Source organism: Leopardus geoffroyi, chromosome C2 (genome assembly GCF_018350155.1).
Source record: "Leopardus geoffroyi isolate Oge1 chromosome C2, O.geoffroyi_Oge1_pat1.0, whole genome shotgun sequence".
In the NCBI taxonomy this organism is placed as follows: Eukaryota; Metazoa; Chordata; class Mammalia; order Carnivora; family Felidae; genus Leopardus; species Leopardus geoffroyi.
Genome location: NC_059333.1, coordinates 65,072,172 through 65,360,529, shown reverse-complemented (window position 1 = coordinate 65,360,529; position 288,358 = coordinate 65,072,172). Strand labels below are relative to the sequence as shown.

At 38.9% G+C, this 288,358-nt stretch overlaps 2 protein-coding genes and 1 long non-coding RNA gene across 10 annotated transcripts; 1 reads left to right on the top strand and 2 right to left on the bottom strand.

Annotated features, from left to right (window-relative positions):
* Positions 1-764: 764 nt before the first annotated feature.
* Positions 765-18,695, bottom strand: TEX55 (testis expressed 55). 7 transcript variants are annotated; one of them, XM_045502115.1, is made up of 6 exons: positions 18,225-18,695; positions 17,414-18,035; positions 16,444-16,608; positions 14,548-14,610; positions 8,778-8,876; positions 765-1,673 (listed from the first exon to the last, which is right to left on the bottom strand). In XM_045502115.1, the coding sequence occupies exons 1-6, from the start codon at positions 18,611-18,613 to the stop codon at positions 1,623-1,625; spliced, it is 1,389 nt and encodes a 462-aa protein (XP_045358071.1). In that variant the 5' UTR covers positions 18,614-18,695; the 3' UTR covers positions 765-1,622. The 7 variants fall into 7 exon arrangements, with proteins under 7 accessions (XP_045358071.1, XP_045358065.1, XP_045358066.1 ...); XM_045502109.1 differs by having other exon boundaries at positions 17,414-18,695; XM_045502110.1 differs by having other exon boundaries at positions 14,548-14,607; positions 17,414-18,695.
* Positions 18,696-85,239: 66,544 nt separating this feature from the next.
* On the top strand, positions 85,240-215,208 carry IGSF11 (immunoglobulin superfamily member 11). 2 transcript variants are annotated; one of them, XM_045502117.1, is made up of 7 exons: positions 85,240-85,577; positions 188,761-188,924; positions 190,329-190,536; positions 193,230-193,385; positions 208,944-209,066; positions 209,897-210,047; positions 211,899-215,208. In XM_045502117.1, the coding sequence occupies exons 1-7, from the start codon at positions 85,526-85,528 to the stop codon at positions 212,326-212,328; spliced, it is 1,284 nt and encodes a 427-aa protein (XP_045358073.1). In that variant the 5' UTR covers positions 85,240-85,525; the 3' UTR covers positions 212,329-215,208. The 2 variants fall into 2 exon arrangements, with proteins under 2 accessions (XP_045358073.1, XP_045358072.1); XM_045502116.1 differs by lacking the exon at positions 85,240-85,577 and having other exon boundaries at positions 209,981-210,047.
* Positions 215,209-246,273: 31,065 nt separating this feature from the next.
* Positions 246,274-254,928, bottom strand: LOC123610906. The gene is made up of 2 exons (XR_006718335.1): positions 254,892-254,928; positions 246,274-246,406 (listed from the first exon to the last, which is right to left on the bottom strand). It is a non-coding gene; the product is annotated as an uncharacterized LOC123610906 (long non-coding RNA).
* Positions 254,929-288,358: the final 33,430 nt, after the last annotated feature.

The window sequence follows — 288,358 nt, the reverse complement described above, 5'->3', positions numbered from 1 at the left end:
TAGTACTTAGGGACTAAGAACTGAATATACTTTCAGTTAATTTGTTTCCTACACTAGACAGCTCTTTTAGTAGAGAGCCTGAGTCACTGAAAGTGAGGCTTAATCTCCCTTTTTCTTCTTTCTCTTTTCTGTCAAATGTGTTCAGACAGGACCATGGGACCATACATACCAAGCTCATCCCCTCTGGTCCACTCCCTCACTGCAAAAGGTCAAAATGACACTTGTGAAACATATCACAGAGAAAGCTAACGCAAAGTGCTGGATGGCTGGGATGGTCTGGTCTGAAGTGTTCCACTTTGAGAAATACATCAAAGCTGTCTGGTATTCAGGCTGAAAACCAGTGAACTAAATTTAATACTTAATTTCAGAAGTTAATGAAAACATCCAACTTTTCGATCACTAATGATATTGTTGGCCCTTCCATCTCTGGGTTATTTTGTTCAACCAACTGATTAATTATAGTCTTAGTCACATCACTCAAACTTTCCCCACAGGTTATCCAGCTTTCACCTGGTTTTGCTAGCCCACAATCAACAGACAGATTCCTTATCTGAGTGGAGAACATTTATGGAGTCTGAGCACATGCATGTTTTATGGACAACTAAAGGAGCTAAATAAAACTCTGAAGTTATTAGAGTTTTTAAAAACTATAATTATTAGAAATGACATTCAGGTATTAAAAAAAAAGTAGGATTTGTGCTTGATTGTTCAAACAGAAACTTAATTCATTGTAATGCAACCACATAATTACACCGAGTCAGCAGTTAAACAGTATAAAGAATCAATTCTTTAATGTTGAAATAGAAATTAAACAACAAGTTCAGCTTACAAAAATAGTAGTAGATCATCATCTCAGTTATGAATGCTGGGCAGGTCCTCTCATACCAGACTATATTAAGGCCTTTTGCATTTAAATACCAGTTCTACTGGTTACACATTCCATGCAATGTGGATACTCTTCAGGGGATAAAGGTAATGAGGAAGTGTGATTCTGCCTCTCCCATAGGTATGCACATAGTAGTATAACATGTTTGAATTTTGCTGTAGGTTAAAAATCAGAAGAGAGGTATCCCTAGGATTAGATTAAATCACATCCACTAATGGCAGAAAGTAACAGGCGGGGTCAAATAGGAAAATAGTAAAAATCTGTTGGAGGTATTAAGAAACAAGAAAAAAGAGATTACAACAATCACTTTCCATGAAGAGAGAAAAAAAGTGCTGCTAAAAATTATTTTCCACACATTTTCTGATTGAAAATTTTACACACAGTTTAGAGACATGATAGATTTGTATGCTTTATGAGAACTACATATAAATTGCTAATATTCTTTTTTTGATCTTCTTTGGGATTTGTGAACTTGTTATTATGCAATGCTTTAGAGGAATGAGTATTGAAATATCAATGCATGGATAAATATTACATGTATATATTTTGCATGATTAGCCTGAGGTATCTGTAACTTATGTGAATTTTTGAAGTGGATAGCTTATAGATTTTACTTAAAAATTAAGAACATATTTAGGCAGAATCACTACCAATGACCATTCAAAAATCATTTTTCAGAGTGAGAAGCAGAACATAGTGTTGATACTGAGGGTTGTAAACAATGTTGAGGAGAAATTCATTCTTTGTAGGTTTCACATTTGTCTCTGTTTTCTATCATTTCCTGTACCTGAGGAGAATGAAAAAGAATTTTTTTCTACTTGCAATTTTGGACAACTTGGAATTACTGTTATCTTGTGATGTTAAAATACATAGAAATTTAAACTACAAAAGTCCTTCTACTGACCAAGACAAATAATTTAGACTTTGATAAATCAAGAATACCTGTTGCAATTTCTAGGGGAACTAATAAAATATTAAAAAGAATTATTATGACAGTGACTCTATTCTGTTTGATACTGTAATTATAGGTACATATCATATACATTTGCCAAAACCTATAGAATTCACAACACAAAGAGAGAATCCTAACATACACCACGGACGTCAGTTAATAATAATGTATCAGTATTGGCTCATCACTATAAGAAGTGTAGCACACTAATTCAAGGTATCAATAATAGGGGAAATTAGAGGTAGAAAATTGGGAAAGGAGAAGGGAGTAAATGAGAACTCACTGTACTTTCTTAATTTTTTTTCTAATGTTTATCTATTATTGAGAGACAGAGAGAGACAGTGCATGAGCAGGGGAGAGGCAGAGAGAGGAGGAGACACAGAATCCGAAGCAGACTCCAGGCTCTGAGCCATCAGCACAGAGCCCAGAGCGGGGCTCAAACTCACAAACTGCAAGATCATGACCTGAGCCGAAGTCAGATGCTCAACCGACAGAGCCACCCAGGCGCCCCAAGAACTCACTGTACTTTCTGATCATTTTTTCTGCAAACCTAAAAACTGCTCTAAAAATATAGTCTATTAATTTTTTGAAATCATCCTAATGGGAAACAAAAAAAATTAAGAGTGTATAACTTCTAAACTAATAGAAAAAATAGAGTGATAAAAGAAGGCAAAAGTAGAGGAAAAGAAATAGAACAGGTAGAACTAATAGACAGCATATGGTTGGACAATAGATGTAAATCCACATGTATTTTTAATAACATCAAATATATGTGAGCTAAATTAAAAGCTTGTCAGATTTAAATAATGATAAAAATTTAAAAAGCATCTACAACTTAAGGACAGTCAGTTAAAAGTAATAAGGATGGAAAAATCCATGTCATTTAAACATTGACTCTGAGCCAAGAAGTCAAAGTTCATTATATCTCTTAATGAAAGGTAGTTCAATTTACTGGAAAGATATAAGAATTCTAATTCATATGTATCTCATAACATAATCTTAAGTACATACAAACAGCATAAATTAACAGAACTATAGGAGACAGGCAAATCGACAGTCATATTGGAAGACATGAACAACATATTTAGCAAACTTGGTCAAATAGATATATTTAAAACACTTCCTAATAATTTCAGAATAAGTTTTTTCAATTCTAAGTAATTCATTAATAGTTAAACATATGTTGCATCATAAAGCCAATCAATACATTTCAAATATTTGAAATCTTGTTTTATGAGTGAAGTGCAATTGGCTTAGAAGTCATTAATCAAAGGGAAATTAGAAAATCCAATATTTAATAATTTATATAAATAATGTCTCTAACCCCATGAGTTGAAGAAGAAACATAATGAAAATTAGAAACTATTTTGAAGTAAATAAGTGAAAATACCACGTAGTTAAACTTATGTGATAAAACCTTAAATGCATATGTTTTATACAAAAAAGTAAGATCTGCTTCCTATATGCAAGAGTAAGCACTCAAAAATGAATCCTGCAGGGGCAACTAGTGGCTCAGTCAGTTAAGCACCCGACTCTTGATTTCAGCTCAGTTCACGGTCTCACACTTCATGAGATCAAGCCCTGTGTCGGGCTCTGAGCTCACAGCACGGAGCCTGCTTGTGATTCTCTCTCTTCTAGTCTCTGCTCCTCCCCCACTCATAATCTCTGTCTCTGTTTCAAAATAAATAAACTTAAAAAAGTGAATCCTGCAAATAACAGCTATGTACTATGAATTAAAATCAATTAATGTGATATACCACATTCACAACATAAAGGATAAAAATCACATGATTGTGTTAATAGATCCAGAAAAGGCATTTGACAAAATTTAGCACCCTCTCATGACAAAAACTTTAAGAAAGCAGGAATAGAAGGAAGTTACCTCAACATAATAAAGGCCACCTATGAAAAGCCCATAGCCAACATCATACTTAGTGGTGATAAAATCTTTTCCTCTAAGATCAGGAGCAAGGCAAAAATACCCACTCTTACCACTTGAACATAGTACTGGAAGTCATAGTCTGAGCAATTAGGCAAGACAAAGAAATAAAAGGCAATCAAATCAAAAAGGAAGAAATCATCTTTTCCACTTAAAATGGGTTGTATATTCTAGGTTTTCTGTAAGTAGAATTATTTTATTTTATTTCTAAGTGTTTATTTTGAGAGAGCACATATGAGTGAGTTGGGGGGGGGTGTGTGCAGGAGAGAGAGTGGGAGAGAGAGAGAGAATCCCAAGCAGGCTCAGCACTGTCAGTGCAGAACCCAACATGAGGTTGGTTCTCACAAACCATATGATCATGACCTGAGCTAATATCAAGAGTTGGACACTTAACCAACTGAGCCACCCAAGCATCCAAGTAAGTAGAATAATTTTAGGTTGTAGTCTATTATGAATACTATGTTGTGTAGACTGAGTTCCACCATATTCTTCTGATAAATATTGAAGTAGAAAAAAAGAATTCTAAAATTCTTATAGAACCACAAAAGACCTTGAATAGCCAAATTAAGCTGGAGAAAAAAGAACAAAGATGGAGGCATCACACTTCTTTATTCCAAAATATATTACAAAGCTATAGTAATCAAAACAATATGGTACAGTATAAACACAGATATATAGGTCAGTAGAAAACAGAATAGAGATCCCAGAAATAAATCCATACATATACAGTCAACTGATCTTCAACAGGGTGCCAAAGATACACAAGAGGGAAAGGAAACTTTTTGCAACAAATGGTGCTGGGAAAACAGGAAAGAATGAAATTGGATCCTTAATAAAAATCATCAAAATGGGTTAAAGACTTACACATAAGATCTGAAACTGTAAGATTCCTAGAAAATAACATAGACGGAAAACTTCATGACATTGGTCTTGGCAATTATTTCATGGATATGACACCCAAAGCACATGCAACAAAATTAAATAGGTGGGACTACACCAAATTAAAATTCTTCCACATAGTAAAAGAAACAATCAATCTCCCACCTACAGAATGGGAGAAAATATTTGCAAACCATATAGGAAGTTTATTTCCCAAATATATATTGTAATTCCTACCATTCAATAGTAAAACAAAAAACAAAAAAACAAAAAACAAAAACCCTAATAACCTACTTTAAAAATGGACCCCGGACTTCAGTGGACATCTCTGCAAAGAAGACATACAAATGACCAACAGGTATATGAAAAAATGCTCAATGTCACTAATCATCAGGGAAATGCAAATCAACAACCACCATGAGACATTATTGCACACTAGTTGGGATAACTATTACCAAAACAACAAAGACAATAGATGTGGAGAAATTGGAGCCTTTCCTGCTATTGGTGGAATGCAAAAATTGTGTAGCCACTATGGAAAACAGTATGGAGATTCCTCAAAAAATTAAAAATAGAACTACCACTTCTGGGATTGCTCTATTTATCCAACAGAATTGAAATCAAGATCTTGAAGAGATAGATCATTGGAGCACTGTTTTCATAATAGCCAAGATGTGTAAATAATATAAATGTCAATCAACAGATAAATGGATAAAGACAATGTGGTACATACACGTAATAAAATTCTAGTCAGTCTCAAAAAAGAAGAAAATTCTGCAATATGTGACAACATGGATGAATGAGGACATTATGCTAATTAAAATAACCCACTCACAGAAAGACAAATACTGCATCATTCCACTACATGAGGTATCTAAAGTGCAAAGTCATAGAATCAAAGAGTGGAATGATGGTTGTCAGGAGCTTGGGGCAGGGGAAAATGGGGAGTTACTAATTAATGGGCATACAGTTTCAGTTAAGCAAGAGGAATAAACTGTAGAGATTTCCTATACAAAATTATACCTATGGTCAACAATGTGTGGTACACTTAATAATTTGTTAAGAGGGTAGATCTCATGTTAAAAGTCATTACCACAATAAAATTTTATTTTTTTTGGAAAACAAATGGAAAAGAAAATCAACAGATGCCAACTCCAAGATGATCCAATGTTGAGGTTATCAGATAAGTGTTTTTAAAGCACCTATTATAACTGTGTTCAGTTAAGTAAAGTCAAACATATTGGAAATCAAAGAAAATATAAAATATCACAGAAAATAAATACAAAATAAAGAAAACTGAAAAGATATTTTAGAACTGAAAAATAAAAAACTCACTGGATGGGCTTAAGAGCAGAATATAGATGACAGAAGAGCCAGTGAACTTGAAAATGGAGCCAAGGAGTTATTTGATCTGGAGAGCAAGAAAAGTTAAAAGAAATGAGCAGAATTTAGGGATCTGTGGGATAATATTAAAAGGTCTAGGGGCGCCTGGGTGGCGCAGTCGGTTAAGCGTCCGACTTCAGCCAGGTCACGATCTCGCGGCCGTGAGTTCGAGCCCCGCGTCAGGCTCTGGGCTGATGGCTCAGAGCCTGGAGCCTGTTTCCGATTCTGTGTCTCCCTCTCTCTCTGCCCCTCCCCCGTTCATGCTCTGTCTCTCTCTGTCCCAAAAATAAATAAACGTTGAAAAAAAAATTAAAAAAAAAAAAATAAAAGGTCTAATATAAGGTTAATTTGAGTATCAAAAAGAGAAGAGGAAAAGAGACAGAGTATGGAGCAGGAAAATACCTGCCCGAGCCAACTTCCAAAACTTGGTGAAAGGTGTAAATTTATAAGATTTAAGCAGCTGAGGGGTGCCTGGGTGGCTCCGTCAGTTAAGCATCCAACTCTTCGTTTCAGCTCAGGTCATAGTCTTGTGATTCATGAATTCGAGCCCCACATCGGGCTCTGCACTGGTAATGTGGAGCCTGCTTGGGATTCTCTGTCTCCTTCTCTCCCTGTCTCTCCCTGGCTTGTGCTGTCTGTCTCTCACTTTCTCTCTCTCTCTCTCTCTCTCAATAAATAAATTTAAAAACACCTTAAAAAAAAGATTCAAGCAGCTCAGCTAACTCCCAGAATTATGAATTCCAATGAACATCATGATAAAACCTCTGGAAACTAAAGAAAATGACAAGATTGTGAAGGCAGCCAGAGAAAAATGGGACACTATATACAGGGGAACAACAATTTGGACGACTGTGGATTTCTCCTCTGAAACTATGAAGGCCAGAAAGTGATGAAACTACATTTTTAAGAGCTGGACAAGTCAATTCAGAATTCTATATCCAGCAAAAATGTTCTACAAGAATGTGTGATAGATTTTCAGATAAAGGAAAACCAAGAGTGTTCTCTGCCAGCAGCAAGCAAAAGAGGCTGAAAGAAGTTTTTCAGGTTGAAATGAAATAATTTCAGAGAGAAACATGGAAATTCACAAATGAATGAAAAACATTAGAAATAGCAATTATCTGGATAAATGTAAAAGATTACTTTTTTTCTCCCTCTCTCTATGTGTATACATATATACACACATATATATGTATGTGTGTGTGTGTGTGTGTGTGTGTGTGTGTGTGTATATATATATATATATATATATATACACACACTGTGAAAGGTTAGGGATATATATTGTAATTCCTAGAGCGATCACTAAAAAATAATAGGAGGTATAGCTAAAGCCAATACATAAATTAAAGTAGAATACTAAATTTATTCAAATAATCCAAGAGAAGGCAACAAAAGAGGAACAGAAGAATAAGGCATAAAAAGAAAACAAATAAAATGAGAGCTCTGAATTCAACCATATTGATAATTAGGTTAAACACTGATGGTTTAAACCAGGAGGTGGCAAACTTTTTCTGAAAAGAGCTGAATAATACACATTTTAGCATTGCAGTACACAAAATATCTGTTGCTGCTGCTGAATTCACCTCCTCCTTCCCCTTCTTTCATTTACTTCTCTTCTCTTTTTCTTCTCCCCCTCTTCTCCTCCTTCTTCAACTACTTTATTTAAAAAAAATTAAAAAAAATTTTTTTGAATGTTTATTTTTGAGAGAGAGAGAGAGAGAGAGAATGAATATGAGTGGGGGAGGGGCAGAGAGAGAGGGAGACACAGAATCTGAAGCAGGCTCCAGGCTCTGAGCTGTCAGCACAGAGCCCGACACGGGGTTTGAACTCACAAACCGTGAGATCATGACCAGAGCCAAAGTCGGACGCTCAACCGACTGAGCCACCCAGGCGCCCCATTTAAAAATATTTTTTTAACATGTATTCATTAAAAAAAATTTTTTTTTCAACGTTTATTTATTTTTGGGACAGAGAGAGACAGAGCATGAACGGGGGAGGGGCAGAGAGAGAGGGAGACACAGAATCGGAAACAGGCTCCAGGCTCTGAGCCATCAGCCCAGAGCCCGACGCGGGGCTTGAACTCACGGACCGCGAGATCGTGACCTGGCTGAAGTCGGACGCTTAACCGACTGTGCCACCCAGGAGCCCCAACATTTATTCATTTTTGAGAGACAGAGAGAGACAGACTGTGCGCAGGGGAGGAGCAGACAGAGAGAGGGAGACACAGAATCCAAAGCAGGCTCTAGGCTCTGAGCTGTCAGCACAGAGCCCAACGTGGGACTCAAACTCACGAATGGAGAGACCATGACCTGAGGTGAAGTCGGACGCTTAACCAACTGAGCTACCCAGATGCCCCAATTTAACCACTTTAAAAGGGCAAATTCTTTCGTAGCTTTTGGGCCATTTAAAAACAGGTAGCCCACAGTTTGCCTACCCTTGTTCTAAATGGTTCAGTTAAAAAGTAGAGATTATCATAAAAGATAAGAAAGACCCAACTATGTGGTACTTACAAGAGACACAATTTAAATATAAAGCATTGTTAGGTTGCAAGTAAATGGATGAAAAAATATATACCAAGTAAACTGTAAGGCTGGGCTGGCTATATTAATATGAGGGGAAATAAACTTCAATAAATAAACTTTAAGGCAAAGAATATAACCAGGAGAAAGATAGACATTTCATAACGATAAAAGAGTCAGTTAATCAGAAAGACATAATAATCATAAATGTGCATGTACCTTACAGTTTTCAGAAAATTTCCTGGCCTTAGTGTGTAGGAAAAGAGAACCCAACAGGAACCCTGCAGACCCTTGAGTTGAGATGATGGAGCTGAAATCCTAGGGGAATCAAGACAGTTATGGTCACAGGGCAGAGTGCCAGAGAGGAGAGAATGGTACAGAAAGAACTCTGGAAATCTGCAGAAGGTCCCCTTCCAGTAATCCCTTGCATATAGATCAGTGCATGTATGTGAGAAAACTACCAGAAGCCATGGAAAGAACCAAGCCAGGAATAGTGCCTATTACCACCAGTCAAACTAGAAAACCTCATGATTCATGGGGCATTGGGTGAAATACTCAAAAGGGTCTTGTCTCAGTAGTGGGGACTAATTAGCCTTAGACTGAAAACTGATCTGCTCCACTCTAAAAAAAAATCTTAAAAGCAAAATATGAAAAGACCAAGCTTTTTCCAAGTTAATTAGCTAGGCCCCAAAATAAAGTCCAAGAACATTTACAGGAAAACAACTACAAAAATCCAGCACCCAGAAAGGCAAAATTCATAATTATCTTACACCAATCAAAAATTACCAGGCATATACCTACAACTAATACAATATCATGTGTCAATTATATCTCAATAAAAAAATTGCTAGGCATATAAAGAAGCAGGAAAATAAAAACAGTGATCATAACTGCATTCTCTGTTTAAAAAGTAAAGTAGAGGGGCGCCTAGGTGGCTCAGTCAGTTGAGTGTCCAAATTTGGCTCAGGTCATGATCTCACGGCTTGTGAGTTTGAGCCCTGCGTCAGGCTCTGTGTTGACGGTTTAGAGCATGGAGCCTGCTTCAGATTCTGTGTCTATCTCTCTGCCCTTCCCCCTTGTGCTCTTTCTCTGTCTTTCTCTCTCAAAATAAATAAACATTAAAAAAAAAAAAAGTAAAGTAGAGATATCAACACTCTAGAAAAGACCAACTAAACTCCTAGGGATGAAACTACAACATTTATAATGTATGTAGTGAAAAATACACTGGCATTTTATTATTAATGGTACTTTAGACACTGCAGAAGATTAGTAAACCTGAAGACACAGTGATAGAAAGTATCTAAAATGATACAAAGGGAAAAAAATTTTAATAAACAGAGAATGAACTTCAAGTGACCCATTATATGTATAATTGGAGTTCCTAGAGGAGGAGGCAGGGACAGAAAAATGTTTGAAGAAATAGTGGCTGAAAATTTTCCAGATAGAATGAAAACCATGACTCCACAATTCCTAAAAGTTCAAAGGACCACAGCACAAGATACATGAAGAAAACTGCAACAATGTCACTTTAAATGAGAGTATAAACTGATCAGAGTACTTTGGTGAACCTTTTGGCAGCCATCTTTTTTTTTTTTTTTTTCATTTTTATTGCTCTGAGGAGAGCTTTTATTTTTTTTTAATTTATTTATTTTTTCAATATATGAAATTTATTGTCAAATTGGTTTCCATACAACACCCAGTGCTCATCGCAAAAGATGCCCTCCTCAATACCCATCACCCACCCTCCCCTCCCTCCCACCCCCCATCAACCCTCAGTTTGTTCTCAGTTTTTAAGAGTCTCTTATGCTTTGGCTCTCTCCCACTCTACCCTCTTTTTTTTTTTTTCCTTCCCCTCCCCGATGGGTTTCTGTTAAGTTTCTCAGGATCCACATAAGAGTGAAACCATATGGTATCTGTCTTTCTCTGTATGGCTTATTTCACTTAGCATAACACTCTCCAGTTCCATCCATGTTGCTACAAAGGGCCATATTTCGTTCTTTCTCATTGCCATGTAGTACTCCATTGTGTATATAAACCACAATTTCTTTATCCATTCATCACTTGATGGACATTTAGGCTCTTTCCACAATTTGGCTATTGTTGAGAGTGTTGCTATACACATTGGGGTACAAGTGCCCCTATGCATCAGTACTCCTGTATCCCTTGGGTAAATTCCTAGCAGTGCTATTGCTGGGTCATAGGGTAGGTCTATTTTTAATTTTCTGAGGAACCTCCACACTGTTTTCCAGAGTGGCTGCACCAGTTTGCATTCCCACCAACAGTGCAAGAGGGTTCCCGTTTCTCCACATCCTCTCCAGCATCTATAGTCTCCTGATTTGTTCATTTTGGCCACTCTGACTGGGCAGCCATCTTTTAAAGCTGAACTTATGTCAATATCCTAGGACTTAGTAGTCTCATTTCTAGGTATGAACCCAGTAGAAATGAATGTACATGTGCACCAAGAAATAAGTACACAAATGTTCACTGCAGCAATGTTCATCACAACCAAAACTCTAACTCAGAATAGAAACTACAGAAATGAGGGGCGCCTGGGTGGCTCAGTCGGTTAAGTGGCTGACTTCGGCTCAGGTTATGATCTCGCAGTCCGTGAGTTTGATCCCCACGTCGGGCTCTGTGCTGATAGCTCAGATCCTGGAGCCTGCTTCTGTTTCTGTGTCTCCCTCTGTCTCTGCTCCTCCCCCATTTGCGCTCTGTCTCTCTCTGCCTTTCAAAACTGAATAAATGTTAAAAAAACATTAAAAAAAAAAGAAACTACAGAAATGAAAAGGAATGAATATGCATAAGATGAATGAATCTCATAAACATACTGTTGATCAAAAGAAGCCAGCCACCAAATAGTACATAATATTTAATTTCATTTACACAAAAATCTAAAAAAGCCAAACTAATCTAGAAGTCAAAATAGTGGTTATTTTATAGAAGAGAAAGGGTAGTGATTAGACTCAGGTGCCACGTGGGATTCTGAGGAGCTGGTAACGTTCTATCTCTCGACTTGACTGGTGGTTTCATGGGTTTAGCCAATTAGTGATAACTAGTCAAGATGTACAGTTTTGATCTGTGTAATTTTCTGCACGTATGCTTGAAAAGTTTAAAAAAAAATTTTTTTAACGTTTATTTATTTTTGAGACAGAGAGAGACATAGCATGAACGGGGGAGGGGCAGAGAGAGAGGGAGACACAGAATCGGAAGCAGGCTCCAGGCTCTGAGCTATCAGCCCAGAGCCCGACGTGGGGCTCGAACTCATGGACCGCGAGATCGTGACCTGAGCTGAAGTCGGACGCTTAACCGACTGAGTCACCCAGGCGCCCCTTGAAAAGTTTTTTTAAATGAAAATAGATATAGTTTACTACATTACCAAAGTAAGGGAGAAAAATCACGCAGTCATCACAATAGATATAGAAAAATAATTTGATAAAACTTAATGATTCATGATGAAAAACTCTCAGAAAACAGACTAGATGAGAACTTCCTTAATATGATTAATAGTATCTATAAAACGGAGCAAACATCATACTTAATAGTTAAAAAGGGAAAACTTTTTTAAAACAAGATCAAGAGCAAGCAAGGTGAACAACTGTACCTGCTTCAATTCAATACTGATTCTACTGGAGATCCCTAACTAGTGTACTATAATCAGTCAGTGTCCTGACAGGAAATAGATGGCACATTCAAAATAGAAGAATTAGGGGCGCCTGGGTGCCTCAGTCAGTTGAGCATTTGACTTCAGCCCAGGTCTTGATCTCATGGCTTGTGAGTTTGAGCCCTGCGTCGGGCTCTGTGCTGACAGCTCAGCCTGGAGCCTGCTTCAGATTCTGTGTCTCCCTCCCTCTCTGCTCCTCCCCTGCTCATGCTCTGTCTCGCTCTCTCTCTCTCAAAAAGGTAAATAAACATTGAAAAAAAAAAGAAGAAGAATTCAATGAAGATTCATCCAGAAAGGGTTTATTTAAAAGAATTAGGCATAGGGGAGTCACAGGAGATAACACAATAACCCAAAACCAGTAAAAGTGGAGCTAACCTCTTAACCTCGAAGGTCAGAAGAGAGGACATTACTGGAATTCAGAAACAAAGAATCATGTAAAAAGATGCCTTGAGAGGAGCAGTGACCTCCAGACAACTCAAGACAAAATCATAAGGGAAAAGGCCAGGGAAATAAACCTGATTTCACCTTCTTTCCTGCTTCCAATCTTCCTCTAGGTTTCCCATTGGGTTAACCCAGCCGGAAGTCAGAAGGAATGAGAGCCTGTTGATCTAGTCCATATGGATTAGCTGCTTTGTACAACAGAAAAGAGAAAAATGTAGATCTGAAGGGACAAAGAGAAGATACATAATACATGCAGTAAGGCAAGGAGGAAAAAAGGATAGAGATTGGAAAGATCAAATAAAACTGTCACTATTTGTAAATGATATGACTATATATGGAAACACCCAAAGTATCTACAAATACATGTTTAGAATTAATAAGTTGAGTTTAGAAAGGTTGCTGGATATAAGATCAACCAAAAAATTGGCTGTATATCTATATGCCAGGAATTAGAACATGAAATTTTTAAAAAATTCTATTTCCAATAACATCAAAATTATAAGATACCTACAAATAAGTCTATCAAAAATATATAAAACCTTTGTGCAAAGAATAAATATACTGAGACAAATTAAAGACATAAATAAATGGAGAGGATAAAGGACTGGAAACACTCATCATGTCAAGCTATTCCTTCTTCCCCAATTGATCTACAGATTCAATGAAACCCTAGTAAAAATCCCCCCAGTGTGTGCTTCTGATTGTGTGTGTGTGTATGACTTGACAAATAATTGTAAATATTGATATGGGAATGGACAGGCCTAAAAATATCCAAGATATTTTTAAAGAAAAATAAGATATGAGGACTTGTTCTGACAGACATTATGACTTATTTTAAGGCATATGAATTAAGACAATCTTGTATGGAGCAAGGATAGACAAATATACCATCAGAATCAAATAAAAAGCAGTATGGGACATATGGTCTTTTACATAAAAGGTGCTGGGTCAACTGGATGTCTGCTTAGAACAGAAAATGAAACTTGACCCCTCCTCACAGCCTACACAAAATCAATCCCAAATTGACTGGAGATCAATGTCAAAGACAAAATAAACAAAATTTAACTCCTCCACCCTGCCAAAGAAATTCCACAAACTTCTGAGATAATATAAGGGGCTACGGTCAGGAGTTTGGACTAAGGAGACACTTCTAAAACAGGACAGCAGAAGTGATAATCATAAATTTAAAAGGTTGTTAAGGTTGACTATATCAAAATTAAGAATTTCTGTTTATCAAAGGATACCTTTAGGAGATAAAAAGGGAAGGCATAAAAGTGGGAGAAGAAACATGCAACAAACACAACAAAGGGTGTATGATTTTCTAGAATACATATAAAACTGTTTTAAATGAGTAAGAAAAAGACAAAAAATGCCATAGAAAAAGAAGTTATTTCCAAATGGCCAATAGACAAATGACAAGGTATGCAACCGCCTTAGTAATCAGGAAAAAGCAGATCAAAGTTGCAGGATTACTATTTACCCATCAAAACAGCTAACGCTAAAAAGACATTAGCATTCAACGCTTTGAAAGTGCTCCCTTCATGGGGTACCTGGGTGGCTCAGTCGGTTGAGCGTCTGACTTCAGCTCAGGTCATGATCTCACAGTTTGTGGGTTCAAGCCCTGCATCAGGCTCTGTGCTGACTGCTTGCTCACAGCTTGGAGCCTGCTTCAGATTCTGTGTCTCCTTGTCTCTCTGCCCCTCCCCCATTCATGCTTTGTCTCACTCTGTTTCTCAAAAATAAATAAATGTAAAAAAAATTTTTTTAAGTGCTCCCTTCATGATAATCTAGTGAGTTGTACATGTCTTGTTTTGTACATGTGTATGTGTGCTATCTTTATTGTAATAAATAGAATTAAAACATTGTTCTTTTTCTCCTGTTCCATACCTGGTACAGCATAAAACTCAGGGGGTCCTCTGGCTTTTCATAGACTAAGTTTTCAGTGATCTGCTGAGAAAGAGCATGAGGCATGGCATTATGGTTCTGAACTAAAGTAATGTGGTTAGGTTATATGTGAAGAAATCTCATGCACTGACCTAGTGTGCACCATAGCCTTTTAAAGAAATTCATGTATTTCTACAAAGTGACAAATTACTTTCTTACTACTCATAAAATCTCTACAAAGTGACAAATTACTTTCTTACTACTCATAAAATCAGGCAAATTATGGTAAAATTTAGAGGAATAAAAATTTAGCAATAATAGCAATGGATACTTTTCTAGTTCCAAGATAAAACAGGTACTGAGACAGTTTTGGACAAAGTTTTGTTTTGAGAATTCTGATTTTGCTAGACTGAGAAATTAGTGAATTAATCCCTTTATTTAAAAGAAAAGCCTTTTGAATAAATTAAAAACACTATATATCTTTACATAGAAACTTCCCTGTGAGCCATCTGATTCTAAAAGGTGAAAAAGATATTTAGTGTTTGTAATGATAAATGAGAAAACATATACAAAACTTCAGAAATTCACTTCCATACTTTGTTGTTGTTTAATAACCCAAAACATCAGAATAAAGTATAAGCAGAATTCTCATTTGCAGGGAACAACAGTGGGGCAAGTTCCAGGTATAAAATAGTTAACATCCGTTAAATGCACCATGCCAATTATGTATTTCATATATGTTTCTATTGAGCACATATTTGATAACTAATTTTTCTTACAATAACGTTGCATTCGCAAGTATTATTTTTCCTTGGCAGATGAAGAAAATTATAGAATAATTTGAATCGTACTTTCTTCAACAGCTTTCCTCCTTCAGTTTAATAATTAGTAGTTCTTTGATTAAAGCCAGAAAACCCAGCCATTAGCACTCTCCCACAAAAGGACATTTTAAGAAAGAAAAGGCATAGAGCAGGGTTAATGAAGTAAAATCACTCATCTCTGTTTTATATGGGGAAATTGAGATTCACTGTTTATTAATTTTCTCCAAATCACAAAGATGGGAAGTGGCAAAGTTAGGTTGAAGCTTCGGGCTAACAGATTGCATAATTTGTGCCCTTGCTTCCATACCCTACTTCTTTAAACTTAAGTTTCTCCAGTAAAGTGGATTTTTTTTTTCTAGTTTAAATGTTTTCATTTGAGATGGGCCAGTCTTACTTTCCACCTTTCTAACCACAAAGTTACTACACGTGCACATTTTAATATACACACATGTGCCTCGTTGGTTAATAATATTAACATAAAAATAAATATGTCAGGCAAACAAAAACAAAAACCCACCAAAACCCAAACATGTTATAAATGTGATAATCTCTTATAATTCTATATTGGCCATGGAAATGTCATAGTTTAAAAGAGGCTCCAGCCCCATCTCTGGAGGTCAATAAGACTTGTAATTTCAAGAATTAAAAGCAACTTTTCACTACTTCTTTTCCCCCCTAAAGAATGCAGGTTTTTAGATGGTCACAGGTTGGCATCTTTTGAAAGTATTACATACCTGGCTGAAAAAGCTTTTTTTCTCTCAATTGCTAATATTTTGTCCTTCCTTCCCAGTCTGACTCAAACTTTAACCCTTGGCCATGTTTTTCCATATCAACTAACCTGCCTGATCTCTAATCCCTCTAAAGGGCTTTACATCATGGTAAGTAGCATTCTTTGGTGTTTATCATTTACTACTTTTGGTTGAATACATCTTAGTGCATTTACTGACTTCTCAATGAGATTATATCCCTTTTATAAACAAAGGCCATTCTTGTACCTCTAAAATCCAGGTCCAGGTTTGTTTTTTACATGGTAATTACTATAAAACTCGCTCTTAAAGAAAGGGATTGAGAGATTTACCTGGAATATTTGCAGAATGTGGTGTCTCTCCATGTATCGTAGTGCAACTTGATAAGGATCTTCGTATACGATAGGAGGGAATTGTCTCCTAGAAGTCTGACTGTATCCAAGAGGCCTCTTTCCTTCTTGGTATTCTGGAATATCATCCTGCAATAGAAATATACCCTCCACCCCCACCCCCAGAGAGTCTTTAATAAATGGAAAAGCCCCAGGAAGCTTTGTTGTTATTGTTGCTGTTTATCTTTGGAATCTGGTGTTGATGGAACCTGGACACCAGGAATTGGAGATAAGATACATTATGATGACAAACCTGGCTGATCCTCCTGACAATATAATGCACCTCAAGTCCTGGGAACTACCTAAGGTATCTCCAACGTACTTCAAATACTTTTCCCTTCACAAGGACCTCCAATTGACTCCAAATTCCTTTTCTTTGGTAGAAGCCCAGAGAAGGGAAATGACTTAGCGCCCCACAGCAAGCAGTAGAACCAAGACTCATGAATCCTGGTTCACTGATCCTTCCTGAATGGCCTTCCAGTAGCAGAAGACGCAACCCATCTATTTCCCACCCTTCTCCTGCCCTTCCTGAATAAACCATGATGTGTAGGTTTATTCCTCATCTTTTTTTTTTTTTTTTAATTTTTTTTTCAACGTTTATTCATTTTTGGGACAGAGAGAGACATAGCATGAACAGGGGAGGGGCAGAGAGAGAGGGAGACACAGAATCGGAAACAGGCTCCAGGCTCTGAGCCATCAGCCCAGAGCCCGACGTGGGGCTCGAACTCACGGACCGCGAGATCGTGACCTGGCTGAAGTCGGACGCTTAACCGACTGCGCCACCCAGGCACCCCTTATTCCTCATCTTTGATCCAACATGCACCCTCTTCCTGTCCTGCCCCCATACCACCACACTAGGCCCCTGGCTTGGCCTCCAATTTCCCAGGTGGTATCAAATGCCCCTTTAACCTACAGGCTTGGTTTCTGTGGCTTTAGTTTTTTCTTGACTGATGGTATGGTCCAGCTTGGATGAGATACAGGGAAATCTCTGGGAATAGGCTTGGTCTTTTGCTTGGAAGTTACTGGTGAATCTGGTATTAAATGAGTCAAATGCTTGCAGATCAGTTACACTTTCTGTGTCAGTTTCAGTTGAAACTGGGGAACTGTCCTGGTCTATTCCTCTGGCCTCAAATTTGCAGGGTTCTACTCTGAATTCAGCTTCTTTGGACTCCTTATTGCCACCAGATTGGGTAAATATTCCATCATCATACTGGCCAGGTGCTCCATAGTCAGCCAGATAGTCTTCTCTGGGGTAATTCTCTTCATCCATTAAGTGGTCAACCTTGTAATAGTCACTGGAGTCAGTCTTGTCCACTGTAAGGTGATTGGTGTTACTTTCAGCCTGGTCAGCAGTTTGCTGTTCAGCTAGTTCAATAGCTTCCTCGCATACTTCGTGGTGAGTCTTTATAGATGTTCTGGAGTCAACCTGGTTAGGCGGTATATAGCCAATCTGTTCGGAAGTTCTTCGTTTAACCAGGCCACACAATCTGCTGTCAATCTGTTCAGAAGTTCTTTGTTCAGCTTGGCTGGACATTCTGGGGTCAATCTGTCCAGAGGCTCTTGGTTCAGATGAGACAGACAATCTATGGTTAATCTGTTCAGAAGTTCTTTGGTCAGACTGGTTAGACACCCTACTGTCAATCTGCTCAGAAGAACTTCCTTCAGTCTGGTTGGACATTCTGTGGTCAATCTGTCCATCAGCTCTTCCTTCAGCCTGGCTGGACCTGCGTTCAATCTGTAGGGAAGTTCTTTGTTCACGCAGAAGAGACATCTGGCTGTCATGATGGGCTTGGCCAGATGTCTTCTCATACATTCTTTGGTCATCCTGATCAAATGCACCACCCTGAGCAACATCAGCACGGTTGTATGTTCTGAGATCAGCCTGGTCAGATGTTTGGCCACCAGTGGGTTCATATACTTTGTGGTCAGTCTGTCCAGACACTCTTTGGGCAGCCTGCTCAGCCCTTCTGTGATCATTCTGGTCATCTACCTCTTCTTCATGCTGGTTCTGCCAGTTGTCTTCCTGGTTGTCTGTCCTGCTGTCATCTGGGGACTTGGCTGTGCTTTCAGGTCCCAAGGACTCCGGAGGAGCCTCTTTGAGAGGTTCTTCCATCTTCTGCCCTGCTGGGCTAGGTTGCCAGACGCTGTGGGTCTGGCCGAGCTGGTCGCCTAGGTGACCTTCAGGGGCGCGCACGTCGCTGCTGGAGGGCTTTGTTTGGCCTCGGCGCGCAGACTCTTCCGGGTGCGCGGCGCCGCCCCTGCCCCGGTCTGGGCTGCCTCGGGCTGCCGGAGTCCGTTGACTCGCCGTGTGGACACGAGCGCCGGGCGGACGCCTTCTCCTGAGAAGAGGTGATAACCACACGCGGCAGTCGCCACCGCCCAGCCGCTAAGCTCGGGGTTCTGAATCGGTGCCCCAGAGCGGTACCCGCAGCGTTCGAGTGGAGGTTCCCGGCGGCTGCGTGAAACCCGATCGCCCAGGTACCGCTCCTCTAGTCGCCGGCGACGTGTTAGCGGAGGAAGCGGCGGCCGATCGCGTGGGGGCAGCATACTCCCGGTTGGTCTGACGCCCAATCAGATCCACGCTTGGTCTGACGACCCTGGTCTATTCGCAGGTGCTCCTGTAGGGTGTTAGTGCTGGGCACTGTGCTAGCGAATGGTTCCGCTGAGTGCTCTTCGGCTTTAGGCTCTCGTCGGCGTTGTAGTGACGAGGCCAAACGTTGTGTTTTTTCCTATTAAATTCTTAAAACCATTTTTTAATCCTGCCTGTACCAACAGTGCCCGTACCGTTTTCAGTGTACCAGGAAAGAGTTTTGTCCTTCTACCACCCGTGTTGGCAAAGTCAGATGGGTCTTTCCTCACAATACGCGTGTAGAGAGGAGAGGTTTGCTCTCTTCCCCACCTTCACCACCACGCACCTCTGGGCGTTCATTGCTGCAGGATCATCCTCTTCTTTGTCTCCAGGGACAGATGAGCAGCTGTTTTCCTCCCCTTTGGGAAGAGCTGTCTTGGCCGTGGAAACTTGGGGCTGTGAAAGCCCCAAGGTATGGTTTTTAGTTTATTTGTTTTGCGGAATTAGACACACATGGCTGGAGGTCTAAAGGGAAGAGAGGAGATCCAGTGAGAAATGGGTTCTAAAATCACCCCCATTTAACTGACTTATAGCAGAAGGGATTAGGGCCCAGAGTTCCAGAAAGAAAGGGAGTAAGAAAGGGGACAGGGGATAGGAGGAGCAATACTTAACAAGTGGGGAATTTGCACCTGGTGGTGCTGGCCAGTGGGGTCTGGGTTTTGAGATCTGGCCCGTCCTTTTTTTTTTTTTTTTTTTTTTTTTTAACATTTATTTATTTTTGAGACAGAGAGAGACAGAGCATGAACAGGGGAGGGGCAGAGAGAGAGGGAGACACAGAATCGGAAGCAGGCTCCAGGCTCTGAGCCATCAGCCCAGAGCCCAACGCGGGGCTCGAACGCACGGACTGCGAGATCGTGACCTGAGTTGAAGACGAACGCTTAACTGACTGAGCCACCCAGGCGCCCCTGGCCCGTCCTTTTGGAAATAAGCGTTAAGAATCCACTCCAGGCCAGCATGCCCTCTACTTTCAGGAGTAGGACAGTACAGAGGTGGTAGGTGATGAGACATTTGTCTGACTCTTCAAAGCCTGAAATCACTGAGGCAGACCAACCATTGGTAGTATAATACCAGATATGCCGTTAGTATGAGTTTAATTGCATTCAGTAATTAGAGATATGCTTAAAATCTAAATGCAGATAATTGTGATCAAGATATGAAAGGGAGAGTGGGTACCATTGATGCCACGCTTAGGAGTAAAAAGAAGAATCTAGGTATACTGAAGTAATATCATTTATGTAACAGTATCTAGAACATAGTAGGTGCTCGAGATGTGTTTGTTGAGTGTAAATATATGAAGGATCTACCTCATTTATTTATTTAAAAGTGTGTGGAGTGGGGCACCTGGGTGGCCCAGTGGGCTAAGCCTTGGACTTCTGCTCAGGTCGTGATCTCACAGCTCATGAGTTTGAGCCTGGCATTGTTCCTTCCCTTCCTGTTCCTGTCTCCTCTCTGTCTGCCCCTCCCCAGCTTGTGCTTTCTCTCTGTCTCAAAAATAAATAAAAACATTTAAAAAAATGTGTGGAGCAAGTAGACTTTGCATTTGTAGTAAAATAGGTGATAGGCTATGGTTTACAATTTCAAAGGGGTATTGGTTTTGTAGATGTGTTTTTCTATTTATAACTTAAATTTAATCACCGTAGAAAAGTAAGAAAAACAAGCATAAAGAAAAAAATTGAATTCCTCAAACACCCAAAGGATAACCTTTAACATTTTAATGTATATCTTTGTAGAATTTCCCCATGCAAATCTATATATCTAATAGCTGTAGTTATGTGTATATTTTACAAAATGGAATCAAACTGTGCAACTGTTATATAAAGTGCATTTTCATTTAATACTGTGGTATAAATGTTCTTCCTTGTCAATAAATGTAATCTAAATTAAAGAACACTGGCTTTTGGAGTCAGACCAAGTTTGTTCTAATTCTGTATCTGTCATTCACTAGATTGTTGAGCTTGGGCAAATCTCATTATTTCTCTGAACCTCAATTTTCTCATCTTCAGATGAAAATGGGAATAGTGTAATAGCTCTCAGAGTTCTTGTGACAACTAAATGAGATAATATATGTAATTAGTTCATATGTGCCTCATAAAGAGTAGCTATTTTAAAATTTATATGTCATTTATTCTATGAATTTATTTTGTTGCTTTTAACAGTGCTGCCTTGACCATCATTATACAGACATTTTACAAGCTTGTCATGTTTTTTTCCTTAAGATGGATTTTTAGTTGTGGAATTGCTTGGCTAAGGAAATGTGCTCATTCTGGTCTTTGGAAAGTACTATATCTTAAAATGTCCTTCAGAAAAATTGAGCCATTCTATGACTCCACCAGTAATATATGGGAGTGCTATTTCTCTATACCAATGCCAATTCTGTATATATTTTTATTTTTGCCCATCTGATAAGTGAAAAATGGTATCTTGTTTAATCTGTATTCTTTTCATATGTTTAATGGCTATTTGTTTTTGTTTTTGGTAAATGTCCTAGTCATGCCCTTGTCTTTTCCTTATTGATTTGTGAGAACTTCCTGTATATTGAAATTTTAATTCTTTATTATATAAATTGCAAATGAAGTTTCCTGTTTTGTTTGCCATCTAGAAGTTTGATATTTTTTTTTTATTTTTATGGAGTAAAATTCATTTTTCTCTTTGTAGTTTTTACCTTTGGGTCATGCTTACAAAGACCTTCCCTGTCTCTCAAGATAACATAAATGTTCCCCACCTGTATTTTATTTTAGTACTTTTCAGTGTGTGTGTATTCTTTTTTACTTCCATAGAGTTAAGTGTACAAAACTTAAGTGTGAAGCTTGATGAATTTTTTTTTAATGTTTATTTTTGAGAGACAGAGACAGAGTACAAGCAGGGGAGTGACAGAAAGAGAGGGAGACACAGAATCTGAAGCAGGCTCCAGGCTCTGAGCTATCAGCACAGAGCTGGATGTGGGGCTCAAACTCATGATCCGGGAGATCGTGACTTGAGCTGAGGTCAGACACTCAACTGGCTGAGCCACCTAGGTGCCCCAAAGTTTGATGAATTTTTATGTATGTATGCATCCATGCATACACCATCCAGATCAAGAGATAGACTGTTTCTAGCATTCTAGCAGTTAACTACTGTTCTAATCTGTGTTTCCATAGCTTAGTTTCTCTGATTTTTGAACATCATACAATATGACTCGTTAGATATTATTTATGATTCCTGAGCAGTATTCTATTGTATGATTATACTACAAACTTCTGATGTTGATTGACATTGGATTGTTTACAGCTTGGAACTATTAAGAACTTTTTTGGTATGTGTCTTTTGCTGGACATAAGTGCTTATTTCTCTGGAATATACCACTGTACAGGATTCCTGGGTCATAGAACAGACTCATATTTGACCTTAATAGATACTGCCAGACAGTTTCCCAAAATGGTAGTACCAGTATACACTCTCACCAGCAATGCATAAGAGTTCAAGTTGCTTTGCATATTTGCCTTTTACTGTTGGCTGTTCTGGTTTGTTGGTACTCAGTGGAGTTTTCATTTGTATTTCTCTTATGACTAATGATGTTGAGCACTTTTACAGACAGTTATTGGCCATTTGGATATCCTTTTTTACAAAGTGCCTGTTCACTTCTTTTGCCCATTTTTATATTGGATTGTTTGTCTCATTCTTATTGATTTGTAGGACTTATTACGTAGCATGCTTGTATGTATGTGTTTGTATTTTTTTAAACCCTTAAAGCTTGAAGTATTCTGTATTTTATTTTGGTAGATGGTTTGTGATAGAAATCTCACCTAATCTTATTTTTAAAAGGTTATTTAGATGTTACAATGACATTTTTTTTGAAAAAAAAATTTCTCCATTGATTTAAAATACTAGCTTTTCCATATAGCACTCTCTAGTACATACTTGAGTCTATTTCTGTACACTTCACTCCTGTTTTGTCAAGAAAACATGATCTGTTCTGGTGTTCCTCTCAGACTGTTTTTTGGTTGTAGGTTTATAACATACGATAATATCTCATAGAACAAATTCCCTTTCATTTTTTTCTTTAAAAATAATTTGTGAGTACTTCATCTATTCTTCCAAGTAACTGTAGGATATTTTTGTTCAGTTCCAACAATGACATCAAAAAGTTTGTTGGGATTGTTTAAAAATTCAAGAAAAGTCTTCTAGGTCAAGGATATCTGAGTCTGGCTTGCTGATGTTGTTTCATTGATCTCTGTTATGGGCTGAATTGTGTTCCCCCCAAAACTCATATGTTGAAGCCCTAAAGCCTGTAAAGGACCCTGGAGATAGGGGCATTAAAGAGGTCATTAACCTTAATCATTGGGGTGGGACTCTAATCCAATCTGACTGTTGACCTTGTAAGAAGAGGAAAAGATAGGGGGAGTTGCTCACACAGAGAAAAGGCCATGTGAGGTTTATCTTTCTTTTCCAATTTGGATGCCTTTTATTTATTTTATTATTTTCTTGCCTAATTACTCTTGCTAGAACTTCCAAGAAAATGGTGAATAGAAATGGTGAAAGTGGGCGTTCTGATCTTGTTTCTGATCATAAGGGGAAGGCTTTCACTATTGAGTATGATATAGATTTTTCATCAAAGCCCTTTATCAGATTGAAGAAGTGCTCTCTGTTCCTTGTTTTCTGAGTATTTTTTCTTTTAATCAGGGAAAGGTGTTGAAATTTAAAAAATATGCATTAATTGAGATGATTCTATGTTTTTTCTCCTTCATTTTATTAATGTGATAAATTACATTGATTTATTTTTGTACGGTGAACCATCTTTGCATTCCTAGAGTAAATCCTACTTTGTCACAGAATGTGATGGTCTTAATATGTTTCTGGATTCAGTTAGCTAGTATTTTGTTGAGGATTTTTGCATCTATATTAATAAGAGATATTAGTTTGTAGTTTTCTTGTGATTGTCTGGCTCTGATATTATGGTTATGCTGGCTCATAGAATGAGTTTAAAAATGTTCCCTCCTCTTTTATTCTTTGGAAGAGTTTGAGAAGGCTTAGTGTTAATTTTTCTGTAAGTGGTTGGTAGAATTTATCAGTGAAGTCGTCTGTTTCTAGATTTTTTCTTCTTCTAATTTTTGGGAGGTTTTTTGATTCAACCTGTTTATGTGTTATAGATCTGTTCAGTTTTTTTTTTTTTTTTTTTTTCTATTTCTTCTTGAGTCTGCTTTGGTAGTATATTTCTAGGAATTTTTCCTTTTTATCTAGGTTGTCTTTTTTTTTTTTTTTTTTTGACTGTATAGTTGCTCATAGAATTCTCTTTATAATCCTTTTTACTTCTGTAAGATTGATAGTAATGTCCCCACTGTCATTTCTTTAGTTATTTACTACTTGTCTCTCTCTTTCTCTTTGTCAGTCTAGCTAAAGGTTTATCAGTTTTGTTGATCTTTATTTTAAAGGACCCACTTTTGTTGACCCTCTCTATTATTTTCATATACTCTATTTAGTTTATCTCTGCTCTATTTTTTAGAATAGAACTTTCTTTCATCTTTTAGATTAGGGTTTAGTTTGCTCTTCTCCTTAAAGATCTTTAAGGTATAAAGTTAGTTTACAGATTTGAGATCTTCTTTTTTTTTTTATTTTTTTAATGTTTTTATTTATTTTTAAAGGAGAGAGAGACAGAGCATGAGCAGGGGAGGAGCAGAGAAAGAGGGAGACATAGAATTTGAAGCAGGCTCCAGGCTCTAAGCTGTCAGCACAGAGCCCGATGTGGGGCTCGAAATCACGAACTGTGAGATCATGACCTGAGCCGAAGTTGGACACTTAACCGACTGAGCCACCCAGGTGCCCCTGAGATCTTCTTTTTTTAATGTAGGCATTTATAGCTGTAAATTTCTTTCTCAGTAGTTTATTTCCAGCATCCCATATCTTGGTATGTTGCGTTTTAGGTTTCATCTGTCTCAAGGTATTTTCATCCATCTCAAAGCATTACATTACTCTTGTAATTTCTTTGTTGACTCATTGGTTTTTTAAAAGTGTGCTGTTTAATTTCCAAATATTTGTGAAATTTTCAGTTTTCCTTCTGTTATTGATTTATAGCTTCATTCCACTGTGTTCAGAAGAGATGCTTTATATGATTTAAAGCTTTTAAAATTTATTAAGACTTGATTTGGGACTTAATATATAGTCTATCTTGGGGAATGTTCCATGAGAAGAATGTATATCTGCTATGGTTTGGTGGAATGTTCTTTATATGTCTGTTAGGTCTAGTTGGTTTATAGTGCTGTTCAAGTCTTGTATTTTCTTTTAAAAAAATTTTTTTTAAGTTTATTTATTTATTTTGAGAGAGAGAGAGAGACAGAGAGAGAGAGAAAGTATATGCATGAGCACAAGTGCAGGAAGGGACAGAGAGAGAGGAGAGAGAGAATTCCAAGCAGGCTCTGTGTGCTGTCAGTGCAAAGCCTGATGTCGGGATCGAATTCACAAATTTGAGATCATGACCTGAACTGAAATCAAGAGTCGGATGCTTAACTGACAGCCACCTAGGCGCCCCAGGTCTTGTATTTTCTTATTGATCTTCTGTCTAGATATTTTATCCATTGGACACTTTGTGTCAGTTCTTCAGGTAGCCCTCAGACAAGTCAAAACACAAGCAGAATTCTTTGATAACAGGTGTGCTCTGCTCTCTCTGGAATGAGGGACTATGATCTCATACTTGAACATGGGCTTCTGTCTTCAAAACTGATGCTGAGTTGAGGAGCAGAGCAAGGACAAGTAAAAATGCTGCAGTGGTCTCCTGCTGTTTGTAAGTTGCCCCCTTGATTCAGCATTCACTTGATTGCTGTTATCTTTGTCTGTTTTCCAGAGTTCTGAAAAAGTTGACTGAGATTTTTCGCTCATTTTTTTAATTGTTTTTTGTGGAAGGATGAGCCCCTGGAGCTACCAACTCTATCACTTTTACTGACATCACTCCCTACCTGCCCCCACCCCCTTAAAGTTTTGAAAATGGCAACTTGTATATCCACATCAGATGCTTGGTTTCTTTTGAAGAATTGAAAGTATGTTACTACTGAGCCCATAGTTCCACAGATCAACAATTGCCTGGTGAGTAGCAGTTGCCCAGTTCAGGTAGGAAACTTTCCCTCCTGCCCCTTAATCATTTAAGTTACCTGATTGGTTTCTCCACCCATTTTAATTTTCAATCTCTTTAGTATTACATATGACTACAAGCCTAGGCCTTGAGCCAGATAAAACTGGATTTGAATGTTGTCCTGACCATTTAAAGACTGTATGTCCTTAGAAAAGTGATCTGTTCTCTGTGATCTTTAGTGTCTTCATTTGTAAAATGAAGAGAAACATAATTACTCAATTTAGTTATTGAGATAAGTAAATAATATAATATTTATGAAGAATTTAGCCCAGTGCCTAACATGCAGTAAGTAAATAATAGTTGTTATGAATTTTAATGTAAATTTATTAAAGTCATTTTTTTTGTTCCTTGGTAATGTTTGGAATTTTTTTCTTATATGTTGAGTATATTTGTTTAAAAATGTTATTGTTATATAATTTGTGAATTTTATTGTTGTTGTGAATTGGCTCTTTTTTTCCTACTATATTTTCTAAATGGCTAATGCTAGTATGTAGGAAAGATAATTTTGGTTTCTCTTTTCTCCTGCCATTTTTTAAATTTCCTTATTAGATTAAATAGATTTTCTGATTAGCTTCATTTTTCTTTTTGTGTTTTTAGTTTCATTTTTCTTGATACACATTGTAATGATAATTTCCCCCACCTTTATAATATTTATACTCTAATTCTTTTTTTTTCTGATATTGACTAGGACTACAAAACAATGTTAAATAATAATGAGGATTACAGATGTCATTTTATTCCTGAATATAATGGGAATGTCCCAGCAAGTGCAATGCTTAATTTTGGTTTCAGATATATACATATATATACATACATATGCATATACATGTATATATATATATATATATGTACATGTATAAATATATATGAATATATATAGAACAATTTCTATGATGAAGTTTCTTTCTATTTCTATTTTACAAAAAATTTTAACTGGCTTTTGAATTTTATCAAATAATTAATAGAATCTATTGAAATAGTCATATGATTATCTCCATTAACTTATTCATGTAGTTGCATCCATAGATTTTTTTTTTTTTTTTAACGTTTATGTATTTATTTTGAGAGAGAAAGAGCATGAGCAGGGGAAGGGGGTGGAGGGGGGGGTGGCGGGGAGAGAGAATCCTAAGCAGCTCCACACTGAGTGTGGAGCCTGATCCCATGACTGTGAGATGACATGAACCAAAATCAAGAGTGGATGCCTAACCAACTGAGCCACCCAGGTTCCCCACATCCATGGATTTTTAAATGTTAAATCAGTTATCCATTCCTAGAATAAACCTTACTTGGTCATCCTATATTTGTCTTTTAATACAATTCTGAGATCAGTTGCTAATATTTTATTCAGGATGTTTGTATTTTAGTAGTTGATCTGTTGTTACCCTTTCTTGTTTTGTATTTGTAGACTTTGGGCATTAGTATTATGCTAGCTTTATAAAATGATTTTAGAAACTTGCTGTCTTCTTCTGTGTCCTGGGAGAGTTTATATATGAACTATCTGTTCCTCAAGATTTTCCAAAACTCACCTATAAAATCACATGGTCTTTGGGGCGCCTGGCTGGCTCAGTCGGTTAAGCGTCCGACTTCAGCTCAGGTCACGATCTCGCGTCCATGAGTTCGAGCCCCGCATCGGGCTATGGGCTGATGGCTCAGAGCCTGGAGCCTGCTTCCGATTCTGTGTCTCCCTCTCTCTCTGTCCCTCCCCTGTTCATGCTCTGTCTCTCTCTGTCTCAAAAATAAATAAACGTTAAAAAAAAATTTAAAAAAATAATAAAATAAAATCACATGGTCTGGTTTCTCGGGGTGTGGGGGTTATGGTTGTGGTGTATACAGATCTCTTATAGGTTTTCCAGTTACTGTAGGTTTTCCAGTATTGTATGATTATTGGTCTACTTAAAGTTTTTACTTATACTTTAAAATTTTTTGATGATTCAACTTAGAAAAATATTGCATTTCCTTTCAAATTTATGATTTATTGAGACTAAGTATTTTCTTAGACTGTTACTTCAATCCCCACATGTTTTTAATTTCCAATATTGAGTCCTCTCTCTTTCTTGATTATATTCAGTTATACTTTATTTCTAGTATGTTTTAATGTTTGTTTAAACAGTCTTTTTAAAGAAGTTTAAGTTTATTGTGAGTTGTTTTGGGGTGTTGAGGCTGTAATGTAACAGACAGTGAGTTTATAGTTTTGTGATCCTCTGACCTGTAATATCTAACTCTGTGGGGTACCAGGATCACTAATTTGGAGTGTACATCCATGATATACAAAAGGATTAGTGGGGAGCCTTCTGCAACTTTTCTTATTTTTATGCTGCTTATTTATTGATTTGTGAGCAAACCAAAGTGAAAGTAACTTTGAACTGAGTTCAGGGTATCATATTTGCCTGTCCTTAAACCCAGTTGAGAATCTGTGGTTTGCACTAGAGAAGATAGTTTTTTCTTGTTTTTGCTTTGTTTTGTTCCTTTTGGTTGGTGTCTTGGAATTTCTTGCTCTTTAAGCATGAAGCTAAGTGTTTTAAACACACTTAATTATGTATTTTTTAAAAATAGTTTTATTAACATATAAAAAAATACCATACCACAAAGTTAACTCACTTAATGTGTATTCAGTGGTTCTTTAGGATATTCATAGAGTTTTGCAACCACACCACAATCTAATTTTAGAGAATTTTTAACACTTGAATAGAAATCCTGCACACATTAGCAGTCATTTCACATTTCTCCCCTACTTCACCCCAAACCTGGATAATCACCATCCTATTTTCTGTATTTTGCCTATTTGGAACATTTCACAAAGATAGAATCATACAATATAATGTATGTCTTTCACTTAGCATAATGTTTTCAAAGTTTATCAATGTTGTGGCATGTATCAATATTTTATTTTCTTCTTAGTGCCAAATGATTTTTATTATTTGGATATACCACATGTTGTTTATCCATTCTTCAGTTGATGGACATTCACATTGTTTCTACTTTTTGGCTGTTATGAATGATGCAGCTATGGACATTCATGTACAAGTTTTTGTGTGTATATATATTTTAATTTCTATTTGCTATATACCTGGGGTGGAATTGCTGGTCAAATGATAACTCTCTGTGTAATCTTTTGAGGAACCACCAAAACTGTTTTCCAAAGTTGCTGCACAATTTTACATTCCTACCAGCAGCATATGAAGGTTCCAATTTCTTCACAACCTCATCGACACTTATTATTATGTGTTTATTATGTTAGCTTTATTAGTGGGTATGAGTGGTATATCTTTGTGGATTTGATTTTCATTTCCCTGATGGCTAATGATGTTGAACATTTTTTATGTGTTTATTGGTCATTTGTGTATCTTCTTTGGAGAAATTTCTATTCAAATTCTTTGCTCATTAAAAAATATTCTTTAATAAAGTTTTAAATTTATTTTTGAGAGACAGGGACAAAATGTGAGTAGGGGAGGGGCAGAGAGAGAGGGAGACACAGAATCGGAAGCAGGCTCCGGGCTCTGAGCTGTCAGCACAGAGCCCAACATGGGGCTTGAACCCACAAACCATGAGATCATGACCTGAGCCAAAGTCAGATGCTTAACTACCTGAGCCACCCAGGTGCCCCTGCCCATTTTAAATTGGGTTGCTTGTCTATTTATTATTGAATTGTAAGAATTCTTTATATATTCTAGATATAAATCCCGTGTGAAGTATATGATTTGCAAATATTTTCTCCCATGCTGTGTGTTGTCTCTTTACTTCCTTGATGGTATCCTTTGACAGAGAGAAGTTTTAAATTTTAATGATCTTCCACGACCTATGCTTTTGGTGTCATATTTAAGAGACCATTGTCTAATCCTAGATCTCAAAGATTTAGACCCATTTATGAAAACCAGTAAATGCCATCTTCTTAGTGAAGATACTCAATGTATGTATGGTTTCCTAATCTGCAAAGAACTTGTAACATTTAACTCCTTACTGATTATGGCAGAGGAGCCACAATTTACTAAGAAAGATCAGATGAGTGTGTGACTATTCTGATAACTTGTCAAAATTGATGTAGGTGACTTACTCTGAGGAGTAAAACAGGAGAGAAGCAGGTCAGAGTTCCTGCATGGTGATTCCATCCCAAATCTAGGTGACCTCATACAAATCAAAATTGGGTTAGCTTCAGATAGTCCTTTTCTTCTTTTAATGTTTCCATGTGACTAAGTAGTCTAATAAAATGGTTCCCATCCTAATATTTTGTACTCAAATCATGTATCCAAAGATGTCTTATTAAAAGCAACTATTTTTTTTACTCTTAAAACTTGGAATTTATCTATTATAATGTTATCACAGCACAGAATCTTTTTTTCTTCTTTTCTTCACCCCTCTCACGTAAGAAGAGGAGATGTCTCCGGTGGGACTTTTGCTCTCGTGGGACTACTTTTCTAGTAGTGGTGAGTTACTTAATACTAGATTTTAAAACTATCAGTGGTTATTATTTCTGATGACCTGAGGGAAGGGCTTTCTAGGATATTGATCTCTTCTCACACTTTCCTACCTTTTTTAAAATGCTTATTTATTTTTGAGAGAGAGAGAGAGAGAGGGAGAGAGCGAATGCAAGCGGGGGAGAGGCAGAGAGAGAGGGAAACGCAGAATCCCAGAATCCGAAGCAGACTTCAGGCTCTGAGCTGTCAGCACCAGAGCCCAACACGGGGCTCAAACTCACGAACTGTAAGATCATGACCTGAGCCGAAGTCAGATGCTTAACCAACTGAGTCACCCAGGTGCCCCTCGCACTCTCCTACTTTTTATGATACTAACCTATTCTTACACTCTCCCATTTCTCAATCCTGGGAAAAAATATTTTATTTTCTTTAAAAAAAAAAAAAGAAAGAAATTATTGAGCCCTTGCTATCTATATGTAAGGCAAGATGGCTACAAAAGGAAACAAGGCAGATATGGTTTTTAACCTCAGGAATCTTATATTCTAGAAGGGACCTCTAGAAAACAAGCAACTATAATGCAAGGTGGTAAGAGCTATGCCAGGGGAAGTACAAACAGGTATTTGTGCAAGTAAATGCGACACTTGAATCAAAGTTGGAGTGCTAGGGTCTAACTGCAAGCACAACATCTACTAGCTCGGTTACCTTGGACAAGTTTCTTCATCTTTACTACCTTCAGTTTTCTCATATTTAAAATAGAGGCAATAAGAGTACTCATCTAATTGGTTTTCTATGAAAATAAATGAGTTGATACATATAAATTGCTTAGCATAGTGCCTGAATATACAATAAAAAGGTAACTCATTATTATTATTATTATTATTATGAGAGGGATATTATTCTGAAGGGTTATTTAAGAGCTAAGAAGTAAATGGAGTGGTCAATGTCAGAAGAATATTCCAGGCAGAGAGAAGAGCATGTTGCATGCCTGGAGGCAGAACAGATCATGGAGAGTATGAATAACTAAATGAAATTTATTATGCTGAGTAGGAGAGAGCTGGAGAAAAAGATATGATACAGGAGAAATAGGGACCGGATCAGAGAGATGTTTGGCCTTTACGCCAAGAGTATGCAGATTTGAGAGGGGGATCAAGATACTCCAGTAAGAGGACCCGAAACTCACCTCTTCCCACAGAAGGAACTAGATAACTCGTATTAGCATAAATAACCCAGGAAAAGACCCAAAGACTGGCAGAACAAACTCCATAACTAAAGTAGAGAAGAGACCACAATGAAGATGGTAGGAAGGGCAGAGATGTGGCAATCTGCAGCAGGGAAGGAGCCCTGGGTGCAGAGAAGGGTGAGAGATAGACTATCACACTGGATATCCTGCACCGGGAAGATGAAACTCCATAGCCTTTGACTTTTAAAACTAGAGGGACTGAATTTCATGAGTTCTTACAACCAGTGGGACTTAAAGCTTGGAATCTTAAAAATCAGCAGACTCAGTTCTACATCTTGGAAATAATAGCTAGAAGTAGCAGTTTGAAAAATGCCTGGGGCACATGGGAGGAACAGTTATTTATACATCTCAGAGCATGTCCTGAAGGAAATTCTCCACAAACAAAGGAGCTGGCAGGTGCCATATCCTTGCCCTGCCCCCACAGCATAACCAGCAGGGGCACTGACATTCACTAACTTGCTTACACCAAGCCCCACCTCCCACACTTCAGCAGATCCACCCTTTCAGGTCCTGTTTACCTTAGTCTGGGCACTGCAGGTCCCCTCCGCCAGAAGACCAATGCAAACCTTGCCAACACTGCATCTCCTGACCCATGCATTTTACAAGGCCCTGGTCTCAGTGGTAGTGGGGGTGGCAGGTATCATTTTGCAAGCATACCAGAGCCACCTTGTTAAAACTACACATAATATACTGCCCACAACAGGCAAAGAGAACCTCTGCAGATGACTGGACTGAAGGAAAAAGTGGCCAAGACATAAGAGCTGGGCACACACCACACACATAGGAGACACCCCTGAACCACCAGGTTCTGGTGAATAGGGGATACTGCAGGATATCTTCTTCATAAGGCCATTATTCTCAAGAGCAGGAGACATAGCTGACATCCCTAACACACAGAAACAGACACAGAGAGACGAAATGAGACAGAGAAATATGTCCCAAATGAAAGAATAGGATAAAACCACAGCAAGAGACCTAAGTGAAATGTATATAAGGAAGATGTCTGATAGAAAATTTAAAGTAATGATCATAAAGATACTCACTGGACTTGAGAAAAAAGTGGAGGACATCATTGGGACCCTTAATAAAGACATATGAAACATAAAAAAGAACCAATGAGATGAAGAGTACAACACATGAAATAAAAAATACACTAGATGGAATAAATAGCAGGCTGGAGGAAGCAGAAGGATGATTTAGAAACTTGGAAGACAAGAGTAATGGAGAGTAATCAAGCTGAGCAGGTGAGAGAAAAAATTATGCAAAATGAGAATAGAGTTAGGGAACTCAGTGACCCCCTTCAAGCATAATAACATTTGCATTATAGGGATCCCAGAAGAAGAAGAGAGAGAAAACGTGGCAGAAAATTTATTTGAAGAAATAATAGCTGAAAATTTCCTAATATGGGGAAGGAAACAGATATCCAAATACAACAGGCACAGAGAGCCCCCAACAAAATCAACCCAAGGAGGTCCATACCAAGATATGTGGTAATTAAAATGGCAAAAAGTAGTGATAAAGAGGGAATTTTAAAAACAGCAAGAGAAAAGAAGACAATTATATTCAAGAGAAATCCCATAAGGTTATCAGTGGATTTCTCACCAGAACTTTTGCAGGCTAGAAGGGAGTGGAATGATATATTTAAAGTGCCAAAAGGAAAAAGTCTACAGCCAAGAATACTCTATCCAGCAAGATTATCATTCAGAATAAAAGGAGAAATAGTTTCCTAGGCAAACAAAAGCTAAAGGAGTTCATGACTAAATCAGCCCTATAAGAAATGTTAAAGAGGATTCTTTGAGTAGAAAGGAAAGACCATAAGTAAGAGTAAGAAAAGTAGGACACACAAAAGCAGTAAAAATTAGTATATCTGTAAAAATCAGTCAAGGGACTCACAAAATAAAAAGATATAAAGTATGATACTATATACCAAAAACATGGGGGGTGAAGAGTAAAGAATGTGTTCAAATTTAAGTGACCATCAAGTTAATGTAGACTGCTATATGCAGAAGATATTATATTCAAACCTAACGGTAACCATAAATCAAAAACCAGTAATAGAGATGCAAAAAATAAAGAGAAAGGAATCAAAATGTATTATTAATGAAAGCTAGCAAATTGAAAGGAGAGTAAAAGGAGAAACAATCAGGGAAGAACTACAAAAACAACCACAAAACAAGTAACAAAATGGCAATAATTGTAAATAATTACTTTGAATGTAAATGGACTAAATGTTCCAATCAAAGATGTAGGGTGATGGAATGGATAATAAAAAATAAGATTCATCTATATGCTGCCTACAAGAGACTAATTTCAGACCTAAAGTCACCTGCAAATTAAAGTGAAGGGATGGAGAAACATTTATCATGCAAATGGATGTCAAAAGAAAGCTGGCAATACTTACATGAGACAAAATAGACTCGAAAACAAAGACTGTAACGAGAGACAAAGAAAGAACATATATAATAATAAAGAGGACAGGGGCGCCTGGGTGGCTCAGTCGGTTAAGCGGCTGACTTCGGCTCAGGTCATGATCTCACGGTTCATGAGTTCAAGCCCCTCATCAGGCTCTGTGCTGACAGCTCAGAGACTGGAGCCTGCTTCGGACTCTGTGTCTCCTTCTCTCTCTGCCCCTCCCCTGCTCGTACTCTCAGTCTGTCTCTCAAAAAAATGAATAAACATCACAAAAAATTAAAAAAAAATAATAAAGAGGACAATCCAATAAGAAGATATAACAATTATAAATGTTAATGCACCCAACATGATAGCACCCAAATACATAAAACAAGTAATAACAAACATAAAGGAACTAATTGGTAGTAATATAATAATAGCAGGGGACTTTAACACTCCCCTATGTCAATGGACAGATGATCCACACAGAGAACCTGCAAGGAAATGTGACTTTGAATGACACACTAGACCAGGTGGTTTTAACAGATATATTCAGAACCTTACCTCCTAAAGCAGCAGAATATACATTCTTTTTGAGTGCACATGAAACATTCTCCATAATAGATCATGTGTTACACCATAAAACAAGTCTTAACAAATTAAAAAAGATAAAAGTCATACCATGCATCTTTTCTGACACAATGCTATGAAACTAGAAATCAAACACAAGAAAAAATCTGGAAAGAGCACAAATATATGGAGCTTAAATAACATTCTACTAAACAATGAATGGATCATCTAAGAATTCAAAGAAGAAATAAAAAATTACATGGAGAAAAATGAAAACAAAAACACAATGGCCCCAAATCTTTGGGATGCAGAAAGTGGTTCTCAGAGAGAAGTTTATAGCAATACAAACATACCTCAAGAAGCAAGAAAATTTTCAAATAAGCAACCTAACCTTATACCTAAAGTAGCTAGAAAAAGAACCAACAAAACCCACAATCAGCAGAAGGAAGGAAATAATAAATATTGGAACAGAAATAAATGATATAGAAACTAAAAAACAAAATAAAACAAAAAACAATAGAACAGATGAATGAAACCAAGAGTTTGTTATGTAAAAAGATCATCAAATTTGACAAATCTCTAGCCAGCCTCATTAGAAAAAGAGAAAAAGGCCTCAAAAAGACAAAATCACAAATGAAAGAGAAGAAATAACAATTGACTCTACAGAAAAAAAATTGTAAGAGAATATTATGAAAAATTCTATGCCAACAAATTGGACAAGCCAGAAGAAATGGATGAATTCCTAGAAACATATAACCTACCAAAGCTAAAGCGGGAAGAAACAGAATTTGAACAGACCTACTACCAGCAATGAAATTGAATCAGTAATCAAAAAACTCCCAACAAACAAAAGTCAAGGACCAGATGGCTTCACGGGAGAATTCTACTAGACATTTAAGGAAAAATTAATACTGATTCTTCACAAACTTTTCCAAAAAATAGAAGAGGAAGGAAAACTTCCAAATTCATTCCATGATAACAAACCAAATAAAGATACCACAAAAAAAAGAGAACCAATATCTATGATGAACATGGATGAAAAAATCCTCAACAAAATATTGGCCCACAGAATCCAACAATACATTAAAAAAAGCATTCACCATGATCAAGTGGGATTTATTCCTGGGATGCAAGGCTAGTTCAATACTCACAAATTAATCAACATTATACATCACATCAATAAGAAAAGATAAAAAACATATATATGGTCATTTCAATAGATGCAGAAGAAGCATCTGACAAAGTACAACATTCACTCATAGCAACAACATCCTAAAGGGCATATATGAAAAACCCACAGCAAACATCATACTCGTTGGGGAAAAACTGAGAGATTTCCCCCTGAGGTAAGGAAGAAGACAAAGATGTCTACTGTCACAACTTTTATTCAATATACTACTGGATGTCCCAGCCACAGCAGTCAGACAACAAAAAGAAATAAAAGGCATCCAAATTGGTAAGGAAGAAGTACAACTTTCACTCTTTGCACAGGACATGTTACTATATGTAGAAAACTCTAAAGACTCCATAAAAAAACTACCAGAACTAATAAAGGAATTCAGTAAAATCTCAGGATACAAAATCAATGTGCAGAAATCTGTTGCTTTTCTATCCTCTAATAATGAAGCAGAAAAAGAGAAATTAATAAAGCAATTTCACTTACAACTGCACTAAAAATAATAAGATATCTAGGAATAAACTTAACCAGAGAGGTGAAAGACCTGTACTCTGAAAACTACAAAACATTGATGAAAGAAATTGAAGACGCCACAAAGAAATGGAAAGATATTCCATGCTCAAGGATTGGAAGAACAAATAGTGTTAAAATATCTATACTACCCAAAGCAATCTACAGATTTAATTCAATCCCCATCAAAATACCAATAGCATTTTTTCACAGAACTAGAACAAACAATCTCTGAATAGCCAAAGCAACCTTAAAAAAGAAAAACAAAACTGGATGTATCACAATTCCAGATTTCAAGTTATGTTAGAAAGCTGTAGTAATCAAAACAGTATAATACTGGTACAAAAATAGACACATTGATCAATGGAACAGAATAAAAAGCCCAGAAATAAACCCAAAATTATATGGTCAATCTTTGATAAAAGAGGCAAGAATATACAATATGAAAAAGTCTCTTCAGCAAATGGTTTTGGGAAAATTGGACAGCTGCATGCAAAATAATGAAACTGGACCATTTTTTACACCATACACAAAAATAAACTAAAAATGGATTAAGGACCTAAATGTGAGACATGAAACCATAAAAAGCCTGGAGGAGAGGACAGGCAGTTATTTCTCTGACATTGGCCATAGCAACATCTTTCTAGATTATGTCTCCTGAGGCAAGTGAAACAAAAGAAAAAATAAACTATTGGGACTACGTCAAAATAAAAAGCCTCTGCCCAGCAAAGGAAACAACCAACAAACTAAAATACAACCTATGGAATGGGAGAAGATATTTGCAAATGACATATCCAATACAGGGTTAGTATCCTAAATTATAAAGAACTTATACAAGTCAACACCAGAAACCCAAATAATCCAATTTAAATTGGACAGAAGACACAAACAGTCATTTCTCCAAAGAAGACATATGTATGGTCAACAGACACATGAAAAGATTCTCAACATAACTAATCATCAGGGAAATGCAAATCAAAATCACAATGAGGTATCACCTCACACCCGTCAGAACGGCTAAAATCAACAACACAAGGAACAACAAGTGTTGACAAGCATGTAGAGGAAAAGGAATGCAAACTAGTACAGCCACTGTGAAAGATAGTTTGGAGGTTCCTCAAGAAATTAAAAGTAGGGTTACCCTATTATCCAGGAATCACACTACTGGATATTTACCCAAAGAATATGAAAACACTGATTTGAAAAGATATATGCACCCTTATGTTTATCACAGCATTGTTTACAACAGCCAAACTATGGAAGCAGCCCATGTCCATCAATAGATGAGTGGATAAAGAAGCTGTGGTATATATGTACAGTGGAATATTATTTAGCCATAAAAAGAATGAAATCTTGCCATTTACATCTAGAGAATATAATGCTAAGTGAAATAATCCACTCAGGGAAAGACTAATACCCTATGATTTCCCTCATCTGTGGAATTTTTTTTTAATTTTTTTTTTAACGTTTATTTATTTTTGAGACAGAGAGAGACAGAGCATGAACAGGGGAGGGGCAGAGACAGAGGGAGACACAGAATCTGAAACAGGCTCCAGGCTCTGAGCTGTCAGCACAGAGCCCGACGCGGGGCTCTAACCCACGGACCGTGAGATCATGACCTGAGCCGAAGTCGGACGCTTAACCGACCAAGCCACCCAGGCACCCCATCATCTGTGGAATTTAAGAAACAAAACAGCAAAGGGAAAAAAGAGGGGCAAACCAAAAAACAGACTTTTAACTATAGAGAACAGAGAGATAGCAGAGGGGAGGGAGGGAATAGGTGAATTAGGTAAAGGGGATTAAAAGTATACTTATCTTGATGAGCACTGAGTAATATACAGAATAGTTGAATCACTATACTGAAACTAATATAACACAGTATGTTAACTACACCAGAATTTAAATGATAAAATAGTATGCAGAGTCATGAAAGGGTTTCGTGCAAGGCACTGACATGATCAGATTTGCATTTTAGATCATTCTTGTTGTAACTAAAAAACCGGATCGAAGTAGTAGACCAGAGGTAGGGAGACTAATAAAACCCTATTACAGAGAGTTCCATTTATAAAATGGCCAAGTAAAGATGGCGTTATACTCGTCTTCTCTCAGAAATCAATGCAAGATAAGAAGAGCAAGAAAGAGAAATGCAAATTCAGTCTTTGAAAAAAGATTAGATGAAATCTATAACCTGAACCACAATATGTGAGGAAGGATTACTAAGAGGAGTTGTGGTCAAAAAAGAGTAGGAGCAGGTACGGAAAGATGCTGTTTTACCTCTTGGCACATTTTAGCCAAAACTGGCAGGGAAAGTTCTCTAGAGGAGATGCTGTACCTTCAGGGGGGAAAAAAATCCTCAAACATTTCCTTATTTGGAATAACGGGAATGTGCCAAAGGTATTGGAGCGAGAAGGAGCGGAAAGGAACTAGCAATAAAGTAATACACACATTGAATCATTTAATCCAAAGAAATAGAGGATTAAATATACTATAAAATTTATAGTAAACCCACAGATACAATTGTAACTGTGAGAAATAAAGCGAGTGAAAAGATATTCATTGCAACATCAATTGTGTAGGCAAAAGATTGGGAATAGCATATATAGTATATCAATAACAAAGGTATGTATATAACACAGGTTATATGCATACAGTGCAGCTATTATAAAGAGTGAACTCTTATGCATATTTATATGGAATAATCTCCAAAATGTATCATTAGGTGGCAAAGCAAGGTACAAAGGGAAAAGAATGGGGAATGAGAACCAATATATATGTGCTTGCATATGTTTAAAATATATCTCTTTTTTAGTGTTTTATTTATTTTGGGGAGAGAGAGAGAGCGCAGGTGGGGAAGGGGCAGAGAGAGAGGGACAAAGGATCTGAGGCAAGCTCCATGCTGACAGCAGCAAGCTCGATGCAGGGCTTGAATTTACAAACCGAACCGTGAGATCATGACCTGAGCCAAAGTTGGACGCTCAACCAACTGAGCCACCCAGGTGCCCCTAAAATATATCTTGAAGGACACACAGAACTTTGGTTAGCTTGGTTTCCTCTTATTAAGGGAACTGTGTCACTGGTGGTCAGGGATGAAAGGAAAATGTTTACTGTATACTTCACAGTAATCGTAAATTTTTGTGTCATGTATTTTTTGTACCATAAATTTTGTATCATTACTTTAGAAAAAGTAAGACTTTTTTTTTTTAAAGAGGCTATTTATTTGTGTAAGAGAGAATGGTGATCTGAGTTAGAGCAATGGCAGTGGGGATGGAGAGAAGTAGATGGATTAGAAGTATTATCAGTGGGGATGATGGGTAGTGAGTGAGGAAGAAGGGGTCAAAGATGACAGGTAGCTTTCTTCTGGCTTGGGTGACTGGGTGGGTGGTTGTGCTGTCCCATAAGGTGGGGCACTCAGGCTTCATCCCTCAACTTTCTTTGTAGAATTCTGTTATTTCATGCCTTTCTACCTTTCCTGCTATTTTAACCTCTTTGTGGATAGTTTCCCTGTCTTTTATAAGCTCAGGATTATCTGGAATATCAGATGTATACTGGATGTCAGCTCAAACACATATTCTTACCTAATTACAGGATTAAAGAATCATAAAAGTTAAATCTTAAAATGGATCTTAGAAATTTACCATGGTTTCATTGTTTTATTTTAACAATGAAAACCTTAACGACAGAGGCATTATGTGACATAGATTCCTGTTAAAAATTTAAATAAGTTGTATAATGAACTTACATTTTTTAAAAAATATTTTAATGTTTTATTTATTTTTCAGACAGAGAGAGACAGATCATGAACGGGGGAGGGTCAGAGAGAGAGGGAGACACAGAATCTGAAGCAGGCTCCAGGCTCTGAGCTGTCAGCACAGAGCCCGACGCGGGGCTCGAACTCACAGACCGTGAGATCGTGACCTGAGCCAAAGTTGGACACTTAACCGACTGAGCCACCCAGGCGCCCCTGAACTTACGTATTTTTGATCCCTCTTTTCTTCCCTTAGTTTTTTTAAAAATTAATTTTATTTATTTTGAGAGAGAGAGAGAGGGAGGGAGGGGGTGTTAGCAGGGGAGGGACAGAAAGAGAGGGAGAGAGAGAATTCCAAGCAGGCACCACAGTCAGTGCAGGGGCCGATGTGGGGCTTGAACTCATGAACCATGAGATCATGACCTGAGCCAAAATCAAGAGTCAGATGCTTAACTGACTGAGCCACCCAGGTACCCCTCTTCCCTTATTTAAATGATAATAAATCATAACACGCCTAAGTAGTGGATTCTAGAACAACATTGTCTTAAAAACATTTTTTTTTTTCAACGTTTATTTTATTTTTTTTGGGACAGAGAGAGACAGAGCATGAACGGGGGAGGGTCAGAGAGAGAGGGAGACACAGAATCGGAAACAGGCTCCAGGCTCTGAGCTGTCAGCCCAGAGCCCGACGCAGGGCTCGAACCCACGGACCGCAAGATCGTGACCTGGCTGAAGTCGGACGCTTAACCGACTGCGCCACCCAGGTGCCCCAAAAAACATTTTTTTAATGTTTATTTATTTTTGAGAGAGACAGAGCACAAGTGGGGAAGGGCAGAGAGAGAGAGGGAGACGCAGAATCTGAAGCAGGCTCTGGGCTCCAAGCTGTCAGCACAGAACCTGATGTGGGGCTTGAACTCACAAACTGTGAGATCATGACCTGAGCCGAAGTCGGACACCCAACTGACTGAGCCCCCCAGGTGCCCCCAAAACAACATTGTCTTTTAACCACATGTGGCAAATAGACAATGTATAAGAATGTCAAACTGTCTCCTCTGTGATCTCTGTCTCATTGGCTTCAACATCTCTCAATCTGCCTAGACTCAAGAGGTCAAAATTTTCTTTATTCTCTCTTATTTTAATTATACTCTCCTATCCCACACCCTGCATCAACCCACTGTTGAATGACTGATTTTGGTTTTCCTTCTGAAACACATCGATGTTTTTTTCTCCACTGCCATTAATACAGATGGAGTTCAGATTTTTTTGCCTGGATCATAGCAGCGGCCTCCAAACTGATCTCCTTGACTTCAGCCTTTCTCTGTTTCAATTTATCTTCTGAATTACAGCAAGTTTTACTTTCTAGAGGTGTGGATCTTATTGGACCTCTCATAAAATTTTCAATAACTGTTCAAATAACTTATTTTCGGGGCGCCTGGGTGGCTCAGTCGGTTAAGCGGCCGACTTCGGCTCAGGTCACAATCTCATGGTCCGTGAGTTCGAGCCCCGCGTTGGGCTCTGTGCTGACAGCTCAGAGCCTGGAGCCTGTTTCAGATTCTGTGTCTCCCTCTCTCTCTGCCCCTCCCCTGTTCATGCTCTGTCTGTCTCTGTCTCAAAAATAAATAAACGTTAAAAAAAAAATTAAAAAAAAAACTTATTTTCAATAACTAGATCAAATGTCCAGATTTCCTGGGTGGCATTCAATGCCTCCATGATTTGTAACTAGCCTTTGTTTCTGATTTTATTTCTGAATACACCTTCCACTGCAGCTATACCTGACTAGTCATCTTTTCCAAAATTCAATCTGTACTTCTTCACTCTGAAGTAACTTTTCCTTTGTTTATTTTTGTTGAAGATTTATCCATCTTCAAGAGCCTGTTCATATACCACCTGGCTTTCGTAGAGCAAACCTTCCGCTTACTCACGTGTCTTTGAGTTTGTGCCATCAATAGAGTGTTCTCATGGTTTGCTCCGCAAGACGAGCAAACATTTCGAATGAATTTTAACTTGATAAATGAGTTATGTCTTGCAATAGGAATAGTACATGCCGCCCAACATTACATGATCACAACTGAGCCAATGGTTCTTCTCTCTGTCTCTCTGTGTCTCTCTCTCTTTCTCTCTCTTGCTGCAGGATTGTGGGTGATCGTCTTGCATGCTCAGATGCTCGGTTTCAGGCCGAGGTGTTTAGTAGAAATCAGTGACTTTTCAGAGCATTGGAAGGTACCCACAACTGGCACTAGTGTATTTTTTGTCACTTCAAAGCACCTATGGACAGTTTTTTGCTTTTCCATACAAGAGTAAGCTAATGAATACTTTGCTTCATTCTGGGTCAGGCTGCCTACAGATATAGATCCCTTTCCTCTGCTGCCTTATTGCCAGTCACATTAAATACAGCAGATGACAAGAGTTTATTAATACTGTACTGTAGTCAGCATCCTTGCAAGGTATACAATGGCCCCCATGGAGAAAGATTCCATTGAGCCAAGAGACAGCAGTGATTCCATTAGTGATAGTGAAAGTCGTCCTACACAATAACCCTCCTCTCTGTCTCCCTCACACCCGCCATGAAGGTTTTCAAAGGTAAGTGCAGGTGAATTTGTTCATTTTTCTTTATATTTTGTATTTTCTTTACTATTTTGTGTTATATTACAATATTGTAATTATTTTAATATGAATATTTTTGGTTGTGGAACAAATCATCTGAGTTTCCATTATTTCTTATGGGGAAATTAGCTTTGATATACAAGTGCTTTGGATTACAAGCGTGTTTCCAGAATGAATTATGCTCGCAAATCAAGGTTTTACTGTACTTCTAAATGGCATTCTCTACCTGTGACCATTTTTTAGTTGTAATTTTCACGTGTCTATTTATTTTACAATTTATTACAATTGGTACAGAAAGTGAAACATTGTATTTGATATGACTGATTTCCCAAAGGGACTAGATGATAAATGCAAAAAAATTTGTTACCTGAGATATTAATTCAAATTTTGAAACAGTTTTTGAAAATTTATATAAGTATTTGAAACATATATTTGAGTAGAAAAGTTTTTTAAGAAGTCGCTCAGCTAGGGACATCACTTTTATGTGCACTACATAATTTCTTCCACTAGAGGGCAGCAATGACTCATGACAGCATTAGGCAATAGTAAAAATGTTTTGGAATTATCCTTGGAATAGTTTGCAATGCAAAATTGGACAAAATTCACTTGTCACTAATTTAAGAAGCGTCTACTTTGTTGACTTTCTGTCCAAGTAGAAATTAATCCCTAGTACTAGCCGTTAAGTTTAATAAAGCAGATTGTGTTATGTGGCAGAACAATTCTTTTACCTTAGTTTTCAACTTATTTTCTCATTTTATTTGTTCGCAGAGCAAACATGAATTAAGCTCAGTTCTGTGATAGGCTCTGTGTTTTTCCTGGGAATACAAAGCTGAATAAGACATAGTCCTTGCTGTGGGGAACCCTGTTTTATTAAAAATTTTTTATTTTGGAGTATTCCTATGCTAAATAAAACGGGATACAAATGTGTACAAGACATAATTATAAATAGCATGCATTGGACGCATACGGTGTGCTAGGCACTGTTCTAAGTTGCTTTACTTCTGTCATCTCACTTACCACTCAGAAAAACTTTGAGAAGTAGGAATCAGTATTGATTGCTGTTTCGCAGGGAGGTGGAGGCACAGGAGATTAAGTCCCTTGCCAAGCATCACACAACATTTAAGTGATGGAGCCAGCATCTGAACCGAGGCCATTTTAATACAACACACACTCCCATCACTCTGCTGCTCTGCTGTTACCCATGTGAGCTCTGTCCTCAAAAAACAATTACTTCTGGGAAAATGAGGCATCCTGGGGAAATAAACAGCATCATCAGGTGCTTCATCTTGAAGTCTATGACAAAGTGTCAATAAAAATACTCCTCTTTCTTGGCTAGATTCTGACCAGTTTAAGGAGTAAACAAAAGACTTGGGAGATGAGGCCAACATATCACCTTTATTACTGATGGAAGCCAAATTGGGGGATTTGGTTTTAGGTCTGTTAGGTAAACAGGCTTACAGATATTGAACCACAGAATTAGACTTCCCCACCCCCACCCCACCTCATAAAGGGAAGCCTCAGGCCTAGGGTATGCCTCACTCCCCCCCACCCTTCATCCAGCACTTGCCCCCAGCAGGGGCACAGTCCCTAGAGGAGCAGTGAAACGAGTGCTTTCTAGAAGCACCTCACTCCCAAAAGGAAGAAGGGAGGCTCTGAGCCAAGCAAGAACAGTTTATTCTTCTCACATTTACTTCTCAGATAAATCACACCATGTCTTCTGAGCAAAGAGAAGCCAGGAGAAAGTCACTGGGGTAGACAGAATAATGGTCCCCCAAACATGTCTACATTCCAATCCCTGGAACCTGTGAGTGTCAGATTCCACGTCAAAAGGGAATTAAGGTTGCAGATGGAATTAAGTTTGCAGCTGACTTTAAAATGGGAGATTTTTAAATGGCAGAAAAGTTTGTTTGTGGTTTTTGCTTTAATTTCACAAACCTCCTTATTTAAAAAAATTTTTAATAACATTTTATTTAACCCAATATACCCAAAATATTTTAGCTTCCGCATGTAATCAATATTTAAAAACTAGCAATGAAATATTTTTCTTCCTTTTCATACTGTCTTTGAAGTCCAGTGTGTATTTTATACTTATAGCACATCTCAGTTCAGAAGCTATATTTTTTTAGTTGGCTTTTATTTTTGAAATGTTTATTTATTTTGAGAGAGAAAGAAAAAAAGCGCAAGTCAGGGAGGGGCAGAGAGAGAGGGAGAGAGAAAATCTCAAGCAGGCTCCATGCTGTCAGTGCAGAGCCCAACATGGGGCTCTGTCCCACAAACTGTGAGATTATGACTTGAGCCAAAATCAAGAGCTGGATGCTTAGTCGACTGAGCCACCCAGGCCCCCCTACTTGGCTTTTTTTTAATTGAAGTATAGTTGATACACAATGTTGCATTCGTTTCAGGAGTACAACATGATTCCCAAGTTTACACATTGTGTATGTTCACCCCAAGTGTAGCTACCATCTGTCACCATATAACAAACACTAGTACAATATCATTGATTATATTTCCTTTGCTGTACCTCTCATCCCCATGACCTATTAATTCCAAAACTGGAAGGCTGTCTTTCCCACTCCTTTTCCCACACTTGTCCCATTCCTCCACCCCACTCTCTGTCAACCACCAGCTTGTCCTCTGTACTTATGGGTCTCCTTCTGCTTTTGTTTGTTTATTCGTTTGTTTTTTAGATCCAAATATAAGTGAAATAATATGGTATTTGTCTTTCTCTGACACATTTCACTTAGCATAATACCTTCTAGTTCCCTCCATGTTGTTGCAAATGACAAGACCTTGTCCATTTTGAAGGCAGAGTAATATTTCATTGTGTATGTGTATGTGTATATGTGTGTGTATATATATTCCATCGATAAGCGTCTTCTTTATCCATTCATCTATTGATAGACACTTGGATTGTTTCCATATCTTGACTATGGTAAATAATACTACAATAAACATAGGGTGCATATATCTTTTCAAATTGGTATTTTCATTTTCTTTGGGTAAATACCCAAAAGTGTATTGCATTACCACCAACAGCACAAGAGGGTTCCTCTTTCTCTACATCCTTGCCAACATCTGTTGTTTCCCAAGTTGTTAATTTTAGCCATTCTGACAGGTGTGGTATCTCATTGTGGTTTTGATTTGTATTTCCCTGATAATGAGTGATGTTGAGCATCTTTTCATGTGTCTGTTAGCCATCTGGATGTCTTCTTTGGAAAAGTGTCTATGTCTTCTGCCCATTTCTTAACAGGGTTGTTTGCTTTTTGGGTGTTAAGTTTGTTCAGTTCTTTATAGATTTTGGATACTAACCCTTTATCAGATATATCATTCCCAATACCACTTATTAAAGAGACTGTCTTTTCCCCATTTTATATTCTTGCTTATTTTTTTGTAGATTCATTGACCATGTAAGTGTTGGTCTATTTCTGGGCTACCTCTTCTGTTCCACTGATCTATGTGTATATTGTTCCTTGTTTTATGTGGATATTGTGGATATTGTTTAAAAATATGGCGGCTTGCTTTCTGGGGCCTTCTGGCTTTGTTTACATACACTAGTGTGTCTAGACATTCTTGTTCCTTTTTCCCTGTTCTGCTGCATTTTGACATCCAGAACTTTCTCCTTCTTGTTCTGCCCTTCCCCAGCACTCCCAACTCTACATCAGTGTCTCCTTCCATGAGGACCTGAACTGATAAAGGAGTTCTGTTGTCAAGTCCTGCGGGAGCTGCCTAATTGCTGCTTTATATTTCCTACGGAACAGACATCAATTCCATACTAGTTTTGTGGCTGTTAGTGGTTCACCTGCATTGATTTGTACTTTGTGGTTTGTAAGCATACCTTGTTGTCCCAATTTTTAAATAAATGTTGTTCATGGGTTCTTGGCTTTGTTGTCTGGTTGCTCTTCCTGTTTTTATGTAAGGATTTGGGAAATTGGAAAAATTATGCTGCCACTGCTGCCATCTTCCTGGATCCGTAGCAAAACTCTTGTCAACTCTAACTATTGATATCATTGTCATGGCCAGTATATTCCTGCCTCCTGCTGTATCTGATGAGGTGATTTATAAGAATACTTGAGATTTACAAAAGTACCTCTAAAATGTCTGAAGATCATTTCCCTTATTGTATCTAGGCTATCATCTGATCTTAATGTGATTTCTCTCTCAGAAGCAATCATGTTGATTAGCTGAGATAAATAAATACCCTTGGTTGTTCTATTTCCCACAATGAATTATTTACGTATTCAATTCAGGCTAACCTTTATTTGGGGCTCCTCTACGTGTCAGTCAGGGTGGGTTGGGTACAAGAGAGACAGAGGTGAGTAAGCTGTAGACCCAACACTGCAGGATTTCTCAGTCAGCTAAATTTGTTTGCTGATATTAAGGATCTACCCTTACCTCAGATGATATCAGACCTTAAGCAAGCTCTGATGAAGAGAAGGAATTTGAACTTTCTATCAAAATCTTATGAAAAAAAAGTAAAATTTCTAGGAGATAGAGAAAACAGAAACTGTTACTGAGCCCTAAATTAATTCGAAGGAAAGACTTTGTTTTGAGTATTGATATTGGAAGTTCCTGGTGGTTGTTAATGGTTTATCATCTCAAAATGTGGATGGGTAGAGTCATTTGATGATTCAAGTTTTTTTTCTACAGGTAGGGTCAACCAGGGTAATTTTAATAGTCTGGTGAAAAAAGGCCTCAGAAACTAAAAATATATGAATAGCCAATAGCTTCTGCAGGGAGCACTCCACAGTACCAGGTTTGGGTCTGTCTGAGCCCACTCCATTGACTTGGAGCTGGTAAAGTGGAATCCCTGGGAAGTGTATACAAAAAAATCCAGTGCTAATGATTAAAGGTGAAATAACTGAGCTTTGCAGTAGAGGTAGCTTAGCAATCTTGTTTTTTTGTGTAACATTAAGACGTTTAGTGTGTGAATTGTATGATAGAGCATTTCTTGTTATTTACACTTTTAATACATCTTTGTGATATTCTCTATGTGCGTGTATATGTGTATATATGTATATCTATATAGAATGGGTATATAGCTATGCAATTGATTGAATGTTTATGTCCCCCCAAAATTCATATGTTAAAATCCTAACCCCCAAGGTCATCACCTTGGATGGTGATGGATATTAGGAGGAGGAGCCCCTGGGAGGTGATAAGGTCATGAAGAAATTAGTGCCCATAAAAGAGAGGTCCCAGAGAGATCCTTTGCCCCATCCACCATGTGAGTACACAGTGAGAAGATGGCAGCCTGTGAGGAAGTGGGCCCTCACCAGACATTGCTGACACTTTGATCTTGGACCTCCCAGCCTCCAGAACTGTGAGAAATAAATTATTGTTGCTTATAAGGCACCCAGTCTACGGTATTTTGTTTTAGCAGCCTGAACAGACTAAGGAATTGGGAATAAACTAAATAGAAATAGTTTATGAAGCTAACTGGGGGCACTCAATGAAAGAATACGTAGCTTGTAGTGCTGCATTTGAATTTAAGTTGTCAACTTAGGCTGCTTGATTATACCTTTGTCTTAAAAACATAACTCTGACAATTGATTTTGAAGCTGTATAACCCTTAGCTGGGACTATTCTTTTTATAACCCCTGAAGACAGTTTTTTTGTTTATTTTATTTCTGAAAACCCTGCTTTTCTGGGTAGTTTTGGTCACAGAAGTCTGCTAAGCTGATGTTTTCAAAGAAAGCTTATTATGGCTCCCAGGACCTTCTCTTAGGATTTAAGTAAAATTTAGTTTTTTTATTAGTATAAATATTTAAACATACAAACTCTGAAGACTAAACATAGATGAATAGAATGTCATGTTTTAATGAAACTTATAGTGACATCAATTAATCTGAAATATTTAATGATGAGATGATTACTATTATACTTCATGAAATTTAAGGACAAATGGTGAGCATTGAACTTTGGCATTAAGGTATTTACATCTGTTTAAGGGTAGAATAGGCATAACCCCATAAAATATCTTATTGAATTAACTGTAAGGACTCTTTTGAAGGTATGATTTAATACATTATATATTATTTCCTGGATGAGTACTTATGGAAGCAATCTCTCTCTGTTCTTGGTACCTGGAATAGTTAGGCTGCTCCTAAACTACTGTTTTGCTTACCTTTTAAGGACCCTGTATTATATAACTGATTATGTTCTTTTTTGCATCCCCTGCCAGGAAGCTCACAGCCAAATTTATGGCTGACTTATAGTAAATTTGGAGGACATAATGACATACATTATCTGCTGTAATCTCACACTTCATGTAACTTTTACTTTACCATTCTTTCCTATTAGTTTTTATTTATAACTTATTATATTGTTGATGTATTTTTTAGAAGCCACTAAATTTAATTGAGGGTTGAATAGATAACATGAGTAGCTCATATAAACAGTTACAAGCGGGAGGCATTGTTGTACTCCAGGTCTGCTACTCCAGGGGTGGTGCTCAATCTGGGCACACTGGATGAAGCAGGAAGTTGCTCTGATCTCTACATGGCAGTCCCACAACCCATCATGTAGGAGGAAACAAGAGGTCAGGCTTTACGGCTTCTCTTGTTGGAGTCTCCTGCTCTTAACTTGCACTGTGACCTCAGATTTGAGGCCTGTGACCCTCAAACTCTCTCCTTTTTCTTCCCTGTCTTCCATTTTCAGTGTTTGCCTTAGCAGCACAGACCAAAAGTGTATTGTAAGGGGAGGTCTTTGTCCACCCTCAAATATCATCCCTAGCTGCCTAAAATTCCACCAGATACAGATTTATTTGACCCACTAAGCAAATGCCTATGGAAAGACTAAGAATTGGATCTTCCTACTTCCTTCCCCGAGTAGGTGTGGGTATGCAGCAGCATCATAAAGCCAAAAGGGACATTAGAGAGCCTAAGAACTCTCACTTTGCTTTTCGTTTTTTTGTTTGTGTTTAAAGTTTCTTTTTATTTATTTATTCTGAGAGAGGCAGAGTGTGACTAGGGGAGGGACAGAGAGAGAGGGAGAAAGCGAGAATCCCCAGCAGGCTCCACGGTGGCAGCTCAGAGCCTGATGTGGGACTCACGAACCCTGAGATTGTGGCCTGTGCCCAAACCAAGAGTCAGACGTTTAACCAACTGAGCCACACAGGCCCCCCTCCCCGAACTCTCACTTTGTAAAAGAGGACATTGAAGCTCCCTGAAACTAAAGTATTTTGCTCAAGAGCATACAGTTTAAAAATATTAAAAAATAGGACTAGAACTCTTGACTCCCAACCCAGCGTATGATAGAAAATAGATTTTTAAAAGAACTGTATGGCATGGTACAGTTATTTATATACATTTAGTGTATACTTAATATTTATAAAATGCTCTACCAAGGGAGTGTCACTTTGGAGCTGGCACGGAACCAGCCAGCTCTTGTGGAATCAGTGTTCCTCTGGGTGTCGCAGTCATGATAGTAAGAATAGAGATCGATCATGATAATGAGAATAGAGGTTGAGTAGAGCATGAGGAAATAGACTGGGGAAAAGATACATGAGAACAGGTAGCCATAAAAAGGGGAGGGGAAGGAAGTAAAGGAGAAGATTATGAGGAGAAACAGAAGCATATGGGAAAGACAGAGGCAAAAATAGAAGTGAAGGAGGCAGAAAAAGGAGAATAAAAATGAGCAAAATAAAAACACGAGAAAAGGGGACTAAGGCTGAAAAGTGAGTCCATAGTAAAGACTAAGACAAAGGATGAGGAGTACCCCACGGGCAGTCAGATGCTCCGTCAGACGTTGAAAATAGCAGGTGGATCAACACATTAAGTGATTGATATTCAAACAAATTGGATTTCATCTTACTTTCCAAGTTATTGAGAGGCATCAATATATTGCCCTAAAATGAAAATGAATGCAACATCTAAAAAAGCAAAACCAAAAAATAGAACGGATAACTCCCTAGGTAAAAATTTAGTAGGAACAAAATTCATTAATATATGAATAGATTTTTGGTGTGCAGGGAAGTAGTTAAACTGAAATAAAAAAATAAAACAACTGTCACCCTAGGTATGGTCTTCCTTTAAAGATGCAAATTAAGCATGGACTCTCAAATGTTACTTAGGGTAGGAAAGTTACAATTAGCTGCTATAATAATATGCTCTTTGGTTCTTGCTTTGTTTCACAGTGGCTTTAATTAAAGGCCTAGTGATGTCGGAAAGTCACATTAATTATTCATCTGCAAACATTTACATAGACTTCCCTGTTCCCCTTCAATAAATTATCAACTTCACATCTCCATAATTTAATCAAATGACTAAAAATACACCATCTCCAGCTTCTGCCCCTCCTCTCTGGGCTTTGTCTCTTCCATGTTATTTGTTACTGGAGAAGACTTCCCACTGTTATTAAGAAAGGAGAGAAGAAAATCTGTCTGCTGAAACTGTGTAGATTGTGTTTCCTTTTTTTCACACTGTCATATTGATTGGTATAAAGCTGTGGTTTGCAAATGTCCATAATTTTTTGGAGCAAGATGAAAGGTACCATAGAATTGTGCTATTATTAAAAGCTAACATGATGTTGGGATATATTAATAGAAGCGTAATATTCGAGAATAAAGCAACTTTTCCCATAATCCTCAGAGTGTGAAGAATCAAAGCTTCAACCACTAAGCACAGAAAAATCATAAAAAGGGAAACTTCTAGAGGTTACAGCTGAAAGAATAAGCATACTTAGCCAAAAGTAAAGTTAGAAGTGCCATTTAAGAAAAATTACTCAAGAAAGCAGATGTGCAATTCGATACATAGTTACTTAGTAGGTCTGCAACTTGGCCTAACCCTTAAAGGAACATTGGGGAACAACTAAATCCAAGGATTCAAAACATGGTAAAGGGAAAAACATGGACTTTGCAGTCAGCTGGAGCTGAATTCAAATCACAGCTGTGCCAAAAATCAGTGCTCTGATTTTTAGATACTTTCTGAACTTTCCGAAGTCTTCCTGATCTTGATAGGTAATGTCTTAGCCCAGGGTCATTTGATTACAGGGAGTAAAAACCCATTCAAGCCAGATTAAGCATAGCAGATTTACTATGAGGAAACAAAGGAATCTCATGGAACTTTCCAATTTCCATGAGGCGTGGCTACCGTTAGTGTATATGTGTTCCATGAGATTCCTTTGTTTCCCCATAGGCAGCTTTTCCTCTTCCCTAAGTGTTCTCCTAGAGTCTCTTATTTGTGATTCTTGTGCAAGATTTGTATTTCCTAAAGAAATTAAAGAGGACCTAAATATATGGACAGACATCCCATTATTGCACATCCAAAAAACTTAATATTGTTAATATGGCAATGCTCCCTAAATTGATCTAGAAATTCAACACAAGTCCCTATCATCATTCCAGCTGTGTGTGGGTTGTGGGTTTTTTTTTTTTTTTTCAGAAACTGACAAGCTGATCCTAAAATTCATATAGAAATCCCAGAGACACAGGATAGCTAAAACAATTTTGCAAAACAAAGTTGGAAGACTCACACTTCCTGATTTCAAAATTTACTACAAAGCTACAAAAGTCAAGACCGTGTGGTTCTGGGGTGAGACCAGACCCATATATTCAATGGAACGTAATCGTGAGTCCAGAAATAAATCCATACATTTGTGGTCAAATTATTTTTTACAAAGATGCCAGAACATCCTATGTGAAAAGAATAATCTTTTCAATAATGATGCCAGGACACTGGCTATCCATATGTAAAAGAATGAAGTCGAAGCTTTGTCTCACACTACATACAAAGATTAACTCCAAATGGGTGAAAGGCATAAACATAAAAGTTAAAACTTCCAGAAAGAAAAATAGGTCTAAATCTTTATGGCTTTGGGTTAGGAAATGATTTCTTAAATATGACACCAAAAAGCACAGACAACGATAGAAAAAGCAAACAAATTGGACTATATCACCACTAAAAATATTTGTCACAGGACACTATCAAAAGAGAGAAGAGAAAGCAGAATGAGAGAAAATATTCATAAATAATCTATCTATAAGAGTCTAATATCCAGAAGATATAGAGGACTCCTATAACTCAGTAAGACAGAAAGTCTCAAATAAACAGCCCCATTTAAAAATGGGCAAAGGACTAGAATAGACATTTCTCCAGAGAACATACACAAATAGCCAATAAGCACATGAAAAGATGCTCAATATTATTAGGAATCAGGGAAACGAAAGTTAAAACTGCAATGAAATACCACTTCATAAATACCAGAATTAGCTATAATGAAAGAGAGGTAGTAAGTGTTGGTTAGAAACTGGAACCTTCAGACACTGCTACGGGGAGTGTAAAATGAGACAGCCACTTTAGAAATAGTCTGTTCCTCCAAAGGTTAAATAAATATAGACCCAGCTATATGACCCAGAAATTCTACTACCAGATATATATCAAAAAAAAAATGAAAATATATGTTCACACAAAAACTTGTATATGAATATTCAATAGCAGCATTATTCATAATAGTTGAAGGTGGAAACTGACCACATTCCATCAACTGATGAACGGATAAAGAAAATAGGGTCCATCCATACTATGGAATACTACTAGCCATAAAAGAAATGAAGTTCTGATGCATATTACAACATGGACGAACCTTGAAAAAATTATACTAAGCGAAAGAAAGCAGCCACAAAAGATTGTATGATTCCATGTATACGAAATGTCCAGAATAGGAAAATACTGAGAGACAGAAGGTAGATTAGTGGTTGGTTGCCTTGAGATGGGGAGGGATTGGGGGTGGGAGATGGAAGTGACTGTTAATAAGCATGGTTTTTGGGGGGGGGTTTTTGGAGTGATGAAAATACACTAAAATTTTTTGTGCTGACAGTTATATGACTGTGACTTTCTAAAAACCATTGAATTATTCACTTCAAATGGACAAATTGTATGACAGGTGAATTATGTCTCAATAAAGCTGTTTTTTAAAATGATTCATATTTTCTGACTTATGGTGACTCTTACTTATTGGGGGAGGGAAGAAGGATGTAACACTCAAGTCTCTCAAGTCTCCAAACTGGGCCATAGCTTCTCAAAAATGGGAACGTGAGAGGAAATGATGCTTATCTCTAATACGTGTATATGCACACACATGCACACGCACACACACACACACACACACACACCCCTCAAAAGTGTGAGGATTCAATGAGATAATATGTAAAGCACCAAGAAAGGTATCTAACTAGGTTCCCCTTTATCGTTTTGCCATTTTGTTTTAGCTTTTACTTCTTGTCAGATTGAAATGATCATTATTAGATATTTCACCTGTTGCAATTCTTTATGTCATGATTGCCCAGAAAGGCCAGGGATGTGGAGTACTTTGTGCAGTCTGGCAGCAGTCTATGTTACTAGGGTCTTGGATCCATCCTGATAAACCTATGTTCTAAGCTCTTAAAAATCCTCCTGACACTTTGGGCTTGGCGAGGTATTAGGGTCATCCTTTCCCACATCTAACGGGCCTGGAACAGTTTTCTCTCCAGATGACTCTAAAAGAACATGGTGATGAACTCAAATCCCTAAGTGACTCTCAATGGTTGTGAACCCCTCAAGTGTCCCTCAAACCCTGGTGCAGCTGAGGCCTGTACTGTTGTGGGCTTTCCTGTGAACCAGAGCAAGTCCCTCCAGCTGCATCAGTTCAAATTCATGCTAAAAGGTTTTCTCGGTGGGCACCAAGTGCCTCTCTAAAACATGGGACTGGCTACACCTGTCTTTCCTCTTTGATGCAGGTAAGTCAAATCTATGGCAAGGAACAAATCGTCCCATGACAACTTGTTTATAAATTCTGTATTCTTCGTTTTTAATTTTTTTTTTAATTTTTTTTAATGTTTATTTTTTTTTTAATTTTTCTTTTTCAATGTTTATTTATTTTTGGGACAGAGAGAGACAGAGCATGAACGGGGGAGGGGCAGAGAGAGAAGGAGACACAGAATCGGAAACAGGCTCCAGGCTCTGAGCCATCAGCCCAGAGCCTGACGCGGGGCTCGAACTCACGGACCGCGAGATCGTGACCTGGCTGAAGTCGGACGCTTAACCGACTGCGCCACCCAGGCGCCCCAAATGTTTATTTATTTTTGAGACAGAGAGAGACAGAGCATGAAGGGGGGAGGGGCAGAGAGAGAAGGAGACACAGAATTGGAAGCAGGCTTCAGGCTCTGAGCCATCAGCCCAGAGCCTGACGCGGGGCTCGAACTCACGGACCGCAAGATCGTGACCTGGCTGAAGTTGGACGCTTAACCGACTGCGCCACCCAGGCGCCCCCTTCGTTTTGAATTTTTGATAGGGGGTGAGCTATTCACTTTATATAGTTGAATTTGGTATTCTGGATTTCTAATAAAACTTTTTTTTTAATGCTTATTTATTTTGAGAGAGAGAGAGAGAGCACGTGTGCACATGTGCAAGTGAGGTAGGGGCAGAGAGAGAGAGAGAGACAGAGAATCCCAAGCAGACTCTGCGCTATGAAGTGCAGAGCCTGATGTGGGGCTTGAACCGTAAGATCATGACCTGAGCTGAAATCAAGAGTCAGATGCTTAACCGACTGAGTCACCCAGGTACCCCCAGGATTTCTAATAAAACTTTTGCCATGTGAGTGTGATTTTTCAGATATGGATTGATTTATGGCCTCAGTCTTAACCAGATTTCTCAGTGTGGCATTGTGCTGACCATAAGTGTCACTCAGCATTCATGTTTTTTTTTCCTTTGAGAGGGTGGCCATCAGTAGGTAGTAGCCTCCCGATGGAGGTACCACCTCAAGGAGGTAGGTCACCTCAAGGACTTCTGATTATACAAAATAAGTCTTTCTCAGAAGTGTGGAAATTTTTGATACCGGTTTTCTCGTATCCTTGGATCGTGTAAACTAGATTGGCTCCATCGGTGATAGGGAACAGCACACATGGGCACCAATCGCCTTGGCAGGCCGGATACAGATGTATCTCTGAATCCTGCATAATTTCTCAGAGTATACAAAGTTGCTTAGTAGCTTCCGGAGTCAGTACCAGATGATATTAAGCACTTGTACGGTAGAAAAATATAGGCAGTATTAGTGCTTCTGCATCTGTTATATACATAGTTTATTTCTAATAGACTGCTTTCAGACTGCATGTTATAACCACTTCATGTTACAATAGGCAGTATGGGAGAATGGAAAGAGCACTGCATTTTTAGTCAGATGGAACTTGTATCAATCCCTCACTATTTCTACAAGTGTAAATGGTGTCCCTTGTGTATGTCACTTAACCTTTGTGCAATGAACATAATTCTTCCTGGTAGGTTGTGGAAATCTACTTCTTAGTAGATTGTATGTACAAAACCATACAGTGCCTAGCACAAAGAAGGAATACTCTCACTGAATGGTAATTTGAATCTAAACTCACCTGTCTGGGGAACTTATTCCTTAAGGCCCAGCTCACATTGTTACCTCCTCTCTGTAGCTTTCAGACTCTCTCCATGTTCTTGACAATGTAATTGTAGTTTGCCCTCTGTGCTTCCTTAGTGTCTGAGGCTCTGTGGTAGCACTGTTCTCATGGTTTAAATGCATTACCAGAAGAGTATTAGCATTGGCCATTTTCCTTGTGACTTAGGCCTAACCTCCTTCATATGGTGCTAGGATTTGCAGAGATCAGAAACTAAAGGCCATATCCTTTTCTCCCACAGAGATTGTGAATTGTTGGCATTTCCTCTATGCACAGGGCTGAGCTTTGCTATGATTAAAGCACTGAGGGAAAGCAAAGCATTTTCATCCTGATTTGGGCCTTCGTACTGTTGGTTTGTTCCGCTTCTATTATATCTTTAACAACTGTTGGAAGCTTTTACTTCTTTTCTCAAACCATACCTAGCATCTCATCTCCCACTCCAAGAATTTAACCTTGTCTTTTTTTTTTTTAACTGAGAAAATCAACATCAGGTTGGAGCTTCCTCAGCTTCCTCCTCAATTTCCTCTTCCAACACCTGCAAATTATATACTTGTTTTGCTTCTGGCTTCCTGTCTCCATAGGAAGGGTGTTCCTCCTTTACTTTCCTTCATAGTCAAAAAATGTGAAAGAAGAGCTTATGTTTCTTTTTTTTTTTTTCATTTCCCATATTCTCCAATCTGGCTCGTCTCTACTATATTGGAATTTCTTGCTAACGTGACTAGGATTCAATGGGACTTTTTTTTCTTCTGATCTTTCATAACCCCTTAATTCATTTAATCTTTTGACAATTTACTCCTTCAGATGTAGCTTCCGGGCCATTTTTCTCTCCTGGTTTTCTACTTCTCTGATCTTTGTATCATAGCCTCCTTTAAAGGCTCTTTTCTCTCTTAGCTGCTCATTCTTTCATTTGTTGATTGATTCATTCTACACAGTTTTTTGAGTGCCTGCGGTGCACTAGGCCCTGTACTAAAAATTGAGGTAACTACAATGGAATATAGCATTGACAAGGCCTTTGCCTTCCTGGAGCTTATTCTAATTGGGGAAATCTTTGGTAAACAAATAAATAAACAGTTACAAATTATGATGAGTCCCATAAAGGAATATCGAGTGAATGATGGGGGACCTACTATAGATAGTGTGAGCAGGGAAAGCATCTTGAAGGAGAAACCAATAGTGTGAAGAGCAGAAGAACATTCTAGCAGAAGAAATGCATTTAAATGGCATTTAAAGCTATGAGAATAAACAAAAATCACTTAGAGATGGAAAAGAGAATATTTAACATTTAAAGGTGAGTGGAGGAGGAGACAGCAAAGGAAATAGAAATGGCTAAGAAGGTAGGAGGCACATGAGATAAGTGAGCTGGGAAGATGTGATAGGCAGAATAATGGCCCTCCCAGCACATCTGAGTCCTAATCTTCAGAACCTGTGACTATGTTGGGTAACATGGCCAAGGGGAATTAAGGTTGCCCATGGAATCATAGTTGCTAAGCCACTGACCTTAAAATAGGAAGATCATCCTGGATTATGTAGATAGGCCCAATGTAATCACAAGAGTCCTCATAAAAGTGGAAGAGGGAGGCAGAAGAGGGATGCCGACATAAGAATGACTCAACCTGCTGTCGAAGGCAGAGGAAGAGGGCCACAAACCAAGGAGTGCAGACAGCCTCTAGCCTCTAGGACCTGGAGAAGCCCCCTGCCACCACCTGGATTCTAGCTCAGGAAGACCTATTTTGGGCTTCTGGCCTCTAGAACTGTAGGATAATAGATTTGTATTGGTTAAGTCACCAAAAGTGTGGTAGTTTTTGTGCAGCATCAGTAGAAAACTGGGCTGTGACCTCAGCCACAACAGGGTTGTGACTCAAGCCCTGTCCTCAGCTTCTCATTCACTATACTTGCTCTGGACAATCTTATTCTCACCATGACGTCCATCCAAACATATTCCTGCCTCCCTCTCTATAGCTGTCACATCTCTGAGCTACAGATTTGTACACAAATCTTTATTTCACTTGAGTATCTCATAGACACGTTAAACAGGAATAAAGCCAAATGTATTTATATTTTCCCCACATCTGATTTTTATTCTCTGCTATCTCTGTGATTGGTATCAACATTCACCCGGTTGCCAGGTAAATCCTCTATCACTTCTCACAATGAATCTTTAATTTCTCTAGAGTCTCTCTGCTGACTCCATCACCATCTCTCCTTTCCATCGTCACTGCCTTGGTTTGGGCCTTTATCAGTTCTAGCCTGGATTACTATCATACCTAACTAAAATTCCTGCCTTCCTGCCCAACTGCAAATAAATTTTCTATGCTGCTGCTGGAGTATTCTTTTAAAGAATAACCAAATGTGTTCCTCCCCTGCTTAAATTCCTCCAGTAGCTTCCTGTGGTAGCTTTTGACATCTCAACTTAGCTAGGCTGAGCTAAAGTCCCTGTAATTTCATTTCTAGTATGTCACTGGTTAGGATGTGAGAGTTGGAGGATGATAGCAACATACACCTCCAAATTCAAACAGACGCTAATGTAGGTACTGCTGAGAAGAGACCTGGCAGATATGATTAAAGTCTCCTAATAAGTTGATGTTAAATTAATCAGGGAGATTATGCTGGGTAGGTCTGACTTAATCATTGGAAGGCTTTTAAAAGAGGGTTAGGCCTTCTCTGAGTACAGAAGTGACTAACCATGAATGACAAACTTTACCTTGTGCCCATGGAGCTCCAACCTGCTTATGACCTTCCCTTCCATTGTGTTTGCCTTGTGGACTTCAGAATTGCTTAGCCAGTCTCCACTATTGGGTAAGTCAGTTCCATGTAATAAATCCTTCTATGTATGTATCTATATCTGTATCTACATATAGACCCATATCTAGACCTAGATATATGTGTGTGTGTGTGTGTGTGTGTGTGTGTGTGTGTGTGTAGAGCCTACTGGTTCTGCTCCAGTTGAACAGTGACCAATACAGAAGTTGGTACCAGAAGTTGTGGTTCTGGAGAAACAGAATCTTCGGGGTGAGTTCTCTGAATTGAGTTTGTGTTTTATGGAATTGGTTCTCTGATGAAATTTAAAGGTACTAATGGCTGACTATTTCCAGAGGCATGAAGTGGCAAAAATGTTAATAAAATGATCACATTTGGATACCTGTAATCAGCTATAGAAGGCAAAGCTCTGGGTCACCAAGTATTAGCAACCTCAGTACATTTTAGTCAAAATAAGGAATTTAGTGGGATTGATTGGTTATTTTCAACTGCACCGGGAAAAGCAGAGGAAGAAAATGATGAGCTCAGGGCTTCAAATTCCCATCTCGAGTTACACATTATGACCTGAAAGGTTCTATAGCTTTCCTGAAAGAAACTCTTATTTCCTTTAGCTGCAAGACCAAAATTTCTTAAAACTAAACTCAGAGTTTCATTTTGCAAGTGGCTGAATTATAACAAAAATTGAATTCCCAACCCTGCAGTATCTATTCTGTTAAAATTGGATCTTTACTGGGATGGAATGGGATCAAGAACATGTGGGTAAATTCCGGTGAAGATAGGGAACTTGTACCGCTAAATTCAATAGAGGCTCTTTTTTTTTGGCCAGTAGAAGCAAACTTTCCACTCCTGCCTGAGAAGGTTAGTGGTATGTGTGAGATTGGGCTTGAGCCCGGTAAGTATGAAATAGGCCTTGAAGGCACAAGTACATTGCATGAGGAAGTGGTTCAAATGCCCACAGTCCCTTGTCTTCCTTTATTACCTTCTCTTTCTCATGTTTTTACAGCCTCATGAGGAGTTCTTTATGACAGTTGACTGAGTAAGAAAAAACTCAAGCCTGGCTTTACAGATGTTTTTGTGTGATGTGCAGGCAACAAACCCAAGAGGACAACTGCCACACTGTATACATAGCCCCTCTCTGTGACATCCACTGAAAGAAAGAGGTGAAGGGAAATCCTCCAAGTGAGTTAAACTCCAAGCAGTGCATCTGGTTGTTTATTTTGCTTGGAAGGAGAAATGGCCAGGTGTGTGATTATACACTGACTCATGGGCTGTGGCCAGTGGTTTGGCTGGATGGTCAGGGACTTAAGAGGAAAATGGTTAGAAAATTGGAACAAGGAAGTCTGGGAAAGAGGAGTGAGAATGGGCAGAAAGTGTGAAGAGATTTGTGTCCCATGTAAATTATCACCAAAGGGTGATCTTGGCAGAAGAGTCTTTAAATAATCAAGTAGATACAATGACATATTCTGTGGATACCAGTCAGCCTCTTTTCCCAGCCATTCCTGTCATTGCCCAATGGACTCATGAAAAAAGTGGCCATGGTGGCACCTGTGTGACTCAGTCGGTTAAGCATCCAACTTTGGCTCAGGTCATGATCTCACAGTTTGTGGGTTTGAGCCCCACATCAGGCTCTGTGCTGGCAGCTCAGAGCCGGGAGCCTGCTTCGGATTCTGTGTCTCCCTCTCTCTCTGCCCCTCCCCCACTCCTGCTCTGTCTCTCTCTCTCTCAAAGATAAATAAACATTTGGGGCGCCTGGGTGGCGCAGTCGGTTAAGCGTCCGACTTCAGCCAGGTCACGATCTCGCGGTCCGTGAGTTCGAGCCCCGCGTCGGCCTCTGGGCTGATGGCTCAGAGCCTGGAGCCTGTTTCCGATTCTGTGTCTCCCTCTCTCTCTGCCCCTCCCCCGTTCATGCTCTGTCTCTCTCTGTCCCAAAAATAAAAAAAAAATAATAAATGGAAAAAAAAAAATTAAAAAAAAAAAAAAAAGATAAATAAACATTTAAAAAAATTTAAAAAACAAGAAATAAAACTCAAATGCCTCAACTTCAACAGTAAATGAAATAAATCAGTGTCACTACCTGTACATTGATAGTTGTGTCAAATAATTGGGTTTAGATTTCCAGACATAAAAATCCCATTGGTAAGATACATAGTGTATATACCATACTCCCTCAGTCAAATGAGGATCCTCATTTATGAGCCTCTTTTTCTTTTAACCATTGAAGGATCACATTTTGTCAAAAGCAGTTATCACAAATAATGTGAAGATTGCAACTGCTATGATACATGATATGTCACTATTTCCTTGAAGGAGTTTTTTCCTTATTGTAAATATTTATTTTTTTGTGATTTTATTTTTAAGCAATCTCTGCACCCAATGTGGGGCTTGAACTCACAATCCCAGGATCAAGATCAAATGCTCCCAAAAAACAAGAGTCCAGGGCCATATGGCTTTCCAGGGGAATTCTACCAAACATTTAAGGAAGAGTTAACACCTATTCTCTTTTTTTTTTTTTTTTTTTAAATCAGCTTTTTTTTTTTTTTTTTTTTCAACGTTTATTTATTTCTGGGACAGAGAGAGACAGAGCATGAACGGGGGAGGGGCAGAGAGAGAGGGAGACACAGAATCGGAAACAGGCTCCAGGCTCTGAGCCATCAGCCCAGAGCCCGACGCCGGGCTCGAACTCACGGACCGCGAGATCGTGACCTGGCTGAAGTCGGACGCTTAACCGACTGCGCCACCCAGGCGCCCCAACACCTATTCTCTTGAAGATGTTTCAAAAAATAGAAATGGAAGGAAAACTTCCAAACTCTTTCTATGAAGCCAGCATTACCTTGATTCCAAAATCAGACAGGACCCCACTAAAAGGGAGAACTATAGACCAATTTCCTTGATGAACATGGATGCAAAAATCCTCAACAAGATATTAGCCAACCGGATCCAACAATACATTAAAAAAATTATTCACCACGACCAAGTGGAATTTATACCTGGGATGCAGGACTGGTTCAATATCTGCAAAACAATCAGTGTGATTCATCACATCAATAAAAGAAAGGACAAGAACCACATGATCCTCTCAACAGATGCAGAGTGAACATTTGACAAAATACAGCATTCTTTCTTGATAAAAACCCTCAAGAAGGGGATAGAAGGATCATACTTTGAGATCATAAAAGCCATATATGAAAGACCCAAAGCTAATATCATCCTCAATGGAGAAAAACCGAGGGCTTTCCCCCTAAGGTCAGGAACAATACAGGGATGTCCACTCTCACCACTGTTATTCAACATAGTATTGGAAGTCTTAGCTTTGGCAATCAGACAACACAAAGAAATAAAAGGCATCCAGATTGGCCAGGAGGAGGTCAAACTTTCACTCTTCGCAGATGATATGATACTCTATGGAAAACCCAAAAGATTCCACCAAAAACCTGCTAGAACTGATCCATGAATTCAGCAAAGTTGCAGGATACAAAATCAATGCACAGAAATCAGTTGCATTCCTATACACCAACAATAAAGTGACAGAAAGAGAAATCAAGGAATCGATCCCATTTACAATTGCACCAAAACACATAAAATGCCCAGGAATAAATCTAATCAAAGAGGTGAAACATGTATACACTGAAAAGTATAGAGAGCTTATGAAAAAAATTGAAGAATACACACAAAAATGGAAAAAGGTTCTATGCTCCTGGATAGGAAGAACAAATATTGTTAAAATGTCGATACTACTCAAAGTAATCTACATATTCAATGCAATCCCTATCAAAATAGCACTAGCATTCTTCACAGAGCTAGAAGAAACAATCCTAAAATTTGTACGGAACCAGAAAAGACCCTAAATAGCCAAAGCAATATTGAAAACCAAAGCAGGAGGCATTACAATCCCAGACTTCAAGCTCTACTACAAAGCTGTAATCATCAAGACAGTATGGTACTGGCACAAGAACAGACACTCAGATCAATGGAACAGAATAGAGAACCCAGAAATGGACCTACAAACGTATAGCCAACTAATCTTTGACAAAGCAGGAAAGAATATCCAATGGAATAAAGACAGTGTCTTCAGCAAGTGGTGCTGGGAAAACTAGACAGCAACATGCAAAAGAATGAACCTGGACCACTTTCTTACACCATACACAAAAATAAACTCAAAATGGATGAAAGACCTCAATGTAAGACAGGAAGCCATCAGAATTCTCAAGGAGAAAGCAGCCAAATACCTCTTTGATCTCGGCTGCAGCAAATTCTTACTTAACACGTCTCAAGAGGCAAGGGAAACAAAAGCAAAAATGAACTGCTGGGACCTCATAAAAAAACTCCTGCACAGTGAAGGAAACAGTCAGCAAAACTAAATGGCAACTGATGGAATAGGGAAAGAAATTTGCAAATGACATATCACATAAAAGGTTAGTATTCAAAATCTATAAAGAACTTATCAAACTCAACACCCAAAAAACGAATAATCCAGTGAAAAAATGGGCAAAAGACATGAATAGACACTTCTCCAAAGAAGACATCCAGATGGCCAACCAACACATGACAAAAATGCTCAACATCACTCATCATCAGGGAAATACAAATCAAAACCACAATGAGATACCACCTCACACCTGTCAGAATGGCTAACATTAACAACTCAGACAACAACAGATATTGGTGAGGATGCTGAGAAAGAGGATCTCTTTTGCGCTCCTGGTGGGAATGCAAACTGGTGCAGCCACTCTGCAAAGCAGTATGGAGGTTCTTCAAAAAATTAAAAATAGAACTACCCTATGACCCAACAATTGCACTACTAGGTATTTATCCAAGGGATACAGGTGTGCTGCTTTGAAGGGGCACGAGCACCCCAATGCTTATAGCAGCACTATCAACAATAGCCAAAGTATGGAAAGAACCCAAATGTCCATTGATGGATGAATGGATAAAGAAGTTGTGGTATATATATATATATATATATATATATATATATATATATACACACACACACACACACACACACACACACACACACAATGGAGTATTACTCGGCAATCAAAAATAATGAAATCTTGCCATTTGCAACTACGTGTATGGAACTAGAGGGTATTATGCTAAGCGAAATTAGCCAGTCAGAGAAAGACAAATATCATATGACTTCACTCATAGGAGGACTTTAAGACACAGAACAGATGAACACAGGGAAGGGAAGCAAAAAGAGTATAAAAAAAGGGAGGGGGACAAAACATAAGAGACTCTTAAATATGGAGAACAAACAGAGGGTTACTGGAGGGGTTGTGGGAGGGGGGATGCGCTAAATGGGTAAGGGGCATTAAGGAATCTACCCTTGAAACCATTGTTGCACTGTATGCTAACTAACTTGGATGTAAATTTTTAAAATTAAATTAAATTAGAAAAAAAAAGATCAAATGTTCCACTGTCTGAGCCAGCCAGGTGCCCCTCCTTAGTGTAAATATTTTTCTGTCTGGAAAACATGTAATAACCCAGACATCCAAGGCTTCGCCAAAATGTATGACTGTGACCCTGTGACATTTATGCCCAGCCTGTTTCTTAGGTCTTCTTGTTCTCGTAGGACCTCATCTCCCTCTCAAAAATTCTCCCCATTTGTTTCAAGGAACCTCCACAATGGTTATATTTCACATATGCTCATAAATAATTATGTCTGTGCCCTTCCACTCTTGTGTAAGCCCATGACTACAAACCACAAGAGAGGTACCTTCCCCTGTCAAAGAGCTTTTTTTGAGGATGCTTCTCTGCTGGGCACTGCTGCCCTCGACCTGCTATATGCCAAGGCTGTGTTTCCTGGTGGGGGTTGGGGAAAGGGAGCATAGTCTCTCTGATTCTGTATGCATTTGGTCACCTAGACAAAAGGTGGCTCTGTGGAGTTCAAGAGCCTCCTGCAGTCTTTCATAAACATACTTCCTTTGGCCTTTTGCCCTACTACTGCTCTCAGAGGAACTTGAACTCATCCATCAGTACAGACACGTACTGATGAGAAATGGGAAACAAGAAAAATGGCATAGCATTCCCATCACTTTCCCCGATTTTCTCTTGTCTTTATTCCACAGCTGCATCTATGCCTTTCTATCTCCTCTCAACAGCAATTAAAACAAACAAACAAAAAAAAAAACCCAAGCCAAAACAAACAAAAAGGAAACAAAGGCAGAAAAAACCCCAAGCCCTGCCCCGCAAAAGGCACATACACTCTGAAGATAGATACTTGGATGCTTACTTATACTTAAGGCAATCCAGTTCTTAGCTGTCCAGAAAGGTACCCTGGTACAATTTTTAAAAACACTTTTAATTATTAGATCCTATTAAAGTCTGCACAAAATGTCCATCAGGTTGTTATTTGGGTATGCTAAGTGTTCCAAATGTGTACTAGTTTTATATCTAGGACAATATCGCAACACATTATTTCTGCAATCCTATAGGCTGAGTCCCAGGAAAAGAGGTAAGCTCTTTCTGTTGGAGACCAGTTTATTTTTGCTTTCAATTTTCAAACGAATAAGAAAAATACATTTGAAATTCATGCCGAGGGCCTAGGGTTAAAAGATATAGTCTGCCTTTTTTGGTCTGGAAGAACGATGAGACAGCATGAACTCTGAAGTCTGAAATGCCTGAATTCCAACCTCACTTACATATTCTTGGTCATGATGCTTTATGGATTTCAGTTTACCCCTTTGAAAATTGGAGATACTTCCCAGTATCCATGTCAGGGTTAAATGAAATAATGTAAAGTGCCTGGTACCTAGAGGTTCAACAGTTGTTACTTCCTCCTACACAGTGCCTTCTCTTCCAGAGTTGTCTCAGACTTCAGTGAATCATAGCTATATGGAATTTCAGAGCTGGGAAGAAATAGATCTCAATTTTCATTGCCATGACGACAGAATCAGAGCAGTGAAAAATTTCCTCCCTAAACAGGAGCAACTGTTAACAAAGTAGCACCTTTTCAATTGGTGGCAAATACGTGATTTTGTTCCTTCTCTTTCCCCCTCCGCTTCAACTAGTTCGCCTAATCCTATTTGTTTACTCTGAGTGGACCAAAAGGAGAAGTTAGCGATTGATATTCTACTTACTGTGAAAATATTAACAATGATATCTAGTGCTTTCATATCACCTGCCTTCTAATTGCTGCCTGCAGAATATCATGGAAGGTACCTGGGATTTTATTATAATCTAAAATTAGATCTTTTTGTAATCAACAGCTGTATTTGTCAGATGCCTGTAAGCTATACTTATGTATTATTCATAAAATCTCAAAAAGTTACAGTGGCCATTCAGTCTTTCTTTCACTCTCCGAATAGAATCATTTCCAAAAGGAATTTTTCCCCTTTTTGTTTTGACATGCCTAAAGTTGACTCAATTAATTCCCATGGTAATATATTTCACTCCTTCATAGTTTTTGTGGTCTTAATAACCAACCCTACCTAGTAAAACTTAAACCTCTCCTCTTACCAAAGATATGGAAAATAGATAGTCATTGTTAATATAGTTTTGTTTGCCCAAGTTATGATCCTTTCTTTATGACAGTTAACTTTTTGTCACGTGATAGAGTACAAAGCTATTTTAAAACAATGTGTTCCATTAAAACATACTTTTAGGGGCACCTGGGTGGCTCTGTTGGTTAAGCATCTGACCTCGGCTCAGGTCATGATCTCACAGTTCGTGAGTTCGAGCCCCACGTCTGGCTCTGTGCTGACAGCTAAGAGCCTGGAGCCTGCTTTGGATTCTGTGTTTCCCTCGCTCTCTGCCCCTACCCTGTTCACGCTCTGTCTCTCTGTGTCTCTCAAAAATGAATAAACATTAAAAATAAATAAATAAATAAATAACATACTTAAAAAGTTGTTTTGAAAAGCTGATTCCTTAAAAGCAGTGTGGCAGGGGCACCTGGGTGGATCAGTCAGTTAAACATTGACTATAGATTTCAGTTTAGGTCATGATCCCAGGGTCGTGAGATGGGGCCCCATGTCAGACTCTGCCCCGAGCATGGAAACTCCTTGGGATTCTCTCTCTCTCCCTCTGCCTCTCTCCTCACTCACGCTCTCTCTCTCTCTCTCAAGAAAAAAAAAAAAAAAAAAAAAGGCAGTGTGTCAGAGATCTGTAACAAAGGTCAGGCTTCAAAGACCAGTAAAGAAGTCCTTTAATGAAAAATGTTTTTTATTGAGTTATAATTGATATATAATATATTAGTTTCAGGGGTATAACATAGTGACTTGACATTTCTATATATTGCAAAATGATTACCACAACAAGGTTAAATATTGTCTGTCACCATACAATGTTAATACAATATTATTGACTATATCCCCCATGCTGTACATTATATTCCCATGACATATTTATTTTATAACTGGACATTTGTTTTTCTTGATCCCTTTCACCCTTTCCCACCTGCTGCCCCCTAAGTCTTTCTCTCTGTCAACCACCAATCTATTCTCTGTATGAGTCTGGGGGTTTTTTGTTGTTGTTTTACTTGTTTTGTTTTTAAAATTCCACATATAAGTAAAATCATAAAATATTTGTCTTTCTCTACCTGACTTATTTCACTTAGAATAATACCCTCAAGGTCGTATCCATATTGTTGCAAGTGGCAAGATTTCATTCCTTTTAATGGCTGAATAGTATTCCATTATATATAAATTATATATTATCCATACACATACATACACACCCACACACACCCCACACGCATCTTCCTTACCTATTCATCCATTGATGAACACAGGTTGTTTCCATATCTTGGATATTGTAAATAATGCTGCTATGAAGATCTTTTCAGGATAGAGTTTTTGTTTTCTTTGGATAAATAACCAGTAGTGGAATTCTGGGATCATATGGTAGTTCTATTTTTAATTTTGTTGAAGAACTTCCATACTATTTTCTATAGTAGCTGCACCAATTTACATTCCCATCAACAATACACAAGGTTCACTTTTTTCCATGTCCTCACTAACATTTGTTATTTCTTGTCTTTTTGATAAATAATAGCCACTTTAACAGCTAAAGATGTTATTTCATTGTGGTTTTTGTTTGCTTTTCCCTGAAGATGAGTGATGTTGAGCATCATTTTATATGCCTGTTGGCCATCTATATGTCTTCTTTGGAAAAATGTCTGTTAAGATCTTCTGCCCATTTTTTAATTGAATTGTTTATTTTTTGTCATTGAGTTGTATAAGTTCTTTATGTACTTTGGATATTAAGCTTTCATCAGATATATAATTTGTAAATATCTTCTCTCATTCAGTACATTGACTTTTTGCTTTGTTTATGGTTTCTTTCACTTTTCAGAGCTTTTTAGTTTGGTATATTTGTTTGTTTATTTTTACTTTTGTTTTCCTTCCCTTTGGAGTCAGATCCAAAGGAATATCGCTAAGACTGATGTCAAGGAGCTTACTGCTTATGTTTTCTTCTAAGAGTTTTATGGCTTCAAGCCTTACATTTAAGGCTTTAATCCATTTTTTTAAATATTTATTTATTTTTTGGAGAGCACAAGAAGGGAAGAGGCGGAGAGAGAGGGACAGAGGATCTGAAGTGGTCTCTGCACGGACAGGCTGACAGCAGCGAGCCTGATGTGGGGCTTGAACTCATGAACCATGAGATCATGACCTGAGCCAAAGTTGGACACTCAACTGACTGAGCCACCCAGCCTTTGAGTTAATTTTTGTATATGGTATGAGATAGTGTCCAATTTTATTCTTTTACATGTAGCTGTCCAGTTTTCCTAGCACCATTTATCGAAGAGACTGTTCTTTCCCCATTGTGTGTTCTTGCCTCTTTTGTCAAAAATTAATTGACCACATGTGGGTTTATTTCTCTCCATTCAGTTCCATTAATCTATGTGTCTGTTTTTGTTCCAATACCATACTGTTTTGATTACTAATGTTTTGTGGTACAGTTTGAAATGAAGGAGTGTGGTACTTCTGGCTTTGTTCTTTCTCAAGACTGTCTTGGCTATTCTGTATTTTTTGTGGTTCCATATACATTTTAAAATTATTTGTCCTAGTTCTTTGAAAATGCCACTGGAATTTTGATACGGATTGCACTGGATCTTTAGATTTATTTGGGATAGTATGGATATTTTAAAAATAATAATTCTTCCAATACATGAGCATGGAATATCTTTCCATTTATGTGTGTCACCTTCTATTTCTTTCATTAATTTCTTATAGTTTTCCGAGTACAGGTCTTTCACCTCCCTGGTTAAATTTATTTCTAGATATTTTATTCTTTTTGATGCAATTGTGAGTGGGATTGTTTTTATTTGAAAATTAATTTCTTAATTTGAAATTTTCTTATTTGAGAAAAGAGCTAAATGACATAGAAACATGTTGTCAGTAAAATTATTTCTGTCTCATTGATAAAGGATTAGCACACATATGGAAGTCATACTTCTTGCATGCAGATATGAAATGGAAGAATTCTCTGAGCTTTTGATAAGGCTTTTGGGACAGAAAATAATTTTTCTCACGTGCAATTATAGAGAGGAATGAATTAGATAAGAAAGAAGCTAAAAGTGCTAAGAATGGAACTTTAAGCAGAGATTGTTAGCTGCTCACCCAATATCCATTCTCTCATTTTTCTTTAGTAAGGGAAGCCCCGTTTTCTTGGGGGCAATATTGTATTCAGGTTAACAAACATTACATTTCCATGCCTCCCTTATAAGTAGAAGTGGACAAGTAATACAGTTCAGTTCAATGATGTACAAAGGTAGTTTAAGGTTAGAACTTCTGGGAATATTTCTTAAATGTGAGTAACCCATGGTTAGTATGCCTTTGCTGCTCTACGGACTGTTTCCTTTTTTTCCCCCCACTGAAACATGAAATGCATAATGGATGTGGGTCTATTTATAGATACCTCAACTCAGACCTCATTCTTATAATAGTTCCTTTGATGAAGTCATTGTTGCTTTAGATTGGCTGCTTGTTAGAATTGCCTGAGGATATTCTATAAACTAAGTGTTGGCGCTTCTACTCATAGGTATGATGTAGTAGATAGTGGCAGGCCAGGGTTTCTGTTGCAAGAGTCTATTGCAAAAGTCATATAAATTATAAATATATTTCTAAAGGTATCAGAGAGCTGTAAAAGCAAGTTTATGATACTAAATTTCCAGAGAGGGAAGAACTATTCTCCTTGTAGGTGGATGATCAATAGCCACTTCTCTTCCTGGGGTCATTTGCCAGCTCTGGTGTGGCCTAGGCAGAAGACTCTGCTAATAGAAAGAGAAATGTATAAAGCTTTTAGTGGTCAGGCAGGGCAGGAGTGAAAAAAGGGAAACCTGAAGCACATTAAATGCACATCTGGTTTTTCTCACAGGACATTAGTCAAATTTTGGTTCTGCACAGGTAGCTGAGGAGCTAAGCTGAAAGCTTCTGAAAGGCAGAGTGAAATCTTCTGTAGTCTCATGAAACTTAGGCAACAAAGACTTGCCGAAGGTGGGGATATGCCTCAAACGCACAGCTGGTTTCCCTTCAAGACATTTGCTAGATTTTACAATGTAGGGTCAGGAGACTGAAGAGCTGGGCTGAGAACTTTGGAAAAGTAGAGCTGGATCTTCCACAGTTTGTCTGAAGAGTTGGAAACTCATCAGGTACTCAATAAACAGTTCAGGAAAGGCTGAGGAAAAGAGGAGAACCAGAGACAGACCTGAGTTTTATTAAAACTGGAACTAGTCCCAACCCAGTCAGTACTTGGTTGGATTGAGGTAATCACTCTTTCCTCCTATATACTAGTAAAGGACAGAAAAACCCTTTTTGGTGAAGAATAACATTATTTGGAGCATTTGTGTTTCTTTAAATACACAGAATTTGGCATACCATAAAAAAACTGCTAGGCATATAATGAGGCAAGACAAATAGGGCCTATAATTAAGAGAAAAAGAAGACAGTTGAGTAGGGCCACATTGAAGTTTGCAGACAAAGAGTTGTAATAACTGTGATTAATATGTTTAAGAAAATAAAGGAAAACATGGCCAAAGTGATGAAATGATGGAAAATCTCACTAGATATTTGTTATATATAAAAATTAAAATGGACATATATAAGTAAAAAAATACAGTATCTGAAATTAATAACTCAATAAATAGATTTTGTGATATTAGACACAGCTGAACACAGGCTTAGTAAACTGGAAGATAATTCAAGAGAAAATATCCAAGTTGAAGCACAGAGAGACACAAGAATGGAGAGAACAAAACAGTGTAAAAAATGTGTATTGTAATTTAGCTCTCTGAAAACAGAAAGTCTTGATTTGTAATGGTATAACTTACTACCATGATATAAATGCTGTCACCACGGCTGATTTCAAGCAACTATTATCACAATAGCCATATCACAAAATACCTGAATATTTAAAAATTGACTTTGCAAGCTGGTAAAAGCTAGTTGTACTGCACTCTTCATATGAATCACACTCGGAAGCTCTAAAATATGTTAGGAACACAGAAAAAGAATAGAATGGGATAGAAGCAACCTTTGAAGAGATTATAGCTGAGAATATCCAAAGCTTTTAAGGTAAATCAAGCCGTGGATTAAAGAACTCAGCCCACTACAAGCATGATAAATACAAAGAATACTACATAAAGAATACTGCACCTCACTGTAAGACTGTTGCAAACGAAGGTGTAATAGGCTGGATAGTGATGCCCAAAGTGATCTATCCATGTCATAATTCTCAAAACCTCTGAGTGTTGTCTTGTTTGGAAAAAGGGTTTTCACAGATGTAATTAAATTAGGATTTTGAAATGAGCGCATCATCCTGGATTATTTAATTCTGGTGGACCCTAACTATTATCTTGTTATTTTTTCACCATTGTAACAAAAAGGTAAATACCAATTACTTGCATCAGTCATTAAAAAGATGGTATTACTATGCTGGTGCCTGGGTGGCTCAGATGGTTAAGTGTCCAACTTCGGCTCAGGTCGTGATCTCATGGTTCTTGAGTTCAAGCCCCACATTGGGCTCTCTGCTGTCAGCTCAGAGCCTGCTTCAGATCCTCTGTCCTCCTCTCTCTCTCCCCCTCCCCTTCTTGGGCATGTGTGCTCTTTTGTCTCTCAAAAATAAATAAACATTAAAAAAATTTTTAAAGATGATATTACTATGGATTTTATAGACATCAAATATACATTAAGAGACTATTATGAATTTGGAGCCAATAAATTTGGATAAAATGGATAGATTTTTGAAAAATAACAACTAACCAAAGCTGCCAGAGAATAAATAGAAAACCTGAATAGTGTGACATTAATTAAAAAGATTGCCCATGAAGAAACAACTTTACATAGTGAAAACCCAGGTTTGATGGATACACAAGTAAATTCTCACAAACATTTATGTAAGAAACAAAACAAGTATTTCACAAATTCTGTTTTAAAATAGAGACAGAGGAGTACCTTCCTACTTTATATGAGGCCAGTATAAACTTTATTCTAAAACTAAAAGGATACTGCAAGAAAATTATCAGTCTTTCTCATGAATGTAGATGCAAAAATTCTTAAAAAGCACTTTAAAAAATCCAGCTGTATGTAAAAAGGATAAAAGCAAATGCCAGTGGAATTTATTTCACAGATGCAATTAACTGTCGCTTAGTAACCACAACTCAGTTAAGGTAACTCACACATTATTAAGAAAAAAAAAAGAAAGGTCATGCTCATTGCAACAAATATAAAGAAAGCATTTCAGAAATTTTAAGAGATTAATGATTTTTTTAAAAATTTTTTAACATTTATTTGTTTTTGAGACAGAGAGAGACAGAGCATGAACGGGGGAGGGTCAAAGAGAGAGGGAGACACAGAATCCGAAACAGGCTTCAGGCTCTGAGCTGTCAGCACAGAGCCCGATGCGGGGCTTGAACTCTCGGACCACGAGATCATGACCTGAGCTGAAGTCGGACGCTTAACCCACTGAGCCACCCAGGCCCCCCGAGATTAATGATTTTTAAAAATCTTGGCAAACATGGAATAAAATAGAATTTCTTAACTTGATAAATATATTTATTAAAAAACCTATATGAGGCATCATATTAAATGATGAAATATTCACAACTTTTCCTCTGATACTGGATGTGAGACAAGGAGGCCTACTACCAACACTTCCATTCAACATTTTCTGGAGGTCTTAGGCAGTGCAATAGGGTAAGAAAAAAGAAGCAAATAAGGATTAAAAAGGAAGAAATAAACTTATTATTTTTAGATGATGTAATTAGGTATATAGACCATTCAAAAAAATTTAGAATCAATAAGTGAATTTTGTAAGATTGTTGGAAATAAGATACACAACAGTTAAATTTTTTTCTATGTGCCAGGAAGAGACAAATAGAAAATGAAATTTGAAAAATGATACCATTTACAAAAGCATCAAAGGATTGAAGTCAACCAAATTTAGGAATAAATTTAAGTGGGAATAAATTTAACCAAAAATGTGCATACTAAATATGATCGTGAGAAATGAAAGAACCCTAACTGAATTGCTTGATCTGGCATATTCTTGGATTTGAAGAATGAATATTATGTAAAGATACCAATTTTCCTAAATTAATCTATAGTTTCAACATAATCCCAATCAAAATCCCAGGAGATTTTATTGGGGAAATTTAGGTCCTGGTTCTAAAATTCACTTGGAAGTGCAAAGGACCAAAAATAGCCAAGGCAGTCTTAAGAAACACAAAGCTGAAGGATTTATACTACCAGATATCAAGACTACTATATATCTACAGTAATTAAGGTAGTGTAGTATTGGATACATTTCTGCATTTTCCACTAAACTGGAGGTTTCATAAGAGCAAAGACCTCTACTTAATGTATCACCAGTGTCTTAACAGGACCTGGGATATGTAAATACAGTAAAACCACATTATACTACCCCTCAAAAGTAATTAGAATTAACATATAATAAAACTGGCAATTAATTCTTGTCCTATGTTTAGTTCTTTTGCATATTGGGAGTGTGGGGATGGGGTGGAGGCTAAAGGGCTTACTGTCTAAGGGAGGATATGGTGGGGTGATGTTAGAAGGTTAAATGGCAGGCAGATATGTCCCAGGAAGCATAGGGAATGTATATTATGTATATTGTGGTTGAGTATTCTTATATCAAGCTAATGAAACAAGTGCCAACTCACTATTACTGGGATCACTGATGCTGCTGTGAAGTACCGGTAACACAGGACTCAACTCAGAAACAGTTCCATCAAAAGCCAAGCTGTAGTATGAAGTGCCACCAGGTGGCGCTAAACCACAGCTAAGACAGGAATAGATCTGGATCCAGCGATAGGACCTCTGGAATTCCTGACCAGCTAGCCAATTTATTAGCCCAGTCATTTTATTAACCTTATAATAATTCAAGCATGCATTTTACATGATCTAATTGCTTCATTGCCACTTAACACATCATATGGTCATTTTTCTGTACTTGTTGAGTTGATGAAGGACTGCATGAGACCTCATTAAAGGTGGAAGGACAGGGTAGGTAGGGTTGGCTGTGAGGCAAAGGTGTCTGTTAAAGTAGCAAAGCAGTGAAGTCTCTCATTTCAAAGATCTATTCAGAGGGCTTTTCAGTTTGTTCTGAGAATTAAATGAATTCAAATATTTGCTTATGACTGCAAAATACAATGCAATGAAAAGTTTTTGGTGGTATATCAAGTCCACAAAATGGATATTTTATTACCATGAAGGTAGGCTTTCAAATATAAAACCAATATTATAATAATAATGGTAATAATAACAGCAGCTAACATTACTGGCCTGGCCGATTATCTGTGAAAGGTTGTAATGGGCATTTTCATTTATGCAGTAAAACCTTGAATTGTGAGTAACTTGTTCTGTGAGTGTTCTGCAAGATGAGCAAACATTTCTAACAGATTCCAACTTGATAAATGAGTGATGTATTACAATATGAGTAGTATGTGATGCCGAATGTCACATGACCACAACTGAGCCAATGGTTCTTGAAACTTGCTTTGATATATGAGTACTTTGGATTACAAGCATGTTTCTGGAATGAATTATGCTCGCAAACCAAGGTTTTACTGTATTACCTCATTGAATTCTTATAACAACTTGTGAGGTAAGAATTATATCCCATTTTTATAAAGTTTATAGTTGAGGTCTAAACAGGTTAAGTGACTTTACAAAAGCCATTTAAAAATATATATGGCATTGAGCAAATCTTTTATCATTTAGAACTTCAAATACAAAAGCTGTGTTTTGTATTTGCCTTATTTGTTACTAGATTTCATGAAAAATACATTGTAGAGACCTTCCAAAATCTCTAGGACAAGAAGAAATGTACTATTCCATAGTTTTGATGTGTAATTTGGAAAGAGCAGGCTATTAAAAAGCTATAATAGAATCTTGGTAAGAACCATATAGACAGGCATATAAAACCCATGTAAGGGTAGGTCTCTTAGCCTAGGTTTCCCTGCAAGTTTATCCTGAGACAAAAGTTTATGTAGAGTTAGTTTATTTAGGAAGTAATTTCAGGGAGCAGGGTTAATTGGTGAAGGATTGAAAAAGAGAGGGAGGAAAAGCTGATCAAGGATGTATTCATTTGTTGGTTACTGTTGGTTACTATTGGTCATGCCAGGGCTTTCTAAGGAGCTTGAGGAACTAAGAACTGCCCCTCCTCCACTCCCCTGGAGAATGCAAGGCAGTAGGTTGATCCATTGGCTCCCATCCCACACTGGTCAAGACTGGCCCCATCAGTGTTGACATCCCTGAGCTTCTAGGTTACACATGTTGGTCCCACCAGATTCCTGCCCGTGTCCCAGGCAGCATTGTCCTGAGCAGGGAGAGATACTTGCTGTAGGCCACAATGAAGCAAGTTGCTGTCAGGTTATACCTGTGAGAAGTTGATCTGAACCTGCAGCAGAAGCCGGAACAAGAGGTGGGGCTGAGAAGATCTCAAATACACAAGAAGGGTCTCATACTCTTCCTTTAGGAATATAGGGTATTAGTGTGTGGATTTTGGTAATAATGATTAGATATATATGGATTTTCTGAAATAATTTTAAAGCTGTGAACTGACTTATTGGAATTAAATATCTTTTAGGCCATCTAATATTTTCTTCATTGTGTTACCATAGAAACACAGCATGGCTCACTGTTTTTAATTTGAGTTCCAATTTTTATGAGTTATTACTGATTTTATCATTAATAGCACATAAAATCAAGGTATTATTTAATCTTTTAAGCTCACTAACTATAAAATTTTATATTAATTTTTAAGGGGTGGTGGTATGCATTGAATTGTATAAGTGTCTTTTAAGGAAGAGTGTTCATTAACAACAGATTCAGAAGGCAGGCTAAAATCTGAACAAACAATTCTTTAGTATTAAAAAGTAGCAGAAATAGTACCAATTCCAAATTGCCGGTCAGGTTGCTATTCAAATAGAGGTATTAGGGTATAGTGGAAAGAATACTGCCCTTACAGTTAGAAAGGTTGGGTTTTACTCTTTGGGTTTTATTACTTAAGAATTCTATGTTTTTGATGAAGCAGTTTAAAGTTTCTCTAAATCTTGGTTTTATTCATCTGGAAAAATGAGTGGAAAACCACTATCTCACAGAGTTGTTGTCAGGATTTAAATGAGACTATGTTTGTTAAAGCATATAGCATGGTGCCTGGCACATAGCAAGTATGCAGAAATATGGACTGAATTTAAACCAGAAATGTACACGCAACACTGACTCTGATCCACATGCTAATCATATGTGTTACCAGACTGGAGGCCATCTTTTGACCATTTCTAGTTCTCTTCATGGCTTGTTTCTTCCTATTTCTTGACCACTAGCTGAGATGTTCCTTCTTTAGGAAGATAATTTCTGGCTCTAATCAAGTAGGACCTTTCTCACCTCTTTTGTTTTTTTTTTTTTTGTTTTGTTTTTTTTTCAATATATGAAATTTATTGTCAAATTGGTTTCCATACGACACCCAGTGCTTATCCCAAAAGGTGCCCTTCTCAATACCCATCACCCACCCTCCCCTCCCTCCCACCCCCATCAACCCTCAGTTTGTTCTCAGTTTTTAAGAGTCTCTTATGCTTTGGCTCTCTCCCACTCTAACCTCTTTTTTTTTTTCCTTCCCCTCCCCCATGGGTTTCTGTTAAGTTTCTCAGGATCCACATAAGATTCTCACCTCTTTGGAACTATAAGTTCATGAATAGCTCTAACCTCCCTCTAGAGAGACAAGACCTTCAGAACACTTTAACTCTAAAGACAGTGTTCTTGATGGCAGGCAACAGAAATTGATGATGGTTAATTAAAGCAGGAAAGGTCCAGGAGCAGGAAAGCTCCTAGAAAAAACGGGAAGTCTAAAGGGTCAGAAAACAAGCAGAAACCAAAGAAGGCTAGGTTGCTGAAATGACACTATAGGAATAGTCCAGTGGCAACCATTGATGATGGCACAGGTACTGGATGCCACACCTGGCATCATTGCCACAAATGTCTTTGTTCAGTGGACAGTGGTGTGAGTTCTTTATCCCTTCCTTATTCGTATCCCTTATCCCTTTCTTATCCCCGAATTTTTGTGACACCTGCTCACGATTTATAGTCCAGAGATGAACTTCTGTTGGCTCAACCTTATATTATGTGAGCACAGTATAGATGCTAGGAAGTCATTTTTGGAGTCTGCATTGGAAGGTAGACTTTGGTTCCCACTGAGAACAAAACTGGAGAATTCTCTGAACATTGGAAGAGAGTCTTGATGCTTAGCAGTCAAAAAATACTTAGCAATCAGAACAATTCCCCACAGTCTACTCCTTTGAATGCCCAACATCTACCAACACTTTCCTCCCTTATATTTATATTAAAAAATACATAATGCATGTACCTTCTCACAACTGTTAAATCACTCAATTCCACACTAGGAGACAATTGCAAACTCTTGTTATTATTTATGGTTCCATACTTAAGTCCAGTGGTGATATCCATTCTTCTTTTTGGGTTGTTCTTCTGTCTTGATATTCCTCTGTCTGTGGACTGACTATAAAATTATCTGCTGCTATCACACCCTAAATAAAACAAGAAGAGGAAAGAAACAGAAAGTTAGTTAATAGTGTAAATATGTAAATGACAGAGCAAGGAACAAGATAGAGACAGAGGCTACAGACATTATTTCTGAAACAAATTATTAGGCCATACCTATTTCAACTCTGCATCTTTAAGAGATAGCATTCTTTTAGCACATTCTTAGAAAGTACTTGAGTTTCAGTCCAGAACTTGAGTCCAGAATTTGGAGATTGAAGTATGTTATTTTCTTTATTTAAGCAATGTGGTAACATTACAAGTATTCAGCTATCCCACAGTTCATCACACTGCTTTTACTGTTCTCTGAGAGTGGCACCCAGGTTTCTCAAAGCTTTGCCTCCAGTGTGCACTTAATGAAATGATCGTATTATTTTTTTTCTTAATCTTTTAACATAGCAAATAACATTAATTTTCACATGTTAAACCAATCTTACATTCCCAAAATAAATTCAATTGGTGTGATGAATTACTCTTTTTATATATCACTGAACTTGATTTGCTAATATTCATTTGCATGATATAAATCTCTACATAATGAAAATTAACCTATCTTCCTTTCTTGCATTATCTTTGTCCATATTTGGTAATCAATATAATGCTAGCACCACAAAATGAGTTAAAGAGGATTTCCTTTTCTTTCTGTATTGTTGAATAGTTTGTAAAAGATTGGAGTTTTTTGTTCCCTGAACATTTGGTGAAACTTGCTGATAAAATTGTCTGGATCTATAGTTTTATTTATAGGAAGATTTTACACTATTGCTTTAATTACCTTAATTATATGGGATTACTCATATTTTCTGTTTATTTTTGAGCAAGTATTGGTAAGTCATATTTCTCTAGGAATTTGTCTCTTTCTTGTAAGTTTTCAAATTTATTAGCATAAAATTGTTCATTATTCTCCCAATCTTTTTAATCTCCATAGCATCTTTGGTGATGTCTCCTTCTTAAATTACGCTATTATTTGATAATTAAAATATGATATTATTTCTCTCTCGTTTTAAATTTTGTTTAGCCTCACCAGTTTTGTTAATTTATTAAACTTTTCAAGGTACCAACTCTTGGCTGTGTTGATCTCCATATTATATGTTTTGTTTAATATTTCATTAATTTTGTCTCTTTATTAGCTTCTTCCTTCTACTCTCCTTGGACCTATTTTATTTTCTTTGTCAGACTTCATAAACTTTATCATAATTCATTTGTGTTTAAGCTTTCATCTTTTCTAACATACACATTTGAAGCCTTAAAGTTTTCCTCCAAGTATGCTAGTTGCTTTGCACAGGTTGTATTTTCATTACTGTTTTCTTCTAAATACTTTTTTAGTTTTTTTATGATATCCTCTTTGATTTTGAATTATTTAAAAGTGACTTTCTTAATATTTAAGTGTATGAGTATATATGTATTCATACTGTTATTGATATTTAGCTTAGTAACATTATGGTCAGAGAATGTGTTCTGATTGATTCCAGTCCTGTGAAGTTTCCTGAGACTTGTTTCATTCACTGATTCATTTTTTTTAAATGTTTATTCAGTGTCTACTATGTGCCAAGCAATGTTGAAGACACTGAGAATTCAACAATGAATAAAACAGATCAAAATCCCTATTCTTGTTGGTCTTATTGGGTGTGTCTGAAAATAAATGATTATTATATAAATTATAGAGTATGTTAGTGATGTAATGCTAAGAAAAAAATACAATAGGGAGAGGGATTTTAAAATATCTTTTCAAGTTTTATATTTTAGATAAGATGGTCATCAAAGGCCTCACTTCAGGTGACATGTGAGGAAGACCCACAGGAAGTGAAAGGATAACTATGCAAGATCTAGGGAAAGAACAATTTTGTAGGTCCCGAGGCAAATGAGGCAAATGTGTTTCTATTTGTTCAAGGAAAATTGAGGAGGTCATTGTAGTGAGAGCTGAGTGAATGAGAAGAAACTAGAAGAAGCAAATAGAGAGATAAGGAGGGACTAGATTAAGTTGGGACTTCTTAAGCAGAATAGTGCCCTCTCCACTCCCCATCTCAAGATATCCACTTAATCCCTGGAACCTAAGAATATGTTCCCTCACTTGGAAAAAGGGAATTAAGATTGTAAATGCAATTAAGGCTGCCCTTCAACTGATTTGGAGATTAGGAGGTTATCTTGGATTAACAAGCGGGCCCACTGTTATCACAAGGATCCTTAAATGTGGAAGCAGGAGACAGAGTCAGGGAGACAGCAATGTGGAAAGGACTTGGCCTGATGTTGCTGGCTTTGAAAATGGAGGAAGGGGGCCATAAGCCAAGGAAAGTAGGTGAACTCTAGAAGCTGTAGAAGGAAAGGAAAAGGATTCTCCAGAAAGGAGCACAGCCCTGCAGCCATCTTGATTTTAGCCCAATGAGACCCATTTTGGACTTCTGACCTCAGAACTATAATAAATTTGTGTTGTTTTACACTACTAAGTTTGCAGTAATCTGTTACAGCAGCAATAGAAATCTGATACAAACCTTATAATTTATAATAAAGACTTCTACTTTCAGTGTGAGTCAGAAAGTCACTGGGCAGAGCAGTAATCTGATCTGATTTAATAGGAACACTCTGGATGCTGTGTTGAGAATAGACTGTTGAGGAATTCCTTCCTTCATCTAGCTTTCAGCCTGACTCCCATATTTTACTGAGATCTCATCAATTCATTTAAGATTAAAAAAAATAATTTCTCATTTCTTGTCTAAGTCAAGGTCTCTAGTCTGTTTTGTTGCCAGAAATAGAAGTCTGAACTGCACTTTACATTAAACTTCTATGGAAAACTCAGAATTTGAACCAACTGAAATAAGTGATTGTCAATACTACAATATATAAATCAAGTGAGAGGTTGAAGGAGATTAGTTTAGATTACTGAATACTGGTAAAGAGACTTTGAAGAATATTTGAAAATTATTTTCCTTACATTATCAGAAAGAGAATACAAAAAAATGTGAGGTGACATAAAATGTTTCTTACACTATTGCCCTTTTCAAATCCTAAAAAATGTATTGGCGCCATTTTCAATTTGCTGTTAGAATGAATTCAGTAGCATTTTGTCACAATGGGCCCCGCTTCAGAGAGTAACTTTGCCTGAAAATAAATGTGTTCATAACAGAAGGATTTCAAGGAAAAGAGCCAACTTTTCCCCAAATGGATGAAGATGCAAAACTTTGCTTCAGCAATATTCACAGTGGTGATAGGGATTAGGCGATGGTGAGGGGGATGGAAATGCTGTTTACCTTTGTGTGACTCCTATCTAGCACAGCTATCCTAGAGAAGTGGGCAGAAACTAATATAAGAAACGTATCAGAAAGACTAAGCTGTCAATATATCTAGGTTGTAAATTGATCCAAAATTTGTGATGGAGATTTTGAAATAATAAATCTTTCAAATATTAAATGGTTTATTTGTATTTAACATAGAATAAACACTTATTGGCTTGTTAATTATTCTAACAATTCCATTATTATCTTTTCCACTCTTTATTATTATCTCAGAGCCTTAATCGTCTTTTCACAAAAGGGGAAGGGGGAAGAATTCCTTTCAAATTTTACTTCTAAAAGGACCAAGCTCTAGATTATACATGGTCCTAGGCAACCTCGTTTAAACAGTTACAGGATGAATTACTGGCTCAAACAAGGATCAAAAGGTATTTTCAAGCCTTAAGAATGATATTCTTGGGATGCCCAAGTGGCTCAGTCAGTTAAGCATCAACTCTTGATTTCAGCTCAGGTCATGATCTCCTGGTTCATGGGATTGAGCCCTAAGTCGGGGTCCAGGCTGACAGCACGGGAGCCAGTTTGGGATTGTCTCTCCCCTCTCTCTCTTCCCACCTCCCCCAATAAAGAAATAAACTTTACTTAAAAAAATGAATGACATTCTTATAAAACATTCCATAGACATTCTCAAAAACTTAAATGCAATTAATCTTTAATTATATACATAAATGGAGAGGGATAGGTGCTATTAATAATTTAAAAGTAGCTAATTAAAAATAGTTTATACTTGGCTTTGGAAAGCCTTATCATTCCCTCCATCGTTTTTCTTTCTTAATTGTTTTTCTCTTAAGCTAATATTAAAACTAATTTTCCATTCTTGAATGCAGAGTAACATTGTAGAAAGATCATCCAGCATTTTCATGGGTGGAGGATAGAAGCTGGTCTAGGATTACAATTTGAATTGGGATAATTCATATTTAGATATTTAGACGTTGACTATATTCTCATGTCATCAATGTTTTGAGCCCAAGATTATTGTTACATTATGTAGTGGAAATTTTATGGGTTATTCCTATGGGAGTGGGTGGAAGTGGTGGGGGTGGGGTCTGATGTATGTTGGGGCAGCAACTGCAGTGTTCCCACAGACAGCTTTAAGACACTAACCTATGGTTTATATGAAATTCTTCCGATGTTGGTCTATAAAGAGCTAAAAGAAAAACACTGGTGTGGTAGGAAACAACCATAGGATGAATGTCAAAAGACCTTGGTTGCAGTTCTGCCTTGGTATTTGCAATCCCCAAAGCGTCCCTTGATCTTTTTGAGACTCAGTGTCTTACGATGTGGAGAGGGGGCAATAATACCTGCCTTACATACCCCTGGGGTTGCTGTGAAGATCCAAGCAGATAACATATGCGAAAGCATTTTGAAGTTTATAAAGTATTATACAGATGTAAGATGTTGTCTGTTGCTTTAGCACTCAGAATACTTAAGAGATTTAAAGAAATCCTACTGTGGTCATAAAGCAGATTAGGATGAAAGTGTTGGTGAAACTCATCACTACTAGTAACAAATTTACTCAAAATACATGCCAGTGGTATTAACTCTGTGAATTGAAAAGCACTTTTTTTTCCCCCTGTTTCCTGTGAGAGTGTCCTTTTTGAAGCCTCTGTGAACAGCCCTTAGAGTTTCTAGTACTGCCGATCTGCTTCCTTTGAGTCCACCATCTACCATCTGCGCCCGAGCTTCTGGGCAGACAGAGTGCTGTCTGAAATCGGATCATTCCCACTCCCCCTTCAGAAGCCACACTTCTTTTTCTATTAAAAGGGCTGCTCCACCTAACTGTAAGCACTCTGTTCTCTTAATAACTCACCAGCTCCTGTTGGGTGAGGTAGAAGTACACTATGGTGACATAGAGGCGGGAGAGCGAGCTCTCTTTCTCTGATTCATAACCTTGTGGATATATCCCACGTATAATTGTTAAGTTTTTTAAAGGGTGGGGGTCATATCTTATACTTTATATTTGACCTTTAACCCAGTGTCTTACACAAGGTAGGTATTTTGTAAATGCTTGCTGAATTGATGTGCTAAGAAATGTATCAGGTAACTTGCTTTATCAGGGCTTTTCATCTAGATTATTAGGTTATTTATTTAATTAAAAAACGAATATTCTATCTCTATATTTAAATCTGGGATTATAGTAAAGTGAAGACCTGTTCTGAGTAGCACCTGACATTTGACAGCTTCCTTGTTTTTCTCTTTATATTACTCTTATACCCTGTTTGGCATGGGGTTTGAATGTGGAAATGTGTGCAGGACAAGATAAGGAATTGGATTGAATGTAGAAAAAAAATCTAGCTCTTGCTGTGGAGTTTAAAAGAATGAGAATGATCCCAGTGATGAAATCATAGTTGAAATCTAAAGTTTCTGTTGTTAGTATTAAATAATCTCTACTGTCATATTATCATTTTCTTGCCATTAGAGATCTGGTAAGGGATTCTAACAAATTGGAGGTAGTGAGCAAAGTTTAAGCATCTTCAATTCATAATCAGAGTATATCTTTTCAGGGTATTGGTATTAAAGGTGATTGGCATTTCTTACTTTCCTTACTTAAAAACTATAGCATCAAAATTTTCAAAGAAGAAAAAAGTGCATCCATAATTCCACCATCTTGATACTGTTATTTTTACATGTATCTTCCAATCTTTGTCCAAATGTATAGATGTTTTACATATTTGCCTTTCTCCTGTGCATACTATTTTCATTCTGAGTTGCCATGTGAGGATTATATCTGCCAGATGGGGGCTCAAAATTTCCTAATGGCCCCAAGAATCCTAATCTATGTTGCTGTAGAAATTGACGGAATAGTCTGACATTCCCCAGGCAGGTATGTCCAAAGAATTTAGAAGTTTCCCATTAAGAGGCTGAAGCAGAAAGTGACTATGGAGCTGTTAAGACACCAGTGATACAATGGATAAGAAATTAAGATTAGTTTTTATAAGGAGAGAGGTAGGTAGATATTTAAGTAAAATAATTTCAGATGCCAAGAATGTCTCTCTTCCCACCCAACCAAAACAAACAGGAAACAAAAAATAACCCAAAGTAACAACCACTATAATACAATCACCCTCTCACTAGTGAACAAATAGTTAAAGAAAACATTTAAAACTACAACTTAAAATTTATTTATTTATTTGTTTATTTGAGAGAGTGCGTGCGCAAGTGGGGGAGGGGCAGAGAGATTGGGAGACACAGAATCCCAAGCAGGCTCCAGGCTCTGAAATGTCAGCACAGAGCCCTGTTCCGGGCTCCAAATCACAAACCGCCAGACGGTGACCTGAGCCAAAGTCAGACACTTAACCGACTCAGCCAGCCAGGGGCCCCTAAAACGGCAAATTTTAAATATTAGAAGTTGAGATAAGTTTTGCTGAAAGGGCAAGAGAAGATAGAATCGGGGAGCGAGGAGCATGAAGCCCTTATGCTCTTTTAAGGAAAAAAGGGTACTCAGGAAAAAAGAAAAAAAAAAAAAAAGCTATGGAATAGAATTAACCTCATCAATTCTTAATTTTGCTGGAATTAGGTAGGTTCTTTCAGATTATGTAAGTTACAGAAGAGAGGAATGGACAGAAATCATCTGAAAAGTACAACAGAAAAGAATCTAGCTGGATGAAGGTTGTGGAAAGTCCTTCCTAGAGGACTCTGGGGATCAAGACTGACACCCACTGTTTGGAGAGTGATTCAGGGCCGGGGTGGGCCTTGACAGAAGGCCAGGAGGGCGTTCTCCGGTGGGTCCCCAGCGGCGCTCGCCCCGGCGTGCGGGGGAGGGGGTGGCACCGCGCACAGGTGGCCCAGGCAGCGCCAGCTGCGCGCCGCGCTCGCTCCGCGGGTGGGCCGCCAGGCGTCGCGCTGGAGCCGCGGTTGCCTGGGAGACCGAGCGGGGCGAGTGGGCGGCGCGGAGCGGAGCCGGAGCCGGGCTGCTGCCCTACTAGCCCGGCGAGAGTTGGGGGGGAGTGGCTCCCCCGGCGGCGCGGCAGTGCCGGCGGGTCCTGGGGCAGCGCGAGATATCCGCGGCGCTGCGGGGCTAGGCCGGCGAGCCCGGGACGCGCCTGGTCGCAGCTCAGCGTCCGCGGAGCGGAAGGGCAGAGCTGCACTTGCCTGGTCTGAGCGTCTCACGGTCCCGGCCCCGCCGGGCGGACCCGGCTGCCCCAAGAGCGCGACGAGGAGTCGGGCGGGCGGCGGGCGCGCTCCCCGCGGCCCCGGGATGACTTCTCCGGGCTCCCCTCTGGCGCCTCTCCTGCTTCTTTCTCTGCACGGTGAGTAGCCCAAGCCCTCCGCTCCCGGCGGGGCCAGCCTGGGCCGGCGGGCCCGGGGGGACCTGTGCCAGGTCCTGGGAGCCCAACTTTCCCAGGGGCCGTATTCGTTGCTATCGGCCGGGGCTCACGCGCCCACTCTCACGGCTGCTATCCCGCGGGTGCCCCCAGTCCTCACCGCGCGCGCGGCTCAGGTGTCCCAGATCCAAGAGGTGACTGCACCCGCTGCTCGTTTCCCTCTGCTCGCGGACTTGCCTCTGACCCCGCCGTGCTCTTTTTAGGTAATCACTCCCTCACTTACTGGGTCCAGTGAGAAACAGTATTTCCGTTACCCGGCGGCTCCAGGAAAAATAGAGATGCCTTTAAAGTAATTGAGAAAACTTTAAACTGCAGCTTTACCATAACCTTTAACAAGCATACGCAGGTTTGGCTGAAAATGTGATCTTTGCTTTAAAAATAACTCTACAGCGTGCTACACTGTGTTCGAAAACAATAATTTTTTTGTACTCCAGCTTCTCCCCCAAAGCATTTAAATTGGCTTACTGAAATACATAAAAGGTAACAATATTAGAACAGAAAGACTAAACGTGTATTTAATTTTCTTAATGTTTCTTTAAAGCTATTTACATTTAAATTTTCTACTCTAAGCTTTCTTAACATTTTATTTTCAATGAATAGCCATCATATTTAAACTCTGATTTTCATCTTTGCCCTTTTCTTTTGTGAGTGCACTGCCTTGGAAGCGTTTTCTGTCCCATTTAATTAAAGAGATGTATTGAGATTTATTCTAAAGGGTTTCATTTAAAGAGCAGGTTCAGTGATTTATGGAATATTGTGGTTAACCTTGTTTGTTTTTGGAGATATCAGTATGTTTCCCATAGTTTTGTGGCCTTATTTGAACTGATAATGTATGCATGGATCTTGAAGGGATTTCGTTTTAGTCGACTTAAATTGTTCAAATTTATTTAGTAGGGGAGAAAGGAATACAAAATTTTGAATACTTTTTTCATAGATGCCAGTGAAAGAAATCGTCACAATTACAGATAACTTTCCTGGAGTTCAGTATATACATTTTTGGTGATGATGTGTAGACAATAATTAAGTGATGTGAGTATGTGCTTCCAAATTAATTTTGTCTGGTTACCAGTTTGAAGGGGCCAACATTTTTCTGTCCTGCTTTTCAAGTGTGTAATAATTAGCGTAAATGAGCTTTTTATACAGTGTCTTGGACGTAACTGAAAATATTATAAATATTACTATAAGAGCAGATGAAATTTTGGTAAAAATAATCTGTTCTTAACCTTCATCTCCTACAATAAATTATGCTCCCTTTTTGTAAATCGTATTTGTGTGTAGTTTGTTTTTGAGTTATTAGGCAGTACTTTTAAAGAGTTGATGTAATTTGCAGAAGTAGCCTTACAAGGTCATCTGATTGGTTTCCTTTCCTTCAGAACTATTCCCAAGCTATCCTAGAATGTTTAAAGACTTCCAAGGACAGTTCAGCCTTCATGACAATCTATTATGTACAGACACTTTTCACCCTCAGAAATGAACAGTTGTGTTCATTTGTTCAACAAATATTTGCGGAGCTACAACTCTGAATTTGGGTGTCTGATGGGGAGAGATGGTGGAAGACAGAGTACAAGAGTTTGTCTGCAGCCCTTAAGGAGTTTGCAGTTTTGCAACAGGCTGTAAGCATGCACAAATGGTTAATGATACAAGGAAAATATGAGTGCCATTTATCAGTGGCGCTATCAAGGAAGACTTCATAGAAAAGTTTACTTTTGATCTGGACTTTGAGGAGGATTTGAATTGGCTGAGATGAGAGCAGTCGGGTCTCCTTTCCTAGGGCAAAGGAACAGCCTGGATCAAAGGATATGAAATGGAAAGTTCAGGAGCATATTCTTGAAAGGCCAAGTGTCTAGCTGCTAGAGCAAGAGATGTGTGTAAAAGGAGAAAGGGCTAAAAAGATAGTAAAAGGATAGTAGAGAGCCTTGAATGCTGAATTTGGTTTTATTCAGTAGGCCATGGAAAGGCCACTGTCATTCAGTTTCTTGAAGATGGGGAGGGGAAGAGGGTGAACAGCTATTGTGTGCTTACTTGCGCCTAGCATAACAGTCTCTAGGAGAATACCATATCCTGACCTGACTGCCATTAAGTTCTTGAAGTCAAAGGCAGAGTTGTTTTGAATGAATTAGGGCCCATCCTTGGGACTTAGAATGAACAAAGTTGCTTCTGGATGCTAAATAGATAACCATTTGAGCATTGGCTACTACAAAGACATGATGCACTAAAGGTAGAAATACAGAGTCTCGGGGCGCCTGGGTGGCGCAGTCGGTTAAGCGTCCGACTTCAGCCAGGTCACGATCTCACGGTCCGTGAGTTCGAGCCCCACGTCAGGCTCTGGGCTGATGGCTCGGAGCCTGGAGCCTGTTTCTGATTCTGTGTCTCCCTCTCTCTCTGCCCCTCCCCCGTTCATGCTCTGTCTCTCTCTGTCCCAAAAAAATAAATAAACGTTGAAAAAAAAAAATACAGAGTCTCTTAAATTTTTGAAAGAAATGTCAAGAAATTTCTGTTTTTATTTCTGTTTGAATTTCTAAGCATGTGTGCACGCACATGTGTGTGCACACACACACACACCCTTCTCTTTAGGGCTGAGAACTGAATCACCTCGCTGTCTTTTCCCAGCAGTGTTATGATCTGGGCTCAGTCCCCACTTGTGTTTTTTTCCCTTTTGTAAATTGTGGTAAAAAATATATAACAAAAAAATGTATTATTTCAACCAGTTTTAAGTGTACAGTCCTGTGACATTAAATACATTCACAGTGTTCAAAAAAAAAAAAAAAGAATTTCTGTGGAGTATTCAGAGGCAATCTGAATAGAAAAGTTGACTTCTGTATAGTTCTACCAATAGGTTAGATTTGTCTGAAGTTTTTTTTTTTTTTTTTTAATATTTGGGATTACTTGCAATAGCAGATAACTTTCCAGAATCTGAGAAAATCTATAAAAAGAAAGGATCATGTAAAATGAAATGAAAATGAAAAGAATTATTATGCTAAATGTTAGCATTCTGAAAATTTTATTGTGAACTTCGATTTGTTAGCTGTAACTTTAACTGGGTAGCTGCTTTGGAAGGATTCACTTACAATTTTTTTTTAACGTTTATTTTTGAGAGAGAGACTGAGTGCAAGCGGAGGAGGGACAGAGAGAAAGGGAGACAAAGAATCCAAAGCAGGCTCCACGCTCTGAGCTGTCAGCACAGAGCCCGATGTGGGGCTCGAGCTCATGAACCACAAGATCATGACCTGAGGTGAAGTTGGATGCTTAACTGACTGAGCCATCCAGGCACACCAGAAGGATTCACTTTTTTTGTAAAAAATCTGTAGTTTGGCCTACATGAAAGGTGACAGCCACTGGATGAAAATTTTAGAGAAATTAAGCTTAATACACTGTATATTCCATATGGACTACTCAGGAAGCAATTTAAACATAGAATCACGAAGTGCTTCTAAAATGTTCTGCTTAGAACTGTTGTCAGACTCAAGGTAATGATGCAGCGGGGGGAAAGACTTTTCCCCCCAGTAACAGTATGTGACACATTTTCAAATGTGTTTTCACACTTTGATGGTGGAAGCATTTATAATGAAAAGTCTCGTTTGGATCTTCATAGTTAAGCCATGTGATTTAGTGCCAAACAAGGTGATGTGCCGGCACACAAGATTCTTCATTTGCAGTGGGTTATACAGAACAAGGGACTGGAAATGCTAGCCGAGGTGGGGAAATTGTGGCACTCCCCCTGAAATTCTCATCTGTGTTAGTTTGTTTAGAATAGGGATCCTAAATTTATAGTTATCCACACTAAAGATGTTTTAGGCAATTGGAGGTAGGATTGCTGGGTTTCTGGAGTTGAGTCACTGCAAGTCCCCCCTCCTTTGTTTGATAAGGGCTGTCTGGCACTCATATATCTCACCCTTGGATTTTGAGGGCAGCTCTCATACCATCTGGAGGCTCTGAAATCCCCCTTTGATCATAATTGAGAATAACTGGTTTCAGAGGGGGTGTCAGTTCTTGGGTGGTATTCAAAACGCCATATGATTTGAGCTGAATTTGGTCTTAAAAGTGGAAAGTTAATTAGTTACTCATTAGTTAAGCTGATCTTACTAAAGTGTGAAAGGATTTTTTTCCTTTCTATTAAAGTTTGAGTAGTTGATTTCCTCTGTACCTGGTGTCCTACCACATAAGAAAGAATAGTTTACATTTGTGATGATTAAAAAAAACATGAAGTCATGGGGCGCCTGGCTGGCTCAGTCAGTTCAGTGCCTGACTCTTGATATCAGCTCAGGTCATGATCTCATGGTTTGTGAGTTTAAGCCCATGTCGGGCTCTGTGCTGAGAGTGTGGAGCCAGCTTGGGATTCTCTCTTTCTGGCTCTCTCTGCCCCTCCCCTACTTGTGTACGTTCATGCGCGCTCTCTCAAAATAAATAAACGTAAAAAAACCCCATGAAATCAGTCAAAGAAATAAAATCTGTTTACTAATTTCACAAGTGATAGACTCAGCCTTGATCTGCTACCATTATTGGATACTCCATAGTTCCTATATTGTGTGCCTCTGCCTCACCTATGTATGCTTGGAAGATCATATTTTTTTTTAATTTTTTTTTTCAACGTTTATTTATTTTTGGGACAGAGAGAGACAGAGCATGAACGGGGGAGGGGCAGAGAGAGAGGGAGACACAGAATCGGAAACAGGCTCCAGGCTCCGAGCCATCAGCCCAGAGCCTGACGCGGGGCTCAAACTCACGGACCGTGAGATCGTGACCTGGCTGAAGTCGGACGCTTAACCGACTGCGCCACCCAGGCGCTCCGGAAGATCATATTTTAACGTGTCACTAAAATTATTATGTTTGTAGAATAGGATTAAATAAATACAAGTTTCCAATGTGAAAAAAAGTGTTCAATAAAAAATATTCATAGAAGAAGTCTATTTACTGGTTTTTCTTCATTTAGCATTTTGATCTTGAGAGAGGTAACAAACTGGCAGTATTAGACATACAATTTATTTTAGAAAAGCCTTTCCAGTAAAGAAGCTGAGATGCTAGAAGCACAGAGTTCAGGAAATCCTTGTACCACGTAGAGTTCTTTGGAGAAATCGTCAGAGAATTAGGTTAATATCAGCAGTATGAATGATGGTGGATTGGAATTTAAGGTTGGAATAGATGGTTAAAGTAGAATAGGTTTGGAAATTCAGTGCTGGTTTTTTACCAAGGGTCATAACTATGTAATAACACAATGTGACATTGTGAATGTAACTCTAGTGTCATGGGGCCACTTGTAGGCCAGTCTTAAAAGACTAATCCAGTAGTTTTAAAAATTGGAAAGAGGTTTAAATTTTTTCTGAAGTCTGTTGAAGATCATGTCCTAATTTAGAGAGCCCCTTTACCCTCCTTTGTCCAGAGTCTGTCCCTGTTGACAGCAGTTGCTCATGTAAAAATATGTTTTCTCTCACTCCCACATTCTCATTAATGTTGGTTCTTTTCTGTCCTCTTTCCTCCTCATGGTCTCCTAACATTTTGGAGGATGTTGTATTGTTCTGTTACCATCAGGTTGTTTTATTGTTCTTTTAGCATCTAGCCATTTATGGTTCCTTCCAATGATTTAGCTCTACCTTTTTCGAGGATATGTCAACCCTGGAGCCAAGCAGCCTGACCCAGTAATCACTTTAGAAGTTGGGCAGTGGTGAGTGAGAAGGTGGACATTATTCCATGCTAGTATTTTCCCCTTGTTCATGAAGTTAATTTCATGATATAATTCAGTGTGTATTTATATTTATATTTATATTTTCCCTAAAAGATAGTACCATACCTGGCATATAGTAAGTGCTCAGTAGATACTTGAGAATGACTGAGTGGTTGTTCATATAATTGGTAATTCTGTGTGCTTGGAGTACCTGAAAAGAATGTTCTCGCTCTCTCTTTTAATGAAAAATAATTTTTGTTAAACATTTTTTAGGGATTTGGTGTGACTGTGTCAGCTTTAGTTCATCTTTAAACCTTAGTATGTATTTTGTGGAACAGAGGTGATACAGATCTATTTTCATAGACTTTCCAGATTCTATGAGTTGGAAGTTAATTTAAAAAGGTAATGCACCCCATAAGAGACCCTTAAAAACTGAGAATAAACTGAGGGTTGATGGGGGGTGGGAGGGAGGGAGGGGAAAGTGGGTGATGGGCATAGAGGAGGGCACCTGTTGGGATGAGCACTGGGTGTTGTATGGAAAACAATTTGACAATAAATTTCATATTAAAAAAATAAAAAGGTAATAAAGTCCAAGAATGACCTTGGACTTTTGGGCATTTATTTAGAACTGTCAAGTTTCCCATTTCCATGCCTGGTATTCTTTGTCCTTAGGGCCTGTATGTTAAAACTAGTCTCCCAAGAACAGAGGTAATTAAAAACAATAACACCTGTGTAGTCTAAGCTCAATCTCCCCCTCCCCACGCCATGTGTACAAAGTACTGGAGAAGTTCTTTTAGAAATAAGAGCATTAACTAGATGAGCCCCATGTGGAGGCATCATAACCTGCGCCTAAGGGAGACTGCCCAGTGTCCTCCCTTCCATTCCTTTCCCTTTTTCTTTTCCACACATAGTTTCTCCCAGCTGGGGCTCATTCTGTGTGGACTATCCAATCAGTCTGCTGATGTTTATCTCGTAAGTCTTCTACTCATAGGGACATCCTTGATCATGTACTCAAAGATGCCTTAAGTAACATCCATATCTGTTATAACACTTCATCTTTGTTTCCTTGGACCAGGTCTATCATTACCTGTTATGCAACTTCTGTCAGCCCCATCTGTCAGGATTGTTTGCCAGAACACAAAATACATGGCAAAAAGAGAGGCCCAAGTGTCGGAAATGTCACTTGTTGCAGAACACATTCCAATCAGGCTAGCATCTTAGTTTTTCATTGGTTAAGAAAGCTTGTAGTACATTTCACTTATGCATATTACTCATGTGTAAATACAGACTGCCATGCTAGCATTTGTTAGCCAGGACTTAAAACAATATGCAGGACATGTGAAAAATATGTTAATGCTGTACTACAAAGACTTTCAACCTTTTGGCCTTGAAGATTATTGGGGCCTTAAAGATTCTTGAGGACCACAAAGAGCTTTTGTTTATGTGGATTATATCTGTTGATATTTACCATATTAGAAATTAAAAGTAAGGACATTTAAGAATATTTATTAATCAATTTAAAAACAATAATAAATCCATTGTATATTGACATAAAATATTTTTGTGACAAGTAAGAATTTTTGCCCAAACCAAAAAATATTAGCAAGAATAGTGGTATTGTTCCACATTTTTGGAAATATCTTCAATATCTGACTCATTAGAAGACAGCTGGATTCCCCAATCTCCTTCTGCATTCAATTATTATGATATGTTGGTTTGGTTAAAATATATGAAGAATATCTGCCTTACACAGACATGTAGTTGGAAAAAGAAGGGATATTTTGACAGCATTTTCAAATAATTTTGGATATTCTTTGGTATTTACCAGAATTCAATAAGAACTAGTTTTTTAGAAGTTGGTTACTATGCAGAATTGAAACCATATCAATAAACATTTCTTTCTCTGTTTTCTGAAATCCATTGGTTTATCTTGCACTTTGAATGGATCTTTTATTCTTGCATGACTTTTTGGTACATTATACATTGATAATTTGGGAAATATTGCTTCTTTGATAAAGATTTTATAAATATTGACAGACATTAAATTACCTAACAGATCACATTTGTTAATATCACCATTGATCTCATCAAAACAGTTTCTAAGTATTGGGAAGCTGTTAAGCTACAATGGCAGATACAAGTTTTCAAAATTGTAATATTTCCCCAAATTTTATTATTGGAAAAGAACACCTGCCAGTTATTTCCCTTGAAGTGAGAGTCCTATTTTCTTCAGTTTTGCAAAAATGTGTGCCTCATACCTAAGTCTGAATAATTGCATTTTGTGAATTGTTCTTTTGAATAAAAATGCTGATCCATGAAAACAGCGACTAGCTCATTCAGCTTTGCTCTCAAGGAGTTGCACCAGTGTTTTTCCTTGGGACAGCCATTTTGCTTTGGTCTGCTGCAAAAATGATGTATGTTTCGTACTGCCCATTTTGTCATACAGGAAATTATAAAAAGGTCAAGATTTAATAAAATTACTGTTATTGTTTCTCCGAAGACATTCTTCAGTGAAACTGGATTTTCTTTGTTCACTGTGAGCACATGATGGTGAAGACCCACTACAATGACTGAGTATGGTTTAGTGCCAGTACCTTGAGTGTGGTAAGGCACCAGTGTTTCACCCACTACTTTGTCTGCGCTGTCAGTGCAAATGTCAACACAGGCAAAAGGCAAATAACAGTTTACCATTATTAAGAAAATAAGTTTTACCTCACAGATTTTCTGGAAGGATCTTGGAGAACCCATTGAGTCCATACTGACTGTACTTGAAACTCTGGTGTACTGTAATGGAATGTTAGATTATTTTTATTTTTATTTTTTGAACATTGTTTTTGAGACAAATAGCCAACAATTATTGCATATTCTGTAGGATGGCATTAAATAGAGTATGCATATATTATTTAAAAATAATAAACTTATTTAAAATTCTTTATTTTTGTATTTTACATACGTTTTTAATCACAGAAGTAACATATCCTAGGCATAAAAATTCAAACAATGCAGAAGTGTTTAAGAATTGACTCATACCCTACCTCCACCCACCGAATTCTCTGGTTTTCTTGTGCATTGTTCCAGACATTTTTCTAATGACAAACAAAATCTGCATGTCCATGTACTTTTTTTTTTTTTTTTGTCTGTTTTGAGGATCTTTGTAGATCGTATAGAGGACCAGTCATTTACATTTTTTGGAGATCTTGTTTACCCTCTACCTGAAATCTAGGTTCAAAGTTAATTGTTCAGAAATCACTGTTTGATTGCATTTGGTAGGAAACTAATCATAGCCCCTAGGTAGGTGTGTGTGTGTGTGTGTGTGTGTGTGTGTGTGTGTGTGTGTGTGTGTGTGTTTTGTATGTGACTGACAACCACTTTGCCACCAGATAATTTTTCGTGAGTTACTCATATTGCCTTTTAAATCAGTTTTATTGAAGTATAATTTAATTACAGTAACATGCTCCTGTTTTCAGTATAATATTATGTAGTTTTGATAAATTTATGCACCTGTGTGAGAGTCAAATGTAGAACTTTCCATCACTGAAAAGTTCCCCCATGGGCCTTTGCAGTTAACTCTCCCACTCTCAGATCCAGTCAAATGTCGATTTGTTTCTGTAAGTATATATCAATTCTGACTGTTTTAATTTACTTAAATGGAATACTATTTGTGCTTGAAAAGTACAGACCTCAGGTTTTTTATTAAAAGGATCCACGTTCATTTAAGTTAGTTCAAACAGTATAAAGCAAGAGAAAACAATATTTCTACATACCATTCTAAACCAGACCACCCAGATATGTCCATTTTAACATTGATAATTACGATTTATTTCTTGATAAACCTAGATAGATTTCTATCATTTAGAATTGTTTCAGTGCTTACTTTGTTCTCTGAGTTAGTTTATGTTTTCAATGTCTGCCTGTTTCTGTCCAAATTGAAAGAGAATTTGTATACATATGTTATTGAGTCAAAACGTCTTTCCTACAATTTGTTAGAAATTATTCCATATCTTCTGGCATTGACTGTTGCTGTGAAGTCTGAGATCAGTCTAGATTTAATTTTTCTCTCTTGAGAGTGATTTACTTTTTGTACCTGGATGTCAAAAAGCTTTTCTATATTTTTATAGTTCAATAGGTTAACCATAATTTATCTTGATGTGCTTGTTTTTATCAGTTTTTTCTGAGATATTATATCTATCTATATATAAAGATATATATTACATCTTTTCAGTCTGCCTACTCACATCTTCCTGCATTTCAGATCTGTTTTCCTATATTGTATTTCTGGATATTTCTTTTTTTTAAATTATTTGTTTTAATGTTTATTTATTTTTGAAAGACAGAAAGAGAGCACAAGCAGGGCCAGGGGAGGGGCAGAGAGAGGGGGAGACCCAGAATCTGAAGCAGCCTCCAGGCTTTGAGCTGTCAGCATAGAGCCCGACGCGGGGCTTGAACTCAGAAACCGTGAGATTATGACCTGAGCCGAAGTCAGAGCTTAACCAACGGAGCCACCCAGGCGCCCCTATTTCTGGATATTTCTATGTTTCATATCTTCTATTTAGTATCTCAGATACTATCTGTATATTAAATTATTTTTTTCTACATAATTTTTAAAATTTGAAATTCAACTTATTTAAACTAAACCCAATTTACTCATTTCTCATATTTTTAAAAAAACAAATAATGTCATAAATATTGTTTTACAACTTACTTATAAAATATAACAATTTAATATGGGTCTTCTTCCACATCTGTTACATGGATCTACCTCATTCTTTTTAGTGACTGTTTAGTATATCATAGCATATATATGCCATAGTTTATTTAACTATTTCCCCATTGTTGGACATTTATGTTGTTTCTGATTTTTTGATATTAATGATGTTGTAGTGAACATCTTTGTATGTCTAACCTGTAAGTTTGTGTAGGTATTTCTTCAGTCTGTCTTGCCCAAAGTAGAATTGTTTGGATATAATTATTTAGCATTTGGGGGGAGATAATAGTATTGTGTGGGCTTTAGTTTAGTCAGACATACTGGGTTTAAATTCCTGAGTTATCATTTATTTGCGCTATGACTTTGGGAATGTTTTAATGTTTTGAGCTTGAGTTTGATTACCTTGTACAGTGGAGATGGCCTTCATTACTAAGTACTAAGTTAAATAAAATGACACATCTCTAAAGGGTCTAGCATAGAGCTTGGCATTAAGAAATGCTTGGGGGCGCCTGGGTGGCTCAGTTGGTTAACTGTACAACCCTAGATTTCAGCTCAGGTCATGGGATTCTCTCTTCTCCTTGTCTCTCTGCCCCTCACTCACTTGTGCACTCTCTCTCCCTCAAGATAAATAAATAAACTTTTTTTTTTTTTAAAAGAAAACTGCTTGGTTAGTGACAATTATTGTTGTAAGGATTGTGGATTCATGAGCTCTAACTTGAGTCAGAGATGAGTCTATCCAGGGAGTACCAGTGGGAGGTGTGACTTGGGAGCATCCTACAATTCAATTTCCCCGAGGCTTGCCTTCATTTACAAAATAAAGGAGTTGGGTGAGGTAATATCTTGTTCTTTTCTGGCTCTGTAATCTCACAACTATTAAGAATATTGGCAATAAAATAAATTGGAGAGAATATATGGCTAGTTTTAACATATTTACAAGCCTTGCCCTAAAATAGCTAATTGACTTTCTACTCCTTCTCCCCCATAAATGTAACGAGACTTTTCTTTAATTAAAACCATTCTCATCTGGGGGCACCTGGGTGGCTCAGTTGGTTAGGTGTCTGACTTCGACTCTCAGGTCATGATCTCGTGGCTCATGAGTTCGAGCCCCACGTCGGGCTCTGTGCTGACAGCTCAGAGCCTGGAGTCTGCTTCGGATTCTGTGTCTCTCTCACCTTCTCTCTCTCTGCCCCTCCCCTCCTAGCACTCTGTCTCTCTCTCAAAAATAAATAAACTTTAAAAAAAATCTTAAAAAAAAACCCATCCTCATCTGTTGTGGAAAGATTATAAAAAGTGGTTTCAAATATAAAGAATCTTATTTTTAAATTTTATTTTAAAATTGATTTTTTTTTTTCACTTTGGTTCAAACTCTACATAACTATTCTCCTAAATCCTTTCTATCATAGGCAGATCTTGTGTGTGTCAAGAGACGGTCAGTGGTAAGCAGACTATATATATGACAGAAATCTTTTTACCACAGTCATTGTATTCTGGCCCTTTGGCTTGATTTCTGTGACTTTTCTCTGCTTTTCTCTTTTCTTTGTGTAAGCCAGACATAGGTGTCTAAATTTTATCTGTGTGGGGTTATATGACAAATACAGATGTTTTCTAATGCTGTTGTTGATGAAAAGTGAAAAGCCTGTGAGCTTTTAAAAAATAACAACCAGGGAGTTTTAGTCAGGGAGGGTAGTGATACTTAAATGGAAAGCTTCGGAGGGGTGTGGTTAACCAGGGCACCTCTGGATTGTGACTCTAGGTTATATGTGATTGATGGTGTTTCCCACCTGTTCTCTTTGCATTTTATGAAAGGACATTTTTATACAAAGCCAGGTGGTCTCCAAAGTGGATGATAGAGTTAGTCACTTTGGCAGAAATTTCAAAATAATCCTGAGATTCATAAACTCACTGCCTACTAAGTTATCTTAAAAAAGTTTTTTTTAACATTTATTTATTTTTGAGAGAGGGAGAGCGAACACGAGCAGGGGAGGAACAGAGAGAGGGAGACTGAGGATCCAAAACCCAATGCGGGTCTCAAACTCATGAACTGTGAGATTATGACCTGAGCCAGAATCAAGAGTTGGTCACTTAACTGACTAAGCCATCCAGGCAACCTGCTGCCTACTAAATTATCTTGGTAAGTATAGTTTGTTTACAGGTCATTAAATTTTTCCTGAAACCAAAGTATGTGAGTAGAGAAGGTTCTTGAGTTTTGCATACCAGCCACTTCAGTTTTAGAAACTTAAACGTGGCTCATTTTCATGAATATATTTTCTGAAATTGTAACTTTTAATTCTAACTAGTTTGTGATTTCAGTGTCCTCAGAGCATGACATGTTTTAGTTGCCCTTTGATCAATCTATATTCCTGGTTTTTGTCTTAAGATCTGTACTTCTTTGGACAAATTAATTGTTGCCTGCCCACCCCCCCCCCCCCCCCCCCGGCTGTTATTTGGAGTTCAAGGGGTTGAGTTGTCTTTCTCATTAATAAGAACATGTAAGGTTGTGAGTCACGTGGACCTGGCCCAGCAAGGTCTCTTAGGGCCTTTAATTCCATAATGTCCTTGATCTGAGGAAGCCGCTCAGTAATCTCTTCACAATTTCTACAACCAAGCCATCTGCCTGCATTAAAATAAATCAAATCTGCTTACTCCTTCAGTGTCTAACAAATATTCTATAAACTGATGATGATGAAGACCACAAACACAAAAATAATTTGCAGTCTCGAGCACTTCCTCTGAATTCGCAACTTGGATTGTCTTGACATAGTGGAAGTTGGCATGCCAGCTTTCCCTTTGACTGGAGTAGCGGATAGCGGAACCCTTTCCCCCCTACTCCTTTGCAGTAATCCCAAGTGTGACAGGGGAACGGATTCAGCTTTTCCACATCTAGATTAGTCTTCACAAAACCTTTCCTTGCCCTTCTGCTTCATATATACTAGCTAATTAGGTAAATGCACATATGTGTTTATAAATAGAATCATCCATATTCATTCTGCACTCTTTTGTTTCTGGCTCTTAAAATTCAACATTATTTATGCACTTTATCCACATTAGGTATAGCTGTAGTTTCTTCACCTTCATTACAGTAGAGCACTTCATTGTATGAATATACCATGATATTGACATCCGTCCTACTGCTGATAGACATTGGGTTCTTTCCATTTTGGGTCTACAATGAATAATGCTGCCGTGAACATTCTTATACATGTGTTTTGATGCGAATCAGAGTGCATTTCTGTTAAGTATACACCTAAGAAACAAATTGAGCATATTCAGCGTTAGTAGGTACTGCCATTTTCGTGAAGTGGTTGTGTTGATGTTTACACCTGCTAGCAGTGTTTGGAAGTTTTGTTTCCTCTACATGCTTATGAACACTAACTATTATCTATTTACCTTTAACCATTATGATGGAGGAATAATGGTATCGCATTGTGTGTGTGTGTTTGTAAGGTTCTGCACTTCCCTGATTACTAATGAGGTTGCTCACCATTTCCCCTTTTACTGACCATTTAAGTATCTTCCTATGTAAATTGTCTGCTCAGGTCTTCCCAGTTTTTTTTTTTTTAATTTTTTTTTAACGTTTATTTATTTTGGGGGCAGAGAGAGACAGAGCATGAACGGGGGAGGGGCAGAGAGAGAGGGAGACACAGAATCAGAAGCAGGCTCCAGGCTCTGAGCCATCAGCCCAGAGCCCGACGTGGGGCTCGAACCCTGCGAGATCATGACCTGAGCTGAAGTCGGACAGTCAACCGACTGAGCCACCCAGGTGCCCCAGGTCTTCCCAGTTTTTAAAAATGTTTATATATTTATTTTGAGAAAGAGTGTGTGTGAGTACAAGTAGGAGAGAGGCAGAGAGAGAGGGAGAGAGTTCCAAGTAGGCTCCATGCTCAGCAAAGAGCCCAGTGTGGGGCTTGATCCCACAAACCATGAACCAAAATCAAGAGTTGGCTGCTTAACTGACTGAGCCACCCGGGTGCCCCTTGCCAGTTTTCTTTTTCTTTTTTTTTTAATAACAGCTTTATTCAGATGTAAGTCACCTACTATATAATTTAACCCATTTAAAGTGTACAATCCAGTGGTTTTTGGTATATTACATTATTAATTTTACAACTCAGTGGTTTTGGTATAATGTATCATTAATTTTTAAGAATTGTGAAACACAACATAAAAGTTGTTATTTTAACTGTTTTTAAGTGTACAAATCAGTGGCATTAAGCACGTTCACAATTTTGTGCAACTATTACCACTATTTACAAAACTTTTTCATCATTTCAAACAGAAACTGTATAAACAGTGAATAACAGTTACTCCCTGTTTTCCAGTTCCCCTAGCCACTGGAAATATCAAATCTATTTATATTTCTGTGAATTTGCCTATTCTATCTACTTCATGTAGGTGGAATCATACAGTATTTGTCTTTTTGTGACGGGCTTATTTCATTTAGCATAACATTTTCAAGGTTCATCTATGTGATAGCATGTATGATAACACTTCATTCCTTTTCATGGCTGAATAATATTTCAGTGTTTATATATGCTACATTTTGTTTATCCATTTATCTGTTGATGAACCCTTGGGTTTTTGTGAGTTTTTAAAATTAGAGAGTCCATGTGTCTTTTTTCTCCCTGATTTGTATGGGTTTTAAAATGTTTCTTGGAATTTTATTGGTTACATGTGTTGCAAAATCTTCTTTTACTCTGTGACTTGCCTTTTCACTTATTTTGATATCTTTGAAAGAACAGTTCTTAATTTTAATTAGTAGTGTTAACAGTTTTTCCTTTTTGACTACTACTTTCTGGGTCTTGGCTGAGAATTTGTTACCTATCCCAGTGTCATAAAGATATTCCCTGTTTTCTTCTATAAGCCATACTGTTTACCTTTTATATTTTGACTGATAGCCCTCCTGGAATTGATGTTTTGGGTGTGTGATGAGAGTTGGGAGTTAGGGACTGAAACTTAATTTTTGGTGGTGATTTACCCAGACTGATTTACTCAGATTGATTGATCCAGTCTTTTGGGTTAGGTAAGTTCTTTGATATGGTCTTATGTTTCATCTTACCTTCAGGGTCTAGTACAATGCCTTGTACATAGTAAGTGATCAGTAAATTCTTGCTCACAATGGTTGAGCCATAAACACTCATTTCCCAAAAGGCACAAGGGACCCAAACAGAATGCTGTGAAATTTGTTTTTATTTGTAAATGGTATCTGTAAATAATACTCATTTTTTTGTACATAGGATTCATTTCCTCTTTACAGAATCAATTTCTTCTCTCCTTTTGTTTTGGTTTTGGTCTGCTATCTCTCTCTTCTTCTGTTTTCTCTGCCATCTTTATCATCATCATCTCCTGCTTCATTAATGTCATCTTCATCATCCAGAGCTGAGGTTATGTTCTAAATCTCATGATCTTCATTTTACCACTGTATCATAATTTCCTTTAAAAATAATAATTTTAATTGTATAATATTCTTTCCTATTATTGAGTATCTTACATCATAATAGCATCACCTTACATTTGGTTTGTACAAGGAATTTGAACTTATGGTCCAAAAATGGTTTCCAGAGAAGGCATAGAAATTTTATGCAAAATTTAGTGTTGTATGCATTTGGTCTTTTTTTTTTCTGGGGGGAGAATATTTCAACTTATTTATTTTCTATTTGTTTTTGAGAGAAAGAGATTGAGAGAAAGATTGTCAGTGGCGGGAGGGGCAGAGAGAGAGGGAGAGGGGAATCTTAAGCAGGCTCCATGCTCAGTGCAGAGCCTGATATGGGGCTCGATCCCATGACCATGAGATCATGACCTGAGCTGAAATCAAAGGTCAGATGCTTAATTGACTGAGCCACCCATCACCCCAATATGGTACCTGGTCTTGAGGAGCTTAATACATGTGTAATTAGAGTTGTAAGCACACTTATAATTTGGAGATTTATATGAATCAGAAAAGGAATAATAGTGGAACCCTTGTCAGAATTGTGTGAGGAAATAGAAGTGCAGCTATGTGACAGTTAAATGTCAGGAGGAAGAAGATATGTTATTCAGATAGTTAATGGCTTTGTGCACTGCCTGTCTGGTCTTTATCCCAGCTGATGAGGCAAATCACCTCTGTTTCTTCTATATTAAACAGTTTTAAAGGAAAAGCAAAATAAAATGACAAAAAAATGAAGGGTCTATTATGCTCCAGGAATCTTGGGTAGAAAGATGAAAAAGTGTAGTAGGGTCCAGTCCTCAAGACTCCATGGTTTAGTCTAAAAGACAAACGTGATTCAGCTCATTATGATATAATGTGTTTCTTTAGTGGTATGAATGAAGTATAGCCTCCCGTTCAATTGTCATTGTTATTTTGACCGATCTGTGCCATTTTCCTGGGTGGTTTGGTTCTCGGGGTCTGCAGGTTCTATAGCTGGCCACTTTGAACATGTGCTAGAGTGATGGCACGGAGGCAGTGGCAGAAGCAGGTGGAGTCTGTGGCAATGCGCCTGGGTCCTCAGGGCCTTCATGAAGTGTGTAAGAGACCTAGCAGTGTATGTGTATCCTGGTAAGGGGACCTATAGAGGTCTGAGGAAGTCTATGAGTACAGGAATTTCAAGATGAGAGGACTATTGTATAAAGATGGGAGCTGGCACATACCCACCACTGTTCCATTCAGCACCACTGCTACAACTACCACCAGAAAGAACACTCCCGCCCAGGACTGGTTGTAACTTACTGGTTACCACTCTGGGAGTCCTCAGTCCCCCTAGATCTGAATCCAGGGAAGACCCCGGCAACTTTGTGTAGATATGAGGGCCACCTCTCTCCTTCTCTGCTTGGGATAGTTGGAGGATTCTATCCTTCAGGCAGTCAGATACCATCTGGAAGAAAATCAGGATGGGGGAAAGAAACCTAAAAGACTGAGCATTTATCTGAGCCATCCAAAAGAGACATCTCTATAATATTGCTTAAAAAGGCTGTTTAGGGGCACCTGGGTGGCATCCAACTCTTAATTTTGGCTCAGGTCATAATATCGTGGTTCATGAGATCGAGCCCTGTGTGGGGCTCTGCGCTGACAGCATGGAAGTCTGCTTGGGATTCGCTGTCTCCTTCTCTGTCTGCCTCTCCCCCACTTGTGTTGTTTCTCTGTCAAAATAAATAAATAAACATTAAAAAAATATTATTTATTATTGTTCCCCAACCCCTGCCACCCATCTAGTTTTGGGGTGGGTTGGTGGGGTAGTAAGTAGTAAGAAGAGCGTATCAGCTTGAAAGAAAATAGACTTTGCTTTTATGCACATGCTTCTTTGTTCACAAAGGAATGTAAATTTACTTATTGCTATCCTCTTGCTAACATTTGGTTTAGATACATGGCCAGTCCTGCAGAATCTAGGGTCCTCATCTGGCCAGATGTGCCAGTCTTGAGCTCTGTCCTAGTTTTTAACTTAAGCTCATGTACCAACATGGCAGCAAATGTGTAAGCAATTGCAAGAACCGTACTACTGTGGTTTATTGAATCTCGATAAATGATCTTTTCTCTTAAGAAAAGCCTCTTTATTCACTTGATCACTTAGAGTGCTTTTTTTAAATACTTGGATTTTGGCAGGCATTTCGGTATTGAGGTGCCCGCAGTGAACTGAATGTGGTTAAACAGCTTGGAACATGGGGGTTGAACAGGCTCTGGGCACACGTGCCACAGTGTGGTAAGCCAACATCAGCTCTGATGAGCTTCAGTTCTGCTGTCGCTGCCACTTCTGGATCCCTCTTTCAGGCACACACATTTCTTCTGATTTGAAGCTGTCACAAGTTTCCAGTCTGGATGTCAAATTTCTATTAAGATTGTATCTGCCATTGTTGGGTACCCACCCGTGTGCCATTCATTACCTGAGTGCTTTATTATATTTACTCATCAATTCTAAGACAAGCCTGTGAGATCGATGAGTATTCTCCCTATTTCCAAGTGAGGAAATTGTGCAGTTGTAGAATAGAATGAATTTCAGTACCTTGAGTTAAGTGCCTGGAAGATTAAGGCAATATGTAAAGTGCCTACTACTGTGCCAGGCTCAGACAATCAGTAAGTGGATTACAGTTTTTCCTTTAAGCTCCGTTTGACTTTGTGATGATTTTTGTCTCCATTCTAGCACCTGATTGGAGAAGACTTTGGGAAGCATGTATATGATCTGTGAGCAGGGCTTGAAAAGATCTTTGGAACCCTAAGCATGAAAAGATCATGGTGCCCCCTCCTGTGAAACTCAGAATGGGACACTAAACTATAAAGTAAGAGTAAGCGAGTCCAGCACAGCTGTTTTTTCCTTTAAGAGGACCACTTTAGTCTTTGTTCTGAAATATCAAATATCAGTCTTTTTTTTTTTTTAATTTTAAAATGTTTATTTACTTACAGAGAGAGACAGAGCACAAGCAGGGGAGGGGCAGAGAGAGAGGGAGACACAGAATCTGAAGCAGACTCCAGGCTCTGAGCTGTCAGCACAGAGTGCAGTGTGGGACTCAAACCCGTGAACTGTGAGAACATGACCTGAACTGAAGTCAGATGCCCAACTGACTGAGCCATCCAAAATATCAGCCAGTCTTAAAAATGTTTACCCCTTCTCTCTCTTCCTCCGCCACCTTCTTCTTGTCTAGTACTAGTCCTTCAACATACATTATATAATTAATATTTACCACAGCGGTCCATTGTTTCCATTTTATAAACAAGGAAACTGGCGTTCAGAAACGTGAAATAAGGTTACAGCTCATGTCCTTTCGTTTCTAAAATCGACATTCTCCCTGCTTCAGGAAAAGGAGAACAAGAAAATACTGTTGTTTCACCTTGAAATCCTCCTTCCTCCTCTTTTTTCTGAGCCTGGGAAATAATGCTTATGCTTTTGGATGCAGGTTGGATGTCACCTCCCACACGGTCTCCCCAAGTTGGCTTCTTCCTCTCCTGTTTCCATAGAACATTGTTCAGACTTGAGCCCACACCTGTTTACTGTGACCTATACACTCACCTCTTGCTTAATCCTGCTCTTCCTTCCTTATCCCTTGCACTATGCCTGGGACACAGCCAGTGCCTAATATGTGTTTGTTTCATAAATAGTAGGTGACAATTTTACAGTTCAGGCTACAAGGACACCTGGAGTTCAGAGAGACTTTATGGAACAGGTAGGAAGTCACAGAGTCTCCCAGCATCTGGATAGGACTTAGACTGGCACAGCAGAGGCCTGGCTTGCTGGGCTGTGGGGGAAGGGGTGGGGTGCGGAACCACAGCAGAAGTGGCCGTTTGGAAAGGAGCGTTGCTAGCTGCTGCTGGGAAGTAATGTGAGTTAAATTTGGATGCCATGTTTATTATTTCAGCTCTTTGAAAACTGCCCCTAATGATATCTCTTTTCTTTTGTTTTTTCAAAATTAATTATCTTTTTGTAGCTATGGTAACTCATTTGAAGCTCTATTATGCATGTAATCTGTACACATTGAACTATGTGCTTCAGCGTTCTAAACATTTTCCTGCATAGTCAATAATTCTATATTTGTAATGTTCTCTTCCTTCTGGTGAAAATTGGCTATTCCCTTTAGATTTCTGAAGATGATTTTAAAAAGAATTAGGAATGACAGCTTTACTAATAAATTACCATAAATGGCCATCAATCTTTGTTCCTAACGTTCATGCCATTATTTGCTTATACTAACATATTTCTAAGCAGCTTTTACTTTGAGAAGCTTTGAACCCATGACACATAGCACCCTGGTTTCCCTGATCTCTCTGGCCTGAGGGCCCCTATCCATCACTGCTATGAGGTCCTGACCCTCCCGCCTCTTTCTCGGACTTCTGCAGTCCCGTGGGACACTCTGTGCCTCCTGCCTGACTCTGGTCCAGCCACCTACACCTCTGTGTTTATGTCTGCTCTTCCCCCTGCTTCTGCTCATCCTGTTGCGAACCTTCCTGGCCTGACCTTTCTGCCTGGTCTCAGATAGCTATCTTTTATGTCCTCCTGTCTCTCTCAGAGAAGTTGAGCACCTGTACCCCAGCTCACTTAGGTAGACTAGGTTCCGTGTTTTCTTCTCTTTGGTCAGTGTGTTGTTTAACCTTGGAATCTTTTTCTTCATCTGGAAAGAGAGGCCTACATCCCTCCGCAACGAGTGGCTGGACTGGATGAAGAGATGTCCTGAACGCCTGGTACGTATGCGGCAAGAGTCTGTCTCCCCTCAGCCCTTGATATGATCAAACTACTTTCAAAAACACTTGTTATTTATTCACTCAGTATTCATCGAGGGCCTGCTTTGCGGTAGGCACTGTTGTAAGTTTGGTGGGGGGGGCGATAGCAGAGGCAAGAATAACGACATCTAGGGCAGAAAAGATGATCTAGCACTAAAGTTTCTTCTTCAGGTCCCTACTTCGTCTTGAAGGGAAGTGTTTGTTCACCTATAAAATACTGGTAGGTTGAGAATAATGTAACTGACACCAAAAACTTATATTAAGATCCTAAATCTCCTGAAGTCAGGTAAACAAGCTTTTTAAAGCTTTTACAGCCTTATGATTGTTGTTGTGTTTTCCAGGTATATAGCAGTTTCCTAAGTGAAGTCACAGGTTGTGTTGGCTGCAGCCTGAACTGGGTCTCTGTCTCGAAAAGGCTTGCAGTTTGTTCGTTGCTTTGGGTGAGGTAGATCTTCTGTAAGAAATCGGAACTGACTCCCGTCACCAGGACGGGTTTATTTCCTGTTGATCCCGTGTTGTTTATACCCCAGTACCTTACACGGTGAATGTATTCAGGAAAGAAAGGTTTATGGATACAGGAAATGTTTATTTCTCTAGATCGGCTTTTACACTTCTCTTTTTGAGGCTTTATTAACAATTACATTTAATGTTTATCACCAGTAATAAACATCACCCTAGATAATGTTTGCTTCTCTTTTTCTTACATTTCTCTACTTTAAAAATGCAAAATTGTTTGAATTGTATTTATTTTAAAAATACTTCCAAGTTGCTTTAGTATTTACTAAATATTTATTTAGCTTCTTTTTTTTTTTATTTATTTTTTTAATTTTTTAATTTTTTTTCAATGTTTATTTATTTTTGGGACAGAGAGAGACAGAGCGTGAACGGGGGAGGGGCAGAGAGAGAGGGAGACACAGAATCGGAAACAGGCTCCAGGCTCTGAGCCATCAGCCCAGAGCCTGACGCGGGGCTCGAACTCACAGACCGCGAGATCGTGACCTGGCTGAAGTCGGACGCTTAACCGACTGCGCCACCCAGGCGCCCCTATTTAGCTTCTAATACAGTTGACTCATACACTTTATTGATACATAAAAAGGTGTATAAATTACTATTTATTGATTTGCTTCTGGGTTTAATGTTGATAATTTCAAACCAGAAGGGGAAACTTTTTTACACTTAATAGAGGCTTTCCTGTGAAAATTCATGCAGCTGTCATACAGACCTTCAGTCTCCTGGTTTCTCTTCTCTGCTCAGCTCTTTCTTCCTTCGCCTCCTGCCTCTCTTCTTGCATGTTATATAATAAGAAACCCAGAGAGGTAAAGTAATCTTTTTGAAACTACACAGCTTTTAAGTGGCAAAGTTTGGATCAGAATCAAAGTTAAAGCTCTTCGTAAGTAATATAGCCAAGCAATACTTGAGTTACTTTTTCTGTCTTGTGCAAATTAATTTTAACTGCATTAGGGTCTCTTCCTACTGTCTTTCAGTCCCTGTCACCTCACCAGCCCAACAAAATGTTACACTAGAAAATGTAAATATACTATGAGCATACACAGATGTGTGTAAATAGTGGGTGTGCTTTGTGATTGTGGTAAGGTTAGTTAAGCACAATGGAGGTGTGTGTGTACCAAAACAACAGCAACAACAACAACAACAGCAACAGCAACAACAAAAATACCACGAAAACATATTGGATACCCTGCCCTTAGCGACTTTTATGCTTCTGGAATGTCCTCAGATTCCAGACTGGGTAAGATGAAACAGACAAGAAAATACTCAAATTTCATTTCAGAATCTGCAGCAGCTGGAGTGAACGTCAAACAGATGGGCTTTTCCACCCTGATTATCCTAACTTCCTAAATTTAGAAATACATGCTTTAAAAAAATGTAAATTACCCGAGGGGGTGGTGTAGCACATGCCAGGCAGTGCTAACGAGTGCAAATAGATGTCATCTGCTGACTTAGATGAATCTCAGCTCCCACTTCTGGGTCTCTGTTATTTCATTCCCTTTAGATTTGTTTTATGTCACCGCTTTCAAGCCTCTTTTCACATATAGATTAATATTATTTTAAAATATTGAGATTTATATAATATCTTAAACCAAAATAGTGTTTAATCTGTCTTATTACTCAAAATTCCTTCAAACTGGTAGAAAAAAAATAAGAAAGAGATATTAGCTGCGAAGTCTCTTGTATCTTGCCTTTGCAACTAACTAGCTGGATGAATTTGGGTAAGACACTTCCTCTACCATAAAATGGGTAGACTAGACTCAATGGTCTCTATGTACCTTTGAGTTTTAAAGTTCTTTGTTTCTGTAAATTATCTAGAATTTATTTTGTGTAATGTTGTGTCCCTAGAACCTAGCACAGTGCTTGGCATATAAGTAGATGTTTAATAAACATTGACAAAAGAATCATATGATCTTATGCTTTCAATTTACATGATTGATTAGGCAAATTGTTTAGGAACTAAGTCTTTTATGGCCACCCTGCCCCTATTAGAATATACTATTTCTCTCTGGTATCTTATAGTTAAGTTGAGATCAACAATGATCCAAGGACATAAAAAAGCAAAATCCAGACAAGTGAGGAAGTTTGTATATACATATCACCTCTCATTGGAGTATGAGTTGTATGGAGAATCACATTTTATATAACTGAATATGTTGGTAGAACCACCTTTATTCCAAAGTCACAGGAGGGAAAGCAGAAAATGATCTGTAAGTCCACACCAAAGGAAGTAGAATGATCAAGTTTGTAGAAGAAGCGAATCCACAAGCTTCATCTTTGGGGATAAGTAAGAGTTCAAGAAGTAAGGGGTTAATGTGACAGAGAGAGGGTTTGTGAGAGCCAGCTTTTGTGGGCAGAAAGAGTACACTAGCAGAGTTACAGGGGCACAAAATAGTCTGGGAGCTGTGTAGAGTTCTGCATGACTGGAGGGTAGAGTTCAAGGGGAGAAGAGGCTAGCCTCTTGCTGGAAGGATAGGCAAGCACCAGAGATCTGGACTTTATCTTGTGAGCAGTGGGAAGCTGCCTAAGGGTTTTAAAGAGAAATAACTTGCTCACTGGCTCTTTTAAGCAATTTGGCTCTTTTAAGCAATTTGACTTTAGTAGCAGGAGGAGGATGGATTGGAAGTGGACCAGGAGGTGGGGGACAGGGAGATCACTTAAGAGGCTGTTGTGCTAGTTCAAGATCATGTGAGAATCATCATAAATGTTGATAAATTAGGTCCAAGGAGAGAGACATATTCTCAATGAATCTTTTATTTGCTTTATCGAAAACCCCCACCCCAAAAGGTAAAGACTTGTAAAGAGGGTATTTTCTTCTCAGAATGAGGGAAATATAAAAAGGAAAAATAAACATTAAATTTGTGGTTGTTTTATTAATATATGGATAAATGTGAATAATTGAAAGGTGAATAGTGTTGTATTGAGATTGAAATCTAGCCATTTGTGTCTGTTTGCTAGTTCTGGTGTTGATTATCTTGGAAATCTAGCTAACATGGTAAAAGAAGAAATTTCCATTTCACTTAAATGGTACTCATCTGAGCACAGACTAAACCAAGCTGCCTCTGGGGGAGGATATAAATTATGAATACATTTAATAAAGCATGTAAAATCATGGTGTAGCACTTATTTGGGAATTTCATAAAGGTTTGAGAAATGTCGTAATTAATAATTCTAAGCATGGCAGATCTTTGCCGTTTCCCTTTTGGTGAATTTTCCTTGAGAGACTAACCCCTGATAGTTTGCCAGTTTCTCCATATTTCTCAGAGGTCTCCAGGAATCTCTGACAATCTCTTGGCCTCAAGGTTCTTTTCAGAGATTCTACTTATGTTGTGTCTTTAACTTCCTGGAAATGGATCCTCTCCCACCCTCCTGGAGTGGAGGGCCATACCACTGTCCTCTCTTCATTCCACCTGCTACCCTAGGGTCCCTCCGCAGCAGAAGCACATATAGTTAAGCAGAATGTGCTTAACTATAGCTTCCCACTCAGAAGATTTATAGTTTGAGCTTTTACATTTAGGTCTGCAGTACATTTTGAATTAATTTTTTTCTGTACATTTTAAATTACATTTTAAATTAATTTTGAATTAACTTATGTTGTGAGGTAAGGTAGATGTTTGTTTTTTCAAAATGCAAATATCTAGTTGTTCCAATACTTTTTGTTTAAAAGATGTTCTTTTCCCCATTGAATTGCCTTTTATCTTTATTTCTTTCCCTCTATTTGTCTTTGATCTTCTTTTTCTAGCTTCTTTTGGTAGAAACTTAAGTCACTGATTTTAGACCTTTTTACACCCAACATAAGCAGGTACTGCTATACCTTTCCCTGTAAACACTGTTTTTCTTGCATCCTACATATTTTTATATGTTGTAGTTTTCATTAAATTTAGTTCAAAATGTTTTCTAATTTCCATTGCGATTTCTTCTTTGACCCAATAGATTTCTTAAAGGTGTCTTATTTAATTTCCAATCACTTGAGAGTTTTCCTAGATATATTTTTGTCATTGATTTCCAATTTAATTCCTTTTTGATCAGAGAACATTCTTCATATGCTGTCATTCTTTTTTTTTAAATGTTTATTTATTTTGAGGGAGAGAGAGAGAGAGTGAGCAGGGAAGGGGCAGAGAGAGAGGGAGAGAAAGAATCCGAAGCAGGCTCCACACTGCCAGTGCAGAGACCCAGGGAAGGGCTCGAACCCACTAACCGTGAGATTGTGACCTGAGCTGAAATCAAGGGTGGGATGCTTAACCAACTGAGTCACCCAGGTGCCCCTCTTGTCATTCTTTTAAAATTGATTGGAACTCATTTTAATGGAAAGCACATGCTGTCTCTGGATGAATGTACCATGTGCACTTAAAAATAATGTGTATTCTTCAGATATTGGAGGTCAAAGTGGTTGACAGTGTTATTCTGACTCTCTTTATTTCATTATTAATTTTTTTCCAGGGTTCCTATCAGTTGGTCAGAGTGGGTATTGAAATGTTCTGTGATTGTGGAGTTAGTTGTTTCCCTTTGGTTTTGCCAATTTTTGGTTCATGTGCTTTGAAGGTCTATTATTAGGCTCATACACATTTATGATTATTATGACTTTTTGGTGAATTAACTCTTTCATCATTATGAATTGTCCCTCTTTATCTTTGGGTGTACTCTTTGTCTTTAAGTTTGTTTATATGATATTAATATAACTCATACTTCTTATACTTATCATTTGTATGATATATCTTTTCCCATTCATTTTTTTCAATCTGTGTCTTTATATTTAACATACATATTTTATAGGTAGCATATATTCACCTCTTGGTTTTTAATATAGTCTGTTAATTATCTGTTGACTTGTAAGCTATTCCTCTTTACATTATTATTTTTTGGTTATTGCTCTAGAGATTATAATGTACATCCTTAACTTGTCATGGTATATACCAATGCAAACTTTGCAAACATAGAAGTACATTTATTGTAACTTCCACTGTCCTTTATGTGATTATTGTCATATGTCTTATATCTGCATGTATTATAAACCCAAAAGGCAGTTTATGTGTTAAATGGTTAATTTTAAATTAAGAGAGAAATATTTTATATTTACCTAGATAATAACTATTTATGATGCCGTTCATTCATTCATGAAAATGTATGTTGTCCTCTGGCATCATTTGCCTTCAGCCTAAAGAACTTTCTTTAGCAATTTTTACTGTGCAGGTCTGCTCATGACAAATTTTCTTACATTCCTTTACCTGAAAATATCTTTGTTTCTCTTTCACGCTACAAGAGTATTTTTGCTGAATATAGGATTTCTAGGCTGGCAGTTTTTTTTTTTTTTTCTTTTGTTACTTTCAAGATACTGTTCAACTGGCTTCGGCTTCTGTGGCTTTGGATAAGAAGTTTGGGGTTATTGGAATCATTTTTCCTGTCTATGTAATGTTTATTTTTTCTCGGTCTGCTCTTAAGATTTTCTCTAGGTTTAAAAAACATTTGGCTGTGACTTTTCCTAGGTTACTTTTCTTTGAAGTTACCCTGTTTGGGTGTCGCTGAGTTTCTTAAATCTGTAAATTTATGTCGTTCACCAGATTTGGGGGTTTGTGGATATTTATTGTCAGTTTTCATTGCTCCATTTGTTTTTTCTTTCTTGAAGTACATTCGCAGTATGCTAACACTTTGAAATTGGCACACATATTCCTTAGAATCTGTTCATATTTAAATCTTTTATTTCTCTCTTCAGTTTGGCTGATTTATTTTATTCTTGCCTCAGGTTCACTGATTTTTCCCCTCTTCTTCACCCCCCCCCCCCCACTTTCCTGCCTTTAAGTTTACCTCATGAATTAAAAAAAAGATTTTTTTTTAACTTTTATTTATTTTTGAGACAGAGAGAGACAGAGCATGAATGGGGGAGGGTCAGAGAGAGGGAGACACAGAATCTGAAACAGGCTCCAGGCTCTGAGCTGTCAGCACAGAGCCTGACGCGGGACTTGAACTCATGGACCGCGAGATCATGACCTGAGCCGAAGTCGGCCGCTTAACTGACTGGGCCACCCAGGCGCCCCCTAATGAATATTTAAATTTCAGATTTTTTTTTACAATACTAAATTTTTTCTTTTGTTTTTTCTATTTTTTTAAACTGAGACTTCCTGTATTTTCATTTATTACAAGTGTATGTTCTTTTTTTGTTATTGATGAGCATAGGTATTATAGCTAGCTTAAAATTTTTGCCTGATAATTCCAGGATCTGCTTTGTATTGAGGTTAATATCTGTTGATTGTCTTTTCCTTTGAGAATGGACCACATTTTCTTAGCCTTTTTTACGTGGAGAAATTTTAGGTTATATTTCTGGAATGTTATGTCGTGGCGATTCTGTTTCTGTTATCTTGCTCTGAAGTACGTAAGCAGGTATTTACACTGGATAGACTCAAAGAGGAAGCTCTGTCATGCCTGTGGTGGTGGTGGCTCAGATCTTACTTCAGGCTGTCTCAGGCCTGCCCTGCACATGTGTGGTTTGGGTGTCAGGCAGAGAGTTGGACAGTATTTATGCAAAATTTAGGGGTCTTTGCTTCTCATTTTTTGCAGGGTTTCTCCCTAATTCCCTGGTAGCCTTTGTTGCTTTGGGCTCTGATTTCTTCTGCCAAAAAGCTGGTGAATTTTCTATTGGAGTTTTAGTTTCCAGGTGCTGTGGCCACAGTGAGCGTGGCTCATATCACAGTTTAGATTAATTTTGGTCTGTCCCATGCATCTAGATGCTTTAAATGTCTGCCGGAGGTTTGGGCAGAATTTCTACACAGAATTTGATGTTCACCTTCTCTGGCTCTCTTCTTTCCAGGCTTTTCCCTCACCGTCTGGTGGCTCTGGTTTCCCTGAGCTACTTTCCCAGGTTCTTCTGATCATTAAGAGGTTGGGTTGTTTTAAAATGGGAGTTTAGCTGTTTAGCACCATGACTGTGGCTGTTCTTAGGGCAAAGCTGCAGACTTGCACCCCGTCCCATGCTGGTCACTTCTTCCAAGTTTAGACTTCCCTTCCAAGCATGTTGGCTTCTCTTCACTTACCAGAGCCATTAGGTGGTGGTTTTTTATATTGTCCAGAGTGTTAGTTGTTATTTGTGGGAATTTTAGTTCATTAGAAGCTTACTCTTCCATGACAGGGGTAGATCTTGCAATGATTTTTCCCCAAGTATCTTTATCTCAGTAACTTCTAAGAAGGGAGGTTAGGTTGAGTGACCTTTTAGCTCACTTTTAACCAGTACGATCCCTTGAGTTTAAAATTATTTTTAAGGTAACTAGATGGCCTGTTTTTGGATTCTGTGCTTGAGTATTGAGTTATTAACAAAAGTGACTTGGTGTTTGCTAACCTAGGTATGGTTCCCATCCTTCTGCCAAAAAGCTGGTGAGTTTTTCTATTGGAGTTTTAGTTTCCAGGTCCTATGGCCACAGTGAGTGTGTTTCCTGTTGTATTATCTTATTTATTCCCTGTAAACAAGGCTGCTGGGGAATCCCAGTTGAATCTCTGTGACCTCATGCCAGAAGAAGCCCTCCCTATTCTTGGGTACACTTTATGCACTGTGCAGGGATGGCCCCTGGCTCTGAGTCTAGCTGGTTCTGAAATAGGAGTCTGAAGGAAGGGAGAACAAGCAGATGCCACACAGAACCTCAGAGGGTGGCCTGTAGGATGACTCTTCTTCTCAAAGCTTTTTCTGTTTCCCCTTCATCTCTCATCCCTCCATCATACCCTTCCCCTGCTTTGCTCATCACTCTTCTCCCTCCTCTCCCCATTCTGCTTATTAATTATTAAATTAACATCCCAAATCATGACGAAATAGTGTCTTCATGTTTCCTTACCAGTAATATATTATTTTACTGTTTAAATTGTTTAATTTGAAATCTAGGTATTGTATATTTCTAGGCAGATGTCTCTTGTAGTACCTTGCCTTCATAAGTTTGTGGGGTAGCTGACAGTAGTGTGATAGAACAGTAAAGAGTGAAGCAAGTAAGTCTATGAAGTGTCCCAATTATTTGGGAATGGAAATACCTGGAGAAGCTAGGAGTATAGGCAAGATAATTTTTTTATCTATTAATTTCTGTTGGTTCTTTGTTTAAAGTCCTCATTTATTATATATTTTTGGTAGTTATATGGATGCTTCAAGGAGTGTTATGGAAGAAGTGTTGGGTGGGGAAAAAGCTTGGGTAGTAGAATCTCAAATATTTTACTCCAAGACTGTAGGTTGGCCTCTAAAATGTACAGTCAGGGAGACTGAACACAAGTAGATTGAGGAATCTATACTCTTCATGCTCAGCTGGGCATGTTTATTTGTAAAAGACGTTAAGCCCTAATTCAGGAAAACTTCAGAGACTTATTTAGAATGGCTAAGAGTGTACAAAAAGTGGTCTGTCAGGGAAAGAATGTGCACTATTAGCATTTGGCTCTGTTGACCACTTCCACTTTCTGGAAACTTCTTTTTATTTCTCTGTTTCTTTCTCCTTCTCTGATGGCTTTTTCAGTTTCTATGCAGGGTCTTTCGACACCTAGATTTAGATTGTGTCCTGTAGTCATGTTCATGGCAAAGGGAGGAGTAAAGGAAGAGGAATAGACTCCTTCCTGAAAAGATTCCACAGTGGAACTTTATTATTTGGTTTAGATGCTTAGGAATTCATGAAGTGCAATTCATGACATTCTAAAGTCAATTGAAATGGACTTTGAATTATCTGTTGCTATATTTGTATTGACTTTCATTTCAGATTACAGTTGTGACTCCTCTTTTTTCTTTTGTGGAGAAACCTGAAATGATCTTTTTTAAAAAATTTATTTAATTTGAAGTTAGTTAACATATAGTATAGTATTGCTTTCAGGAGTAGAACCCAGTGATTCATCACTTATATACAACACCTAGTGCTCATCCCAGCAAGTTCCCTCCTTAATGCCCATCACCCATTTAACCCATCACACCACCCTCCAGCAACCCTCAGTTTGTTCTCTGTATTTAAGGGTCTCTTATGGTTTGCCTCCTTTTCTGTTTTTATCATATTTTTTCCTTCCCTTCCCGTTTTGTGTCTTAAATTCCACATGAGTGAAGTCATATGATGTCTTTCTCTGATTATTTCGCTTAGCATAATACACTGTACTTCTACCCATGTTGCAAATGGCAAGATTTCATTCTTTTTGATGGTTGAGTAATATTCCATTGTATATAGTGTGTGTGTGTGTGTGCACGCACGGTGTATATATTTATCTAGTCTTCAGCCAAAGGACATTTGGGCTCTTTTCATAATTTGGTTATTATTGATAGCACTACTGTAAACATTGGGGTGCATGCACCCCTTCAAATCAGCATTTTTGTAACCTTTGGATAAATACCTAGTAGTGCAATTGCTGGGTCATAGGGTAGTTCTACTTTTAATTTTTTGAGGAAACTTGAGACACAGCATGGAGAGGTTCTACTCCAGAGGAAGGGCGTGGGTCCATGTGATGCTGGTCCGAAATCATCTTGAGTAGGTTTCATCCTGCCTTTTTTAGTTAGTGATTTTGTTTTGTTTTCTTTCTTTTTTTTAAACCAAGGAATGTATATTCTTCTGGATGGAAGGTTGTCAAGATGTCAGCCCACATCGATGCACGTATAATGTTGGTCAACTTAACCTCTCATGATTCTTGGCTTCCTTACCCATATAATAAGTTAAATAGAGTAGATAAGCTTGAAGGTCACTTTCACTTTTGATTCAGTGATTATGCAGACATTAGGGAACTTTGATAAGGCTATTTTAGTAGAGGATTGGAAAGTTAAGCATATCTTTTCTGAGGGAAGTAGGAGGCAGTAATGGATGTGGAGTCCATATTTGGGCAGTTTGACCAGAAAAAGGACAGAAATAGGACAATAGTTAGAGGACAGAGTAGGATCAAGAGAAAAATTTCAAAATAACGAAAGGTCTTTGCTGTTTTGAAAGCATAAGAGAAGGAGCCAAAGAAAAGGGAGCAGTTGAAATATGAAGTGGTGGGATGATTGCTCAGATGAGGTCCTGATGGAGGTCGAAGATGCTCTAAGGCAGGGAAGGAGTTATCCTGCCTCCTGTGGATGGAAGAGGAAGGTGAAAGGGCAGGTAAAAGTACAGACGCTCTGGTTGACAGCGAGAGAATTCCTTCACTTTCTTCTAGGTGCAGGTGAAAAGTGAGGTGTTTGTCAAGAGTTAGAAGGTTAGGATAGGAGAAGGAGCTCAAGAAAGGTGAACCTTTAGAAGACTGGCTGTGAACTCAGTGAGAGATGAAGAATGGGAATACCAGTTTGAGGTTGGATGGTGAATACAACAGCCAACCTTATTTGTTAGTTTTGTTTTATATTTTTAGACTTATGATTTTTGCTCCCTGGTAACTCTGGCTGTCAGTTGGTCATTGGTACTATAGACATATACAGTACTGTAGATTGCTTTGTTCTCACCTTTTTTTGAACCTGAGACCCTATTTCTCAAGAAGCTCCTATTGAATTAAGTTTTAAAAGGCATTTTGTCATTTGGGGGCAATAAAAGATGATGTGATTAAGATAAAATTAGTCTTAAATGGATATTCTATTATTAAGTATTATGTTATAAATTTTATATTTAATATATGATTTAATGCAGCATTATGAATGAGAGACATTTGACTTTTCCATTTAACAAGTGGTGTACAGTGTGATTAGAAAAATGGAATATTTTCAAAAATTTTTTTCTCAGTCATTTCTTATGGGGATTTGTCAAGAAGCTCATATTTTGTACTGCTTTTTCCTTGTAGCCCTGAGAAAATGAAGGAACCCATTGTAGCTGCTATTTCAACCATAGATGGCACATGAAGAGAGTTGGAGATGGAATTAACTCTAAGATTACTGTGTTCCATGTGATTCAAGAGGGCATGTATTGGGCAGTTTTAAGATTACAGATTGCGATTGTTCTTCTACAAAATATTTTTATCTATGTGATTATATATAAACTAGTTGTTGAGTATTACATTTTTGAAAGTATTCATTTCTTTTAAAATACTCTTATATGTGGCTTACTTTTAAAAATACTTATTTTAAACATTACTGTCTTGGAATAGATTATATATTCTCATGGATCAAATTTCAAAAAAGTATAAAATAATACTCCTTGAAAAGTTTCTCTTGTCTCTAGTCCTCCAAGTTTCCCCTCCACAGGTAACCAGTGTTGTTAGTTTTTTAAAAAAGTATCATTCTGGAGTTATTTTAAGCATGGACAATCAAATACATTTATAACCCACCCCCATTTTCCTACACAAGCAGTAGCACACTTTACTGTATGCTTTCTTATTCTTTTATGTCTGTGTGACATCTCATTGTATTGACGTGCCATAACTTGTTCCCCCACTGGTGGATACTTAGGTGGTTTCCAGTATTTTATACTATTTTAAACAATGCTAAAATGAGTAAATTTATGCATATATCATTTGCATGTATAACAAGGTTGCTTAATTTAGTTTAAATTAGTCACATAAAATAAAACCCCACCGTCAGATTTTAAGATGACGTCCTTTTGGGAATGAATATAGATTAAAGTGCATATTGAAATTTAAGGTTGTGTCAAGACATCAAAAATAAATAATAAGCTAGTTTATCACTCAGTGGTTGAAAGTCTGGTATTCTGTCTTATTTTTAAAAAATGTATTTGGAGGTTTTCTTCTAAAATACACTAATAGATAAAAATTTTCAAATTGCTATTCATAAGTAGTTTTCTGGCAAATAACACATAATGGAGGCAATCTTATTCCCTGTAAAATAAAAGCCAGTTGTGATGTTATATTTTCCATATTTTCCCCTTTTTTTCCCCATTGGATTTTAAAGTATTGGAGACTTTTTTTTTTGTAAGATGTAAGAAATTTGATCAGGTGATGCAATATACAGAGCTGGTAAAAATCGTCATTAGTTAAAGTTGTAGGATTTAATTTTTGTGTTCTTTATTTATATTTCAATATCTCAATATTCCATATTTCAATAACTCTTATATTCTGTTTTTAACCAGTGGTCCTTTACAGATACAAAGTAAATGACATATGACTAAACATAAAGGAGTTTAAAACCTAGGACTACCAAATCCACCAGGCTGTTGCCTGTGATCACCTGAATAGAAAACAACTGACAGGATCACAAGCTGACTAATTTTACATTACTAACTGTTGTACATGCTCCTTGGATATATAGACAGAAGTTCTCAAAATGTGCTGTTTTACTTTTTATTTTTTAAACGTTTTATTTATTTTGAGAGCGAGAGAGAGGAGGGGCGGAGAGGGAGAGACAGAATCCCAAGCAAGCTTTGTGCTGTCAGCACAAGCCTGATGCAGGGCTCTGACTCAGGAAGAACTATGAGATCATGACCTGAGTCAAAACCAAGAGTCAGACGCTTAACTGACTGAACCACCCGGGTGCCCCTCAAAATGTTCTATTTTAAAAGTTAAGACAATTGAATAATTATTTAATATATTGATTTAAAAAGTGATGTAGAGATAGATGCTATCATGATCTCATTGAACTTGAAAGGTTTGTATATAGTAGTTAACAAACACTGATATTGGGGAAAGTTAAGGAGAAAAAAAGGATATTGGAGGCTGTAATCAGTGTATTCTATATCTGCATTTGGAAAAGCAACTGTTACTTATTAGAAACTCTCTGGAAGCTCTTTGCATTTATTTGTCATGTACAGTACTTTATATTAAATGCTTTGCACAGTGCCATGGGAATCCCACCACAGTAAATTATAATTTAATTATCTGAAAATCCTTACAGCACCCACATTCAAAGGTAGCTCTCCAGGGTCAGTGGGAGAGAGGAAGGAAGATAAGCTTTGTATCTGTTCTCTAAGCTGTTAACTTAGTGGCATCCCCAGACTGAGACATTGCCTGGTGTCGTTATCAGAATATGTACTTCTGGGTACCACCCCAGGTGTACTGTCTGAGAGTCAGGAATTATTTATAATGAATGACAGAGAAGCCATTTGGGAATTGGTGAGGACACAGGGAACAGGGGGGCAGAAACATTGGGTAAATAGTTTGAAGGAAGTGGCCAAATCATAGGCTTTGCTACCACATTGTTCCTTGTAAAAATCCCACCATTAATCTAGTGCCAGATCTGTGTTTTCTGTTGTCCTTGAAATGCTAACCTACACCTGACCCAGAACTGCGGAATTTCAGATTAGAGAGAGACTTTAATCTTTCCTAAGAAGCTGAGCTTGCTTCAAGCTTTATTAACTTAGTTCATGATTATCTAAAATAGTCTTAGTCCTGTTTACTAGGTAATTCTGCCTATGTTAGTCTTGAAATAGTGAAGCCAAATGTCATTTGGGATCCAGGCACATATTGCCAGTTGCCAGCAAGGTAACTACTTGGACATTCCTAGACAGCTCAAACCGAGTAGGCCTGTACTCATCATCTTGCCCCAGACCTGATCCTCTCTCTTTGATTCTTTCAATGTACTAGGCACTGAGTATCCCAAAGTGAATAAAACAAGGTATGTTCCCCATCTTTAGACTTTAGTGCAGTGGGGATTTAATGAAGGTTTGACACTTTGAAAAGATCATCTCTGTGTGTAGAATGAATTCGAGTGAATTAAGGATGGTGGCAGGGAGACTGATGAAGAGGCTGTTGGAGAAATCAAGTACAGTGCTGGTGAATAGGGAGGGAGTGGTGGATGAATGGAACAGATTTTGGAATTAGAATCAGTGGCACTGGTGATTGATAGATTAAATGTGGGGGGCTTGGGGGAGCAGATGTCAAAGGTGATTCCCAGGTTTCCGGCTCAAGCAGCAGCATTAGTCGGAGATGATAGAACTGGACCCTGGGGAACAGGTCTGGGGCAGAGGGGCAAGAGTTCATGTTTGAACTATCTTTAGGAAAGTCAGGTATCCCTTGTACATTTCCTTTTGCCAGTGTCCTCTTCACCCTGGCCATCATCTGACATACTTGTCTCACTCTTTTTTTTTCCTAATTTCTTTCAGTCCTCCAAGCTGCTTTGTTATTTCATACATCTTTTCTTTGCATTGCCTTCAGTGTGGTTTGCTTTCCTCCCATCCCCTTTCCCACATCATTCTCTTCCTGTTTACCTAGTCTCTGAAGCCCTGCTCAGGTGTCACTGTTCGTGTGAATCATTTGTGTGTCATCTCCAGATGAAATCACTGTCTTCTCTGTTCTATTTCCCTGCCCCATGCTCATCCCCGTAATTTGCACATAGAGCCCTGAACTTGAATCATGTGCCTACCTATCTGTCTTAGACTTAACAGGTTATGAACTCCTTGGGGGTTGGGCCTACTATATCTTTTGTCTTTGTATTCTAAACATAATCGTTGGCCTGTGGTGGGCTTCAGTCATTGTTTATTGAAGTAAATGGAGCCGAAGTTGGTAGCAAGTGTTGCGAGGCTTTGGTAATTAATAGAAATTCAGAGTGTTTGAAATGTATATATTGGGTTCTGTGTTGCTCTCAGAGCCAGTCCAATTCTAGACAGTGCTTGGGTTATAAACATAGGTTGATATGAGTATAATTGCTCTACTTCAGGTATACTTTGACCAATTTGATATCAAGTAGCTTGAAGGACAGCCTTTAGGAGTGCATAAAGGTTTGCAGTTTGGCACGATTAAAAAATACCAGCTTTATTGAGATATAATTTACATACCATAAAATCTACCCATTTAAAGTGTGTAATTTGATGGTTTGCAGTATACAGATTTGTATATCCTTCACTATAATCTAACTTTAGAATGTTTTTATCCCTCTAGAAAGAAAACTTGTACCCATTTGGTCACTCTCCGGTCTCTCCCATCCCTTCAGAATGTTGGCAACCTCTAGAGAGTTTCCTGTTCTGGACATCTCTTATCAATGGAATCATATAATATGTAGTCTTTTGTGACTGGCTTCTTTCACTTAGCATGTTTCTGAAATTCATCCATGTTTAGCATCTGTTTTTTTATCATTGAATAATATTACATGCATGGATGTACAAATTTCTGTTTATCCATTTGTCAGTTGATGGACCTTTGGATTTTCTATTTTTTGGCTGTCATGAATACTGCTATGAACATTTATGTACAAGTGTCTGAGTGGATGTGTTTTAATTTTTCTTGGATATATACCTAGGAATGGAATTGCTGGATCTTGTAGTCCTCTGTTTAACTGCCAAACTATTTTCCAAAGTGGTCACACCATTTTTCTACGCTCTCCCCAGCACTTGTTATTGTCTTTTTATTTTGCCATTTTAGCGGGTTTGAAGTGATACCTCATTGTAGATTTGCATTTTCCTAATAACTAATAATGGTAAATATCATTTCATATGTTTATTGGCCATTCATATATTTTCTTAGGGGAAATGTCTTATTCATAAACCCTTTGTCCATTAAAAAATTTTTTTGAAGTTTATTTATTTTGAGAGAGAGACAGTATGAATGGGGGAGGGGCAGAGAGAGAGGGAGAGAGAATCCCAAGCACGCTCTGCACTGTAGCACAGAGCCAAATGAAGTGCTCCAACTCACAAAATTGTGACATTGTGACTTGAGCCAAAACTTAGTCTCATGCTTAACCAACTGAGCCACCCAGGCACCCTGCCCTTTATCCATTTTTAATTGGGTTGTCTTTTTATTATTAAAGATTTGTGCCTCTCATCAGACATATGATTTACAATTTTCTCTCATTCTGTTCGTTGTCTTTTCACTTTCTTGATGGTATCATTTGAAGCACAAAGGTTTTAATTTTGACCCAGTTTAATTTATCAGTTTTTTTCTCTTGTTGTTTGTGCTGTTGGTATCATGTTTAAAAAATCGTTGATTAACTCTGGTGCAATTTCTTGAGCCTGTCTTTTTCCCCTGAACTTTTTAAAGTTCAATCGTAACTTGTTTGGGAGCCTGTGGACTTGTTATAGCCTCCAGGACCAGACTCACAACACCAGATCCATAGGTCAAATAGGCCAGAACTGATGTGTGCTTGGAAATGGGGATGAGGATGGTGGCTATTTACCCTGCCAATCTTGGAAAGGTATTTGCTAGAATCTGTTAATCTGGTGAGTAAAGGCTTTTCGAATGTACAAACAGGTTTTGTGCTTTTTTACTTAATGTTCAGGGAACACCATTTAAATTAACTATGCCCTGGAATCTCAGACTATGGTTTTAAGTTGTATGGAACAAGCACTTTACAAAAGGGTAGTATTTGGGTGAAGTTTGCCAGTGGGTTGATGATTTGAGACCTGTAATATACAGACTTAGGTCTGCTGTGTGCAGTTTTCAAAATGCTAACTGTGGTAGTCTTTCTTACTTATTTCACATTTTGGAATATAGGTTGTTTGTGATTGTTTTTGGTACATTTCCCTGCTCTTCCTCTGAGTGCCAGTTTAAGGAATTGCTAATTGTCCTTTCTTGCTGGAAAGTACTGATTTCCATTTGAATATAACAGTCTTTTGGCTAAAACTTTCCTATGGTTGATTTGAGCAAATACAAGAAGCCTTCTGTTTGTGGACTGAATGTTCAGCCAGCCGTGACGTAGTCACTATTATCAATGAAGCTTATTCATCAGTCTCCATGCTGGTGCATTGTACAGGGCTTGCAGAGGATCCTGGACATTTTGAATGGAGAGCTTCTCCTTTGCTTACCTCCATACACTGTTGGTATTAAGTGATTCTGTTTTCTGTCTTTTCCAGACCTTGTGGATAATTAGACCTTTTTGTTTTCTGTTGATTCCCAAAAGTGTCTTGCAGATGGGTAAGCACTGATTGAGAATTTGTTCATTTCTGATAACAAGATGGCAATTAATGCTGTTTGGAGATAGTTTTATGTTCTCTTATATGTGAACATTTGTCTTATATCCAATGCCACTTTACAAAGACACGGGCAACATTATGTTTTATAAACTAAAATGAAGTGGCAGCTGATGATCGTAGATTAAAAGCTTATTACTCTTTAGGTAAATTAAACTGTTTAATCTTGTATACTTGTTGAATAATTAGATTAAATTCACAGGTTAATTGCTGAATTTCACTTGTATAGATACAGCTGTAAAGATACACAAGGGGCTCTTTGTCCTAGTTCATTACCAGAATGAAGTAGAAGTTGATATAAAGCTAAGTCTATTGTATCCTTTGGTAAAATCATGTGCCCTGAAATATAGCAGGCACTTATTATAGAGCCTGATAAAACACAATCGGACCACCATAACATGGAGACTGGGCCAGTCCCACAACAAGAGGACGACAGTGTTATGATAAGTGGCAATCCCCATGTGTGTTAATTGTGGCAAACAGGGGTGTAAATACCCGTGATAGAACAGTATTTGATTTGTTTCTGACTACATCTAACCACAGGCTTACTTTTTTCCCAATATTCCATGAAAAATGGTATATGCTTGCGCCACACTCCCTTCCACTGTTGCTTTCTTTCAAGAGTCACTGAGTTTCAGGGACTCACTAAATCTGTGAGAAGGAGAAGCTATTCTAGGGAGAAGCTTATCTCTGGGTCTCTGAAGACTGGGAGCTCCAGAGGCTCTGGCTGACTCAACAGTTTTCATTTGAGGGACTCACATTTTCCCTAGTGACATTTCACGGCATATTAATTTCTTCCAGGCAAGAAACCTCCTTCCCTGCCGGGCAGCACCACACACACTTGTCTTATACTGCCTCCCCCCACCTCCCTTTAGAGATTCCCTGAACCCATAGGATTCTCTGGATTGAAGATGAGTCTTGGTTTGATACTTACTGAGTTAAGTACCTCAGGTCAGCTGTGGTCCAGAACTAACTAGGGGGTTTCAGGAGACCCTAGAGTTGTCCTGGGGTCAGTAGTGAAAGAACTGTTTGTATTTTTTTATCTCTCTATTCTCTTTTTATCTTTCATGGTGTCTAAAATACTGCTTTCTACATGGAGTGTGCAAAACAAATGTGTTGGCTATACCTCTTTCCTTGTTCTCTCTCTCTCTCTGTGTGTATGTGTGTGTGTGTGTTATCAAGGCCAATATCATTCTAGAATTTCACATTTCACCCCAGATACCTCCGGTTTCTCAGCAGCACACACCTCATACTTGCATTTAGTGAACTTTCACATTTTCATTCTAGAATTTCCCATTTCATCCTCATCTCTCTCCTTTCAGTAACCCACTCATCCTTGTTCCTACTGCTCTCCCTCTTGTATAATCAGACCACCTATTGAATTAAATGAACAACTGTCTAATTGTAGATTTTGATACCTATTGGTAAGTGAGGAATACTATACATTCCTACCTTTGAAACATTTCTCTAAGCCATTCTTTCTTGCCTGTTTTCCTTGATATAATGCAGCTTCTCTTTACTTCCCACCTAGATTATTCCAGTATGTTCATAACTGGTATCTGCCCCTCCTTCTGTTCTGTCTCCCTTCAAATCTATCTACCATACTGCTGCCAAAATGACTTGAATGAAGATACAAATACAGCCTTCTCTGGGTAATAAAAATGTTCAGTGGTTCCCTCTTGTGTTTTAGGTAAAAAGCCCAAAGCCTAAACATTAAAGTCATGCAAGTCTCTTGCAATTTCTTTGTAGCTTAACTTCCTGCACTTATACTGTTTATTACTATGCCTCAAAGTTTATGTTCCAAACATGCCATCCACTTTTATGACCCCCAAGCTTTTTCAGATGCTCTTCCTTCACCTAGAGTGCATTTCCCTTCTCACTGTCTCTGGTTAACCCCCACTTATCCCTTATAGCTTAAAGGTTATCTCCTCTCTGGAGCCACTGTTAAATCTCACAAGTTTTTCTCCTCATCTGTGCTCATATCATATGTGTAGGACAGCATGTAGTGCTAGCGGTATGTCACTTTATTGCATTACTTCTCAAACTATTTGTGGGCTGACATTTTGTAAAAAGTGTAATAAAAATGAAATACTAGAAAAATGAAATGTAAAAAAGACATACAAAATAGAAGCCTCATTTATAAATGACTAGATTCAACAGACCTAAAATTACTGGTAAATTGCTATAAAGGTTTTATAGCAGCACTTTCAACAATAGCCAAATTATGGAAAGAGCCTAAATGTCCATCAACGGACGAATGGATAAAGAAGATGTGGTTTATATACACAATGGAATACTACTTGGCAATGAGAAAGAATGAAATCTAACCATTTGTAGCAACATGGATGGAAGTGGAGAGTGTTATGCTAAGTGAAATAAGTCAAGCAGAGAAAGATACCATATGTTTTCACTCATATGTGGATCCTGAGAAACTCAACAGAAGATGGCAGGGGTGGGGGAGGAGAAGGGGGTGAAAAAAGTTGCAGAGAGGGAAGGAGGCAAACCATAAGAGACTCTTAAATGCTGAGAACAAACTGAGAGGGTTGATAGGGGGTGGGGGAGAGAGGAAAGTGGGTGATGGGCATTGAGGAGGGCACCTGTTGGGATGAGCACTGGGTGTTGTATGGAAACCAATTTGACAATAATTATATTAAAAAAATAAAAAAAAAATGAAGATTTAAAATCTGCCCCCCCCAAAAACAATAGCCAAATTACTGAAAGAGCTCAAATGTCCATCCATGTTGTATGCAAATGACAAATCACTAAATTCTACTCCTGAAACCAATACTACACTGTATTGAATTTAAACTTAAAAAAAAAAGAAAAAAATTGCTATAAAGTTTTCTAAATGTTTACTCTCTGTTTCTGTACTTGCTATTTTCTTGTAGACCGACAACAAACAATTCAAGGGTTGGCATGTGTCCACAGGCCACATTTTGAATAGCATTGCTTTATAACATTTACCTTGTAATGACAACTGGCTTGCATTTTGGTTTGCAGAGTAACTTGGGTAGAGCTTTATATTAGCTTATGCGGGTATTGCTTTGAACTTCATGATGTCATAGAGAAGTTCTGCTGAGGAAAAGGCTTGCAGACTCTTAAGTAGATGCAGTTGTGTTTGATACACAGTCTCTAAGAAATCTTGTGCGCAAAACATCCCTGTAGTCTCAGCATAAGTGATAAAATACTGTCTGCAATAGGGGAGGAGTAAACTAGTAACACCACTGAAGCAGCCTGTTAGCAAATAGTTGCTTTAAGGAGAATGTTTATGGCCAGTTAAAAATGAAATGCTTCTAATTTTTCTGGTTTTACTGACATAACACATGCAGATGCCCTTGTCTTCCAGGTCTCCCCTCTCTGAGGAGATCCAGCCCTCACATCCCTCCCTTCATTCTTATTCACAGTGCTTTAGTCAAGTTGTCTTTAGAATCTACATTTTAAAAGATGCTTCTTTTTTTATTTTTGAGAGAGAGAGAGAGAGAACACAAGTGGGAGAGGGGCAGAAAGAGGGAGGGAGGGAGGGAGGGAGGGAGAGAGAGAGAGAGAGAGAGAGAGAGAGAGAATATGAATGTGCGTTGTCAGCACAGAGCCCAGTGTGGGGCTTGACTCATGAACCGTGAGATCATGACCTGAGCCAAAGTTAAGAGTTGGATGCTTAACCAACTGAGCCACCCAGGTACCCCTAGAATCTGCATTTTTGAAGTTGTATTCATCTAGCTTTAGAAGCCTGGAACTCTCCTCCCCACCTGCTGTGGTAGAAAGCACTGGAAACCTGAGTTCCAGCCTAGGCTTTGCTCTTGATCACATGACGCTGGACAAGTCATACACCTTTTGTAACTTGGGTCCTCATTCGAAAATCCAGATTAGATTATTTCTAGGGTTTTTTTTTGTAACTCTTCCCTTTGGTCCTTGTGGGGGTTGATGTTTGCTTGCTTCGCTTTTGGTCTTTTAACTCTGAGTGGTGGTCTTCATATACTACCCTATACATCCTGTGCCAGCAGTTGCCTTATTTTATTGACATTCTCTTTGCTTTTTCCTCCCACGTCCCCTAGAATACTGTAGCTTCCTCAAAGACATCCTATTTGTCTTTGTATTAGCTGATCTTGGCCCAGTGTCTCAATTCATGCCCTATTAATGTTGGTGGGTGACATGTTAAGCTGAACTCTGTTCTTTGTTTTTGCTTCAGAGCTTTGTGCAGCAATCTGCTTGCCAGGTGTGAACCCTTGCATTGGTTGTATATTTGATACCTAATTAATATATTACAGAACTGTTTCAAGTTGTGGAAGTCCTAAACCCATTAGAGTAATGCAGATTAGTCACATGCATGTGTAAAACATGAGAGTTGTGGTTATTCATTCATTGTTTTGCTCGGGAAGTTCTCATTGATTATTAGCTTGATGAAGGATCTGACTTGGTATTCCTCTGTCTGGGCCTTCTTGGCCTCTGGCAGCGGGGAGAAAGATGTGAATTCTCTGCCCACATTCTGTCCAGCCCAGCAAGGCAGCCTGCCAAGAGTCTTAAGTCACATGCCCAGCAAGTTGCTGCTACATTTTTTCTTCCTTGTCTTTTTCAAGGCTCTTGTTGTTGGGATCTCTGCCTGGTGTCCTTGGATTGTAGCTTTTTTGGTTCTCCCCACTACAGACATTGTTTAGTAGCAGTTGCAATCTTTACTGAGGCTGTATTACCTCTGCTGAGTAGGCCAAGTATATTTTATGACACCATGCTACCAGGCAGGACTTGCAGAAGTGGGGGCAGTGGTCTTGTAGTCTTTGCTTGGAGCCGTAACTTCTACATTAAGCTCACATTCCTTAGTATCCATAGTCTGCCCCAGAATGTCCCCAGGCTAGGGTGTGCATGGTGTGGGCACAGTGTGAGAGGCAGCTCGTCCTTACCCATTTGCTGAAGGAGGGAAGTCCTCACCGCCTGGAATGAAATATGAAATATGAAATGCCCCCCCCCCCCCTTAGCTTTTCTAGTCAGGCATTCCATTGTGCATTCTGTTTGCAGAGCTGAGCTTCGAGCCTCTGTGATAGCTTTCATGTACCAGTGTGCAGGCACCATTAGGGAGGTTGGTACTTTGAATTGTATTTGTAATGGTGGTGGTGGATTAAAACTGAGCCGCTTACACGTTTTCCTAGTCCATGTGATTGCGAGATGGTTTGCAAGGGTTAGAAGTTTAGTGACTGGATGTCTCGTGGAACGAAACTAATTAATGCATAAGTTTATTGAACTGCTAACCTAGCATTCCCTAACATGGTGTTCTAAGTAATAGCCATGGTCTTACAATGACCCCCATTACCCAGAGTCACCCATCCTATTGAGACATGTGGAGAAAAGACAAAATTGTGAGACTGGAGGAGAACTTAGAACATTTTCTCCTTTTTCAGTTTTTGGATTTCTTTTCTTTCTGTTGAATCCTTCTGTTCTCTCTCAACGGGAGGAGCACTATTAAGTTGGCATAAAACCTGTATTCCAATATTGACCCCTCCACTTTTGAGCTGTGTAACCTTGTGAAAGTTAATTATCCTCTCCTCTGTAAAAACAAGATACTGCCTCTGCTTAACTTACATAGCAACTTTAAACATTGAGTATCATGTGAAAGTGTATACTCGGCATGGTATACTACTGACCTGGGGAAAGCTTTAGTAAAGGTTCCTTTCTGTTTTCCTGTTAAGTTGAGCATACAAAATATTACTTACTGTAAATCTCTCACTTGTACTGTATTGAAAACAGGAAGAAAATGTTATAAATAGAATCAAGTAAAAATCGAGTCACTTGATGAAAAAGAAGTTAGTTCAGTGAACATTTCTTGTGTACTAGGCACTGTGAGTGGAGGTGAATACCGCTTCCTTGAGCTACTGGTAGTCTGAGGCAAGCGGACAGTCAGTAGGGTGTGGTAGGTGCTGTGGAGTCAGGGCTGCTTTGCTGTGTAAATACAGGGGGAAGACACTGTGTCCAGAAGTGAGAGGAGGAGAAGAGTCAGGGAGGAGTCCCTTAGGGAATGCGTTTTTGAACTATGGCTTGTTGAAGAGAGAACTGCACAAAGAAAGACAAAAAAGCATAAAGTGGCACAGGGAGTGCAGCTGGGTGCTCAGGTGTGCTTCATTGTAGCAGTTGTGTGTGTGACCTGCTGGTGGTGGAAGGGGAAGCTATGAATAGTGGCTCATGGAAGGCCTTTGAGTCCTGCTGAGAAACTTGGTTTATCCCTTATGGGAGAGTGAGGTCCATTCATCCCAAGGATCTATTCTATGGTGGAGTATAAGCACATTTGCTGTTGGAAGTGCCCTCTGGGACTGGTGGTGCACAGAATGTACTGGCGGAAGACAAGGTGAAACAGGGGCAGGTATACTAAGAGGCTGGTGCAAGGCTTCAGAGGAGAAATGATGAGGGGCCAGAACAGAAGGAACAAATGGCAGAAGAGATAAAGAGGAGACCACCAATTTAGGGGGTAAGCAATGTAGGAGGTAAACTTTCCTTGTTTTAAAGGATGCTAAACATGTCCTGGGTGAATGTCTATGTTCTTGGATGCATTGGAATGGAGAATAAAGGAAGAGGATCCAACTTTGGGAGAAGATGATCAATCCAGTTTTGGACAAATTGAATTTGTTCTGCTTGAGGAACGTGGTCCAAGGGGAAGAAGACCAGTAAGCAATTCAATATATGGGTCTAGGGCTTAAAGGAGGTCAGCACCAGCAGTGTAGCTTTTCATGTTAAACTTAATTGTTAATAGTTACACAGGAAGCAAAAAGTAAAATGGTCCCTTTGCCCTTGCATTGTGACAGAGGGACAGAAATTTATAATATATCACAAATGGATCTGTCGTTAAAAATGCCTGGTAGATTACCACCTCCCTTTCTATCTCAATTCTTTCCTAAATTGAGATAGAATACTGTTATCTCCTTATTCTCTCTCAATTCCCATAGTGCCTTTTGGTTTGAAATACTGCTTTGAAATTAAATAAGATTGAATTTTGAAGGGTCTTACATTTTAATGTGATACTTTACATGACTCCTAGCTGCATTTTAATGTGGCACGGCATATCTTCCGATGCCTCTGGGAGTGCTTCAAAGTAATTTATGATTATTATTATTATTATTATTATTAGCTCTCAGACAAAAGTTTAGAGAAAATTATTAGAAAAATCAGGATGTATTCCCTAGGCTATAACCGGAGAAATGTAAATGTCTCAGCCACAGTGGCTTTTTGTCTTTTCCCTTGGCACAGCCTGCCTTCTCCTGGAGGCTCTGCAGGTTTAGATTAGAATCAAGGTGTTACTTGAGTGACAGTATTCAGATAAAGTTCTTGCAGCTTTGAATTTCTTTAGATAATCTTTCACACCATCACCTTTCCCCTTACCATTCCTTTACCTTTCCTCAGCTAGGAGGACAGACTTCATCTTATTTCAGAAGATCTTAGGAAATCACATTCTTGGATATTCTCATTCTGTTCCTTTGTGGTCTGTACATATTTTCCTCAATTATTCTCACGTCAGTATTGTGCTTTATGGTAATCGGTCCCTTCCTACCTCTTCCCTTTGACTATACATAGAAAATCACTGATTCTTTTCTGGCTTCCTCGAAATTGTAAGTGTGTCTTTTTTTTTGTTTTGTTTTTCCATCCCTCCCTCCCTTCCTACTTTCCTCCTTCCCTCCTTTAAGATAGAAAAGATTCTAGGTCCAAGCACAACACTCCCCCCACCCACCCAGAATATACCTGCTAAACTCCTATATTATTCTTAAATATCTGTTTTTTTTTTTTTCAACGTTTATTTATTTTTGGGACAGAGAGAGACAGAGCATGAACGGGGGAGGGGCAGAGAGAGAGGGAGACACAGAATCGGAAACAGGCTCCAGGCTCTGAGCCATCAGCCCAGAGCCCGACGCGGGGCTCGAACTCACGGACCGCGAGATCGTGACCTGGCTGAAGTCAGACGCTTAACCGACTGAGCCACCCAGGCGCCCCAGTCTATGCAGTATTGAATACAGTGGAAGATTGCTTAGGTTTGGAAGCCAGTTTGATGTGGGTTTCAGTCCTGGCTCTGCCAATATCCTAGCCAGGCTACTTAATTTCTCTTTCTCTGAAAGAAACTCAGAGTCTGTTTCTCTCATGTGTATAACTGGAATAACAACACCCACCCTGTGGGAGTGCTTGGATGGATCTAGACCAGTGCATTGGCTTATCCTAAACCCTCAATAATACTCTCCTTCACTTTAATTTTTCTCTTAGTACTGCCTTTTATTTTGTCTTCTCATGACTTACAGAATAGATGTAAATACTTCTTTCATGTGATAGCCCTGCAGGTATTTGAAGACCAATATCCTTAACACTGCCTAGCACTGTGTCTTGCATATTGAGAAGCAGTGTCTCATAGTGCATTCTGGGTACACTGCTGAATCCCAGCTAGGTCACTTATTAACTTAGGTAAGTTACTTCTTTGGACCTCGATTTCTTCATTTATAAAAGTGGGGTAATAATAATAGTAACTATCTTATAGACAGTTGTAGATATTAAAGATGTTAATATATATAGAGACTTCTAGGTGCATAGTAGTTAATTAGGCATGTAGTAAGTAGTTCCTATGACAAAGACCATGCTACTTGTTAATCTGGTTGTGTTTTATTTTCCTCTCTTTTTTTTTTTGAGAGAGAGAGCATGGATGTGAGTGGGGGAAAGGCAGAGAGAGAGGGAGAGGGAGAATCTTAAGCAGGCTCAATGTCTGGCATGGAGCCCAATGTGGGGTTTGATCTCACAACCTTGAGATCATGAGCTGAGCTGAAATTGAGAGTTGGATGCTTAATAGACTGAGCCACCCAGACCCCCTGTTTTCCTCTTTGGAGCCAGATCGAAGCTTCATTTTCCTGCATTCTTTGCAGTTAGGTTGGAGCCACATATGTGTTCTAACTGGTAGACTGTAAGTGAGAGTGATGGATTGTGGAGACCCACATGTTGAGATGAGCGAATCACAAGATGATACGTGACCAAATCCTGAGTCACTGTTTGGAAGAGAGCTTCCAGTTCCATAGAGGATATTGTGTGAACACGAAATAGACTTTGTATAAAGCTGCTGAGATTTCAGAGTTGATTTGCTGCCAAGGCATAATCTAGCCTGTATGGGTTAATGTAATATGGCTATTATTATTGATGAGACGAACACCAACACCAAATGGAAGAAACTGTTGAGTGGTCAGTTTAGCAGAGGTCTTTTTAATGAAGATTATTAAGGAGGAGAGAAGAGAGGATTTTATTAAGGAAACAAACAGGGTTGGGGCGGGGATATTAATTTTTCTTTTTGGAAGGGATTTCATATAAACTCATGTCTGGGTGATACAATTCATTACCCTTCTTTTTCTTGCCCCATATCTTACAATAGAAAAAATTTTTTAAAAAACCTTCATCTATCTTGTTAAACTTAAAGCAGGTATATTCTGGAATAGTGATTAATAATTTTATTAGTGAATGAATTACATGAAGGCTGGGGATAAAACATGGGCCATCCATAAACATGGTGAAGTGACCCTTGAGGTGAAACCTGCCCAGTGGCAAAGTGTTGCCAACCGTTGTTCTGGTAGTTTCTCTGCTTCCCTGGCATGACACACAAAATGGTAAATGGATTTGGTTTTTGGGACAAGTTTTCAAGTATCTTCAAACACTTGCCACCAATAACTAGGGCTTCTCAAAATGATTTCTGTATCATTTTCCTCTTTTCAGTTATCAATCCTTCATGTATTTCTCAGATTAAGTCATAATGAAGATGGGCTAAGAAATACTAGAATAAAGTGTAAGAAAAAAAAATACAGGCCAAGTATTTAGAGGTGACTTCCTTAGAGGTCTAAGCAGAACAACTTCATTTATTAATGGAAATTGATGTGTGAAAAAATATTTGACCCATAGCATTACTGGATCAGTGGTCACATATATACTGTATTACCCTAATGTCTGCCTTTGAGAACATAAGAACATGCAAACAGATGTTTCCTAAATTTTTTTAACAACAACAAAAAGATTGTGCAGTGCTGCGTTGGAGCAGCTGATAAAATTCAGTGACTATTCTTTTCTACAGAGAATATTTTCTGATACGACATTGGAGTTTTACATTATGTGTGTGGGGGAAGCATAGACCCTCCTACGATTTTTGATTTTTGTATCTCTCCTGGTCCACTGTGGAGTGTCATGACAGTAGGAACATTGATACACACTAATAATCTGGAGAGAGGTGATATTAGGAATGAAGTAAGAGGCTTATCACTTTGGGGAATGGAGTGGCCTAGATAGATCCACTGTTCTGAATCCCCTCCGTCTTCAGGCAGCAATGAAAAGTTTGACTCTCCCTCTTGTTTCACTAGTGGCAGGACTCTTATTCCTTTTTCTTTCACTCAGTTTCTGTCGTGGCATGGGGACTTTGTTGGAGCCCCCTGATCGTGGCAGCAGTGGTAGATGCTCCTCGGACGTACTGGGGTGGGGGTAGGTGCAGAGAGCCCTGGCAGTTCAATGATGCTGGTGATTTCAGGGGTCATGACTTGGGGATTTCCTGTGTACAGGACCCTATTTGATAGTTCCAGCAATAGCATGAGGGGTTTGAAAGGATAGCACCAAGGTTTGAGCCCGTTATTACCATTAGCCAGAAGACAGAAGTTGGGAAAAGAAACTTATTTTTAAGGGCAAAATATTGACTTTATTTTTGGACATTGAGTTTGAAGTGATGAGCGATTAACACAGTGGCTGGAAGTTTGACACTGTTAGCTGGGGCTAACAGTGATTTACATACACCATTTGTTGTTAGGCCCCAATTAAAGACACCCCCACCCCATTCTCTGTTTGATAGAATACATCTTTCAGATTATAGAGCAGGTTTGTAGACGCGTCTGATTTATTATATAAACTCTGACAAAAAACTTCTTATGAGCACATCTTCTTTTGTTCAGTAGGGGTACAAATTTATCTCTGTTAAATATAGTAAGAGAAACCAACATGAAATGAGTAAATTTTGTTTTTAAGGAAAGGTACTATTGACGAAAATAGAAAAGTGGGATAACAATTTTTAAAACATAGATTGGGCTTTGTGAACAAAATAATTTTTTTCACGGCAAACTTCCTTCAATAGGAGAGAGAGGAGCATTTCTTCTCTGTCACATTTAATCTGTAGCCATCTGCTGCTGTATCTCATTATGTTCTTCATGTAATTAGAGCAATTAGGATGAAGCTTGCACTATATATTGGTCTTGGAATGAGGGTTGAGCTATTTGCAGGCTTATTTTGAAAGACTGGAGATTAATGACCTAATCTTTTAGGTAAACTGATGGAAACTGAAAAGTGTTTAAGCTAGTAAGAGAATAAGGGCATTATCTGTAATGTTGCCTTCTTATCACCATGGTAACTAGCTATCTCGACAAGTAAATTTTAAAAAAATTAAGCTATTTATTTATTTTGAGAAGGACAGAGACAGCACGAGTAGGGGAGGGGAAGAGAGAAAGGAGAGACAGAGAATCTCAAGCACCATCAGCATGGAGCCCAGCATGGGGCTTGAACCCACGAAACCATGAGATCATGACCTGACCTGAAACCAAGAGTCAGATGCTCAATCGACTGAGCCATCCAGGTGGCCCTCGACAAGTAAATTTTTAATAAGATTAACTCAAAAGATGATGGAAAAGAAAAGATTGTAGAAGAAAGAGAGGATATGGGCCCTGTGGTCTGGGGATTATGGTGGAAAGCTCTCTCCAGATTTTTGACGTTGAACTGGGTGGAAGGAGGGGATGAAGAAAAGGAGCAAGGGGAATGAAAAGAGGCAGTGTTAATCAGAGATGTGCAAAACCCTTTTGGGAAGCCAGTCACATGAATGTGATTTGAACACTGAAGAAGGGCAAGGGGATTAGGAACCATAACCACCATAAACTAAGGGATCCTTTGGATAGGATGGCAGTGCTGTTTCACACACCTACCTAGGATTAATATGCATTCCATATCCTGGAAGGGGCTTCTTCTTCTTTTCAATGTTAATTTATTCATTTTGAGAGAGAGAGAGAGAGAGAGAGAGAGAGCAAGGGAGGGGCAGAGAGAGAGAGAGGGAGGGAGAGAATTCCAAACAGGCTCTGTGCTGTCAGTGCAGAGTCCGACATGGGGCTCGGTCCCAGGAATCATAAGATCATGACCTGAGCTGAAATCAAGAGTTGGATGCTTAACCAACTAAGCCACCCAGGTGCCCTTAGAAGGGGCTTCTTGTATGGGCTGACAGTTCTTTCTTCCTGCTCTCTTTCCTTCTCTGCCTTCTTTGTCTTCATTGCAATTGACATTAGTAATAATTAATAATGAATTAATAGCATTATTATTAATAACACATTCCCAATAAGTCAACTATTGCATTGTTTTTCCCACTGATATTTCTCGAGTCTTTACTCCAATTCAACCTACTTTTGGCCACCAAATACATTTTTATGAAGTATTACTTCATCTTTGATTCTTTTTATGAAGGTTCTGTATTGCCCAAAATACCAGACTTCTTATCCTGCCATTCAGGGTACCCTGAAGGGAGCCTGACCCACATTATCACCCTCAGCTCATCTGCTTGTATCCTATTTCCAGCTAGTCTAGCATCTTCCGTGCCTTAAAAATGTTTCATGTTCATCTCTGCTGTTGCTTCTCTGCTCATGCCGTTGGTCTTGTTTGAAAACCCCGTTGTTTCTCTAAGGTCTAACGTAGTACTCCACTATTCTAATTATTTTCTACCACTATTTGCTCTTGTATAGTCTTCACGGTGCTCAGAATAGTTGTTTGTGATGTAGTGGATGCAGAAAAGCTGGTGGTGATTAAACCATAGAACTTTAGAAGTGGAAGAAACTTTAGAGATCAAGATGACCCATCTTGTTTTGAATTTCGAGTAGTGGTAGGACTAGGTCTTTGGGAACTCAGGCAGTCAAGTCAGCCTAAAGAAATGAGTTGGGTCTTTATTTCATTTCTTTTTAAAATCTGCTGTCAGAGTCCTGGTATTATTGAATTGTACCATGCTCATGCAGTTGACAGAGAAAGCCATTTTTTTCCAGTTTTGAGGGGATTCATCCCGGATGCGTTGAGCGTGGTTAGCTTCTGGGTGTGTGCCCAGTGCTGTATGCATGGAACAATTAGTTCTAGGGGCTGTCCATGCTCTACTCTATTTAGACCAGGACTCATTTTATGTGTGCCAGGCCACTGCTGAGCTTGGCACATGGTGGTGGGCAGGAGAGGCCTGCTTGCCTCTCTGCATATGACAAGTTCTGCTGCTGTGGGGTGGAGCATATGCCTGGGTGAGAGATCTTGCGGGAGAGAGCAGCAGAAAGAACAAAACACTGGGAACGAGGGACTGAGAATGAGCGTAGGAGCAGAAAGAAAAGGAGGTGTTGACAATAGAGGGTTACTGGTATAAATGGCTAGAGTAGACCAGGCTTGTGATGTCTTTCACACTGTAATGTACCTTTACCTAGGTCCTAGCAACACCTGGAGGCTTCTGGCTTCAGTCTTTATTTCATTGTGGCATGACTTATGCCTTATCCCAACCCTACTTGAGGAAAGTGTTAATTCTTTACTAAAGAATTTATTTAGTTCTCCAGGGGCTCCTGAACTCTTTAATTTGCCTTTAGTTTATGACAGTGAGACCATGGTCTGCATATCTGAAACTGTTCCATTTGTCCTTGAATTACCCGCCCCCACCTTCCCCGAGCATTTAGCTATAGCCTTTATAAATTCAGTGATGGCATCTGCCCAAAGTGACCAGGACATAGCTGTCCAGCCTTGTGCCCATACTTTATGTTTCAGGCACATGGACTATGTTTCTTCCAAATGTCAGATTTATAGAGTGTCAGGATTTGCACAGATGATGAAATCCTCTCATTTAACAACTATTTATCGAATAGTATTCTCATCTAAAAAATGTGAAGATTCTTGCCTTCATGGAGCCCCCATTTTAGCAGGGAGAGACAGACAATAAACATTGAACATAACAAATCAAGTGTGTAGTATGTTAGGAGGTGATACATACGTTGGGGAACAGAAAAAGCAGAGAATGGTAAGGGAGTGACTTGAAAATATGTGAACGGGATGATAGTTTAATATTTCAGTTTGAATACATTTAAACCTTATATTGAAACAAATATAATTTGAAGAGATTGTGGCTTTTCCTGTGTTTTTAGATTAGAGGACCATGAGGTGTCAGGCATTTAGATTCCTGTTTATAGATCTTAGAGGTATATAATTGACCATTTAGTCCTGGCCATTTGGGGCTGGAGAGAAGGATAGGAACAAACTGAAAAATCTGTAATCTAACCCAAAATTTAGTGTAAAGAAGCTCCAGTGTAATATAGTGTAATAATTTCAGGAGTAAGATTTAGTGATTCATCACTTACGTATAACACCCAGTGCTCATCCCAGCAAGTGACCTCCTCAACGCTCATCACCCATTTAGCCCATCGCCCCACCCAACACCCCTCCAGTAACCCTCAGTATTTAAGAATTTCTTACGGTTTGTATGTTATTTGGGGAGCATGTTAATTTAAGCATGTCATTCTTCGATTTTTATTTATACATGAAAATGTTCACTTGCCAGGGAAGGCTTAAAAAGGTGGTGAGTGGAGAAAGGGTAAATTTCCTTTATCCCCTAACTATACTTTCAAGTCTTTTATTTTACTTTATTCTTCCAGTCACTTCTTTTTAGGATAATCAGTGTTATTGAAATGAGGAAACACATCTCAGAATTAAGATCAAACAACATGGCCTGACATAATTCTGGATTTTTGATGTTCTGTTTTTCATGTGCATGCATAAACCTAAGATGTTTTCCTTTGGGTCTTTATTTCCTGAATTTTTACTCCCTGAAGTTTGCTAATCTGACTGACGCTGACCTAATAATTTATAATGTGAAAAATGTCTCTCTGCCCCTAACAACATAGCATGCCTTAAGTGCCTCTGGTGTACTTCAGTCATTCCCGTGCTTTAATTGACTCTTACCTGTATTTCTTCCAGTTATCAGCTGGGCAGAGTTAATGAGGTAGCAGTAGGTACATCTGTCAGTTTCAAGGCTCACCAGGACTCGCCTTAGGCTTTGGGAGGGTGTGTAAATCTGGGACCAGTGTTTGTTATTGTCAGCATTATTGTTGCCCATTCTGCTTCTAACGGCCCAAATGCTGCAGAGATAGCACAGCAATATTCTCAGTCTATTTTCCAGCTAACTGTTATTTTTCAAAGAGAAAATAACCTATGGACCTGTTCTTACTTAAGAAGGGACCACGTAATGGAGAACTGTGAATGGAAGGGTGTATTTTAGTGTTTGAAATTTTAAATACTTATTTAAAAGATTAGTTGTGATTTCTCTTTCATAAGGTATTTGAAATCCGATAGTATTTGAAAGCCATAGTAGTGAATGTATTACTGAGAAATACTCAGTACCTACAGTACCAACTCTTAGAATAAGTCTTGAGGCCTTTTTTGCTGGTATTTTATTTTTCTTAAGTAGCCTCCATGCTTGGTGTGGGTCTGAACTCATGACCCAGAGATCAAGACCTGAGCCACTAACGAGGGTGCATGCTTGATGCTGGTGTTTTAAATCATCACCTTGAACTAGAAAAACCTGTGTGAATATAATTCCAAACCAAATTTAGAACCTTTCCATTCTACACTGGCTTCTGTTTTGATAATGGATTTATTATCCTAATCTCAAAGGCTGGAAATCCTGGGTTGCTTTCATTTCCTTTTTTATTCAGTATCCTCTGTTTCTGTCAAACATTCCTGACAGTTTATTCTTTTAGTGTCTTTAAGCTCACCAATTAATTCTCTATTCCCAAAGATACCCTGGTTCAGGTCCTCTTTACTTCCTGCCTAGTTTGATGTGACAACGTTTGAGGTATTAACCAGTGCCTCTTCCAATTGTTTCCTATTAAACATACACTTTGTCTAATTTGGCAGTCTGAATTATTTTTTAAGAAAAAGATAAACACACCACCAAAGAGTCAAATTCTTGACTTGTGAATTTTAGAAGTCGAGTCCCAGGCATAGAGGGAATTGGTCTGGAGGATTCCAAATCAGTTCTTTTCCTTCCTCAGAAGAGCCAGGCTTGGAATGGTGGCATGGAGGCCTCCTGTGCCCAGCATGATTAGAGAACAGGAGAGATGGCCACGAGAGCTGTCTGCTTGGTTGGACCTGAGACAGCTTTGCCAGTTTCTATGGCAAGGATGACTTAGGGGCACCGAGGAAGGAAGGATCTGGGTAGACCTGCTGGTGGAAGAGCTTCAGATGTTTGCAGGGGTAAATGACCTCCACCTGTCCTGTCCCCACAACTCCCAAGTCTAGCATTTTGTAATCCTCTGCAATTTAGATGTAACCCTTGAGAAAGAGGAGACCAGAAATTGAGATCATCTTGAATTGACTGAAATTGAGTTTTTGCCGTTAAGTGGAATGGGGGCCTTAAAATGGAAAATGAAGCTTACCTATACAGACATAAACTATGATTTCATCTGTTTGTGCTTTGCAGGAGTATCTGTTATATGAGTTCCTTTCCAGGACTGTCTCTGTAATCGTGCTGCTTTTAGTAGAGGAGTCTACCATGGCAGTTTGTGATACATGGCCTGGATATCCAGATTCTTTGTAATCTGGTTCTACCCCATTGTTTCCCGCTGGTCTCCAGCTCAGACTGTAGGAAGGCCAGTCTCCTCATTAGCCTCAGTCTGACACATGACTTCTTAGCTTCCTACACAGCCTTTTTTTCTTTGCTTATATTTCTCTTCCTTACTTACATTCAGACAGGTGTGGTCCCCTTCCCTTCTCTTTGTTTGCTGGTCTAAATCCTACCCCTTTTCAAGGTTCAGCCCAGATTATGCTACCTCTTAAAAGCCTTTATCTTCATATTCACAATGGTGTTGGTTTAAACTAAAAATTTACAATACCACTCAGCACCTAGTTACATATTATTTTTTCCTTGATTTTTGTTCTGTAGCCATTCAGTTTTTGTTTCGTTTTGTTTTTTTTTAACATCCAACTGGATGATAAGCTTCTTAGGAATATGGACCATGCAACCATATTTTTCTTGTATTCTCTTGAATGCTAGCACATGGTGAACATAGAGTAGATAGTGAAAAATTATTCATTAATTAATAGGATAGAAAGCATTGTTGCTTACATTGTGCATGAGATGAATTTTATCTTTTATCTGTTTTATTCTTTATATATTTCTATATCTTTACCACTCTGGTAGTTAAAGAAACAAGCAGTGGGTGGATGTACTGTGCATGTCTCTGAAAAGTAAAACAAAGCTGATTTGCTCTATTTTTAGAAAGCTTGATGGTGCTCATTTTTCAAGAGTCACTTAAAAATGGGTAGCTAAATAAGCACTCTGAGTATTTCTAGTGCAGTGGTGTACTTGGGCACAAAGGCCTTTGGAGTATAGGCATCGCAGATTTAACATCTTGAGTTCATGCTCGCTCCAAGTTATTGAAGGGTAAAGAAAGCTAATGCTCCATCTTAACTTTTTTAATTATGAAGACTTACCTGACATTAATTAGGGTCCCTTTTTGACACAACTTCAAAGAATAATTTTGTGGGTTGCCTGGGTGGCTCAGTCAGTTAGGCGTCTGACTCTTGATCTCAGCTCAGGTCTTGATCTCAGGGCTGTGAGTTCAAGCCCTGCACTGGGCTCCACGCTGGGCCTGGAGCCTACTAAAAAGAAAATTCATCACAGATTTTAGTTCTGGGTTTCACATGTTTGCTTAAAAGAAACTCAGGTGTTTTCCTGCTCTGTTCTGTACTTTCTTTTTTATTCAATGTTAGGAGCCTTTTCATAGAAGGTCCTCCTGTGTTAGATGTTAGAGAGGCTGGATCTTCTTTTTCCATATCACTTCCCTGGCTGTAATGATTCCCTGAAGGCCCAGGGCAGGCAGAAGACCCAGGGGAGGAAGGAGCAGAAACCCGAGAGGCTTCAGGCACACAGAGATGCTATCCTGTTTCCCCGCCCTCCCCTCCCCCAACAATGCATTGGTTTTCCCCTGTCCCACTGGAGAGCACAAAACCCATTTTGCAGAAGAAGCTCATATGTCCCTCTTTGGGGATTACCTATAAAACATGTATCCTTTTTCATATATAAAAACATACAGTACATCTAATATTTTTTAACTTGAAATGATCCCTTACAAGTAATTTGAGCTTTGTCATACTCTAAGGCAATCTTATTTGAGGTACTTTTTTTTTTTTTATTAAGAAGTGCTCAAAAAATTACACTCGTGGACATGCACACACACATTTTCCTACTGGTAATGACCTTGGTAATTGTCACGGTAAGGTTATTGGAGAGTGTGTCCTTATTGTGAGAATAACAAGAAAGAACATGCACTAACTTTGGGGGGAATCCTTCCCTCACTCAGTGGTGCTGCTTGCCAGTGCATAATAAAAAAAATAAATAGAAAACTTCTACAAAGAAAAAACGGTACAACTAGATTTATTCACTTGCTTATTCATTCACTTACTTATTTCACATGTTTCAATAAGTGCTGAGGAGAAAAAGCACCCGGTGCCTGAAACAGAATGCCTAGGAAGCCTTTCTGAGAGGGGTCTTTAAGGAAGTGATGTCTGAGCTGAGACCTGGAAATTAAGTAGGAGGCAGACAGTGGAGGTGAGGAGGCTGGGCACTGCTGGGCGTGCAGCACGGCATCTGAAGGTAAGGGAGGCAGGAGGTGGAGGCAGCTTCCTTCAGAGATGCTTGTATTTAATTTTTAAAAGATAATTTTTGCGTTCATGTTTGACATATAGCTGTGGAAAGTGAGATCCTTTGTTTTTACGTAGTCAATTTGTTGAGGCCTCAGATCCTATGAAGTCATGTCTCTTAATAGAGAATGTAGAGGAAGGCCAGAGGAGAGATGTGACACAGATCATACTATGCTCAGTGGCTTTTAAAAACTTGTTCCTCTTTTACTGCCAAATAATGAGTGGAATACCTAGGCATTTACTTGACAAGTTTCATATTTATATATATTTTGTGTTTTAGTTAGATGATTAGGCATTAATTCTTGAAACTCAGTCTATTTGGCATTCCCATATTTTTAGTAACCTTTAGAATTCATGTTCTCTCACTGAGAATACAACAGTATGGCTGAGTTAGAGCCCTCCTTCGGCCCTGAGTTAACTTTGGAGTGTACTCTTTTTGTTGTTGTTGTTGTTTTGTTTTGTTTTCCTTTCCCTTTCTCAGCTTATCTGTTGGGTAGAATTACAGAGGTAGGTAGGTGGGAGCAGTTGTCTCTTCTACACGTGGTGCCGTGTTACCACCTCCTGTGCAGGCAGAGCCCTGTACATTCAGAGATGTCCTGGGAATGGAAGTCAAAGAGAGAGGAGTACTAGGCTGGTGTGGCTAAGCGGTGGATATGCAGTTTATGAAGAGGTAAATTGGATGATAATGACTAGGAAGTGGCACATACTTTTTCACTTGACTGTCTTAAATGTAAATCTGGTCCGTATTCATGTAATCTGGCTGCTTTTGATTTGTGTAAATATATAATCTTTGATATATTGTCCTAATGCTGCCTTTGTACTAACCTGAGTCTGGAAATCCTTATATGTACGTCATGGGAGAATCATGCTACGGAGGTGAAAGTTGCCTTTTAAATTCCCTAGTAAGCACATTGTCAGATGCTTGATAAAGAAAGGGGAAACAAATCAGGAACGCCAGATGTCTTTTGGTAGACTTACCAAATCATTTCTGATTTTTAGCTGGTATAGAATATAATTAAGATAAACCAAATAACTCAGTCTAAAGAAGCCGTGGTATAGGGAAAGCAGTGTGGAGTCAGGGGCCTTTTAACACCCTTGCTCTGCCACAAATGAGCTAGGTGATTTTGGACTGAATACTTAGTCTGAGATGTTTCCTCACCTGTGAAATGGAGATAACAATACCTGCCTGGTTAAGGTCCTTTGTGAGCATGATACGTGTGAAAGTGCCCAGCATAGTGGTTCATGCTCCCTAACCTTCACGTGAACTTAATTAAATAATTGTTCAGCACATATGTTTGCAAGGTTAAATATGCTGGTAAGATAGCCCTGGTCCCTATCCCTGTGCAGTTTACAGTTCACTAGTTTGGGGACCAACTCCCTCGTAGTTGCCCCATTTGTTGTTCGAAAAGCCCCAGCAGTGTCGTTTCCGCACTATGCTTTGAGCCAGTGGCCAGACCGGTGGTCATTCGCAGGGTCCCGCGTCAGGCAGTGGACCACGTGACAGGAAGCTCACTGTATGGCCACGCTGCAGGACCACACGTGATCAGGGAGTGCAGGAATTGTCCTGGTTTGGCTGCTTCCCAGGTGGGTGACGTGGGGGTGAGTCCGCAGGAATCGGGTTGGGCGGAAGAGAGCCTGTAGAGCCACACAGCAGCCACTCAGCCTGCGGACATTGTTTGCCGAAAACTGTGATGGGCTCTGAAGGGGGGCTGGCAAGGTAAAATCTAGTAAGAGGGGAGGCACCTGATGCTGGTTTAGTATTCTGCATTTCATACACAAAAGGAGACCGATTTTGTGTGCAGTGAAACGGATTCTGTTTGTATTTGTATCACACGAGTTTCATTGATTGGCACTACTGCAGTTCTGTCCACAAAATTCTTCTCACTTTTCTCTCTTATTCTCCTTTCTGTGCCCTTTTTCTTCCCCTTTCTTAATCTCCTGGTCTGGTCTTTTCGGAAGGCTGTGACCTTTTCCACCCTGAGAACTCAGCTGCTGAGCATAAAGCACGTTGGCCTTTCCTCACCTTTCTTCCATCTCTCTAAAATGGTGCTTCTGTTGCTATGCAGTAAACATGTTCTTAGGTGCTTCCTTAATTCAAAACATAAACTACACTATTTTGGGGGAATTTTAGTAGATATAGGATAGTATAAAGGAGAAAATTAAAATTACCCACCATACTTTAGCACCTAGAGTAGAAAGCCTATGTGAGTTGCACTGAAAATCCAACTGTTTACCAAATAATTTTTAAGAGACAGAGAGAATATGCCAAAACTTTTAACAGATTATTTGGTAAACAGTTGGATTTTCAGTGCAACTCACATAGACTTTCTACATTTAGAAAATAACACTGACATATTTATGTATGATCTCTGATAATTTGGGACTATTTCTCTCCAAGAATCACAGTCACTTCTATAGGAAAGTGGGTGTGTTTTTTTTAAACACATCTTGTGTAAGATTACTATGAACACTAACCTTGGCTCATTTTTGAGCCAAAAAAGAATTGAAGTAGAAATCAAGAGAAGAGCTCTTCCATTTATAATTTATGACACATATTAGATGTTCAACAAATAGTTCATTTTCTTTCTCTTTTCTCTTACCTTTTCCTCTTTTTAAGAAATTAAAAAAAAATATATAACGTTTATATATTTTTGAGACAGAGAGAGACAGAACGGGGGAGGGTCAGAGAGAGAGGGAGACACAGAATCTGAAACAGGCTCCAGGCTCTGAGCAGTCAGCACAGAGCCCGACGTGAGGCTCGAACTCACGGACCGCGAGATCATGCAAGCCGAAGTCAGACACCCAACCGACTGAGCCACCCAGGCGCCCCTCTTTTTAAGAAATTAAAAAATAGGGGCGCCTGGGTGGTGCAGTCGGTTAAGCGTCCGACTTCAGCCAGGTCACAATCTTGCGGTCCGTGAATTCGAGCCCCGCGTCAGGCTCTGGGCTGATGGCTCAGAGCCTGGAGCCTGTTTCCGATTCTGTGTCTCCCTCTCTCTCTGCCCCTCCCCTGTTCATGCTCTGTCTCTCTCTGTCCCAAAAATAAATAAACGTTGAAAAAAAAAACCAAAAAAAAAGAAATTAAAAAATATATATTTATTTATTTTTGAGAGGCCGAGACAGAGCACAAGCGGGGGAGAGGCAGAGAGAGAGGGAGACACAGAATCTGAAGCAGGCTCCAGGCTCTGAGCTGTCAGCACAGAGCCCGACACGGGGCTTGAACTCCTGAACCACGAGACCATGACCTGAGCTAAAGACGGATACTTAACTGACTGAGCCACCCAGGCACCCCCTTCTTTTTATTTTCTTATGAATTTATCTAAGGAATGGAACCCCAGTAGAACTCTGGGGTGCTTTGTGGGACACAAGTTAGAACTTCAGTGTGGCTCCTTAGAAGACGTACCGATTCATCTAAATGAGAGGCTCCTGCCGTAGGGGTATCTACATCCTCTAAAATTGTATGCCAAAGTATATTTACATGTGGGCCTTTCTGGGAAGAGAATTGGTCCCTGAGTTTCATCAGCTTTTCAAATGATTCTGTCACCAGGAAACAGATTCAAGATTTAAATCTAAGATCTGATTGTGGATAGTCAGCTCTGGACAAGGCGCATAACCTTTCTTCAAAGAAGAGAAATTACTTGTGCACAGAGTACATGGAAATTGTAAAAAAAGAAATTAAATAAATTTATGACAAATTGAGTTTAGGGTCAGAAAAAAGTTAAGGGATGGTTTACTGTCAATCTGAACCACATAAACTGTTGTTACTGTATTCTAGCTGTGAGCTGTGGGATTTGGGTAACAAATAGATACTGTAAGGAAACATTTTTTATGAAGAATTTCAAACACAAGAAAGAGTTTTTGTATAATCTTCTGTAAGCCCTCATAAAATGGATAAAAATTTCATTTGTGTGAGATGGTTTAAAAGTGATCTTATTTGGAATTAAAATATGTTGCATTACCTATGAAAGAGCCCATATGCTGAAAGTCTACAAAAACAAAACAAAACAAAAACCCTAATAGCTAGTCAAAAGTATAAAATGTCTTCCCTTCTTTGCATTAGCACCTCTTCCCCTTGCCCTGCTTTTCTTCCTCCAAGAAATCTGTGTATTTGCTCTAATGTGTATATATGTACCGTAAGGTGGTGTTTTCAAAGGGGCTTTTCAGCCTGTGACATGCTGGTGGACCCGGGCCTCCTTCCTTTCATCCTTTGCTCTACCCATTTTCTATGTGTATGTTTACTGTTTATGGAATGCTCTGGTTAATACACAATCACATATCTAATGCATCTAACTTAAAAAAAATTTTTTTTTTTACTGTTTATTTTTGTGAGAGAGACAGAGTGCAAGTGGGGGAGGGGCAGAGAGAGAGGGAGACACAGGATCCTAAGCAGGCTCCAGGCTCTGAGCTGTCAGCACAGAGCCTGACATGGGGCTTGAACTCATGGACTGTGAGATCATGACCTGAGCTGAAGTCAGATGCTTAACTGACTGAGCCAACCAGGTGCCCGAATGCATCTAACTTTTTAACTTCTCTTCCACTTTCTTGCTGATTTATTTAGAAATCTGCAAAGAAGAGGCACTGGATGGCTCAGTCAGTTGAACGTCTGACTCTTGATTTCGGCTTGGGTCATGATCCCAGGGTCATGGGATTGAGCCCTGTGTTGGCCTCCACACTGAGCATGGAGCCTGCTTGAGATTCTGTCTCCCTCTGCTCCTCTCCCTCGCTCATGTTTTCTCTCATTAAAAAAAAAAAAAAAAAAAAAAAAAAAAAGGAAAGAAAGAAAAAGAAATCTGCAAAATAAACATGTAACCAAGAATATAATGTAATGAAGACTGTCTTTCCCAAGGTAATCTAATGTATAGAATGCTACAAATGAGTCAAGAGAAAATAACTGGAAGGACGCAAGTGAAGTGAGCAGATCCTATATTTGTGTGGGGGCTGGGGAAGTGTTGGAATGATTTTAGAAAACCGTATATGGAAGGCTGAACTAGATGGCTTCTCCAGATCTTTCTGGCTCCAGTATTCTGAGACCTAAAGAGTGTTGCCCTCATCAGAGAGCACTGAAAACAAAAGGTTTCTGTGTATAATGGAGCGCAGTATGCTCCTGGCCCAGGAAGCTTGGCAGAGACACCCATCATGAGACTGGCATCAGTCAATTAAAGTCAATGTCAATTAGGGAATATTAATTAAAATTGTAGCCTCCCGAAGGGGAAAAACATTGATTCTCTGCCTCTATATATGATAAAAAATGGACTATTTCTATATATAGATGAATAGAAGAAATATAGCTTTCTTTTCCCCAAACCAAAAGAAAGTCAATAACAATTTCTTTTGAAGGTATCTAATAACAGTAATGTAGTGCATTTAGGTTGCATGACTTCTTGTTAGCACCTCAGTCCACCAAGCAGAACTTTTTCTCTTTTGGGGCACCTGGGTGACTCAGTTGGCTGAGTGTCCAACTTCAGGTCATGGCATGGTCTCATGGTTTGTGAGTTCGAGCCCCATATCAGTCTCACTACTGTCAGCACAGAGCCAGCTTCGGATCCTCTGTTGCCCTCTTGCCCTCCCCCTCTGCCCCTCCTCCACTCAAGCTCTCTCAGAAATAAATAAAACATTTCAAAAAAAAAAAAAAGAACTTTTTCTCTTTCATTCTTGTTTCACAAAGTTTCCCCATCCACAATCCCCATCTCTGTGGGTCTCCTAGCTACATATGAAGGTGGCTCTCCTGCATGGCTGTAACACTTCCTCAGCAGAATGATCATCACGATGGTGGTACTACGTCATCAAAATAGATTGATGTACATGAAAAGCAAAAATATTTCTGCCCTGAGTACTTCTGGTTATTGTATGTTTATCAGGTAATTTCTTACTTCTGGGTGGATTGTAGTGGTCATTGCCTTAGCATCCTGTTTTCAGAGAGAGAAAACTTTTGAATTGCAGAATGTCAGGGGTAGAATGGATCATGAAGAGCATTTAGACCAGTGGTCCTCAAAGTGAAACATGCAGGGGTGCCTGGGTGGCTCAGTCCGTTAAGTGTCCGACTTCGGCTCAGGTCATGATCTCATGGTTCTGGAGTTAAAGCCCGCGTTGGGCTCTGTGCTGACAGCTCAGAGCCTGGAGCCTGCTTTGGATTCTGTGTCTCCCTCTGTCTCTGCCCCTCCCCCACTCATGCTCTGTCTCTCTCTCTCAAAATAAACATTAAAAGAAAAAAGGTTTATAAAAATTTAAGCATGCATAAGAATTATCTGGGGGACTTATTAAAAGACAGCTAGTCTTGAGTTTGTACCTCCTGAGATTCTGATTTGAATGTTTGGAGTATGGTCTTTGAATCAGCAATTTTATTTTATTTACTTATATGTATATTTTAAGTTTATTTCTTTTGAGAGAGAGAGAGAGACAGAGTGAGTGGGGGAGGGGCAGAAAGAGGGGGAGAGAGAGAATCCCAAGCAGGCTCTGTGCTGCCAGCTATGTGGGGTGCAAATCCACGAAGCCACAAGATCATGACCTGAGCTGAAACCAAGAGTCAGACACTCAACCAACTGAGCCAACCAGGTGCCCCTGGATTTGCATTTTTAAACAAGTGGCCTCAAATAATCCTGAGGTATGTGGTTCAGGGACCTCCTTATATAGCTCACTGAAGTCCACCTAGGGTTGGGAATGTGTCATTCTAATTATGCAGATTTATGTTTCATCAAAGTGGCCAGATCTACCATCCTTTGGGAACTGCCTTTATAAAGATCACGGAACACCTCCTGGTTGCCAAGTCCAGTGTTGTTGGATTTTGGGTTTCATAATAAATTGACTTAAACATACAACTTGATTTTATAGTTTTTTCTGCCTATGCTTACTTACTCTTCCCTTATTTTTCTCTTCTCCAGGTACTAGTCTTACCCCTGCACTCATTCATTCATTCTTCTTTCCCCAGTGCCCTTTCCTTTGCCTACCCCTAAATGTGGCTATACCATGAAGTTCTGGCTTTTAATTTTTGTCATTTATTTGACTGATCTTTTGTTCAGTTCATGATTTCACTGGCTCACCTGTTTCAGACTTCTAGAGATTGCTCTTTACCTATAATTCTGGCTACCTTCTGGGCATGTTTATCTGCTTGCCACTCAGAATCTTCAAACTCGGAGTCTAAAATTGAGCCCAAATCATTTTCCCCCAGACACTTCTTCCACCTGTATTTCCTGTTTTAGTAAACGGTCCCACCAGTGGCTTACTGACAGTACTAGAGAACCAGAGTAACACCCCCCTTTCCTGTATGAGAAAACTGTTTTCAGTAATAATCATGAAATGAAAGAAATAGTAGTAATGATCAGAAAATAAATTTTTCTTACTGAAACTTACATATAATCAAACCACTAACAAAAGAAATAAATATTATAATACAGAAAGGAAAACTTGTAACTTATAGTAATGTAATTGAGGGGATGTAATAATTGGGAAAAGGAGAGAAAGCTTGTGAAGAAGCACTTCCAAGAGTGAACTCTGCAAGGTTCAGAGAATGATTTGAAGGTAGAAGGACAGAGTTGCAATTATTCAAGTGTGTTTCTTCTGTTACAATCACTACAGGCATCATTTTTAGGGAGCATCTACTGTCCAAACACAGGACTGTGTAGTTGGAGACAGAACTGCACCAGAAGCCAGCTCCAGTCCTTTTAAAGGAACATGAATGGGAGGCCAGCCTGTAGGTTATGTAAATGTAAATCCCTTATAATCAGTGATTTCTGTGAAATAACTCCCAGGGAGAATACAGTGGAATAAAAATGTGCCAACTCAAAGTTTACATATAATATTACTAAAACTTTTTTTTTTAATATATGAAGTTTATTGTCAAATTGGTTTCCATACAGCACCCAGTGCTCATCCCAAAAGGTGCCCTCCTCAATACCCATCACCCACCCTCCCCTCCCTCCCACCCCCCATCAACCCTCAGTTTGTTCTCAGTTTTTAAGAGTCTCTTATGCTTTAACCTCTTTTTTTTTTTTTTTTCCTTCCCCTCTCCCATGGGTTTCTGTTAAGTTTCTCAGGATCCACATAACAGTGAAAACATATGGTATCTGTCTTTCTCTGTATGGCTTATTTCACTTAGCATCACACTCTCCAGTTCCATCCACGTTGCTACAAAGGGCCATATTTCGTTCTTTCTCATTGCCACGTAGTACTCCATTGTGTATATAAACCACAATTTCTTTATCCATTCATCAGTTGATGGATTTTAGGCTCTTTCCATAATTTGGCTATTGCTGAGAGTGCTGCTATAAACATTGGGGTACAAGTGCCCCTATGCATCAGTACTCCTGTATCCCTTGGGTAAATTCCTAGCAGTGCTATTGCTGGGTCCTAGGGTAGGTCTATTTTTAATTTTTTGAGGAACCTCCACACTGTTTTCCAGAGCGACTGCACCAGTTTGCGTTCCCACCAACAGTGCAAGAGGGTTCCCGTTTCTCCACATCCTCTCCAGCATCTATAGTCTCCTGATTTGTTCATTTTGGCCACTCTGACTGGCGTGAGGTGGTATCTATTACGAAAACTTAACAGCAACTCTAGCACCTGTTTTGAACTTAGAGCAACACATTTTTTTTCAGAGAAAAATTTATCAGTGACATTGTTTAGAATTGTTGGTTTCATGGTGACGAGGAGAAGCAAACTGGATTTTAGTTAGCTTTATTATTATTATTAAAAAAGTTTTTAATGTTTATTTTTGAGAGAGAGAGAGAGAGACAGAGTGGAGACAGGGGAGGGGCAGAGAGAGAAAAAGAGAGACAGAATCCGAAGAGATAGGCTCCAGGCTCGTAGCTGTCAGCACAGAGCCTGACACAGGGCTCGAACTCACGAACCGCGAGATCATGACCTGAGCCCAAGTTGGATCCTTAACTTATTGAGCCACCCAGGCACTCCCAACTTTATTATTATTTTTATATTGATGATGTAAACAGCACACCCCGTGTTGTCAGAGTCACTCCTATACCCTTCCTTCCTACACCACTGGGTCCTGCCATTCACATATTTCCCTCAAGCTGGAAACCTTAGAATCACTTAGAAATTCCTTTTCTTTTGTTTTTGGAGTTTATTTTGTTATTCTTTTTCTGACTTCTTCATGATTTAGTTAATTATTTTGGAGACTTTTTGCCAAAGTGAACATTTTTGGCAAATTTGCCTTTACTGCTTTAAATAACAGCTTTGATTTTTTGTTTTTTTGAGCTGTAATTATATACAGTAAACTTGACTATTTAGCATACAGTACAGAGAGTTTTGAGAAATGAGAATGGTGTGGGAGTGTGCAAGACTTGCAGAAGCCCAGCCTTGGAGTCAAGAAGTCTCTGTGCAGGGCTTTATGGCCAGAGCCAGCTGTCTGAGACCACAGGCACCAGGATGAGTGCCAGCAGGCCTTCCCCACAGAGCCTAGGACCAGTCACATCTCAGCGGGAACCAGTCCAAGGAAGAGAGCCATACTGGAGCTGACAACAGCCGCGATATCCAGGAGACACTGGGTCAGAAGAATCTTGTGAGCCTCATCGTGTATTGTCTCCTTTACTCTTCCTGAATGAGGCAGGAACTGGGTGGCAGAGAGCCCCCAGGGACTGTCCTAAAGATACTCAGTTTTCCAAAGGGGACCATGTAATAAATCAGCAATTTTGGCAGGTCAGATTTTGAATAGGTAAATATTTAAGCTGAAGCTTTGTTTACACTGGAAGAGATTGAAAGATTGCTGATGGGGCTCCTAAGGGTGATTAGATCAGCTATAGAAATAAAAGAAGCTGCATTTCCTTTGTCCAACTTAATGTTTCAAAAATAAATTAGTATTATTTTACCACAAAAAATAAGCCCTGCCAAAAATAGATTTGTAACCTCACTATGTGACAATAAGATTAATGTAATAAATGCATGGGGAAAAGATTAGAAATAATGTACACCAACAGTCTTCATCTCTGAGTAGTGACTTTACAGGTGATTTTTATTTTCATTTTCTGCTTTTATGGTTTTCCCCCCAAATTGCCTGAAATAAATTATATGATTTATGGCTAGGAGAAGCAGGTGCTATTAAAAATAGAAACTAATCAACTGGCAAAAACGAATAACTTCTTTATTGGATGTTTATGCATTATGACACAGCCTTATGGTATACATTTTACATGTAAGTATTTGATACAGTACTTTTTATAGAATTTTATATTTTTCTTTTTACCACCTGATATTATAACATGACCATTTCCTCTTTATACCCTCTGTTCTTAAATGCATTTAAAATATAGCTGTAAATAGTATGTTTATGAATCATTTCTCTACCACTGAACATCTAGGTTGTTTTAAAAATATCACTATTTTGGGGCGCCTGGGTGGCTCAGTCGGTTAAGTGGCTGACTTCGGCTCAGGTCATGATCTCACGGTCTGTGAGTTCGAGCCCCGCGTCGGGCTCTGTGCTGACGGCTCAGAGCCTGGAGCCTGTTTCAGATTCTGTATCTCCCTCTCTCTGACTCTCCCCCGTTCATGCTTTATCTCTCTCTGTCTCAAAAATAAATAAACGTTAAAAAAAAAAAATTAAAAAAAAATAAATAAAAATGTCACTATTTTAAGTAATCCTGTAATATACATAATTAGTAAATCTTTGCATCATTTTTTTAAAATGTAAGTTTATTTTGCCACTTATTCCAATTACTATAATGGTTTAAAAGTCCTAACTATGGGGGCGCCTGGGTGGCGCAGTCGGTTAAGCGTCCGACTTCAACCAGGTCACGATCTCGCGGTCCGGGAGTTCGAGCCCCGCGTCAGGCTCTGGGCTGATGGCTCAGAGCCTGGAGCCTGTTTCCGATTCTGTGTCTCCCTCTCTCTCTGCCCCTCCCCCGTTCATGCTCTGTCTCTCTCTGTCCCCAAAATGAATAAACGTTGAAAAAAAAAAAATTAAAAAAAAAAAAAAAAAAAAAAGTCCTAACTATGAAAAAATTGAGTTTTTTTTTTAATGTTTATTTGCTTTTGAGAGAGAGAGACAGAGTATGAGTGGGGAAGTGGCAGAGAGAGAGGGAGACACAGAATCTGAAGCAGGCTCCAGGCTCTGACTGTCAGCACAGAGCCAGATGTGGGGCTTGAACTCACAGACCATGAGATCATGACCTGAGCCAAAGTCAGATGCTTAACTGATTGAGCCACCCAGGCGCCCCCCCCCCCCCCCCGCAAACTGAGTTTTTTCATGTGTTTTTAAAATAAGTTTGAAAAATGAAACTTTTTTTTTCCTTTTAAAACAGCTTTCTTGGATGTCAAGTTAATGGCTATAAATATCCACATCCAAACCATTTTGAGTTGAAGGGAAAAAGCATGAGATCATTATAAAGTAATATTTTCTTAGATTATATAATAAATTCCCCTAATGACTTTTCCATTTACTGTAGCCCATAAGCTCATAGACACATTTACTTTAATGATATCAGTGATATATGTATTTAACAGGTTACCTGAACCCAAGATTTCCTTTAGACAAAAAGATTCTCTTTCATTATTATAACTTTAATAAAATTGGTTTTTATTTTTATTTATTTATTTATTTTCAACGTTTATTTATTTTTGGGACAGAGAGAGACAGAGCATGAACGGGGGAGGGGCAGAGAGAGAGGGAGACACAGAATCTGAAACAGGCTCCAGGCTCTGAGCCATCAGCCCAGAGCCTGACGCGGGGCTCGAACTCACGGACCACGAGATCGTGACCTGGCTGAAGTCGGACGCTTAACCGACTGCGCCATCCAGGCGCCCCTAAAATTGGTTTTTAAAACCCACTTACTAAATATGAACCGTGATTGTTTCAGTTGAATGTACATGCTTAAATCAGTCTGAATCCTGATGTCATATATAGTTAAGTGAGAATTTGGCTGTCCCTGAAGTTTGCTGTATTCCTGGTAACAGTGCCATATTCCAAAGCCTATAATTCCATTCGCACCCACCATGAAGACCCAGATGAGGAATCCAGCTATGAACCTCAGGAGTATCACAAACATCCACCCAAGAAACATGGTGATAGGCCAATGAGAATCCAATACCAACTTGCTGCACAGTCTTCAGATATTTTCATTCCAATTGCCCTTGTATCAGGATTTTATTGATACAATTTGCATCTGCTTGGAGTTCGATAGCATTTCTTGTCCTTCTACTCCCATCTTCAAATGTTGTCTTATTTCCTACTGTCAAAGTGCCATTTTTTAGTAGAGCAGTCAGGGAGTCTGTCTGGAGAAATGGTTTGCTTGGGAAGATCGCTGTTGGACAATCATCATTCAGTAAACTTGTGTGAGAGTCTTTGCAGGCTTAAAAGTGGACTCGCAGAATTGGCTGTGGTATATTCAATAGTTTTTGTGTGTTCTGTATATAAATTGTATTTCCATGTAGGTTAAAAATTTTTCTGGGCACTTGAAGACACAGATCTGTGTGGTAGGGCCCTGTAGTTTTACCACCATGGACTGGCTGGTACAGCTGAATAAGTTAAAGTAAAACAAAATGGTCTTATTCTCATTGAGGGTGCCCTTCTGGCCTTAAAACTAGCCCCTGCTGTCTGTAGGATAGGCCACTTTCCTGGGGTTGCCATCTACCCAGGCCACAGGTCCTAAAGGAATGCAGCCAGCAGTGAACAGTATGAAGATTATGGGGCACAGAACATCTGAACAACTCCTTTTGACAACAGCCCCCTTGAAATTTGTATCAGATGTCTTTGGATCACATAGGTCTTGTCCTCTAAATAAAGTGTCTGGTGGTGGTTCTTCATCACTCATTAAGAGGCTGTTCTCTTCAGAAGAAGGCCCGAATCACTGCAGAGTTGAGTTTTTGAGAAAGGAGTCTGTGAGTTTTGAGGCAGCTCCTGTCTTACGTCTTACATGTAAGAAAACGAGGTCCATGGAGGTTCGAGGACTTGTACAGAGCTCCCAGGGCTTAAACGCAGCTCTTATAACTCAGGACCAGGCTCTTCACATGATACTGGCCTGACTTGAATCCTGGTGTAGCTGGTGTGCAGGGGTGCAAGAGCACCTGGCTCCTGGGGTCCCACACAACTAGGTTTGGCCGCTCACCACTGGCAAAATCCAAAGGCAGAGAGACAAGGGTTGGTAGATTAAGAGAGGAATGATATTAGTGAGGCCAGCCCTGGGAAGACAGTGGACTAATGCCTCAAAGATTGTCTCTTGTAAACCTTTGCATTCTTGATGGGTAGATTCCTTAAAATGATATTACCGGTCCTAATAATAGGAACATTTTCCAAGTGCATTAGACAGTTTATTTTTTTTTATAGAGAGTGCACACCCATGTGCAAATGGGGTGGGGAGGGGCAGAGACAGAGAGAGAGAGAGAGAGAGAGAGAGAGAGAGAGATAGAGAGAGAGAATCCCAAACAGGCTCCACTCTCAGCACGAAGCCTGACACGGGGCTTGATCCCATGACCCTGGGACCATGACCTGAGCTGAATTCAAGAGTCAGACTGAGCCACCCAGGCACCTCAGATATTTAGACAGTTTTAATTTCCGTGATCTTTTGGGAGCCTTGATAAAGGACTGAATGGCATTACCTGTATATCACCTTTTCATTCCACTCCATTCCATTCCATTGTTATTAATAATGACAGCAACAATTAAAACACACACACACACACACACACACACACACACACACACACACAGAGCCCTGTTTTATCTATCAAGACTTCATTGACCTTACTGTCCTAAAAATTTTGTACACCTATTGTCTATTTTTTCACTTTGAGGAGACACCTTTCACTATTCATAGGAGTTGCTTTCCTATGTATTCAACAAGGACAAACACCTAAAATGGCCATGGTAGTAACTTCTTTGATGGGGTCACATTATCCTGGGATGTTACTACTTACCTGTTGTTCCATGAGGAGTAATTCTTGGCATGTTTCTCTGAGGAATTCATTACTGTTTCCTCTGTCTGGAGTATGGTTCTCCCTCCTTGTTGTTTGATCATTCTTCTTCCTGTTCAGGTTTCACTCATGACTCAAGACTATCCAGTCTTTCCCTTTTGAGTTCAGCCATATCAGCCTTGTCCTTTTCTCACAACCAGCAGCATATGTAATCTAAATCAGAAATCTTTCTTAGTGGCTTAGGTCCTCTCTAAGCAGAGACCTGTGGCCTGCAACTCATGGTAGAGAACATCAAAATTGGGTCCCTGTTTAAAGAACAATCTATACCTGTTGGAGGGCTGGTTGTCTATTTGTACTCCATGCCTAATCCAGGTAATACCTCCAAAGTGCATTCTTTAACATCCAGTGAAATCTGGTATGTCCAACTTTATTTATTGGTAAGGCGACCTTGTCTCCCCCACACATATTTTGCAGGTGCCTGTGTAGTCCATAGCATCCAGCAGAAATAAAATTGCTAGGAACCAAGAGAGGAGTTAGTTCTTGGAATGTATGAAATGGGATGATGACTTCTGTTAATGGGGAGAGTCTCATTTGCTGTATTTGTGTTCCTCACAGTGCTTGACTCAGTGCTAAGGACAGAATTTGCCCTTAGTAAATACCTCTTCTCTGTTCATCTGCATTTCTGTTTTATTTTATTATAATAATAATTCCTTTCATGGTGGTAATGTATTGAAGAACATCTATTATAAAATATACTTATTAATCCTTCAGGTCACTGGCTGAAGTTGTCATAATCTCAGCTTTTTACTCACTGCAATTAAATCTAGTGTTCTTCATTTTTTAAATTCATTCCAGTGGCAGAAACAGTCATAACTACCAAATGTTTATATTTCTTGATGATACTGTAGTGAATTTGCATGTATCCCTTTGTAATGATTTTCTTTATGTTGCTGCTTATAACTTCATTCTTGCTTTTTTCCAATGACTAAGGAAAGTTGGAGACGAATGAAATGCATGACTAGAAGATTCCTGGCCGCAGTCCTCATATAAGTCATCTCTGAGTACATTGTGATAAAGTAAGAAAAAGGAGAGATTAAACTACCAAATTTAGTCACAAAATAGGCCGACATAACCCCTTGTGTTTCCTTCTAAAGCATGAATGGTGGCCACAGTGATGGTAATTATCGTTTCTGGATTCTGGTTCACTGCCACATTTGTCAACTTTGATTTATTTCTCTTTTTCCTTTATAAAGGAACAACAATGGCATTCATTATTGGCAATGTTAATTGTGAACTTTAACCCTTCCTTTAGTGAGACTTTGAATTTTTTAAAGGTTTCCTGTGAAATACTATAGAGAACATTGCAGCAATGTCTGTGATTTCAAGAAATATAAGAAAAGAGGTGATTTGCAAGTGATTGTAGACTAAGCAGTGTTAAGTTTAGGATTCCTTTTCTTCTGAATTTCTACTTTTGGATTTTAGCACCTTTGAATTTAAGAGGAGGGGTGCACAGCTGCTGTAAACCTAGACCATTTTGCTAATGTCTTCCTAGTCAAAGTAGAAACCTGGAAGAGGTTCAGTAGCCCAGAGAGAGTAGGAAGGATAAGAAAATTTAGAGGGTGATGTCCTTTCTTGGAGTTAAAGAAAGGAATGCTGGTTACTTGACCCCCTACTCACATCCGTAACAAAACCAGCCGTCTTCTTTTTTTCTGCCTGTAGACAGGGCATTTTCCACTGTAACCTTTGCTAGTAGTTGGCGGTTGATTCAAAGTAGAAGTTACTTTCACCCCTTAAAACAAGGGTGAAGTGGAGACTAGTAATTACTTTGAAGAAATTATGTTTGAAATATGTTGCTTGTGAGGTTAAAAGTGATTGGAAGAAAAAAGCTAACCTGCAAGGAGTGGAGAGCCTGGTGATTAAGAGCATGCATGGACCATGGAACCAGACTTTCCGTATTCAAAATTTGGTTCTATCATTTATTAGAAGTAAGTTGGCAAATCTTTTAATCCCTGTTTATCATTTTTCTTATTTGCAGGCTAGGGAAAATAGTGTGTTATAATAGTACTTACATAAAGGTTGTAAAGGTTGAGCTAATACATGTGAAACCTTTAGAACAAGAAATGTTAGATATAATAGTCAACTGATGAGTACCCTGTCTAAAAGTATTTAATTTACATTAAAAGTAAAAAATGCCCTGATCACCAAACCAAACTCATTTGACAGCCAAGTTTGGTCCATCTATCACCAGTTTGCAGTCCCTGGTGTGAGGAATACATGCATGATAAGTAGTTTAGCTCCATAAATAGATGAAGAATGGAAAACTGTGCTATCCAGTATGTTGGCCATTAGCCTCATGTGGATATTTGCTTTTAAGTTAATTAAGATTAAAATTCCATTTTTTTGCTTCTGCAGCCTACAGTTTAGGTGCTTAATACCAAATGTGGCTAGTGGCTACCATATTGGATAGTGCAGATATACAACATTTCATTATTACACAAAGTTACATCAGATAGAGCTGATCTGATGGCTTATAAAAATATTCACTCATTGCTCTCTACAAGCTTATGTGTACCTTGGCAAGAAATGGCCGAGCCATAGGCAGTAGACTAGTAGTGCATAGTAGTGTGGGGTTGGGTGGAGCTGTTTCCCTGCTTGATCTGCAGCTGTTAATCTACTCTCTAGCAGTAGCTTATAAGTTTGTTTTTGAAGTACTTTTTTAAAAGCTCTTCGGTGACTCTAGGCTTCTGACGCTAGGTGAATCTCCAGTTTGAGGAGAAAGTTTTGTAGGGGAATAATAAGGATGGTTCCCCCCATTCCCAAACTTTAAGGACACATTATTAGTGCCTTTCTAGGGATGATGGAGAAAGTTGAGTTGGAGTATATATGTGTGTATGTGTGTATTTTCCCCCCACTACGAAAAGTACATCACTGTGAAACTTTAACCTTCATATATTCTTTATTAAATATGTAAACTATGTATTGCCGTAGAAGTTTTTAAGCTGTGTCCTAATGGTACTGTATCTCATGGTGGCGATGAAAACCTGCTATTGCTAGTACTCCTTTACCATGTGTAATGGGAAATATCACACTTTTGATCAAATGGTGATTTGAAGAATTTTCACTATGTTAAAACTTAACTGGAGGAAGCTCGAGATGGTGGTGGGTTGATAGAACAGATCAAATCCCTTAGAGCTGTTTACCTCAGTGAATGGTATTATATCTCTTTGCCATTTATGCTACGTAGAACTCATGTGTTTCTCCTTAGAGAAAGCATAGAGCACGGTGGGAGTGTGTGTATGTGCTATGGTTTCTTTAGGAAGAGTTTGTAGCGTCAAATATTATATGTGTCATGGGGGATTACCTATTTTCTCTGAACAGATCTGTATTTCCATTCCTGACTCAATAAATATAGGATTAGTTCTTTATATTTTCTCTGTTTCCTAAGCTTTTGCGTTGGTAACTATCCACTCACCTCCCTAACCTAATGTAATTTATTTCAAGCCTTGAATTTGAGGATTACAATAAACTCTTAGTGGTAAATTAATTTCAGATTAATTGATGAAATACAAAATGAATGCATCCCTTCTCCAGAAGTGGAGTCCACAAAGACGTGTACCTGAGACGTGAACGTTTTTCTGTGTGTGTTATACTTCATGAATTTTACATCAAAATATGAAGTTATAGCTCATCTTATTTACAAGAGTTAGACGTATTTACTTTTGGTACTTAAACAGTCTTTCTTGCTAATCTGTCAATTTAAAGAACATTTATTATTCTTTAATTTTGTTTCTGGTGATAGCAATAGCAAGCAGTTAGAGCTATAAATGTCTCTTTAAGCATCCCAATAGTTTAGGCGCATCCCAAATACTTCAAGATTATAGAGAAAAACACCCATGGCACTTTGTGGCAAAACCAAGGGGTTAATTCAAAGCTGACTAAATTAAGCCACCATTGCCACAGGCTCCTAGTCTTGATAATACTTATTTGAGGCCCTTTGGAGGAAGACATTTATAAATATAAGCAAGGTAGACAGGATCTCCATGAGGTATATGTAGTAACCTCCAAAAAAACTCCCAACAAAGAAGTACTTGGGTATATGGAGAGGTAACAGTACTGAATCAGAAGTCTACAGTTTGACTCAATTGGAAAGCCAAACTGTACTAAAAGAATTTATGTAACAAAAAGATAAGAAGACACCGATTGACTTTTGCACTTTTACTACATAGGTTCTGAATTAACTTTAACATCTGCTGAAATGCATTTTTGTGGCCTTAATTGATGCTGGGGTCAAATTATACCTATACCTGAGGATCCCAATACATTTAAACAAGGTAACCCTGTATGTACATGGGGTCCTACTACATTTTAATAAGATACACCTACAGTCAACAGGGAATTACAAAATGTAAAACAGAGAACAAAAAGGAATGCCATACTTTAACCATTTGAACTATTATCTGCTTAAATTTCCCATGTTCATAGCATTTGTTGCTCTAAAATATCCCATAGTCAGCATGGGTGTTCTGACCCAACGTGTAATAAATGAAATTAAACTACATCTTTGGCACTTAGAAAAGGCTTGGAAACGTGGGACTCCCTTGACCTCCTCCCTACTCCATGATTAAAATAGTTAATATTGCCCAATGTAAATTGAAATAGAGTCTTAAAGAATTAAAACCCATAAATAAGACCTTTATAGAGAAGGGGTAATTATTCCTACTCTTTCTTCACTTAACAGCACAATTTGACCTGTTCTTAAACTTGGAAAGAAAGAATAGTGCCTAAGAGTTGGTTACTGTAACTTTCATGCAATAATCTTACCCATTAAAGCATCCGTCCCAATATTATTGAAATTGCTGACACTATGTAATCAGCAACGGGTAATACTTTGCAGTCATATTGGCTAATATGTTCTGTTCAGAGCCTATTTCCACCCTTTCAGCAGCAGCTTGCCTGCATCTTTGAAGGGACACAAAACACCTCTACCCAGCTGTCCAAGGGATACAATAGCCCTATTATTGCATACAGTCTTTCTAGCAAGATCTTAACCATATCCAGCTTTCTCCAGAAGCACAAGAGGACATCACACTGATGACTTCTCCTCTAGGGAGATTCACTTGACAAATTCCCTCAAAACATACTAATATTCACAAAGGACATGAGCCGTTGCCCCACATATAGTGCAGTGTTACCTTTGTTAAATTACTGAAAATGGTTTGGCAGTCTGGGGGCAACTCCATCCCCAATGTCAAGGACATCCACAAATGTTAAAATGGGCTCAACATCTTTTAGGTATTTTTGGCTTTGGTAGACAACATAGTTTACATTAATGTTGCTTCAGTTTATGCTGCTACTTGAATGGGACTCCGAACAATAAAAGGCTCTAAAATCTGCCCAAATTCAATACAATGGACCTTTCACTAGTGCCCCTCTTCTCACCCTAAGATTCTTTCCCTTTAGTAGCTCGTCTCATGCTCCCCAATTTCTGGAACACCCATAATGACCACAGTTTGTTCATAGACTTTTGATATAATCATCTCCTTCCTGAGAATCACTCTGTTTTCCAGTAGAGTGACAATTTAGTGATTCAGCACTTCCATACATCACCTGGTACTCATTACAACAAGTGCACTCCTTAATCCCCATCACCTATTTCACCCATCCCCCTGCCCACCTCCCCTCTGGTAACCGACAGTTTGTTCTCTAAGTTAAGAGGATGTTTCTTGGTTTGCCTTTCTCTCTTTTTTCTCCCCATGTTCATTTGTTTTGTTTCTTAAATTCTACATACGAGTGAAATCATGTGGTATTTGCCTTTCTCTGACTTATTTCACTTAGCATAATACTCTCTAGCTCCATCTATGTCATTGTAAATGGCAAGATTTCATTCTTACCATTCATTTTCATGGCTGAGTAATATCCCATTACACACACACACACACACCTTCTTTATCCATCAGTCGATGGACATTTGGCCTCTCTCCCTAGTTTAGCTATTGTTGACAGTGCTGCTATAAACATAGGGGTACATGTGTCCCTTTGAATGAGTATTTTTGTATCCTTTGGGTAAATACCTAGTAGTGCAATTGCTAGGTCATAGGGTAGGGTTTTTTTGTTTGTTTTGTTTTGTTTTTTACTTAGGAAATTTTACTTTATTTTTTAAAATATAGATTATTGTCAAATTGGCTTCCATACAACACCCAGTGCTCATCCCAAGTGCCCTCCTCAATGCCCATCACCCACTTTCCCCTCTTCCTCACCCCCCATCAACCCTCAGTTTGTTCTCTGTATTTGAGAGTCTCTTATGGTTTGCCTCCCTCCCTCTCTGTAACTTTTTTTCCCCTTCCTTCCCCCTATGATCTTCTGTTAAGTTTCTCAAGATCCACATATGAGTGAAAACATATGGTATCTTTCTCTGCCTGACTTATTGCACTTAGCATAATACTCTCCAGTCCCATCCATTTTGCTACAAATGGCCAGATTTCATTCTTTCTCATTGCCAAGTAGTATTCCATTGTGTATATAACCCACATCTTCTTTATCCATTCATCAGTTGATGGACATTTAAGCTCTTTCCATAATTTGGCTATTGTTGAAAGCGCTGCTGTAAACATTGGGGTACATGTGCCCAGTCATAGGGTAGTTTTATTTTTACCTTTTTGAGGAAGCTCCACATTGTTTTCCAGAGTGGCTGCACCAGTTTGCATTCCTACCAACAGTATAAGAGTATTCCCTTTTCTCCTCATCCTCACCAACACCTGTTGTTTCCTGTATTTTTAAAAAAATTTTTTTAATGTTTATGTATTTTTGAGAGAGAGAGAGAGAGAGAGAGAGAGAGAGAGAGAGAGAGAGAGAGAGACTGAGCTTGAGTGGGGGAGGGGCAGAAGGAGAGGGAGACACAGAATCTGAAGCACGCTCCAGGCTCTGAGCTGTTAGCACAGACCCTGACGCGGAGCTTGAACTCATGAATTGTGAGATCATGACCTGAGCCAAAGCCAGATGCTTAACTGCCTGAGCCGTCCAGGCAGCCCTCCTGTATTGTTAATTTTAGCCATTCTGACTGATGTGAGGTGATATCTCATTGCAGTTTTGATTTGCATTTCTCTGATGATAAGTGATGCTGAGCATCTTTTCATGTGTCTGTTGGCCACTGGTATGTCTTCTGTAGAAAGATATCTATTCATGTCTTCTGCCCACTTTTTAACTGGATTACTTGTTTTTTGGGTGTTGAGTTTGATAAGTTCTTTATATATTTTGAATACTAAGCCTTTTCATATCATTTGTAAATATCTTCTCCCATTCTATAGGTTGCTTTTTAGTTTTGTTGATTGTTCCCTTAACTGTGCAGAAGCTTTTTATCTTGATGAAGTCCAATTAGTTTATTTTTGCTTTTGTTTCCCTTGCCTCAGGAGACATATCTAGTAAGAAGTTGCTACGACCAATGTCAAACAGGTTACTGCCTGTGTTCTTCTCTAGGATTTTAATAGTTTCCTGTCTCACATTCAGGTCTTTAATCCATTTTGAATTTATTTTTGTGTATGGTGTAAGAAAGTGGTCCAGTTTCATTCTTTTGCATGTTGCTGTCCAGTTTTTCCAACACCATTTGTTGAAGAGACTGTCTTTTCTCATTGGGTATACTCTCCTGCTTTGTCAAAGATTAATTGACCATGTAGTGGTGGGTTCATTTCTGGGTTTTCTATTCTGTTATATTGATCTACGTGCCCGTACCATATTGTCTTGATCACTACAGCTTCGTAATATAACTTCAAGTCAAGAGTTGTGATGCCTTCCAGCTTTGCTTTTCTTTTTTCAAGGTTGGTTTGGCTATTTGGGATCTTTTGTGGTTCCACACAAATTTTAGGATTGTTTGTTCTACCTTTGCAAAAAACGTTGGTGGTATTTTGATAGGGATTGCATTAAATGTGTGATTGCTTTGGGTAGTCTAGACATTTTTAACAATATTTGTTCTTCTAATCCATGAGCGTGGAATGTCTTTCCATTTCTTTGTTTCCTCTTCAGTATTTTTCATCAGTGTTCTCTAGTTTTCAGAGTACAGAACTTTACCTCTTTGGTTAGGTTTATTCCTAGGTATCTTAGCATTTTGGTGCAATTATAAAAGGGATTTATTCCTTGATTTCTCTTTCTGCTGCTTCATTATTAGTGTATGGAAATGCAACAGATTTTTGTATGCTGATTTTATATCCTGCGACTTTGCTGAATTCATGTATGTATCTGTTGTAGCAATTTTTTGGTGGAGTCTTTTGGGTTTTCTATAGAGATTATCATATCATCTGCAAATGGTGAAAGTTTGACCTTCTTCCTTGTCAGTTTGGGTGCCTTTTATTTCTTTTTGTTGTCTGAATGCTGAGGCTAGGACTTCCAGTACTGTGTTGAACTACAGTGGTGAGAGTGGACATCCCTGCTTGTTCTAGATCCTTAGAGGAAAAGCTCTCAGTTTTTCCCCATGGAGGATGATATTAGCTGTGGGTTTTTCATATATGGCCTTTATTATGTTGAATATGTTCCCTGTCATCCTACTCTGTTGAGGGTTTTTATCGGAATTGATGTTATATTTGTCAAATGCTATTTCTGCACCTATTGAGAGGATCCTATGGTTCTTATCCTTTCTTTTATTAATGTGGTGTATCACATTGATTGATGTGCGAATACTGAACCACCTTTGCAGTCAGCTTTCTTATCCTAATCGATTCAGCTATGCCTTCAGCCTTATTCAATGGTACACTATTTTAACAGTGCATTATGCTTCACTTATATAATGACCAGATGATGTTTTCACTATGATAATACCTTTATTTCTAATTCTTAAATAGCTGTTAAATTACCTGTAGGTTTTCTGTAGAACTTATACTTAATGTTATCAGCTTTAACTGTACATAACTGTGGTACATGATTTAGATATTTTATGCTTTAAACTTTTTTATCTAATTTAACTCTCCATATTTCACTCACTTGAAAAATATATTTACATTTTTTATATAGTGCATCAAATTATCACAAAGAGGACATCCTGGCAATAATTGTAGCCAAATATCTTTTAAGCATTTTCCCTATGATAGAGTAAGTTTTTAAAGCTCTTGAGTTTAGTTTGAACTTACACAGAAACATTAGCACCAATGTTTGATTTTCTAATTTAGAGAATATTTATTGAGTTTTCATGGCGATTATGGCCTAAAATATTAAAGGTAGGAAGACCTAAAACATAGATAATTCAAATTATTTAAATCACCAGTTGCAATTTCACTTCTATAATTTCAACCTCTTTTCATCCAAAAAATTTAAAAGAACTAAGTCTTCCAGAAATTATTAGAGTAGATTGATTTCAGTCATTTTCTTTTTCTGTATCATCCATCATTTGGTAAGTGTTTAAATGAATAATGGGATAAATAACAGTGGAAAAGATAAGCAGAAATTTCAGGCTACCTATTCATAAATACTAGAGATTTATCCCTGGGTATTTGAGTTTCTATCCTTTGTACAACAAACCTGATACAGTGAAAATAACACTCGGCTGGGAATTAAGGACTGACACTAACTGTGGTTTCAGACCAGTGACTTCCCTGTTGCAGGGGGAAGTTCTTTTCATTAAAAAAAAAGGGGGGGATTATATTAGATGATATTTAAAGTCACTTTCCACTCATTTAACATTCTGAAAGCCTTCAAGTAAGAAAACATTAAAATGATATCTAATATCTAAAATTTACCCTAAACCTATATTATTATAGGAAAGTGAAAGAATTTGTAAGCTGTTAAGTAGTATTTTTTGTGGTTTGTTTTGTAAGTTTTTCTTCAAAATGTTCACCTATTTATGGTTATGGGACAATAACCTTTTTTTTTTCATCTGGTTACTGTGGAAATCTTCAGGGTGACACATAAAACCATCCAAAATAAATACTTTCATATAGATATTTAAGGAAAGCGGAACAAGAGAGCAATTATGGCAAATGTCTTCTGGTCATTGACTTGATTTCTGAATGCAGTTTGGGTAACTGATACACTAAGGAATAGAAAACTCACTGTGGGTAGAAATACTTATTGCAAGGTGGTACCCTAAGCCAAATACAATTTGGAAATGAAAGCTAGTAAATAAGGTAAGATTGAAGCAATCTATGCAGTTCACATGCTCCCCCCCAAAAAGCTTCAATTTATAAAATAGAGAAACTAGTTGTAAACCACTATTTTATTTGGAGGTAACCACTAACTCACTAGGTGCACCACTTGACTACTGGATTCAATAGATGGTGTCACTTTAGTTTTTGTTAAAACTCATAGATATTTACTGAATTGTAAGTGTGTGTGTATGTTCAGTTCATACTCCCATCTCAGTTCTGGGGCTAGAAGAGATACAATGTTGTCTAATAGTACTTGCCATTAGATATTGGTATGTGGGCATCTGGAGAAGGCTATTCCTGTCAGTTCCTAACAAAAAAATAGAAAATAATTGTTTTAAGTAGAACAACTAATGAATTTTAAGTTGAGCTGCTTGTCTGATACAACTCTCATCTTCAGTCGTTTCTGTGCATTGTACGCACACACGTGCACACCTTGAAATGTAGTGTTACGATGGTCATAAATACCAGCGGGGAGTCCTCACAGTTGAGGAGTGCATGACTCCACTTGTGGGTTGTTTGAGCCTCTGGCTTCCATGTCATCTTCCTCTTTATTGATCACTTCTGTAGAAGATGAGGTGGTGTCCTGACTAGAGGCCGACTTCAAGGGAAAAGGGGAGGGGAGAGAAGCACATGGTTACTTTGAAGATATTTTCTTTAGGAAACTGGGCCAAAAAAGACATACCTGTGACCTCTGATTTCTCCTTCTTGCCTTTTTTTTTGGGAACAAACCCCTGAAAATACAAAAAAAAAAAATTAACTCTGAAAATTGTGGGTAATGTGGTCATCTTAACTGCTCTCACAGTCCTCTGCTCAGTAGCTGCTTTTTTCATGAAACTTTATTAATGATGTTCTTTTTTTAATGTTTCTTTAATTATTTTGAGAGAGAGAGGCGGGGAGGGGCTGAAGGGGAGGGAGAGAGAGAATCCCAAGCAGGCTCCACACCCAGCGCAAAGCCCGAGGCAGGGCTCCATCTCACAGCGGTGAGGTCATGACCTGAGCCAAAATCAAGAGTCAGACGCTTGACTGACTGAGCCACCCAGGTGCCCCTAATAATGCTGTTCTTTTGTTGGTGTTTAGTGTGGGTAGCTGGTTTTGTCTCCAGATTCCCAGATTGTACACACATATGTTTGTTGGCCGCCTCTGCAGTGGTTAGTTTATTTGTTGCGAACCATTTTGCACCTGGTAGTCTCTTTTCCTCTTGCTGGATCTCAAAACCGCAGAAGCTCTGAAGAGCTATGGAATTAATTGTCTGAAAGGATTAAATCAGAATATTATAAGATTCTCTCTGTGGTTCAAAGGGTGCTGGGGAAGTGGCCTTGGGATCAGGACTTAAGATGTGTGCGTTGTTCGGAGAAAACTAGTCAGAGTCTAGGGCACCTGCTGCTTCTAGTCTCTGGTTGGAAGGTATTTGGGGAGAGGAGAAAAGGAGAGAATTTTAAAAATCATGTGGAAGGAAGAAGGGATTATGGATATTGTATAAGTAGATGTTTTAAATCTGATGGAGCTTTGTACTTTTCAAAGCTCTTTTACTCAGAAGTTGCTGGAAACCCGTAATGTATTATATACAGCTTTTCTCATTGTGGCTAGAGTGGGGCCAGGTAAGTTTCACTCTCAAACCATCAGCCAGAATCTCGCCGGGAGCTGCTAGAGTTTTGCACAGAAGTGGCAGCTGTGCGGAAACTTCTGTTTTCACTGCCTGGTGTCTTCAGTTTACTACGATTTTTTTCTTGTGCCAAAGAAAACATCCCTCCACCAGCCTGTCTGGGCTTCTTCTGAACATCAGTTTGATCAAAATTCAACTGAAATCCTCTGTGAACCGAGACGGCCCTGATGGACTGGTAGCCGGAGTGGGAGCACACGGACCCCCCACCCCTTCAGATCACAGAGTCTTAGGGCTCCGGGGAGAGTGGCCTCCTCCATTCACCCACTGAGCCCTGTGGGTCAGTCACAGACCACTAGCTAACCTTGGCTCTGTGTTACTTTTCCTGAGACCTGAGGAGGACTCAGCTGTCTGTCGACAAGCCGGTGGTTCTAGAAATTGCCACATTTATTAGAGAAAGGCCTTCCAAGTTAAAACCAACCCTCACAATCAAAAGTACCTCATCCTGAGAAAAGAGAAATAAAACTGCGTACCTTCTGTGTAAAGTTTATCGCCATTGTGTTTAATCAATTAACAGCTAAGTTTCCACTAGATTCTTGGTTCCGTGAGGGTAGAAACTTTGTCAGTTATGTTTGCCACTGTTACCAGTGCCTGGCATTTGTTTTGTTGCCTGGATTCATGAATGTGAGATTCAGTAGGCCTGGTACAAATGAACCTGTGCCCGAGGTGGAAGCATAGAGTGGGATTCTCAGTGCTGCCAGCCCAGCCCAGCTCAGCCCCCGGCCGTTGACTCCTGATGTCCTCCCAGCCTTCCTTCCCTGGCCCACCACACACACACCAGTGTTCTGGCCTCACTTCCCTTCCCACTCCTGAAAAGAAATACGTCCTTCTTTAACTTATTAGCAATACATCTGTCATCAAAATATTTTCTCCCCATTTCTTCTCCACTTAGCCCATTGTATGCATATCCTTTATGGCCTCTTCTTTCCCCGAATTTTAATAAAGGGAGCCATAAAATGTATCTTCCTGTGACTTCAAATTACTGGTTGTAAATGTATGAGCTCAGCCCATAATAACACTTCACCATTTAGTGAAAGAACCGAGGCCACCAAAATGTGTAATAAATAATTCAGCAGTGAGCATCTCAAAATCCCCCATGAGGGAGGCCTTCTGGATTCTAGTGTAGGCTTGTCACAGGTGTTTAGCACCTTCGGAGATGGTGTCTGGGCACCCAGAGGTTAGAAATGGAAACTATGAGATCTGTAATAGTTGTTCCCTCAAAAGAGCAAGTCTTGAAGGGGAACACTCATTCAACTAATGTTGTCGTTGTCATCTCTACCCTAAGGGGTGTTGTTCCTTTCTGTAAAGTGAAGGTGCTGTGCTTGCCTGATGGAATCATGCTTCCTCATACCTGCCTGGTTGCAGAACCTCTTCATGCTGAAATGTATATTTTATGCATATTTGTTGATCCTGTAGTTGAACATCAAAATTAAGCTAAAACGGGGGAACAGTGACAAAAAACTAGGGCAAGTAGTATCTGAAAAGAGACCATAGCCCTTTCTTGCTACTTTTACCTGGCAGAAAAGTTCTTGTCAGTGGGGATGACCCTTTCTAGTTTTCCTAGTTTTAAACTTTCCACCAGAAGTATAATGTACAATGGGTACAAAGTTGCAATCTTGTAACACTATTGTTGTAACGGTCTTAGTTATTCAGGAATAGTAGGTGATGTGAAGTCCATTCTTCTGGATTGAACACTTGGAAATCTGTTAGGCCTTTAAAGTTTTGTATGTTTTTGTTTTTGAGTAAAATAGGCTCATCTTCGACATTAAATGTATTGTAAAGTGTATAAATATATTAGCAGATGTAAGTGCTATGGAGAAAAACCAAGTACACTATGCTTGCTTAATTCTGGTTTTTAGGGGTTAGTCCTGCACAGCAATATAATATTTCAGAGGAATATGTGATTTTTATAAAACCATTACTGGATCCAGCAGTTTTGCTGGATTTATATATGTAAATGTATGTATCCACATGTATGTGTATTGTTTATCTTCCTTTCTGTTTCTTGCCATTGCAGTTCAATGGTTGCTATGGAGAAGGCTGTGGTAAGGAAAAGCATCAGAAGGTTAAAAGTTCTTTCTGCATCTGGGACAGAAATAACAGCCCAGCCAGCTTCTCTTTATGCCCTCCCCTTCACGTGCTGGCCTCCAGTATGGCACTGCCAATGCTGAAGGGGGGCTGGCTTGAGGCGCTATTTAAAACATCTTACAGGGGCGCCTGGGTGGCTCAGTCGGTTAAGCCTCCGACTTCAGCTCAGGTCATGATCTCGCGGTCCATGAGTTCGGGCCCCGCGTCGGGCTCTGTGCTGACAGCTCAGAGCCTGGAGCCTGGAGCCTGTTTCAGATTCTGTGTCTCCCTCTCTCTGTCTCTCTCTGTCTCAAAAATAAATAAACGTTAAAAAAAAAAAATTAAAAAAAAAATCTTACAGAGGAGCGAATTCTCCTCTTTTTTCACTTTTCTGCTTTATCACTTTAGTATGGGCACAGAATAGAAGGAAAGAACAGACGTATTTGGGTGAATTGTCCACTCAAAACATTTCTGGTTTGTAGGGGGTGGGTTTTTTCCTTCTGTTTTATTTGCATGTTTAAAATTTGTATTTATTCTTTATTTGCTGATAGGAGGGAGGAAAAGCTTAGAGAAAGGACCTGATGTAGAACAGTTGGGATTTGGCTAATCTGCTTAGAAATAACATTAATCGGCAGATCAGATGCTATCAACAATACAGGGTTTTCTATCCCCATTATCTTTCCCATTCTTTTCTTGCTTAATTCTTCCTGTACTATCTTTGGTTTCATTTAGATTTATCTTTTCATTTCCTACCAGTTATTTGTTTTCTAATGTTTCTTTTATATTTTTACTTCACATTTCATTTTTAAATTTCACTCCTGCTTTGTCATAGGAAAGTGTTCAGTCTTTTGGCCTTTTACACGGTGGGGGTGTGGAGGATATAGGTATGTACTAACCCACATACCAAATGAAGTTTTCTCTTAACTTAAACGTGTGCTTAAATAACTCCATGTAGCTCTTAGTAACTAAAAAAAAATCGGAACTGTAGGTGTACGTCACAATAAGCATGTGACCATAATTTTCTTGAGAAGTTTCATGCCACTGGGACAATTATAAGAATGTAGGTGAATACATACTAACTGCTTTCTTTCTTCTCTCTTTCTTATTTTTTACTACTTTGGGTTATTTCCCTGAGATCAGATTCAATTACTCTTTATTAAAAACTTTTTTATTTTTGCCAGGCATTTTAATGTACGCTTCTTCATAGTTATCTTGGGTGATAAATGTTTTTATAATTTTTATAAAAATGCAAAAATACTAAGGATCCAAGAGTTTAAGTAATGTGACCAAGGTTACACAACTAGTAAGTAGTGGCCCCTGGATTCTAGATCCTGTGCCCTTTCCAGTATTATTAGGAGGGTGTATGGTATAGAGGTTAGGAATGCCATGGAGTCCTGCTGGACACAGGTTTGAATCTCAACTTTACGTGGGAAAAAATTTTTTTAACACCTCTGGGCCTTGGTGTCCTTATGTATAAAATATGATTAATAATCATATCACCTTCCAGTCATGTTTGTTACCTAGCAAAAATAAAAGTGCTTAGAAGTGTATTTGGCATATTCTTGATTTTTGATCAATTATTGATGACTATTATCAAATACATATTGGACATTTACTGTATTATGGTCATTGTGTACTAGGACCTGGGCATATAGCTTCTACTTAGAATCTGGTACTGAGAAAGACTTCTTGAAGTTTAAAGGAAGTATATGGTGCTGTGAAGGCACTTAAAGGAGAAATGTAACCTGTTCTGGATGAGAGAAATTTTGAAATCTGATGGATAGGTAGGAATTAGAAAGGTGTGTGTGTGTGTGTGTGTGTGTGTGAGAGAGAGAGAGAGAGAGAGAGAGGGTGGGGGCAGGGAGAGAGACAGACAGACAAACAGACGAGACTGTTTCAAGCTAGGGAAATAGACCATACCAATCCAGGAGAGCCTAGTGTATTCCTGGACCTGAGAAAAGTCCACTGTGAGAGGAAGTACTGTTTCTTTTTTTTTTTTTTTCAACGTTTATTTATTTTTGGGACAGAGAGAGACAGAGCATGAACGGGGGAGGGGCAGAGAGAGAGAGGGAGACACAGAATCGGAAACAGGCTCCAGGCTCCGAGCCATCAGCTCAGAGCCTGATGCGGGGCTCGAACTCATGGACCGCGAGATCGTGACCTGGCTGAAGTCGGACGCTTAACCGACTGCGCCACCCAGGCGCCCTGAGGAAGTACTGTTAAGACTGACTGGAGAGAGAGGCAGAGGCCAGAGTAAGCAGAGCCTGCAAGGAAGGTCATGAAAAGTACTCGGATGCATTGTGTCAGTGAATAATTATGAGGCCGTATTACCTCTCTCTGCATTCTCAGATTAGTACAAGCTTCTAACAGGATAGATAATAAACTCCCTATTTCCACATTTTTTAAATTGACGTGTAGTTGACATCACATTATGTTAGTTTCAGGTGTACAAGGTAATGGTTGGATATTTGTATATTGTGAAATGATCACCATGGTAAATCCAGTGAACATCTCTCACCACATATAGTTATAAAATTTTTTTTCAGATGATGAGAACTTTCCAGATTCACTCTCCTGGTTTCAAATATACAGTCCAATATCATTAACTATAGTCTCCATGCTGTACATGACATCCACATGACATTCATTTTGTAACTGGAAATTTGAACCTTCTGCCCTCCCTTCACCCATTTTGCCTACGTACTCCCCTCTTACCCTTACTGCCTCAGGCAATCACCAGGCTGTTCTTTATACCCATGGGCTCAATTTGTTTCTTTTTATATTCCATAACTGAGCTCATATGGTATTTATCTTTTTCTCTCTGACTTATTTCACTTAGCATAATGCTCTCAGGGTCCATCCATGTTGTCCAAAGGGCAAGATTTCATTTTTTTATGGCCAAATAATATTCCCCCCCGCCCCCCCCCCCCCCCCCCCCCCCCCCCCCCCCCCCCCCCGTACCACACCGCTTTTTCTTTATCCATTCATTCATCCATCTATGGACATTTAGATTGTTTTCATGTCTTGGTGCTTACAAATAATTCTGCTGTGAACATGGCGGGAGTGGTATATGTATCTTTTCAAATTAGTGTTTTCATTTTCTTTGGGTAGATACCCAGAAATGAAATTGCTGGATCATTTCTAATTTTTTGAGGAACGTTCTTACTGGTTTCCATAGTGGCTGAAGCAGTTTACATTCCCACTAGCAGTGCACAAGGGTTTCCTTCCCCCCCCCCCCCCACATCTTTGCCAACACTTATTATTTGCCTTTTTGATGATAGTCATTCTAACAGATGTGAGGTGATACCTCATTGTAGTTTTGATTTGCATTTCCCGGTATGAGTGATGTTGAGTATCTTTTCAGGTACCTATTGGTCTTCTGTATGTCTTCTTTGGAAAAATGTCTATTCAGATCTTATGCCCATTTCTTTTTTTTTTTTTTTTTTAATTTTTTTTTTTTCAATGTTTATTTATTTTTGGGACAGAGAGAGACAGAGCATGAACGGGGGAGGGGCAGAGAGAGAGGGAGACACAGAATCGGAAACAGGCTCCAGGCTCTGAGCCATCAGCCCAGAGCCTGACGCGGGGCTCGAACTCACGGACCGCGAGATCGGGACCTGGCTGAAGTCGGGCGCTTAACCGACTGCGCCACCCAGGCGCCCCATTATGCCCATTTCTTAATTGGACTGTTTGTGCTTTTGCTGGTGAGTAGTATGAGTTCATTATGTATTTTGGATGTTAGCCCCTTATCAATTACATGATTTACAAATATTTTCTCCCATTCAGGAAGTTGTCTTTTCATTCTTTTGATCCTATTTACATATTTCAGTGCTTTAAACTGTTAAAAATTAAACTGGTACTAACACAAACAAATCCACTAGATCAAGAAAATTTAAAAAAATGGTGTTTAGTTTGGAAGGAGGCAGTATTACTGGCGAATGAGAATAACATATTTCAGTGGAGCCATTTTTTAAAAAAAGAATTTAATTAGTTTCGGAATATAACATCCTTCCTGGTGGTTTCAGATGGCTTTATTTATTCATAAATAACTCTACTTGTTGATTTAGCCTCTTTTATCACATGAATGCTTCATTAAACAACTGGCACTTGCTCATTAGAGCCGAGTGGGGCTGTGTTCAACCAGGTGGTGAAGTTGAGAGTACATGGCTGTATTTAACAGTAAAGGCCATTTATTTGGCCTTTTGCCATCTGGAAACTCTAGTTAGTATTTCCCAATATAAATCTTCAGTCTGCTAACCCGACAGATACTGGCATTCAGCTACAGTGTCATGATGTGAGAAAGGCCTACCAAAATATAAACTAAATTACGCTGTAATTTCTTTAGAAAACAAAGCAAAACTAAGCCCGGGAAGAAAAGTACATTCTTCCTACCCTAGTCATTGTCCAGGTTTAAAACCTAGATGTTCAGAAGTTCTTTAGAAAACTAAACAGCAAGGAATTTTGATTTTTTTTCCTTCTGAAAGCAGCTAGTCACTGGCAAGTTCAAATTTGGCCAGAGGGTTATTCCTGTAATAAAAGGCAATCCTGAAACACTGAAAAAATAGCTCGTAGACTGTCCATTTTCTGTCCCCATGCCTTGCCCTGTCTCTAAACAGGGATTTCTGGAATTCGAAAGCCCAGAGATTTTTTTTTAAGTCCTTCATATAACCTTTGGGGCATTAATATTCATTTTAAAATTACACTTCTCATTCCTAGGACCCACAAAGGTTTACAAAGTATGTCTGTTCATCTGTTTTCTTTAAATCGAGTTGAATACAAATCTGAGAGTCTCTTTTTACCCCTGTAGCAGGAAATTTAATATCAGTTACTACTGGGGCTCCCCACAGGTAGGTCTCTTACAGAACCCAAACACTGGGGGACCCCTCTGGTCTTCCATGGAGTAACTACCGCATTCCCCATGTTTGAACCTGCAGGGTCCTTTGAAGTCTTGCTCTGCAGCTTCCCTGCCTCACGGAGCAGAAGGAGTCTTGGAATGACAGGGCCCCAGTGTCCAGAGCAGCCATCCCCTTTGAAGCACTACTATTTCCCTTGGCCTCTGAGGAAAGTAGAGCAGGGGTCCCCTCTTCTGCAGGAACTTGGCCAGCTTCCATGCCCTTCCCAGGAGCCCTTCTTCTCCTTTCGCAAGCTTAAAGCGGGGCCCTCCCAGCTCCTCTCCCTCAGGATAGTTTCCTCAGTGAGCACAGGCTTTCACTACAGAGACAGGAAGCCTGTTGTCTTCAGTAGTTTCAGCTTTCCACCTTGCACAAGGCTGTGAAGTTAGGAACTAGAGAGGACTTGACAAAGACAGGCTTAGAAGGGGAAGGGGAGAAGAAGGAATGAAACAGCTTTTAATGTTTCCACTTGCTGCTTGCTGTAGTCAACATTTGTCCTGTTAACGTCTGGCCATCCTATTTTGAATAGTATTTCTGTATTTGGAGAAATTCCCACATTATGAGTCCACTTCCCACTGTTAGACGTGTGAACTCAAATTTCCAGCTTCTTGTGTAGCTTGGCCTTTGGCTCTCCAGTCAGATGCACATGGGTGAGACCACGATTTGGAAGAGAGCAGAGTGAGAAACGACCTCTGTGCTGAGCATGGATAACTGCAGAAGAGGATGGCTTTGGTGGTCCATAGTGTTGTCGGGTGGAGTGCCAGACAGAGAACTGATACCATTAGTCATTGCAGTAGAGTCCTGGCATTTAGGGTTGGTGACAGGGACAGCTGTAGCAGTGTTCTCTCAAGCCAGTTGTACAGCACAGTTTTGGATATTTTCCTAGAGGTTTAATCCTTGACTTAACAGAAACCCATGGGGGAGGGGAAGGAAAAAAAAAAAAAAAGAGGTTAGAGTGGGAGAGAGCCAAAGCATAAGAGACTCTTAAAAACTGAGAACAAACTGAGGGTTGATGGGGGGTGGGAGGGAGGGGAGGGTGGGTGATGGGTATTGAGGAGGGCACCTTTTGGGATGAGCACTGGGTGTTGTATGGAAACCAATTTGACAATAAATTTCATATATATATATATAAAAAAAAAAGTAAAAAAAAAAAAAAAAGAAGTTTAATCCTTGAGCTTGTTTCTTTAGCCATTTTGGTGGTTCTGAGAGCTCCCCAACAATCCTCTTTTTTTTTAATTAAAGAAGATTGGTTGGGGTACAATTTACATACAACAAAATCCCCCCCTTTTAGGTGCACAGTTTGTTGAGTTTTGACCAGTGTTTGCAGTCTTCTAATAGCCAGCACAATTGTGATGTAGAAAATTTCTGTCACCCTCAAAGTGTCCATTCATGCCCCATGCGGTCATTCTCCATGCCTTTTCCCCTCTCCGCCTTAGCTCTAGCCCCAGGCAACCACTGGTGTGTTCTGTTCCTATACTTTTATTTTTTCCATTATACAGAATTAAAAAAAAAGTGGGTACATATTATATATAGTCTTTTGTTTCTGGGTTCTTTTACTTAGCATAATGGCTCTGATATTTATATTGCATGCATCAGTAGCGTGTTCTCTTGTTTCTCACAAGTTTTTTATCCATCTGTAAGTTGATGGACATTTGAGTTTCCAGTTTTTTACCTTGTGGATAAAGATGCTGTGAAAATTTTGCACATAGGTGTTTCGGTGTTTTTGCATCTCTTAGATGAATACTTAGGACTGGAATTGTTGGATAGTATGGTTAAGTGCATATTTAACTTAGTTAGAAACTGTGAAAATATCCCCAAATATATGTACCACTTTGCAGTCCTCCAGAAAGGTATGAAAGTTCGAGTTACTCTGCATTCTTGTCCACACTTGGTATTGTCAGTCAGTTTAACTCATTGTAGAGATACCGCCTTGTGATTTTAATTTCCCTGTTGACTAATGAAGTTGAAATTTGTTTCATGTTATTACCCATTTGTATGTTTTCTCTGGTGCATTTAAAAAATTGGGCTCTTACTGAATGGTAAGATCTGTTTCTGTATTATAAATACAAGTCTTTGATGTGTTTTGAAAGTAATTTCTACCAAAATATGGCTGGTATTTTTATTTTTTAATAATGTTTTTTGAAAACAAGAAATTATTAATTTTGAAAGTCTAATTTATTATTATTTTTATTAACTTGTTTTATTTTTTATTTTTTTAAATTTACATCCAAATTAGTTTATAGTGCAACAATGATTTCAGGAATAGATTCCTTAGTACCCCTTACCCATTTAGCCCATCCCCCTTCCCACAACCCCTCCATAACCCTCAGTTCTCCATATTTATTTATTTATTTATTTATTTTATTTTTATTTATTTATTTTTTTTTCAACGTTTATTTATTTTTGGGACAGAGAGAGACAGAGCATGAACGGGGGAGGGGCAGAGAGAGAGGGAGACACAGAATCGGAAACAGGCTCCAGGCTCTGAGCCATCAGCCCCGAGCCTGATGCGGGGCTCGAACTCACAGACCGCGAGATCGTGACCTGGCTGAAGTCGGACGCTTAACCGACTGCGCCACCCAGGCGCCCCGTCAGTTCTCCATATTTATGAGTCTCTTCTGTTTTGTCCCCCTCCCTGTTTTTATTTTTGTTTCTCTTCCATTATGTTCATCTGTTTTGTCTCTTAAAGTCCTCATATGAGTGGAGTCGTATGTTAGTCTTTCTCTAATTTCACTTAGCATAATACCCTCCAGTTCTTCCATGTAGTTGCAAATGGCAAGATTTCATTCTTTTTGATTGCTGAGTAATACTCCAGTGTGTGTGTGTGTGTGTGTGTGTGTGTGTGTGTGTGTGCGCGCGCGCGCGCGTATACCACATCTTCTTTATCCATTCATCCATCGATGGACATTTGGGCTCTTTCCATACTTTGGCTATTGTTGTTAGTGCTGCTATAAACATGGGGGTGCATGTATCCCTTCGAAACAGCACATCTGTGTCCCTCGGATAAATGCCTAGTAGTGCAATTGCTGGGTCACAGGGTAGTTCTATTTTTAGTTTTTTGAGGAACCTCCATACTGTTTTCCAGAGTGGCTGTACCAGCTTGCATTGCCACCAACAATGCAAAAGAGATCCTCTTTATCCACATCCTTACCAACATCTCTTGTTGCCTGAGCTGTTAATGTTAGCCATTCTGACAGGTGTGAGGTTGTATCTCATTGTGGTTTTGATTTGTATTTCCCTGGTGATGAGTGATGTTGAGCATTTTCTCATGTGTCGGTTGGCCATCTGGATGTCTTCTTTGGAGAAGTGTCTATTCATGTCTTTTGCCCATTTCTTCACTGGATTATTTATTTTTTGGGTGTTGAGTTTGATAGGTTAATAATTCATGCATTTTGTATCCAAAGAAGTATTTTCCTAATTCAGAGTCATTAAGACTTTCTTTCATGTTTCCTTCCAGAAATTTTATGTTTTTACTCTTATATTTAACTCTTCAATCCATTTCGGGTTAACCTTATAAAGGTGTAAGGTAAAGGTAAATCTAATATTTTTGTATCTGGAAGTCCAATTTTCTAGCACTATATTTTGAAAAGCGTATTCTTTCCCACTTGACATCTTTATTGGAAATAAAATGGCCACATACATGTGGTTCTATTTCTGGACTCTCTATAAGTCTGTCCTTATGACAACCCAATGCTATCTTGATCACCTTAGCTTTATTGAATGTTTTAAAATCAGGTACAGCAAGTCCTCAAACTTTTTTTTCCTTTTCAAAATTTGGCTATTTTGATCTTTGCTTTTACATGTATATTTTAGAAACAGTTTGACACTTTCTACAAAATAGCTTACTGGAATATTGATTAGAATTTTATTATATTAGTAGATGACTTCAGGGAGACTTGACAGCAGTATAAGGTTTGATTAATGGCCGTGGTTTATCTCTTCATTTATTTAGGTCCTTTAATTTCTCTCAGCAAAGCTTTGTTATTTTCATTGTATAGATCTTACAGATATTTCATTAAAGTTATCCGCAAGGGTTTTATCTTTTTGATGCTATTACAAGTGGTATTATTTTTACAATTTTAATTTCCAAAATTTCATTGCTACTGTCTAAAAATGTAGTTGGTATTTGTATATCAACCTTGGTTTTTGCAACCTTGTTAAACTAATTAATTAAAATTTGTTGCTTTTTTGTAGATTTATTAGAATTTTTAATGTAGATGATTGTGTTATCTACACATAAATACAATTTTACATTGTTTCTTTCCAATCTATATGCCTTTTTCTCCTTATCCTTGCCTTAGTGCAATGGCTAGGACCTCTGTGTTGAACAGACCTGGCGAGATCAGACATTCTTATCTTGTTTCTGATCTTAAGAAGAAAACAACTTTAGCCATTTATAAAAGTTTTTTTTTTTTTTAAATCATTAATATGATGTTAGCTGTTTTGTTTTGGTTTGGTTTTTTTTGTAGATACTTTTTACCAGTTTGTGGAAGTTCCTTTTATTCCTTGTTTGAAGAGAGTTTTTATAATGAATATTTTATAATGCATAGACACTGACTTTTGTCACCTTTTTCTGTACCTATCAAAAAATTATATAGTTTTCTTTTTTAGTATATTGACATGGTAAGTTATATTGATTTCAAATATTGCGTGAACTTTGTGTTCCTGGGGTAAACATCACTTTTGTCATGATTAATTATTCTTTCTGTATATTGCTGGATTCAATTTGCTAATATTTTAAGGACTTTTATGTCTATGTTTAGAAGGGATGTTAGTCTGTAATTTTCTCTGCATGTATTGTCTTTGTTGGATTTTGGTATCAGCGTAATTAATGTTAGCCAGCTTCATAAACTGAATTTTTTTTTTCTGGAAGAGTTTATAGATAGAATTGGCATTATTTTTTCATTAAATGTTTGGCAGAGTTCACCAATGAAGCTATTTGGGTCTGATCTTGGTGGGAGGATTTTGAAATGCAAATGAAATTAATTTTCTTTACCGGTCAAAGGGCTCTTCATGCTGTCTCTGTCTGTTAGTGTGAGCTTTGGTACTTTGTCTCTTTCAGAAATTTGTTAATTTCATCTGTGTTACCAAACATGTTAGTATTAAGTTATTTATAATATCCCTTTATGATTCTTCTACTGTCTCTAGAATCTGTGGCTATGTCCCCTCTTTCATAGCTGTTTTTTCTCTTTCTCATTCTTGAGCAGTTTGGTTGGAGATTTATCAATTTTATTACCTTCTCAGAGAACTACCTTTTGATTTCATTGATTTACTCTATTATCATTTTCATTGAATTCTGCTCTTTGTACTTTTCTTCTTTTAACTTGCTTTTGGTTTAGTTTAATTTGCTTTTTACTTTCTTAAGGTGAATGCTTAAGTTATTGATTATAAGCCTTCTTTTTATATGAGCATTTAGATGCTATTAATTTTTCTCTAAGTGGTCTTTGTTTCTCATAAATTTTGAAATGTTCTATGTTCATTTTCATGCAATTGAAAATATTTTCTTATTTTCCTTGTAATTTCACCTTTGAAGTGAAGTATTAGTAGTAGGTTTTCATGAATCTTTGATTATTTTCTAAGTTTTTATTGAATTCTAATTTTATTCACATTCTTTGTATGATTTTAATTCTTTAAAATTTGTTAAAATTTATTTTGTAGCTCAGACTATTGTCTGTCTCGGTGGATGTTCCATGTTTGCTAGAAAATAATGTGTATTCTATGATGTTGAGTAGAGTGTCTTAAAAAACTCAGTTATGATAAATTCATTGGTAGTATTGTTTAGGTCTTCTGTATTTTACTGATTTTTATCTATTCTATGAATTTCTTCTATGTTATTGTTAATGACAGAAGAGTGTTCCAATCTCTCAACTATGATTGGTATTATTTTTCTCCTTTCAGTTCTATCGGTTTTTGCTTCATGTACTCTGAAGCCCTGTTGTTAGGTACATACACAGGACTATTATGTCCTCGATGAATTGATGCCTTCATCATTATTTAATGTCCCTTTTATTCCTACTTCAGTGACCTAGCTCTTCTCTCTTCACATACTGCTACTTTTTCAAGCTCTCCACCAAAAAGGAAGGTCCTCCTTGATTTGCCAGGCACCATTGTATTTGGCAGTATCTTTGGACAGGATCTCATGACAGTTACCTCACAAACAACTGTCCAGTCTATAGGTGACTGTTTTGGTCAGGTGCCCATTCCTGGTACAATCACTTGTCGTCAGGATGTGAATGAGATCCTGTGTCACAAACCATGGTAACCTGTGTGTAAGGAATTGTCTCATTCTGCTTTCCCTGAAGGGAATTGTGGCTATGGTAGCTGTCATAGCATCATGTCCCATCATAACATTGCAAAATCTGGTTCTGCTTTTATGGCTTGCTTCTGTAAACAGTTAGTTATAATCACATTACTCACTTAGTTTTACAGAAAGGATTGCAGACACAAATGCCCACAAGAGTCAGGCAGGTATCCTGACTGAGTAAAGTGGATCATATTGTAGAGTAATAAGGGTGATGGGGATTGTGACAATGTGGAGAGCTCATGCTTTGTCTAACAGGCAGCAGTGATCAATTGTGTGAAATTGCAGGCCCAATGTTACTGACTTTTACAGTTTTTCAAGGTAAGTTGGTAATGTAGAGTTTTGTGTTATTTAATTGTAAGTGATTCAAAGTATTTAAAAACTTGGAGTCATATAATATAGGCCAAACAAAATATGTATGTAAATGGTCTGTCACCTTGCTGGGCTGTGGTCATCCCTGTAAAGAGAATTGCTAGTGGAATAGGATACCTATTCCCAAAGCCATTTATAAAGTCAGGAGAGGGCAATAATAGTGGGAGACTTGCTGTAGAGGATTCTGATCAAGTGTTAGGAGCTCTTGTTGAGGAAATGTCACTCACCTAATAGATGCAGATGTATATACTTTTTGATTATTTGAAGAGTGATAGTGTAGACCATGAGCATTGGTTCAGTACAGGGTTTTGGGCTCCCTCTGTCTCATCTCTGGGTCTGCTCTGAGGAAATCATTTCAATACCCAGATCTCCTGGCATGCTATTTGCCCTTAGTATGGTCCCCAAGGAATGTTTGTGGTTGAAAAGGAGACGGTAATGACAAGGCACTGTAATAGTACCTGAAGGGAACCGTAAAACCATAGAAATATAATACGGTAATACTGTGAGTCATGGACTCTGTAGGAGTATTCAGTGCTTTAGCCAGAAGATAAGGATATGTGAGTTTATAGTAGCTTGCTTTTGTGTACCAACAGTAAAGTATATTGTTTGATATGGCATCAAATGAAGCAGATATTTGCCAGTGATCCTATAGATTTATTAATATAGATGACCAGTGCATAATGAAGCCATCTACATTGATCAAATTAACCAGATATTTATTCTTCATTTAGTTTAGTACTGTGTTGATGGGCAAAATATAATTTAATGTCAACTAATGTAAACATGATTTTTTTTTAGTTCAGATGACAGTTTAAAAATCATAATAATTATAATGGTAGATTAATGAAAATTTGGGTACAGTATGAGGAGAAAGTGATTTGTTTTAAAAACCACTACAATATTAGGGACTTAAGCTATTCCAACGTTTCCTTCAGAAAACATAGAATATGGAATTTTTATTTTTTTTGGAATTTACTTCAGTCTCATGGAACGACAGAACTGAATTTGCATAGGTTAAATGAATTTTATATTATGTCTTTTTAAATGTAAGAAACAGCACTTATGAAATTGTAGGGGAATCATATAAGTCACAATTAGCACTTTGTGACTGCTGATATTAATATTTTGGGTGACTGGACAACATTGTCCTCCCAAATACCATCCGATCCTTTTGATGCTTTGTTGACTATATTCCCAGGGGGAAGTGTTCTGGCCTTTGGGCTGATCCTGAAACATGCGTACATGCTCCCCAGATATCAGTGAATACTCTGTTTTGAAATCTCAGTAGGATTGCTCTGGCCAGTCCTCCTCCTGAACTTCAGGTGTTCTGGCTCTGATGGGTGTTGCAGGTGACATTTCATGTTCTCGGAGTCTGCAGATCACTGTGAAATATCCTTTGTCTATCCCTTGGCTGCTATGTGGTGTGGATGATCCCTCTTAAGACTTCTAAGGATTTTTTGCTGCCAGTTTCTTTTCCTCTAATGTGTGATTCTTGGTCTGAGAGAAATGTGCATTTCTCTCGGTTTTAAATCTTGAGAGGGGCCTAAAGAAAGAGTATAGACAACTGTTATTTATGATTTCAACTCCTCAGAGGAAATGGGGCCATGTGCTTTATGTCTTTCTTATTTAATTGCTTAGAGTCATTCAGAATTCATGAGTTGACTTAATTTTTCTTGGGTGAAAGTACTAAGAAAAGATTCAAGCCTGCAAAATGCTGCCAAAACAGCTCTTAAATTATACATTTCTCATGTAAATATTGCAAATTGTAAGGTATTTTAAATGAATTTTTAATCTAATAGTTAGCATTAAAGTTTAAATTCCTGCCTAGAATTTCAAACATGGAAATACACTCTAAAAGGAAATGGGGTTTTTAGTTGTTTTTTTAATAAGATAGAAAAAAATTAATCATTTAAAATGTGAAAAAATACCCGTTTCCCTCCTTCTTATTTTTACTCTTTCTAAGAAATTTTCGGTTGTACTCAGTTTAGTCCGTATGTTAAATAGGAATTCTGAGACCGTTCCAAAGCAACTTTATCATCCCGATCTCTTTATATTTATTCAAGATCCAGTTCTTCTTTTCCTACATGAAAACATAAGCAGGTTACACAGTTTTTTTCTGATCACTCTGAGTTTAGAAATAAAGCAAAACAAGAAAAGTCAATTTATATACAGAAATCTATGTGTAGTTTCTAGAATGCTGGTGATCTGCCCTTTAGGAAGTCAGAGGTCTACCCCCAGCTTCGTTGTGGTGAAGTGTCCTCAGCCCGCTAGGACGGAATCCAAGATCACCCTGCACCAGCTCTTTGTGTGTTCACCTCTGATCCATTGGAAACTCTCAGATGTCCTTGGCCCTGACACATTCCAGGAATTTAGGCCCTGTTGTTGAGTGGGCATGGGATGGGACTGAAGTGTACCAAGCTCTAACAAGGAAGTCTCTCAGAGTCTCTTTACAGACGTTCACTTCTGACCCGTTTATACTTTGTGTAGTTGTAAAAGTTAGGTAGCCTGTTCTCAGCCATTTTCTTTGTGTAAGTCCTTCAGGATAGTTTATCTTAAAACTTGCTCTGGTATCTGGTGTCTTAATATATGATGTTTTATGGTCTTGGATGACTTTCTGTTCCGTAGAGAATTCTGGTAGCTAGAGAGCATAACAGCCTTTTTATGTTAAATGTTCCTACCTGTAAGACACTGAGAGTAGAAGAGATATAATTACAAATAAATTGAGTTTCTGTCACTCAGTTATCAGTTTTATTGGTAAGGAAGTATCTCTTCAGTCTCATCTTAATACAAGCGATAACATTATCATTTGTTTTCTGAGATGTGATCTGTGGGAGAGTTTGGTATAGCAGACATCATACTGTGGGAAGTCAGAAGACACAGGTCCTAGTCTTAAGACCTTTGGCAAGTCTGTCTATTTGGACCCTACTGTGGTCTCTTGCATGGAAACTGAAGGAATTAAATTAGATCCATTCAGTAACATGTATTTATTGAGTTCTTAATTATGTGCTTAAAGTAATGGAGTTCTCAGTGGACCTCCAGTATACTGGTGAAGATATTTTAAGTAATAAGTATGAATACTAATGAAAGTGTGATCACAAGTTTGGATAGTGTTCAGAATGAAAGGAACATTGCTCTATGACACCCTGACCTCGACTGGGGGGTCAGGAAAGGCTCTTTTGTGAAAAGTAACACATGAGCTAATAGGAAGGATGAGTAGGAGGTTACTAAGTAAAGGATTGAGGTGTGGATTAAATGAGTGTGCGTGTGTGTGCACATGCACATGTGTTTGTAAATAGTGCTAAATGTGGGCTTGGCTTATGGTCTGTGTTGTATGTAGTATATGTTAATAGCAGTAGTAGTAGTCATGGTTGTCATCATCAGCTGTCAGCCTCTGTTACTGCCCTTATTGTCATATCCTTTTGATGAGGATGTGATGGTAACTTTTAGCCCTATTTTTCAGAGGGAGCAACTGAATCAGAGACGAAGTGATTTACATGGGGCCACACAGCTAAGCAGATGAAATTGCCAGATTTCAAACTAGATCTCTGCACCTTCAAACTCATACTTTTCTTCTCTCTTATCTCTTATTTCTTCTATAGCCGTGTCTGTACTTGAGATTTCAGAGTTAATCTTCTGTAAAATGGGAAGTAGATGAAGTCAGTCTTCCATAACTTCTACCAACCCAGCGGCTTGTCTCTGCTAGTGGACCTGCTCCCGTCCCCTCAGCTCCCATCCTGTCCTATGGATTTACTCTTCCTTTACTCAGCTCCTAACCTATTTTGGTAGTTTCCTCCGTCAACACCTTTCTCTTTCATTCTTAGTTTATGTTGGCCATTTTTTTTTCTTTTTAAAATGTGTATGAAAGATTGTGTGAGTTCATCTTGGAATTCATGAATTGAGAGTGGAAGGTACACATTATCCTGTATTGTTTAAAGGGGACACATTCCCTTCACTTCTTGGAGGATTACCTGGGGAAAGAAAGGATGAAGGTTTTGTTGCTAGTTTGGCTTCTACACTTACTCTAAAACCATGTAACAACTATATTGCCTTAACCCGCTTCTACCTTAGAAGGTAGCTTATTCCCCTGTTCATTGGTGTTCCATGATCAACCTTCCTTGTTGGCCTTGACACTTAACACTTGAGTTTCTTTCAGTTTTCCTTTTTAAAACTGAGAGACTTTCCCTAATATTTTACTTAGAGGCTTTTCCTGATGTTATAAACTGCTTTGTATCCTATCACAGATGGCTTATTTTTTGAAACATTTTATCCTGCAAATTTAACTCCTGAGAACATCATCAGACTCTATGTGAAGAACATGAAGTTCTATAGAAGGAAGGTGTTATGTAGATTTATTTTTTTTAAATGATTTGTAATCATAGCGATATGTTATTGTGTTACTTTCTTTGGAGAATTGAGATAATATCACTTCAAAGTAAAACAGTTTGAGATACTGCCATGGTCTTAATGTATTTTTTGTGATTAGAATAGCTTCTCTCTTGGATCTCCCTGGCCTGTTTTAATCTCCTGTTAGCCCTGTACTGTTCTATAGTCCCAAGGGGACAGGCATTCTTTTTAGAAGAGATAAAAGTTGATTTTCACTTCCCAGGATTTGATTCTGATAGATCACTATTTTCTTCTTTTAATTTTAACAGTTATTGAGATAGAATATATATTCCACAAAATTCACACACTTGAAGTATAAAATTCATTTATTTTTTGGAAATTTATAGAGTTGTACAACCGTCATAACAATCCAGTTTTGGAAGTTTTCCATCACTCTAGAAAGTTGCATATAACCTATTTGCATCAATCCCTCATCCCTCCTCTCTAGCCCCATGCAACAACTGATTTGCTTCTTGTCCTTATAGATTTGCCTTTTCTGGACATTTCATGTAAATAGAATCATACAGTATATTAGTGTTTTGCATATGGCTTCTTCCACTTAGCAAAATGTGTTTGAGAAGCTCATCCATGGTGTGTCAGTAACTTGTGAGTAGTATTTCATTGTATGGATATACCACATTTTGTCCACCAATCAGTTGATAAGATATTTGGCGATGTGATATTAGTAATGCTACCATGAACATACATGGTCTTTGTGTGACATATGTTTTTCACTTGGGTAGATTACTGGGGTGGAATTGCTGGGTTGTATGGTAAGTTTATGGTAAACATTTTAAGAAACTGAAACTATTTTCCCAAGTGACTGTTCTATGTTACATTCCCACCAGCAATGAATGAGGATTGTAGTTTCTCTACATTCTTGTAAGCTCTTGGTTTTGTCTTGATGATAGCCATTCCAGTGGTTTTAATATGCAGTTTCCTAATGAGTAATAATGTTGAGCATCTTTCCATGTGCTTATTACTTTTTGAAATAAATGTTTATTAAAGTATTTTATGCATTTTAATATTAGGTTGTTTGTCTTTTCATTATTGAGTTGTAATAGTTCCATATATATTATATATTAGAGTCCTTTATCAGATATGTGAATTACAGATATTTTTTTCCCAGTCTGTACCTTGGCTTTTTATTTTCCTAATTAAATGTTTTGAAGTACAATAGTTTTTAAAATTTTAACAAAATCCAACTTTTTAATTGTTTTCTTTTATGATTTATGGTACTCGTGACATATCTAAGACCTCTTTGACTAACCCACAGTCACAAAGATTTTCTTCTATGTTTATTTCTAGAAGTTTTATAGTTTTAGCTGTTATGTTTAGGTCTGTGATACACTTTGAGTTGATTTTTGTGTATCCTGTGAGGTAAGGGTCTGAGTTAATTTTTTGCATATTAATGTCTAATTGTTCCAACACTGTTTATTGAAAAGACTATTTTCCTCCATTTAATTGTCTTATACTTTTGTTGAAAGCATTTTACTATAAATATAAACAGAAGACCATGGGGGAGGGGAAGGAAAAAAAAAGGGAGGGAACCAAACCATAAGAGATTCTTAAAAACTGAGAATAAACTGAGGGTTGATAGGGGGTGGGAGGGAAGGGAGATGGGTGATGGGCATTGAGGAGGGCACCTGTTGGGATGAGCACTGAGTGTTGTATGGAAACCAATTTGACAATAAATTTCATATTAAAAAATATATGTATAAATGTTTATTTCAGAACTCTAAGTCCTGTGCCATTTATCTGGTGTTCTGTCCTTATGCTAGTACCACAGTGTCTTGATTACTATAACTCTATAGCAAGTTTTGAAATCAGATAGTGTGAATTCTGCACATTTGTTCTTATTTTTCAATATTATTTTGGCTATTCTCGTTTTTTGCCTTTCCATGTCTGCTAGAATTAGTTTTTCAGTAGCTACAAAAAGCCTACAGGGATTTGAATTAGGATTGCTCTGAATCTATAGGTCAGTTTAGGGAGAATGGAATCTTCTAATCCATGAACATTGCGTATCTGTCCATTTTTGTGCTTATTTGATTTCCTTCATTAGCGTCTTACAGTTTATTAGTGTTTATTTAAAAAAAATTTTTTTTAATGTTTATTTATTTTTGAGACAGGGAGAGACAGAGCATGAACAGGGGAGGGTCAGAGAGAGGGAGACACAGAATCTGAAACAGGCTCCAGGCTCTGAGCTGTCAGCACAGACCCTATGCAGGGCTCGAACTCATGGACCACGAGATCATGACCTGAGCGGAGGTCGGCCACTCAACCGACTGAGCCACCCAGGCGCCCCCAGTTATTAGTGTTTAGATCTTGCACATATTTTGTTAGATTAATATGTAAGCATTTAATTTTAAGTGTGCTATTATTGATGCCTTTAAAAAAATCATTTTATTTCTCATGCGTCCTCACCGTTTCAAGTTTTTTTTTTTTTTTAATGTTTGTTTATTACTGAGAGACAGAGATAGAGCATGAGCATGGGAAGGGCAGGGAGAGAGGGAGACACAGAATCCAAAGCAGGCTCCAGGCTCTGAGCTGTCAGCACAGAGCCCAACATGGGGCTCGAGCTCACAAACCTTGAGATCATGACCTGAGCCAAAGTCGGCCGCTTAACCAACTGAGCCACCCAGGCTCCCTGTCCATTGCAAGTTTTGTTCAAACCCTATCAGTTAACTTCTCCCATGTATTTGAATCTGGCCAAATATCTGATATTGTCTTACAAAATAAAGTAAGTACCTGCTAATGTTTTTCATTTGTGGTTTCTAAGAGATAAAGGTAACTGTTTTTATTATTTCAAGTCAATGACTGGTTAGAAGTTGTTTAGTAAGATTATTATGTCAGTCTGTTTACATTACTGATAATGTAAAACACACAAGCGTTTTCTGAAGAGGTTTGGTCTGTCAGGAAAGGGTGAGCACATAACCTTCCTGTTCTCTGCTTTGCAGGTGTTGCAGCTTCCCTGGAAGTCTCTGAGAGCCCTGGGAGTATCCAAGTGGCCCGGGGCCAGACGGCAGTCCTGCCCTGTACTTTTACTACCAGCGCTGCCCTCATTAACCTCAATGTCATTTGGATGGTCATTCCTCTCTCCAATGCTAATCAACCTGAGCAGGTAGTTCTTTTCCACTTCATGCTGCCTCTCAAATATTAATTTTTTCAGAAGAGGTGGGTAGGAAAGCATCCTGAGTATATATTTGATTTCTAGGTAGGATAAGATGGCACGTTCCGTGTGCCTATGTGTTTTAGATCCTACTCCTGTGTTATTAGTCAACCATCAGAAGAGATTATCCTCTTTTTGAGAGACTTTCTTGTTTTAACATATGTCAGGGGAATCCTTCTGAAAATTTTACGTAGGAACCTGGAATTTTACCAAAAGGTGTTGCTGATAGGAAAAAGCAAGATAGAAAAAGTAACATATGCTTTGACAGGAAGGGACTGTCAGTAACACAGATGGATGAGAGTATGCTTTAGAGACAGTGATAATATTAAGGAAGTAACATTAGATAGTAGTACTTGGTTTATTTGTCTAATTTCACAAGTGTTTTTAAAATAAACACAGCCAGGCATACTAGACAGCCTCAAAGAGTCTCAAATAAATTAAGGTACACAAAAATAGAAGCTACTACCTAGTAAACTGTCAATTACAGGTAAAAGACCCATAATTGGTATTAACTGTTGTAGAAAATAATGCTCAGAAAATTAATGAATTGTAACCACAGTTACGCATTTATTCCCAAAGATAATTTATTACTGTTACGAAGCTTTTCTGCTTCAGTGAGCTTATTACTACCTAAAAATACTTGATAAGCTAAATTTTCTGATATGAATTCAAATATGTATATTTAGACGCTTCTTTCATTTCTTTAGACCATGGAATTTTTATAATTAATTAGACTGAGCCTCTGAGATCATTTTGTTCAACCTTATCATTTTAGGAGGCAAAGAAAGACTTGAGTGTAGTTGCCCAAATATTTACAGATAGAACTGAAATAGAAGCAAGTTTCTCATTCTCAGCCCACAAGGCTTTGGCAGCAGCGTTCTGAGTCCTCTCCCCTGAATAGTTAATTTTGATAATAGAAACGGACATAAGAATAGCAATCAGGGATCTGCAACGCTTCTCTCTCATGACTAGTTATGTTCAGGTTGTAGCCATGATCTGTCATCTTGTGACCTGGTAAGCATGAGAATGGCAGTGCTAATTTTTTAAACTTTTTATTTTGGAATTTTTTGAATAAAAATATTTATGGGCTGATAGTAAGATTGCACTAAAGACATTTTCTATATTCTGATGAGTTAGACAAGGAAACAGTGTTATTTTAATTTGGTATCTGAGAATTTAGAATCCCCATATACGCCTGTGCACTGATGCTGTAGTAAAGGGTTGGGGACAAGTTTAAGATAAGAAAGTTTTTCAATGTTTGATGCAGTCTACGATCTACCAGATAGTTACTGCTATGTGTTATGTGTCTAGAAGGGAATGTAGTGGCCAGTTTATTTATTTTACTTTCTTTTCCAGGTCATTCTGTACCAGGGTGGACAGATGTTCGATGGTGCCCCCCGGTTCCATGGTAGGGTAGGATTTACAGGCACTATGCCGGCCACCAACGTCTCTATCTTCATTAATAACACTCAGCTGTCAGATACAGGCACCTACCAGTGTTTGGTCAACAACCTTCCAGATAGAGGGGGCAGAAACATTGGGGTCACCGGTCTCACAGTTTTAGGTGAGTGGCAGGATGTTGCAGGCATCTTGGTTTCCTTATGCTGTGACTGTACTCGAGCATACTTACTTTTGACCATCCTTCTACACTTTCAGTCTGCTAGCATCCTTGTCTTGATTCCTCTCCTATCTGCCCTGCCTGGACTCTGCGTCTCTGTGCTTTTTACGCATAGTCTTCCCATCCCTTTTGCCACTTCTGGTGGCTCCTTAAAGCTTCTTAAATGATTTGTCCTGAAAGTGGAGAAAGGTGGTAAAAAACACAATCACAAGTGGCCTCTCACTTTTCTTCAGTGTTTACAGGATAGGACTTATCATTGAGAGCAAGTTAAGTCAAGAATCACTTATTTTCTGTACAAAGCGGAAGTTTCAGCACACGTGAGAAAAAATGACTGCTTCATGTCCACATAGACTGAGGAGACTCACCGCAGTTCTCGGCTTACCCCTCATGTCCTGGCATAATTTCAGTAAAACATCCTTTTGTCCTCAAAAGCATCCTTTTTGAATGATAAATCATATGATCAATTTGGTTCCAATACTGTATTAAGAGACTGTATAGTTTTAGGGCCTTTTTAAAGGTGGCATAGACAATGTCTTGTCTCACACAGGCACTTTTTCTATTATACAGTATACTTAGAATATGTCATACTAAATTAAGTCCATTCTGAACACGTTTTGTTTCTCACTTCTGCTGCCTCTAAAATAAAACACTGCCTCCTAAATGCAGTTAAGCTCAGTTCATTGGGGGAGACCTAGGAGGTAGTTAGAGAAGGCTGATACTCTTGATTGTCCTTCATCCTGTTTTTGGCTCAGAATCTCCTCCCTTATTCCTTGGCAAATTCTTGCCCTTTCTTTTCCCTTCCGTTGTTGAGGTACTTGAGGATACCATTTTCCTTCTTTGGGTGAGACTATGCGATAGCCATGGTGCCTTGTTTTCCTAGTCTTCAAACAAAGTAAGACTAAGGACCAGATTGGAGATTTCTATCTTAGAAACACTGTAGTATATTCGTATATTCAGAATTGTGTAATTTTTAATTATGCAGAGGTTTTTACTAAATACAGAGATTTAAAAATACTCAAGTACCGAATATAGAGCACTAATGGAGTTTCAGTGTTTTTCTGATGTTTATACCTGCAGATTAGGTGACTGTCTTCCCACATTATCTAAGTTAATCTTTTCAATTTTTAAAAGAAGAAAAAAATCCTTTAATTTTTTTTATAGTTGATGCTACCTTCGAAGAATTATCTTGGGCTTCCTTTATAGCATCATGGTGGCAGTGTCAAAGGCAGTAATTGAGGGGACTGGTTTACCCCATCACAGCAAGTAGGATTCTCTGAGATTTTTTACTTTTCCTACCTAATACCCTTTTATGGTTCTCTCTCCCCCACCCCTTCCTTTCCTGGTTTCTCTGTCTACTGCACTTACATTTTATGCATTTATTCATTCCTTTTTGAAAGGTTGAACGTATTTCTCAAAAAGTCGTTAGCATTACAAGTATACCATCATTGATTCAGACTTTACTTCCTCCATCCCCCAACATGAGACTCCAAGCCTTGGGGTTAGCTGATATTTTTATTTGCTTGCATTCTTGCTACAAAGCACCGCCTTCTTCTGTTAGTGTTCTTCTTTCATAATTTTTAAATTTTGTGTCTTTTATGTGCTTATTTGTCTTAATGATTATAAAATGTCCACTGCATTATGATCAAGTAGTAGACACACTTGAACTTGACTCTGACTTCCCCCACCATAAAGCAGAATTTAGCATAAAGTAGGTCTGTCAGGTTTTTGTTTGTGAAGTAACAAAGAATCTTGTCAGGGTCGTCTTACCCAGAGAGTTGCTGGCAGGGTCAGTGGTTGCTCTTCCTTGAAATATCTTTTCTAAAAGTGGCTTCTTTCAGTAATGAAAAAATTTAATTGTGGTAAAATACACATGACATAAAACTTACCATCTGAGGCAGTGTGTAAGTGTACAGACCTGTAGGGATAAGTACATTCACACTGCTGTGCAGCCACTCTCCAGCACCCTTTTTATCTTACGAAACTAAAACTCTGTGCTCATTAAACATTTCCTTCTCCTCCCGGCCATCGGTAACCACTTTCCTATTTTCTGTTTGTATGAATTTGACTACTCGAGGTGCCTCATATAAGTAGAATTATTTATTGTTTGTCTTTTTATGACTGGCTTATTTCACTTAGCATAATGTTCTCAAGGCTCATCCATGCTATAGCACGTGTCAGAATTCCCTTCCCTTTCAAGGCCGAATAATATTTCCTAGTATGTATGTACCACATTTTGTTTATCCATTCGTCCATCCATGGATACTTGGCTGTTTCTGTCCTTCAGCTATAATGAATAATGCTGCTGTGAACATGGGTATGCTCAGTCATGTTTCTAAAGGCAGTGTGTGGGCAGGAAGGACCTTCAGCATTCTTCTTCAGAGGAAGGAATGCAAAACGAAGAGCATAAGATTCCTTCAAAGTATAATGAAAGGATGCAGCCCCTTTTCCATGTTTGCCCCCTGCCAGCTGAAGTTGTGGGCCCTGACTAGTCACTGGCATCACTCACGAGGTAGTCTTCTGGTTATGTGTTCTATAAACATTGTTATCTGAGGTTCCAGTGCACTGAATGTTGATGTCTCCTCCATCATCAGGTGGCTCATAGTAAATACGTACTCTATTCCTTACTCTTCCTGTTGTAGTTCCCCCTTCTGCCCCACACTGCCAAATCCAAGGATCCCAGGATATCGGCAGCGATGTCATCCTGCTCTGTAGCTCAGAGGAAGGCATCCCTCGGCCAACTTACCTTTGGGAGAAGTTAGACAATACCCTCAAACTACCTCCAACAGCCACTCAGGGTATGTACGGTGTTGCTTTACCCATTTCATTAGTTACCATGCAAAATTCCAATTCTAAGACTCAATGAAATAATTAACTTTAATAGAGTTTGAAAAATAACACGCTGTATCTGTAACTGCTGAAAAAGCTATCTGGATCATTTTGCGTTTTCAACTTTAAAGAGAAGAAAACATATCCTTTCTCATATGCTGCCGTTATGTATCTCATCCAGTGGTTACTATCTATGGAAATTCTGTTCCATTACAATGAGGATTTAAAATCTCTATTTGGTAGCTTCTTTATAGTGTTAACTGTAAGATGATCCTTGAAGTTTATAACTGAGAATCCACTTCCTTCTTGAGGCACAACTGACTATTTTAGTATGAGAAACATCAACACGATCATGAGAGGGTCAATCATCCTGTTTTCAGCCTCAAGTCTAAGTAGAGGAAGAAGATGGGAAAGAGAACAGGAAAAGGCCTCAGATCATGGGAGAACCAGGAGTTGATCACACCAGACGGGTAAAGATGGAGGAAGCATGAGTCTCATTGATGATTTTCTACACGTAAATCCAGCTATTTAAATTTGATAACAAAGGAAACACTCTTGAAAATTTGAGAACTTATAAAATGAGGGAAGATTACAGAGTTTTATCTAAAATCTTCTATTTCAAGAAAATAAAAGTTAGCAGCCTTGAATGTTGCATCATCTGTAACAGTATTTTTCTTGTATACTCAGGGCTTGTAGCCTGTATACTCTTGTAGCATTCTCAGGGAAAGTATACAAATCTTACGTTAAAAGAGTTGGCAGTTAATGAAGAGGCTCCAGACAACCTGAATTGTGCCTGAAATATGCCCCCATTGATAGTATATGGCTGTCATGGAGATGGAAAGTCTTAACTTGTATGGTAAAGTTAGGCATGGTAAAGCATCAGGCCTACCAGCTCTGTCAGAGTCTGTGAGAATCCTGACAGAACTATTCATGGACCTTCCTATCATCTTTTAACTTACCTAGCCAAAATCTATTACGTAAAAAAACTTCTCAGTGACAGCACGTAATAACTTTTGGGTTACTCTGATAATGATTACTGCAATACCGTTGTTCCCTGCAGATTGCTGAATTGCTAAATGTTTCAGCCACACTGTGGGCTGAATAGCTTTTCTGTGGACTAAAGTGTTAATCTCTCTATTTACATATAAGAGACATGTTTAATCTAGCTCTTGTGTTGAAATCCTGAAAACCATATTTAAATTCCAGATTTCCTAGTAGCTATTTCAGTGACAGTTTACCTCTCTGGGCTGGTGTTGCCCTTTTTTTTTTTTTTTTTTTTAATGGGGATTAAACAATGTCGTTTCCAAGATTCTTTGTATCAGCATGAGAGTTCTATGATTTATATTTAAAACATTTTGGTGAAATACTGGGTTGAGTTTGGAATTACAAATAAATGCTAAAAGTGGTTACTTGTATGTAAGTTGAGAAATACCTATAGAAAGAACCTTCCACACCTCTTTGTCTTTGAATAAGTGTGTATTAGTCAATTTTTTTGGTGTCTTCTGTGTAATTTAAATATTTTTTAGTACTATATGAAAGTGATCTTGAATGTTATTGATGAAAATGTTTATCTTTTGTAATCCAAACTCAGGATTCATTATCAGAATTAGTTTGAATAACTTCATTTATCACAATAATGCTCACTAAGTGAGTCAGATTTTTTATTTAAATTTGCCTCTTGGGGGGCGCCTGGGTGGCTCAGTCGGTTGAGCATCTGACTTCGGCTCAGGTCATGATCTCACAGTCCATGAGTTCAAGCCCCGTGTCAGGCTCTGTGCTGACAGCTCAGAGCCTGGAGCCAGCTTCGGATTCTGTGCCTCCCTCTCTCTCTGCCCCAACCTACTCGCATTCTCTCTCTCTCTCAAAAATAAATAAACATTAAAAAAAATTTTTTTAGATTTGCCTCTTGGTACTGATATTAATAAAATGGATCTCAAAATAGCATATAATCCCCAAATAACTTAGATTTTTTAAAGATACTTTTTACATTTATTTATTTTTGAGCGAGAGTATGAGCAGGGGAGGGGCAGAGAGAAAAGGAGACAGAGGATCCGAAGTGGGCTCTGCACTGACAGTCTGATGTGGGACTCGAACTCATGAACTGTGAGATCGTGATCTGTGGCGAAGTTGGATGCTTAATCGACTGAGCTACCCAGCCACCAAATAACTTAGATTTTAAAAACACTTTATTAATATGTTTGCAGTTGCTTAATATAAACTCAAGATGTATTCTCTGTGAAAAGAATATTTGACACCAAGGGAGGGTACTCCAGAAGTCAGTTAGTGACAGGGTCATAATATTTGGGGATTAGAATTGTCCTTGTGTGTAGGGGCTAGTTTGAAGGAGCTCCTTCTGGTCACATCTTGGACAGTTTGAACATTAAAATAAATATATAACCCGTTGAATGAAATGAAATGTATTTGGGAAATATGAAGTACTTAGTTTGGTCTGTGCTTCTGAGGTCTGTACAAATGGCCCATGTTCCATTAAGTGTCTGGGTCTGGTCCCAGTTCACCAGCCCCTGCATTGGTGGTTCTCAACTGGGACATTTTCAGTTGACATTTTTTTGGTTGTCACAGCTGATAGGATGGTGCTACTGGCAGCTCATGGGTAGAGGCTAGGGATGCTGGTAAACATCCTATAATGCACAGGAATAGCCCCGCAGTAAAGAACTATCTGGCCCCAAATGTCAGTGAGTCAGTTACATTAATATATTTCCTAATGTTAAATATCCTTGCATTTCTGGAATAAAGTCTATATGATTGTGATTTTTTTAAAAAAACTTTTTTAACATTTATTTTTGAAAGAGAGAGACAGAGAGTGAGCAGGGGAGGGGGGTGGAGAGAGAGAGAGAGAGAGACAGACAGACAGACAGACAGATAGACACAGAATCCGAAATAGGCTCCAGGCTCTGAGTTGTCAGCCCAGAGCCTGATGCATGATGAGGGGCTCAAACCTATGAATCATGAGATCATGACCTGAGCTGAAGTTGGATGCTTAACTGACTGAGCCACCCAGGCGCCCCTGATTGTGATTATTTTAAATAAATTGCTCCGTTTGGTATGCTAACATGTTAATAGAATTTTTGCATTTGTGATCATAAGTGAGAATTGTCTACGATTTTTTTTTTCTGTTTTCCATTGCCCTGGTTCAATTTTAGTATCAGATTATATAAGGGTCTCATAAAATGAGTTAGGCAGTTTTCCCTCTTTTTCAATTCTCTGAAATAGTATGAATAAATTGGAGATTATTTGATGATTTTGTAGAATTTGCCTATAAAAGCTTTGCCCTGCTGTCTTGTTGGTAGATTTTTGACTCCTGATTCAGTTTTTCTAATGGTGTAAGTTTTAGATTTTCTGTATCTTCTCTATTTTTCTAGGAAACATCTTTTTTTTTTTGTCTGAGATTATACATACTAAATTAGTCATAATATCTCTATGTGAAAATAGAATACAGGTCTGGAGTCAGAGGATGTGGGTTGGAATCCTGGCTGCAGGGATGGCTGGTTATGTGACCTTGTGCCTTAGTTTTCTTACATGTAAAATGGGCAGAATAATAGTAATTGCCTCACAGGCGTGGAATAAAAATAAAATGAAAACATGTAAAACTTTTAGAACAGCCTCTGGCATGAATATGCACTTAATAAATACTAGTGTTTATAATACCATTAGTTTTATTATTCTCTTGTGTATTTAAAAACTATTATATTCCCCCTGTCATTATTAATTGTTAATGCTTTTCATCTTTTATTTTTGGATCAATCTTGTTAAACCAAGCTTTTGGTTTTATCTGTTCTTCTGTATATTGATGATAATTTCTGTTCTTCATTTCTTCATTCAACAAATATATGTTGGGTACCTACTAGGTTCTAGACACTGTTCTAGGTGCTGGAGATATAGCAGAGAACAGAACAGAAATGCTTCTTCCCTTGATAGAATTCACTTTCTAGTGGGTGGAGACTGAATATAACAAATCAGTAAATTGCAGTTTATTACCAGGTGATATCTTCTGTGGGGAAAACACAAATGAGGGTAAAATGGATTTGTTAGGGCATAAGGAGCTGCAGTGTTGAATAAAGTGCTTAGGGTAAGCTCACTGAGAGGATGATATTCTAAGAAAGTAAAAGTGATGAAGGAACGAGCTATGTGAATATGGGTGCTGGAGAGCATTCCAGGCAGAGGGAACAGCCATCTGAAGCCCCTGAGGCTGGGGTGTGCCTGGTGTTTGGGATCAACAGCAAAGAGGCCAGCATGTTTGGAGTAGAGCAAACAAGGCAGAGAATGGTTAAGAGCTATGGTGCCCAGTTACAGGTGCTGGGGTGGAGACACAGGCACACCTCACACATATTGTGGTTGTAGTTGCAGACCACCACAATAAAGTGATTAGCACAGTAAAGCAAGTCAAGTGAATTTTTTGGTTTCCTAGTGCATGTAAAAGTTATGTTTACACTGCAGTCTGTCAAGTGTGCAATAGCATTATGTCTTAACAAAGTTATGTGCCTTAATTTTGTTAAAATTTTTTTTCAGTGTTTATTTACTTTTGAGAGAGAGTGTGAATAGGGGGAGAGGCAGAGAGAGGGAGACACAGAATCTGAAGCACAGGTCCAGGCTCCGAGCTGTCAACACAGAGCCCGACGTGGGGCTCGAGCTCACGGACTGTGAGATCATGACCTGAGGTGAAGTCAGACGCTCAACCGACTGAGCCACCCAGGCGCCCCTTACATGCCTTAATTTAAAAGTACTTTATCTCCCGAAGCCAAGAGCACACTGTATCCACTGTGTGTTAGCTAATTTGAGAATAAATTATATTTTAAAAATAAATAAGATAAAAGTACTTTATTTCTAAAACAGGCTAACCATCATCTGAGCTCTCAGTGAGTTACAGTGTTTTTGCTGGTAGAAGATACTGGCTCGATGTTGATGGCTGCTGACTGATGAAGGTTTACCAAGGGCAGCAGTAGCCTTATGAAATGTATTTCTTAAATAATAAGACTTGAAAGTCAAAATGATTACTTGATCCATGGGCAGCAGAATGGGTATTGTGTTAGCAGACACGAAAACAACATTAACCATGTTGTTCATCTCCATCAGAGCTCTTGGGTGACCAGGCACGTTGTCAGTGAGCAGTGATATCTTGAATGTTTTTTTCTGAGCAGTAGGTCTCAGCAGTGGGCTTAAAATATTCAGTAAACCGTGTTGTAAACAGATGTGCTGTCATTCAGGCTTTGTTGTTTCATTTATAGAGCACAGGCAGGATAGATATAGCATAATTCCTAAGGGCCCTAGGATTCTCAGAATGGTAAATGAGCATCGGCTTCAGCTTAAAACCATCAGCCACTTTGCCCCTAATAAGAGGGTCAACCTGTTCTTTGAAGCTTTGAAGACAGGCATTGAGTTCTCTCTAGTTATGAAAGTCTTAGATAGCATCTTCTTCCATTGGAAGGCCATTTTGACTACACTGAAAATCTGTTGTTTAGTATAGCCACATTTATTAATTATCTTAGCTCGATCTTCCGGATAACTTGCTGTAGCTTCTACGTCAGCATTGCTGCGTCATCTTGCACTTTTATGTTATGGAGACGGCTTCTTTCCTTAAACCTTACGAGCCAACCTCTGCCAGCTTCCAACTTTTCTTCGGCGGCTTCCTCACTTCCTCAGCCTTCACAGAACTGAAGAGAGTCAGGGCCTTGCTCTGGATCAGGCTTTGCTTAAGGGAATGTTGTGGCTAGTTTGAGCTTCTGTCCAGACCATTCAGACATTCTCTGTATCAGCAGTAACACTGTTTTGCTTTCTTATGATTCATGTGTTCACTGGAGTAGCACTTTTAACTTCCCTAAGGAGTTTTCCCTTTCACTCACAGCTTGCCTAACTGTTTGGTGCAAGAGGCCTAACTTTTGACCTGTCTAGGCTTTCAACATGCCTCCCTTACCTAACGTAATCATTTCTAGCTTTTGATTCAGGGAGAGACATGTGACTCTTCCTTTCACTGAACACTTAGAGGCCAACACTTGAAGGGCTACTAGTTAACCTGATTTCAGTATTGTTGTGTCTCAGGGAATAGGGAGACCTGGGGTGAGGGAGCGAGAGGGGAGAATTGCCAGTCATTGGAGCAGTCGACACACACATACATTTTTCCAGTAAGTTTGCTGTCTTACCTGGGTGCACTTCGTGGCACCACTAAACAATTACAATAACATCAAAGGTAACCATGACCAATGAAATAATAATGAAAAGGTTTGAAATATCGTGAGAATTACCAAAATGTGACACAGAGACACAAAGTGAGCAGATGCTCTTGAAGAATGGTTCTGATAGGCTTGTTCAACCCAAGGTTTCCACAGACCACCAATTCATAAAGGCAGTATCTGTGAAATACAACAAAACAAGTTATGGCTGTATATATAATATGAAACTTGATTCAAATGTTATATATCTTTACCAATATCTTATCTGTTTCAGTTATTTTATGAGAGAGATGTGTTTAAAAATCACAGAGTAGGGTTGTGGATTTCTCAATTTGTTCTTGCAATTATGCCAATTTTTTTTTAACCTATCCTCAGCCTGTATCAATTAGGTACTTACAGAGGGTTTTCTATCTCACTGAGTTTCTATTTATAATATGAATTTAATTTTTTTAAGTTTATTTCTTTATTTTTTTTTTATTTAAAAAAAAATTTTTTTTTTCAACGTTTATTTATTTTCGGGACAGAGAGAGACAGAGCATGAATGGGGGAGGGGCAGAGAGAGAGGGAAACACAGAATCGGAAACAGGCTCCAGGCTCTGAGCCATCAGCCCAGAGCCCGACGCGAGGCTCAAACTCACGGACCGCGAGATCGTGACCTGGCTGAAGTCGGACGCTTAACCGACTGTGCCACCCAGGCGCCCCTTTATTTCTTTATTTTGAGAGAGTGTGTGAGCAGAGAGAGTGGGAGAGAGGGAGAGAATCTGAAGCAGGCTCTTTAACATCAGCACAGAGCCCGATGCAGGGCTTGAATTTACAAACTGTGAGATCATGACCTGAGCTGAAATCAGGAGTCGGATGCTTAATTGACTGGGCCATCCAGGTGCCCCAATATACATTTTTGCCTTACTTTGGTTATTATTGAAATCCCTACAGTAGCTTTCTTTGATTAATTCTTGCTGGTATGTTTCTATTTTATGGTTCGTTTACTTTCAGGTTTCCATGTTTTATGTTTTAGGTGTATTATTTGTAAGTAGCATATGTCTAGATTTAATTCAGTTTTCAATCTGCAATCTGAGAGCTTTCTTCTTTGATTGATTGAATTCATTTACATTAATTGTGATAATGGATATGGTTAGAATAATTTCTAATATTTTATGATTTTTATTGACCAAGCTTTTTCTTATACCCTTTCTCCATAACTTCTACTGATTATTTCAGTGTTGTGAGGTTTTTTCAGTTTTCTTTTTAATAAATCATGCATTTTTCCTTTATTGTTCCTAAGGAATCCTCTGTTGTCCTCATCCATTCATAATTTAATACAGTGAAAAGAGGTGATTAAGTCTTCTGTGTGCTGCTTGCTTGAGAACTCTGCAGAACTTAGTATGGAGGTCATATATGGAGCAGGAGAGTGTCTTAAACATCACTGTAGTCCAACACCGTCATGTTACCAGGCACCCAGAGGATGCCAGGTTTGCCCAAAGTCCAAATAGAAAGCACTCCCATTCTTTTGCCACGTTTGAAGCCTCAGGAATCTTGATTCTCCTTGAATTGCCACTGCCGATTCCCTTCCCAGTGAGTGTTTCCATAATTATTTCATGGGGAGTAGAAAAGTTTCTAACCACTTCAGTTGCTGAATAAATAGGTGCTTATTTCTTCTTTTTCATGCTGTTACTCTGACTTAAGGCAAAGCTTTCCTCTTTCTTTTTGCCCTCTGACATAAAGAAGCAAGTTCTGTGAAATGTTCAGTACATCCTCTTCTTTAAAAATTAAATACCAGCAATTGTCACAACTGTATTCATTTGTTTATACAGTTGTTCACCCGTTTTTAAAATATGTGTGTGTGTGTGTGTGCGCACACACACTGTCACAACCCTTATTTGTGCAGCTACTTCAGGGGATACTTGGGAAAGTAGAGAAATAAAAACATAGAGATGTGTCTTTATTCTAGGGCTCACTGTCTAAGGGGAAGACAGATCTAGAGAGGTAATTGTAGTAGTGCATGTTGAATGCTATAAAAAAGTTTCCTGTTCACATTTATTCTCCCTGAAGAGTCTAGAAAGAACTTTATAGGGAAAGAGTTTTCCAAAAAGAAAAGGATCTTAAAGGCTCAGTAGAAGTTTTACCAGGTAAAAGGGGAAAATATTAATAGAGGGAGCCATGCACGTAAAATCTTGCAAGCGTAAAATTTTGATGCTCTTAAATGAGAAAAGCTGTGAAGCTGACATAAAGATTCATGAGGGTTTGGTGAGAGAGGAGGTTGGAAAGTTCAGCTCCAGATTGTGCAGGGTATTGTATAACATTCAAGGAGTTTGGATGTTGTTTTTGAGACTGTGGGTACTCCCAGGCATTTATAAAGCAAGAGAGGATATCCAGATCTGCATTTTATTTTATTTTTTAAAATGTTTATTTTATTGGAGCACTTGGGTGGCTCAGTCAGTTAAGCGTCTGATTTCGGCTCAGGTCATGATCTCATGGTTTGTGGGTTCGAGCCGCATCGGGCTCTGTGCTGAATGCTTGCTCAGAGCTTGGAGCCTGCTTCGGATTCTGTGTCTCCTCTCTCTGCCCCTCCTCTACTCATGCTCTGTCTCATTCTGTCTCTCAAAAATAAATAAATGTAAATTTAAAAAAATGTTGATTTTATTTAGAGAGAGAAGGGGTGCGCACACCCACAAGTGGGGGAAGGGCCGAGAGAGGGAGAGAGAAAGAATCCCAAGCAGGTTCCATGCTCAGCACCAAACCTGATGCAGGGTGAGACAATGTGTGCCAAAATCAAGAGTCGGACGCCCGACTGACTGAGCCACCCAGGCACCCACGACTAACACCCAGGCGCCCCAGATCTGCATTTTAGAAACAACTTCAGCAGTCAGGGTGTGAATTTGATAGCCTGGTTATAGGTGGGAGACTTTGAGAATAGCTCCATCAAGAAATGAAGAGGGTGTCTGGGTGACTCCAGTCAGTTAAGCATCCAACTCTTGATTTCATCTCAGGTCATGATCTCATGGTTCTTGGGATTGAGCCCCATATGGGGCTCCATGCTGATAGCACAGAGCCTGCTTGGGATTCTCTTTCTCCTACTCTCTCTGTCTCTCCCCCCATCATCCCCCATTAAAAAATACAGAGAGGGGCGCCTGGGTGGCTCAGTCGGTTGAGCGCCGACTTCGGCTCAGGTCACGATCTCGCGGTCCGGGAGTTCGAGCCCCGCATCAGGCCCCTGTGCTGACAGCTCAGAGCCCGGAGCCTGTTTCAGATTCTGTGTCTCCCTCTTGCTGACCCTCCCCCGTTCATGCTCTGTCTCTCTCTGTCTCAAAAATAAATAAATAAACGTTAAAAAAAAAAAATACAGAGAGGGCCAGAACTAAGACCCTCATGATGGGGATGGAGCAGGAATGGAGGGAGAGTGGGGTTCAAGAAAGAAGACAAAAATCATTAAGGCATGGGACTCGGGAGAAGAGTCAGAGTTTACTTAGATTTATGTCTTAGGCCCATTGAATGAATAGCAGCTGTATTAACTCAGAGAAGGAATACTTAAGGAGATTTGTTTAAGGAAGGTGCTGAGTGAGTTAATAATCCTTTGAGACCTGGGACTGAAATAATGTTAACAGGTAACATTATCAGTACCATTCTCCTTTGAGAATTAAAGTTTAACAGTCAACACAGAGACATTGGTTCAAAAGAATCCACTGATGTCCACTTAAAAACAAGAACACTCAGAGTCAACATTTCTGGGAACTGGGACAGAAGTGTGTAGGAGAGAAGCAGTCACGATCTAACTCATCTTGCTTGTAGCAGTTGCCACATTATAACTGTGTGTTCATGCCCCAGTCTGTTGCTAATGGTGAATATTAGTAGGTTTATATACATAGTATATTTTATACAAATGCTGTGTGAGTGGTATTCTGGGAAACAACAAGTTTTAAAAGCAAAAGAAATCCTTAGCTTGGTAATTTTGATGTGTGATTCTATGCAATGTTATAATACTGGGGGTTTCCAAATATTGCATTATTTGTATATTGCCCACTAATAGTCATCATTGTTTTCCAGTGTTTGAATATTATCTGTAAACTACAGTTCTTTGTAAATACTTCAATAATGGAAATGCAAAGAAAAGAACATGGTGTGGAAATACATGGACATGAAATCAGAAATGAATTTAAGATCTGAATTGGCAAAAGCAATATCTATTTCAATCACAAAGCCAAAGTAGAGCAGACACAAAATATTTTCATCATTAAGTTAAAAAATGAGCTAATATGAAGCAGCATGTATCCTAATGTGTGCCTTGAAGGTACTTTGGATATTTTCTTATTTGGGACAGATTCTTTCTCTGTTCCTTTTCCATCTACACCTTAATTCAACCAACATCAACACAAAAATAAAATTTTCTATGTCTGGAAAATTTGACATGAAACAAAAATTGAGATTATCAGATAGGACACTTAAGGCTTCATAGTGTTTTATTTATTTATTTATTAAAAAAATTTTTTTTAAACGTTTATTATTGAGAGACAGAGAGAGACGGAGCATGAGCATGGGAGGGGCAAAGAGAGAGGGAGACACAGAATCGGAAGCAGGCTCCAGGCTCCGAGCTGTCAGCACAGAGCCCGATGTGGGGCTCGAACTCACAAACCGCAAGATCATGACCTGAGCCGAAGTTGGATGCCTAACCAACCTAGCCACCCGGGCACCCCTTCATAGTGTTTTAAAATTTTCTTTTAAAATGACAGTTTAAATATGAAGTATATGTGATCTTATCTTTGAATTTGTAAGTAGATTTCAATTTTTCATTTATTTTGTGGTATTTCTCCCTTTTTTACTATTTTTTGTTATCAGATGTATCAGATTGAGATAATTTTTACATATTATTGAGATATATAATTTTGTCATAATAGTTCAAATAAGAAGAAATCATGCATTTATTATTATTTTTTTATAGGATACTTCTGAAATGTTTATGAGAAATTATTGTTATTATGGTCACTCATTATTGTTCCAAAGTACATACATCATATAAAAATATAGACTAATTCATGATTAGGAATCTCTGTCTCTCAACCTCAAATCCTGAGTATTTAACATCTGTTGGGAATTTGGAGACATCTGACATTTTCCCACTTTCTTGACTGATTTTTCTTATGATTCAGAAAAATATGTATTTCCCACGCAATGCCAGGATAGAATTCCCCCATGGAAGCATTACCAGGCACTATACTATGCCTGTTGCATGCATGAACTCATTTCGTCCTCACAGTAACCCCTGGGATGGAGGTGTGTTGGTAGCTCCATGTCACACGTGATGAAATTAGTAGGTGGTAGGGCAGATCCCAGCCCAGGCTGTCTAAGCTTAGAACACATGCACTTAGGGGCGCCTGGGTGGCTCAGTCGGTTAAGCGTCCGACTTCGGCTCAGGTCATGATCTCGCGGTTCGTGAGTTTGAGCCCCGCATCGGGCTCTGTGCTGATGGCTCAGAGCCTGGAGCCTGTTTCCGATTCTGTGTCTCCCTCTCTCTCTGACCCTCCCCCGTTCATGCTCTGTCTCTCTCTGTCTCAAAAATAAATAAACGTTAAAAAAAAAAAACAAAAAAAAAAACAAAAACAAAACAAAAAACACATGCACTTAGCCAGTGCATCATCTCCCGGGCAGTAACAGAAATGGTTCTGAGCCTAAGGAGAAAGGATGGACGTGGAGACGGACACATGTCTGTTGGGCACCCTAGTCCAGCTGCGTAGTTTGTGTGGGATCTGGTGTGGGCTGCGAACTGACAGTGGGCTGGGATGTCATGTGTGCTTTCCAAACTGTGGTTCCACACAGTTGAACTTTACCTATTTGTGAAAGAAAGATCATAAGAACATTTGTTTCCTGACTTCAGTTCTACAAATTACTTCTGAACCAGAGCAGGCCAAGCGAAGTGACAGGTTGAATTGGGGAATTAGTCCTTTTCACTTGAGAAAGAGCCCTGTGCTCGTGGCTGGAAGTAGCCTGATGCTTGCTGAGGAGGGGCTCCTGTCTCCTCTTTGCCTTAACTGCACAAACAGCCCTGTCCTACTTCTGGCTAATCCCCTCTTATCAATGTGCCTCCTTCCCTGATTACATCCTGAGTTAGCTCTAGCATGGCACGTCAGCCTCAGTTAGGAATACTTTCTTCTATCAGTCTGCTCTTGGTGTCTGTGTTTATAGAGATAAAAGGAAGAACAGTGACTTCACCTCTTAAAAATAACCTTGTAAAGCAAGAATGTTTAAAGTTTACCTCTTTCTACATGCCAGAATGCTGCTTAGAGCAGCTGTGAAAAGTTTCCCAAATTATCTCTATGAAAATGTCAACAAAATTAGTGGTTTTGTGTGAACTGATCAAATTCCTAGAATTTTAGGGCTTACGAAAACAGCACCACAGTGTGTGGAATTGTGGGACTAGTTGTCCAGAGATTATGGTTTTCTTGCATGGTGACATCTGGTAATGTATTGAAGGTGGAGTTGGGCAGATGGCTTAGTTTAATACTAGCAGCAATGGAACATTGCGTTGTCAGGAAATATCTTATAGCTGCACCCCATAGTGGTTTAAAATGTCTTACTAGAAAACCAAGTATATGTATGGTGCCTGTGTGCTTTGGGCATGGATAGACCTGATTTTATAGATTGCTGCTACTTCTGTACTGTGTAATCTTGGGCACATTGCATAGCTTCTCTGAGCTTTTTGTCTTTGAAAAGTAGGGAATATAAAACCTAGGATTTTTTTTTTAGTTTTTTATTTGAATTCCAGTATAGTTAACATATAGTTTTATATATTAGTTTCAGGTGTTCAATATGGTGATTCAACAATTTCATACATTACTCAGTGCTCTCAACATGATAAGTGTATTCTTACCCCCTTCACCTATTTCACTCATCCCCCCACCCATCTCCCCTCAGGTAACCATCATTTTGTTCTTTGTATAAAATCTAGGATTTAGACAATTCAGTAATACGTATGTAAAACTCTTAGTACCCCGCATATGGTACACAGTGGACACTGAAGAGAAGGTAGCTCCTTTATTTACTGAACACCTTCTTGCATGCTGGGTAATTTCTAAGGATGATGATGCAGTTATGAACAAGACAAACCCAGCCCCTTCTTTTAATGACACAAATAGGCTCCAGGGCACCTGGCTGGCTCTGTCGGTTGAGCTTCTGACTTCAGCTCAGGTCATGATCTCACTGTTGGTGGGTTCGAGCCCTGCGTCGGGCTCTGCGCTCACAGCTCAGAGCCTGGAGCCTACTTTGGATTCTGTGTCTCCCTCTCTCTCTGCACCTCCCCCCTCTCACTGTCTCTCTCTGTCTCTTGAAAGTAAATAAATGTTAAAAAATTTTTGTTTTTAAATTAAAAAAAAAGAGACAAATAGTCAAGACGTGACAACAAATGAGGTTAAGCGCCAGCACTAGAGAACACACGGTGCTGAAGAGCCCATATGAGGGGGGCATTTAATGAAGGCTTGAGAAATCAAGTAGAAAACACAGGAGGAGAAAGCAGTTTCCTCCCTGACTGGCCCAAGTATTGAGTGAATTCACTGACGGGCTCTTACACATTGGTAGCCCTCAGAGTTGTTTGTTTATTTGTTTTAAAGAAAAGGAAATAATACACAAGTGCAAACCAGGTAACCACCAAATATATTGACTTGGTGTGTGTAATACAATTCAAATGTCCAGATTCTTCATAAGTAAGGTATCTGTATAATGTGGATTTGACTCTTTAAAAGTTCCCTTTAAAAAACAAAAACAAAACCCTAAAAAGAGTCCTTTCCTTTGCTTATTTTTTTAAGTTAATTCCAGAAAGGCACTTAGTAAATATTTTTCTTAAATGATTTAACCAATAAATGCATGTGTGCTGTGGTTAGGTCTGCTTTTGCTGATCCCTCTTCTCTGCTTCTGCCTTTGATCTAGACAGAAATGAGGATTGCCAGCAGAAACAAGAGAATGTTGAGTTTCATGTAAAAATAGCCCAGGGTAGAGGTAGCTCCAAGTGTTGCCCTAGGAATATACGGACTTTGTGCCAGAAATGTGCCATTGGGATGCTTTCTACTTATTCCTAAATTTGCAGCTATTTTGAGGGGTTGAGATTACTGGATGTGTTAGGTTCTGCTTAAAGGAGGCAGTGAAGCGTAGAGCTTAGATGTAAGACAGCCTCCCATCTAATTCGAATTCTGTGTGACTAGCTGAGTAATCTTATTACTCACTTAAAGCCTCAGTCTCCTTACCTGTTCAATGGGATTAATAATAATACCTCATAGGGTCCTTGTGAAGATTAAGGTAGTACATATAAAAGTTTAACAAATGGTTGGCACATAGTAATAACAACTATTAATTATAGTTTTTATTATTACTGTAAGTAATTTACATTTTATTTACAAGGAATACATAATCTATGCTAATGTTGATGAATTACTAAAATGTGGACTACTGAAAACTTTCTTGGCGATATCAGTGTGATGGTCTTGAAAATGCACTGCTTATCTCCTGCTGTGGGGACACAATTGACCTAACAGCTCCAAGCACTTCCTCCAGAACCCACCAGCTTTGCACTCAGACCACATTTTGCCCGGGCTGCTCCCAGGCAGTAACTGGACACAGTGGGCCTGCTAACGCAGGGCTCTTCCTGCAAGGTGTGGGACTCCTTTAACAGTTACTTTAGCCCAGGGCCTCCCCGTCAGCCTGATGGAAACTTCCGAAACACTGTGCTGCGATCTGAGATGCCCCTCACTTGGACCTCCGTTCTCTCTCCTCCTCACAGAGGCCAGACCTGCATTGCAGTGTGAGGCTCTCCCACCTTCTCCAGCTGCCTCTCCATTTCCTTTACCAGAATTTCTTCCACTAAACCTTTGGCTTGTCTCTGTGTGTCTGCTTTGTGGAGGAGCTGGACTTACACACTTATAATAGTTGTTAGAAGTCACAGTCTACACCCGTGAGCACAGAGTGCATATTTTCTCCATCACGTATAAAGTGAACATTAATGCAATGAGTTTAACTCCTTCTTTATGTTATTGCATTTCCTCAGAATTAAAATTTGGTGTTACTGACCAGAAGTTCTCTAGGATGGCATTAGCTACTGTTTCCTCAGGGAAGACTGCTCACATTTAGGACCTCATACCAATCTACACATTAAGTTGTAAGATTGCCCTTATTTAGGACAGTCCTCCATATCTCCGGTCTTTAACGTGATGTGATTTTAGTATTTTCATGAACGAAAAAAAAAATCTCTTCAGAAAAGGCTATGATAGCTCTTCAGTGTTTATTTTTATAGTCTTCTGCTGATTTCTTTGGTTTTCTTATTTTTTTTTTCCCTAACTGCTCACTTGATTATGATATTTGTGACAGACCAGGTCCAGGGGACAGTCACCATCCGGAACATCAGTGCTCTGTCTTCAGGCTTGTACCAGTGCGTGGCTTCTAATGCCATTGGAACCAGCACCTGCCTTTTGGATCTCCAGGTTATTTCACGTAAGTACATAAAATTCTGATGTCTCCTCTCTATCTGGAACACCAAGATCTTTGTTAAACCAGAAATGAAGAGTTTCTCTTAATTGTTTTTAGGTGGTTTGAAGATTAAATATAAATTCTTCTGGTTTTATTATTAAAGTAGTTTATAAATGTATTAGTATACTTTTCTGTCTCAGCAAGGTGACATCTTCTTTACAACAGAATGCCTTTCTCCTCCGGGTCGTGAGAATCAAGTCAGTCACTTGTCTTCAAGTGATTGCATAGTGCTGTAGACATTATAAAAACTTAACATTGATCTTATGGCCACGACAAGACCTTTTTGTATTTTCTCCTACTCCCTTTACATCTGCTTAACTGTTAGGTGGCCAGGTCACAAATAAGTGGTGCAGAAATGTTGTCTTTAGATGAGAGTTCTGGGTTATTTGAATTCCAGTTACAAAATGTAGTGATGGGGTTGGGCTGGGGTGACAGTGAGCCTGCTGACTGCCAGGGTTCCTTTGGGCAGATCAGGCAGGTGAACATCGGTTGCCTGTTCTGCTCTAGGAGTTTCTAGGAGTTGCTCTGCCGAAGTGGTGAGTCCTGTGATGTTTGTTTATTCAGAAAGTGTTTGTGAGCCGACCATGTGTCAGTTAGTTCTAGCCACCCAGGACACAGAAAGTTAACTGAGGTTTCTACAGATGTAATACTTTAGGCAGTTTTGTTCATTTTAAGAAGGTTCTGTAGTAAACTTTTATGTTTATAAAGTTGCATGAGTATATGCTATTTCTCTCTCTCTCTCTCTCTTTCTCTCTTTTTTTGTTCTTTAAATCTGCCTTAAATATATTTTGCAGCCCAGCCCAGGAGCATTGGACTAATAGCTGGAGCCATTGGCACTGGTGCAGTTATTATCATTTTTTGCATTGCACTAATTTTAGGGGCATTCTTTTACTGGAGAAGCAAAAACAAAGAGGAGGAGGAAGAAGAAATTCCTAATGAAATAAGGTTTGTTTGTCAGCTAATTTGTCCTTCATGGCCAGTGTCTGTAATGTGTATCAATTTTTGGCAGCTAAGATTTCTTTGCTAATCCAATGACCGTGATGGCCAAGACAGTTAACATGGCCAAGTAATATTTTTTCCTTGTATGTTACATGAGTTTTCCTCATGATGCTATTCAGAGTTTCTTACTGCATCATGAGAGAGGAAGAGGGTCTAACATGTGCCTCCCAACCAGGAGGGCACATGTTAGACCTCCCTCACCTCCTGTATCTCCAAGATAGGAAGGGGTAGGTGGCTGTGACAGTAGAAAAGTTACTTTAGAAAATGTGTTTAAGGGGCACCTGGGTGGCTCAGTCCAGATTCTTGATTTCAGCTCGGGTCATGATCTCATGGTTCATGAGACTGAGCCCCATATCAGGCTCTAAGCTGAAAGTGCAGAGCCTGCTTGGGACTCTGTTTCTCCCTCTCTCCCTGCCCCTCCCCTGCTTGTGCACTCTCTCTCACTCTCTCTCTCTCTCTGCCTCTCAAAATAGATAAATAAACATAAAAAAATGTGTTTGACATTGGCATTTATAATAGAAGCTAGAAGAAACACCACAAGACTATACCTGTCCGTGTGTACACAGCAAGGCCAAAGCAATATGGCTTGGTGTGAGGAGACAGTTCAGTCAAGGATATGAATAACTTCAGAAAACAATGTGAAAATCATCTTTAAAGAAAAGTGACTCTTGGCTCTACTGTTTTGTAGGGATATGGGAGTACAAACTCGGTCTCACATTGCATCACATCATATCCTAGTTGAGAATGCTTTAATGACGCTAGCCTACTTAGTGTGACACACACAGCCCTTCAGGACCTGACCCTCCCCTGCTTCCCTGGTCCTCTCTCACCACTTCTGTGATCCTTGGTGTTCCAGTCTGTTCTGTATTCTCTCATGCCTCAGCGTCATTGCTCAAGCCTCCACCCTCTTCCTGGACCATACTCCTTTCCTTTTCATCCATCTCTCTGGTAAATTCTTTGATCTGATTCAAGATTAGTCAAGGCATCACCTCCTCACAGACGTTTACTTTAGTCCCTTGTCCAGTGTTTCAGACTTGAAGGAGTCTTTGCATTGATTGTCACTCCCATTTTGTCATAGGCTTCTGGGGTATAGAGCTGTGTATTTTTTTTTTTCTTTATATGAAACATCTAGTAGAATGCCTGGTATTCAATAAATGCTAAATGAATTAGTTAACATCTTAAGTTAAATTAGTAACTTCTCTTAGCCTCTTACAATTCTTACAGGTTTAGATTGTATGCAAGGATAGATTTCATCCCAGCATAAGATCACTGAGGAAAATCACTTATCAGCATACTACAGTGATTTCTCAAACTCCAAAGTGCAATAAAATCAGGCCAACTCTAACCATTTTTTGAAACTCCACACACCCATAGCTTGGTTTGCTAACATTTTACAGCAACAAGCTCAGTGGATTTCTTCACAGACTATTTTCCCATTTAGAGCAAAAAAAAAAAATTTATACATTCGCAGATGTGCGCGCGCACACACATACACATACACACACACTTTTTTCAGTTATATTGGAAAATACAGTCTTTGAGATATTTGACATTACCTTTCTACCCTTGGAGATTGAGAAACCTCAAATTTTTCTTGAGGATTATTTCAAAGGGAATGAATGCCAAAGCTGAGGCCACCAGGACTAATGTGTTTGCTTTCACGATAGTATGGTTTGTCCTGAGAATTTGTACTTCACAGACATACTGGTCTTAACATAAGAAGAAAGAGTCCTGGCAGGAGGGTAGGGTAAAACTCAAGTAAATCCTAATGACAACTTTATTTTTGTTCTTTTCCAGAGAGGATGATCTTCCACCTAAATGTTCTTCTTCTGCCAAAGCATTTCACACCGAGATATCCTCCTCGGAGAACAACACACTGACCTCTTCCAATACGTACAACAGTCGATACTGGAGCAACAATCCAAAAGTTCACAGAAACACCGAGTCACTCAACCACTTCAGTGACTTGCTCCACTCAGGCAATGCCAATATACCGTCCATCTATGCTAATGGGAACCACCTGGTCCCAGCTCCACATAAGACTCTAGTAGTGACAGCCAACAGAGGGTCATCCCCACAGGTTGTGTCCAGGAACAATGGCTCAGTCAGCAGGAAACCTCGGCCTCAACACACACACTCGTACACCGTCAGCCAAGCAACACTGGAGCGAATTGGTGCTGTCCCTGTCATGGTGCCAGCCCAGAGTCGGGCCGGGTCCCTGGTATAGGACCTGAGTGGATAAAGTATTCAGAAAAGAATCAGTGGAATTCCCCAAGCAGGGGGAGGGTGGGGTGAGCAAGTTCTGGGAAAGAAACACTTTTCCTTGTAAGGATACTAGTAAAAAGCACAAAGGAAAAGGCAATGCCGTTACCTGGCCAATGAGTTTTGTGGAATGAACTGGGATTCTCCATCTTGAAGACTTGTTTCCCCACCGCAGATGTCCTAGGATTCTGTCCAAAAAACTGGATCTCAAAGATGTGCCAAGCCAAGGAAAAAGTTATAAGAGCAGAATAGCCCTTAAAACCCAAACTGCAGTCCAGATGGGCTTGTCCTTTAATTCATGCCTAACTTAATAATTTTTCAAGAGACTAAAGTGCCAGCTGAAGTTTAAATGATGAAATTATTTAAAAATATAGTTGTCTTTAGAAAAAATAATGAGCAACCCTGATATCATTACCATTCCCTCTTTATCTAGAGGGCTTAATGGCACAAATAGTTAATACTGGTCCCAACAGGGCTGGCTCTTGTATCATAGAATAAAAGCTTTTTACACAAAATTCAGTAAGAAAAGGGGGAAAACAAAAGCAACTTCTCTGAGAAGCCCCTTCATATTTATTTATTTATCCCTTCCTGAACCATGAATTTCATATTTGGAATATTGCTGTATTGACAGATTGTTGCCTGTCTGTTTTTCTAGGGTCTGTTCCAGGTCCATGACAATTACTGTTCATTATTTCCTGGAAGAATATTTTTTTAAAAGAAAACTATTTTTTTTAAAAGACATGAGAGGCATAGGGCTAGGAAAGAAAAGACTACTGTTTATAGCACATTCAGTGATTAGGTTTGTTGAGAGTTTCAGGAGGCCCCTCACAAGGGAGAGCGAGCTGGGCTGTGTCCGAGGGACTTGCGCATCCCTGGCAGGCTCAGAGCAGGGCTGTCCAGGGTTCCCTGCTTTCACACTAGGTTACTCTTAATGAGGGCAGCACCTGATGCCTTTTGCATCGAGGTAGATAATGTTCTCCTTGTTTGACAAGTCGAGGTTAGTAGGTTTGTACAGGGAGGTCAGGAGTTGTTCCGTTGTTGTTTTCAAAATAATTATTTTTGAAAAAGAGATAAGATTGAGACAAAAGGGATGCCTTCAGGTATGCTCCTGGGAGGGTCTGCCCTATATTTGTCACAGCTCAGGGTTGTAGTTTTGCCCAAATGCGTTTTATACCACTGTAAAGAGACTCCTTCTGTGATTAATTACCTGGCTTGGCTGGCCTTGGAGTTCACCAGATAATTTACAGACTCCCCACTGTTTTTCGCTGTGTGGATCTGGGCATACTTGTATCGGGGACTATCTTGCCTTAATCACACTTTAAGCAACACAGAAATGATTTGTTCGAGAATCGTTCTCTGAATTATTTATGAGGCCGACCTCGTGGTTCCATAAGAGCATCATTTCTTTCCCAATGTTGTCTCGCACTCCCTCTTTGCACTATGCCTTTTGCCCTCTTTTCCTGCAGCATAGTCGTCACAGGGAGTGGCTTCCTGATTTTCAGACCTACTTGGAGAAATGGAAGCCAGCCGCTGCTGCACACACTGTTTTCTGGGAGGGCTACACTCAGAACCTAACCATTGTAGCCATTTCAATATTGATGAAATGCTGAATTTACATTAGCATTACTTATTTTCTCCATGTGATGGTTCTTGACTTTGTAAAAAATTAAATAAATGAATGTCTATACTTTTTCTAAAGAAGAGTGAAAATACCATGACAGAAAAGGTACTATCAGATGTTGTTTAGAAAGCATTTATCTTGCATTTCTTTATTCTTTCTAATGATCTAAAATTCAATAAAAGTTTATTCATATAAAAACAAGTTGTCATTAATTATCACACATTAATGAATATATGATCTTATATGTAGTGTTCTTTACAAGAATTTTCTATTCTGTTCAGTAGTGTTCATAATAATTTTAATGAGCATACAGTACTCTAGAAATTACTTTACCTTACGTATTAGAGATTTGAGTCCAGTTCTCCCGTGTATGACTGAAAATGCAATGCCCCTTTCATACATTGCACTATTTTTCTATTTCCCAGTCTGAAGTTCATGAAGACAAGGTCCATGACTGCTTTTTTCACTCTGAATTTCTGTCACCTAGCACAGTGCCTAATAATAGGTATTGTGTAGATAAATGACTGATGGCTTGTAAACTGAAGTTGTCAAGTTTCAGTTCAGAAAGTTATGATCTCTATGTATATTGGATCATTCCTTTGTTGTAACTTTTTATTTTGAGATCATTTATATATTTACATGCTGTTACAAGAAATAATAGAGACTCCTAATATACCCTTCATCTAATTTTTCCAAATGGTGACATCTTGCATAACTGTTATACAGTATCACAAATTGACATGGATACAGTCAATCAACCTTTTTCATATTTCAGCAGTTGTACATGCACTCATGTATGTGTGGCGCATGCATTTAGTTACCTGCAGTTTTATCATGTGTAGATTTATATGACCGCCACCACAATCAAGATAGAGGATCCCTTGTGTTACCCTTTTATAGTCTTGGCCACCTCCCTCCTCCCCAAGTCCCTAATCTCTGATTTGTTACCCATGTCTATAGTTTTCTTCAAAAATGATATATAAATGGAATAATGTAGTATGTAACATTTGAGAATTAGCTTTTTATTGCTCAGCATAACTCTTGAGATCCATCCAAGCTGTTGCATGTATCAATGGTTCATTCCTTTTTATTGCTGAGTAGTATTCCATGGTACAGATATACCAGTATGTTTAATTATTTACCTATTGAAGGGTATGAAGGATATTTGAGTTGTTTCCATTTTTGGCTATTACAAATAAAACTGCTGTGAGCATTTTTGCAAGCTTTTTATGTGAACATAAGTTTTTATTTCTCTGAGATAAATGCCTGAGAGTTCAGTTGCTCCATCACCATTTGTTGAAAAGGCTGTCCTTCCTCCAGTGAGTTGTTTTTGCATCTTCGAAAAAATCATTTAGTCAAATTTGTGTGGGTCTCCTGAGTTCCTTAGCTGTTCCACTGATCTTTGTGTCTGTTCTCCCACCAATGCAATGGTGACCACTAGCTATTTAATAAGCTTTAACATCTTTTAGAGTGCTTTCTCCCACTTTACATTCTTTTTTTGAAATTGTTTTAACTATTGCAGTCCCAGTGCCTTTTGATATAAATTTTAGAATAAGGTGGTTTATTTCTATGAAACTCTTGGCTGTTGTAATTGGAATTACATTAAACCTATGACCAATTTGGGAAGGCCTGGCACCTTTACTATTTGTGTCTTCCAAACTAAGGATATGGAATGTTTCTCCATTTATTTAGGCCTTCTTTATTTTATCAGCAATTTTTAATTCTCAGGATACAAATCCTGTACATGTTTTGTTGGATTTGTCCCTAAGTATTTAATTATCTCTGAAGCGATTATAAATGTTACTGTGTTTTAAATTTTGGTTTCTGTGTGTTTGTTCTTCTTAAATAGAAATGTAATCGAGTTTTTTTTTGTCTTGATTTTGTATTCTGTAACTTTGCTGAAACTCACTTCTTCAGGATCTGGTTATTTGTTTTGTGTTTTGTTTTCTCATAGATTCCTTGGGATTTTCTATATACATAATCACGTCATCTGCAAATAGGGACAGTTTTATTTCTTCCTCTTCAATATGTGTACCTTTTCTTTTTCATAGCATTATGTTAAATAAAAGTGGTTAGTGTGATATGCTTTCCTTATTCCCATTGTAGGGGGAAAGATTTCATTATTTTAACCATTTAGTATGATGTTAGCTATAAGTTTTTGTCAGTGCCTTTATCAGATGAGGAAATTTTACTCTGTTATGAGTTTGCTGAGAATATCTGTCATCTATGGGTGTTGGATTTTGTCAAATGATGTTTTCTGCATCAATTGGTACAATCATACTTTTTTGTTCTGTTTTGTTTTTTGCTTTAGTCTATTGATTATGCTGGATTACTGACTGATTTTCAAATGCTGAATCAATCTTGCATACCTGGAATAAATTGCATTTGGTCATGATGTATAATTTTTTAAAACGCTGCTTGATTTTATTTGCTAATATTTTGATGAGGATTTTTTTTGTGTATAAAAGTGCATAGAATTTTCTAGTAAAATCATCTGTGGCTGGAGACTTCCTTTTCAGCTTTTAAATTACCAATTCAATTTAATTGGATTATGGTTATAGGATTATTCAGGTTTTCTATTTCATCTTGATTTTCAGTAGTTCCTGAGTTTAAGGAATTGATCCATCTCGTCTAGCTTGTCAGCTTTACGGATGTAAAGTTGTTTATATTTTCCCCTTATTATCTTTCTGACAGAAGCTGGAATCTGTATTGATGTCTTATTCCTGACATTGCTGATCATTGTCTTCTATCTTATTTATTTTTATCAATCTTGCCTGAAGTTTGTCAATTTTATTGATTTTTAAAAAAAGAAACAGCTTTTGTTTTTTTGTTTTTTGTTTTTTTTTTCTGTTTTTCTCTTTTCAGTTCTATTAATTACATCCCTTCAGCTTGCTATGGGTTTTTTTCTCTCATTGTTCTAGTTTTCTTTCTTTTGACTTAATTAATTAAATTCATTAGTTAATGGCAATACTAGTTTCAGGAGTAGAATTCAGTGATTCATCACTCACATACAACACCCAGTGCTCATCACAAGTGGCCTCCTTAGTACCCATCACCAATCTAGCCCATCTCCTACCCACCCCCTTCCCTCAACCCTGTTTGTTCTCTATCATTAAGAATCTTGTAGTTTGTTTCCCTCTCTTTTCTCCCCCTTCCCCTGCCTACATGTTCATCTGTTTTGTTTCTTAAATTCCACATATGAGTGAAATCATATGGTATTTGTCTTTCTCTGATTGACTTATTTAGCTTAGCATAATACGCTCTCTCGCTCCATTCATGTCATTGCAAATGGCAAGATTTCATTCTTTTTGATGGTTTAGTAATATTCCAATATATATATATATATATATATACCACATCTTCTTTACCCATTCATCAGTTGATGGACATTTGGGTGCTCTCTGTGGTTTGGCTGTTGTTGATAGTTCTGCTATAAACATTGGGGTGCATGTCCCCCTTCAAATCTGTATTTTTGTCTCCTTTGGGTAAATACGCAATAGTGCAATTGCTGGATCATAGGGTAGTTCTATTTTTAGTTTTTTGAGGAGCCTCCATCCTATTTTCCAGAGTGGCTGCCCAGTTTGCATTCCCACCAATAGTGCAAGAGGGTTCCCGTTTCTCCACATCCTCTCCAGCATTTAGCCATTCTGACAGGAGGGGAGGTGGTATCTCGTTGTCATTTTGATTTTTCCCTGATGATGAGTGATGTTGAGCATCTTTTCATGTGTCTGTGAGCCATCTGTATGTTTTCTTTGGAAAGGTGTCTACTCATGTCTTCTGCCCATTTCTTAACTGGGTTTTGGTTTTTTTGTGTTGAGTTTGGTAAGTTCTTTATAGATTTTGGATACTAACTTTGTCAGATATGTCATTTGCAAATACCTTTTCCCATTTTGTAGGCTGCCTTTTACTTTTGTTGATTGTTTTCTTCACTGTGCAGAAGCTTTTTATCTTGATAAAGTCTCAATAGTTCATGTTTGCTTTTGTTTTCCTTACCTTTGGAGACCTGTCTAGTAAGAATTTGCTCTGGTAGAGGTCAAAGAGGTTGCTACCTGTGCTCCCTTCTAAGATTTTGATGGTTTCCTGTCTCACATTTAGGCGTTTCATCCATTTTGAATTTATTTTTGTGTATCGTGTAAAAAAGTGGTCCAATTTCATTCTTCTGCATTTCGCCGTCCAGTTTTCCCAAAAACATTTATTGGAGAGACTGTCTTTCTTCTTGGATATTCTTTCCTGCTTTGTTGAAGGTTAATTGACTGTATTGTCTATTTTTGGGCCAGTACCATACTGTCTTGATCACTACAGCTTTGTAATTATGACTTGAAATCCAGAATCATGATGTCAGTTTTGTTTTTCTTTTTCAGAAAAGAAGCTCTTTTCTGGCTCTTCGGGGTCTTTTGTGATTTCATATAAATTTTATGATTGTTTGTTCTTGCTCTGTGAAAAATGCTGGTGGTATTTTGATAGGGGTTGCATTAATGTGTAGATTGCTTTGGGTAGTATTGACATTTTAACAATATTTGTTTTTCTAATCCATGAGCATGGATTACTTTTCCATTTCTTTGTGTCCTCTTCAATTTCTTTCATATGTGGTCTATAGTTTTCAGAGTACAAATCTTTTCCCTCTTTGGTTAGGTTTATTCCTAGGTATCTTATTGTTTTTGGTGCAATTGCAAATGGTACTGATTCACTGATTTCTTTTTCTGCTGCTTCATTATTGGTATATAGAAATGCAACAGGTTTCTACATGTTGATTTTATATCCTGTGACTTTGCGGATTTCATGTATGAGTTCTATTATGTATCAGTTCAATTTTTTGGTAGAGTCTTTTGAGTTTTCTACATAGAGTATGTCCTCTGCAAATAGTAAAGGTTTGGCTTCTTCCTTGCCAATTTGGATGCCTTTTATTTCTTGTTGTTGTTTGATTGCTGAGACTAAGACTTCCAGTACTATGTTAAATAGTAATGGTGAGAGTGGACATCCTTGTCTTGTTCCTGGCCATAGGGCTCTCAGTTTTTCCCCATTGAAGATATTAGTTGTGGGTCTTTTGTATATGGCCTTTATGATGTTGAGGTATATTCCTTCTATCTCTACTTTTTTGAGGGTATTTATCAAGAAAGATGCTGTATTTTGTCAAATGCTTTTTCTGCATCTATTCATGCAGGGTCATATGTTTCCTATCCTTTCTTTTATCAATGTGGTATATCATGTTGATTGATTTGTGAATATTGAACCAGCCCTGTAGCCCAGGAATAAATCCCACTTAATCATGGTGAATAATCATTTTAATATGTTGTTGAATTTGATTTGCTAGTGTTTTACTGAGAAATTTTGCATCTCTGTTCATCAGGGATATTGGCCTGTAATTCTCCTTTTTAAGTGGGGTCTTCATCTGGTTTTAGAATCAAGGTAATGCTGCTTTCATAGAATAAGTTTGGAAGGTTTCCTTCCATTTCTATTTTCTGGAACAGTTTGAGAAGAATAGGTATTAACTCTTCTTTAAATGTCTGGTAGAATTCCCCTGGGAAGCCATCTGGCCAGGACTCTTGTTTGCTGGGAGATTTTTGATTACTGATTCAGTTTTTTTGCTGGTTATGGGTCTGTTAAAATTTTCTATTTATTCCTGTTTCATTTTGGCAGTTTGTGAGTTTCTAGGAATTCGTCCATTTCTTCCAGATTGCCCAGTTTGTTGGCATATAATTTTTCATAATATTCTCTTATAATGTTTGTATTTCTGAGTTGTGGGTTGTGATCTGTCCTCTTTCATTTATGATTTTTATCAATTTGGGTCCTTTTTTCTTTTTGAGAAGTCTGGCTAGGGGTTTATCAATTTTGTTAAGTGTTTCAAAGAACCAGCTCCTAGTTTCATTGATTGGTTCTACTGGTTTTTGTTTGTTTGTTTCTATATCATTTATTTCTGCTCTAATTTTTTTATTATTTCCTTTTTCTGCTGGCTTTAGGCTTTATTTACTGTTCCTTTTCTAGTTCCTTTAGGTATAAGATTAGGTTGTGTATTTGGGACCTTCTTGCTTCTTGAAATAGGCCTGAATTACAATATACTTTCCTCTTAGGACTGCCTTTGCTGGATCCCAAAGGTTTTGGACTGTTGTGTTTTAATTTTTATTTGCTTCAATGTATTTTTTTTTATTTCTTCTTTAATTTCTTAGTTAATCCATTCATTCTTTAGAATGTTCTTTAACCTCCATGTATTTGAGGGCTTTCTAAATTTCTTGTGGTTGACTTCAAGTTTCATAATGTTGTGGTCTGAAAATATGCATGGTATGATCTTGATCTTTTTGTTCTTGTTGAGGGCTGATTTTTGACCCAATATGTGGTCTATTCTGGAGAATGTTCCATGTGCACTTGAAAAGAATGTGTATTCTGGTACTTTAGGGTGAAATGTCCTGAATATATCTGTTAAGTCCGTCTAGTCCAGTGTGTCATTCAAAGCCATTTTTTCCTCGTTGATTTTCTGCTTAGGTGATCTGTCCATTGTTGTAGTGCAGTGCTAAAATCTCCTATTATTGTATTATTATCAAAGAGTTTCTTTAAAAATTTTTTTAATGTTTATTTTTGAGAGAGAGAGAGAGAGAGAGAGAGAGAGGGAGAGAAAGCACGAGCAGGGGAGAGGCAGAGAGAGAGGGAGACACAGATTCTGAAGCAGGCTCCAGGCTCCGAGCTGTCGGCACAGAGCCTGACCTGGGGCTTGAATCCGAGAACCATGAGATCATGACCTGAGCTGAAGTTGGATTCTTAACTGACTGAGCCACCCAGGTGCCCCTATCAATTAGTTTCTTTGTTATTAATTGATTTATATATGTGGGTATTTCCAAGTTGGGGGCATAAATATTTAAAATTGTTAGATCTTCTTGATAGATAGACTCCTTAATTATGATATAATGCCTTTCTTCATCTCTTGTTACAGTCTTTGGTTTAAAATCTAGTTTGTATGATGTAGGTATGGTTAGTCTGGCTTTCTTTTGACATCCATTAGCGTGACACATGGCTCTCCATCCCCTCACTTTCAATCTGCACTTTCTGTCTTTAGGTCTAAAATGAGTCTCTTGTAGGCAGCATATAGATGGATCTTACTTGTTTATTTTTTCATTCATTCTGATACCCTGTGTCTTTTGATTGGAACATTTAGTCCATTTACATTCAGACTGATTACTGAAAGATAATGAATTTAGTGTTATTGTGTTACCTGTAGAGTTGGTGTTTCTGGTGTTGCTGATTGGTCCTTTTTAGTCTTTGTTGCTTTTTGTCTTTTTTTTTTTTTTTTTTTTTTCCTCCATTCAAAGAGTCCTCCTTAATATTTCTTGCAGGGCTGGTTTAGTGGTCACAGAGTCCTTTAGTTTTTGTTTGTCTGGGAAACTTTAAAAAAAATTTGTTTAATGTTTATTTATTTTTGAGAGACAGAGACAGAGCATAAGTGGGGGAGAAACAGAGTGAAAGGGAGACACAGGATCTAAAGCAGGCTCCAGGCTCTGGACTGTCAGCACAGAGCTCGACGTGGGGCTCGAACCTATGAACCATGAGATCATGATCTGACCCGAAGTCAGATGCTTAACTGACAGAGCCACCCAGGCATCCCATGTCTAGGAAACTCTTTATCTTTCCTTCTATTCTGAATGACAGCCTTGCTGGATAAAGAATTCTTGGCTGTATATTTTTCCTATTCAGCACGTTGACTTCCCTGCCACTCTTTCTTAGCCTGCCAAGTTTCTGTGGACAGATCTGCTGTGAAGCTGATCTGTCTTACCTTGTAGGTTAAGGACTTTTTCCTTTGTTGCTTTCAGGATTCTTTCCTTGTCTGTGTATTTTGTGAACTTGACTATAGTTGGCTTTTGTTGAATTTAATGGGAGTTCTCTGTGCTTCTTGGATTTTGATAGAAGTGTTCTTCCCCAGATTAGGGAATTTTTAAGCTATAATTTGTTTGAGTAAGCCTTTTTCCCCCTTTACCCTCTCTTCATTTTCTGGGACTCTTTTAATACAAATGTTACTATGTTTTAATAAATTGTTCAGTTCCCTAAGTCTGCCTTTGTGATCCGTGACCTTTGGCTCCCTCTTCTTTTCAGCTTCATTATTTTCCATAATTTTGTCTTCTTTATCACTAATTCGCTCCTCTGTCTTGTCCATCTTCACTGTCCTGGCCTCCATTTAGGTTTGCATCTCAGTTATAGCATTTTTAATTTCAGCCTGACTAGATTTTCTTTTATCTCTGCAGAAAGGGATTCTCTGGTATCTTCTATGCTTTTGTCAAGCCCAGCTAATACCCTTAAATCGTTGTTTTAAATTCCAGTTCAGACATCTTACTTATAACTGCATTGATTAAATCGCTGTGAGTTCTACTTCCTATTATTTCTTTTTGGGGTGAATTTCTCTGTCTTGTCATTTTGTCCAGAAAAGTAAAGAAAGAAAAAGAACCTCCAAAATAAATAAAAAAACAGAAGAAAGCAAAAAACAAAAAAAAAACTGTGGATCCTGGGTGTGTTTTGGTTTGCTTGTTAAAATAATCTAGATCCAAAAATTCAAATAAAATAAAACAAAAATAATATAAAAATATATAAAAATTCAAAATAAAAAATAAAATAAAAAAATAACAATACAAAAATAAATAAAAGTAAATAGGAAGCTAGATCCTATTTCCCTTAGAACTGAAGCTTTATAGCACCCTATGATTAGTAGACTTGGTGCAAGAGTTGTTTGTGCTGGTCTTCTGGGTGGGGGTGCTGCTGCGCTGATTCTCAGTCTGACTTGTTTTAGTGGAAATGGCTCTCCAGCTTCGGCGGGGGGAGGGGGAGAGCTTGGTGTAAGCTGCTCAGGCCTCAACTAGGTGGCCAGCTGTTTTGCTTCCTGAAGGCTTTCAGTGCTCATGGGCTGGATGAATATGGCTGTGCCCTGCTCTCTCCTCCTGGAGCTGACAGATTGCACCCCCTACTCTTCAGGGAACCCTCACAAGAGTGATCAATCACCCCTCTTGTGTCCTTGATTTCCATCAGAACCCTGCGTTTACCCTGCCCGTGTCCAAGCTTTTTTATCTCAGGCATGCGACTTTGAAAATTCCAAGTTTCAGGGACTTTCGTGGTGCTGACCTGCTCTGTTCCTCTGGGGAAGAGTCTCACCCTGCTTTTGTCCGCCTGTGGGAGGAAAGCAGTTGCACAACTGCTCGGCAGCTCAGAATTTATGTCAAAGCAGAGCAGAAACCAGCACCCCTGTTTGTGCCCTCAGCCAGAGTCCCTGCTCCTATGACTGGAAACAGCACAGCACTACAGCACGTTGGTGCCATTTGTCCTTGCAACCAAGGGGATCATCAGACCAAGCTGTCACTCCTGGGATTCTGCCCCACTTCGCCACCTGAGCACCTGTAAGCCAGGCACATCCCCCACTGTGGCACACTTCCAGAAGTTCAGATTTTGTGCTTTGCTCCTTATAATACTTGGCAGTAGCCTCCACAAGCATGCTCCCTCCCTGCCACCACACCCCAAGCTATGTCTCCCTCAAGTCAACTCTCAGCACCTCCTACCTTCTAGAGGGTGGTCACTTTTCTACTTGTAGACTTGCAGTTTTTGTGCTTTCAGACCTCTGATTGATTTCTTGGGAGTTCACAATGATTTGATTACTGTCTAGCTGTGTTCAATGGATGAAACAAGCTTAGGGTTTCCCTCCTCCTCTACCATCTTAACTCCCTCCTGCTCATTTTTCTAGTTTTCTGAGGTGGGAACAATGATTTCAAACTCCTCCTCCTTTTTAATGTAAGCTTTTTTTTTAGGGCTGTAAATTCTCCCTCAGTACTTCCTTAGCCGCATCCACCTATTTTGACATGCATTTTCATTTTCATTGAATTCTATGTGTTTTTATATTTCCTGTGAGAATTCCTCTTTATCCATGGATTATTCAGAAATGTGCTAATTTTCAAGTTTTTGGAGATTTTCTGATTGTTTTTCTGTTAACGATTTTTAGGTTGAAGAAAAATAAATCCGTATTATTTAAAGTATAAAAAATCTATTACTTGAATTCTTTTAAATTTGTTGAACGCTCTGTTGGTACATGTTCTGTGGGCTCTTAAAAAATGTTTATTCTGCTATTGTTGGGTAGAATGTTCCATGTATGTCAATTAGATCCTGTTGGATGATTGTGTTGGTTTTATATCCTTGTTGATTTTTTTACCTAGCAATGAGTTTCTGAAACTGAAGTGTTGAAATCCCCAACTATAATTGTAGATTTGTCTATTTCTCCTTTCAGTTTATCAATTTTTGTATTATGTATTTTTGAGGCTTTCTTTCTGGTACATGTATAATTAGAATCATCATATCTTCCTGGCTGATTGATCCTTTTATCATTATGTAATGTCCCTCTTTGTCTCTAGTTATTTTCTTTTATCTGAAGTCTATTTTATCTGGCATTAATTTACCACTCCTGCATTTCTAAGTTACTGTTTGCATGGGATATCTTTTTCAGTCTTTTACAACAATGTCATAGTATTTGAAGTGAGTTTCTTGTCAATAGAATATTTTTGGATCATATATTAAAATTTTTTTTAATGTTTATTTTTGAGAGAGAGAGAGAGAGAGAGAGAGAGGCAGAGAGAGGGAGACACAGAATCCAAAGCAGGTTCCAGGTTCCACACTGTTAGCACAGAGCCCGACACAGGGCTCCAGCCCATGAACCATGAGATCATGACCTGAGCTGAAGTTGGACACTTAACTGACTGAGCCACCCAGGAGCCCCTGGATTGTATTTTTGTATCCACTCTGCAAAATCTGTCTTTTAATTGGTATATTTAGACCGTTTACATTTAAGATAATTATTGATATGTTTAGGGCTGAAATCTATTTTATTTTTTTGTTTTCTGTTTCTCCCCCCTTTTAAATTATATATTTCTCTTCCTTCTTGTGGGTTACTTGAATAATTTTTAGGATTCCTTCTTGATTTATTTATAGTGTTTTTGAGTATATCATTTTATAGTTATTTATTTGAAGAGAGAGAGAGAGAATGAGAGACTGAGAGAACGAGCATATGTGAGAGAGGGAGAGAGAGAATCTCAAGCAGGCTCCATGCTGTTAGTACAGAGCCTAACATGGCTTGTATCCCATAACCTGAGCCAAAATCAAGAGTCAGACACTTAACCGACTGAGCCACGCAGGTGCCCCTCACTTTGTAGTTTTTTTTTTTTTTTAGTGTTTATTCTAAGTATTACAATAAATATACAGAACATATCACAGTCTACTTATATTAACATCTTACCACTTAAAATGAAGTGTGAAAACTTACTTCCATATATATCTCTTTTCTTTCTGCACTTTAAAATATCTTTTTCTTGATTGCAATATGGTGTACAATTTTTTTCAATTATCAAATAGGATTTATAAAGCTTATGATGAGGAATCCATTATATGCATCATATTTCTGCTGCTTCTTTCTTGCTTTTGGATGGTCCAGGATTCCTTCTTTTCTTATTTCCTTTTTGTTTGAAGAACTCCCATTAGCCAATTTGTAATGGTAGGTCTGCTAGGAGCAAAGTCGATCAGTTTTCTTTTGAGAACGTCTTTATTTCCCCTTCATTCCTCACTGGGTGTAGTTTTCATGGTTGACAGTTCTTTTCTTGAAGCACTTGAAAAATTTGGGAAATGTTCCACAAGTACTTCTTAAAACACTCTTTCAGCCTCCCTCTCTTTCTCATATCTTTCTGCGACTCTGATGATGGATCTTTTGTTATTGTCCTACAGGTTCCAGACTCTTTTCATTTTTTCAATCTGTTTTCTCTCTGTCATTCAGGATAAATTCTATTGACCTGTCCTCAGGCTTACTAATTTTTGTCTTCTGTTGTTTCCACTCGGCGTAGTGAGATCATCCAGCAAGATTTTTATTTCAGTCACTGTATTTTATAGTTTGGCAACTTACATTTGATTCTTTTTAAAACAAAATTTAATCATTAATTTAAATTTTATGTTCCATTACATTGAGATATAAGTTATTTACCATAAAGTTCACTCATATGAAGTGTATAATTCAGTAGTTTTCAGTATGTTTATGGAGTTGCACAAATATCACTATAATCTAATTTTAGAACATTTTCATCAGCCCCAAAGAAACCTGTACCCATTAACAGTCATTCCTTATACCACACCACCTTCAACTCAGGCAATCACTAATCTGCTTTCTGCCTATAGAGATGTCTACTCTAGACATTTCATATAAATGGTCTCATACAATAGGTGTGTGTGTGTGGACTGCCAGATTTCACTTAGCATAACATTTTCTTAGATTCATCCAAGTTATAGTTGTATTTTTGCTTTATTCCTATTTCTTTACTGAGACTTTCTAGTTTTTCAATTTCAAGAGAATTCATAATTGCTGATTGAAGCATTTCTATTAGCGCTGACTTAACAGTCTTGTCAGATAATTCCAACATCTTATTCATTTTAATGCAGATATCTATTGATGGTCTTTTATCACTCATGTTGTGGTTTTCCTGGTTCTTGGGATGATGAGTGACTTTTTAATTTTCTCGTGGACATTTTAGAATTATATTATAAGGTTCTGGAACTCTTTTTAATATCCATTTATTTTAGCAGATTTTGCCCTTATTGAGGTATAGCACAAGAGCCAAGTGCTTATATATGTTTAGTTTCCTGGTGGACACCACTGATAGCATCTCAGCAAAAGTGGAGTGTTTACACCGTCTCTTTGCAGATGGGTGGGGTAGAAATATAGCTCCCCGTTGGCTCTGCTTAAACCATTTTTGGTGAAAATGGGGCACCAATCCGCACCATGTTCTTGCCTTCAAGTGGGGGGTATAAACTCAGCTCTTGGCTGGGCCTTGCTGAGACCCAGAAGGGAAGAAGAAGCATGCTTACACGCACCACTGTTGCTACAGGGTGGGAGTAGAAACTCACTTCCATGCTGCCCAGCTGACAGCAGTGGAGGGGAAGGAGGGAGGTAGGTAGAGTGCCACATTATCCTGCTTCCTTGATGGGAGGAACCTCCCCATTGGCCTGCTGAGACCGGGGGAAAGAGAAAATGGAGTGTCAGCTACGCTGCTTTGAACCCCTTCTTTACACCTTGTTGATATTGGGTGTGAGAGCAGGCTCGGCTCCCCGCACTGGGGCAGTACCAACGTCTCATAGAAATCCAGCTTCTTTCCACTGTTCAGAGTATTTCTATACTTGTTTGTTGTGTTATGTCCAGGTTTTGTTTTTGTGTTTATTTTTACCATTGTTAGAGGGAAGACTTCTCTTACAGTGGGAATTATAATGGGGCTACCCCATCTTGACTGGAATCAGAAATCCTGGGACATTATTTTAAAAAATGATGAGTTATATCTTAGAGTACTCTTAATATTTGGAGGATTCTCAATTGTGTATTAAAATAAAATTCTTATTCCTTCACTGGATTCATTCAGTCCCTTCCACAAATGGTCTATTATCTTTCCATTCTCAACTTAATACTGCTTCTCTATGTGAAAACTGCTTCAGGTCTGTTCACCTTCTCTCAAACTAACTTTTTTTTTTCTTTTTTTCTTCTATACCTGCCACCTGTCTCTACCCAAATCTTTCTGTATCAAAGTCTAATCCAAATATTCTGTCCTAAGCTTTCTTTTTCTGTCTAGTGAGAAGTGACTGCAGCTTCTCACAAGCTATAGCATTTACTATATGTAAGGGAATCGTCATGGTCTATACTACATTCCTGTATTTCTATACATGATTGATCTCCCCCACTGAATTCAATTATTCTACAATCATTTTTTATTCAATACTATGTGCTAAACATTGTTCTAGGTTTTGGAGATAAAAACAGAAGAAAGCCACAATGGCTATCCTCAAGGAGATCAGATGACAGGAGTACAGACCTGTAAACCAATTATTGCAGTTAATATTATAAGTATACAAGTGGATGTTCATACGAGTTTAGGCAGGTAGGACGGTATCTTTTATACCTTAAAAGGTATGTGGTCACAACCACAAAAGGTGTTGTGGTCACAAAAGGTGTTGTGGTCACAACACAGCACATTGCTCTACTCAGAAAAAGTGCTCAAAGGATGTGTTAAATTGATGAAAATAGCCAATTGGTCTCTTAATCTTAAAAGTAGCAGTCAGATATCAGAAAATTGCCAAAGCAACAATGAATCAGATTTATTTACTCAAAGGGCATCCCAGTTCCTTGGGATGGGTTCTTTGGAAAAGCTAGAGATGGTATACTAAAATGCAGTGATTGGAAAGAATCCCATGGTAAGTAGCTATGAAGTATTTTACGTAAAAATAATAGCTGTTGTTTTGTGCTTACTATACGGCAGACACTTATAAAAATGCATTTAGCATTCATTCATTTAACCTCATCACAGTCCTATGTGAAAGAAAGTTCTCATATTTTACCAGTCCAGAAACTGAGTCTAAGAGTGCTTAAGCAATTGGTCAAACTAGTGCATATCAGCCAATTGCTTTTCTCTGCAGGTACTCCTGTCTGAATGACCAAAATGTCTGGATGAGAGATCTGGGGTCTTTGCTGTTTTGTTTTCTAACAACCCTCTTTTGGACAAGTCGTCCAACTTATGTTTGGCGAAATAATAACTTTACAGAAAAATATTCAGAAGATAAATGGAAGCTAGAGAAAAGTGACTTGTGAATTCTGTGTGGACGTAGTTATTTACAGCTTTTCCTCACAGCTCCCGTGTGAGTAAGGTATTATTGCCCTATTTTAGGTAAAGGCAGGGCACAACATTCTGACTTAATCATAAGACATTAATGATAGAGAAAGAATTTTGGACAAAGCAGTAAGCGTAAATGCCTGCTGTGTATTTAACACTGTGAGTTCAGACGATAGCTGATTAATTTTGGCAGGTTGGATAATTACATTAGACAGTTTAGCCTAAAATAATTCATGTTGAAGCCACATTTCTGTGCCATCCATCAATTGACCCCCACCCCAAGTTCATCAGATTTACAGCAGGTTTGCATTTGGGGCTTGGACAAGATTATATGACCATGCATATGGATAAGCTGCAATTGTCCACTATATTGGACAAATTATAAAATTCTTGAAGGCTCCAATTCATCTATCAAAATGAAGATAACAGTAGCTATCTTGGAGGGCTACATGAAATCATGCACATAGAGTGAATAGCACTATGTCTGGCCACAGTAAACACTCAATATTAGCCATTATTCGTAGTTCAGAAACTTAAATTTTTAGTTAAGTCATTTATACTTACGCAGTATTCCAGTTCTTTTTGCTGGAGGTCCTGCAACATCTCAAATAGTACTTTGGGACTCTTTTTGTTTAAGAAAAAGAATAATACTGGGTAATAATTATCTGCTCAGATAGTCCCTTGTTTGCTGTTTTCCCACATTTATTCCAAAATAGCACCTCTAGGTTCTGATTACCATCAATTTTAAATCACCGAGGAGAATTAAAAAGGTGGGAAACATCAAGGTTTACGGAGTACCTACTGTATGCCAAACAGCATGCTAATCACTTTGTACGTATCCCATTCAATCCTCACAATACACTTCCAAGTTAGTAGTATCATGCTAATTTTATAGAGGAGGAAACTGAGGCTTACATAGGGTCAGTAATTTGCTGTAGGCCACAAAGCTGGTAAGTTTTAGAGCCAAGAGTATTGCCATAGATTGCTATGTTAAAAGCCATGTGAAAAGTCTTGGCAGTGTCTCCAATTTGGCACGGCATAGATAGAACTATTAATTCCTTCTAGTCATTCTTTGTCCAAGTGTTTTTTTTTTTTTTTTTAACCGATTGGAGGAAGTTTTCATCTCTGACCTTCTAGATTATTAGAATAATTTTCTCCACACAGTCACAGCTTTCAAATCTTCCTTTTGAATTCCTACACATTAGGGAGTCTCACAGCCTTTTACTTTTTTCTCATTGGTTTCCTAGGGCATTAGCTGTTTGCATAAAGGACAAGTTCCCTCACCACCTATAGCTGCAGCAGTCAGAGGTATTGTGAGAGGAGGGTGAAGTGCAGGGAAGTCTCTGAGGTGAGAAGTTTTGAGAGGAACAAGAGTTTCCTGAAGGCACCCGGTGACTGGAGGAAGCTGCTCACCGGATGTGCTGCACTACCCTGGACCCTTGCGTGTCTGTCCAGCTCCACCATTTCCTGATGACTTAAGGCAACTTGTTTAGTCTCTCTGAGCCTCATTTTCTTCCCCTGTAAATGAGGATTGTAATTCCTACATCAGAGTTCTGTGAGGAAATGTGTGTAAAATGGCATAGTTCTGGGTAAATTGCAGCCCGTGTTGTTTGGCTTTGTAAGTGCTTTATTTGAATTTTATAAGGAAGGGAAAACATTCCAATGGGAAGACTACAGAAGATCTGAGTCTCATATACAACCAGCTCAACATCCTCCCTCTTCTTCACTTCCCTTTTCCCGATCGTCAAGAAGTCAAGGCTGTGTTCACCTTTCCAACATCACAGAGCCCCTCTTTTATCATGAGGTAAGGGGAAGCTGTGATTTTCTGAGCCCCAGCCCTTTTCAGTGCCAGGCCCAGAGTTCAGCAGCTACTCAATGACCACCAAGAGTTGTCAAGAGGGCTCAGGATGGTCAGATCTCTTGAACATTCAAGAGAAGCCAGAAATGCAGATTTGAGTATCTACTGAATTGTGGATGATGACAATGAATTTTCCTAAAAGCTGAACCCTGTTCAAGTTAACTATGCCTGTCTGTGGGCCTTGGCTGACCTGTGGTCTAGTACCCACAGTCTCTGTTCTAGGACAGACCTAATTTCTAGCAGCAACGTGTGTTGATCCACCTCCTCTATTAAACAGTATCTGGTGTTCAGAAAGTATGTGCCAGGCACTCTTCTTTTCTATACACTTTCCATTAACTCATTTTAATCCTGACAACTCAGTGAGGCAGGTACTATTACTGTCCTATTTTACAGAGGAGGAAATGAGGCACAAGCAATTAAGCAGCCCCAGCGGAGCTACGATGAGTATTCAAATGTAGGCAACCTGGCTCTTCGTTGCCACACAGAGTTTTCTGATATATGTGCTCCCATAAGAAGAAGAGAAGGTGCATTATTGATCGTTTTTAAATTAAGAGGAAGATTGGTGGATTTAGATTAGTACACCCCTCTCCCCAATTCTCCTAACAATCTGGGCTTAACATGGAAAGGAGGGGAAGAGAGGCTGGTCTGGCATCTCATTTCTTCTGCTAGGTTCTTCTGGAGTAAATGGAGCTGAAAACCCCCATTGTGTAAACTCCCAGCCTATCCCCTCCCCCTCAGCAAGAAGTCATGAGCAAGTCTTGAGTCTACATAACTCTAGAAGCCTATAGAGGAAAACTCTTCATTAACAATGCATTGATTTGTGACTGCACTTTTATAAAAAGAACAGCTTTATTAGAGGCTTCTACAGCCTTTTTTTTTTTTTTTTTAAGTGTAGTGTTTTCGGTTACTTGCAAAGCCCTGCAGAGGAATTAACTTGTAGATGGGTACAAGGAATCATCAGATGTGTTGCTGCTAGCACTTTTTTTTTTTCATTGAGTACAAGGGTGAAAAGAATGTTATTTTTTGGGGAGGATTATCAGGAAAGAGAATTTCTTCTCAGTTGATGAAACACAGCCAAAAGGGGGGAAAATCTTTCACCTAGCTCTTATTTTAATTATTCCATATGATGAAAAAAAATTCCCCTGTCTTGTCTGAAAAAGAAAGTGAAAACTTGTCATTTTAGTCTTGCACTAGAAAACTTATAAATATGTTTAACAGAGAAAAACAGAACTGGGCAGAAATTTTTGGTCAGACAGGGAGAGGCCTGGGTCTTAGTCATCCCATACAGGAAAAGGAAATGATTTATCTAAAGCCCACCATGTGCCAGACACAGTCCATACATTATCTTATTTATTCTCACTTCAAATTCATGAGGTAAGTATTATTTTCCCTGATGTGTTGGAAAAAAACAGTCATTCTTAATTCCTCTCCACCTCCATGTCCCCCTCCTCTGCCCCCAGACACTGGTTGTGGCTTCAGAAAGAGGAGCTGCTTAGAGGTGGCAATCTCTTGGAAAGCGAATAAGGAGGAGAAGGGAAAGCAGAGGATTTTTCCTGTAATTTCTGTTAGCATAGCAATGTTTCTATTTTACTATTTATTTAGGAGCACTGCAGGAGATTATGGGAAAGCTAGACCTCCCAGCACTCCAACCAGCCATTGCCACCACCATACCTCCACAGGAGAGCAAGCTATAGACTTGACATTTTCTTTTTTTCCCCAGGGCAGAGCCCGAAGTGGGGCTCAATCCCATGAGCCTGGGATCATGAACTGAGCAGAAATGAAGAGTCTGATGCTCAACCAACTGAGCACTCCAGCTCCCACTAGATTTGACATTTCAATATCCTTTCCTCATCTCCTTCCCAACCACCTTTCCTTTACCCTGTGTTTTTTCCCCTTCATTTATTTGGCCTGTCATGATGTTCTCTTTAGCTGAGCTTCCTGCCTTCAATCTCCACTTCCAGTCCAATTTCTACACTGTTGCTGATTGGAAACGTGATGTTAAAGCTCTGTTTATTGCCCACCTTAAATAGCCCCTATTGCCTACAGACAGAGGGTGAGTGAAAATTTAAAAATGGTAGATCTTATTGAGGGCCAAGTAATCAGCATTACTGGGGGTGAGCTGGCATCTGTAGTTTGTAGAGCTGCACAGGTAATGATAATGTGCATCCTTGTTAAGAATCAGCGGCCCAGAACATCCAGGCCCCTCGTCTCTGCACACCAGGCCCTCCATGATCTCGCTGTGCTCAGCGTCACTTCCCACCCTATCCCTACCTGACCTGGTGCTCCAGTCATACTAATATGCCTGACACCCCCCATTCACCCTGAAGCTTCAACCTTCCTTGTCCCTGCACTCCACTGCTTGCTTCATCCTTCTATCTGGGATGCTTTTCTTTTTTTCCTTGACTTTTTTTGGGGAGAAACCCTCTTAAATCTCAGCTCAGGAATCACCTCCCAATAGAAATGAGGACTCTTTCTCTTTCGGGCCCCCAGTGTACATCTGATGTTCATTTGAAACATCAGTGCATTCATTAGTTTAAATGTCTGCCTTCCCATGATAGAGTTGAAGCACTTTGCATTTTGAGTACTAAGCACATAATGATTATGGCTAATAAATGTTTATTGAATAAAATGAATATATTTATAGGTAACCCAGAGTACACAGGACTCCAGGATTGTCTAAATTCCATGCCCTTCTCTTCTGTCCTCTGTAAGAAACTATGACATAGAAACATTAGGCAACTTAGGGGCATCTGGGTGACTCTTTCCATTAAGCATCTGATTCTTGATTTTGGCTCAGGTCATGATTCCACAGTTGTGAGATGGGGTTCTGTGCTGGGCATGGAGACTGCTTAAGATTCATACTTTCCCTCTTCCTCTGCTCCTCCCCTACTCTTGCTCACTCGCTATCTCAAGAAAGAAAGGAGGAAAGAAAGAAGCAATAAATAAATAAATAAAAGCAAATTATAAATAAACTGAAGTACCCAATCCCTTTACTATGGCCCCAAAGAACCATCTCAATGCACACATGCTTAAAAAAATACTAAAATCAGACTCTATAGGTAATTGGTATCTTGCTTTTATCATTAAATGTTATTTTAATATATTCTTATTAAGTGTTATTTTAAGAAATGTTTATGTAGCTAAATAATATTCTATTACATGATTACCATATTTTAATCTGTATTTTCCAAACTATACTCATCCATCACCCATTAATATGTAGGTTTAATGAGTTTTAATCAACACTTTAAAAAATAAAATTGAAATCTACTCCTGAAATCGTTGTTGCACTATATGTTAATAACTTGGATATAAATTAAAACATTAATTAATTAAAAAATAAATTAACTAAAAAATAAAATTAGATGTATTATATGTAGTAAATATATGTATTGTCACATGAAGCTTTTATTTCAGACTATATATACTACACACACACACACACACACACACACACACACATGCAAATGTGTTTTTGGTGTGTAAATATATACACAATAGTCAAAAAAGTTCAAAAGCTCCTGTTTTAAGCATTCTCCAACAGCAGGACATTTAGATTAACTTACATTTTTTACTATTATAAATAATACTGTGATGGATTTCTCCATGAACAATTTCTTGAGTTTATTTCTCTAGAAAAGATAGATTTGGCAAATAATTGGGTTGAAGAATATGAATATATAGCCTCTTGACATCTTTTGCCAAATTATTATCTGGAAAGATTATGGCAAGCTACAATACCAGCAACAACATATTGTATTCTCAGGTGATGTTTTAGAACTAGGCTCTGAGTAATGATCATCCCCAGCCATCCAATGAGGGAGAACAGCACATACCAGGTAGAGAAAGTGGAATAATCAAAGGAATTGGGCTGGGGTGCTGGAAATGCCTATTAATATTGAAGAATAGTAGGTAGTAGGTAGTGTTGTGCATGGGTGGTTATTGAAAAAGAGCAAGATTTTAGTCAAATAGCTTGGGGCCAGGGTTCAAGGATTTTACGTGGCTTGCTATGTTTTTGGTCTTATTCTTTCGGAACTGGAGTACCATGAGGTTTGAAAGCAGGAAGTGAAGTGATGAGATGAGACCCATATCACAGAAAGACAAAATGGAGGAGAAACTAAGCTTCAGAAACCAGTTAGGATGCTATTTCAATGATTCAGGTAAGAAATGCTAAGAAACTGAACTAGAGTCTGGAAAGTGGGGATAGAAAAGAGGATCCTACTTTGAGAGATGCCTCTTACATACAGTAAGATGGCTTGGGGGTTTATGGTTAGATAACTTATAAATAGTAACAGAAATGTAGACCGAGTTTGGTTGAGGAGAGTTCTTGATAATAGGAATACCCTAATCTGCCAGGCAGATGTCATGGAACTCTCTTGCTTCTAAATGGAGAAATTATTGGACAACCTACCTGAGTTGTCCCATGGGCCCAATGGACTGGTTTAAACGTCTTTATGGCCTGGGTTTGGCTGTCATTCTGGAACAATTTGATGATGGCATGGAATACAATCCAAGTATAGGGCCATTGAGAAGCTTTTTTTTTTTTTTTTTTTTAACCATACTACATCTTTCTCAAAAACTCTGGAAGCCATTTGTGATGGACAAAACTTGTAAATCAATACCTTTGCAGGGTGACAGCTTTGATCTGGGATACAAGATTCTGATTTGGAGAAGGATCATGAACAACTTTGATATTTGAACATAGTACTTATGAATGCTAGGGAACAACTTTGATATTTGAATATAGTACTTACGAATGCTAGAGTTCAGAGAAAAGGCAGTATTGCCTTCTGCTACAAGTCTCATTTTCATGTTTTGTAGTTCTGTTTACTGAACAGACTAAGATATAAAATGGAAGATATTTACCTCCATACATTAAGTGACTGAGGAAACCTAAAAGGCAGAGTGTACACATTTTAACTTATGTCCCTTCCCCTTTTGCTTTTTCCAAGGTTTCATTCATCATCATTTTTTTTGTCAACAAATATTTATTAAGCATGTACTCTGTGCCAGGGATTATTCTAGGTGCTGGCGATGCAGCAGTAAACAAAATGAAGTTTATCCATCCCTCAAAGAGACTTACATTCCACAAATTGTAGCATAAATCAGGATTAGGAAAACCACCCCAGCAGTATCAAATTATAGATATGTGTGGCACTCCCTATTAACCAGAAAATTCCATCCTTTATCATTTTAGAGTTTAGATAAACTGGAGATTATGGTTTTATGGCTATTGGGATCTTTGAAGGTGATTCTTCTTTCAGTCAAAAATCTACCTATGATGGAACGTACATAAGTTATACTAATATGTACATAAATAAGACTCTGGTTCCTCTACAACGAGAGCAGAGTGTGTTCTGGATTTGGATTTGAGAGATAGTATACTTGGCTGACCAGCTGTGGAAACTTGACCAACTGACTTAGACTCTTCAGCCTAGTTCTACTTTTCTAAAATGAATACGATACTATCTGCCTACTCACTGCACCAGGTAGTTATAAACTTCAGTGAGATTCCAGATATGAAAAATACTTTGAAAAGTAAAAGGATTAAAATCAATATAAAGTTATTATTATCTTCCATGATATTATGAGGGCCTAAAAGGGTTTGTTCAGACCTAAGGACAGCCAAGTTCATTATGACTTGATTCTGCAAAAGAGCAAAGAAGGCAGGGAGAGGACTGTGTGCTCTTAGCGATAACATTGCAGAGAGAGGACCCCAACTCTGAGTGATAAATATAAGGACTTGGGGACATCAAAACATAACAGAACAAGAATTGCTTTTGAAAAATCGACTTTGACATTCTGCTACTCCCCAGCACTTAGCACATAGCTCTTGTCCTAAAGACTTCCTGATTGATAGTTAAGTGGAGTAGGGTGGGAAGAAATACTCTGCTAAAAATGTAACAATGTAACATGAAATGGTGCAATAGTTTTTCTTTCTTCTTTTTGTTTTGTATTGTTTTGCCCAGGTTAAAATGTAGGCCCTATCCTGCATTACGTGATGTGCATTACACTGGTTCTTAATGCTTTTAGAGATCAGGAATTGATTGTTCAGTAGCTCTAGGGTGACACCTGCTGCAAATTGTAGGAAGTGCATCTCTTAAAAATTCAACATTTGGGTTTCCGCAGGCGTATTAGACGCGACCGGCCAGTGTGGACACTGATCCGGAAAACCTCCCATGAAAACCAGATTCACCGTCTCACAGAATACCGCATTCTTGTTTAACTGATGTACACATGGAAATTACAAGCGAGTTAATACATATCGTTGAGCGCCTACACTGTGCTGCCACCATGTGGCGTAACACGCAATGGGGCGTAGCGGGGTATCCTGGACTTGGAATCAGGCGACCTGCAGTTGGCAGAGTTGTCCCCTGCAACCTATTAGCTCTGGAAACTTTCTGTGGGTCAGGTGGACTGTTATGTGGTTTAAATAACAAGGCGACAACTCTTGCAAACTGTGTAAAGTGGTTATGCTAACACATCCTCAGGGACCTTACACTCGCCGAGTGTAATGCAGGAAATAAATAATACAAGACCCATGCACAATATTGGTAGCAGTAGTAACAACACTAGCTAACCCTTTACGGTTTTACATACCTTAGCTAATGTGGTAGGTTACCTCCTGGAATCCCTCCTGGCGCGGCTCTGGGTTGGGGTAGGCCACGGGGGAGATTCACGCGAGATTTGCAAGTTGCACGTGACCCAGCGGCCCGAGAGCCGCGAAAGTTGCTGCCAGACTGCGGTCGCGGGGTCAGTGGCGGGGCGCTGTCGTGGCTCTTCTGCTTTGACGTTATCGGAGTGCAGCAGCGCCTGGGCCCGGGGCTCCTTCTGCTCCCACCAGATCTCCAAGTTCGGGTAAGGCATTTGTGCAGCTTCGAGGAGGGCCACCCCCTTTACAGGGTCACCAGGAGTATGTGGGTTAAATGTGGTGAGAGTCAATGGGATCGTCTCCGTTGCTTTGGTCCAGAGTTTCTTGCCCAGCTGCCTGCTCTTCTGACCTGGCACTTCAGGCCACCAGCAGATGCAGAGACTACATCCTTGGCAATAGTCTTCTTTATCAGCAACCCTTTGTGGCTCCTGATTAGAAAATTTCCTCTGATCCTCCATCTTTCCCCTTGCTCACTTTTACTTACCCATTTTCCCCCATGTAGGGTCTAATCCCTATGATAAAACCGTTATTCCATGTCAGTCATAGTGGTTCTTGTTCCCTGATGCAACCCTCCGTGATACATGGTCATGAAGACTTTTCTAAGCATTTCACATATATTTATATATCTAATTTACAACACAAGCTTGGTGAATAGGTCCGGTTTTTGCTGCATGTTGAAGATGAGGAAATAGAGGCATTGAAAGGTTAAATAACTTGTTCAGCATCACAGAGCCACTAAGGCACAGAGCTGGGATTTGAATCCCAGCTTTAGTTTGGCTTCAGAATCTGTGCTGTTATTCTCCACACCATACAGTCTCTCCTGATTATTATTTTAATTGCTGTTGTTGTTGGAGTTCAGTGGTCAGGAGAGAGCCATGAGGACTGAAGTTGCCTCTCAGGGGCAGTGAGGTTTGGATGGAAAAGCTGACCCTGAGAGTACTGGTCCCGAGCATCAGAACAGATGTAAGCTCCGGACTAGGGTACCAGTTGGCAAGGAAGAAAGGACAGGCAAGCAGTCAAAATTAAGTCCGAGGTCCCAGGCTGAATAGAAGAACTGGGTTGGTTAGGTTCTTAGAAAAATCCCACACAGGTTAGCTTGGGAGAGATCTAGCCATGGGCATGGAAAAACTGGTTAAAAAGCTGCAGATCAGGAGTGGGAATCCAGTAGGAATTTAGCTCCCTGACGCAATGATTGTGGCCTGAGCAAAAGAAGAGGAATGGGTAGTCAAATTACCTTTTTCTAAAAAAACATTTATTTATTTGAGAGAGAGAGAGCTTGCATGAGAGCGCAAAGTAGGGGAGGGGCAGAGAGAAAGGGAGAGAGAGAATCCCAAGCTGGGATTCTCTGCCCCCAGCTCAGAGGCTCTTGCAGGGATCCATTCTACTACCCTGCGATCATGACATGAGCTGATATCAAGAGTCAGATGCTTAACCAGCTGAGCCACCCAGGTACCCCCAAATCAGCTTTTAATACCCACCTTCCTAAATCCCCTTGCCTTGGCACTGAGTGCAGGGTCTAGGGTGGCTTAAGTCCACAAGCATATATATAGATATATGTGATATATGGATATATGTGATTTGTGCTACATCCCTTCCTTTGGGGGCCCATCTTCCTTGATTCTGTGTGGTTCACGCGGGGAACACCAGCTCCTTCACTGTATCCCTAGGTCCAGAGGGGAGCATGCCACCAGACTTGGGCAATCAGAGCTTTGTTTGTCAGACTGTTGAGGACAGTTTAGGTTGGAGTTGGCTGCATTTCTCTGGCCTCAGCGATTGGTTCATGGATGAATATATTATATCAGCCGGACCGATCAAAGCTATCAGAATGGTATCTTTTTCTCTGTGACTTTGACCGACAAGTACGATGTAGATTGAGCTAACTTGTGAGCCATCTTGCCCAGCCAAATGAAGGTATCTCTCTTTTTAGAGAAGATGAGCTCAATATGCAAAGAAAAGCAAAACTGAGAGAGCTCAAACCACTCTATTTGAGTTTCTAGATACAGTCATACATGAAGGTGTAGCTCCAGCCTGTGTTGTCTAATATAGTAGCTACTAGCCCGTGTGACTCTTGGGCAGTTGAAATATGGCTAGTCTAAACTGAAATGTCCTGGAAATGTAAAATATACATCAGAGTTTGAAGATTTAGTGTGTAAAAAAAGAAAGAAAGAAAGAAAGATGTCTCATTGATGGTTTTGACATTCTGATTACATGTTGAAAGTAGATTGATTTTGGATATATTGGATTAATTAAATGTATTATTAAAATTGATTGCACCAAGATCTTTTAACTTTTTAAATGTATCTATGAACAATTTTTAAATATGTATGTGTCTCACATTATATTTCTGTTCACTGTTCAGGTACAGTAGCCAGTAACTTCCCTTTTTTAATGAGTCTAATTTGAATTGTCATTTGCAAATGAAAGAGTTAGGATAGGCACATATTAGATCCCAGCTTGGGGGGTTGGGAATACACAGGAGCACCAAGCAGAGGTTTGCATAAATCATCAGGGTGGAGACCACAAGACATTAAGCCCTCCGTGTGTGTGGTTCTTTGATTTCCCAAACACGTCCTTTTCCTGTTTCTTTTCTGAGCACTAGGCACAAGTTTACAAATGTCAGCTAGACATTTCTTTTTGGCCAGTCCCTATCACAAAGTCAACATGTTTGTAATGAAATCGCCAGGTCCTTCTGGTTGCGTATCAAAGATTCGAAGTCATTCTTAATCTCACCAACCTCCCCTCCTTCTTGATTTTCAACAAAACAGACTTTTGAGCCGGGATGGATTTTTAAGATCCTCTCGTTGGGTGCAAACTCAGTTCATAGATATGAAAACTGATTGAGTTGTCGTTCTCCATGCTCTTGGCCTGTCATGGCTCTTCCCAGATGACAGAAACAAACAGTTGCTGCACTCTGGCCCTACCTTTCTCCAGTAGAAAGCCACTGACCCCCTCCTCTGACTCCTGACACTGTAATTGCTCAGGTTAAATGATCTGCTTGGTTGAACTGACACCTATGGTACCAACAAATGGTGATTAGTTGTGCACCCGATAAAAGCGAATAGTCGAGGAGTAGAGAAGTTATACTGATTTTGTTTCATTTGCTTATTTTTATGCAAGAAGAGGCATATGGCAGTAGACCCATTTATTTTGTCAAATTAATATTGGAGAACAAACCTTATTCATGGAGTTAAAAATAATTTAAAAAGTGTACCTCAGTATTAAAGGTGGAAGAAAGGAAGGGGGCAGAAAAAGGAATGTTTAGGAATAAGAGACAAAGACAGACCTCAGGAATGAGTCAAGGAGAGAATAATAAATGGGTATTTTAAAAATGAAGAGATAAGGAAAGATTGAGAAACACGGAGACACATGGGGAAAGAGACCTTTAAATGAGAAAAGTAATCACTGTGGAATGAGGGTTCTTCAGATTCCTAAGCTGTCTTCTCAAGAAGGATTCCTAGCAGGTCAAATCAAGGACAGACACCCTCTGGGGTGGTGATTACATGGGTCTTCTGGGGAGAATAGGTAGGAGGCATCAGGGAACTAACAGCTAAGACTCTGGACAAGGTTGGGTGGGCAGGGTGGGGTGGAGAATTTTCAGGTATAACACTGGATGTTTCTCTATAATGCCTGAGACTTAGCCTCAAGTGGGGGCACCTCTCAACTTCCTGTGGAAGGGGCTGTAACATACTGAGGTGTCTTAAACAACAGAAATTGCTTTTATCACAGTTTTGGAGACCAGAAGTCCAAGATCAAAGTGCCAGCGTGTTTCGTTCTTCTAAGACTTCTTTTCCTGCTTGTAAACAGCTGCCTTCTCACTGTCCTCACCTGGCAGAGGGAGAGAAAGTTCTGATGTCACTTCCTCTTCTTTTAGGGACACCAGTCTTAATGAATTAGGACCCACTCTTATGACCTCATTTAAATGAAGTTATCTCCTAGAAGCCCCATTTTATTTATTTTTTTTTTTTCAACGTTTATTTATTTTTGGGACAGAGAGAGACAGAGCATGAACGGGGGAGGGGCAGAGAGAGAGGGAGACACAGAATCAGAAACAGGCTCCAGGCTCTGAGCCATCAGCCCAGAGCCCGACGCGGGGCTCGAACTCACGGACCGCGAGATCGTGACCTGGCCGAAGTCGGACGCTCAACCGACTGCGCCACCCAGGCGCCCCTAGAAGCCCCATTTAAAAAAAAAAAATTTTTTTTAACGTTTATTTATTTTTTAGACAGAGAGAGACAGCATGAACGGGGGAGGGTCAGAGAGAGAGGGAGACACAGAATCTGAAACAGGCTCCAGGCTCTGAGCTGTCAGCACAGAGCCCGATGCGGGGCTCGAACTCACAGACCGTGAGATCATGACCTGAGCCGAAGTCGGACGCTTAACTGACTGAGCCACCCAGGCGCCCCTAGAAGCCCCATTTTTGACTACGGTGAGACAGTAGTGACACAGTTCAGTCAATAACAAGGATCAAGTTGGAATGTTGGGATATCTGAGGTGAGAAAGCTCTCTCCCACCTCAGCAGTGTGGTAGGTGTGGGAAAGGGGAGTGAGGCACCAGGGGTGGAGGGTCTTGGCAACGTGACAATGATGGGGTGGGGAGAAATGGCCAGGGGGACGAGACTTGCCTGCATCCGTGCTGAGCAGTTCCTCTTGTCATCTGCCATCTGCCACGTAACAGAGATAGGAGGAAAACAGTAGTCTGAGGGGATCAGAGATGAAGTTAGCTCTGCAGCCATAAAAGTGAACTTATGATGACCCACTCAAGAACTCTGTCAGGAAAAGGGATGTGTTCCGGCAGAACTGGGTTCTAGTGTTTTCACTGGCAGGGGCTTTGTTTCCTTTTTTTAAATTGCCCACACCTTCCTCAGGCTTGTGACACGTTGGAGACATAAGGAAACTGGTACGGAGGGAGACAGCAGGTGACATGGGCTGGTGGACATGGGAGGACTGGTCAAGGGGAGTGAAAGAGAGAGCGAGAACCCCACATACAGATGAGCTCCAGGTATACTAAGAAGCCTGTGGGTGCTTCCTGTAGTGGAAAACCCTTATTATCTGCCTTCTGGTTTATTACTGTTAAAGACCTTAATGCTAAATGCTGTGTTCCCGGTCACAGATGCGGACTCCTAGTCACAAGTGTGACTCTTGGCTGCTGCCCCGGAGATGGACAGCTTTGAACCAAGGGCTGGGATCTGGTGTGCGGATCAGGGGTTCCTTTGCATGCACTGTCCGTTGTAGTGGAGCTGGCAGAAAGCCAGCGGAAGCCCTCCTCCTGCTGTGTCCTCATATGCAGATGCACTTTGAGAAGTGTAGTTCCAAGTGCCCCCTGTGACCGGCCTCTCTTTAAGCCAGCGAAGAATGTAATGGAATAGAATCATAATCAGCGTGTTTACACATCAGTTAGGGTTATTAGAAGAGAGAAGCAGGAAGTGACTAGAAGCTCATATGCAGAAGAGCTGGGCCTTTTTGCAGTTGGTAAAGGAGAGACAACAAAAGGGCTGAGTACTAATGAAAATCAAATTGCCATTTAAGTTTAAATACCTTGAAGGTCTTGCTTAAGCCATTTAGCAAGCTGGGCCAATTTCACAGTGGTCGGTATCTCCAGAGCAGCAACTGCCTGTAGTGGGTATACAGAGCCCCTTTATCAGAGGCCAGGATAGGAAAAGAGGCAGCGGGAAGTCTTTAGGGGTGTAGCACATCAGTGGGCACAAGCGCCCATGCACTTCCTGGCAAAGTAACTCATCGTCTCTTCCCTCCCTCAGGTGCAGACTCATGAGCTAGAATGCAAGCAAAGCGTGTTTAGCAGCAGAAGGACCAAAGTAGGACATTTCTTCTGTGAGGGCTTTGTGTCCAGGGGATAGAAAACCATTGGAAAGCTAGGCCAGCGTGTAGAAAAGACCAGTGTTTAAAGATTTGTGTGAAAAAAAATGGAGGAAATCCTTGGTGCCTGGGGTGGGAGCGGGGAGGGGAGTGAATGTGTGTCAGAGGAAGGTGTGACATGGAGAAAATAAGTAAATAAGACCTTTCTGCCTTAATCAGTGAGCTCAGAAAAAAAGCTCCAGCTCCCTCATCCTGGGTCACCTACTTCTCTGAGTTCTCACATTCCCCAAGTCCCATATTTATATTTGTTATTGTACTTCTTGTTATTTACTCTTTCTGGCATAGAGTTGGAAGCCCCATATTTTATTATTTAAATTTTGTTTAATGTTTCTTTATTTTTGAGAGAGAGTGAGAGAGAGAGAGAGAGACAGACAGACAGACACAGAGTCCAAAGCAGGCTCTGGGCTCTGAGCTGTCACCCCAGAGGCCGACACGGGCCTCGAACCCATGAACTGTGAGATCATGACCTGAGCTGAAGTCAGATGCTTAACTGACTGAGCCACCCAGGTGCCCCTGGAAGCCCAATACTTTAGAGAGAAGGGTAATTCTTTGCAAGGTTTATTCTAATTAATTGTAGGGGTCAGTGAGATAACTATTGCCGTGTTCAGAGATCCAAGGTTGAAATTCCCCAGGATCCTACTCTATGTGCCACAACTTTTTGGGAGAGTAGAAGCCAGGGTCGGGTGTCTGAATGGTGGCCAGTGCTTGTGAGACACTTGCTTTCTGGGATGCTGCAGGTCACACGGCTCTGCTTTTACCTCGTGACCACAGCAACCTCAGAGATCCAACTCTGAGGTAACATGGACGCAGTGCTTCTGGTACTTGCTCACAAAAGTAAACTGTCTCAGAATTTTGCAAAGTTCAAATCCTTTTTTACTTTAGGGCAGAGGTTGGCACACTTTTTCTATAAAGGGCCGTATAGTAAATATTTTAGGCTTTGTGGGCCAGTTTTGATTGAAACCACTCAACTGGGCCATTGTAGCATAAAAGCCACCACATATGATACAGAAATGAATGAGCAGGGCTGCATTCTAATAAAACTCTTTTTACAAAAACAGGGGGCCGGCTGCTGGCTAGATTTGGCCCACAGGCCATAGTTTGTTGCCCCTGATATAAAATAATTTTTATAATCTTCTCCCCTCTGAAACTCTTGCCACCCCCAGAATAAGCTATACTGCATAGTTACTAGGAGCGATGGGAGGGTCTTGAAAATTCAAGGTATTTGTTTTGGTGCTTTTCTTTGGGATCTTGGCCCTTGATAAGCTCAAGCATATATCCCTGATCAATTAGCATTTGAAAACCCTTTCAGGGCATGAGTTTCTGAACAGAGTTCTTAAGAAAAAAAAATTTTTTTTTTTTTTAAATTTGAGTATAGTTGATACACAATGTTACATTATCTTCAGGTGCACAATATAGTGATTCAATTTCTCTGTTTGTTATGCTCACAAGTATAGATACCATCTGTCACCATGCAATGCTGTTACAATATCGTTGACTGTATTCCCTGTGCCATACCTTTCATTCCCATGACTTACTTATGCCATAACTGGAAACCTGCATCTATACTCCCCCTTCATTGATTTTGCTCATCCCCCCACCCCTGTGGCAATCATCAGTTCTCTATATGTACAGGTCTGATTCTGCTTTGTGTTTGATTGTTTATACCGAACAGAGTTCTAAGTGTCCTCTCCATTGTTCTGTGTATCAAAAGACAAGTTAAATACCAAGATTCTATCACATCTACCTAGCAAATCCGGGATGATGGAACAATCCAATGGTCCCTAATTAAAAAGGAGTCTCTAAAGTGTTTCCACATAAAAATAGAATTCAGGATATCACTAACTAAAGTTAAAGAAATGTAGGTTGGATAAATGCAAATGTAATTTTACTAGAGGTTGTAATTTTGCCTACTTGCTAGCTAAGATTAAGAAAAATGGGGCGCCTGGGTGGCTCAGTCGGTTGGGCGTCCGACTTCAGCTCAGGTCATGATCTCACAGCTTGTGAGTTCGAGCCCTGTGTCAGGCTCTGTGCTGACAGCTCAGAGCCTGGAGTCCGCTTCAGATTCTGTGTTCCGCTCTCTCTCTCCCCCTCCCTTGCGCTCTGTCTCCCTCTCTCTCTCAAGAATAAATAAAACATTAAAAAATAAATTAATAAAAAAAAGAAAAATGTTTTCCTGTAGCCTCATCAAAGGGTCATGATTAGACTCATGGGTTTTGCTGTCAAATAAGTGCAAAATAGTATATCAATGTTGTTTTAACTTGTGTTTCTCCTATTAGGAGGGAGGTAAGCATCTTTTCATATGCCTATGATACATTTCTTTATCTGTGAATTTATTGGTTGGTGTCTGTTGCTCTTTATTTTATTGGGTTATTGATCTTTTTTGCTAGAATTTTTTTAAATAGCCCGTAGGTACTTATGGGAAGTAATCTTTTTTTTTTTTTTTTTTTGATATAAATTGCATTTTCCCAAGTGTGTTCATTTGTATTTTAGTTTTTCTTATTTTTTAAAAAAGTTTTTTTTTATTTCAATTCCAAGTAAACATACAGTGTGATATTAGTTTCAGGTGTACAATTTAGTGATTCAACACTTACGTACAATACCCAGTGCTCATCACAACAAGTGCAGTCCTTAATCCCCATCACTTTTTAATCCATCCCCTTCTCTGGTAACCATCAGTTCTCTGTAGTTAAGAGTGTGTTTCTTGGTTTACCACCCCCCCTTCTCTCTCTCTCTCTGTGTGCCCCTATGACCATTTGTTATGTTTCTTAAATTTCACATATGAGTGAAATCATATGGTATTTGTTTTTCTCTGACTGACTTATTTCGCTTAGCATGATACTCTCTAGCTCCATCCACATTATTGCAAATGGCAAGGTTTCATTCTTTTTTATGGGTGAGTTATATTTCATTTATATTTATATAATTATATAATATATAATTTATATTTATATAAATATATAAATATAAAAATATTTATATTTCATTTATATGTATACCACATCTTCTTTATTCATTCATCAATTGATGGACACTTGGGCCATAATTTGGCTGTTGTAGATAATGCTGGTATAAACATTGAGGTGCGTGTCTCCCTTTGAATTAGTATTTTTGTATTCTTTGGGTAAATATCTAGCAGTGTAGTTGCTGAATTGTGGGGTATTTCTGTTTTTAACTTTTGGAGGAACATTCCTCCATACTGTTTTCCAGAGTAGCTGCACCAGTTTGTATTCCCACCAACACTGTAGAAGGGTTGTTTTCGCCACATCCTCACCAACACCTGTTGTTTCCTGTAATGTTGATTTTAGCCATTTTGACAGGTGTGAGGTGGTATCTCATAGTAGTTTTCATTTGCGTTTCCCTGACGCTGAGGTATGTTGAGTATCTTTTCATGTGTCTTCTTTGGAAAAATGTCTACTCATGTCTTCTGCCCAATTTTTAATTGGATTATTCATTTTTTGGGTGTTGAGTTTTATAGGTTATTTATATACTTTCTATCTATATCTTTCTATCTATATCTATATATCTTTATATATATATACACATATATATATGTATAAGTTCTTTAAGTTCTCTTTATCAGATATGTCATTTGCAAATATCTTCTTCCATTCCATAATTTGCCTTTTAGATTTGTTGATCGTTAACTTCACTGTGCAGAAGCTTTTTATTTTGATCAAGTCCCAATAGTTTCTTTTTGCTTTTGTTTCCCTTGCCTCAGGAGACACATCTAGTAAGAAGGTGCCTTGGCTAGTGTCAAAGAGGTTACTGCCTGGATTTTCCTTTAGGATTTTAATGATCTCAGGTCTCACATTTAGATCTTTCATCCATTTTGAATTTATTTTTGTATATGGTGTAAGAAAGTAGTCCAGTTTCATTCTTCTGCATGTTGCTGTCCAGTTTTCCCAATACCATTTATTAAAGAGACTATCTTTTTCCCATTGGATATTCTTTCCTGCTTTGTCAAAGATTAATTGACCACATAGTTGTAGGTTGTACATTTTTATTTTTGATAAATATTGCCAACCATAGAAGTCATACCACTTTAGACTCCACCAGTGATTATGAAAATTCCTCTTTCCCATTGGATGCAAATGCGGCAGTGTCAGTGACATTTTTCTTGATATCATTTTCATTAACCCAGTATTCAGTTTTTATCTTTTTTGTTTCACCCTTTTTTAAAATATAATTTATTCTCAAGTCAGCTAGCATACAGTATATAGTGGAGTCTTCACTTCAGGAGTAGGTGCCCATGATTCATCACCTACATGCAACACCCAGTGCTTGTCCCAACAAGTGCCCTCCTCAGTGCCCATCGGATATTGTATGTTTTCACTTATATGAGGAACTTGAGAAACTTAACAGAAGACCATGGGGAAAGGGAAGGAAAAAGATAGTTACAAACAGAGGGAGGCAAACCATAAGAGACTCTTTAAAAAAAATTTTTTTTTAATGTGTATTTACTTTTGAGAGAAAGGAAGAGAGTGTGAGCAGGGGGAGGGGCAGAGAGAGAGAGAGAGAGAGAGAGAGAGAGAGAGAATCTGAACCAGATAACAAACTGAGGGGAGACTCTTAAATACAGAGAGCAAACTTAGGGTTGATGGGATTGGGGCGGGTGGGGTGGGAAAATGAGTGATAGTTTTTATTTTTTTAATGTAAAAGATTTTTTCTTTTTTCTTTATGTTTTATATAGTCAAATAGAGAAGTCTTATCTTTTTGTTTCTGAAACTTAAGTCATGTAAGAAGATCTTCCTTCTTTCCAAGTTGAAAAGAATATACCTATTTTTCTTATATGATTTCTTTTTATATTTAAATGTCTAATCAATTTGGAAATTATCTTTGTGGGTAGTGTGAGAAGAATTCAATTTTATTTTATTTTCCAAGATACTACAACTATCTAGTTGTATCTAGTTATCTAGTTATATCTAGTTCTATCTTAGCATTAAAAAGTCATTTTTCTATGATTTGAGATGCAATTTTTTCATATATCAAATTATCATATACACCTGGGTATATTTCTTGACTTTCTATTCTGTCTACTCATAGGTTGATATTATACTGTTTTAATTTTAAAAGATTATAATATGCCTTAATATCTTATAGGGTAGCCTCTTCTCCTTTGCTCTTCTTTTATCAGGATTTTTCTCAATGTTTTTTTTCTTCTTTCTTCTTCCAAATTAACTTTATAATTAAGATGTCTGGCTGTAGAAAATGATTCTCTTGATATTTTTGTTAGGGGTGCAATAAATTTATGAACTCAGAATTAACATTTTTTATGATATTGTGTGTTCTTGTTTAAGTATGTGCTGTATCTTTTCATTTGTTCATATGTACTTTAGTATCTTCAATGAATATTTATAAGCTTTTCTTTTTCAAGAGTGCTTTGGCTACTTGGGGTCTTTTGTGGTTCCATACAAATTTTCGGATTGTTCTAGCTCTGTGAAAAATGCTGGTGGTATTTTGATAGGGATTGCAGTAAATGTGTAGATTGCTTTGGGTAGGATTGGCATTTTAACAATGTTTGTTCTTCTGATCCATGAGCATGGATCTTTATGTCTTCTTCAATTTCTTTCATATGTGTTCTATAGTTTTCAGAGTACATATCTCTTACCTCTTTGGTTAGGTTTATTCTTAGGTATCTTATTGTTTTTGGTGCAGTTGTAAATGGGATTGATTCCTTGATTTCTCTTTTGTTTGTAGAAAAGCAACAAATATCTGCACGTTGATTTTATATCCTCTGACTTTGCTGAATTTATGTATTAGTTCTAACAGTGTTTTGTTGGAGTCTTTTAGATTTTATGCGTAGCCTGCAAAGAGTGGAAATTTGACTTCTTCCTTGACGTTTTGAATGCCTTTTATTTCTTTTTGTTATCTGATTTTTAAGGCTAGGACTTCCAGTGCTGTGTTGAACAACAGTGGTAGGAGTGGACATCTCTGTCTTGCTCCTGATTGTAGGGGAAGGGCTCTCAGTTTTTCCCCATTGAGGATGATATTAGTTGTTGGTCTTTTGTACATGGCCTTTATGGTGTTGAAGTATGTTCCTTCTATCCCTCCTTTGTTGAGGGTTTTTATTAAAGGATGCTGTGTTTTGCCAAATACTTTTTCTGCATCTGTGGAAAGGATCATATTTATTATCCTTTCTTTTATTAATGTGGTGTATTGTGTGATTGATTTGCAGATACTAAACCATCCCTGCAGCCCAGGAATAAATCCCACTTGATTGTGGTGAATAATTCTTTTAATATGCTATTGGATTTGATTTGCTAGTATCTTGTTGAGAATTTTTACATCCAAGTTCATTTGTGTCTGGTAATTTTGATAGTGTGCTAGACATTGTACATGCCGCATTAAAAAACCCCTGGATTTTGTTGTCTTTTTCTTAAGGATGTTGGGTTTTGTTCTGTCAGGTAATTAATTTAATGGAGGATCAGTTTGATGATTTCCAGGCATATTTTTAAAATATCTTAGGATAGACCTATAGTAGGCTTTACTCTATGGCTAGAATAAGGCAACTCATTTTTAGAATTTTCTGAGGTCTCAGTTGAGTTCTTGAAGTGTTTAGTGAGGTTTCTTCACATTGCCTGGTTGGAACACCCATGTATTTGTGTACACCTATGACCTCTGTAGTCTCCACTCAATGCACAGATCTTAGCACCAGTAGCTGTTAGCTGTTTTGCCTCATCTACAGATTCCAACCATGTGAAATTTAATCTTTGTTCAAAATGTTAAGATCTATTTGCAGATTTCTTGCTCTATCTCTCTGTGAACCTTCTTTCTTCTTTAGTACAAGGTTTCACAGATTCCATCCCCTAAAGGCCCTGATCTCCAACCTCTGTCTCTTTAGGTGATAAATCCATTATGCTCTGCATGAACTTATCTCCTTGAATTGTGGCCCAGCAATTTCTTTCATACAGAAGGCCAGGGAGATCATAGGATTTATCTCATTTACTTCCCTTCTTTTATATACTGCTTATTGTCCAACATCTGAAAACATTTGCCTCATAGATTTGTCCAATTTTACAGTTGTATACTATGAGAATATTAGTTTGGTATAAGTTACTGTCATGGTCAGAAGAAAAAGTATGGTTATTATGTTTTTTTCGTTTTTTTTTTCAGTCCTTATTCTTTGGCATGATGTTCAGGAGGAAATTTTGTAGATTAAATACGCAACAAACTTATCCTATTTCCTTTATTTTGTAGGATTCTGAAATCTTCATCCATGGGGTTGACTATAAATATGTTCTTATCTCTATAGCAACTCTCTAAATCATTTTAACAACCACATTTTGCCTTTGAGTTTTGGCACTTTGTCGCATTTGCCTCTGAGCTTGTCACTATGTTGACCCTCAACTCTTGCGGGACTCTATCCTGGCCTGAGCTCACTCTGTATGTTTAGGTCCTAACCTTAAATTTCATGCCACAGCTGTGCCCTTGCCTAGTCCTTGTGTTTGGGTATACTATCAGCTCAGGCAGGATTCAGTTCTTCACAGAATAGGATGAGAGAAATAAGCATCACCAGTCTCTAGAGTCACTATAGAGTACAAAGACACTCCAGTTCATGTGGGCATGGCCTGAGAATTCAAGCCAGCAGCCCCTGGGGTTGTTGCTACTGACAGCACACCCTTTGCTGCAAACCTCAGAGGGATTAATAGTGACTTTGCCTCTAAAGCTTATACCCTTTGTGGTTATGAGGCTGTCACTTCCCTGCAATTATAGATTCATACAGTGCAGCTGCTTAATTCCCATAGAGAGCCAACATGGTTTCTCACTGTCATGCTGAGATGTTCTTTCCAGAGGGTTTTTAGAAAGACAGCATCCCCATTCCTAGCCTTGCCTTCTCCTCTACCAGGCAGCATGGTGAAAAAGTACAACTATTCTAACAAAACGGTGTAGGGATGCTGACTCCTTTTATTACTTTATCCTGGGCTGAAACTGTGGGCTAATATGACATCCAGTCACAATTTTATTTTGTCTTCTTTGACTTACAAAAGGCTTAGCTTCTCCCATTTTATTTATAGAAACCAACATATCAAAGGAGAGAATAAAGGAAATTTTTATATAATATGGCTCTTAGCAAGAATCTGCAGATGTGCCTGCTTTCCTTCCTCATTGCAGATATACAGTCTCTGGAAAGGGCACATAGAGACCCTGCCACACCTTTTTAATAAATAATGATTATAGTCTATGGGTTTTGTTTAGCTTTGTGAGGTGGAAAAGCCCCTATATGGTGGTGCCAGGAAATCTAGGCCCCACTTAGGACATTTTCTGGAAATATCCAATACATCACTTAACATGAATATGTTGTGACTTGATTCAGAGCCTTTTTTTATAAAAAATTCTTAGGAAACTTATTTCCTTGACTATGGATGTTGCTTTATTTCTTCTCTTTTAGCATTCTAAGAATTAAGGAGATTTCTTGTCAAAGAATTAATCAGAGACTTAATTTGGAAACAACGCAAAATAAGTATTAATTTCATATCGAAGCTCAAATATCTTGTCTTGCCCGCTGTGATGTTCTTTATCTCCTCTGTGTGACTGAAATTTTGGGGTGTATTTCCTGGGCCTCAGTGAAGGGTATCATCCAAGTCCTTCTGGAACCTACTCTTTCCTCCAACTATACTGCCAAAAGCACATCTTTAGTTGTTGTTTGGACTCCTGGGTAGTACAGAAACCTACTGCATACATCACATGGCCTTCTATAAGGGACTTAAAAGAGAAAGGAACTGCAGTTCCTCTTCTCTGTGTGACACTGTCTTTGATTCTTCTTGTCTTCCTCTGGCTATTTTCTTCCACTCTCCTACTACAGCGTTTCCTTTACTGGCTAGCGTGCTCCTGCTGGGTTTTAGCTGAGAGGCTTTTCCCAGGCAATTATTCAGCCTCTGCCCCTCTCTATGGTGCATTCCTATATTGCAGCCACATTACATTATTAAACATTTTCATGATAAACAATTCAGAGTAGCATTCAAAATTAAAAACATTCATCCTGAGGCAAATAGGAACTCTAGTTTATTGGAATGTGCTTTAACAATAATCTGATTTTTTTCAGAAGCAGGTTATCTAAATTACAATCTGAGTCACTGGGTATTAGATATCTTTTCAGGGTCCCAGGGCCCAGTGACCCTCTCTGAATTTGCTCTTGGTTCTCAGCAATATGGTTTTCTCTGAAGCTGTGAGCTTTTCTCACAAGAGCTGATTTTCTATTAGAAAGTTTCCCCCAACTTCTCTTTCTTCCCACACCTCTGAGAAATAGGAGCCAGCTTGCTTCCTCCATCATCCATTAGTTCTAGGTGAACTGCATTGTGCTGTGGTATTAATTAGGTGTGCAGTTTGAATAATGCACCAAGCTCAACACCATGTTAATGAACAGGCCTTTAAAATTCTCACCATTTCTGAAAGAATTTTCTTTATTAACCCTTGAGACACTCTCTAGGGTAATCTCAAATTCTAGGGTAATCTCAAATTCTTCCTCATGTGTTTCTTAAGTAAGCAACATTGCATTTAAAGAATGGCTCAGATCTACCTCTAATGAGGCAGGGCTGCAAAAATGGCGGATGCACTGCTTCCCGTATCCTCCAGGACTTCACAGCTCCTATCTCAGTACCTCAGTTTCTCAGGTGCAAAATGAAGATTTATAACAGTATCCAGCACTTAAGGTTATTGTGAAAATACAGTGATTTGATGAATACAAAGCACTTTGCACAGTGGGTGAATGTTAGTTACTATCACTATTATTTGAAAAGACTTGTTATAAGTAACACATTTTAAAATCAAATCAGCATTGTATTTATCACTGTCTCTCTAGTGCCTCAGTACCGTTAACTGGATTTGTGGTTTTGGTCTTTCCAGGCAGAACCTGAATGAACTCAGGGCTGTGACTGACTTTAACACCTTTCAGTAGACCACTGAGGTACTGTATCCGTGCTCTGACTTACTGAGTTTCACCTATCCTCTCAGTGGTCTTTGCTACCAGTTAAGATAGCCTCCAGTTTTAGCTTTGTCCTCCTTCTCTTCCTCTCTCCCCAGCCACAAGTGAGTATTTACACAGGCTGAGATTGGAGAATGCTATAGACCAGGAAGCCCTATTGGCATTTGCAGCTGAGTCACCTCCTCAGTGTCTGTTCCCTATAGCTGGCCCAAGTGTCCTCCTGGCCCCTTTTCTGTCACATCCTGTTTTAAGTAATAATCCATTCAGATGGGATCCTACTCTTACTATTAAGAAGTTGTCTATTTTCAAGGCCAAAAGTCTCAAGTTTCAGAAGGAAATAAATGTAGGAAGACCAATAGTGATGACAAAGTATGGTACTAGGGCAAATTACCATTTACCAGGCTGAATGTGTGTGTTCCTCCAAAATCCATATATTGAAACCTAAACCCCAAAGTGATGGTAGTTGGAGGTGAGGCCTTTGGGAGGCGATTAGGTCCTTTATAAAGGTGTATGTAAGGTATTAGTGCCCTTGTAAAAGAGAGCCCAGAGAGCTCCTTTGCCTCTTCTACCATGTGAGGTTGCAATGAAAATATGACTGTCTGTCAACAGGACATGGGTCCTCACCAGACATGACACTTGTCAGCACCTTGATCTTAGACTTCCCAGACTTTAGAACTATGAGAAATAAATTTCTATTGTTTGCAAGCCACTCAGTCTATGGTATTTTTGTCATAGCATCCTGAACAGACTAAAATATAAGATAACTGGAAATGTGCCCTTGCACACTAGAATGACCCTATTACCCGTTTATCCAGATTGGTCTCAGTTTATATTGTGATACTAGGAATTATTTTTTTATTGAGATGTAATTGATATGTAACATTAATTAATTTCAGGTATACAACATAATGATTGGATCTGTGCATATAAATCTAGTTAATATCCATCAGCACACATAGTTACAAATTCTTTTTCTTGTGATGAGAACTTTTAAGATCTTCTCTCTTGGCAATTTTCAGGTACACAAAATAGTATTTTAAATGATAGTCACCATGCTGTATATTACATTCCCAGGACTTACTTATTGAATAACTACAAGTTTATACCTTTAGACTACTTTTCACCCATTTTGCCCCCCCCCCCCCACCAATCTATTCTCTATTTATGAGTTTGTTTTTAGATTTCATGTGTCAGTGACATTATACAATATTTTTCTTTCTGTCTTACTTATTTCACTTAGCATAATGCCAACAAGTCCATCCATGTTGTTGCAAATGGTAGAATTTCCTTCCTTTTAATGGCTGAATAATGTTCCATTATATATATTTACCAGTGTATCTGTATCCATCCATCGATGAACACAGGTTGTTTCCATGTCTCAGATATTGGAAATAATGCTGCAGTGAACATGGGGGTGCAGATATCTTTTCAAGTTAGTGTTTTGATTTTTTTGAGATACATACCCAGAAGTGGAATCGCTGGATTGTATGGTAGTTCTGTTTTAATCTTTTGAGCAGCCTCCATACTCTTTTCCATAGTGGCTGGACCAATTTACATTCCTACCAAAAATGCTCAAGGATTCCCTTTTCTCAACATCCTTGCCAACACTTGTTGCTTGTCTTTTTGATAATTTCCAGGCTAAGAGTTGTGAGGTGATATCTCATTGTGTTTTTTTAAAGTTTTTATTAAATTTTTTTTAATGCTTATTTATTTTTGAGCAAGAGACAGAGTGCAAGGGGGGAAGGGGCAGGAAAAGGGAGACACAGAATCTGAAGCAGGCTCTAGTCTCTGAGCTGTCAGCACAGAGCCCAGCGCGGAGCTCGAACTCACGAACTGTGAGCTCATCACCTGAGCCGAAGCTGGGTGCTTAACCGACTGAGCCACCCATACGCCCCTCATTGTGGTTTTGATATTTATTTCCCTGATGGTTAGTGATGCTGATCACCTTTTAATGTACCTATTGGCCATCTTTATGTCCTTTTTTGGAAAAATGTTCAGCTCCTCTGCCTATTTTTTAATCAGGTTATTTGGTTCTTTTTCACTATTGAGTTGTACGAGCTCTTTATATATTTCTGGATATTAATCCCTTACCTGATATATGATTTGCATCTATTTTCTCCCATTCCAAAGACTGTATTTTCATATTATTGATGGTTTCCTTTCCTGTGCAGAAGCTTTTTGGTTTAATGTAGTTACCCCTTATTAATTTTTGCTTTTGTTACCTTTATTCTTGGTGTCAAATCAAAAAAATCATTGCCAGGACCAATATCAGGGTACCTACCACCTATGTTTTTTCTAGAAGTTTTATGGTTTTATGGTTTCAGGTCTTACATTCACTAGAAATTATTATTAGTGTCCCTCTTTCATTCTTAGAAGTGTCTTAGTTTGGACAGTAAATTTCCACCTTGAACTGTTGTCTTGTTATCACTGTCCAAATTGTCTTATGACAAATTAACTAATGTCAAGTTCTCATAGATACCCACCTTTGCATTGCAGCCTGGTGGTTTTTTAACAATTCTATTATAAACCATCCTGGAGAGTTATGTTGATAATTATGTTTAAAAGCCTAACATAAGCATATTTGTGGTGAAAGGTGTGATAAAACTAGGACATCAGTCTCTACCATAGTAGAATAGAAAAATCTCTTCTCAGGTGACCCCTCCTGAAACCTTTCTTAATTGCCCAAGACAGGTGAAGAAATCTTCTGTGCTTACATAGGACCCCTGTACTTCTATCTCTTCTAGGATTTACCGTATTATATTCAAATTAACTTTGGAATGTGACTGTACTCTTTGAAGGCAGGGACTATTTTGCAATTATTTGTGCTTTCCCAGGGCTTTGCACAATGCCTGGCACTAGTAGGTGTTAAAAAATGTTTGTTGTTTGTCACGCTCAATTGAACTCTAGGCTATTTTTATCATCTCTTTTATTGATTGACAAATTAGTCAATTTCAATCAATAGCTGCTGCCCATCTACATTATAAAACAAATTAAACTGATGTTTTATCAATCATGCAGTCTACCTACCCAGCCTGTGCTTCCAGTCTTCCATGTCTGAAACATCCTCTTTTCTACCTCACATGAAGGCAGGTGCGTCTCTTTCCGTTCTCCCTACTCTCAGTAAGTCTGATGACACCCCATGTTCCTGGTCATCTGATCATAAGGCACCAAAAATAAGATTTTAAGATGGACACAACACCTACCTTAGCCAAGAATTTCTTAGTAGAATCCTGTTAGGGACCATAGCCAATCCCAGCGATACATTGCCTCAAGGCCTACAAATAAAGCCGATGATCCAGGTGAAGATGTTAACAGTTTCTCTGGCCAAAGTCACCATTCACCTTTCTGGAGTCTGCAATAGGAGCTGATCTTGATAAAAGAAACTGATCAAATAAGAGAAACCAATTAGAACTTAGAATAATTCTCATTCTTTGCCTGTAATTCTGGTAAAACACTTGAAAGTAGTGGTTCACATATGGTGTTTACACACTGTGGATTTGAATGACCTAAGCTATTGTTATCTTGCTTTACAATGAATAATTGAGATTTGAGCACTGCAGGATGAAAAAAAAATGTTTCAAAAATCCAAAGTGTCTATAGCAATTTCTGCCTTTCAAGTGGGTAGGGTGACATATTTCATATCAGAGGAAAAATATACATCTGTACTACTTCCTCCTATTCATGGAGGCCAGAAGGGGAGAAAGAAAGGAAAGTCTCTGTCAGGTTTTGGGGGTACCAAAGGTGGAGATAACCCATTGTTTTGTCAAAGGACATAAGTGATTTTTTTTAATGCGTGCAAAAGTGAGCATAGAGCTAGATTAGAGTGGAGAACTAAATTCCTCTCCATGATAAAATGAGGGGGATTGAAATATGAGATTTGAGGGGAGCAGGTAGTTAAGCAACAGGTAGAGGTGGTTGAAGATTTAAGTATAGATTAGCTATTAATCAAATACAAGCTATAGGTATTGCTTCCATGCTCCAAATTGTCCCAAATTCCAATTGATCCAAATCTGTAATAACGTCTGTTTGCTCACCATGCTTTTGGGGGAAATCATGGAGCCACCGAGTTCTGCCTCTGTGTTGTCTAAATTGAATATGGCAGAGTTTCTGGAACTTTAATATACATGCACATCACTGGGGATCTTGTTAAACTTGCAGATTTTGATCCAGTAGGTCTAGGGTAGGGTCTAATATTGTGCCTTACGAATAAGCATCTGGATGTTACCAATATCACTGGTTTCAAGATCACATTTTGAATGTTGGGGAGAGAGGCAGGGGAACCATAGGCTAGAAATACAGGTGAACTGTCACATTCAGTGAATTGAGAAACTTAGAAAAACCTTGAGAACATAAATCCTAGAGATCCTCAGATGTCTTAGGGCAGAGTATTAGAGTACCCACCAAATACTGGAAAAAAGGATGGAATCAGTTTTATTAAATCGCAGAGGGCAGCTGACACTGGAGTTACAGGCATTTGAATTACTTTCTGAGTTTTTGGGCTTTTGGGTTTTAGGGTCAAATCTTCGAATCTTTCCTGATTTGCTTTTCATGATCTCTTTTCCTGTTATTTTTTGTTTTTTTTGGTGTGTTTTTTTTTTTTTTTTTTTCTTAAATTCTCCATTGTTTCTTCTTCTCCTAATCTACAGTTTGCTCACATCCAATGCATGGTCTCGACTGGAATCCCAGGAAGGAAAGTCAAGCTTGCCCTGAAAGTGTCACCCCTAATTAATATCCTAGAAGGCCACCTTTCATTAGTATTCAGGCCTGGTTTCAGCCCAGATCATTAATGGACTCTTTTCTCTGAGGATGATAATTAGGTGTGACGCTGATGTTCCCTGCCAGTCTGGGGATATGAAGAGCTTTATCAATGTGGTGGACTCATCAGAGAGTTAAATGGCATGGTGGGAAGCTATTCCACCAAGAAAACATCTGACATTGTAAGCAAAGTTATAGCCATCACTAAACCTGACGTTGCTGCATAACCTCACGTGAGGTTCATGTAATAGTTGATGGATGAGAGCAGTAATACTCCATTCACGTATGGAGTGGCTGGCTGATGTCAGAAAGCCTTATGCAGTGTTCTCAGCTTTCCTATGGAGTCACCTGTAGACACGTTAAATGTAACAGAAAGGAGAGTTCCTCCTCTGAAATGAGTTCTAATGTAGGACCCTCCCCATTCTGACTTGGTTAATATGAATTCTGGAATTATAAATCACATGTTTCCCAAACCTCATTTTTTTCTCAGCGTTTTACTCTGTTGACCATTATACAATCTAGTCTTTTATAATTTTGTGTATATCAAAGCTATGAATGCATTTATTTTATCACCTTCCCAGTGGATATATTGGATATATATCACTTTTCCCTGGATATATTCACAGAGCACTGTCTTCCACAATATTATGCAAGCATTTCCCTCCCTCTCTCTAGTATTTCTTAGAGCTCTGGCTAAGTCTGATACATGGGGGTATGGACAGCAGCTCTTCTTGTGTGGCAAGTCAGTGATTAAGGTGGGATATGGAGGCTAGTGCCATGGGTAAGAACAAGGCCCCAAATCGGGTAGGGAACCAGGCCAGCATACCAGACCTGGGGCCACAATTACCTGGAAAGCAAAGCAGTGCAGGTGGTCTACCTTCCACAGGAAGGGATAGGACTTGTAGTTTTATAGAAGCTGGAGAGGTAGAGAAAAGCAGACAAGAAAACTGAGGATTATAAGAACAGCTGCAGAATCAGGCTGCTTGCTGAAGCCATCATCAGTCCCTGGTGTTTATAGATGCTTCTCATTGAGGTCACACCTGTTCCCTGAGGTCACTGCTTCTGGACCTGCAGGGAGAGGTGAGTGAAGTAGCTTGCTAGAGTGGATGATGGAGTAGAGATAGAGAGCACAAAGAAAGTCAGTTCCTGATGTAGACACTATGGATTATAGGATGTCTTCAAAATTATTGGATGACCCAGGAGGACTGCTGTCTAAGAGGGAGAGCACCAATCATATTGCAATCTAGACTTTAGAAACATTTATATGGAACTGGTATTAACTTTACTACTAGCACAAAGGCTAGCACCAAACACATGGTATGTTTGTTCTACTGAGCTGGGCAAAGTGCGAGCAGGCTGGGGTTTGTCCTAGTGGAAGCCTTGGGTGTGTGAGTTGGGTAGCAGAGAATCGATATGAGTTATAAAGGGCAGAGATGTTGAGACAATTGAACACAACAATAAAAGGAAGGCTGCGTGTTGGGAGAGAGGCTATCACAATAAGGACACAGTATGAGAAATCCAGAGGAGGGGCATTATATTAATTCAGTCACCCACTAATGTCTTCTAGTGGCCAGCTTCTTTCATTCTTCCTGATCTCCATCCTCAGCGGGATGCTTTTTCCTCAGGCTTGACCTCTCATGGTGATGAGATGGCTGTTGCTGTCCCACAGTTGCATACGGACACAGCTACAAACAAGGTCATGAGAGTTGTCTCTTTCAGGTACTCCTTCATAGAGAGGTTCTGGTAGACCTCTCCTCATAACTCTTTGGCAAGAACTTGGATCCTGTTTATTCCTCAATCACTGATAAGCAGAATGAGACTTCCGTGGGTAGGATCTTTTGTGCTGAGCAGAATGTATTCCTTGAGGCTGGGGGGCTGGCATTGGAGCTAGACTCTCTTTAAACTAGCTAGAAGAGGGTGGATAGGTAAGAGTTTGGGTAGGTCACCATCAATGTCTGTTAGAACAGAGTTAAGACAGTTTGGGCAGCTCTTGGAGTCAGTCCTGGTGAAGGCCAAAGTCTAGTGTCTGGTGTACATGACACACTTAACCTCACTTCTGATAGAATACATGTTGCTCTGTTAGTCACTGAACTGTAGTTTTTCTGAAGACCATGCATGCAAGAAGGGTAATGAAGGGCTACATCCCCAAGTCACGATCTTTAGGAGCAGAGCCCATGTGTTCCCTTCAGTGTTATAGGTGTGTGTCAGGGGAGCCTTCTTTTAGCATACTGTCCTTAGCCTGTTTCATTGTATAGCTCTACTGATGATCCACAAGAGAAGTTTGTCTTGGTCCGGTGACTCATCTGTGTAGTCTTGGTTTGAAGACTAACAATGTGGATGCTCATTCCCAGATTCCTTTCTCCTTACTAGCTAGATGTCTTTCCACAGCACTCTCTGCCCTTCTAGCCCCTGTGTTCCTTGCTGTAAGCCTAGGCTCATGTGCTTTCCAAGGTCAGCTTCAAAACAGTGGGGAAATGCATTTTTGTCTGAAACTTCCAGACAGCCTTGTGGGGGAAGGGGAAGGGAACAGGAACCCCTTTTATGGCACCCCTAGTCTTACTGGACAAGTGTTCTTTCCAGTCTTCCTCTTCCTTATGCTCATTCTTCCAGATGTATTTCAAGTTCAAAGAGGCCAAAGTGAATGGTGCTTTCTTCCTAACCAACATTTTTTTTTAAAGTTTATTTATTTATGTGGAGAGAGAGAACGCATGCATGAGTGGGGGAGGGGCAAAAAGAGAGGGGGAGGAGAGAGAATCCCAAGCAGGCTCAGCGCTGTCAGTGCAGAGCCTGATTCGAGGCTCATACTCACTAACCGTGAGATGATGACCTGAGCCAAAATCAAGAGTCGGACACTTAACCGACTGAGCCACCCAGGCGCACCCCAATCAACTTTTAATCATGTTTTCCACTTACTGTTGAGGTAGTTGCAAATACATTGTAGTTTTAGATTAGGAAGAGTGCCTCATTCCTATTTCATCATTTTCCTGGTAACACTTAGTTATGAATTCTTTGGCTAAATTCAGTTGGAAAATGAAATTATCCTTATTTCATTCTCAATTTCTTCATGTGAGAAAGTCACAAAAGGTACTTTTTATGTTCTGTCTTCTGAGGTTTAAATGCCAGTCTAACCTCTTATACCCTTGACACTTTGTCCCAAGATGGTTTGACAATGGAGACATTTAGGATGCTATAGGATATTTCATAACTTTAAATATTTTATAACAAATTAAATGTTAATTATATGCTGGTCAGGGAAGAAAATTGCTGGAGTATTTAATTAACATTTAATTTATTAGTCATCAAATATTTAAGTAGCTCCTGTCTCAGGGACTTTTCCTCCTCATTAGTTGTAAGTTAGTAACACGTTATCATTGTTAGTTGCTATAGATTCTACTACCCAGGTATGGATATCCTCTCTAGATTTCTTTAAAAAGATCTTTGCATACATGTACAAGGTAGAACGTGATACAGAAAGACATGTTTCTAATTCCTTCTTTCCCTCAAAGTTGATTGCTATGTAGACGTATTATTTGGATGGTAATTTACAACCTTTTCATGAGCAACAACTTTGAAACATGTAGGGTGGGTAGAATCACTGCTATTTGTAGGAGTTGGAATCTTAGTGCGGTTGTGTAACCTCCCAGTGTCACACAGTCAGTGGCGGGCGTGGCATTTGATCCCAGATTTTCTTCCTTGAGGTTTAGCCGGTATCAGGATCAATGTCAGGTGGTATTTCGGTCTCAGAAAGGTCCTGACAGTTCCTTCAATAAGCCGCTTTTGTGTTTCGTTTCTAATTTATCATGAACAGAAAATGTGGTCTGTAAATGATTTTCTTGAATATATTTTTATTTTAGCAAAGTATAGAACTAATGTTTTTGTGATTGTATCATGGACATAAGACAAAAATATGTATTTTCTGTTTGGAGCCATATGATTCTTCATATGTTTAATACATTTATTGCTTCTATTATTCAGTTTATTGATTGCATTAGTTCCTCTATGTGTTTGCTTATTGTTTGTCTGCTATGTCCTCTTATTTTTGAAAGAAGTATATTGAATCTTATTAGTATGTTTGTTAGGTTCATTTATTTCTTAAATTCTGTTTGCATTTCCAGTACTTTTTGCATTACATATTTATCTGCTGTGTTATTTGGTGACTGTGGCATCTTCTTTATAAGTAGTGCGTCCTTATTATTGCACAATATTTCTAAGACATCTCTGATGTTTTTATAACTTGTCTGATTTTTAAAATGCTCCATTCAGTTTTCCTTCTGTTTATATTTTCCCAGATCTCTTTGTCTGTTTCTTTTTTTCAACCTTTCATTATCACTTTAAGTATTTCTTGTAAGCTTGAATTTTTTATTGTTGTTGTTAAACAAAACTGATTGTCTATTGGTTTTTAAAGGGAGAATTCAGTCGTGCACAGTTCAAAGACAGGCACTCTTGATATTGTTCCATCTCTTTTGCTTTGTTTTGTATTCATTTACATAGTTTAGTCTTCTTTTTATTTCTATGGCTTACTGAGATATAATTGAGGCACCCTAAATGAACATACTTAAAATGTACTATTGATCAGTTTTTGATATACTTGATATATGTATACATTTGTGAAATCATGTCTTCAATCAATATAGCATGCATTCCGGTCACTTGCAAAATTTCCTCGTGTTTGTAATCTGTCCCTCTTTTCACCTGTGGCTTTAGAAAAGCACTTCTGCTTTTGGTAATATAAATTAATTTGAATCTTTTAGAATTTTATATGAATGGAATCATAGAGGATATATTCTTTTTTGCCATTCTTTCAAATGGCAGAGTGATTTTGAGAGTCATCTACTTTGTGTGTATAGCAGTAGTTTGTTTCTTTCATATTCCATTGCATGGATATGCCACAATTTGTTTATCCGGTGACCTGTTGATGAATTTTTGAGTTGTTTCCAGTTTTTGGAGTTTATGAAGAAAGCTCTATGAGCATTCATGTAGAAGTCTTTGTATGGACATATACTTTCATTTCTTTTGGGTAAATATGTAGGAGTAAAATGTCTGGGTTCTATGGTAGGTGTATATTTAACTCTACGACACTACAAACTGTTTTCCAAAGTGGTTATGATTTTATATTCTGACAGCAGTATACGAGATTTTCAATTGTTCTGCATCCTCATCAACACAGAGATTATAATAGGACCCAGAGTCTGCACGACATAATATTCTCAATGTCCCATTACTTGACATGTAAGGAACCAGGAAAATGTGACCAGTTCTCAAGGGAAAAGACCATAAGTAGATGCTAACCCTGAAGTGGTCCAGACGTTGGAATTATCAGACAGAATCTTTAAGCATATATTATTAACTATGCTTCATGAGGTCAAGGCATAGCATACTTGAATGGAGAAATAAGAATTTCCTGCAGAGAAATAAAAACTATGAAAAAGAGCCAAATGGAAATTTCAGAACTAAAAAGTACAATATCCTAAATAGAAAAGTTTACTGTATGAACTCAGTAGCATAGTAGAGAAGACAGAGGAACAAAGTCAGTGAATTTGAAGATAATATCATCTGAGAAACAAAGAAATGAAAGATTGAAAATGTTAATAGAGCCTCAGAGACCTGTGGAACAGTATCAAAAAGTCTAATATATGTGTCATGGCGATCCTAGAACAAGACGAGAAAGATATTGAGGCAGAAAACATATTTTAAGAAATAATGGCTAAACTTCTCAAACATGGGGAAAATAAACCCATAAGTTTACAGATTTAAGAAACTCAGTGAATCTTAAACAGGACTCACTCAAAGAAAGGTGAATCTGGCTACATCAGAGTCATACTGATGAAACTAAAGATAAAGTCTTCAAGGTGACTGGAGAAAAGTGACACATTACATCCAAGGAAGCAATGATTAGAAAGACACTGGATTTCTCATCAAAAACCATGGAGGCCTGAAGAGAGTAAAAGAACTTTAAGTGCTGAAAAAAATGAACCATCAGCCACAGATTCTATGTCCAGTGAAAATATCAATCAGGAATGATGGCCAAATAAAGGTATTTTTCTCAGGTAAAGGAAAGCTAGGAGAATTCAGCAGCAGAAATAAGAAATGCTCCTTAAGAAATGCCAGCGAAAATGTTCAGGATGATAGGGTCTTCAGGAATAAAGGGAGAGCAACAGGAAATGCAAATCTCTGGGTGAACAGAAAAGATTATTTTTCTCTCTTAAGGTTTTAAAAATGCGTATGACTGAAAAAAGCAAAAACTTACGGGATTTTCAATATATGAAGAAGCTATACATACAACAATTAAAGGTCAGTGGAAGGACATACGTGGTTGCAAGTCTTCTACCTTTTATATGAAGTGAAACAAAATTAGCTATAATTACATTGAGAAGGTAAGGTTAGTTGTTTATATTGTCATCTCTATAGCAACCACTAAAAACAGGTCAGAGCAAAAGATACATAGCCAAAAATCCAATAGATAAAATGGAACCTAAAAATATTTAAATAATTCAAATGAGTACTCTTCCTTTTCATTGTTTTTGCTGATTTGTTAGCGTTGATATTCATTTCATTTGTTTCCTCCTAGTTAATTTGGAAGATCTGTACTTTTCCTATTCATTTTTCTGTTGCTCACACACATATACATGTTTCTCTACTATTTATGTCCTCCATTAAGACCCTGTGTCTTCTCTATTTTCCTGATGATTACTTCCCATAAAATAAGACTTTAAGAATACTTTCACTTTCCCCATTTCTTAAACTCTCTGCCCCAACCCAGATGAAACTTTTGGAAGACTTCTTTCTCTTCTCTATCTGTAACCTCTCAGTTTTGCTGAAATAGTTTAGTAATGTTAAAATTTTCAATGAAGTTTATCCCTTCTATTTTAATAATTCTTATTTAGTGAATACATCACTCATTCCCATAATTTTTAGTGCTCATTTATAGTTCTCTCTTTCTCTCTTACACACACACACACACACACACACACACACACACACACATTGCAAAGCTTGATGCTCACCACTGTTTCCTCTCCTTTTCGTTAGTTACACATGGAGTTCTTGGTTCTGATTCATTAGTTGCTTGGATAGAGTCCTTCTGATGAGATACAGGTGACGTAAGTATATGCAAATAATTTTTTCCTCCTGACAATTGGATATAGAATTCTTGGGGCGCCTGGGTGGCGCAGTCGGTTGAGCGTCCGACTTCAGCCAGGTCACGATCTCGCGGTCCGTGAGTTCGAGCCCCGCGTCGGGCTCTGGGCTGATGGCTCAGAGCCTGGAGCCTGTTTCCGATTCTGTGTCTCCCTCTCTCTCTGCCCCTCCCCCGTTCATGCTCTGTCTCTCTCTGTCCCAAAAATAAACGTTGAAGAAAAAAAAAAAAAATAAAAAAAAAAATAAAAAAAAAGAATTCTTGGGTTGCATTCGTTTTGTCTCCATAAGAAAGATGTCCTCCAAAATCTTCTAGCTTTCCATATGATGAATAAAAATTTCTTTACTACTTTGTAGTAAATTATTCTTTCTGTTAGAAACTCATAATTATTTTGTTATTGTTGGACTTCAGGAGTTTTAACATGGTGTGTATATTATATCAGGAGTGTATCTTTTTCAGTCAAATTTGCTTAGGGTACACTTTGTGTACACATTTAATCTGAAAACTTGGACTTTCCCACACCTCAAGAAAGTTCTTTTATTATTTGGTTATTTTACTTATTCTTGTCACAATATTCCATTGGTGTCATTTCTGGAACTCCTATTACTGACATCTTAGTTCTCCTCCATCTGGCCTCCAAGACTTTGATCTTTTCCCTCACAATTTACTTTTCTATACTTTTAGATGGTTCTTCTAATAACAGTTCCAGGGCACTAATTTGGGTCTCAGTGTTTACCACTTCTGTGTCAATTAATTTACTGGGATAGTTAGGTTGAAAATTAAGGTTTTCAGTTCTAGAAGATTTTTGTGTGTGTGCTAGTGAGCTGTACTTGAATTTCATGAAGTACTTTTGATATACTTTTGGTCAGTTGTCCTCTTCCTGCTATGGAAGAAGCACCACTTTGCCAGGTGCCCATTTTGTTTGGTCTTGTCTTCTCTGGAACCATTTGGTGTGTTATTCTCTCCTTTTGTGTGACAATGGGACTCACATCTAGGGTATCCCAAGCAGCAGCAGTCCTGATACTAGTAAAAGGTAATGTGATCTCTACCTCATGGAGTGGTGAAGTGGAAACAGCAGTCTGGGATCTCTGGAGAAAGTTGCGTTCTCCCCACACCTCATACGTTCTTGTTGCCTGAAGGGCAGGGGAACTTCAGTTCCATAGTTCAGCATATCTCAGCTTCCTGGGGACTTGTGAGACCTCAGACAAAAGGGCAATCTTTACCTTACTCTTAGGGGGTGAAAATCTATGGGGATGGAGCTCCTTCAAGGTATCCAATCATTACCCCAACTCTTTGTGGTTTCAGGCTCCCATGCGCTGTCCCCATTAGACATAAATTGGGGCCCAACATCTCTCTGGCATTTAGCTGCCTGTCAGCCCCAGCAGTTAACTGGGGGTAGGAACAACAGATCATGTGAATTTAGGAGGAGAGGGGAGACTTGTACCAGTTACCTTTATTCTAGACTGCCCCTTCTTGTGGAAGTGTAAGAAACCTAAGCTGCTTCTGCATAAGAATAGTAAGGGAAATGGGAATAGGATTTTAAGCAAAACAAATGGAAAGAAAATGTGTGTATACATGTCAGATGTTAATTTACCCATGAGAGCAAAGGAAGACATTCATCTTAGAGGATGGTGGAGAGTTTGGGACATTTCATATTGCTAGTGTTTTATTAAATGGACTTTTACCTAGTGCTCATTGATTAATGAATTCTAGTGATGTAGGCTGCAAAATGTGGTCATTAAATAAGGAATGACCTTAGTCTTATACAAAATATGTCCTTGGGGTCAACTTAATGTCCTGTTTTGACCCATCTGAGGTAGATACAGTGTGGGCAGCTTTTTAGGAGTTTCTCTAAGCCTTTCATATCCTTGAGAAATCCTGCCTTGCTCAGGGACTATTGGGGCTGACGGCCTGGGGTTCCTTTGAGTAGAAAAAGACACAGTGTATATTCTGAAAGCTCCAGTGATTTCCCAGTGTGGGAAATCTCTGGTCAAAGGAGAGGATGGGAACCTTGTGCTAGTCATTAAGCTGTTGTCTCTCACCTCCAAAGATACCCTTCTGTACTTTACTTTGTGATAGTTGTCTGTCACATTTATGCTTTGTTAGCTGGTTCCTGCTAGGATTTGCCAGTAAGGGACACTAAGAGGGAGGCTGCAAGGCTAGAGGAAAAAGGTGGGGTTTACTCCTTTCTCTCTGCTTTTTGTTCCTTTGAGTATCACACAGTAAAGCTTCTTCACTCTGACAGCAGCAGTTCTTTCCTATAGCAGCAACTGAATTCATTTGCAGTTTTTCCAACACTTGGAGAATCAGTCTCATTGTACTCCCTCCCCTCCCCACCCCGAGCCCCAGTCTACTGGCACTCCCTTCTCTGAAGACTGTAACCCTCCTGTAGGTTTTTTTTAATTGTTTCTGAGTTTAAATAATTACAAACTCTTACGTTTGTTCCTCTGGTTCTAGGGCTGATGGCTGTTTCTTATACTTGCTGCAACCATGATACCTTAATGTTCTTTTATACTTTCAACTTTCTGATTAATAACTTTATATAATTCTTTATATTAAAATTCTTTCGATTCCAATTTCATCTGTGTTTTCTGTCTCCTGAATGCTCCAACTGATGTAAGACCTTATCTGAGTTTGTATCTGGAACTGTAGTGTGGATTTTCAGTCCATGCCACATGGGAGCTCTTGAGACAGTCTTTGCAGAAAATAGGAAGAGGCATGAATGTTCTTACTTTCTCACTTCTCTGGGCCTTCTGTGAAAATAGATCACTTGGATCCTACCTTATACAGTGGTTCTAATTGAGAGCCACTTCTTCCCCATAATGCTGTTTGGGGCACCAGAAGTTACATTCTTCTGGGGGAGACTAAGCCAAGAGTGCCTAGGCACCCAGGAAACAAGGCAGTGATGTAGAGGCATGATCCTTGGCCCTACTGAGAGTCTGCAAAGCCAGCCAAGGAGTCCTGGAAAAGGAAGAGTTAATGTTGTAGAACTCTCTGGAGTCTGTGGCCAGAATGTGTAGGAGAGACTTATGATAATGCTGCTGTAGTAGCTGCCATAAGTCAAATTATCAGGGTTTACGGGAAGCCAGGGAAGGCTGGTCTACAATTAGGAATCTGGGCAAAATTTTGAAGGATGATTGGCGTATGGCTAATAATAGTATCTTCACTTTATTGAACACTGTATCTTAAACACTTGACATCTATAATCGTACTTAATCCTCACAACCACCCATTTTGTAAATGAGGAAATAGTTTAAAATAGGTTCAGTAATTTACTCAGTCATACAGTCAAGTGGTTAGTAAATACTGGGAATGGGCCTTGGATCCAGGTCTGTCTTGAAACTAACACTCCTAAGTACTATTCTTGACCTTCTCATTATGCAGAAATGTTGATAGGTGAGAAGTCAGTATCCCAAGTGGGAAGAAGACCATAAGCCCTTCTTTGGCTCTAACTGCCTAGTTCCCATTCCTCCCTGCCAGTCTGAGATTAATTTTAGTAAAAATAATGTTAATTTGAAATAATTGATATGTGTTTTACCTCTAGGCAGTTTGACCTTTTCTGTCTTTGGTTTATTTGTGTTTACTTTTTGGTAACCCAAGATATCCCTTTAGAGAACAAAATCACTTCTTTTTTCTAACTCTTCTTTCTCTGTCCCCCCCCCCCCCCCCCCGCCTGGATCTGCTTTCATATAATTGATTGATTTTTAAACTAAGCTGGGTGCTTTCCTCTGTGACCATAGGAGGATTTTCAACTCGCCCACAAGTTATTTAGCACACACATGAATAGAATTAATCTCACATCATGGCAGTGGGAGAGGGAAGAAGTGGCAGAGGGAGTAAGGGTCACCATCCTCTCTTCCCCCAGTAGATAACACATTCCTGGAAGGCAGAAACTCTGTTTATGACTCCATACTGCCTAACCAGTGTTGTTAATTGGTGTTAAATAACTGACCTAGGGCTTCTGTTTTAATGTATGTCCAATAAGAACATTATATGTAGCCATCCACACTTTTGCCAGCCTGTCCTTATGCCTGATATTGTTGATGGTGATATAAATAGAGCTGTTTGATGGATTTACTGCCAGGTCCACAAATGGGTGGTGGTGGCTCCTTGCTATTAAAACAACAACAACAACAACAACAACAAAAACCACTGCTACTCTTTAATAGACAAAAACAGTTTGTACCAGCACTCAAATTTGTAACTGTATAAGGTCAGAATATTTACATTGAAACTTAGTGGAAGCCTCTGAAAAAGAGGCTTTCTGGAACCACCTTATAGAAATGTTATGTGACAATGCATTGGACTTAGAGTCAGAGGACTTGAAACTTGGTCTCATCACCTATTAGCTGTGAGCTCGGTGTCGTATAAGATCTCAGAACGTCGGCATCCTTATTTCTAACACCTGACTAAATCACCTCACAGTACCGTGTGAGTTAGGGTGAGATCAGCTGTAAGTAACAGAAAATTCAAATCAAATCAGCTTATGTAATAGAGAAACTATATTAGCTTATGTAATCGGAAGTCTAGAATTAGATAGGCTTCAGGATTGGTGTGATTCAGCGACGATGTTATCAAGAATCATGTCTCTTTTCATCTCTGTCCTTTTTTGTCTTTCCTGGTGCCAGCTTCATCCTGAGAATAAATACCCATTGCTGTCACAACTGGAGAACCATATGTTTCCTTGTCCACATTTAGAGTGTGTATATATGGGGATACTCTGGAAATCTTTTGGAAGAGAGATGATGCTTCTTTCTTGCAGACCCCTAGAAAACTCCAGTGTACAGTCTCATTGGCCCACGATGTGTCATATTCCTACTTTTAAACCAGAAGCTGAGGTCTGGAGCTGGGATAATACTTGTTTTCCTACATGCCCCACATCTAGAACCAGGTGTGGCATGACTTTCTGCCAAAGCGTGTGGGCTACAGCAGATAGAGTGTGGATTCCAGAATGGAAATCTTGGCAGCTACCAAGAGAAGGGGGTATGGAGGTTGGGGTAGCTACTGCAATATCTGTAATAGGAACATTGAGGATAAAATCAGGCAATTTATGTCAGGCTGTGGTTATTCAAATTATGTGTCCCATTGAGCCTTGAGGGCCACCTCTGAGGGGTGTGAGGGAATGGAGGGACAAGACACTCAGCCCCAATCTGCCCCTAACACACACACTTTCAACCAAAGTGGCTCTGACCCCTTAATTATGAGAAAATATTAGAACCCAATAAAGCCCTGTATAATGGTATCAGTATTACGAATAATAACAAAAATAACAAAACTACCGCTGTATTAATTGGCTTAGTTTTATGTCCCATGGACTTTGCTATTCACTATCTGTTCAGCCAAGAGAAGAAACAGATCATTTTGTATCTTGCCTAGGTCCAAAAAATATTGAGTAATGCTGATCCCAACAAGCTTATGTCATTCTCTGCCTATACTATATTTGAAAGCATCCTTTTTGCACCTGCAAATGCAGATTGGTTTCTGTTTACTGTTGCAAGAGACACCTTTTATTAAGATGTAAGCAGAGTAGAAATAAAATTATAGAAGAAGTCTTCAGTTTTGACCTTCTTGACTTTGTTGCTAATAAACTGTCAAGATAACACATTACCTTATAAAGAACACCTTAAAATATTCAAGACTCCACTGGTCAAATTCCTTAGCCAAAGGAAAGATAAATCTATGTATAAACAGGTAGATTACCAATTTATATTGTCTGTTTCTTGTTTATCAGTCATTGAAGTTCAAGGCCACAGTAGCTTGAATTTTTCCTGTCTGAAAGGTTAACTTGGTGTTTTTGGATAAGGGCTCTTAGCTCTTCAGTCTTTTGACCTTGGAATGCCATTCAGACTACAGCCTCTCCCACTAATGTGGCCTCAATTATTCACAACGACTTTAATCTTACAAATTAACCAAATCCCTTCCACTGACCTTGCCCAGAGCGCCTGGTAGACCTTTATCAGTTAATGAAATTTGACTTGAAAATTTTGAGGTTTTTATCATTTATGTTTAATTTTAAACTCTTTTTTTCCCCTTTATTACAAGCGTTAAAGCTACAATGAAGAGCAGACTTGCCCCCAAATCTGACAGCATTGTTTTAAAACAATAGATTTTATTCAAATCCTAAGCAATAGAATAAAATTGTCCTATCATCTGTGGGCCGGCCTTGGATATAATATTTCTTCATCTAGTATTTGACCTTAATTTAGAAACTCCTGTCTCTTCCCTCCCTCCTCTGTCTCCTTTCCTCCCACTTTCCCATCATCCTTTCTTCCCCTTACCGTTCTTCTTTTCTTCTCCTCCGCTTCCTTCCTCTTCAAGGGCTGTAAGATAGATTTTGTCCTTCTCAGCCAACATTGCTTGGTTTTAGGATCTGCTCTGTAGGTTATTGGCTAACATGTAATTTTGCTCATGAGATCAGCTATTCTATCCTGTATTTTCTGACCCTGATGAGATTGCACTATACCCTCAAGTCCACTTACAGCCCCCACCCCATCCCTTTGGCTTCATCCCAGACTGTAGTTCATCTCTGGGGTTCATGTTAAGCTCTTCTGGAACTCCTTTCCCAGCTGTCCTGGCACAGAATACTGGAACCTTAAGGATTGGCTGTTCTTTACTGGAGCATTGGTTCAGTAAAATCAGGACTGCATGCTGTGACCAGGTGCAGGCAGGTGATGTAAAGGTTGTTTCCACCTCATTCCTTGTGTGGCAGGATTTTTTTTTTACCATGATACCCTGGATTCATTGTCTCGCCGCTTTGAAGAATGAAGAGGTGGACACAAAATGAGTAGCAGGCAAAAGTTTATCAGAATATAAGATTAGGAAGGAAGAATAGAAGGAAAGCTCTCTTTATAGAGAGGGGAGATTCGAAAGTGAATGCCTGAGGACTGTAGGCAAGGGTCCTTGTTTTATAAGGTTCTGGTCAGCCCTTCCCTTATCCTTCCCCCTTGTTCGTTCTTAGGTTCTACCCTTATTGGCTTGATAGTTCTAGGTGCTGGGTTGTCCGTTCCTCATTGGCTTGTTTCCATTGTGTGAAGGGTGGTCTATGGCCACACTTAGGTCTTTTGTCAAATTCCAGAAGGGAAACCTGAGGGGGGGTAGGTGGGGTCTGTTACATTCATAAGAGGAACCTTATGCCTGAGGGAGCTTGCTGTGGTCAGACACTCCCAGCGTTGTTCCAAAACTCAGGGTTTTTTCCCTGAGTTTTTCCCCACCCAGGGACCTCAGGCCCTAATCTTTCCCTGTCTGCCTACTGAATCCTATCTCTTCCTACCATACTTGGAAGCTCACGCTCCTTAACTCCCTACTCCCTGACTTTCTTCAGAGACTACTCAGGGCTGGCCAGGTTTGTCCATTAGATTCTAACTGGGGACATCTCTTTCCCATGATTTAATTTCCACCTAGGAGCATTTGCTTCTGGATTGCCACGGGCTGTTGTGCCACCCAGGCTAGATGGGCTTCATGAGGGTGCCTGTGACCAGTCATCTCCTGATGAGGCTGAGGCCAGGATCTCCCACTGCTGGTCTTGCATGCACTGTGCTCCCTGTCCCTGTAGGTAGGGCTGGCATGAGGGTCTGGAGGGAGGTTCCTGTCCTGGACGTCAGCACAGAGCACACCACGGCCATCCCTGGTGCTGGCTGGCATCCATCACACTGGCCACTGTTACCCAGCTTGGCTCTTCTGCCATCCCCACTGGATCCCTTGACAGGATTTTTCGTTCTTAGTCTGTCTCAGGCAGAGTCTGCAGATTGAAATCAAAGGATTATGCTTGTCAAACTGACCCCAGGAGGGGCAGTTCACTGTCACAGTACTCATAGCCCACCCTCCCAGTGAGTTTTGCTAGCTGCCTATTAACGTGCCTCTCTGCCTCTCTCCACTTTTCTGCATGAGTGTCTGTAGACTGGGAAATATTTTCTGTACTGACTCTGCGTTCAGATGTTGGCTTTACTGCCTTCTGTCTGTGTGCCTCTGGGCAAGCAAATTAGTTTTTCTGGGCTTTAGTTTCTTCAGCTGTAAAATTGAGGCTGTACTATTATCTCCCTCAAAGAGCTCCTAGAAGACATAGACAACCTAATGTCTATGAGGGACTTAACCCAGTGCCTGGCGCATTGTAAATGCTCAGTAAACACCTGTAATAATTACAATCATACCTATAATTTGGTTGCACTTCTGTTATCTGTCAGTGTTTTCATACTCACTATCTGATTTAAACCACCCAGCCTTCTGGGAGGCAGACATTACTGTGTTTCTTTTATATATGCAGATACCAAGACTCAGAATTAAGTCATTTGTCCAATGTCATGCAGCTAAAACATGAGAAGCTTACTCATTTGGACTTCGGTGTGTATGAATTCCAGAGCATTGGCCTTCTTCCCCGCTGTTACCTGTCTCCCAGCTGGATAGCACAGCTATAGCTCAGTCAAGTTCCCAATGTCCTGTCCAGGCCCCTCCCCATTAGGGATGCTTTATGCCTGTGCACCCCTCCTAATTTACAATCCAAGAGATCTCCTTTCCTAGGTTCCTGAATTTCGCCTCAAGCCTGCCTGCCCAAGTCCCCATCACCCCTAAGTAAGGGACTCACAAGCACTGGCCCCATTCCCTTTCCCTCTTCTTCCTGCTGGGCAGCCGTGGTTGGTCATTCCTAGGCCTGATCACCTCTGTTCACCAGTCATCTCCTGGTGATGGGCAGTGCAGGAGTTCAGATGCAGGGATCAGGCCTGGGAAGCTCCATGTCCCACGTGTGAAGGAATAGCTAAAGTGAGGATCACCCAGCAGGGCATCTGTTGTTATTTTCCCTTGGGGATAGCTAAATGCCTTCAAAGTGAGCTCAGCTAGCTGCTTGGGACAGCCATTTAAAAAGGTTTATGTGGATAAACATAACAAAGGCACCAAGACTTCTATGAGTATATGAACAATTCAGATGTAACCTTTGGATTGGGATTAATCTATCCCTGTCTCTCCTGTAGCTCATGCCTAGTAAGTATGGTCTGAGATGCTAACAGATGTTATGAAACTGCATGGGAAGAGGGACTCGTGGTCAGCTATGTTTGAGACATGCTGAATTAAACAACTTTCTCCAGTGGAAGACTTTGCACAGCCCTAATACGTGAATTAAAACTCGCTGGAGAGAATGTTGCTTGCAACATTTCCAATCATGCTAGACCCTGGAATTTTTCCTTTTATCCCACACAGCACCCACTAAAGCAAGTATCTCAGTAGGCTGGGAGGAGGGGGACTGGGGCTTGATCCTGAGGGCCACCAGCAGCCATGTGACCTGAGCAAAAGCCACTTCCTTGTATGGGCTGCAGCATTATCAGCCACATAATGAGGTTATGGGGCCACTAAATGAGGTCTTTCGAATATGCCATTCCACCTCTGGGTTTATTAGAATCCCTATTTCTTGCATGTGTCCTTTCTGGGAGATGGAGGGTTGAAAGGGGGTTAAAGAGGAGGGAAAGAGTCCAGTGTGACCATTAGTAGGCAAAAGCAGTCTGCTTATTATCTTTTATGGTCCTATGTTTTTCCCTTGGAACTCAGTATACTTGTGTACCCGATTTTCACCCCACATCCCTCTTATGCATTTCCCAGCCCCTCATTTTCCCTCATGCTCTGCCATCTATGACCAGTCATCAAGTTGTGTTGGTTCAGCCTTTGAGATCTATCCTTCAGTTTATCACTTCCTTTCCATTTCCCCTACCATCACCCTGGTTCCTGCCATCATCATCTCTCAGCGGGACACTGCAACAGTCTCCTAGTTGGCATCCCAACTTCTTGTCTTGCTCCTTAAAATCCATTTGCTACTCTGAAGCCAGCTTAGAACTTCTTCATTGGAAACAAAATTTACAAGATTTCTCTTTCAAATAGCACTTTTGCAAGCATACTAATGTCTCAAGAAGGGATTACTGGCTGGGACATGGAAATTGTTTGGCCTTATAGGACTTATTTATCTACTCATTAAAAAAAAAAAAACAACAACAAAACTTTACCTTAGAGAGGGAGGGAGCCAAAACATACGAGACTCTTAAAAACTGAGAACAAACTGAGGGTTGATAGGGGATGGGAGGGAGGGGAGGGTGGGTGATGGGTATTGAGGAGGGCACCTTTTGGGATGAGCACTGGGTGTTGTATGGAAACCAATTTGACAATAAATTTTATATTTAAAAAAAAACTTTACCAAATGTTTACTGTATGCACTATTCCAGGTGCTGGGCATACAGTGGCAGACAAGACAGATTTAGTCTTACTCCTATGGTGGTTAGAGTCCAGTGCTGTGGTTCCCAATCTTCAGCATGCACCAGTTCACAAGGATGCCTTGCTAAAACAGAATCTGAGCCCAACCTTCTGAATTTCTCAGGTGATGTGGTGTGGTTTTTCCAGGCACCACACTTTGAAAAGCAGTGGCATAATGGAAGAGAAAAGTACCTGAATAAAATGAGTGAAACAATTGCCAGTCATAGTACATGCTATAAAGGGACAAGGGGCCGGAAAGGATTTACTTAAGGGGAGGTGGGCAGGGAAGTTCACTCAGAGAAGGTGATATTTATGCCTAGGCCTAATGGAAGACTGGGGTCTAGTGAGGTCTGGCAAAGCATGTTCAGCAAAAAATGAGCATGTGCATAGATTGTGAGGTGGGGAAGAGCTTGATGTATTTAAGAAACACAAAGGTGGCCAGAGCAGCTGGAGCACAGAGAGAGAAAGAGGAGGTTCAAGAGAGATGAAGCAGTAAGACCATGTGGGACATTTCAAGCTTCAGCGAAGATTTATTCTCAATGCAGTGGGAGGCTTTCGAAGGAATTCTAGGCTAGCTGTGGAATGGAGAATGAATATAAGGAGCAAGACAGTAGTCGGGTGGAACACCAGCTAGGAGACCTGCTCTGGTCCAGGTGAGAGAAGACACAGGACTAGGATGTAGTAGCTGCGGAAGTGGAGAGGAAGGGCTGGGTAGCAGGAAGGGTTTCAGTGGCTCAGCAAACAGCGGGCAGACGGCTGTGAGAGAAAGTGCAGAGTTCAAGATGGCCCCTGAAGAGATTCCATCTAGTAGGGCGCTGTAATGGGGTTTATTTACAAAACAGCTGCTCAGTAATGTACAGAGTTGTCAAATCACTGTGTTGCACACCTGAAACTAATGCAACATGTGTGTCAACTCTAATAAAAACAAACAAAAATGTGTTCAGGGAGACGTAGCCCTTAGGTAGGTGTGCCTGCCCTAAAGCACACACTGGGGCTCCACAGAGAGGGTTTCCAGCATGGTTTTCTGTTCACAGACTCACTGCTCCTCAATGGGAGCCACTCCCAACCTCCTCACATCACCGTCAGTTATGCCTTTCAGCTTGTAGCTCACCTTCCTGTCTTCTAATCGTTTGTGTAGAGAGCTCCATGTAATAAATGATGGGTAATTTGTCATGTAGAAGAGTAGGCATAGAAGATCATCCGGGAAGCTTGATGCACTGCAGATTACTAGTTGCCATCCCTAGGGCTGCGGTTGTGGGTGGGGTCCAGGCATCTGAGCTCTCACTTCGCATTAAATGATGCTGATGCAGATGAGAAAAATACTGCTTTACCTCCATGCTACTCAAAGTGCAGTCAGTGGAACAAACCGTCAGCATCCTTGGGAGCTGGTTAGAAATGTGGATTCTCAGGCTCACCATGGACCTTCTAAATCATAATCTGCATTTTACTAAGATCCCCTGTTTTTCGGGTGCATGTAAGGTTCAGAGACACCCTGCTGTAGATGGTATAGCAAAACTGACCTCCATTGTCTCTCATGATGGATTTTGGAGAAGTCAGGGGCCTGCCTCAGGTCCTTTGGGGCTTTGGTTCTTTCTTTTTTTTAAACTTTATTCAGTTTTCCACATAAACCAGCTCAGACTTGGCCTCTCCTTTCTTCTGTGCCCTGGGCAGGACTGGGCACATCCTGGCCCAAGGTGAGTAGCTCTGGGATGGGGGCCCATCCTTGGCCTGGGGAAGAACTTATTCAGTTCTCTTTCTCTGGGTAGTAAATGTGTTCCTGCATGTCCCTGCTTCTCCCTGCCCCTGAGGAGACCCCCCTGCCTGCTACAGTTTTATTGCTTTTAAAATCTGTTTTATATTCCATTATGTGATTCCACTGTCCTCCCTCTCATTCAGCTGTAGTACATGCTCCATTCTAATCTAGGTTCAGAACATTTCATCAGATGGTCTCCGATTAAAATCCAATAAAATTTAAAACAGGGGAAAGTACAGAATAAAGGAGATGTCCCATAACACACGAGGTCTGAATGAAATTCTGCTTTAAGCCTTCTGAACACATTTTAGAGACCACCTCTGAGGCCTGTATTAGAAGGAAACAGGGGCGTCTGGGTGGCTCAGTTGGTTAAGTGTCTGACTTCGGCTCAGGTCATGGTGTCATAGTTCATGAGTTTGAGTCCCGCGTTTGGCTCTGTGCTGACAGTGTGGAGCCTGGAGCTTGCTTTGGATTCTGTGACTCCCTCTCTCTCTGCCCCTCCCTTACTCACGCTGTTTCTCTCTCTCTCTCTCTCTCTCTCTCTCTCTCTCTCTCTCAAAAATAAACATTAAAAAAATTAACAAACAAAAACAACAATAAAAGCTCCCTCCCCCCTGCCTCCTACCACACAACCTGTGTTGTGTCTTTAGCCTTAGGAACCAAATATTGTGTATGAGGACCTCCAGAGTTTTTAGTACCATTATTAGGTTCCTATATGCTAGGTGTGGGTACCAAATATGGTTCGTTCTTTCTGTTTGTGTATCTGTCCATGCAACCATCTGTCTGTCTACTTACCTGCCTACCTACCAGTCATTTTCATCATCTACCTATCATCTATTTTGTAGCATTACTGCAGCTGTCAAGCCCTTGGAGCCAATCCTTTCCAGCCATTCTGCACTCTGACCCCCTTCCTCCTTCTTCCAGTCTGCTCATGGCTGGGCTGTCTCCTCCACAGGACTCCTGCCTCCCTGGGTGGTGCTCTCCAGGTGCAGTACCATTCCTCTCCTCCCACACTCAGCTCTTGCATTAGGTCAAAACTGGCATTAGGGAGTTAGAAGAGCTCTATTCTGTTTATCCCCGACAAAGTGCCTGTTATGGAAAATGGATTGTCAACTGTTTCCAATATATGTATTCTTGTCACGTTTCTCAATGTATGTAATTAGATGCATCCAACTTATATTTACTCTCTGCCCCTTTATAATTATGCTCCCTCCCATTCTGCGAAGGAAAGTTTCCTCCACGTAATTCCCCTTACTTTAAAATAGCAAACAAAGCTGCAGCCAGTTACACTGTCATGCACACACTGACACCTTCACTCAGAATCTCCATTATAATTTTTAGTGTAAAAAAGTTTTTGCTTTCTGCAGCATTTTTTTTTTCCTGTAGGAACTTAAGGAATTGTTCTAATTGCCAGGGACAAAGCATGGGCTGTGTGGTCGGAGAGACAGAGTGCAATTAATTTTGTCATTGATTTGGAGATGGTCCCTCTTCCCTGTAAAGTAAGCTCACTTATCCCTCCGTTTTGCCCTAACACACATTAAAATGAGAGCATTGAGAGGTGGGGGAGGGAAGGAGGTGACATACACATGCATAAATACAGTCGTACCGTTTGTGTGCAGTTATCATCTGTTCGGGCTACTAGAGTGGGAGTCAGAGAAGGGAGAAGAGCTAAAACTCAAGTTGGTTGTTTTTGTTGTTTGTTAAACTGGAGGAGGAGAGGAACTGCAGGGAGGTTCTGTATTATCTTGTATTCAGTTTTAAATATTTCAATTATGCTTCTCCATTGGTATGGAAAATTGAGAGCTGGCTATAAAATGCTTGTAAAAATAACCGTACTCGAAGCAGTTTAATTACTTCAATGAAATGGAGACAAATATTTGTAAGTGAAGAGCATGTTCATAGATAATGCAAGTAGAGTACATGTATTATTCAGCAAATGACTTAATTAGTTTTTAATTAGTAGAAATTGCAATAATTTTTCAGCATATCTTTTATTGGAATGGTTTTTAATAATAAAATAGCATGTGGGTATCCTTTGTAGGAAGCCATTTACTGTAAAGCAGAATAACAGATTTGTTGTTTCAACTAGAAAAATTTCAGTTCTATTATAAGCTAATTATAGTTCAGCTTGTCTTTGCGGTGTTCGATGTGGCGCTTCCTGTGTGTCATCTGCAGTGTGTGCACGTGCAAATACAAGAAGCACCTCGGAGGCAACTTAGTTTCTAGATTTTTTCGCCCTTTGGAAACCTCTAGGTTTGCATTCATTCATTCACTCAGTCTTCCATTTATCATCCATTTATCCATGTATTTAAAATCTATGGCATGCCAGGAATGGTACTAGGTGATGTGGTTTGAAGTGTTGGGGTTCAGAGCAGATGGCCAAGAAAGATTTCTTGAGATGTCTTTGGTGCAAAAAGGTGTTTTTACTACAGCATGGGAACAGGACCCCTGGGCAGAAAGAGCTGTTCTGGGATTGTGAGGAGCAGTTGGTTCTGTATTTTGGAGCTGGGGGAGTTAAAGACAAAAGAAGTGTCCAAAAGGATTTTCATATGTTAAAAAAGACTCACAGGATCCTGGAGACCTTGCTATTGTCAAGCCAAGGTGGTTTTTCCCTCCAGCAAAGCATTAAGACAGTTGGGAGATACTGAAGGAGTGTCATATTCTTCCTGCCTCAAGTATTTGCCAGTGACTACAGGTTAGAAGGAAATTTAATGTTATCTACAATTTCCTTTTGCCTTTGTTGTCCACGTCACTAGGTATTAGAAATGTAAAGGTTTCTACGATATAGGGCCCTTGAAAAGTTCAAAGTCAAGGGTGTGTGTATGTGGGGGAGTGGGCATAGATACATAAATGACTAGAATTAATTTAGTAAATGGCATACTACCACCAGGTTTCAAGGGGATATAAAACAAAGATGAGGGAACAGCCAGTTCTTACTGGGGTCTTCAGATAATGTCACATTAGAAGAACTGACTTTCCAATTCTTGTAAGGACTTCCAAGCAGTAAGAACTTGAAGAAGTAATTGTTAAAATAATACATGCTCACTATGGAAAATTTGGTAAAAAATGAAGAAGTATTATAAAGAGCAAAATCAAAACCACTTATAATGTTACACATTGTTCACGTTTTGGTGCTTTTGTTTTTTCTCTGTGGACAAGCTCACTTAAAAAAATTCAGGTGCTATATAAATAGCTTTATATCCTTTCTCCCCCCACTTTGTGCATTGTCAGTGTTTTCCCATGTCATTCAAAATTCCTTGTGAATGTAATTTTTAATGGCCGTGTAACAGTCCACAATATGCTTATTTGGATGGCCTGTAATTTATTTAAGCAGTTCTCTACTGTTGGGCATTTTTATTGATTCCATTTATTACTGTAGTAAATAATGCTATTATAAACATATTTGCACATAAATTTGCCTGCATTTCTGATTATTTCCTTAGGGTAGTTATCTAGAATTGAAATTACTAGGTCAAAAGCTATAAAAACTTTAAGACTTCTGGTGCATGTTGTCTTAGTGTTTTCACAATGGAAAAGGACAGTAAGTAGGTTTTTTTCTTCTTAATTTTTTTTAACATTTATTTACTTTTGAGAGGGGGAGAGGGGCAGAGAGAGAGGGAGACACAGAATCTGAAGCAGGCTCCAGGCTCCGAGCTGTCAGCGCAGAGCCCAATGCAGGGCTCGAACTCACAGACCGTGAGATCATGACCTGAGCTGAAGTCGGACGCTTAAGCAACTGAGCCACCCAGGCGCCCCTGGATTTATTTTATTTCTTAATATTTTTTATATTGTTTGGCCTGGCATTCTCAAGGATCCTTAGGCAAACCTGTCACCACATGCCAACAGGTTTCTCAGCCTGTCCAGTGAAAATGCAGCCTTCATCTGTGGATTGTGGGGGGTCTAGGTGATTCCCATGAGATTTATCTGTATATATTTGTGTGTGTGTGTGTGTGTGTGTGTGTGTGTGTGTGTGTGTAAATGATAAATATTATTTATATTATTTATATATAATTAAGTCATTGTATTATATAACTTATATTACATTATCGTATCAATATATGTCCTATATGATAAATAGATTTGACTTAAATATATAAATATATATGAGTTATAACAATGGAAGAGAGAATGAATGCTTAAAATGTTCATTAGCTTTATATTGTACTATGTCAGTAAAATGTTGTATGTTTGCTACCTTGTAATATCTTATTAAAGAATGGGAAGCCCGCCTCTTGTGATGGGAAGTCGGTACTGTTGATAATGTTTGGATTATAATAGAGGAAGCTGTGACCGCTCAAGGGAGAGATAGAGGGACCAGGTCATGTTCTGGAAAGTTGACTATGGTTGCACCAAAGCTAGTGAATGTGGGGCGTGTGTGTGTGTGTGTGTGTGTGTGTATGTGTATGTGTGTGTATGTGTTTCTCTAGCTTAGCTCAGGCCTTGAAATGGGTCAAGGAGAAGTGATATCTGATGATTTCTTAATGTTATCTTGAGTAGAAAATAAAGGGACTGTGTTGAAAAAAAATGTCTGATTGATATCTTGGCCTTTCACTCACTGCCATTAGAAAAGAATCTATTAATTAATTTGGGGCCAACCAAGGAAGAAAAGAGTTCTGATCTTTGGCCAAAAATTCTCCTAAATTCTTCAGTTCTTACAATCTACATCAAATACCCTCCTCATCAAATTAAAAGGCAAACAACAAACCGGGAAAAATACTGGAAATAACTATAGAATACCCTGAAGAGAGAGTTCCTCATTCTTCTTTTAAGGTATAGTTCTCCAAGTGGAATGTAGAATAACTTTGTTAAGTTCTACACCTCTCTTGTCAAAAAATATTCAATAAGAAATAATTAGAAATGCAGATAAAGATTAATGTACACACGTTTTGTAGTATATTAATAGATTTGATGAATTGACATTAGAGATCAATAAGATTAATGCTGAATGAACATATGACTCTAAATGTCTCATAACATCACATAAAAATAAGAAATAAAGTAAGCCCCTGTTGAGATGGGCAGATGAGTACCCCACCCCCGACACAAGTTCCACTAAAAGCATAGTCCAAAAAATTGATAAATGTAGGCCATCCCATTATGAACAGGGCCACAGTCCTAGTAGGAAGATTGCATACAGGACTATTCTCTGCTAAATGAAGTTACTTGGCTCAGAAAGAAGGATGAAAATAATTTCTCTGATGTTATATGGACAAAGAAGAACAAGCAAACTTTAGACAAGTTGGGGATGGGCCTGGTTAAGGTGATGTATTTATTTCAGCTGGGCAGAAGTGTCCTTCTATGTCAGCATGTTGGCCCTGGAGGACTTCAGTGATGGACACATGGGTGTGGCATAGGGCTGCCTGGTGGTCGAGTCAGTTGTGGTTGCCTATCTGAGGCAGCATCTGTTGCTATGATTGCATTCATTTTCAGACTTGTGGAAGGTACATCTTTGCAGAGAAATCACCTCTTTAGAAGTTATTTGAGCCTGGGTGGCTCAGTTGATTAAGTGTCCCGACTTTAGTTCAGGTCATGATCTCACAGTTTGTGAGTTTGAGCCCCACACTGAGCTCTGTGCTGACAGCTCAGAGCCTAGAATTTGCTTTGGATTGTGTCTCCCTGGGACATTTACTTGACTGGCCGTTGACTCTCCTACTTTGGCCTTTTAAGCATGATCTTCTTTACAATACCCTCAGTTCCTGGGAAGGCCTCACTAACTTCTTTTTTTTTTAAATTTTTTTAATTTGTATTTATTTTGAGGGAGAGAGAGACAGAGTGCAAGCAGGGGAGGGGCAGAGCGAGAGGGAGACACAGAATCTGAAGCAGGCTCCAGGCTCTGAGCTGTCAGCACAGAACCTGATGTGGGGCTCAAACTCACAAACTGTGAGATCATGACCTAAGCCAAAGTCGGATGCTTAACCAACTGAGCCACCCAGACCCCCCGGTCTTACTAACTTCTTAGCTATTCTGCAATTGTTATAAATAACTTCATAATTAATTTCACCAGTAACAAAAATGAACCTCAATTTCCTCATCTGTAAAATGGGATAAATGTATTGTCTGCCTAACTCACAGTGTTGTTTTGATAATAAAATAAAAATTATGTGCGTGAAAGTGCTACACAAATGTGAGGAATGATCTCAACATTGTGTTTTCAGCATTCACCCATAAAGATACTTGTGATATGCACTGAAGATACCAGAACTAGACTCATTTTGTATTTTGTCCTCTCTGGATAAAACAGGATTTCCTCAAAGCAGGATATTTGGTAAAAATAGCTATCATCACTTAGTGAGTGAAGTTCTGGAGGCTTGTGCTATATATCCAAAATTGTTTTACCCCCATAGAAAAGGAATTTTTTATTAGTAGAGAGCAGATAGAACCTTATAAATTCCTTCTCTTCACCACAAGGTGGTGCTAGTGTATCCGGTAAAACAGTTTACTCAGGGACTAAATCAAAAATCCTCTTCGTTTCAGCCTTAATTTATGATTAGGATTTACAACCCATTGCCATAACTTTACCTCTCTCAAGCCATCAATCCTCTGTTTCTCTTTTAAAAATTTGCTTTTTATGAAGTATACTCCTTTTCTTTTTTTTGAGGGTTGTTTGTTTTTGTGACAAATCCATGTCTACCCTTTGAATTACTGACTCTTGCTTTCCTCAGGGGCCATTGCTGGCCTTTCTCCCGTGGGATACAGGAAGGCCCAGTCTTGGGCCTCTTTGCAGAGTGTTACTGTCAGGCTCTGATTTAAAATTTTTATGATGGATGGTCAAATGGGAGGAGGGTGTGAGGTATTTTCTGTATTGCTGAGATACTGCTCTGTAGAAAGAGCTTTGGGCTGTACATTGGGAGACCTGTGTGACCCATTGGCAAGTTATCTGACCTTTCTGCGCCTCAGTTTATCATCTCTAAAATGGTAACGCAGTAACAACAATCTCTTTGGGATTGTTATGAAGACTGAAGATGGATGATAATGTAGTTTTTTTCTCATCTGTGAAATGGGATGGCGATAATAGATAGCTACCTCTTAGACTAAGTAAATGAGACAAAACATGTCAAAATTCCTAAGCACAGTGCTTGGGACTTAGAGAGTGCTCACTGAACCTTAGTAATTATTATCATCATCATCATCCAGGATGCCATAGTGTCTGTGCATGGGCTGGGGGATTAGACTGGATACCCCATAGGCCCTGCTCTTAAATTCTTGACTCTTTGTGATTATACATAACTGTTTCTCTATGATTAAGCGGATCATAATTGCATTTGAAATGTTAGGAAGTTTCATCCCTTTTCTTTTCCTAATTCTTTCTGCTTTTCACTTAAAGGGAGAATAAATTATTTCCTTTTAAACTGCCCCCACCCCTCTTAGGATATGAATTTGCATTTTTGCAAAAAGACCTGAATAAGACAGAAGACCTAGTTTTCTTCCTAGCAATGCTGTCAGGGGGCCCTGTGAGATTAGAGAGAGCTGGCCTGGAAGCCAGGGGACTTCTTGGAATTATAATTCCTTATAAATGTAATGACTGACATTCTCCAATTTGATGATTCCTTAAAATGGGAATGGTAATATTTTTTCTTTCCATCAGACAGGTTTGTTATGAAGGTAAAAATGAACATGTAAGATGCGAATGATAATATTGGGGTTCCAAAAGTCAGTATTAAAGATAGAAGGTTATTAGGTATCTGATGGTGCAGGAGTGTGTTGGGTGAAAGAGGTAATCGTTTTGGGATGCTGATTGGACAAAATATGATTGACCTAGAAGTTTTCAACTATAAAATTCTCTTCCTCTCCCCCCCCACCTCATTCACACACATATATACACCCCGACACCCTAGTTCTAGTTTAAAATAGGACAATAATTTGTCCTAATGGAGTTGAAAATGGAACAAACAGTAAAATATGGGTCACTCCCAACTGTGTTTGGGATGTCTAGTAATTTTGCCTTTGGGAGACCATGAACATCATTTTCTAGAGCAGAGATCAGCCCCTGGCCTCTCCTTACAAAGCTTAGTGTAATAAAACCTGCCTCGATGTGAATAGGCATAGGACATAGGGAAGATCATAGAAAAGGAAGGTGGTGGAAAGAGAGAAAGAGGAGGGGGCAGACAAAAGTTAAAGAGGGGGTTGTACATTGTTGGGAGTGGAGACAGTTATCACCTATATATTCACATGTGAGGCAGAGGAAAGACTGGAAGCTTGGGAGTTAGGGAAATCAGTGCTGGAATCTCAGCTGTACTGTTGGCTGTCTGACTTCTGCCCTAACTGATGAATGTAATCACTCTGATGCTCTGTTTCCTTAATTCTAAACTTGGGTTAATAATATGTCTTTGCATGATTGTGGTTAGCTTAGCAGAATACAATGTCCAGGGGCCTGAGTGGCTCAGTTGGTTAAGCATCGACTCTTGGTGTTAGCTTAGGTCATGCTCTCGTGGTTTGTGGGATCAACTCCCACGTCAGGCTCTGCACTGACAGTGCGGAGCCTGCTTGGGATTCTCTCTCACTCCCTGTCTCTCTGTCTCTACCTCACTAGCGCTGTCTCTGTCTCTCTCAAAAATAAGTAAATAAACTTAAAAAAAGGAAAGAGAATAAAATGTTCAGTAATAACGTGTGCGTGAGTGTGCGCGCACGCGCGCGCGCGCGTGTGTGTGTGTGTTCTTGCCCAGACTTGAAGTTACTTGCCTGCCACACCCTTCTGGAGAGTACCCCTTCAAAGCCTTCTCTGTTGAAGTCTAGGTGAATTGCTCCGTGTTGTTGTCATATGCAAAGACTCCCTTTGAGAGCGCCCATCATTGTTAGAAATGGTGCAACAGAATGGGTCCAAGGAAAATATTCTCCACATCCCTATTTCTGACTCAACACTACCTGGGGGTGGTTTTTCAAACAGTCACAAATGTACTAAATCACATCCATTTCACCATCTTAATCACAGGGACATACTGGGGGAATATTAAAGATTTTGCTAAAATCAAGGCATACTATGTTTGCAATATCCCTAAAGTTATTTGGCTTGGTAAACAATTCTAAGAAGAATATTTCAAAATCTTTGGTTACAAAGTATGTCCTAAATTTTCTTTTTTTTTTTTCAACGTTTTTTTTATTTATTTTTGGGACAGAGAGAGACAGAGCATGAACGGGGGAGGGGCAGAGAGAGAGGGAGACACAGGATCGGAAACAGGCTCCAGGCTCTGAGCCATCAGCCCAAGTCCTAAATTTTCTAAGAACTGGTAAGTAATGTGTTGGTCTGCAGTTTCCTGGAACTATTCTTTTTCCTTCTTTTAAAACCTCAAGAATTATTCCATCTGCAGTCTTCTAATATATTGTCTATTCTTCAGGATTTCATCTCGCTAACATAGGGTAAGTAACTGAGATACAGATGTAAATTCCCTTAGCACCTGAGATATAATTAGCCTGGGTTGTGCTACATGTTTTTTTCTTTTTTAAATAAAGTAATGATTTGTCTTAGTCAGTTTGTGCGGCTATAACAGAATACTACAGATGTAGTGGCTTAAATAACAGAAATTTATTTCTCACAGTTCTGGAGGCTGGGAAGTCGAAGATCAAGGTGCCAGTAGATTTGGTGTCTGTTCCCAGCTTCATAGATGGCTGTGTTCTTGCTGTGTCTTCACATGGCAGAAGGGAGTTTCATGGTGTCTCTTTTATAAGAGCACTAATCCCATTCAGGAAGGTTTCATTCCCATGACCTAATCACCTCCCAAAGGCCTCACCTCCTAATACCATCAGATTGGAGGTTAGATTTCAATATATGAATTTTGGTGGGACACAAAAGATTCAGTGTGTAGCACTTTATTAGAATAGGAATAACAGTAGCCAAATCTGAGTGTTGTCTTTAAAAATTTGAAAGCACTTCCACATGCATTATCTCATGATTGTAGAATCACTTGAGAAGATGGTAGGACTGATGTTATTATCTCCATTTTACGGACAAAGAAACTGAGGCTCAGGTTAAATGAATTATTTGAGATCTCACTGCCACCTGTTGACAGAGCTTGGTTCTACAAAGCATGGAGCTTATGACTAGATTTTTGAATTTCTTGTTATATATGTATGTTACTGTATGTGTATTTTGTTTTTGAAGAAAGTAAACTATAGAGAAAACACACATACGTACGTCTGTGTGTTGTTTATATATATAAACATATATGTAAACATATATGTAAACATATATATAAACATATATATAGTGATATATGTATATATGTGTGTGTGTGTGTGTGTATATATATATATATATATATATATATATATATATATATATATATAGTGCTGTCCAATAAACTGTTCTGTGGTGGAAATGATCTATGTCTGTACCATCTAGTTACAGTAGACATTAGCCACATGTGGCCGTGGAGCACTTGAAATGTGGCTAGTGTGACTGAGGAACCGAATATTTAATTTTATTCCGTTTTAATGGAAATAGCCACATGCCAAAGAGGCCCATCCCAGGAGTAAGTGGGACAGAACTCCTCAGCCAGCGTCCCTTTTTCAGAGCTAGGGAGTTGGTAAGCCCACCCTGAGGGTAGACTTTAAAGGGGCATATCTTGAATACACTGAATATTCACCCCAAAGAGACTGTGTTAAGCCACAGGTGATTGCTTGGAAGCCTTGCAGGGGCAGGCAGATGGAAATGGGGGCTCAAGAGCATGTGGAATTAAACTCCATTTCTGCACATCTGAGTCATAGTGTGTAAATTTTAATTCACTGCGTGAGTAAGCCTCAGGCCCTTTGGGGCTTTTGCCTTGCTGAATTATTCTTACAGGGTCTTGCCATCCTGTGTATGAGTCTTTGGTTATGTGCTCTGCTTTCTAATTCTGCACATTTCGAAGTGCGGATCTCCACATGGGTAATTGGTTTTGTTGTTCCTGCTCAGAAAGAACGTCGAGCTCACTGACCACCTCCCTCGGAGTCTCACAGCCAGGGGCCATACTAAGCAGCAGATACAGTGTTAAGAGCCTGGATTTTGGTGCCTGGCTGCCCAGGTTCAGATCTCTGCTGTGCCACTTACAAGCTGCCTGACCTGGGACAAGCATTGAAGTGCTCGGTGCCTCAGTTCCCTTATCTGTAAAGTGGAGAGGATAACAGTAGTGCCTTCTTCATAAGGTTGGTGAGAGTATTAAATGAGGGACTGTACTCACAGTGTCCAGCATGGTGAGCACCACATTGGAGTTTGTCGTTGGTATTGTTGTGGGCTCAGCTTCCCTTCTCATTTTAAGCACCACTGAGACTGGGGAGATTCTAAGCAAGGGAGATTTATTTATTTATTTATTTATTTATTTATTTATTTATTTATTTATTTTAATATATGAAATTTATTGTCAAATTGGTTTCCATACAACACCCAGTGCTCATCTCAAAAGGTGCCCTCCTCAATACCCATCACCCACCCTCCCCTTCCTCCCACCCCCCATCAACCCTCAGTTTGTTCTCAGTTTTTAACAGTCTCTTATGTTTTGGCTCTCTTCCACTCTAACCTCTTTTTTTTTTTTTTTTTCCTTCCCCTCCCCCATGGGTTTCTGTTAAGTTTCTCAGGATCCAC

Excerpts from the sequence above, each read along its gene's own strand:
- TEX55 (XM_045502109.1), bottom strand. The coding sequence starts at position 18,613 with ATGGAAGAACCTCTCAAAGAGGCTCCTCCGGAGTCCTTGGGACCTGAA. Across the intron at positions 14,611-16,443 it reads ACATTCTGCAAATATTCCAG|CAGATCACTGAAAACTTAGT; the intron begins GTAAATCTCTCA and ends GCTCTTTCTCAG. Across the intron at positions 1,674-8,777 it reads AATTTTCTGAAAACTGTAAG|GTACAGGAAATGATAGAAAA; the intron begins GTACATGCACAT and ends CATTCTCCTCAG.
- IGSF11 (XM_045502117.1), top strand. The coding sequence starts at position 85,526 with ATGACTTCTCCGGGCTCCCCTCTGGCGCCTCTCCTGCTTCTTTCTCTG. Across the intron at positions 193,386-208,943 it reads ACCTCCAACAGCCACTCAGG|ACCAGGTCCAGGGGACAGTC; the intron begins GTATGTACGGTG and ends TATTTGTGACAG. Across the intron at positions 209,067-209,896 it reads GGATCTCCAGGTTATTTCAC|CCCAGCCCAGGAGCATTGGA; the intron begins GTAAGTACATAA and ends TATATTTTGCAG.